The sequence below is a fragment of the Mustelus asterias genome, chromosome 7, assembly GCF_964213995.1.
Source record: "Mustelus asterias chromosome 7, sMusAst1.hap1.1, whole genome shotgun sequence".
Taxonomy (NCBI): Eukaryota; Metazoa; Chordata; class Chondrichthyes; order Carcharhiniformes; family Triakidae; genus Mustelus; species Mustelus asterias.
Window position 1 is genome coordinate 36041402 of NC_135807.1, and position 286766 is coordinate 36328167.

General features: G+C 44.0%; 3 protein-coding genes across 5 annotated transcripts; 2 read left to right on the forward strand and 1 right to left on the reverse strand.

Annotated features, from left to right (window-relative positions):
- Nucleotides 1-15279: 15279 nt before the first annotated feature.
- Nucleotides 15280-120059, forward strand: LOC144495630 (ALS2 C-terminal-like protein). Of its 2 annotated transcripts, none has more exons than XM_078215864.1 (28): nucleotides 15280-15416; nucleotides 41862-41982; nucleotides 42738-42942; nucleotides 44323-44428; nucleotides 46755-46941; nucleotides 48070-48135; nucleotides 50928-51093; nucleotides 53738-53866; nucleotides 60749-60859; nucleotides 63695-63765; nucleotides 66639-66705; nucleotides 70836-71038; nucleotides 73240-73305; nucleotides 75048-75143; nucleotides 76862-77023; nucleotides 80162-80273; nucleotides 83222-83299; nucleotides 85321-85451; nucleotides 86452-86685; nucleotides 91316-91400; nucleotides 93621-93778; nucleotides 102697-102753; nucleotides 103197-103370; nucleotides 105428-105470; nucleotides 111367-111428; nucleotides 111803-111952; nucleotides 113133-113229; nucleotides 115639-120059. In XM_078215864.1, exons 3-28 carry the CDS (start codon nucleotides 42790-42792, stop codon nucleotides 115693-115695), a joined length of 3021 nt encoding a protein of 1006 aa, XP_078071990.1. In that variant the 5' UTR covers nucleotides 15280-15416; nucleotides 41862-41982; nucleotides 42738-42789; the 3' UTR covers nucleotides 115696-120059. The 2 variants fall into 2 exon arrangements, with proteins under 2 accessions (XP_078071990.1, XP_078071991.1); XM_078215865.1 differs by having other exon boundaries at nucleotides 46758-46941.
- Nucleotides 120060-122384: 2325 nt separating this feature from the next.
- jmjd4 (jumonji domain containing 4) lies at nucleotides 122385-141123 on the reverse strand. The gene is made up of 6 exons (XM_078215866.1): nucleotides 140569-141123; nucleotides 139578-139743; nucleotides 130622-130747; nucleotides 127243-127510; nucleotides 126188-126334; nucleotides 122385-122751 (listed from the first exon to the last, which is right to left on the reverse strand). The coding sequence occupies exons 1-6, from the start codon at nucleotides 140831-140833 to the stop codon at nucleotides 122443-122445; spliced, it is 1281 nt and encodes a 426-aa protein (XP_078071992.1). The 5' UTR covers nucleotides 140834-141123; the 3' UTR covers nucleotides 122385-122442.
- Nucleotides 141124-141723: 600 nt separating this feature from the next.
- snap47 (synaptosome associated protein 47) lies at nucleotides 141724-181015 on the forward strand. 2 transcript variants are annotated; one of them, XM_078215867.1, is made up of 5 exons: nucleotides 141724-142505; nucleotides 145190-145744; nucleotides 155430-155929; nucleotides 161043-161155; nucleotides 172713-177828. In XM_078215867.1, exons 2-5 carry the CDS (start codon nucleotides 145245-145247, stop codon nucleotides 172857-172859), a joined length of 1260 nt encoding a protein of 419 aa, XP_078071993.1. In that variant the 5' UTR covers nucleotides 141724-142505; nucleotides 145190-145244; the 3' UTR covers nucleotides 172860-177828. The 2 variants fall into 2 exon arrangements, with proteins under 2 accessions (XP_078071993.1, XP_078071994.1); XM_078215868.1 differs by lacking the exon at nucleotides 172713-177828 and adding an exon at nucleotides 179319-181015 and having other exon boundaries at nucleotides 141762-142505.
- The last annotated feature ends 105751 nt before the right edge of the window (nucleotides 181016-286766 follow it).

Genomic DNA, 286766 nt, shown 5'->3' on the forward strand with positions numbered 1-286766 from the left:
AGGCCAACATGTCATTTGCTGCCTTTACTGCCTGCTGCACCTGCACGCTTACCATTGGCAGAGTATCAGAAAATGAAGAGGTGGAGGAAGACCCAACAGGTATGCAGAATCAGTTGGAGGGCAGGAAAGTGACGACAGATTTGGAGGTCACGTTATGGAGCGGGCTCCCTCTTTAACTCCACTCGCGGGCTTATTTTGGGTTTGGTTCTCTGTTACCCAAACCCCACCAATGCCCGAGTGATTCTCTCTCTCGCCGATGGAACAACGGCCACCTTGCGCCGACTTCACTAGAGTAGTGCCCCCAAGAGAGAAAAGGAAACTGCTGCCTATCCACTACCTGGCAGCCTTTCCGGAGTGGGCGGGTTCAAATCGCCCAGAGTACCCTTGGTTCTTGACTCCGGAGTTATGGTAAGGGATATTAAAATGTGAGCCGACCAGGGATAGCTGATGAGGAAATGAAAGAGCAAGATGGGCTCCAATCGAGTTCAAATCATATATCTTTTATTAAACACCAAAATTAAACTTCTTCAACACCAGAAAACAACATATAGGTATCTTATACTCTATGACTATGGGAACAAAACTAAACGGGCACAATGTAAATTCTAATTTTAAACAGTGTTCGCAACATCTTATACTATGAAAAGGTTCATGCACCCACCATTCCCACAAAAGCCTCCACTGCTATGTTACCCTCGGGAACTTGACGAATTACTAGGAAATACTCAATTGAGCCGACATTGACCTTCTGGGCTGGCTGTGTGCTGGAAAACTGCTGTCTGCAACGCGGTTCAGGAGCGTGAGAGAGTTGCCATGCGGGTCCGAAGAGAACGAGAATGGCTGCGAAGCCACACTTTTTAAAGTTCAGATTTCAAAAGTCTCGTGAGCTCCACCCCCCCGGCAATTGCAAGAACAATGGTCCTGGATCACTATCAGCCTCCGTGATAGCACAGTCTACTGAAATCACAAACGGCTGAGACTGCCTTGTACAGTATGAATGGCCCATCGATGTTCCTAATCACTTTACTGGGGCTTACAGATTGCTTTCCCATCATGGAGATGGGTTTCTCCTTACTGCTGGATAGCCCCATTATCGTATCTATTGTATCTTATCCAGGTACATTGTGGCTGGTAGCAATCTTCCAATCTCGATGCAGGTCTGGTCTGGTGACGTCATCTGCTCCCTTTGTGATTCAGTTAATCTAATCAGCAGCCTGTGCGGACCCTGACAGTTTGTGAATTCGACTGGAGGCACCCTTTCTGCGCACAGGCAGGGCTGAGCCTGCTGGGAGAAAACAGCCACTTTCTGCAGCCAAATGTGGCCACTTCTACCATTTTAAATGGCCAATGTGCGTTTTACAGTCCTTGTATGCGTTGGTGTTGCCCAAAACACTTGGTTATGATCTAGAAGCAGTGGAGAAATGGGATCTGGCCAGGACAGCTGAGCAATCCAGAGGATTGTACTATTGCTCTTGTGGTTATGAAGTTCCTAATGTGTATCGCCCCTGGCTCACTGATGAGGATCCTTGCAGTAGATATCAGCCTTATCTTCCGAGGATAGCTCTTGGCTCGAAGGAGTCACCCACTGACACTGGAGGAGTGAAAACCTGTGGGAGATGACTGCTGCAGAATGAGTCCTGACAGTCTCCCTTGATATCCAGCATGGATATGCATGACAATCTTCTGGTGGTCACATTCAAGGGATTGGAATCCCTTATACTTGATAAACATTCCAGTTTTAACTGAGGGCACTTAGCCCATGTGTGCAGTCAATGCTTCCTGCACCCAGGAGAATCAAAACTGCAACATAGGAGGCAGTCCTCTGTCTCCAACTGGTCTCATCTGTGTCAAGTGGACTTGAGAGTGGCATTCTTGGTAAGCAAGGCATTTGTGGCCTGGGCAATGCAATTGTATGCAGAAGGTTGAGGTCTTTGTCATACGCAGATCCCAGAAAGGAACGAGAGGTGAAGATATTCAGGGCTTTGGTAATCATTGACAATGTTTGCCCAGCAGGCCCTCTTGAAATAAGGTCTTGTGTCAGGAGACTGCAGATGTCAGTAATGATCTGTCACAAGAGCCCTGAGGCAATGTTGCACCTTCATGCTGAGGAATATAATGCTGCTCTTTCTCCCCTATGCTGAGGGGGGGATAGTATTGTCTGCCTTTGAACTGAAACAGAGTTTATCCTCTTATCATTTTGGAGTGACTGAGATCGGCGTTGCGGCTCCTCGGGGACCCAGGCTGCCATGCTGCAGCAAAGGCTCAATGAGGTGGAAGTGAACAAACACCGAGGCAGTTGAAAGCCTATCCAAAGTTGGAAATGACCCTCCTATCTGTAAGTTCTCCAAACATCAGCTTTTCCGAGACGTGGTCACAGGCTTGGTGATTTCACTCTGAAGGCCTCCGAGCATGCCAGTCTCATTTTACTTATTCATTCACGGGGGGGTGAGTATCACAGGCAAAGACAGCATTTATTGCCCATCCCTAATGGCTCTTGCAAAGATGGCAGTGAGCCAACATCATGAACTACTGCAGTTCTTGTGGTGCAGGAAGGCCCACAGTGTTGTTGGGAAGGGAGCTCCAAGTTTTTGACCCAGTGACAATGAAGGAATGGGGACGTACTTCCAACTGCAACCTGACTGAGCATCAAACTGTCTGTCTACCAAGCCTTGCATCCTCACTGCAATTAAGAGACCAGGACTACATTTCCTAAGCAGGAAAAAGGATTGAACAGTTTCTATATATGTTTGTCTTAGATGTAAAGTTGGTATTTCTTAGCAGGACAAGGTCTCCTACTCTCAGGTCCTGGAGCATGCTAATTCCATCAGCATACTTATTCCTAAATTAACGTCTGTGCTACTTTCATCAGATGGATAATGGCTGTATATCTTAACTTTCCCTATGACGGAGAGCACAAACACTTCACCCATGCACACAAACACTTGCATACATGAAGGATAATTATCTTGTTCATTTACATAAATGTTCTAAGCTGTGAGCCACTGTGATGAGCTGTGGCTTCTGCATTCCTCCACAAGGACCCAAGGTGGGGGAAAGGGGCACGTACATAGAGGGCTGCTAATATGCCTGTGTGGAAGTGAAAGCTGAAATTGACACTAGCGCAGGTAGAGGAACATGCGTTTCATATTATTTGTAGATTAGAAACATAGAAAATAACAACAGTAGGCCATTCGGTCCTTCGAACCTGCTCTGCCATTCTTTATGATCATGGTTGATCATCCAACTCTAGTCTGATCCAGTCTCCCCCTCCGTTCCTTCTGAGGACGGTGTCACGCTCATGGGCTCAGTGTTCTTTTCTGTAATGTCTTTGTTATTTGTTTTCAAATGTTTAAATAATTTAGCCCAATGGGTGGGGTGTAATCTTATTAATACTGGTTCTTCCACTCTAAGGAGTACTGGGGTTTTGGAGTCTGATGCTTTCATTGATTTAGCTTAAATCAACCGAGTAAATAAGTCATTAACTTTGAATAAATGTAGATATTTTTGTTTGTTTTTACTTTGCCTTGCACCTTCTGTGTATTGTTTTATCCCTTCAAACATTCACTACGTATGGACTACTGTGTGCAATAAAGATCCATTGGTGGCACAAGTTTCACACTCCGCCTGTCTTATCAGCTCTGTTGGAAGAAGTACTTGAACACAGTGCCTGCAGTTTATGCTGCCTGCACAGAGGCAGTGCTGGGACATCCCCTCCGTCTCCTTCCCATGCAGGTGTCCAACTTCTCCAATATTACTTAACAAAAGTTTCTCTCCCCGAAACCATTCTCAACACCTTTGACTTGATTTGATTTATTATTGTCACGTATTAGTATACAGTGAAAAGTATTGTTTTCTTGCGTGCTATACAGACACAGCATATCGTTCATAGGGAAGGAAAGGAGAGGGTGCAGAATGTAATGTTAGTCATAGCTCGGGTGTAGAGAAATATCAAGTTAATGTGAGGTACATCCATTCAGAAGTCTGGCAGGAGGGAAGAAACTGTTTTTGAGTCGGTTGGTACGTGATTTCAGACTTCATCTTTTTCCTGACGGAAGAACATGGAAGTGTGTGTCTGGAGTGGAGGGGGGGGGGGGGCTTGATTATGCTGGCTGCTTTTCCAAGGCAGTGGCAAGTGTACATAGAACAGTACAGCACAGTACAGGCCCATCAGACCATGATGTCGTGCTGAGCTTTGTCTGAGACCAAGATCAAGCTATCCCACTCCGTCATTCTGGTGTGTTCCGTGTACCTATCCAATAACCGCTTGAATGTTCCTAAAGTGTCCGTCTCCGCTATCACAGCAGGCAGTCCATTCCACACCCCAACCACTGAGTAAAGAACCTACCTTGGACATCAATTGACAGTCAATTGATGGGAGGTTGGTTTGAGTGATGAACTGGGCTTAATTCACGATCCTTTGGAGTTTCTTGCAGTCTTGGTCAGAGCAGGAGCCATGCCAAGCTGTGGTACAATAAAGACCTTCTGCACTCTCTGCAATGCCTTCACACCTTTTCTAAAATGCAGAACTGTACACATTACGCCAGCTGAGGTTTAACTATTGGCTTATAGTTCAAGTTCAACATGACTTCCTCTTGTACTCTATTAATAAAATCTAGGATACTGCATACTTTACTAACTGCTCTCTCAGCCTGTCCTATCGCCTTAAATGATTTATGCATTTCTACGCCCAGATCCCTCTGTTCCTGCATTCATTTTAGTGTCTCAATGTTCTTCTGACAAAAATGCATTCTCATTTCTCTGCACCTATCTGACTAATCCAGCAACTTGCTTATGTCCTTTTTGAAGTTCTACACTAACTTCAAAGTTAACAATGCTTCTGAGTTTTGTATCATCTGCAAATTTTGAAATGGTTCCCTGTACACCAAGGTCTAGATCATTAATATATAACAGGAAAAGCAAAGGTCACTTGAGCCCTGGGGGAGAAATACAAGCCAGGTGTTCCATTTTGGGATCGGACCTGTCCAGTAATAACACAGGTGTCAGGTAGAAAGTAGAATTGAGAACTCAGCTGAACACAGAAGGGGGGAGTGTTATGAACACAAGAACACTTTACCTCCTTTGTCATCCAGGGAGCTCTGGATTTGTTTATCCTTTCACAAGAAAATACCCTGAATATGTCCAAACCATCTCCTCTTTGAAGGCAGTCCATTGTTTAGTTCTGTCTTCCCTACTAATCTTTTTGGTTCCAATTTATTCAGTCCAGATCCAGTCATACCCCGTTGAAGTTGGCTTTCTCCCAGTTAATTATTCTTAATCTGGATTGTCCCTTGTTTTCCATAGTCACCCTAAACTTTGATACAATGATCACTGTCCCTGAAAAGTTCTCCCACTGACACTTGATTCACTTGGCCCACCTCATTCTCAAGAAACAGGTCTTGTGTTATGGCATGGCAGCTGCTAAGTGCGGGTGTCCAAATCCCAAAGGGAAATTTTAATCAGCTGCCAGAACTATTGTGTGATTTGTGTATTATGAGAGGTTTTCCTGAAGATGAGTAACACTTAGACCAATTGTGATGATTTATATTCATGTAATAGAATAGAACTTCATTGTCCACACAAGTGGAAGTTAGTCTTTGGCTCCGTCTCCAATATAATGTATAATTCTACACATTTGTATAAAAACAGTGACTACATGTACACCTACGTCATACATTTGTGCATACATAACCCAAATCCATACCATACAAACATGACATTGCATTCTATCATTAAAGCACTTAATGTCATTGAATTAATAAAATTAACAGGTTGCGTTTTAGATTACTTAAGTTTATGGCATAGAAATCTTTTTTAAAAATTGAACATTTATTAAAACAAAAATTACACCTTTACACAATTGAACATCGCTTTTTCAAACATTAGAGAGATTTTGGCTTCCTGGTTGGTAAAGGGATCAAAGGTTACAGGGAAAATGGGGTTGAGAAACTTGAGTGGTGGAGCAGACTCAATGGGCCGAAGGGCCTAATTCTGCTCCTATATCTTATGGTCTAAATAAATTATTTTCTACGATCCTCTTTGCTGTGATATTTCTCAAGTAGTATTGCTTCCAGAAATCTACTGGATAACATGTATGACTGTCTGAAGAACTGATTTCCACTTTTTTGTCTTGGGGAAGGACCCTACACAATTTGAACCTTAGTTAAAGGTTCCTCAAATGCTAGGATAGGAATTACTGGTGTAGGTTTAATTATTGTCTGAGGTTTTTCTGTCATCTGACGTGTGACGTGTCTGACACAGCTTGACTGCACCTTTATGCAATCCAGGCCAGTGGAAATGTTTCTGTATTTTAGCCCAGGCTTGCTTGCTTCACAAATGCCCCACTAGAGCTTCATGAGAAGCTGCAAAATGTCTGTTCTGTTTCCAAATAGTATTACTATCTCGTGTATTACTGCCCACTTCTCATTTGCCAGAATATGCCACTTCCTTGGTAATACTCTTGAGGTAATAACATTCTGGGGCTGCTGTCTCTGAATAGGGTGTCTGGTATTAGTGCTTTATTTTGCAGATCTTTCTGCTGTAATGCTACCTATTTCACTGAGCTAAACACCTCGGCCTCCTCAATCTTCTCTTCAGAGTGTCTCAGCCAGCTGAACTTCAGTCTCTTTGCCCTGTGATCGGGACAATGACTCTTCCTATCTTGGCTTGAGTCTGTGATCATGCTACCACACATAGCCTGGAAACAATCCAGGATGTTTCTTCTGCAACACCACTGCATTTCCAAAGGTTGTTCAACCAACATTGACCCAGCTCAGTTTCCTCAGGTAAATTGAAACCCTGCAGAAGGCAATTCATCCATTACCCCTACAACCACCTCACCTGTGGTCAAACTCCTTTTTACATTTAACTTGCACAATGGAATAATTTTTGTTTCTCCATGAATTCCATTTATTGCTTTAACCCTCTACTTATTACTTCCTGAAATAACCCCTCTTGGCAACACATTATTCCATACTGTCTAGTCCCCATATCCCTTAAATGTTTTACATCTTTTGCAATTTCTTTCACATGTCGAAAAACTTGCTGCTTACACATTAAGGGCGTGATCTTACCTGCCATTCACGCCACGTTCCCACTGCAGTGAGGTCAGTTTTTGGCGGCCAACCAAATCTCCGTTCACTGGCGGGATGGGAAAATCCTGCCAGCATGAAAGGTGGCAAAATTCAGGCCTAAGTCTTTAAACGTTTTTACAGCCTGCTTTTCAACATTCCTTTGAGTAGGTTGTGAACGCATTTTCACACCTTCAGTTAACACCTGTGCTTTCTCTTCTACTTGCACGAAACCTATTGGTTTGTCTTGCCCTGAACGTCTCCTATTACTGCAGTAGGCCTTCCATGTAACCTCCCAACACATTGTAATGTAATGTGCACACAGCCCATGAAAAAATTTAAGTTTTTTTCACATCACTTCCACCTTCCTTCTGAGTCTGATATGCAGTGCCAGATTTAGACTTGGTGAGACCCTAAGCTCTATAAAGCTTGGAGGCCCCTTGTTAAAAAGTTACACCAAAAGGTCTCAAAGAACAAAGAACAGTACAGCACAGGAAACAGGCCCTTTGGCCCTCCAAGCCTGTGCCGCTCCTTGGTCCAACTCGACCAATCGTTTGTATCCCTCCATTCCCAGGCTGCTCATGTGACTATCCAGGTAAGTCTTAAACGATGTCAGCGTGCCTGCCTCCACCACTCTACTTGGCAGCGCATTCCAGGCCCCCACCACCCTCTGTGTAAAAAACGTCCCTCTGATATCTGAGTTATACTTCGCCCCTCTCACCTTGAGCCCGTGACCCCTCGTGATCGTCACCTCCGACCTGGGAAAAAGCTTCCCACTGTTCACCCTATATACCCTTCATAATCTTGTACACCTCTATTAGATCTCCCCTCATTCTCCGTCTTTCCAAGGAGAACAACCCCAGTCTACCCAATCTCTCCTCATAGCTAAGACCCTCCATACCAGGCAACATCCTGGTAAACCTTCTCTGCACTCTCTCCAATGCCTCCACGTCCTTCTGGTAGTGCGGCAACCAGAACTGGACGCAGTACTCCAAATGTGGCCTAACCAGCGTTCTATACAGCTGCATCATCAGACTCCAGCTTTTATACTCTATACCCCGTCCTATAAAGGCAAGCATACCATATGCCTTCTTCTCCACCTGTGTTGCCACCTTCAAGGATTTGTGGACTTGCACACCTAGGTCCCTCTGTGTTTCTATACTCCTGATGACTCTGCCATTTATTGTATAACTCCTCCCTACGTCAGTTCGCATTTATCCGGATTAAACTCCATCTGCCACCTCTCCGCCCAATTTTCCAGCCTATCTATATCCTGCTGTATTGCCCGACAATGCTCTTCGCTATCCGCAATTCCAGCCATCTTCGTGTCATCCGCAAACTTGCTGATTACACCAGTTACACCTTCTTCCAAATCATTTATATATATCACAAATAGCAGAGGTCCCAGTACCCAGTCTCACAAAGGTGCGTACCAAAACAGGACCTTGGGTCGCCACAAAAAAATTGAAAACATAATTATGACTTTTAATTATTTAATAGCAAGGTATTTAAAGTGAAAAATGTTTTCCTCAGCTGAGATTCCAAACTCTGTTGTCTCAGTAGCAGAGGCACGAGGCTGTGGTTGTTTTGGACTTTGCTGATTACCTTGTGTTTGTGGATCCTTATCTGCTTCTGGAGTAAAGTAACTCAACTTTTGGTAATTTTTTGAGTTGCTCTTCAAGCTGGTGCTTTCTTTTCCATTTCTGGTATCCGCTCTTAAATGTTCTCCTCTTTGTAAACCTTCTGAAATTTTGTGAGGCCCTAAGCTGTAGCTTGTTTAGCTTGTGCCTAAATCCGGCACTGCTGATATGAAATTTCCTTAGAATCTCCAACTGTCCTTCTCTTCCTTGAAGTGGAGATGCTGGCGTTGGACTGGGGTAGGCACAGTAAGAAGTCTCAACACCAGGGTGAAGTCCAACAGGTTGATTTGGTAGCATGGGCTTTTGGGGCGCTGCTCCTTCCATCAGGTGAGCCCTGAAGAAGGAGCAGCATTCCGAAAGCTCGTGCTACCAAATAAACCTGTTGGCCTTTACCCTGGTGTTTGAGACTTCTTAGTCTTCCTTGAATACCTGTCTTCCTTTTCCCCTTCCTATTTTCTATCCTCTGATTTAAAAGGGTGATTGAATAAATGGTTTTGATTTATGGATCAGCTCATCATACGAATATAAGAACAAGAAGCAGGAGTAGGCCATCTGGCCCCTCGAGTCTGCTCCACCATTCAGTAAGATCATGGCTGATATTTTCAAGCTCCACTTGCCCACCGACTCATCATAACCCTTAATTCCATCACTGTTCAAAAATGTATCTATCTTTGCCTTGAAAACATTCAATGAGGTAGCCTTAACTGCTTCATTGGGCAGGGAATTCCATAGATTCACAAGCCTTTGGGTGAAGAAGTTCCTTCTCAACTGTCTGCAATCTGCTCCCCCTTATTTTGAGGCCATGTCCCCTTGTTCTAGTTTCATCTGCGAGTGGAAACACCCTCCCTGCTCCTATCTTATCTATTCCTTTCATAATGTCATCTTTCTATATTATCTCCCCTCATTCTTCTGAATTCCAATGAGTATAGTCCCAGTCGACTCAGTCTCTCCTCATAAGCCAACCCTCATCTCCAGAATCAACCTAGTGAATCTCCTCTGCACCCCCTCCAGTGCCAGTATATCCTTTCTCAAGTAAGGAGACCAAAACTGTAACAGTACTCCAGGTGTGGCCTCAACAGCACCTCATACAGCTGCAACATAAACCTCCCTGTTTTTAAACTCCATCCCTCTGGCAATTGAGGACAAAATTCCATTTGCCTTAATTACCTGCGGCACCTGCAAACCAATTTTTTGTGATTCATGCACAAGGACACCCAGGTCCCTCTTCACAGCAGCATGCTGCAATCTTTTACCATTTCAATAATAGTCCATTTTGCTGTTATTCCTACCAAAATGGATGACCTCACATTTACCAACATTGTATTCCATCTGCCAGATTCTTAGCCACTCACTTAGACTATCTATATCCCTTTGCGGACTTTCAGCATCCTCTGCCACATCTTGGTGCCATCTGTGAATTTTGGCACATTGCACTTAGTCTCCAAATCATTGATGTAAATTGCAAACAATTGTGGTCCCAACGCTGATCCCTGAGGCACACCTCTAGTTACTGCTCGCCAACCAGAAAAACACCCATTTACCCCCACTCTTTGCTTTCTGTTAGTTAACCAATCCTCTATCCATGCTAATACATTACCTGTAACACTGCCCCTTTATCTTATGCAGCAGTCTTTGGTGCGGCACCTTGTCAAATGCCTTCAGGAAATCCAGATACACCGCATCCACAGGTTCCCCATTGTCCACCGCACACAATGTTCTTGAAGAATTCCACCAAATTCGTCAAACATGACCTGCCCTTCATGAACCCATGCTGCGTCTTCCCAATGGGACAATTTACATCTAGATATATTGCTAACGGGCCTATGGTTAACTGCCTTTTGTCTACTTCCTTTTTGTTAAACAGTGGCGTCACATTTGTTGTTTTCCAATCTGTGGGAACCACCCCGAGTTCAGCAAATTTTGGTAAATGACCACTAGTGCATTTGCTATTTCACTCGCCATCTCTTTTAGTACCCTGGGATGCACTCCATCAGGGCCAGGAGACTTGTCCACCTTTAGCCCCATTAGCTTGCCCAATATGACCTCTTTAGTGACAATAGTTTCTAGGTCCTCACCTACCATAGCTGCCTTGTCATCAATTTTTGGCATGTTATTTGTGTCTTCCACTGTGAAGATTGACACAAAATATCTGTTCAATGCCTTGGCCATTTTCTCATTTGCAGTTAGTACATCCCTCTCACCCTCTAAAGGAACAATGTTTACTTTAGCCACTTTTTTTCATTTTATATATTTGTAGAAACTTTTGCTATTTGTTTTTATATTCTAAGGTAGATTATTCATAGAATCATAGAAATCATAGAAACCCTACAGTGCAGAAGGAGGCCATTCGGCCCATCGAGTCTGCACCGACCACAATCCCACCCAGGCCCTATCCCCACATATTTACCCACTAATCCCTCTAACCTACGCATCCCAGGACTCTAAGGGGCAATTTTTAACCTGGCCAATCAACCTAACCCGCACATCTTTGGACTTTGGACATTATTTTCATCTTTTTATATCTTTCGTGGCTTTCTATTGACCTTCAAAGATTTCCCAATCCTCTAGTTTCCCACGAGTCGTGGCCACTTTGCATGCATTTTCTTTCAATTTGATACACTCTATTTCCTTGGATATCTGTGGCTGATTATCCCTTTTTCGTACAGTCCTTCCTTACTGGTGTATACTTTTGCTGAGCACTGAAAAATCACTTTGAAAGTCCTCAATTGCCCCACCATAAAGTATTTGCTCCCAGTCTACCTTAGCCAACTTCTTCCTCATCCCGTTGGAGTCTCCTTTGTTTCAGCATAAGACACTGGTATTGAATTTTACCACCTTGTGCTACATCTGTATTTTAAATTCACCCATACTGTGATCGCTTCTTCCGAGAGGATCCCTAACTGTAAAATGGTTAATTATTCCTGTCTCATTGGAGGACCAGCTCTTGGATAGCTTGCTCCCTTGTAGGTTCCATTATATACTGTTCAAAGAAACTATCACGGATACATTCTATGAACTCCTCAATGCTGCCTTGACCGACCTAGATTGATCAATCGATATTACAGATTAAAATCCCCCATGATTGCTGTACCATTTTTACATGTCAATTATGTCTTTATTTCTCACCTGCTATCTGCAATCTTTGCTGCCTACCTAGCTGTTTTAAGTCTGTTGTGGGTTCTTTCTACTGAAGGAAGTGAATCTTTAAATTCTTCTAAAATAATTACTTCTCTAATAACTTCATGTTATCTTTATTTTTAATTATCTTATCCAACAGTCAAAACCCAATTCAAGTCTGTCCAGGCTGTTTTCCTTTGTCTGTACACTACTGGAACCAAGAAATATGCATTCAGAATAGTCATGTGTACAGCATAATATTTCCTAGACTTCTCCACTGACAGCGATGCACATACCTCAAGTTCCAATTACCAACTCAAGTGCAATGCCCAAATTTATTTTGGCTATTTTTCAAATGAGATGAAGAATGCTTCTACAGCTCTTTCCTGAAACTTTGGAAGAGCTTGTACAAATTTAAACACCTCCCCACTGGGTTTCATTTGGAAATAAATCATTCTGCATGTGCTGGTGCTTCCTTTAATTGTCAACCTTAGTTGATATTCTGTCCCCTTTTCACTTTCCTCCTTTTGCTAAATTTGCCCTTTGCTATTCCATTTTCTGTCTTATCTCTCTCCTTTTCTGCCTGTTCCAGTTGACATGCTTATTCTTTCTCGTTCCTACTTTTTCTTTTCTTTCACCTTATTTCAAGATTTTGCTTTTCTCCTATATTTAGTAGTTTCACAACTGATTTTGGCCCACAAGGGATTAACCATTTGGAGAACTTGGTCTCTTGGGTACTCTTCCCAATTTCAAACGTTATGTTGTTCCTTCAATTATGTTCGATTTCCATATCCCTGCAGGCGGACTGCAGTCATGCCCCCATGACAGGGTCAGATTGGGAGGGGACTTCCCATTGAGGTCATGCTTTGAAACAGCCGTTTTGTACTGAAAACGGAGAGCAAAAGGATTCCCTGCTAAAGTGATCTTTAATTTTATGATTGAAGATGAGTATTTAATGTGTATAAATGAGCTAAGGTTTTGTTTTTTTAATCTGTGAAATTACTATTTAAATATGCATTATATAACTTTACGTGCCGAATGGTTGTGTCTTCGTGTTTTACTTTAGAATATGGAAACTGAAAATATAATTGGGAAGAAGATAGGTCAGAACTTCTTGGACCCTGCTTTGGAAACCTTATTGCATGATGAGGTTGAACAAAGGAGAGTTCACATTTTGGGCAGTGGAAAATGAAAGCAACCATGCCATTTAGTATTTTTCTGCTTTGTTTACTTCAATTACGATAATATTTAAATGTGTTTTGATGTTTCAATAAAGCATCTGTTAAATTTTGTAAAGTTGAATGGAAAACAGTTAAAAGACACAACTTTACCATGTTAACATTTAACTTCAGTAGCTGCAGTATGATATTTTGTTTAATTTCCTCATTCCTAAATTTCTTGCAATAAAATATTTCCCTTTAATACAACGATCACTTTTTAACAACACAATGGTTCATTTGCCTTTCTGTAAACCAGGAGGGAAGGGGAAAGTTTGAACCTGTTAATTGTACATTTTACCTGTGGCCTGACACTTCTGTAGCCACTCACCATCCTGACTTGGAAATGTATGACCATTCCTTCACTGTCGCTGGGTCAAAATCCTGGAACTCTTTCTAACAGTATGGTAGGTGCACCTAAAATGCCCATAGTAATTTACCATTCCCAAAAATTATGAGCTCAGATGTATTTTTGGGGGCTGGTACCTCTTTATGGCCTTGACCTGGTCTTCCATGGGGTATAACACTTGTGTGTCTACACGGTACCCCAGATGAGTTACCTCAGTTAATGACTGAGACTTTTCAGGTTCGTTTTTCTCTCGCAGCCACCATGTAATATGGTTGTGCTAACATGGAATATTTTCAAAGTCTGCTGAGGTAAGGGTGACATTAACCTTGATTGTGAAACAACTTAACAGTGGCTTCATTTTGCCACGAGGTTTACAAGAGAGTGCAAGATTGAGACATTGGATCACTTGCTGGACGATGTATACTGTAACTTATTAGCATGTTAGAATTGCCCCCTTATACTTGCACCTGTTAATCTTTTGTTGCATTCTTTCTCGTGCAGCTTGCCCGTTACAAATCAAACATATGGGCTTTCCATTCATGTTTACCAAGAAATACGAAGCTTTTCATTTCCACTGAATGCATAAAACTTGATCTGTTGTTCCTCCCTGGATAAAGGAATGAGGAAGATGTTACTGTATTACTTAAAAGTTATGGGTCAATATTACAAAATGTTGGAGACAAACCATATCGGATGTGGGGCTATCTTGTAAGTTATTTCACACTCACTGTAATTTCCGAGTGCTCCCCAAATGCCATCCATATGCTATGTCAATGGAAATACTGACAGAAGTTGACTCAGATAGAGGTGGTGGTATTTGGGCAGGACACCCCCAACTGAACTGCTGGAGTCTCTTGTGCCAGTGTTTCTCCTGCTTGGTCTGGCAGAAAAACCACGATGGGTTTTCAGTGCAGGCCTCTGGGCAAGCTATGCTCTTGCAACAGATTCAAGTAGCAGGCTAAGATCGGACTCTGCAGCATGAGTGTGGGACCTCGCCTTGGGTGTGATTTTTAAGTTCATTCTGGCTGAGTGACCATGAGTTCAAATTTAAAATGTCTCAATTGATGTCCCAGCTGGACAAGGAAAAGGAAGTTTACTAGTTTTTCTTCCATGGGATATTGGTGTTGTTGGCAAGGCCACCGCTGGTTGCTTGACCCTAATTGCCCTTGCCCATGAGTGACTTGCTTGGCCTTTGCAGAGGGAGGTTAAGAGTCAACTACATTGATGTGGGTCTGGACTCGCATGTAAGCCAGAGTAGGTAAGGATGACATCTATCCTTCCCCATAGGAGCATTAGTCAATCAGACAGTAATAAATGGTTGTTGTCATGGTCTTCTGTACTGTGACTAGTTTTATATTCCAGAACCCACATCCCCTGGATTATTGTCCAGGGACCTTACCACTATACCACTGTCTCTCCTCGGAGTTACATTGCTTCATGGTTTAACTCTGCTGGAACCATTACAAGTGTGGGATGTTCCCAAGATTGGCTCTTGACAGCAGGATCCTGCATGTTTGTGGAATATCTTTGCATTACAGAATTAGGCAAACTGAGCTTCTATCCGTATAGATTTTTTTGCATCTTGGTTTAGATATTATTTGTGGTGGGTTTTTGTGAGCACCACATCTTAACTGACAAAGTAACACTGACAACGTACCTCTTTGTTTAGGTGTGCTTCTGTTTTGGTCTGTGTACCATGCATCTTATGTGCACATAACAATATGAAGGATACAATAGTAATCATGTAATGACCTGACTGGGGATATTATTCAACTGGTAAACACATTACAGGGAGGGCTCCAGATTCTGGGAAGGTGCAGCAGTCATCACTATGGTTACTAGGAATTCATGCAAGGCAACATGGGAGAGGAGGAGCCTGATTGCTGAACTGTACTTCCTTACTGATGTAGTTTACACTACACTACACATGAATAATTCTGGTTTCACAACCTCACTTTGCTCTCTGACAGGGTAGATGTGAAACACTGGTTTAAACAGGCCAACTCTGAAGTCGCAGCAATTCCAGGTAAGACAATAGGGCTTTCTTCTAAAAATGCCCATTATCATACTGCAAGTAATTCTGCAAAGGACGTTTTTGAAAAGTAGTCACTTGATTTATTCCAGAAGGAGCTAATCTTGTCTAGTTGTGCTGAGGGGGAAGAAACTGAATCCAATATAGTTTGAGCTAGTTTGTTAGTTTAAGATCCTTGCCCTGGCTCACGGTGTCTATCACTTGCTCTTCTAGTGCGTCCTTGCCTGAGCGTTGCATGCTGCTGAATCAGCCCTCCTGTTTTTTATTTGTTTATTCTCTCTCTTTCTCCCACTCCCTCTTAATAATTGAGCTGTGGTGATTAAAGCTTGTTGCACTTCGACTCTGAATAATGCTGAGATTTGCAAACCAGTGTTATAATGGAAAGTTAAGAGTAGGAGGAGAATCACCATCCATCTTCCATACAGATTTATTTCCTGCTTCTCACATTTTCCCCTGTACATAATTCGGGCCACTCGATACATGGAGCTTTCCTCACAATCCATGGAAATAAGAGCGTGTGTTCAGCAATTATATTTGACCTTTTTTGTATGAAACATGCAAAGCTGCATTGTGGACATAATTCCGCGCTGCAGTGAGATGTTGGAATGCACCCAGCAGTAGCAACAGAACCTGGAACAAACTCAAGAAATGATAAAAATGCTCAGTGCACAGTTCTGTGCGCAGTGCTGGAATAAAGTATGCACCCATTATATTCGACTCCTGTAACATTAACCAGTTGAATCTGGCAGGAAAGTGTTTCTCTTGAATCAGGAACTACTCCTACCCCCTGTGACAGTCTGATTCCATGCAGATTCATGTTTCCAAACCATACATGGTGCTTTTTTTTTGTTCAAAAAAAGTGGAAACACTATTTGAGTGCAATCACACAGCACAGGCCACCATAATAGTCTAGGCTCAGTTCAACACTCTGAATGGGCTAACAATTTATGGGTTCAAGACTCCAGAGATTTGAGCACAACATTCGAATTGGCACCTCGGTGCAATTCTGAGGTGGTGCTGTGCTGCTGGAGGTGTCGTCTTTTTGATGAGACGTTAATCGGAGGGCACATTCTCCCTCCAGTTGACATTATAGATGATCTGGCACTATTTTTAAATCTCTCTCTTCTCCCCCCGCCCCCCCCCCCCCCCCCCCCCACCCAGGTGTCTTGGTTACTATTTATCCCTCTATCAATATCATTTAATATAATCTGGTCATTATTGCATTGCTACTGGGCCTTTGCTGTGTACAAATTGGCTTGTGTTTCCTACACTTTTTCAAAAGCTCTGACATTTTTTTCTGAAATTAACCGGAATTTCAGAATCGACCGCCAAGTGCTGTGAATAGACTTGTTTGGCAAAATGTGGTACACTTTTAAACAATATTGGATTTATTCAGGGAGATAGGAACTGGGGATTTCTTAACTATATTTGAAATTTATGTGACAATGCTTTACATTGTAAAAACGACAAAAGGGCTGCCGTTCTATCTAGTCCAAGCTGCCAGGTTACAATGACCCAGTGCAACCTTGTCTCCTTTTAGCTACACAAAACTCCATCCCCTTTTCTATAAATAGAACAGAAAAAAATGCCAGTGGGTTTGATAAATTGTGAGACTTGGTTTTGATATTTTGGATGTAGTGCCTTTAAGTGCTCCTGACTATCTTTGCTGTCCATATACTGGATGCTGATTGTTCATTTTAAATTGAGACCCCTTTCTCTTTCAGTTCCTTGTAACCTCCATCAGCCCTACTATCCCTCCCAGGACTCTGCTTTCCTCTAACTTTGTCTCTTTTGTGTTTCCCACTCCTTCACTACAACATGGGTGGCCATGTTTTTAGCTATCCAATCCTCGGCCTCTGGAATTCCCTCCCCTTTTATAATGCACCTTTAAAATCTATCTCTGAGCAAGTTATTTGTCATCTATCTAAAGCACCTTCTTTGACTCTGTCTCCATTTTCATTTAGTGCGCTCCTGAAAAGCACCAAGTTCATTGTGCTGTAAAGAGGCGAAGCATTTTCTTTGTGCAAGGCTCCCCACCCCCAGCTTCTTTTCTGTTTTCCAATCTTGTTTCATTGCATAAGCGAGATGATCTTTTACATAAATTACCAGTTTCCTCCTTTTTCTATTGAGCAGCCTGCAGGCATTAAACCATCTTCCTCTTTTAGTGTTGCACTATTTTCTGCTATTAACTTTCTGATTTCCAATGAATCATAGAGCATTGAAGGGGGCCATTAAGATCTCTGTTGTTTGTGTTAGTTCTTTGATAGAGATACCCAATTAGTCCCACTCCGCCACCTCTTTCTCGCTAATCCCTGCACATTTTTCCTTTTCAATTATCTATCCAATAGCCTTTTCGGAATTGTCATCTTCCACCACCATTCATCTGCATTTCAGATCCCAACTCTCTGCATCATTAAAAAAAATCTTCTGAACTTCCCCTTAGTTCTTTTGCAAATTACTATACATCTGAGTTCTCCGCTCACTGATCTTGCTGTCAGCAGAAACATTTTCTCTACATTTCCTATATTACAAGCCCTCCTAATTTTGAATGCCCATTAAGTCTCCCTTTGCTCTAAAGAGAACATAGAAAAGTAGATAATATAAGCAGGAGTAGGCCATTTGGCCCTTCAATCTGAGTTTACCAGTCTCTCCTCCCAGAATAGTCTATAAATACACTGTGTACGCTTTCTCTTTGCAATTTCAAGTGCATATTCTGTCTTTAGTTCTGATTTCCTACATTGAGGTTTTTTCCCCTTTTTTATTTGACTTGGTTACATTTATCTGGTTATTACAAAATATGCAGAATGCCTTTGACAAGTTGGTTTTGAAGAGCCACTGCCTGAACTTGACTCTATTAACTCACACCAGTCAGATTTGCCATTTGAACTGTGGGCAAAGGCACATTGCCTTAATGAACGGATGTTTGGCACACTTTTCCCAACAGTTTGACAGATGCCATGATGTAAATGGGATTAAACCACATCATTGTGTAACCAAAAAGATTGCATCGTGATGCACTCCTCTGCCCTGAACATGAACATTTTGTTATACACTTCCTTACAATGACGGTGTCCCATCATTACAGAAATTAAATGGAAAAATAATTGAGGAAATGTCAATTCTGCAATAAGATTGTCCACAATACTATCGTGACAGTGTTTCAAAAGTAATTTAATGGTTGTGAAGTAGTTTACCTGAGGATGTGAAGGATGCCGTATAAGGCAAATTCTTCTTTCTCTCAAAGATATAGCATCATAGAATCCCTACAGTGCAGAAGGAGCCCATTTGTCCTATCTAGTCTATACCGACTACCATCCCACCCAGGCCCTATCTCCATAACCCCGGATATTTACCCTGCGAATCCCTCTAACCTGTACATCCTGGGTCACTAAAGGGCAATTTAGCATGGCCAATCAACCTAACCCACGCAGCTTTAGTCTGTGTGAAGTTTGCACGTTCTCCCAGTATCTGCATGGGTTTCCTCCGAGTGTTCCGGTTTCCTCCCACTGATCCAAGCCGGGAATCGAACCTGGGTTCCTGGAGCTGAGACAGCAGTGTGCCACCGTGCTGCCCACAATATCAAAATAGAGTCATCAGCACCTTGAAGAGAAATGTTGAAATTTCTGAAGCTCATTCATGCTGATTGAAGTGGGTTATCTCGGCATGGCCCCTTGTAAATGCTTCTGATTTCAGCTCCTCTTGGAGGCAGTGATGTTCTGTAGCTAGATGCCCACAAAAGTGACATTAAAGCTACTTTTTCAAAGAAAACACAAATTATCAGTGGTGCTCTCCTACAGTTGCCTAAAAAAAAAAAGTAGTTAAACTATAAATGCGTGGGGTTATGGGGATAAGGCCAGGCTAGGATTGTGGTTGGTGCCGACCTGATGGGCAGAATGGCCTCCTGCACAATGATTCTATATTTGTTTAAAGAAAACACAATTTGCATTAAGAACAATGACGTTTGTGGCATTTCCTATTCTGAGTATTTGACGTTATTTTTATGGTTCTCCTGGGAGTTTAAGTTTCCCATTTGAGACACCTATTGTCAATATCAAATGTAAGCACATTGACAGAGAGGCAGAGTGAATCTCTCTACTCCCAGAATCATGCTTTACCCCCTAACTTCTGAAGACAGACATCTAATGTGACACTCCTATTTCTCTGACTGAGATTGCTAATTTAGGGGATGGTTTTATAGGGCTTATTGCAAATTAATTTCATATCAGACTTTTGCGGACATCAGATAAAGGGCCCTTAACTGGTTCCTCAAATTTATTTTAATTTGTAATCAGATTACCCTGGTTTAGCTTTGTTCGTTGAAGAGATTAAAAACCTTTGAGAGTGAAGGAATATCTTATCTCGAATAATACATAACTGAAACGGCTAATCAGCCAATTAATCATGCCGATCAAGGTCAGCCAACAAGGATGGATTTCTTTTTAAAAGAGCAATCAATGGGACAGTGAAGACAAATTTATTTGATGTAGGAACAAAACACAAGGCCTCGAATGGAAAATGCAGGAAATACTCAGCAGGTTTGTCTGGCAACAGCTCTGGAGAGGAAAACAGATTTAATGTTTCAGGTCTGTAACCTTCAAAACTGGAAAAAAAAATTAGAAATGTGAAAGATATTGAGCAAGTGCAGAGGTGGAAGGGTGGAAAAAGAACAAAAGGGAAGATCTGGGATGGGTGAAAGCAGGAGAGATTAATTAACATGTTCATCGCCAGTGATCTCTACCTCGACCAGGATATAAATTCGGCTGGAGACCTGGGCCAAAAGATGGCAGGTGGAATTGAAGCAAAACAAACGTGAGGTGATGCGATTTGGAAGGTCTACTGCAGAAGCCAAGAATTTGGTAGAGCCCTTAGAAATATTAGCATATGGAAGGATCTAGATGTGCAGATCCACAGTTGCCTGAAGGTGGCAGCTCAGGTGGACAAGTTGGCCAAGAGGGCGTATGGCATGCTGGCCTTCATCGGTCAGGGCATTGTGTATAGGAATTGGAAAATCATGTTGCCGCTGTATAAGACTTTGGTTAGGCTGCGTTTAGAGTATTGTGTACAATTCTGGTCACATCACTACGAGATGAATGTTGATGCATTGGAAAGAGTGCAGAAGAGATTTACCAGGATGTTGCCTGGTTTGGCGGATAGGGCCTATGAAGAAAGGTTGAACAAACTTGGATTGTTTTCATTGGAGCGTTGGAGGAGTGACCTGAAGGGTTTATAAGGTTATGACAGGCTTGGATAGAGTCTTTTTCTCAGGGTTGAAGGGTCAATTCTTCGGGGGCATAGATTGAAAGTGAGAGGGAGAAAGTTTGAAAGAGTTGTAAGGGCAGGTTTTTCACAGGGTGGTGAATGCCTGGAGCGCACTGCTGGAGGAGGTGGTGGAAGCAGATTCTATAACAATGTTTCAAGGCATCTAGACAGATACATAGGCAGGGAATAGAGGGATATGGATGATGTAGAAGCAAGAAAATATTCGAGAGGCATCTGTGTTGGCACAGACTTGGTGAACCAAAGGTCATGTTCCTGTGCTGTGCTTTGAACTCTTTGAACCTCCGAGAAGGACATGGAAAGGAGAAACGCAAAGGAACATCACCACCTTGTAATTTCCCCTCTAAAGTCACGCACCATACTATCCTTCAACGTCGCTAAATTTATATTAATGATTTGGATGAGAATATAGGAGGCATGGTTGGTAAGTTTGCCGATGACACCAAGATTGATGGCGTAGTGGATAGTGAAGCAAGTTATCTCTGATTGCAACGGGATCTTGATCATTTGGGCTGATGAATGGCAGATGGAGTTTAATTTAAATGCGAGGTGATGTATTTTGGTAGATTGAACCAGAGCAGGACTTACTGAGTTAATAGTAGGGCGTTGGGAAGAGTTACAAAACAAAGAGATCTGGGGCATACGTTCATAGCTCCTTGAAAGTGGAGCCACAGGTGGACAGAGTAGTGAAGAAGGCATTCCGCATTCTTGGTTTCATTGGTCAGAACATGGAATACAGGAGTTGGGATGTCTTGTTGAAGTTGTACAAGACATTGGTAAGGCCACACTTGGATTACTGTGTACAGTTCTGGTCACCCTATTATAGAAAGGATATTAAATTAGAAAGAGTGCAGAAAAGGTTTACTAGGATTCTGCCGGGACTTGATGGATTGAGTTATAGGGAGAGGCTGGATAGACTGGGACTTTTTTCTCGAGTGTAGTGGGCTGAGGGGTGATCTTATAAAGGTCTATAAAATAATGAGGGGCATAGATCAGCTAGATGGTCAATATCTTTTTCCAAAGGTAGGGGAGCCTGTTTAAGGTGAGAGGGGAGAGATACAAAAGGGTCCAGAGGGGCAATCAATTTTTTCATAGGATGGTGACTGTCTGGAATGAGCTGCCAGAGATAGTAGTAGAGGCGGGTACAATCTTGTCTTTTAAAAAGCATTTAGACAGTTACATGGGTAAGATGGGTATAGAGGAATATGGGCCAAATGCGGCAATTGAGATTAGCTTGAGGGTTTTAAAAACAAAAGGCAGCATCGACAAGTTGGATCCAAGGGCCTGTTTCCATGCTGTAAACCTCTGATTCTGACTCTAAATCAAAGTCTTGGAACTCCATCCCTAACAAAGCAGCAGTTGTAGTTGATGGACTGCAGTTGCTTGGGAAGAGAGATCACCGTCTCTTCTGAAGGGCAATTAGGCATGGGCAACAAATACTGGCCTTGGCACTGAATCCTAAGAATTTTTAAAGAAAATAATGTACTATAGATGTTGGTGCTGCACCCATTTCTTTTTTTCTCTGCGCATATCGACAATTGCGTTCAAATCTTGGAATGTGCTGACAGATCAAAAGTAGGTTTGGCAAACAGCCAGGGAGTTTGGAAATAATTCCAGATGGGGGATGGAAACTGATTCTACCTTGAGTGTAAAGATGAAGAAAGATATAGTTGACTAAAAGGCAGCCATCTATAGAGGACGTTGAATTTCATTCTATAGAGAGCAAATGGGATTGATTCACTGTAATGATGCAAGGGATGGACAACTTTAATCTGGCCTCTCAAATCTCTCCTCATAGTGAGAGATTTTGAAATTATTTCCAATGGACCAATTATTGAGGGTTGTAAGAGCATAAGAAAAGATTTGCTCCTAGATGGAGATTAAGGGTTGTTTTAAATTGCAGGAAGAAGTCTCACAACACCAGGTTGAAGTCCAACAGGTTTATTTGGCAGCACAAGCTTTCGGAGCCTCAAGCTCGCTCTTCGGGAGCTTGAGGCTCCGAAAGCTCATGCTACCAAATAAACCTGTTGGACTTTAACCTGGAGTTGTGAGACTTCTTACTGTGCTTACCCCAGTCCAACATCGGCATCTTCATGTTTTAAATTGCCACAGAGCGATTAGGAGAACCTTGTTTACATAGTAAGTTATTGGGAGTGTTTTGCCATAGGAAATGATTGTAGTGAAAGCAATTGTATTTGTGTTGGAAACATTCAATGCATATTCAAAGAAAAGATAACTACAAGGCAATGAAAGTGCAGGCAGTGAAATGAGTTTTGGATTGTCCATTTTCATTTGCCTAATGTTCTCTTACATTAAAAGATGGTTATATAAAGGCCAGTTGTTTTTATCCATTCATGAGATGTGGGTGTCACTGGCTAGGCTCGCATCTATTACCCATCCCTAACTGCCCTTCGGAAAGTGGGGGTGAGCTGTCGTTTGGAACTGCAGCAGTCCCTGGTGTCATAGAACATAGAACATTACAGCGCAGTACAGGCCCTTTGGCCCTCGATGTTGCGCCGACCTGTGAAACCAATCTAAAGCCCATCTAACCTACACTATTCCACTGTCATCCATATGTTTATCCAATGACCATTTAAATGCCCTTAATGTTGGCGAGTCCACTACTGTTGCATGCAGGGCATTCCACGCCCTTGCTATTGAGTAAAGAACCTACCTCTGACATGTGTCCTATATCTATCACCCCTCAATTTAAAGCCATGTCCCCTCATGCTAGCCATCACCATCTGAGGAAAAAGCCTCTCACTGTCCACCCTACCTAATCCTCTGATCATCTTGTATGCCTCTATTAAGTCACCTCTTAACTACCTTCTCTCTAACGAAAACAGCCTCAAGTCCCTCAGCCTTTCCTCATAAGACCTTCCCACCATACCAGGCAACATCCTGGTAAATCTCCTCTGCACCCTTTCCAATGCTTCCACATCTTTCCTATAATGCGGCGACCAGAACTGTATGCAATACTCCAACTGCGGCCGCATCAGAGTTTTGTACAGCTGCAACATGACCTCATGGCTCCGAAACTCAATCCCTCTACCAATAAAAGCTAACACACCGTACGCCTTCTTAACAACCCTATCAACCTGGGTGCTAACTTTCAAGGATCTATGCACATGGACACTGAGATATCTCTGCTCATCCACACTACCAAGTATCTTACCATTAACCCAGTACTTTGTAATCCTGTTACTCCGTCCAAAGTGAATCACCTCTCACTTTTCCGCATTAAACTCCATTTGCCACCTCTCAGCCCAGCTCTGCATCTTATCTATGTCCCTCTGTAACCTGCAACATCCGCACTGTCCACAACTCTACCGACTTTAGTGTCATCTGCAAATTTACTATCCCATCCTTCTACGCCCTCATCCAGGTCATTTTATAAAAATGACAAACAGCAGTGACCCCAAAACAGATCTTTGCGGTACACCACTAGTAACTGAACTCCAGGATAAACATTTCCCATCAACCACCACCCTCTGTTTTCTTACAGCTCGCCAGTTCCTGATCCAAACCACTAAATCACCCTCAATCCCATGCCTCCGTATCTTCTGCAGTAGCTTACCGTGGGGAACCTTATCAAATACCTGTGCTCAGTCAGGGTCACTCAGCTCCTGCCCTCATTACAGCCTTGATCCAAACATGGTAACCCACAGTGCTGTTAGGGAGAGTGTTCCAGGATTTTGACCCAGCGACAGTGAAGGAACGGCAATGCAGTTCAAAGCCAGGATGGTGAGTGGCTTGGAGGGGAACTTTCAGGTGGCGGTGTTCCTGTCCTTCAAGGTGGTGAAGATTTGCGGGTTTGGAAGATGCTGTCAAAGGAGTCTTGATGAGTTGTTATAGTGCATCTTATTGGTGGTACACACTGCTGCCACTGTTTATTGGTGGTGGAGGGAGTGGATGTTTATGGATGTGGTGCCAATCAAGCAGGCTGTTTTGTCCTGCATAGCGTTGAACTACTTGTTTTCTTGGGGCTGCACTCATCTCGGCAAGTGGAGAGTATTCCACTACACGCCTGACTTTTGCCTTGTAGATTGGGGAATCAGGAGATAAGTTACTTCCTGTAGGATTTCTAACCTCTGACCTGCTCTGGTAGCCACAATATTTATATGGTTGCTCCAGTTCAGTTTCTGTTCGATGGTAACCTCTAGGATGTTGATAGTGGGGGATTCAGTGATGGTAATGCATTGAATGTCAAGGAGTGATGGTTAGATCCTCTTTTGTTGGAGATGGTCATTGTTTGGCACTTATGTGGTGTGATTACTACTTATCAGCCCGAGACTGGATGTTGTCCAGGTCTTGGTGCATTTGGGCATGGACTGCTTCAGTAATTGAGGAGTTGCAAACGGTACTGAACATTATGTATTCATCAGCAAATGTTGCCATTTCTTACCTTTTGTAATGGAAGGAAGGTCATTGACGAAACAGCTGAAGACCTCGGACGCTACCCTGAGGAACTCCTTCAGTGCCCTGGAATGGAGAGGATTGATCTCTAGCCATCTCATTTGTGCTAGACTCCTCCGACCAGTGGAGGGTTCCCCCCACTGCCACCCCTCACCCCCACCCCCGATTTCCATTGACTTCAGTTTCAGTAGGGCTCTTTGATGTCATATACAGCCTCGAAGTCGAGGGCATTCCTTATCCCTCACCTGTGGAGTTCAGCTCTTTTGTCCATGTTTGGATCAAGGCTGTAATGAGGGCAGGAGCTGAGTGACCCTGACTGAGCACAGGTATTTGCTACCAAATAAACCTGTTGGACTTTAACCTGGTGTTGTGAGACTTCTTACTGTGTTCACCCCAGTCCAACGCCGGCATCTCCACATCATGAGCACAGGCGAGCAGCTTAAGCAAATTGCTAATAGTTGCCCCTTAAACAACATGCTGTTTTCTATGGGACCTTGCTGTATGTAAATTGGTTACTGCCTCTTACAGTGATAATGATTAAAATAATGAGGTATGAATCATAGAATCCTATAGTGCAGAAAGAGGCCATTTGGCCCATCGAATCTGCACCAGCCACAAGCCCACCCAGGCCCTATCCCCATGCATTTACCCGAGCTAGTCCTCCCTGACACCAAGGGGCAATTTAGCTTGGCCAATCCACCTAACCCGCACATCTTTGGACAATATCACCTTGAGCCATCTTCAGTTCAGCAATGCAGAAACAATAGGACGATACCCGTGGGGACTTTCAACTGCCTTCATCCTAACCAGGATAAAATCAGTGAAAAATAAATAGGGATGTAGAATTTCTCAATTGGCTGCACACACCTGCATAACACAGGGGGACAGATGCCCTATATATGGGGGCACCTACTTGCGTTGTTTCTTCGAAGGATGATGCAAATTAGATAGAAGAGGATATCGGCGTTGTCTCAATTTCCTCTGATGCAGGACCGGCAGATTTATCTATGTAGTCATTAAGACACTTGGAGGTGGCAAGGGCCTTTGCAAATAGGAAGGACTTTCACTCCAAACATTCAGCTTCTCTGTGACCACTGTAAATGCTGCTTGCAAATGTCAGCAAGGCTCCCAGGGAGCTGTCTTGACTAGTACACTACTTCCTTAGGAAGTTTTGGGTGCCTCAACTGTTCAGCCCACTACTTAGTCTCCGGGCTGCATCCTGAGTGACAAAGGATTGAAGGCATAGTTCATGATGCCTGTCTGGGACCAGAGGAATGATATAACTGATGCCATTGTAGCACTAGACCAACTATCGAACTGGCACTTGTCAAAATTATTTCAGGTACCTTGCTCTCTCTGTCGGCAGCTCCCCAGTGTGCACCTACAGTGAATGATCCTGTGCTTCACCTTGTACCACATGGCAATGCAATGAGGAGAGGAGCAGAAGAGAGATGAATGGCAGGAGTGCTGGGAATCCTCAGATGAGAAGCAATTCCTGGCACAAACTGTACATGCTCAAGTTCCTCTTAAACATCAACAGATGATACATGGCAGAAATGCAAGGAATATCCATATCTTTTTTATGGAAAGGGCTCAGTCTGCGGTCACTGGTTTTGGGCATATTCACCTTCGTATCAGCTGATGCCAAATCTATATACAATCCCTCCACCTGATGCTTCCTAATACATAGAAACATAGAAAATAGGGCCATAGGTAGGCCATTCGGCCCTTTGAGCCTGCCCTGGTCATGGCTGATCTTTCCAACTCAGTAACTTGTTCTTGCTTTCCCTTCATATTCTTTGATCCCTTTAGCCCCAAGAGCTATAACTCACTCCTATTTGAAAAAATACCATGTCTTGGCCTCAACTGTTTTCTGTGGTAGTAAATTCCACAGGCTGACTCTAGGCAAAGAAATTTTTCCTCTCAATCCTAAATGGTTTGCCTCATATCTTCAGACTGTGACCCCTGGTTCTGGACAGGAACATCCTTCCTGCATCTATCCTGTCTAGTCCTGTTAGAATTTTGTGTTCCTATGAGGTACTGCTCCTGAACCTACTCATCTGGCTGCCCCCTGCCCACCCAGCCGCCCCTAGCCGGGGCTGCCTTCTAACATTCTATGATTACAGAGCCCATGAAGGTTCAGTCACAGACTGTGTCCCATCTGTGTTTGTACAGGAGCATCCACAGCAATCGGGACAGGAGGCCATGCATGCGTCTCTGCTCGAGTGATCCTGGTAGGCCATTGTCCGTGGGAAGCTGTCAGGAAGACTCCCATTGCCAACTGTACCTGGGTGCTATGCAGGATTGGGAAACTGCCAGCTTCTTTGCGCATTTGCCCCATTTCACTTGAATGGGCCACATTGTGAAGGTCATTCCATTGATCCTGTGTCAAATTATTGGGCTGGTGAATGCATCTCCATGGCATGTTTTGCAATGGAGATACTCATTCTGTCATTCGACAGAGATGGCGAGACACATGGCATGCATGAATTCTTCCACCTTCTGCCTAAAGATGTGTGCAATCTCAGAGAACTTGGCCAGTAGTTCACACATCTTCCTTTGCTGTTGCACAAGCATCTACTTTGGTATCTCTGGCAAGCTGAACATAGCTGAACTCTGTCCTTTGATAGTAATTTCCTCCAGCTGTTGCTGCCTTCTAAAAGTTGTGCTCCTCTGATGAACATTTAAGTGTGGTGTCACCGTGATACCTGTATCCGCACCAGTGGACATTGAACTTGAGCCATGTTATGCTGCATCTTCTGAGCCTCAATCGCCCTGGATGGCTGCCTTCTCCCATTGTTCCTGTGGTGTAAAGAGAACAAGTGAGTTATGTTGAATTTTTGAGCCTTGTATTGCTCAAAATATTTGAAGATTGTACACGATTCCCCTGGGTGTTGTGCACATTTTTCTTGAGGTCAGCCAGAGGAGTTTCAGAAGATTAAGGACACTGTGTACACAAGGTTTCAATCTAATAATCCTTGTCTTCAATTCAGCAGGTGGTAGACAAATGATTTATACAGTGGTGTACAGAGGGACATCTTTTTACACTGGCCTTGATAATCTAATGATTGAACAAAAATACCAGTCCTCCCTTATCACATTCCAACTAGGGTGACTAATCTATCTTACTGTGGGAACGAAGCTGTCTTTCCTCCTCCTTTTACTTGTTCTATTTAATTTATAGCCATATTACCAACTAATACTTTGCATCTGTTTCTTCTACCTTGCTTTGCTCATGTTGTCCGCACCTGTAAAGGTTAACAATCTCCAGTTAATGATTATGCATACAAATATGTGCATTCTATATATAAATAAAATGTATATGTGCATAGATATTCTTGAGATTAGTATTCTAACATATTTTCTACTTAAGTATTGATCATAAGCTGCTAGTGAATACGGTGGAGGACACCAAATACCCTAAGAGTTAAAATCTCCTCGCGCTGCTTAGGTTCAAACTACATACCAACTTTACCATCCTCCCTAGCCCCGCATTGCATCTGTCCTGAGTTAAAATTAAGCTTCAGGACCATGAGCATCAGCAGCCCAGTCCTGTGTGCGTGACGAATCTGTTTAAGAAGTGAAATCCATCTCTTATTAGCCGAAGGGCTCTGGGGACAATTGGATAACCCTGTATTGCAGACTGCAGGATTATGTGCTGGATATTCTCATGTGCGCCATCAGTGGGCACTTTTGTAGGTGGGCCTCATGTCGCACTCTGGGTCGCAGGGACAAGTCCAAATCTGGTGAAATATGTCCTTTGCACCTTGTTTCATGGTAAATAATAAGTATGCAATTTTGTTCCTGGAAGTTCAGCCCACATGTTTGTACATTACTCGCCGAAGATCAGGCATCCAGCTACAAGATGAGACTCAGTCAGTGAAAATTCAAGGGCCACTCTAGAATTGCAAATCAGTTGGCTTTCAGTGACTTTAACTCATTGAGTTGCTGGTCGCACTGCTTAGATTCTTGGAGATCTTTCACACCACTTCATAACAGATGCCACGGTTAACAGATAAAGCCCTGATTATTGGTGCTGTTCCTTCATTGCCTCCTGTTCTTTAACAGCATGCGGGAAACATATGAGGAAAGCAGAGATGCTGAGCTCTGTGATGGAGGAGAATCCTGGACTCTAACTGGATGGAATACTCCATGATAGATTATAAGGCTCCACTTCAAACAACATTGCTGTCCCAAGTGAACCCATCAATCCACTATTGCCGCACCTATTCCACATTACAACATCCCCTTCCTCCCTCAGCCAGCACCACAAACTGATTGCAAACCGAACAGCAAGCTCCCACAAAGTGAGAAATGATGAGTGGCTCTACTTAAACATGGAAACCTAGAAATTAGAAGCAGGAGGAGGCCATTTGGCCCTTCGAGCCTGCTCTCCCATTCATTTTGATCATGGCTGATCATCGAATTCCATTCATATCCCTTGATCCCTTTAGCCCCAAGAGGTATTTCTAATTTCCTCTTGAAATCAGACACCGTTTTGGCTTCAACTACACTCTCTGGGTGAATTCCACACATTCACCACCCTCTGGGTGAAGAAATTTCTCCTCCTAAAAGGTTTACCCCTCATCCTCAAACTATGACCTAGTTCTGGACTCCCCCACCATTGGGAACATTTTTTCTGAATCTACGCTGTCTAACCCTGTTAGAATTTTAAGTTTCTCTGAGATCCTCTTTCACTCTTCTAAACTCCAATGAATATAATCCGAACCAACTTAGTCTCTCCTCATAAGACAGACCTACTTCTAGAGTAATTGGCCGTAAATACTGTGTGATGGCCTAGGGATGTGAAATAATGCTGTATTCAAAATCCCTATCAAAAGAACATAGAGAAAACACTTTCTCCCTTTTCAACTTCATTATTTTTTTTTCTCCTGACGCTGTGAATTTCCAAAAGGACAGTAAACTTGAATTAAATAATAGTCTCCCATCGTGGATAAGAGAAGGTGCAGTTTGAGCCATGGTACTTCTTAGAATGTGGTTTTCATGAGAATGACTGGAGTTCATGCGAACAGAAACTACCTCATATGTCTTGTGGAACTTGCTTTTTCTCGGTGCTAACCAAAATAATTGAGTCACCATATTATTAACACTGGTAGTAAGGCCACGGGTGTAGGGTGGGGGCCTCAATCAGTGCCTCAACTGCAAGCTTCTTGCTGTAAAACTAGTGCGTTATGAATGTAAATTTTAAAAAATGAAAACTTTAACTTTTATATAATGTGAAGGCCTTTGTATGTTTTGCTTTTGTGTGCATCTTCTGTTTTTGTTCTGTGCTCTTCACGTTGAGGCATGTCTCTGAACACGGCACTCCCTTACCACCTTTGGCATTAAATGTTAACATTAAACGCACACAGGCAATTTACGACATGATTTTGAGTGGAATGTGCTAATCCAGTTTTTCACCCTCCTCCTCTAACCAGAATACAAATTTTGATGAGAAATTTTAGATTCATGTTCTCAAAAGGGTTAACGTGCCTTATTTTTTTTTCTGTGGAGAGTGAGGGGAAAGGGAAGTCGGTTGTTGTAACAATTGTGTTGTGCTCTATATTGAGGAAGTAGGATATGAAGTCACGTCAGCTACAAAAATGTCTCGCAACAGATGCTCCACTTTGGGTGGTCACTGCTGCATCAGACGTTCTGTCACTGGCTTGAGTGATGAAAATGATCCCGAGACGATTACTAATGAATATGACTGTGGTTGGAAGGTGCTGTTTCTGCCTCTGTCGGCATTTATATCTCAATGATTTAATTTTTGGTTTCACACTGGAGGTGGTGCTTGCATCCCTTAAATGAGACGAAGAGCATCAGAACAGGAGTAGGCCATTCAGCCTATCGAGCCCACTCCATCATTCAATACGATTATGGATGATCATCCACTTTGCCGCTCACTACCCCCCCCCCTCCTCCCCCCACACTATCCCCTTTTATGTAATTGGTATTTAGAAATCTGTCAATCTCTATTTTGAACAGTCAATGACTGCACTTCCACAGCCCTCTAAAGTAGAAAATTCCAAAGATTCACAACACTCAGAAAAACAAAAATTCTCATCATCATGGTCCCTAGTGGTTTCCACCTTAGTTTGAAACTTGTGTCTGCTGTTTCTGGATTCCCCAACCAGAGGAAACATCACAACTGCATCTGCCCTGTCTATCCCTTAAGTACTTTGTGGGTGTCGATGGAATTCACCATGTCATTATTCAAAACTCATGAGAATACAGGCCCAGTTTCCTCAATCTCTCTTCGTAGGACAGTCCCGCCATCCTAGGAACAAGTCTGGTGAACCTTTGTTGGACTCCATTTATGGCAATAATATCCTTCCTCAGGTAAGGGAAGCAAAACTGCACGCATTGCGGCATGTGTAATCTAACTAAAGTTCGATGCAGATGAAGCAGAACTTCAGTACTCTTGTACTCAAATCCTCTTACAATGAAAGCCAATGCACCATTAGCCTTGTTAATTGCTTGCTGCAGCTGCATGCTAGCCTTCAGTGACTCATTGACAAGGATGCCCAGATCCCTTTGTACATCTACACTTTCTAATCTCATTGCCGTTTAAGAAATACTCTGCAAATTTGTTCCTCCTACTAAAGTGGATGACCCCACATTTTTCCACATTATATTCCATCTGCCATATTCTTGCCCACTCACTATATCTTGTCCAAATCCTCTTGAAGCCACTTACACCCTTTTGTTGCAACACACACTCCCACCCAGCTTTGTGTCATCCATGAGCTTTGAATTCTTACATTTGGTCCCCACATCCAAATCATTAATCTAGATTGCAATAGCTGGAGCCAACGTCTTTATGGTACCCCACTAGTCACAACTTGCCAATGCGAGAATGACACACTTATTCCTCATCTGTTTGCTGTCTGGCCAATGCTTAATCCATGCCACTATATTACTTCCTATCCCATTTAGTTTAATTTTGTTAATGAAACCCCTGTGGAGAACTTTATCAAAAACTTTTGAAAATCCAAGTATACTAAATCAACTGACTCTCCATTATCAATTCTGTAATATCCTCAAAAATAAACTCCCAACAGGTTTGCTGAGCATGAGTTCCCATTCATCAATCCATGTTGACGATACCCAATCACATCATTATTATCCAAGTGTTTATTTGTCTCATACTTTACAATGGATTCTAATATTTTCTATTCTAACGTCAGGCGAACAGGTCTGTAGTTCAGGTCTGTAGTTCCCAGTTTTCTCTTTCTCCCTCCCTTTTTAATAGTGGGATGACATTTGCTATTCTGCAGGAATCATTCCAGAATGTATAGAATTTTGGAAGATCAATGCATCCGCCACCTCCATAGGTATCTCTTTCTACACTCCGGTCCGGGAACTGATTAATCTTCATTCCATTAATTTTGCCAATGCAACCTTGGAATCCCTACAGGACAGAAGGAGGTAATTTGGCCCATAGAGCCTACACTGACAACAATCCCACCCAAACTCTACCCTGTAAACACACTTAGCCTACTAATCCCCTTGACACTAAGAGGCAATTTAATATGGCCTATTAACCTAACCTGTACATTTTTGGAGTGCGGGAGGAAACCAGAGCACCTGAAGGAAACCCACGCGGACACGGGAAGAACTTGAAAGCTCCATGCAGACAGTCACCTAAGGTCGGAATTGAACCGGGCTCCCTGGTGCTGAGACAGCAGTGCCAACAACTGTGCCGCCTTACTCATACTATTTTCCTTTGCTTCCTCTTTCTCAGTCCTTCAGATCTCTAATTCTGGAAGATTTCTTGCATAGTCTTTAGCGAAGACAGACAAAATAATAATTTGCTTTCTCTGTTTCCCATTATAAATTCTCCTGACCTTGCCTATAATTGACTCGTACGCCTCAGCAAATGTTTCCTTTTTGTGTTCCTATAGAAGTTTTAAGATCTTTTCTTTTGTTTACATTCATATTCTATTCTCCCTTTAACAGTAAATGCAACTCCAGGAAGGTGCGTTGCCTCCTTGGTGTCAGGACCAAGAAACTGACACAGAAATATACGTGTGATCCTCTGACTATGGAATTGTCTATCACTGTTGTTCATCCACTCTTCCTCCCTCTTGTGCAGCTGAGACACCCACCCATGATGTCACAGCCTTGGCTCTGGCTGTACTCCCCTGAGGAACCATCACCCTCACTGATATCCAAAATGAAAAAGCAATTAGCAAGCAAAATGAACTGCACTACCCTCCTGGTTCTCTTTGACTGCCTGGTGGTCGCACATTCCCTTTCTGCCTGTACGTTCTCAACCTGCAATGTAACTACTCTGCTAACCATGCTATCCGTGTGGATCTCTGCCACTTGGATGTAAAACAGTGACTCCAGCCACCACTCAAGCTCTGAAACCAAAGCTCAATGTTCTGCAGCCAGTGACACCGTCTAGGACATGTCGTGCATCCATGACTTCCCAACTCTGCGGGAGATAGTTTCCTTGGGGCCAAACTGACCTGCCATACTGTAACTCTGAAAAGTATTTAAAAGCAAAATTACTTTGGATGCTGGAATCTGAAACCAAAAGAGAAAATGCTAGAAAATCTCAACAGGTCTGGCAGCATCTGTAAGGAGAAAAAAGAACTGACATTTCGAGTCCAGAGCTCAAAGCTTTGACAAAGGGTCATCTGGACTCGAAACGTCAGCTCTTTTCTCTCCTATTGCTTACCAGTTACTTACCAATCAATTTCTTTCTCTATACCAAAGTAAGAGCCAAACACTGGAGGCTGGAAAAGGTAGAAAGTAAAGGAACATCTCCTTCCCCTCTTTCACAAACTCCCAACTTACACTTGGTAGACAAGGCAGCACTGAAGAATGTACAAGTGTCTTTTGTCGTCTTTTTTTAAAAAAAAAAGCAATAACTAGAAAGACTTCCAGTTAACTTGTGCTTTTCACAACTTCTGGACATCCCAAAGAGCTTACAACCAAGAACATTCTTCTTGAAATTTAGTCATTGTTAATGCACAATGTGGCAGCCAATTCTTTTTGTATTCGTTCATGGGATATGGGTGTCGCTGGCTGGGCCAGCATTTATTGCCAGTCCCTGAGGGCATTGCTGTGCCTCTGGAGTCACATGTAGGCTAGACCAGGTAAGGACAGCAGATTTTCTTCACTAAAGGACATCAGTGAGCCAGATGGGTTTTTTACGACAATGGTTTCATGGTGGTCATTCAATTTTTAATTCCAGACTTTCATTGGATTCAAATTTCACTATCTGCCATGTGGGATTTGAACCCGGGTCCCTGGATTACTAATCCAATGACAATACCACAATGCCACTGTCTCCTTCTGCACACAGCAAAGTCCCATAGACACTGACATAATTATGAGGAGACATTCTGTTTTAGGTGCTGGTTGAGGGATAAATGTTCCATCAGGCTATTGAGTGAACTTCTGTTCAAATAGTGCCATGGGATCTTAGGAAGGGCTTTGGGTTAATGTCTCATCTTTAGAGGCAGCAATTCCAACAGTGCAGCACTCCCTCAGCACTGTACTATTGTATTGGCCTAGATTATGCCCCAAGTGGGACTTGTTTCTGACTCATTGCTACCACTGATCTGGGCTGACATGGCTAATTGACCAGATTAGACTATTTGACAAGAATATACTTTGTGTATAAGGATGTGTAACAGTTATTCAGAGGATGGAATGCAGCTGCGTGTATCCTAGAAGATGATTCTAGGGACGAGGTATCTAGGGGACGAAGCAGAAAGGGTTGAGAGCTTCAAGATTTTAGGTGTCCAGATCACCAACATCCTGTCCTGTTTCCACCCCCCCCCCAAATGCTGACGCTATAGTTAAGAAAGCCCACCAACGCCTCTACTTAGAAGACTAAGGAAATTTGGCATGTCAGCTCCGACTCTCACCAACTTTCACAGATGCACCATAGAAAGCATTCTTGCTGGTTGTATCACAGCCTCGTATGGCTCCTGCTCTGCCCAAGACCACAAGGATCTACAAAAGGTTGTGAATGTAGCCCAATCCATCATGCAAACCAGCCTCCCATCCACTGACTGTCTACACTTGCCGCTGCCCCGGCAAAGCAGCCAGCACAATTAAGGACCCGCACCCCGGACGTTCTCTCTTTCACCTTCTTCCGTCGGTAAAAAGATACAAAAGTCTGAGGTCATGTACCCAACTGACTCAAGAACAGCTTCTTCCCTGCTGCTGTCAAACGTTTGAATGGACCTACCTTGTATTAAGTTGATCTTTCTTTACACCCCTAGCTATGACTGTAACTCTACATTCTGCACTCTCGCATTTCCTTCTCTATGAACGGTATGTTTTGACTGTAGTGTACAAGAAATAATACTTTTCACTGTATACTAATGTGACAAATCAAATCAAATTTGAGGCTCATTACTCTGACAAATCCTGCCGTCAGTTCTTTGTGTGACAATTTGAGCTATACATGTCTCTTTGCTTTGTTCAATATTTCCACATTATTTTTATTTTTCTGATGTGTTTTCTAACCAGGTTGAGTCCATTAATATTTCCCATTCTTTTTCCCTCCCCATTTACACTTTCTCCTCCTTTGAGTCTCCTTAAAACTTAGCTTTGACCAGAGGCACCAAAAGGTAAAGTTGAGAATTATTTTTGTGGGTTGGGAGGTGCGTTACTAGAATAATGCGGGCAATGGCAGATCTGGCAATGTCCCACACTAACAAATCTTCCTGCTTCCTGGATTGCTGCTTGCTATTACACTGACAAGCTTGTCCAGCTTACCGGCAGTATTGTACGAGGCTTTGCTCTCAATGTGCCAGCCTGTTGACACGCTCAAATGTGTCTTGGGCTGCATTAAATTCAGCTAACACAGAATTACGTAGAATATACAGCACAAGAAACAGTCTGCCATTTATGCAGCACTTGGGTCTGCTCCCAGATGTAAGAATATCACCGATTGATTTACCCAGACCGTCATCTAACCAGCATTTATCTTATTGCCTGCACTGGTAGGTTTAAAGTTTATTTATTAGTGTCACAAGTAGGCTTGCATTAACACTGCAATGAAGTGGCTATGAAAATTCCCTAGTCGGCGCATGTTCGGGTACACTGAGGGAGAATTTGGCGTGGCTAATGCACCTAACCAGCAAGTCCTTCAGACTGTGGGAGGAAACGGGAGCACCTGGCGGAAATCCACGTCGACACAGGGAGAATGTGTAAACTCCGCACAGACTGACCCAAGCCAGGAATCGAACCCGGGTCCTTGGTGCTGTGAGGCAACAATGCTAACCACCGCGCCATCTTGCCACCCCATTCATGTGTGCTGTGCCTGAAGGCAGGTCCTTGGCGCATTGGCCGGAATTTTCTGGATGTTCTCGCTGGTGGGAGATTCCAGCCAGGTTTTCTGGCAGCAAGAGGCACATAGAACAGGAAACCCCATTGACAGTGATCCTGTCGCTCGCCAATAGCAGGCTGCTTCTGCCAAGGGGAGGATGGAAAATTCCGCCCATTGTCTGCTGATGCTCCATCCTGAATCATTTCCTTGGCAGTTTCTTTTTCTGTGGTGGTTTGGCATTGTCCTCCACTCGGCAGGATGATGAGGCAGCTCCTAATTCTGGAATAGGAACAGAACCCACACAGTTGACGTTAGTCTGAACCACATGCTAACTATCTAGGCAACTGAGATAACTCTTCCTCCCGTACTGATATGGTAATATGCACTTTCAGAATGCAGCTGCTTGAGTGACTTTTAATATAAACTACCTGAACGGGGACTTTGAAAATCTCTCCCCAGACAATATATATTTTAGAGCTACTTCACATTGATCATTGACCTAGATTTCCGAGTTGCTCAAAAATAGCTGTGGTTATCTGTGGCCAACTTCGAAGCCAAGCAGTAACTATAATGTCCCATTACGAAATCACAGCGTTCAAAAGTGTCAAGACAAGATGTGCCACTGAGATAGGGGAGATGTGAGAAATCTAAGTGCAAAGAGGTGGGCAGAGCAAGAGGAAAGAATGATTGGGTCCAAGGTGGTCAAGAAACAGGAGTATGTGAAAGAACTGATGATGAAAGGTGTGCAGAGGTAGATAGTGGAACTATCTTAGCTTGGAAAAGTGAATGCAAATTCTGATTGAAGCTGAATGCTGCCTTTGCTATGTTATCAATTCTAAGGTGGGGATAAGAGAAGAGTAAAACGACAACTTTGTAAACTACTCTGCCCAGTATCCTTGTGGTAATTGAGCTGTTTGGAAATGTAAATTGCTGCCGAAATAATTTGTTTTTCTGTGCCGCATGACAGTAAGGTTTTACAGTTGGTTTGAATCAGGTTTGATTCTCATGCACAATATTAATCTTGCACATCCTTCCTCTCTAACTCTACCAATATAACTCTCTACTCTCTTCCACCTCGTATTTAACTAGCTTCCCATTAAACAAGTCTGCACCATCCACTTGAACTTTTGTTCTCTCTGCCATTGAGTTCTGTGTTCTCACTGCATTATGACTTCTTAATTCCCAATTGGATTTCTTGGTGTTTAGCTTATAATAATGGCCACTAGTTTTATTTTTGGTCTTCCCTGCAGTTGGAAACCTATTGTCATCAATTTTAAAGACCTTTGTTGGATCGTCATCCCTCAGCCTTGTCTTTCTCAAAAAAAGAGACACCACCTTTCATAATAGGTCTAACCTTGCAGTTCTGGTTTCATTCTTGTAAATTGTTTTTCGTACCATCTCCAGCTTCCTCTGTATCCTTGATGTGATATCAGGACCAGATTGTATACAATACCAGAGTGTGGTCTAACCAAAGTTCGATGAATGCTGAGCATAGCTTCTTTATTTTTCAACGCTGTCCCTCTAGAAATGAATTCTGGTGCTTTAGTTGCTTGTGTACCTGCTTACCTACCTGCACTGCTACTTCCACCCATTTGTACTCCAGATCCCTTACCTTGCACTCATCTGTACTGGAATTCATCGACTAAGTAATTATCATTCACAAGTTCCATTAACAGTGGTCCCAGTGCTGATTGTTCACTTTCTACGATCGACCGCACTTTCAAAATAGTCTTGGATGTATTTTTCTGCCTACCTCTGCCTGTGCATGGGAAACAAGTCTTTCTTGCATGTTCCTGTCAAAAATTGTAGGAATAATTGTAGGACATTCCCCCATTGGTGGGTTTTGAAGAAGCAACTTAAAATCCAGCGGGTGGCTTTGTCCCTCACCTATCAGGCTACCCATACCTGAACTGCCAAGCAGTGGGCTAATTGAGGCCCGGGAGTGCACAATTAGTGCCCATCTTGGGGTCTCATGTTGTCACCATCAGGATTTAACTGGAGGGTGAGGCTTTATGCCAAGTGGCCAATCTGGCAGGTTTCCCTGCACAGACTGGTGATGGGCACAGCTTACTACTTCCAGACCTGAAACCAGTGCTGGTGGTGGCCACCACTCCTGTGGGCGCTGCTGGTACTGGAGAGCTACTGGTCTCTGACCAGTAGTGCCCTGAGGCAGGACATGTCCCAGAAGGGTGTCAGTACCACCACCAGTCTACTATTGACCAATCACCCTGGGTTGGCTCACCCTAATGTTTTAGCCGTGGTGGGGTGGTGACGCGGGTGTGGCATGGAGGTGAATAGGGACCACAGCATCATGTCAAATCTACCCCAAACTGATCACACGTGCTTTCTTTGAGCAATGTCCTTAATTTGTCAGTGAAATGATGGTTGGTGTTAAAGGCAATAAAAGTGATCAGGAAGGAGGAAATCATGGTCACCCAGCATCTCATCTGTGACTTGGACTTGTGCTTTCCGAGTGCTGTGCGAAGAGCAGAAGCCTGATCGAGAAGCTGAAATTGGAAGTGTTATGAGTCGATTTGCAAGGCAGTAGTGCATTCCACAACTACTGGGACAGAGAGTGTATCATTTAGATTATTCAAAAATATTAAAGGAGAAAAGAGTAGGCAATTCCAAGTTGAGACTTGGGCCTGGATTTTTCTGGAGCCTTAAATGGTGGACGGAATTGCCACCCTCATTCCCATTTCTGGCAATTTCTGCTGGTGCGGGTTAAGTGTGCAGGTAGCAAGCCCATAACCCGCACTTTGACCGAGCATTGCAGGATTAGGTAGCTCCATAACCCCTTGGCAATTTTTACCAAGTCTGGCCAGCTTCTTGAGGACCCCTGCTTCACAACGTCTGAGGAATTGTGAACAATTATCTGGTTATGGGAACCGTTTGACAGTTCCCATATAAAGAACAAAGAAAATTACAGCACAGGAACAGGCCCTTTGGCCCTCCAAGTCTGCACCGACCATGCTGCCCAACTGAACTAAAACCCCCTACCCTTCTGGGGACCATATCCCTCTATTCTCATCCTATTCACATATTTGTCCAGACACCCCTTAAAACTCACTATTGTATCTGCTTCCACTACCTCCCCCGGCAGTGAGTTCCAGGCACCCACTACTCTGTGTTTTAAAAAAAAAACTTGCCTCGTACATCTCCTTTAAACCTTGCCCCTCGCACCTTAAACCTATGCTCCCAAGTAATTGACTCTTCCACCCTGGGAACAAGCTTCTGACTATCCACTGTATCCATGCTCCTCATAATCTTGTAGACTTCTAGCAGGTCGCCCCTCAACCTCCGTTGTTCCAATGAGAGCAAACCAAGTTTCTCCAACCTCTCCTCGTTGCTAATGCCTTCCATACCAGGCAACATCCTGGTAAATCTTTTCTGTACCCTCTCCAAAGCCTCCACATCCTTCTGGTAGTGTAGCGACCAAAATTGAACACTATTCCGAGTGCAGCCTAACTAAGGTTCTATAAAGCTGCAAAATGACTTGCCAGTTTTTAAACTCAATGCCCCGGCTGATGAAGGCAAGCATGCCGTATGCCTTCTTGACTACCTTCTCCTGCGTTGCCACTTTCAGTGACCTGTGTAGCTGTACATCCAGATCCCTTTGCCTATCAATACTCTTAAGGGTTCTGCCATTTACTGTATATTTCCTATCTGTATTAAACCTTCCAAAATGCATTACCTCACATTTGTCCGGATTAAACTCCATCTGCCATCTCTCCACCCAAGTCTCCAACCGATCTATGTCCTGTATTCTCTGATGGTCTTCATCGCTGTCTGCAAATCCACCAACCTTTGTGTCGTCTGCAATCAAACCAGTTACATTTTCCTCCAACAGCAAAGGTCCCAGCACTGATCCCTGAGGAATGCTACTTGTCACAGCCCTCCATTCAGAAACGCACCATTCCACTGCTACCCTCTGTCGTCTTTGACCGAGTCAGTTCTGTATCCACCTTGCCAGCTCATCTCTGATCCCATGCAACTTCACCTTCTGCACCAGACTGCCATGAGGGATCTTGTCAAAGGCCTTACTGAAGTCCATGTAGACAACATCCACTGCCCTACCCTCATCAATCATCTTCGTCACTTCCTCCCAAAACTTGATTAAGTTAGTGAGACACGACCTCCCCTTCACAAAACCATGTTGCCTCTCACTAATATGTCCACTTATTTCCAATTGGGAATAAATCCTGTCTCGAAGAATCCTCTCCAATAATTTCCCTACCACTGACGTAAGGCTCACTGGCCTGTAATGATCTTTCCTGTCCCCCCAATCCTCTGTGCCCATTCACCCAGTATGCACTATGTACAGAACAAATGAACCAAATTGTAATGGTTGCAAATATCTGACGTGCTCTTGAAAAGAATATCCAACAAAAATCACCTTTGAAAAATATTGTTGCCCTTACAACCTTATAAACTTATCAATCCGACACAGCTACAGTATCAATAACATAAGCCTTATCCCACTTCAAATCTTATCAAAATAAACATTCTGACATTGAATCATATCAAAGAATAGCTTATTTTAACTTCAAAGATGTCATCAACACTAACATTCTTCAAGTTGTCTAAACACATCCCTTGCTGAGTTGATTCCACTAGTGAGTTTTGGAACTCACCAAGCAAGTGAACATTCAAACAAAGCCTCCAGGAGAAGCAAATTTCATCAGTTTCTGTTGATTTAGTGGCTCGGTGGCCTCTTTATGAATGCTTAGCTGAGCTCCAAGGTTCACTAATGGAATTGACTCACTGATAGAATCAAACCACTGGCAGTCTGATTTAAGCAGCTTGAGGAATGTTAGTTTTGATTGACGTCTTTATGATATCAGTTTATTCATTCTTTGAGATGTTTCAATGTCTGTATGTTTAATTGGACATGATTGAGGTGTGAAGCGGATGAAGCTTCCATCATTGATACAATGAATGCATTGTAAGAACAGTTTTTGAAGGAGATTTCTGGGTTTTCATGAATATTTCAAACACTTTCCACTTGTTATATGGCTTGTTGGTTCTAGACATAATACATACTGGGAGAATGTGTCTGGAGGATGCGGGGGAATGGGAGGAGCATGGGGGGGGGGCGGTTGTTAAGTAGGGGTGAGGATTCGAGGGCCTAACAACCTTTAGCATAACTGGCTAAAGTCTCGGAGAATGAAGATGGGCCTTCTAACCAGCCTATCTTGGTGCTTGTCCATCTCCATGGCTGTCTCTGGACTGCCCTCATAGATGGTCGATCCAAATCCATTGTGCCCTGCCTCCCAGGATTAAAAATATGGAGGGTGGGAGCCTGTTTAAAGACCTGTCGAATTGGGAAATTTCACCTTCTTGGCTCTTCCCTGAAAATCTAGCCCTTGCTGTTGGATCAGGTGTGTTGAACTGAATGGCTCCTGTGCTAAAATTCTACAATTCTGTTCTTTTTCTTTCTCTTACAGGTGTATGGCTAGAATTTCTGAGGACCAGAGATTTGGTAATCTTTCCTACTTAGAACCTGTTGTTTGGATCCATTTGAAATACAATTTAAAATTTAAAGGGAAAGATGTTCTCGATTTCTAGGTAAGGCGATGTATTGAATTGGTGCATCATTATTTCAGCTACAGTCCCTTCCATGGCCTTGTTCCGCCCAACTCTCGATCTCTAACCCGACATCACTGATCTCATTCTCCACCGTACTTTGACATTAGTGATAGAGTAAGAAGTCGCATAACACCAGGTTAAAGTCTAACAGGTTTATTTGGTAGCACTCACCTGATGAAGGAGCAGCGTTCTGAAAGCTTGTGGCTTGTGCTACCAAATAAACCTGTTGGACTTTAACCTGGTGTTGTTAGACTTCTTACTGTGCTTACCCCAGTCCAATGTCGGCATCTCCACATCATTGATAGACCCATCAAATCATCTTCCCCTCCACAGTTGAGGGCGACTTCCCTTTGTCTTACTCCAGCTCTCCTTGAAAAGTACTTCTTCGATGACACTTGGCAAAACTTCCCTAATTTGCCTCTTCCTCCCATTTGACTTTGACCCGTTGAACTGCGAAGCACATTGCGACCTGCGTTACGGAAGCTGCATAAACGTTTTATCTGTGACTGCACTTGCACTTTTCAATTGCTCTCAGGTACTTGGCATTTGGACGCCATGACAGTTAAAGGGTCCTAGATGGGACAAGCAGTGGACTGTGAGAATAGGTTGTGTGGTGTTAGCCAGTTAAATTCCTGAGGCAGCCAACACGCGTAAAGTTTGGTCCTTGCTGGTGCGTGCCATAGATAATAATGCTTGATTTGAAATACTTTACTTTTTCCTTTTTATTTAACCAGTAAACAATCATGAAAACAATCTGCTGAGGAAGATGGAGATTTTGATATTCAGATGAGCCACAGAATGGACTCGAATTGTCCAGTTCAGCAGCCCGATTCAGACACTCTGCCAGAGAGGACCAGATTTTCCAGAAATTGGAGTAAAGCTTTCTCAAAGTCTGCATCGAGCTCTAAAGAAGTCCTCAATTTGGGGCCAGAAATTAAGGTAAATTGAAGAACCATACAAGACTAAAATCTGTCCTGCATTAAAAGCATTTTCTGGATATTTTGCGTAATTGAATGCAAGAGCAGGAAAGGGCTTTGGGCCTGATCTGTCTTTTTCTAGTTGATCTGACCACTTCTCATTCTTTCTAAATAAGTAGTCTCACAACAAGTTAAAGTCCAACAAGTTTATTTGGTAGCACGAGCTTTCGGAGCGCCGCTCCTACATCAGGTGAGTGAGCTCAAGGGAAAGCATGCCTTCTTTATGCTGTTTACCCTCAATTTAACTCCTTCAGCCCTGAAGTCTAATGAATTTACTATGTGACCCTTTGAATATGTCTGTCCTGGGGTGGAATAGAATAGAATCCATCGAACCAGTGCAGAAAGAGGCCATTTGACCCATCGAGCCTGCACCAACAACAACCCCACCCACTCTCATATTTACCCTGTTATTCCCCCTGACACTAAGGGACAATTTATCATGACCAATCCACCTAACCCACACATCTTTGGACTGTGGGACGAAACCGGAGCACCCGGAGGAAACCCACGCAGACATGGGAAGAACGTGCAAACTCCACACAGTCGTACCTGGGTTCCTGGTGGTGTGAGGCAGCAGTGCTAACCACTGAGAGACCATACTGCTCAACTCTGCAATATTCCATATGTGCAATGACCAAGGTTTTGTACAGCTGAAACACAACTTTCTCTCCTTTCTATTCTAATTACTGTGAGATAAAGGCTAGCCTTCATTGGCTTTTTAAAATCTATATTGTACCTTCCTGAGCACTAACCTTTAGTGACTTCTGAACAAGGACACCCTAATTCATCTGTTCCTTCTACTTTCTCAAAATTGGGCAGTGGAAATTGCTGCTGCCGCAAGATATCTCAAATTATGAAGACCTCTTGTTCCATCTTTCCAATCGGAATACCAGTCCTGCCCTTGTGCATTTGCTGATGGCCATCTGTTTAATTGCACACGTCCTGTAGGGTAATTGCAGAAACTAATAGTGAAATAACTTGCAGACCATAAAACCGCAAGTGTGTTAAACTAGTGTGTTTCACTAAACCAACTTCATTCTACTTGTATATTTCATCTTTTGTCCCTATTTTATGAATACTATTGTGTTCACTGCTCCTCTGATCTTTCCTCCGTTCTTTCTGAACTTCAAAAATGCTTTCCTATTTGCTCTTTCTCCCCCTTTCCTCATTCTTCCCCAGATCCTCAGAACAGTGGGACTCCTCAGCATCTTCCGCAATGTACTGTCAAGTTGGGCACATCACCTCGACCACAGTTTCTACTTCCTTCAGACCAACCTCTATGGACCTTTTTAGGCTTCTCCAGTAAAATAGAAACACTACTTGATTTTTGTTTTACCTAAAGGAGAAATGCCAAAGGGAAGCTGCCTACCTCTTCAAGTTGGAACAGTCCTTCAGGAACTCGCTGGCTGATCTGAAAACTCATGTTCTAAAGCCTCTTGTCAAGGCTGGTAAGTAACTCAGATGTTGGGTCATCTTAAAGTAATTGAAGACCGAGCCAAAGAGAACCCGATTGTCTGAGAGACTTTATTCTCTCAGAACTCTGGGTAGTCTGCAATCTTTAAACCTGTACTGGGGTAGAAAACATTGGGTGAAATCTTATCAAAAAATGGCAGGGGTGTTGGGTCCGGCGGGGAAAAAAATGGAGTGTTTTGTGCTGACAGCGGTGGCATGTTTTCGAGCTGAATCTTACAGCTCATTAGTATTAATTACTATTCCCACGTGTTTCATACTGCTCCAGTGGCGCGTTCCCTCTGATTCGCCTGCCACGTAATGACTTAACTGCTGCAGACACTGGGGAGCTTTGGCCAACAAGGAAAAGGAAATATTGAAAACCTAGGCTATATACCGAAGTCACTAGTGTCTGAAAAGAAAACGACAAGCAAAATCAAAGCACAATCAAGTCATCTCAATCTTGAAATGAGATGGTTGTGAAGTCGAAGTCTATAAGATCATACAGGGCATAGAAATATCTAGAAGCCATGAAAGTGAAATAAGGGGACAGATTGGCAAACTTAGGACAGATGTCAGGAAATTTAGCAGAATGGATTAGGAGGCAAAGTCTTGGTGTTGTTTCAGAAACAATTCGCTGTAATCAGCAAAGAGTTGATTTTTCTCAATAAATCTGAACTTAGGATAGCATTACCTTTCAATAGCTGTTTGTACTCCTGTGTCAGTTGTGGTTGAATAATGTATGCATTACTAGAATCAGCTGTTGTGGATAGGAGGATACTGAGCATTTAGCAAATATAGTTGATCAGAGATGGATTTGTTAAGGTTGCTATATTTAACTAACCAATATAATTTTTTGAAGCGGTAAAGTGTCCATGGATGTTATTGATATGGGGAGGCAATGGCCGAGTGGTATTATTGCGAGACAATTAATCCAGAAACTCGGCTAATGTTCTGGGGACTTGGGTTCAAATCCCATCACGGTAGATAGTGGAATTTGAATTCAACAAAACATATCTGTAATTAAGAATCTACTGGCGACCACAAAACCATTGTTGTTTGTCAGAAAAACCCATCTGGTTTACTAATGTCCTTTAGGGAAGGAAATCTGCTGTCCTTACCTGGTCTGGCCTACATGTGACTCCAGATCCATAGCTACATGGTTGACTCTCAATTGCCATCTGAACAAGGGCAACTAGGGATGGGCAATAAATGTTGGCCAGCCAGTGATGCCCGTATCCCATGAGTGAATTTTTAAAAAAGTCCAGAATTCAACATGGTTCCATGCAGTTAACAAAAAAGAGTGCATGGAGTTTTAGGCAGCCAATTAATTTGGATAATTGGTTTGGAGGCAGGAGCAGAGTAGCTTAAATGGTTTTGTACTCCTGTTGGTACAATGTGACTGGTGGTGTACTCCAGCGATCTGTAAGATGACCTTGGGTTTTTGACAATGGCTCCATTTGAAGGGATAGAGAACTGTGTATCAAAGTTTCTGATGACGCCAAGTTGGATGGCATGGTAGTGTAGATGAGAGTAGAAATCCATGGATGGACTGACTGAGTAGGCAAAACTCTGGGAGATGGAGTTCAATAGAGCATGAGCAAGAACTGAATGTTCTTCCACTAGCCATTTCACTTCCTCAGCAAGTTGTTGCCAAATTTGGCACTTCTGTCATTTGAGCAATGCTCATAGGGAGTGACTGTCCATTTAAATTCATGGCTGGAAAATTAAAGTAAGAAGTCTCACAACACCAGATTAAAGTCCAACAGGTTTATTTGGTAGCATGAATGACCACTCACCTGATGAAGGAGCAGCGCTCTGAAAGCTTGTGGCTTGTGCTACCAAATAAACCTGTTGGACTTTAACCTGGTGTTGTGAGACTACTTACTGTGCTTACCCCAGTCCAATGCCGGTATCATCACATCATGGCAAATTAAAGGCAGCAGGGCCTATTCTGATCCTATTGATTTTCTGTAACTAAAATGAAAAGGTGACGTCCATTGCAATGCTTTACAAGGGAAGATAATGGGTTTTTAGCCCCTCGGAGTTCTACACATTACTATTGAATTGGTAGCAGTTTGGACCAGTTCTGCATTTAACTGGAGCTGCCTTGGATAGAAATTTGTCTTGGTCATGTGCACAAAGTGAATGGTGTTGAATTGTCTGCCCAGTTATACACCCTTCCCCACATTCATTCCATTGACTTTATTTGGGCTGAATATTGGCTGGCCTGTACAACATTTGCTTTGTGCTACTGCCAAGCTTTTCGTTTCCCTACCTAACTCCATTATGTACACGTCAGTAACAGTGTCCACTTTTCTTCAGAAGTTTCTGATCAAAAGAACCGGCCACAGCTGAGAGAAGCTCTCCTTGTCCTGGAGGAGAGTTTGGAGGTGATCTACAATGAATCAGAAGAACACTGCCTGCATCTTGAGGGTACCTTGGACACTTTGACCCAAAAGGAGCTCTACCTACTCGAAAACACACAACGGCTCAAGGAAGTATACATTTTGTAAGTTATTAAATATTTATAATTGTTAGCCTGGTAGATGAAAGTTAATAAATATTTAGTGCCAATGTTAGCGATGATCAACACGGAACTTAATATGGGTAGGCTAGCCTTGTGGCTATGATACTGGACTTTCAACCTGGAGGCTGTGTTTAACCTCCAGCATGGCAGCATTTTAAAAATCTGGTAATTGGTGGTTTCGTACCAGAAGAATTGCCTTTTAGAGAAGGGAAATTGCCATCTCCATCTGGTCTGAACTGCATATGCCTTTGGTCCCATATTAAAGGATGAATTTTAGGCCCTAGTGGGGCGTGGGCAAATGGGGGAAATGTGTTAATTCACTTTGTCGGCCGGTTCTCTGGCTCAACCCAGCCCCAGGCCGGTTGTCTGGAGTTTGGCTGCTGGTCGGTGGCCACATGACGGCATCAGGAGGCCAACATTCCTGGCAGGCTTCGGTACCCTCCCTCCCTGCCTGACTTTAGCTGTAGCCTCAGAGCACCACAATAATAGCCCAGATGCTGAGGGAAGTTTTCATTTTAAAGTTAAATTTGGAGAGAGGGCACTTCAAAGTTGCACCACTCTCTCTCGCTCTACCTTCTGAACTGGAGGGCCTGCTTTTGGCTCCACAGGATGGCTTTTACAATAACGTTGCTTTGGGGGAAAGACTTTGCTTTTAGTGTCAGTCACTGAGGCCCAACACTGACTTTGCTCTTTGGGAACAACCTTTCTGGGGGTTCCTTCAACAGGCCTTTGGCTCTTAATTAATGGGCAACCACAACAATGTTAGTTCTAAGCATTACCCAGAATGGAAGTGCACTTAGAGACGTGGAGTGGAGCGCCTCGGCTGGATCGCTGTGCTGTCAAAAGCACATTCTTATCTGGGTTTGGTTGGAAGCGTTACAAACTGTAATGGTGATCAACACAGAATGGATTCAAACTCGATCTTGAATGTATGAGATGTTTTAAAACCAGCCTATTGTAATTGAGTAATTGGGTCCTCACCGTTCATCTCTCACCGCTTCTCTTACTGCTCACACTTTGCCACTGGTCTCGTCTCAGTTGCTCCGTTATCCACCAGAATCTTGCCCTGTGTTTTTTCTCTCCCCTGAGTAATTGTTTCTCTGTTTTCAGGTACTTCACCGCTTTCACAAACTATGTTGTTCTCTGTGGCTTTGAACACATTGCAAAACAAACAAGGTAGGAGTTCAGGGGAAAACAGTACGTGTCACTGATAGAGTTAAGATGACTTCACAATTGGAGACATGGAATGTGAATTCACTCCTTTGTGTTGTGCTTCACTTCTGCACATGAATTTGTGTTTTGAAATTCAGGAATGAGTGTGTGGGGAATAAGAAACTTCTTGGTAACAATTAACTACAGTTCAGGATAGATGCAAAGTCTCTTTAACACACTTAATGCCTACCTCTTTGACCAAACTTTTAATTACCAGTCCTACAATCACCCTCGAGACAAAGTTAAAAAGAGTTGAATTTCCCAGTGGCCAATTGTAATAAACTAAAATCAATATTAATTTACACAGTAGGCAACTAATGAACTGAAACTACAGAAAAAGGTGTTCCTTATTGACTTCTTAACACAACTGAAAGCCCCATCCCATATTTCTTAGTGTCCAACCAGGAACAAAATATCTTTTACACTGTCCCACCAACACTAAGGGTCAGGAACAGCATGATCAGTTAGAGTAAGGCTCCCTTCTCTACTTTTATATTTTAAAAACAAAACTGGCTCAATAATCCAGAGGGAAGGATGTGAGCGAGGAAGCAGATGGCACAGTGGTTAGCACTGCTCCCTCACAGCGCCAGGGACCTAGCCTTGTCTGTGTGAAGTTTGCACATTCTCCCTGTGTCTGTGTGGGTTTCCTCCCACAGTCCAAAGATGTGCAGGTTAGGTGGATTGGCCATGCTAAATTGTCCCCTCGTATCCCAAGATGTATAGATTAGGGGGATTAAATACGTGGGGTTATGTGGTAAACCTGGGTAAGAGTCAGTGCAGACCCAATGGGTCAAATGGCCTCCTTATGAATTGTGGGGATTCTATGAAAGCACAGAGGGGTAGATTCTTGAGTTATACTAAAGGAAAGAATGTGGGTCGAGGAGCCACTGGTGGATCTGCAGTTGGATAGGTAAGAGTGGAAATGAGCAAAAGCAGTCCGACCACTTCCGTTACCTTCCTACCACTTCACAAGGGGATCTGAATCTTTGGAGTTCTCTATCCTTGGGGTTTGTGGATGTTCCATAGTTCAATATGTTTAAGGCTGGGACAGGCAGATGTTTGTTCTCTCTGGGAATCAAGGGATATGGGAAGTGAGCAGGGAAGTGTGGTTGAAATGCATGCATGATCAGCCCTGATCGTACTGAATGACGGAGCAGGCTTAACGGGCCATGTGGTCTACTTTTGTTCCTGTTTCTTGTGTTCCTGTACCTGGCTAAACAATGGAGGATTAATTTTGGATGAGGATGGAATACTTGGTGGGTCAAAGACCATAGATGGGTAAAGGACGATAAGGAGGAATAATGCATCGTAGTTACAGGCACCAGAAAATATTCTTCGTGACAATAGCTAGGGTAATCTTTTAGTACCAGATTCAAACAGGCCTGCAGGAGAGATGTGCACAGAACTACAGCACAGTGAGATCCAACAGCTTCACAATAGAAGGGAAAGAAAAATGATCAAGAAGAGAGTTGCATATCTAACGTTTGTGATTCTGCAAGAATATCCCTTCTCCTAACCCACATAATCAGTGTAAACTTGGGCAAACACAAATGTGGTCAACATTTAGCAAGGTTAATGGAGTTGGAAGTCAAACCCAACTACTTTTCTGTTAACCCCCAAGAACTCACAGGAGCATTCCAATTTATAATTTTTGCAGTTTTTTTTTGTTCACATTGAGTTGTGTAGAAATTCAAAAGTAAAGTTTCTCAAATTGCCTGATGGACACATCTGCACACAATTGGTTTGGCCATTTCTTTAACTGCTACCTTGGTGAATAGACAGGAACTCTGCACAATTAGTATAGCAGTCAGGGCTACGTTAGCAAGCACAACATTAACTACAGAATGCACCCACTGTTCAATCAGAAGGGGAGAGCTGACCAAAGCAGGAGAGCTACGAGAGATATAGGAAACATTACCACTAATCTCTTGGTTATAAAGACCTTCTATTAATATAGCGCTCTACGTCCTCAGGATGTGTTAAAGTGCTTTACAATCACTGAATTACCTTTTTGAATGAGTAAATACTATCTGCTTCCACCATCTCCCTAGGCAGCCTGTAATGCTTATTGACCACTTGCTCACTGAGTTAATATTTTCACAGATTAGTATTGCATTTACCCCATACAAGTGCGAATGGTGTCCACTGGTTCTACAGTTCCGAAAAGGTGAAGGATTATCATCTCTACATTATCTAGCCCTGTCAGAATTCTGAAAACACCAATCATATCACAAACTCAATTTTTTCCTTCCCAGTGAGAACATGCTGAATTTAGATCTCTGCTGCCGATAATCCAATACCTCCATCCCTTGATCATTCTACTTGTTCTCTTCTCCATCCTCTCGAAAGCTGGAGTAGTTAAAGCTGTATCCAAAAATGAGTTTCTGAAAGAGATCTATTCTGCTAGGATTTAATGGATCCACACTACCTACCATCTTCCACTGGGAGCCTGCTCCATATTTGATAATGGACTCACTTAAATAATGTTGGTATTCCTTTCTGGCTTGGTCTCCAAAGTAAATATAGGATGAAAGGGCTTTGGGCTGTGGTAAATCATCTGGGGTCACCTTTGCGCATATATTCCTCCTGCAGTCTCGGTCATCAGTAGGTAGAGGGTGGGGACACTGAAAGGAGGAAAATTCTCATTAACAAGTAGCATTCTGATTTGAATTGTAAATGTGGATTAATAAGGCATTGGCAAGTCTGCAATCCTTAATGTATTTTTCTCCCCTCTTCAATCATTGAAATGTATGCAGTGACTATTGGAAAAAGAATAAGAAAATGTTGAAGGGATTTCACCTTGATTTGTCCTCAAACACCTCGCTTTCTGTGAGCTTGCACCGGGTCTTCCATGAGCCCATCCGCCTCCAGGTCCAGAAGTACATTGACGTCCTCCGAAAACTCAGCTGGGGTTTGAAAAAGGTCTGTTGCGTTACAGTGTGACTTTGATAATCAACGATATCAAAGTGAATGAAAAGTGTGTATGTATTATGTATAAGGAACTGCCACGAATAAACACAAGTTCTGAAATTCCACAGAGGGCCCTTGTGGCTATGGCTAGCCTGCAAAAATATTATGGAGAGGTGGTTTTTCTGGAGATCCCTCTGGATACCAAGAGAATCCCTGAAAGTCACAATGAATATGATTCTTGTTTCGCTTAAATAATGGACCAACCTCGTCTCTTCACTGCACTGGCACACAATCCAATGGACTAAATAAACTCCTCTTGGGCAGACCAGGAACTCAGTTCATCCATCCTCTCAATTCCAAGGGACTGGGCCTGTCGCTGTTCATTATTTTTTAATAACTTTTAAATGGATAGAACTCTATTATTACTATAGAATTCCAATTCCACCAAATTCAATCTTTTCCTTTATTATTCCTGCGTACCAACTGACTAAATCACTTAATATTTGGGTAAGAAATGAGCGTATATTGAAACAAGAGGAGGGCTTTAAGTTTAACAAGCCCATCCCTGATTGACTGACCTTAGCTCCATCTGTACTTTTTAATCAAAGCTTCCTTTTGAAGATACTTTCCCTTCCAATAAATGGAATCTCAAGGGACATGCGACACCCACAAAAGTTAGAACGAGTATGTCATTGAAGCCAGTTGCATGCTCCCTTGGATAAGTATTTAGCTTGATATACAGTTTAGCAGCATCTTCTAGATATTGAAACATATATCTGTAGAAAGTGGGTTTGAGCTTTGTTTCGGATTTTGTTGATGGACTGCAGTGGATGCATGGAATATTTATTTAACGCTATCCTGGTCGAAGTCACTTCACTTACAGAAGTTGCTAAAAGCAAATGGGAAAGGAAATAGCCTGGCATCAGAAGTTTGCATATCAATTACATAAATTTTACTGTTACTTCTTTGCGAGGATCTTATCCCATTGCAATTTCTGAATGTATGAGGAGATGAAACTCTGCCCAATTAAATAATATGAACTTGATTGCAAATGGCAATTCAGATGAAGATCGAAATTAACCAGTCTGGCAGACTTAAAGCCCTTGGGAAGACCAGGAACTCATTTTTTCCATATTTTTGAGATGGAGAACTTGCCTATCTGTATTTTATGAAAAACTTGGGCAGAAGTTTGGAACCACCTCCAGTACTTCAATGTACAAGTTTGTTGATAAATGAGGATTGCACCTATTCAGAGTGTGACTAGGGTAGGGATTTTCCAGCCCCGTCTGGCGGCAGGATCTTATAGTCCTCAAAAACATGGAAAAACTGAGTTCCTGGTCTGCCCAAGAGCTTTAAGTCTGCCAGACTGGTGAATTTCGATCTTCATCTGAATTGCACCATTTGCGTCAAGGTTACTTGCATCTTCTAGTCCTGCTGAAGTTGGTGGATTTTTGGGTGGCTCACCATATTTTCCAGTCCTGCTGCCACTGCAGCAGGGCTGGAAGATTCTGTCCTCTGAGTTGGCAGTGTTACTTGGATCTGCTGACCAAGGTCACCTTGAGTAAGTTCTAGTCTCAAATGTGTTATATAAATGAATTGTTAGCCTAATGTAAATTGGTGTTCTTCATAACCTGTATAGTTCAATGTTACAACAATAAAATGTATTAATCCAGAGGCCTAGACTGATGATCAAAATGAGAGAAATAACCCATTTCAGTTGAATATTTTTGCACGATAGTTTATTAACAGATTCACCACAACAAATCCTTTGTACAAATCATTATTTGCCTTTGTTGTGAAGTTTAATTAAGGATTCGAGTCTATGATAGCATAATTATATGCTGGAAAATACTCATGGATGTTAGAGGATGAACACTTGTTACGCTCCTGTCTTCAATTTTGACCGAGATGAACCTGTTCATTTAAAATGAATTCATCCTTTAGTGACAATAAACAGATGACTATCAAATTCATACGTCAGCTATTCGTACACAAATATTGCACAGTAACTTCCACAATTCACCAGGTGCTCTTTTGAAAGGAACAGAGACCTTGGAAGTAATATAAACAGAAAATGCTGGAAATATTGAGCAGGTCTGGCAGCATCTGTGGATAGAGAAACCGAGTTAATATTTTAGGTCAACGTCAACATTTCTCCAGAACGGTGATTGTAAAGGCTTTCTCGGTCTTTCTATTTTCTTTATGCCTTGGATCCCTATTTTAAAGAACTCCTTACATCTCAGTCTTTGCTTCATTGAGTGCCTCCTGGTGAAACCCCAGCTTGTGCCCCCTAACCTCTAATTCAGAATCTCCAACGCTTTGTTGAAAGCCTACACCAGGGTACTTGGACACTTTAACCAATGTTAGAATCAAACACTACTTGGCCACCATGTAGGCTTGAATCAAATTTTCAACTTTCTTCTAATCCCATGTCTTCTCGCCATTATATTTTAACCATATTTTTCAACTATTTATCCATTTGCATTTTAAAAACTCTGCTGTGGATTCTACTGCTGCAAGACCAGGACAGGATTGGTTCCCGGGGTAGAGATGAGACTGGCGGTGTTTTACGGATGGTGTTATCAGTGGATAGAGGATTAGAAAGTTAAAAGTTCAGTTTAATTTTTTAGACCATTTCCCCCTTTGTCATTTCCAGCATCCAGAGACAAAACCCATTACTGATGCACTTGCGACCTTTATAGATCTGGACAAATGGATCAGGCAGTCATTGGATGTGGCAACGCTGACAAAGACCCTCTGGAACTCTCTTGGAAGCAAATTAACAGTGAGTTAAAAGCATGTTACACTTGGCGTCCTCCTTGTTCTCATTGTCTCATCCTCTTCTCCATTACTTTAATCAATTCAAAAACCATTAATTCATGCTCCTTGAAATGGACCTAACAATAATAACCAAATTACTTTGGGTTTACAGCATGTAATCCAGAAGACTCATGGAATGTTATTCTTTATTACGAAAGGAATTGAACATGAAAGTAAGGATATTGCACTTCAGCTGGAGGCAGTTCAGAGAAGGTTAACTATGAATGGGTTGTCTTATGAGGTAAGATTAGACAGACTAGGCTGGTTTCCGCTGGAGATTAGAAGAGTGAGGGGATGACTTGATTGAAATATATACGATCCTGGACAGTATTGACGAGATGGACGTGGAAAGGATGTTTCCTCTTGTGGGTGAGTCCATAACCATGTGGCACTGTTTTGGAGGATGGTTTTTGATGATGTGGGACTTTTGAATTCACTTTCTCAGTAGAGAGTGAAGGCAATAGAGAGATTCTTGTTAGGCAAGGGAATCTGAGGTTATTAGGGTAGATGGGAATGTGGAATTTGAAACACAAACAGGCCGTGATCTTGTTGAAATGTGGAGCATGCTTGGGTTGACTGTTCTCCTATTTATATGTTTGTATGTTGTACTGAAGCTCCCCACCAAACAATTACTTTAAACTAAACCCACACAATATTGGTGATCCTTTTAAGGAGATTGAAACACCAAAGCGAAAACTTTGATGCTTTTTTGGAAATATTCCCGAGCTGGGGTACAGTAGTCTTTGATTGCTGCCAGTGTTTTGGATTAGGCACACCAGAATAATGAATTGATCTAATCCTTGCTCATTTGGATGATAGCCAAGACCGGGGACTTTAAACTTTACTGAATTGTTCTCTGAATAATTTTCACTTGCTCTGGCACTAAAATTTTAAAATTATTCTTTTCTTATTAAAACAAATCTGGTTTTTTTCTTGGAAATGCAAAGCAGCATTCCATTTTCTGGACACAAGTTTAGACACGAGCTGGTCTCTGTGCTGTTAGGAATTGCACAACCCAGTTAATTGGAGAGTTGCTTTCAGAGGAGAGGACAGGGAGAAGAGAAATTGAAGGTGGCAGAGAACCTTCTTGTAATAGTTGTCTGTCTTGCTGATTTGGAATGGCTGGGTTTAACTGCTACACATGACACACCCTTGAATGAAATTTGGCTCTTGGAAAGTTGTCCAACCACTTTCACACCCCAGCTTTCTACCTAGAACTCTTACACTAGTTTTTCCTAAATGCCTTCTGGTTATGGAATCTGATTCTGCCGCTCATCCGGGTAGTACGTTCCAGATATTAACTTGCTATGCCAAATAATGCCCCCCCCCCCCCCCCCCCCAGTCCTTTTACCAATTATTTTAAATCTTTTACCCTCCCTACTAGCCAGAGAAGAGTTTCAGTTTCCCTCTAGTCGCGCTGTAAACCGCTTGGAATTTTGAATACATACAGTCCTGTTTGGTTTTCTTTACTCTAAGAACAATTCCAGCTTCTGCAATTTGCATGTAATTGAAATCTCTCAATCTTGATACCTGCTAAACCTCCTTTTCTACATTCTCTGGAAGGCCTAGATATCGTTCCAAAAGTCTGGTATACAGAATTGTGTACACAGCTCCAGCTGAGACCAAGTTACTCATTTATAGAAGGTTTTGCATGGCTTCCTTGCTTTTCTATTTAAAGTCAAGTCTCCCAAGCACTTCCTGAAATGCCTCATGAACTTTCCCCATCATCATCATGGATTTGTGCATTTGCACCCACCTCATCAAAATTACACCATTCAGATTATACTTAATGTTTCTCCCTAATACATAATTAGTGTTTTGTGCATTAATTTGAAGCTGGCATGTGTTTGCCTGTTTCATTGGTCAGTCTCCCTGAAGTCTGCTACTATCCTGCTCATTATTCACGATATTGTCAAGTTTTGTATTATCTGTAACTCTGCATACCAAATCCAGGTGATTTAGAATAAGGGCAATGGCACCAATACTGACGGCTGATGGACCTTACTGTTTGTATTTCTCCAGTCAGAAGAACATCCATTCATCACTACTCTCTACTTCCTATCCCTTAACCGTTGTTGTACAGCGGAGGCGGCCTGCCATTGCCCTGTGGCGGGATCCTCTGGTCCTGCCATTGTCAACTGGGTTTCCCACTGAATGCACCATTCGCCATTGGGAAACCCGCGGCAGGGGTGCACAGTCGGGATTGGAAGATCTCACCGGCGTGAATGGCTGAAAATTTCCGGCTATAATTTCTGCTGCGCGACTAGAGGGCATTTAAATAAATAAATAATCACGCACTCAACCAACAATAAGTTATTTTACAGAAATACTAAAGTTCAAGTGGTTATTGGATAGGCACATGGAGCACACCAGGATGATAGGGAGTGGGATAGCTTGATCTTGGTTTCAGATAAAGCTCGGCACAACATCGTGGGCCGAAGGGCCTGTTCTGTGCTGTACTGTTCTATGTTCTAAGTCCAATACTAGACCTTGACTTAACTTTGCGTGACTGGTAAGTATCCAGGCAGATATTGGCCTTTATCTGTGTGCTGGTCTCGGTCGTCCTCTACGTAGTCTGGTCCTTTGGTCTGGTCTGGCACTCTGGCTCAGGTCTGGCACTCTGGCTCTGGTCTTCCTTCCTTTTCGGGTGTGGTGGCTCTCCTCGTGCTGGTCATTGCTGGCGATGGTCACCGTTGTTGTAGCTCGTTCGTGGGGTCAGAGAGAGAGAGATTCTTGGTTGCACAGCACCCTTTATACCCCATTGGTTTTTGCGCCCCTTTTGGCCATTGCCAATCAACCAATCGGGACTTGATCACCCTGATGGATAAAATCCAATCGGGTGCTGCCACACCAATCTCTGGGTGTGTCCCCAACGGCCATGTCTGTAGGCCCCTGAAGAAGGGGCTTGGAGCTCCGAAAGCTTGTGTGGCTTTTGCTGCCAAATAAACCTGTTGGACTTTAACCTGGTGTTGTTAAACTTCTTACTGTGTTTACCCCAGTCCAACGCCGGCATCTCCACATCGTGCTGGGGGCACGCAGGAGACACACTTCCCTCCCAAATAAGGGGTTACGGTGCCCCTATGTCTGATAAACAACGCAGTTTTACCAGAGTCCCCATCGTCCTGGAGATGGCCCATATCCTGTGTATTCAGTCGTCTGAGCTGCAGCCTGTTTATCTGTCTGTTAGGCTGCAGCCTGTCGTTTTAGTTCCTGCCCAATTGTCCCAGAGTGCTTTACAAATCGCCATTTTAGGTGGCCCGTTTGGCCCCATGATTCAGTACCTCTGTCATGTCATCTAAGTCGACATTAATCTTTCCTAATTGTCCCAGTTGACCAGATCATTTATTTAACTAGCCTTTTAATTTTAAATGTATGTAAAGGAGATTTGTGTTTTTTATGTTACTTGCCATCAATTTTTCTCTGTATTCTACTTTCTTTTCTACTGTGCTCTGTATCTAATTTGCCATAAACCATCTCTCATTTGAATCTCATTGCCTATGTCATCCTGGGAGCTCGAGCATCTTGTAGACCAAAGTTCCTATTGAAGTCTTGTAGAACGTCTGTATCTGAGAAAAATATAGATCAACTCAATTCTGGTTCATTATTCGACATGAGAAAGTTGCAGAAGCTTCTGCCAGAACAGAAGTGATATGAGTCATTATAGCTGTCAGAGCTTCACGTAGTGTTTTGGGTGACTACACCCAACTTTCCTATATTTGGAATACCAACAGGAAATGCTGGTTTGGCAGCATCTGTGATGAGAGGAACAGAGTTAACGGGCAGAATTCTCCCTGGGACTAAGTTCCGTGGCAGCGCAGGAACATGGAATGTTTTCTGCAGAGGCTGATGGGGGAAAATGTAAAGACTTCAATCAGGCCATTGAGGCTGGCCTATTGGAATGTGAACTCCCTGATTAAGGAATCAATTGATGGGCCAATTGGAGTCTTTTCCTTGTATTTAACCTGGAGTGTCAGTTCCTCTGGCAGTCCTGAAGATAGACTGCTGACTGATAGCACTGTGTACTGCTGTTGGAATTGTAAATAAAGGGATTTTGGTGAGGGGACTTCTGCCTCCGGAGACTTATTACAGAAAACATGCAGAATCTTCCAGCCCCACCTCATTGATTATGCAACTGAATGATTTGTACCATATTCTGTGGCAGGGCAGGCCTGATGGCACACAGTCTGCCATCTTATCCGGGTGCCATATTGAAAAGGTGCCCACTATTGAAGAAAGAAAGTGGACCTCCTGAAAATGAAGATGGATCTGTGGGAACACTCAGACTGGAAGGTGGATCTCCTGAGAAAGAAGGTGGATCTCCAGGAAGGCATTCTACGATACTGAATCTGAATGTCCTTCTGCAGATGACTACCCCCCCCCCCCCACCCACCCACAACTGTGTTGTTCTGGAATGCAGGGCTGCTGGTGGCCTTCACCCTGAAGACTGGAGGCAGCCCTAAGCATTGTTCAGGTGAGTCCTGACATCTGAACACCAGGCTGTTCCAAATGCATTTTGCCCCAGTGTATTTTCCTGCCAGCGCTGCGGAGAAACAGATGTGGGTGGCTGGACCAAATGAGGTTCATGCTGGTCTCCAGTGGGTTTCCTGATTTTACATGGCAGGCACAAGTGGAAGGTTCTGCAGGAAATTCATGCTGGTGTAAAACCGATTTTTGGACCCCTCTCCAAGTTCATTCCCCGTCCACCTTTGAATCTGCCGGGAGAATTACACTCAATTCGGATAAATAATCTTTCTTCAGATGTTCAGATTTTCTGATGAAAGGTTATCAACCTGATATGTTCACTCAGCTTCTCTCTCCACAGGTGCTGCCTGACCTTCAGAGTACTTTTTAAAAAAATTATTCTTTCATGGGATGTCGGTGTCGTTGGCAAAACCAGCATTTGTTGACCATCCCTAATTGCCCTTGGCTTACTAGGTCCATTGCAAAGGGCAGTTTAGAGTTGCTGGGAGTCACATGTAGGCCAGACCAAGTAAAGATGGCAGACTTCCTTCCCTAAAGTGAACCAGATGGGTCTTACAACAAGTAAGTAAAGTGGGGATTGAGAAATCGAGATTTGGAGGAATGCAGAGTTCTGAGAGGCATAAAGGGCTGAAGAAGGTTCCAGATCTCAAGGTGATGGAGAAATTTAAATATACAGGTGAGAATTTGAATATTGGTTGGGAGCTAATGTAGGCCAGCAAGCATGGATGACAGCTGATCGGGACTTGGCATGTGTTAGGTTACAGGCAATAGCATTTCAAACAAGCTCACCTTGATGGGAGATTGTAAGATGAGAGGCCAGCCAAAGAATCATTGGTATGATTGATTCTGAAGGTAACAGAGTTGTTGACTTCAAATACTCAAGTTATTTGTCCGTCCTGGAGCCACCAGGATCAGTGAGACTGGTACAGATTCAGAGCCCATTTTATGCCCAATGAAGAATGGCTCTCTCTGGGGCTTGTGGAACTGTACCCAAGAAATGACAAACTCCAAGTGAGAAAGTAGGAAGGGAGACATATTCCATAATGTATTCATTGTGGCATGTGTTCGATCTGTGTACATTCTTCTACAACACTTGTTTACCCAGATGTAAGGGTTGTTTAGGGTTTTGAAGTTTAAACGCTTCTAATTTTTAAAAAATCTTCAGGGTCCAAATTTTTAATTTCAAACACTCAAATCTGAAGTTGTGCTTGACCAGCAGAGTGTGAATAACTAGTATTTATGAATCAGTAGAATTAATGAAGTAAGATTTTACACATACTTGACAAGAAACATTGAAAACAACATAGAAGTTTCTCATCTCAAGATCCTACGAATTCTTGGTGTTGCCAACAGAGAATGTCTCACTTTGTTTTTGAAGTGGTGTTTAACCATGTCCAAAAGAATCATAGCCCAAAAGCTATGGTCACAGCGTGTCAATAAGAACTACAATTTTTAAACTATCCCTTAGCCTTTATCCTCCAAATTCACCCCTTCTATTGGCTATAAGGTGCAAGATATCTTGTGTTACCCTCACCTCTGTAACTAGAACTATGCAGACTAAAGATTAGAATTCATCCCTTTTTGACTGGGCCCCTCAAGAGTTTTCAGGCCATTAGAAACAGAAGTACATTTCCAGATACAGAGAAGCTATGAATGAAGTCACTTCCTCTTGTCAACATATATTAAGCCCCATGGATATCACCATGGGCGGCACAGTGGTTAGCACTGCTGCCTCACAGTGCCAGGGACCCAGGTTCAATTCCCGGCTTGGGTCACTGTCTGTATGGAGTTTGCACATTCTCCCAGTGTCTGCATGGGTTTCCTCTGGGCACTCCGGTTTCTTCCCAGAGTCTGAAAGATGTGCTGGTTAGGTGGATTGCCTGTGCTAAATTCTCCTTCAGTGTACCCCAACAGGTGTCGGAGTGTGGCGACGAGGGGATTTTCACAGTAACTTCATTGCAGTGTTAATTTAAGCTGACTTGTGACCAACAAAAACTTTTAACTTGATCAGAAAATAAACGTCCTCTTCTGATACCGATCCAATAAAGAAATACCTGGTTTGTTTAAATATATGGCGTCGTGTTAAGTTTAGCCATTCCTTCAAACTGATGTTTAAAAAAAACTTAATGATACTGTGGGCCATTAAGGCTTTAGCTCAAAACTCAAAGAAATTAAGTCATAAAATGATAAAACAATTTTGCTTCTTCACAATCCTCCTCCTTCTCATTTACCTTGGCTGTTAATTGCCCAAAAGAAAATCAAACTGAACCTTTTAAAAAGGAGCTGAGGAATAAAATCCAAATATGTTGCAGATTCTAAGGAAGTAGAGATTGTCAAAATCTTACACAAATCTCTTCTGTTTTAGGAGCTATTATTTCTTCCAGAGCGCCGCCTGAGAGAAGACAGCAAAAATATCCCACTGTCGTGTCCAGATGGCAGATTCGTGCTCTTTGATGACAGCTTGGTGATGGTTCAGGTAAACGGCACAAGAAGGTTATGCAGAACTTGTATAGAAGACCAGTTAAAACCATAGAAATGACATAGCATAGAAGGGGGGAAATCGGCCCATCTGGTCCATGCTGACTCAAAGACTCCCCTGTCTTTCAGAGAAATTAACACCATTTCCTTTGTTAATCTGATAAACTATTCTGATTTGCAAATAATGGAATGGAGAATACATACTTATCTGGGATATTGAATTCATGGGAGAAAGTTACAGGCTGGAATCTAACCAAAGCTTTCATGTGCTTTCATCTGGAAATTTAAGGTGCATCTGAAGCCAGAATTGGAAGAATGCAAAGGTCTTGGAAGCCAGAGGGATTGGGCTGTTGGGGACAGAGAGACAAGTCTATAGAGAGATTTCAGTACAAGGATTTTAAAATGGAGGCATTGCTGGTCCAGCAGCTAATATAGGTTGATGATGGATGAAAGTGACTTCATGTGAATTAGGATTAGGAGGCAGGATGTGAATGAGCTGAAGTTTAAGCTAAAGAGAGCGGCATGGCCAAGATAGGTGGTGGGGAGATAGAGCCAGCTGTCTTAAATGCTCTCTCTTCGCTTATTTATTAGTATCACAAGTAGGCTTCCATTAACACTGCATTGAAGTTACTGTGAAAATCCCCAAGTCGCCACACTCTGGCACCTGTTCGGGTACACTGAGGGAGAATTTAGCATGGCCAATGCACACAACTGGCACATCTTTCAGACTGTGGGAGGAAACCGGAGCACCCGGAGGAAACCCACACAGACACTGGGAGAATGCGCAGACTCTGCACAGGCAGTGATCCAAGCCAGGAAGCGAACCCGGGTCTCTGGCATTGAGTCAGCACTGCTAACCTCTCTGTCACCGTGCTGCCCAGTTTGATGACGTTGTCGAAGGACAGCATGTAGATGAGCAATAGTGGGCCGTTCAACCCTCGGGTACTTCCAAAAGTAACAGTGCTGAGGATGGGGAAGTGGGTGGGGGCAGGGGGAGTTAGTTATAGAGGAGTTCTTCAACTATGATTGGTTTGATAAGAATGGAATCAGTAAATGCAGTCTCGTTCAGCTGGAAAGCAGAGAAGGAACGTTAGAGGAGGATGTTGTGGTGAAAGGCTGCAGCTGATGAGATGGGATATTGCACCGTGATCATAGTCAAGTAAGTTTCCATTTCTGACTCTGGTAAGGATCGTTTCAAGGCTGGAATTCAATTAGGGGGTTTAACGGTTCAATATAACAGTTATAGAAAATATTTTAGTGATGTTTGTTGAAGAACAAATAATGACTAGGAGACTAAAACTCTCATTTTCCAGTAGGACTTTTACATCTAGCTGGCAGGACAGGCTCACCTTAATGTCCGATCTCCCTTTATACTCCTCTGGATAACAGCCTAGATTATATGTTCTGGCACTTGACCTATAACCTTTCACTTAACAGCTGGCATGCAACCATTGACCAAAGGCTGACAGACCTCAAGTGGAACTGAGATGATAAACTCAGATCCTTCTTTGACAGCTTGGTGCCTCTGGCATTATAAGTTGTACAAGGGAGGTCATGCCTCACAAATTTGGTTGGGTTTTTTGAGGAGGTGACAAAAACGATTGACGAGGGAAGGGCCGTGGATGTTGTCTATATGGATTTTAGTAAAGCGTTTGACAAGGTCTGTCATGGCAGACTGGTGCAAAACGTTAAATCTCACGGGATAAAAGGTGAGCTAGCTAGATGGGTGGAGAACTGGCTTAGCCATAGAAGATAGAGAGTAGCAGTGAAGGGGTCTTTTTCCGGTTGGAGGTCTGTGACTAGTGGAGTTCTGCAGGGCTCTGCACTGGGACCTCTGCTGTTTGTGATATATATAAATGATTTGGAGGAAGATGTAGCTGGTGTGATCAGTAAGTTTGTGGACGACACAAAGATTGCTGGAGTTGCGGATAGTGTTGAACATTGTCAGAGAATACAGCAGGATATAGATAGGCTGGAACATTGGGCGAAGAAATGGCAGATGGAATTTAATCCAGATAAATGCGAAGTGATGCATTTCGGTAGATCTAATGTAAGGGGGAGCTATACAATAAATGGCAGAACCATCAGGAGTATAGACACACACAGGGACCTGGGTGTACAAGTCCACAGATCCTTAAAGGTGGCAGCACAGGTGGAGAGGGTGGTCAAGAAGGCATATGGCATGCTTGCCTTTATTGGACGGGGCATAGAATATAAAAGTTGGCATATGATGTTGCAGCTGTATAGAACGATGGTTAGGCCACATTTGGAATACTGCGTCCAGTTCTGGTCGCCACACTACCAGAAGGACGTGGAGGCTTTGGAGAGAGTGCAGAGAAGGTTTACCAGGATGTTGCCTGGTATGGAGGGGCTTAGCTATGAGGAGAGATTGGGTAAACTGGGGTTGTTCTCCCTGGAAAGACGGAGGATGAGGGGCGACCTAATAGAGGTGTATAAAATTATGAAGGGCATAGATAGGGTGAACAGTGGGAAGCTTTTTCCCAGGTCGGAGGTGACGAACACAAGGGGTCACGGGTTCAAGGTGAGGGGGCAAGGTTCAACACAGATATCGGGGGGACGTATTTTACACAGAGTGGGTGGGGGCCTGGAATGCACTGCCAAGCAAGGTGATTGAGGTGGACACGCTGGGATCGTTTAAGACTTATCTAGATAGCCACATGAACAGACTGGGAATAGAGGGATACAAAAGAATGGTCTAGTGGGCACATGAGCGGCACAGGCTTGGAGGGCCGAAGGGCCTGTTCCTGTGCTGTATTGTTCTTTGTGTATTTATTTACCTTACTCTTAGTTATATTATTCTTTTTCTCCCTAGGGTTCTGAAAGTAGCATCTACAAGCTTGACACACTGTGGGTGGAAACAATGGATAACATTAGCTCTGAAAGGTGAGGAGAAAGGTGTTTGGATCATTGTATTAGTTGTGTATCCATAGGGACGGGGTATATCCTCTTCGCTCTGCAGTAGTACATGTTGGTGTATGTTTCCCTGGTCCACTTGCAAGTATGGGTGGAATTTAGTGCCTTCCTCCCATGGCAAGTTGGGTGCTGGGGAGCATTTAATCAGGTGGGAACCTGGCAATTAATGCTCATTCGAGGACCTCATCCCAGCACCACTGGTAGTACCCCAAAGTGGGGCTGGCAATGTGTGAAACACAACAAGTAAATACATATGGGATTGTTTGTGGGCTCACGGCAGGGGGAAGGGGGGCGGAGGGGGTGGAGGAGGTTTCATGTGCAAAGGCACACAGTGCCTGATTTAGGGACCTGGCATCTCCCCTTGCTGCCAAACTTTCTCACCACGACCCCTCTCTCTGCATCATCACTCACCTAGTAGCCTGGGATCCGGCGATGATCCTGGGCATTGGGAGGGCGTAATTGCCAAATGGATACAAAATTGGCTTGATGGCAGAAGACAGAGGGTTGTTTTTCAAACTGGAGGCCTGTCCTCAGGGATTGGTGTTGGGTCCACTGTTGTTTGTCTGTTTTATTAATGATTTGGATGAGAATTTAGGAGGCATGGTTAGTAAGTTTGTAGATGACACCAAGATTGGTGACATAGTGGAAGGTTATTTAGGATTGCAACGGGATCTTGATTGGGCCAGTGGGCTGATGAATGCAGATGGGAGTTTAATTTAGATAAATGCGAGGTGATGCATTTTGGTAGATCGAACTAGGGCAGGACTTACTGAGTTAACAGTAGGGCGTCAGGGAGAGTTATAGAACAGAGATCTAGGAGGACAGGTTCATAGCTCCTTGGAGTCACAGGTGGACAGAGTGGTGAAGAAGGCATTCGGCATGCTTGGTTCCATTGGACAGAGCATTGAATGCAGGAATTGGGACGTCTTCTCCGGATAAATGCGAAGTGATGCATTTTGGAAGAAATAATGTAGGGAGGAGTTATACAATAAATGGCAGAGTCATCAGGAGTATAGAAACACAGAGGGACCTAGGTGTGCAAGTCCACAAATCCTTGAAGGTGGCAACACAGGTGGAGAAGGTGGTGAAGAAGGCATATGGTATGCTTGCCTTTATAGGACGGGGTATAGAGTATAAAAGCTGGAGTCTGATGATGCAGCTGTATAGAACGCTGGTTAGGCCACATTTGGAGTACTGCGTCCAGTTCTGGTCGCCGCACTACCAGAAGGACGTGGAGGCATTGGAGAGAGTGCAGAGAAGGTTTACCAGGATGTTGCCTGGTATGGAGGGTCTTAGCTATGAGGAGAGATTGGGTAGACTGGGGTTGTTCTCCTTGGAAAGACGGAGAATGAGGGGAGATCTAATAGAGGTGTACAAGATTATGAAGGGTATAGATAGGGTGAACAGTGGGAAGCTTTTTCCCAGGTGGGAGGTGACGATCATGAGGGGTCACGGGCTCAAGCTGAGAGGGGCGAAGTATAACTCAGATATCAGAGGGACGTTTTTTACACAGAAGGTGGTGGGGGCCTGGAATGCGCTGCCAAGTAGGGTGGTGGAGGCAGGCACGCTGACATCGTTTAAGACTTACTTGGATAGTCACATGAGCAGCCTGGAAATGGAGGGATACAAACGATTGGTCGAGTTGGACCAAGGAGCGGCACAGGCTTGGAGGGCCGAAGGGCCTGTTTCCTGTGCTGTACTGTTCTTTGTTCTTTGTCTTGCTATCTGTTATCACTCCTTGATTGTACAATATTTTCTAGAGGACAGTTGCTAGCAGATTCTGGAAAAGCTATGTTGATTACAAAATAGTCACAATGAACTCTTCACTATAATCCCTTCCGTTAGCGATTGTAAGAATATAATTCTGCAAAAAAAAACCTCACTGATGAATAGTTCACATTGTATGAAACTCCTTGAGCCAGGCATCCAATTTTTTTTACTTTATCCTGTGTGGAACTGTCAGCAGCATCTCAGCATATTTACATTTTCTCTAAGATTGTGGACTCAAAGCCTCCTGACACACAGCTGCAGTACTGGTGGAGTGCTGTGTAGTTGGAGATGACTCACCTCGCAGACCAGGAGCAACAGCTCTTCATGAGGCTCTGCCTTGAGTAACCAATACAAATATAGTTGGCTTCTTTAAAGCATTTGATTGCTAATCATCAGAGCTATGTAATCTTCCAGTAGCAATGGACTTCAGTCATGAGTTGTGTCACTTGCTGCATTCTGGGTATGTTAGGATGGAGCGTCTCACCCAACAGTTAAGAGAAGGGGCCTCTATTGTTGGGCAGTGTTACCCAATGTAAAGGCATCAAGGAACTACCATCTTCAAAACAAATGTGGCCTTATCAGAATTGTGTTCTGAAAAGCTCCAAGAATCATAAGTAAAAAGAGAGAGGGGAGGCATATGCAGAATTTTTACTTCTCCGGAAGAAGCTTGTCTCCAGCCAATGAGTAATAAGCTGATGATAGTTACTGATTCACTAGAAGATGTTTTGCAGTCCTTCTGTGTGAATTATTGTTCACCTTGAATAAATGTTAAGCTGATCGTGTTGCTTCATCTCGTCCCACTGCAGCACCTTCCCTATCACTAAACTGCCTTTGGCATCGCTCCTGTGTTGGTTGTTTTCCAGTGTTTTATAATGGAAAGTGCCAGCGCTCAGCCAAAGTTGGCAGCTGACCAATTTTAGTGAAAACTCTGGAAATTTCTTCCTAACTGCATAGCACATCATGGTTTGTGATTTTCCACAGTCTTATCTCTAAATGTAACAATTTTTCTGTTCGGGGACTTGAAGTCTCTTCCTGTATACCATATCGACACAATGTATTTCTGTTTTGTTCAGAAATCAATTGAAGGTCATTGTCCCAGAGGAAGAATTTATATTCACCATGCAAGATTCCCAGGATAAGGTGAGCAAAGAGTTTGGATTCTGACACAAGTGCAGGGGGGGTGATTGAGACCTGGTCACCTCTGGGACCTGAACTCTGAAGCAGCTTAGACAGATGGAATGGGTGTCTACCATTCTGGCTGTGTTAAGATGCCTTGTGAAATTCATTTCGATGATCTGAATGGAATTACTGTTTGGCCTAAGATTATATCTGGAAACTGCTCATAATTGACTCCAAACTTGAATTTCGGATAGCTGTGTAAGAAATAAGAGTTCACTGGTGAGTCTGAGATTGAAGGGAGCACAGACTTGAGGGAGATTTCTTCAGTTTGCTACATTAGTAACAACTTGCTATCGTTAGTTCACTGTTGCCACTTTGACTCTTTGGACATCATTCTGGCCTCTGAGTTACTCAAGGCCTTGAGAAGATGATGTCAACTAATACTCCAGTACAATTATAAGGGAATGCTTCATTAAAGTAGTGTTTTGGTTAGGATGTCAAGTCAAGGATTTGCCTGCTTGGTTCAAGATCCAATTGTTATTGAAGAATGTGAGGTGGTTCTCCCGGGGTCTTGTGCCACATTTACATTTCAACCAAAAGCAACTGCTGGTGGTTATCTCTGTGCAGTGTTACTGTGATCAAATTGGATAACAATGTAGTAACAGTGACTACACTACAAAATTAATTAGCTACCTGTGAAGCACTTCAGGACATTCTGAGGATGTTTTTTTTGCTGTCTCAAGTAAAACCTAAATTCATTATTTTGGAACACACGAGGAGATAGTGAGCAGAGGAATTCTTCCCAAAATGCTGATTTAAATAGAGGGTACTTACCTCCACGGTTCATTTCAACACCCCCCCCCCCCCCCCTCAGAAGGAAGAATTTTAATGCTTGGGGAATTAAAATTAGACGTTGCACGCTGTGTAGCTTCATGGGGTGAAGTGTAAGAGGCCCCAGAAAGGTTAATAATGCTGATAAAGGATGTTCTGTCAAAACTTTTCACCTTGAACTTTTCAGGACAAATACAAGAATAGCAATGTCGGGGGAAACAACTTTACACTGCATGAGAAGGGAGTGCTGATTGGTTGACAAGTGGACTCAAATTGATAGCGGTGTTGCCATGGAGAATGCACCAGTTAATGGTGACTGGCAATTGGCTGCTGCGCATTGTTTCAAAACTTAAACCGGGCAGCTTGACTCTGACCAGAGGAATGAATCAGCAAATGGCTATTACTTATTTTGTTTAGGTGAAACAGGAGCAATATGTGTACATGTTCTTTCTGTCAGCAAGGAACAGGGTCCTGTGCATTAATATATGTAGCTTCCAGTACATGCAGCTGCACACACTGAGCCCGACTGACAATCTTAAATTGGTTGTCAGTGTAATCTGAGTCCACTCGCCAACCAATCAGGGCACACTTTTCATACAATATATAGTTGTTGTTGCTTCCCCTGACATTGGTATTCTTGCGATTGTCTTGAGTGCAGGATGAAAAGCTTTGACAAAATGCCCTTTTTTTTTTAGCAGTATTAAGTTCTGTATTACCAAACGATTAAAAGTAAATGTTTTATCGAGCTCCATAAAAATGAGTAATGGTCCAGAATGATGCACCCAGAATGAATTTAAAATTCTTTAGTTTCATTTGAAAATGATGGGAATGTGAAATGACGGCAGTGTGTTATAGCTTTCCATCCAGGATGATTTCTGGTACTTTCCACGACACTCACCCGACCATTCTTGGCTTAGTGGATTATATTCATCTCAGTTTTGAGTTGGGGAGGTTGCAGATTGAGGTTGTAAACTCTAGGCTGGACACACAAGATTTCCTGGCAATACTTTTTTATCTTCATTCATGGGACATGGGTGTCGCTGGCTGACCAGCATTTATTGCCCTTCCCTAGTTGAGAAGATGGCGGTGAACTGCCACCTTGAATCGCTGCAGTCCATGTTCTGTGCGTTGATCCATAATGCTGTTAGGGAGGGAATTCCAGGATTTTGACCCAGTGACTGTGAAGGAATGGTGATATATTTCCAAGTCGGGATGGTGAGTGGCTTGGAGGGGAACTTGCAGGTGGTGATGGTCTCATTTATCTGCTGCCCTTGTCCTTCTAGATGGAAGTAGTCGTGGGTTTGAAAGATGCTGTCTCAGGATCTTTGGTGAATTGCTGCAGTGTATCTTGTAGATAGTACACACTGCTGCTACTGAGCGTCGGTAGTGGAGGGATGAAGCTAATCAAGACAGTTCTTCATTGCTGTTAGCTCCACAAACATTATAAAAAGCAGACAAACTGGTTGGCAATCTCATTTACTGTTTGAATGTGTTACATTCATGGGAAAGATGATAGGCATGGACTTTCCTTTGTTTTTTAAAAAAAGTCTTTGGTTAGTGTAAGGATGAAAACAAGTTTCAACACCTGAATACTTTAATTGTCAGGAAAAGGCAAGTGACAGGCTTTGTAAGCTTTAAAAGAAAGACACATGTTTATTGTTCGACAACTGAATATAACCAACTAGTCCCATGCTCACATTCAGGAAAAGATTGCAGTTATAAAAATGGCATGTGTTTGTGTTTTATGATTTCAAGAGGTCTTTGTTGCACTTGCTTTTCCCTGGGTTTAAGACTTGAAACTATGCAGGCCTGTAATACTCCTTGTTCAGTGAAGCAAAACTTTGGGAGTTTAGAAGGACAGAGTGGCTGTTGTTTTATGTTCACAGTAGCAGATTTATCTTGCTACACTCCAGCTGAAGTCCTGGCAGAGTGTTCAAGGCCAACTTGAGTCTTTGCCTACCTGTGGTTTAGGAGCAGATGTTAGGCAGGGCCTTTGCCCTTTGGCATGGGCTGCCTGTCTGACCAGAATCTGCTTTCCTAAAACCATTCAGAAAGGTTGTTTCTATCATGTGACCAGGGCACCTTTTCGCACGGACCTGATCGACAGTTTCTGATGAGGTTATTGTCGGACACTGAAGTGTGGATGTCACTCATCCATATAGCATCTTGATAAGAGATCTTTTCACTCGTTGTTTATGGATTTCTTCTGGTTGCTAACATGCTATGTTGCAGCAGAGGCTGCAAACTGTATTCTCAAATTGGTTAGAGAAATGGAACTGTAATCATAGATGCTGAAGGAGGCCATTTGGCCCATCGAGTCTGCACCAACTCTCCGACAGAGCATCTCACTCGGGCACTATCCCCATAACCTCACGTATTTATCCCACTAATCTTACACATCTTTGGACACTAAGGGCAATTTAGCATGGCCAATCCACCTAACCTGCACATCTTTGAGCTGATGTGGAGATGGTGGCGTTGGACTGGGGTAAACACAGTAAGAAGTCTCACAACACCAGGTTAAAGTCCAACAGGTTTATTTGGTAGCAAAAGCCACTAGCTTTCGGAGCCTTAAGCCCCTTCCTCAGGTGACAATTAAAGCATTCCTCACCTGAAGAAGAGGCTTAAGGTTCCGAAAGTTTGTGGCTTTTGCTACCAAATAAACCTGTTGGACTTTAACCTGGTGTTGTTAAACTTCTTACCATCTTTGAGCTGCAGGGGCACCTGGAGGAAACCCACGCCGACGGGGAGAATGTGCAAACTCCGCACAGACAGTGACCCAAGACTGGAATTGAACCCGGGTCCCTGGTGCTGTGAGGCAGCAGTGCTAACTACTGTGTGCCGTTCGAGGGTCATCTGACTCAAAAAGTTGGCTCTATTTTCTCTTCACCAGATGTACCAGATCTGCTGAGATTTTCCAGCATTTTCTGTTTTTGTCTCAGATTCCAGCATCTGCACTAATTTGCTTTTTTGAACATTAGTTGTGTTCTTACAGTTCCATATGTGAGCAAGGAAAAAGGTCACCTGACCTCGCATTTTCTTTAGAAAGTGTCCATGTCGAGTTTATACTTCAATATTAAGATTTCATAAGTTTGCATTGTGTGAGTGTGATGGTATGACGTTGATGATTTATTGCTGTTTGTCTACATTACAACAGTGATTATACTTCATACTTGGCTGTGAAGAGTTTTGGGATATCCTCAGGTTGTGAACAGTGTAATTTAAATGCAAAATGTTCTCACATGTTCACTCTCTTCACCCTGTTGTCACTCCACCCCCTCCCCCACCCCCCCCCAACTGTCTCCTGTTCTGATCCACAGATGGTGTGGTTTTGGAAGCTGAACCAAGCCATTCGGCAACATCTGGACGGCAAGCTGGATTTCCCTTTGTGGGGGGAAGAAAGCTCTGAGAATTCATGCAGTGTCCCTGCGTGCCGTTTTGCTGCCTACACTTTTATCAATAATCCTCGATTTAAGGATGCCGTCTACGAGGGAGACTGGTATCAGGGGAAACTCCAGGGCAGGTACGTGTTTCTGGAGAGTTTCCTAGACTTTTCAACCAAGGTCAAACTTGAAGAACCAAGCTGAAAAATATGCTTGATATATTTGGATGATTAACCATGGTGCAATGTTTCCTGAGCAAAATGAAGCTTTGCCACCCAATGGCTGTTCGATTGGTGTTTACTTGTACAGCGGAATATCTTTTCCACACTCCGATTGAGAGTATGTATATCGAACTGTGATAAGTGTGATTAAAAAAGAAAGTATGCAGCAGTGAGAGAAGAGATTTGATCAGCTGTAGGGAGCTGTGTGAGGAGTTTTGACCAACTGTAATGTTAAGAACACAGCTGGTGAACACTGGGTTATTCCAAATCTCAGAAGGGAAGCATGAAACAAATATATTTTGCAATTTGGTATAATGTGAGGAAAGATTGGAAAACCAGAGAATGATGTCCTCGATGTGATGGTTTTAAATAAAATGTGTTTATTAAACAATAAAATAAACAGCAATACAATCAACTAGAAGCACACTTAACTAAAACAATGGCTGTACACAATATCACTAATTAATATCGCTAATTTTATCCTGTTCCAAACACCTTCATTTGACTACCTTCAGAGCTAATTCTCCACAAAATTCTACAACATTTTATTGGTTTTTAAAAACTATAAACAAAATCCAGTAATCGTTACCACACCAGGCAGTTATATCTTTTTGGTGTACAGTTTTTCCATTTGATTTTCCCTTATCTGAACTAACCTCTTCAGAAGTCAAACTTAATTACCTTCATTTCGTGAGTCTACCTTTTAGAATGCAAATGCAAAGTTCACACCTTGTCTCCTCCTTTGCACCTCTAACACCCAATTCAAACAATTATGTTCTATTCCCCATACCAACTTGCCTTAAGTCAACATCTGTTTGCTGTGTTGCTCGGCTCATCAACTTATCAAAAGCACTAGTCCTAATAACGCAACCGCACTGTCCCTATCTTTAAGCAGCCTGCATTTTCCAACAGTTTTATATGAAGATGTATAACCAACAGAAAACATTCACATTTATTGGATTCCTTTGATATTTTCATGTCATCACTATTTTTCTTGGAGCAGTGAATGAGGAACATTGATCAGCTTTCGCATTGGTGCCTGTATTATGTTTCTCCAACTGTCTTCATTTTTAAATCTTCTGCCTAACTCCAAATAGCATATGCAAAGTTTCTCAATGGCTAATTAAGGTTCCTTCTGTCTAGCTGTATTACACCTCTGGTCTGTCTCTGTGCCCATAGCTACATGTTTAATCTCTTGTTGAGTGAAATGTGTTTCTGGTCACAGATTGAGAAAAATACCTCATCACTGAGTTTTATGACCTATCAAGTGAGGCCACAGTGTTTTCTCGCCTGAATGGCAGAAACACCAACTTTTGGAGCTGTCTTTCGACCATATTTTGCCAATATGGTTCCTAACTCTGGAACTGGCTAGTCTTCAGGAATATCGCTAATGACAAATTGAATATTATTGACAAATAATCTTGTAGTTTTGTTTACAAACTTATTGCAAAAATTTGGTTTTATAAATATGTCTATGGCATGCAAAAGCAAGAGGTAACATTACCTTAAAAGAAAATACTGGTTTGGTCACAGTTTGACCATTGTCCAGTTTGGCTGCCTTACTTGAGGAAGGTGAGCAAATCTGCGGCAGGCACTGTCTGGAAGGGTGGCGGATCCGGGTTCAGTCATAATTTTAAAAGATAGTGACTTGTAAAGGTAAATATTTTCAGGACTGTAAGGATAGTGGTATTAATTGTTGATGCTCTTCTAAGAGCTGACACAGGCATGATGGGTTAGCCTGCCATCTTCTACCCTCCAGAAGTTTCAATTCATCCAAAACTCTTGCTGCCCGTATCCTAACTTGCACCAAGTCCTACTGGCACTGATGCCCTCTAAGAGAATTGGTAAAATGGCAAATCCTTATTTCTATGAGTGAACACAGGTTCAAGCTGTGTGGACTTGCATACCCTGGGAGTGAAAGCCCTTCACTGGGTATGAGCCCTGATGATCAGAAACTTGTGGGTTGTGGATCCACATTTTCTGACCTGCGCTCCCTGCCAGTGCTGTTTATTGCTGGGTGGGTCCGGTTGTAGGGCACCACCTTGGGCACCATCTTAAATTTTTTTAGGACTAAGGATGCAGATGGCAGCAGTCAGTAATTGGTATTTTCATTGCTTTAGTGGAATAATGAAATGGCCAGATGGACGAAATTACATTGGAAATTATGAAGCAGGTCTGGAACATGGGTAAGAAATGTCAAGACTACCTACTTCCACCTCCATAACATCGGCTGACTCTGCCCCTGCCTCACCGCACCACTTACCGCAACCCTAATCCAAGCCTTTTTTTAAACCTCTAAGCTTGACCGTTCCAGCAATCTCTGGGCTGGCCAGCCATCTTCCACCCTCCAGAAATTTCAATTCGTCCTAAACTCTTGCTGTCCGTATCCTAACTGGCACCAAGTGCAATTGACCAATCACCCCTGTGCTTGCTGACCTACAGTGGCCTGCAAGCTCCCAGGCCAGCAACACCTCAATTTCAAAATCCTCATCCTTATTTTTAAGTAAAGTTAAATAAAATAGATTTTCCTCTCGATGTCACTCCTCAAACCTGACAATCATCTCCAATTCTGACCATTTGCTTCCCTTGTTTTCATTGCTCCATCATTGGTGGTCATGTCTTCAGCTGCCTATTTCTGCAAGGCCCTCTCCAAATTGCTCTGTCTCCCTCTGTATCACCATTTAAGACACTCATTTAAAACCTATCTCTGACCAAGCTTTTGGACATCTGTCCTAACATCCCCTCACGTGGCTGATTTGTTAACTTCAGTCTGATTTACTTTGTGAAGCACTTGGGATATTTTCCTATTTTAAGGTGTCATATGAGTACAATTTTTTCTGTAAAATGAAAGCAGCAAAGACTCAATAGTCAGCAGATCTGGCAGCATCTATGGAGAGGTCACCAATCTGAAACATTTGTGAAGCTGGTGCATTGTAACTTTCCCACCTCGGAATATTTGTCATCTCTTTGATTAAGGACTTGAATGGCAAAGTGAAATGACAGCCATTTTACTCTCGAGTTGGCCCAAAATCCGGCTCAGCCAGAAGAGACGGTGATCCAGTCTGTCTGATATCTTTTAAAGATCCTCATTGATCTCCTGTGCAATGGTCAGTTAGGTGCTGATCTTGCCTCTGAAGTGACCGAAGTCTGTTCAGTATGGGGTAGCCACTGTCCCCAGGATGTCTCCCACGCTGAGCATCCTCCTTTTTAAAACCCACTTTTAAAATCTCCCTCTCTGATCATTTTTTTTTGGTCACCTATCCTAAAATCTGCTCCTATGACCCTGTCAGTTTTGTCAGATTATGCTCTTGTGAAGTGATTTGGGACATTTTTGCTGTGTTAAAGATGTTTTCAAAGCAAGCTGTTATTTAAATGTGTAAGGCAGAATTCAGTGCTGTTTTATTGCTTGGACATGAGGTGAAGATGCTGGCATTGGACTGGGGTGGGCACAGTAAGAAGTCTCAACCCCAGGTTAAAGTCCATCAGATTTATTTGGAATTGCGAGCTTTTAGAGCGTTGCTGAAGAAGGAATAGTGCTCCGAAAGCTCGTGATTCCAAATAAACCTGTTGGACTTTAACCTGGTGTTGAGACTTCTTACTATTGCTTGGAGGAGTGGATGAAGTTGGAGTCTACAGGACAAATGGAAGCACTCCACATCCATTTTACCATCGAGAATTTGCCCTGCAGGTATCCTTTTTGATTAGCTGAGCACAAAACTGGGATATCCCTGCCTCTTTATAGCATTTGTTTAGATAAGAGAGAACAGCCTTGAACAGCTGGCGTGGTCAGCATACAGCTTTGATCAGAAGTCCAGCAAGTCTACGGATGGTCACAGGTGGATAGGAGGAAGAGGAGCCCAAGTGGCCCCTGGGAAATTAAGAATACCACCGATCTATGAGATTATTACTAACTTCTGCTTTGTTCCAGCTTTGGTGTGTATGTTACTCCTGCAGGGCCAGAGATCTTTGATTGTTACAAGTGTCACTGGAAAAGAGGGAAGATGCATGGCTATGGCATCTGTGAGTAAGTACCTCAAATCACTGATTCCACTTTGTGGTCACCTCTCAGGCTTTGAAACTACATGGATCTGTTTTGATGGGCGGGATTTTCCGTGCAACCCGCTGTGCATTTCGTGACAGCAGAGGCGGCTGCCATTGGTGGGATCTTCTGGTCCTGCTGTTGTCAGTGGGGTTTCCCACCCCTTGCTGCCTTGATGCCCACCGTGTGGGTGTGACATTGGAGGAACCAGAAACTCCCGTTGGTGTGAACAGCTGGAAAGTTCCGTCTGATAACTCAAACTCCTACTTGACTCATGCTATCTGTCCTTGATTAACCCATGGATCCTTCCAAAGTGTGCACTAATTTTTATCCCTATTTCTAGATGCTAAAATATTGCCTACAGCTGACAGACCAACCGGTTTATAATTGCCCAGTCTGTCTCCTCTCCCTCCTTGAAAGGATTTCTCAATTCTCTATCTCCTAGTCCTCTAACAAAATTGGCTTTTTTAAGGGTCGGTGAATACTTCTACTACTTCTCTCTGCCAACCCAGTGACGTAACCATCATGGGTCTGGTGATTTGTTTCCGAACTAATTCTTTCTCTAAGTATTGTTCCACTTTTTTTGTGAAATAATCTTTCTTACAATGTGATATAAACAAAAGGTGTTGGAAAAACTCAGCTGGTCTGGCAGCACCTGTGGAGAGAGAAACGGAGTTAACGTTTCAAGTCCAATGTGACTCCTCTTTGGACCTGAAGATGGGCAGGAATGTGATGGGTTTCATGCTGTTGAAAAAGGGGGAGGATCAGGGGGAGTAAAAAGGGAAGGCCATGGGTAGGTTCAAGGGCAGGGGGAGATTAAAGATGACCAAGATGTCTTGGAAGAAAAGGCAAAGAGAGTGGAAATTGTAGTCGTAAAGGAACAACATTTTGGCCAGAGTAGCTGCTAATAACGGAATAAAGGTCAAATATGAAATGAAGGTACAGACTGACACTAGGGGAAATCAAATACAAAATGGAGGACAGAGTTCATGGTCTGAAGTTGTTGAACTTTATATTGGAAGATGAGGTTCTGTTCCTGAAACTTGAGCTGGACTTCACTGCAAAGTTGTAGCAGGCCGAGGACATCAATATGAGCATGAGAGCAAGGTGGCGAATTGAAATAGCAAGCGCTCCGAAGGTTGGGATCATGCTTGCCGATTGAACGGTCACCCATCTCTCTTGATAGGGAAGGGAGAGTTTTGGATTGAGGCTGGAGCAAAGGATAGAAGTTCAAATAGGAGCTTGGAGGAAGAGTTTTGGCAAAATATCCTGTTATCATACCAATAGGTAGTATTACAATTGGGTTCTTTAATGATACAAGGCTACTGGAGGAGTTTTCTCCCCATTCTCTTTGTTCCTATCCGGAAGACAGAGCCATGCTGAGTTACCAATGTGCAAATGCTGGTGCTTCTCTGGTGCCTCCTACAAGTGGCTGTTGACTGGCCGTCAATTATCATGTAATTCTACCAATTGCAGTGGAGCTGCTCCTGGCTTTTCCTGATCTCTTTCTCGATTTCTAATAGGGATTACTAGATATGGATTAGGAACAGTGGCGAGGATTCCAAGCCCCTTCTCCCGGCATCGCCCTGGCTGTGTTAAATCAGCACACACTATATATTGAAAACCTAGGTGCTTCAAGGCCTGTTGGGCGTAATACTACACAGCTCAGTCTGTAAACATGTATCAAATGAATTTGTTCCCAGGTATGGAAATGGAATGACTTACAAAGGCTATTTTCAAGACAACCAACGGCATGGATTTGGAATTCTACACTGCTCTCAATTGGAAAAACTTCCCTTTAAGTACGTTGGACATTGGGAGAATGATAAGAAGGCTGGATATGGAGTATTTGATGACCTTGACAGGTATGAGGCAATATAAGCAGTTGTGACTAAACTGAAGCAATAGGCAGGAGAACTGATCAGCTAAATTATTCCTTGTTACAAAACAGCTTTGATATATCATCAACCTCTGCAATTGGCCTCTGTGATTTCCAAAAGAAAGTAAATATAGCTCTTGGAGCTAAAGGGATCAAGAGATATGGGGGCGAAGGCAGGATCAGGATATTGAATTTGATGATCAGTCATGATCAAAAAGAATGCTGGAGTAGGGTTGATGGGCCGAATGGCCTACTCCTGCTTCTATTTTCTGTTTCTTTTTCTATATGTAAAACAAAGGTGAACTTTACTGTTAATCACCCAAATTTAGGTGGTCAATCTTGATTTTTATTTTGCCTTTATGCCATTGCTTAGCACTAGTTTTAACATTGTGGTCCCTATCGCACTAGTTTTAACATTGTGGTTCCCATAGGTTTTGTGTCCATTCCATTGAATTACTTGATCATTTTAAAAAACCTTTCCAACTTCTGAAATGAGGGTTTCTCTACAATAGAGTTAATCCAACCTGTCCTGAGGGCTTAAAAGGCTAAATTCTGTTATCATTCTGATGGTTGTGTGCTGTATCCCCTCCAAGGCCATTATATATTTTACTGTGGTGTAGTGCCTGACACGGAATACAATACTCCAGATAGGTCCCATCTAAACTCTACAATTAAAGCTATCCACTCCCCCCACCATTTGAGATGAAGATGAATTCAATTCATCATTTTGTATTAGGTTGTATAACATTTTGTACATGTCCTTCAGCTTTTAGTGACAGTTACCAACCCATGTCGCACAGTTACCTTTTTATTCCAAGTGCTAATAATCTCTTGGGTTGAATCTACTGTTGTGACAAGGGTCTCACCTGCTGGTTGGAGAACTGGCAGAAGCCCCCTGTTGCCACTGGTGAATAAGACCTGTAGGAATTAGGTATCCATCAGGCACTTAACTGCCAGGGTCGAGCCTTCCCTAGGACTTACAAACCTGTGGACAGAAATTCTTGTCCCTGTGGTTAGGCAGGAGGAAGGCGATTAGGGGGAAACAAGGCACAGTGACTCTCAGTGCCTCCTGCCTCCACCTCCCTTCTTCCCTGTGCCGGTCCCTTGATCAGACACTGGGCGCAATCTTACTGCCAGTTCATGCCACGCTCCTGCTGCAGTGAAGACAGAATTTGGCAGAAAGCCAAATCTCCACTCTCTGTAGTGGGATGGGAAAATCCCACTGGCGTGAATGGTCGGAAAAGTCCGGCCACTGAGTGCCTTTGAAAGTGGCACCATCCCTGGAAGTCTACTAGTGAAGCCAACAGAGTTTGCTTTCTGGGTTCCCCGCTTGGGACAGGCCTGGCCACCACAGGTTTAATACCCACAGCACGATGAGGTCCTTCAGTGGGCATTAGCCATTTATGAACCTTAATTAGTATCTGTGCAGGAAGGCTGGCCATGAGTCTTTGTGCCTTAGACTGATTGGGCGGAGACGGAATAGATAGTGCACATGTCACTCTTCTGCCCAACTAAATGTCCCCCTATCTCCAAGCTCGCCATCGGAAGGGTAGTGGCAACCAACTCCATTCCTTGTGTGGAATTTTCTTCCATGCCTCTGGAAGTCCATACATACAACAACTATAGGCACTTCCCCTACGATGTGTTCTTATTTAGTTTTCCTGCAGAATTCAGATTAAATGAACTTGACTCAGTCAGAAGCTCATTTGATTGAGTTGTATGGTTGTGGGTACCAACTCTGCTCTGCATTTAAGTCCCCAGGTCAAGGTTGACACTTCAATACAGCATGGGAAGAGTGCTTGTATTTTGCAAGGGTGATTGGAAATGCAAAACTTATCTGTGGAAACATTATTTCTGTGTCTGAGATGTGAGCATAGCTGGAAAACCCAGAATTTGTTGCCTATTCCTGATATAATCATAGAATCCCTACAGTGCAGAAGGAGGCCATTCGGTCCATCGAGTCTGCACTGACCGCAATCCCACCCAGGCCCTATCCCCATAACCGTACTTATTACCCTGACATTAAGAGGCAATTTAGCACGGCCAAACAACCTAACCTGCATATCTTTGGAGTATGGGAGGAAACTGGGACACCCGGAGGAAGCCTACACAGACACACGGAGAGTGTGCAAACTTCACACAGACCCAAGCCGGAAATCGACCCGGGTCTCTGGCGCTGTGAGGCAGCAGTGCTAGCCACTGTGCTGCTCAAATTACTTTTGTGAAGATGGTAGTGAGCTACTTCTTGAGCCACTGCAGTCCACATGGTGATCAGACTTCTTAGGAAGATGGTAAATTAGAATGACTTCTTTTAGAAAATAATACTTTGGGATGTGCTATGAAGTAAGGTAAGTGTAATATGTTTGAGAGAATTGGGTGACCGTAAACATATGGTTTATGAAGTTTTCTACCATAGGTGGTTTTCCTCACCACCTGCCTGGGTCTGTCATAGACTCATTGAGAGAATTTATACCACAGAAGGAGACCATTTGCCCCAACGAGTCTCTGCAAGAGCACTTTGGCCAGTCGCTCTATCTGACACTTTGCTAATAGCCCTTTCCCTTCAGGTACTTATCCAATCCCCTTTTAAAAGCCACGATTGAATCTGTTTCCACCGGGCGGTGTGTTCCAGATCCTAACCGCTCGCTACATGAAAAGATTTTTCTTCCTGTCACTTCTGATTTTTTTACTGATCACTTTAACCACAATCAATTTCAGCCCAGCCATGCTATACAATTCCTTTCAGGCTGTTCAGGTTTCTGAATCATGATCAGAAGTGGTGGAACTCCTTGGGAGTCAGATGCAAAGCAAAATTTGCATCTGACCTATACTGATCAGGAGGTGAAAGGGGAAGTGCTTGCTACATGTAGAGGGAAGTTTACTCTGACCTATGTTATACCCAACCTGCGAGTGTTTGGAACATCAAATCTCGAGCACTTCATCTAATCTGCACCTGAACTCAGCATGAGTGAGTTCAAGAGATGGGTGAAGAAAGCCAGAGGAGAAGCAAAGAAAAACTGACACTATGTTCAACAAGCACATTTGCTTTGCTTTTCTCTGTTTGATGGGGCTTTTTCTGACTTTAGCTGAATATTCAATTTTAAAACTCTCTGGTTATATATAGGGGAGAGAGGTACATTGGCACATGGCTGGAAGACTGCAAGCATGGGAGTGGCATTGTTATCACACAATCTGGGCTCTGCTATGAGGGCAACTTTCAATACAACAAGATCATGGTAAGTAGAAAGCAGTAAGTTTGTGGACCCAGTGTAGTGCAGAACACCAGCCTTTCCTCTCCTCACCTTGTTAAACAGAGGCTCAGTCTGCTCTTGGACTGATGGTTTGAGGAAGAACAGGGTAGTTATCCCTGGTGTCCGGTCAATGTTTATCCCTCAAAGAACATGACAAAAATAGATTATCTAGTTGTATATCTTACAACAGAGACACTGGCTGAATTTCCAAAGTATGCTATTGGCTGTGAAGTACTTTCATCCTGAGATTGTTAAATAAATGCAAGTTCTTTCTTTCTTGACCTTTATTGCCTTTGCAAGGTGATTAAACTTCTTCCGACAGACCTTTGACATGACACTGATGCTCACTGACATATGCGCAGATGAGTTTCTTTTCTCCGACCACTCCAGGGATGGAAACCCTCCTTTATCAGATCACAATAACGCCTCCACATTATGTTGTTCCGTTCCTTTCGCAGATGGCATGGCTTCTGGGTTTTCCCCTCGAAAGCGCCTGCAAGCCTATTCTGCACTCTCTCTATAAAGATTTCCTTCCACCCGGGCAGCAGTCCGAATGATCAGTTTCTAGCCAGACTCTAATCTTTGTCCTATCCCAGCAATATGCAACAGAGCTGAGCCTGGGGATTTTGAGATGGGGTCTGCTTTGAGATGATCAGTAACTGGATGCCCTGTTATCCTGTACTTGATGTGTCAAAGAGAGGCCCAGAAATGTTTAAGGTCTGGTTTTCTACCAGATTAGTTAATCATCTCCTCACAGAAAATGGTATTCACGTTTGCTTAGAACACGACGTTTTAAGGAGTAATTCATTGTGTAAAATGCATTCGGGTGATTAAAAAATGCACAGCAAATGTCCCACTAATGCAGTAGGAGATTTGCTTTGGAGGCAGTTAGTTGGTCTTCTGTATCTAGTGGAACAAACTTTTTTCTTCAATGGCTGTTTATGCAGAGCAAGATATTCGTCTCTAATTGGATTAGAATTTTGCCCATCATCCAATAAATTGTGAATCTCCACAGATTACATGTGTAAATCTGTAAACAGACTTGTCCTGCTTCTTGGTTGTTTCTGTAACAAGAGAGTTTGGCTCTCAACATCATCTCCGAGGGGCTAGTGGAATGATTTGAGTTTGGCTTGCTTTGGGGTTTAAAAACAAAAGGGTGGCATGGACAATCATAGATTCATAGAATCCTACAGTGCAGAAAGAGGCCATTCGGCCCATCGAGTCTAAACCAACCACAATCCCACCCAGGCCCTATCCCTATATCCCTACATATTTACCCACTAATCCCTCTAACCTATGCATCCCAGGGACACTAAGAGGCAATTTAGAATGGCCAATCAACCTAGCCCGCACATCTTTGGACTGTGGGAGGAAACCCACGCAGACATGGAGAATGTGCAAACTCCACACAGACAGTGACCTGAGCCGAGATTCAAACCCAGGTCCCTGGAGCTGTGAAGCAGCAGTGCTAACCACTGTGCTACCGTGCTGCCCTAGTTGAGCCTAAGGGCCTGTTTCCATGTTGTATACCTCTGACTCTATGGCTTCTATCTTGCTGTTGTGGGCCTACCTGAAGTTTTATTTTCAATAGCATCACCCGCTAGATCACAAAGCAAATCTTTATGGTGCAGTATATTGGAAGCAGAACATGTTAAGACATTAGGGAAAGATAAGATGATGGTGAGTGACTGAAACAGATTGAGCCATAGAAAATCAGACACCAAGGCTGAGATGCTCATTGAGTAGCAAAGGTACCAATATGCACATTGTCCAGTAAGTTCATTTGGTTGTACAATGAGCGCCTGAGTAGCACCAAGCTGACCAGCATCTATTTGGAACATGTACTGATGGGGAGGCCACAGTAACATTTGTAAATAAATTCAAACCCCTCTGCCTAATGCCCCTCCCATGCATAGAGAGTACCCAGCATTTTACAGATGGCAAGTGGCCCTTTGTTTGTAGCTGGCTCTCCTTAATGTCCCAGAAATGTCAAGCTCAGACAGAATAACTCCTTCAATTAACCCATGCTATTGTTGATCTGGCAGTCTTGGCGCAGTGTGGACAGTGTTTTACTTGTATCTAACTTGCCGGAGTATTTGGGACAGTGGACAAAGAACAGCACAGGAACAAGCCCTGTGCCGACACAGATGCCCCTCTAATCCACTATTTTTTTTGCCTCTTCATGGTCCGTATCCCTCTATTCCCTATTCGTGTATCTATCCAGATGCCTCTTGAACATTGTTACAGAATCTGCTTCCACCACCACCTCCGGCAGTGTATTCACCAGCCTCTGAGAAACTTGCCCCTTCCATCTTTTTCCCCCTCATTCTCAATCTATGCCCCTGAGTAATTGACCCTTCGACTCTGACTATCCACTCTCTCCAAGCTTGTCATAATCTTGTAAACCTATTTCAGGTCACCCCTAATCCTCCGACGCTCCAATGAAAACAATCCAAGTTTGCTCAACCTTTCTTCATAGTCCATATCCTCCAAACCAGGCAACATTCTGATAAATCTATTCCGCATCCTTTCCAATGCATCAACATCCTTCCGGTAGTGTGGTGACCAGAATTGTACACTGTTCCAGATGTGGCCTAACGAAAGGCTTATACAACATGATTTTCCAAAAAGAAGAAAAGAACCTTGCCTGAATCTGAGCAGATTATACTTTGAGAATAATGCTGAGGCTTAATGCAGACCTCTTTCACTCTGAGTATTAATTCACCCAACTTCAATTTCTTCAAATTGTTTTGTTGTCATGGGGCTAAGGTGCTTGAAGAATTCAGTGTAGATTTGGAAACAACCCACAGTTTTGCCAGTTTCAGTTTATGGCTTCAGCTGTTTGGCCTGGTCTTGAGTTCTTTTCTTTCCTTTTGAAGGATCTCCATTCCATAGCTGACCAAAATTTTATTTGCTTTCCATACAATTGCCAGGGTCCTGGAACAATTCTGTCAGAGGATGACTCTGCCTATGAAGGAGAGTTCACAGAGGAGCTGGTTCTAACTGGAAAGGTAGGAGCTTCAGTATCCACGCTAATAAACAGGTTGTTTAATTGTACATTGAATAATGAGTCATACCAAGGCTGGAATATAATAAAAGAAACCAGTGGCTCACGTGTAGAGAAAGTCGTTTTATGTACGAAGAAGGTCTTATACACAAAGAAACACGTGCTGGGAATTTGGAGATTGTGCTCTGAGGTTTTCAATCAATCGGTAAAATTGGTCTCATCTATAATATGCACACCCTGAGCTGGATTTCTGTTTCCGAGGGAAATGAGAATCGGTTCACTAAATGCTGAAGATCGATTTTCTTTTGCAGGAAAAATAATTTTCTTCTGTCTTGCTGACCCCATGATATTTTAGTGGGTTGGGAGGGCTTTGTGTGGAAAACAACACGGCTCTTCCAAGGTCAGGGCCCCCATTGAGAGGACCACAGGAAACTGGTATTTTATTCCGCACACTACTTTGGTGTGGTGGTGTGGCTTTTGGAAGCCCTAGAAATAAAAGCAAGCCCTCTTGAAGAGCTCAAGAGCAATGGGGGAAGCCTGCTGAGGAATCGGGAACATTTGGATAGGTAAGTGGATGAAAGGGACTTGATGTGGGTAATTATGACCCTATACTTGGAACCTGGACGTTGTACATTTAAATCCCAATAATGCCACGTAGATGAACTAAGTTCAATAAGTCTGTGGGGTGGCACCAGGGATAGCAATATACCTTTGAATTTTCAAAAAAACCCAACTGATGCAGCAATGCCTTTCAGACAAGGAAACCTGTTACTCCTCTCTGACCTGTCCTCGGTATGATTCTGCTGTGTGGTTGACTCATAATGCCCTCATCAAAATGATCAATGTTTCTTTGTGTGATCTACTTTGAAGAACAAAGTGTTTGAGCACTGGCTGAGGAACAGGTAACATAAGGTAGCTGAGGTGGAATTCACAGACGGAAGTCTATTATCAGTACAGAACCACTGTTGTAGAATAATCACTTGTGTAAGTTAATGTAGGTTAGGGCCCCACACATTGCTGTGAATCAGGAAACTAGGAACAAGAAGAGAAAATTAGAAATGAAGGCAGGGAGGCATTATTGGTTGGAAGATGATTTAGAACAGGTAGTTTGAACTATCAACCTCAGTTCCATTCTTCGCACTGACGATGACAAAGGGGCCTAATTTTGTAAGGTTACATGAGGAGGAGAAAAGCTGTAAATGCTATCACAGGATGGTCAGCACCTGGAAAGAGGGCTCTGAAGAATAAAGCTCTTCCTACTCCAGACGCTAACTTCTCTTTTCTCTTTCCAGCTGCTGATGAGACTGTTGTTTATTTCTACTATTTTGTTCATTGTCTTACTTCCAGATTGCTTCTGAGCAGGTTTAAACATTTTGGGTAAATTGAATGGACAACTGTATTGTAATGAAGGTCCAGAGATGAGAAGTGACTATAGAATTTCTGGGTAGTTGGAGAGAAATAGCCCCGACTGATATGTTGATTTGTGATTCTCGATTCCATAGGAGTTGTAGAGATAGCCTGGTGTAACTTATACAGAGCAATGAAACCCCCCCCCCCCCTCGAAATATACCATAACCAGCATTTCACTGGGAGCTCATCTTCGGTTAAAATTATGATGAGAGATTGGAAAACATGCTGAGTTAATGGTAAATGGTGGTGGTTATGTTACTGGACCAGTAATCCTGAGGCCTATTTCCTGGAGACATGAGTTCAAATCCCACAACAGCAGCTGTTGAAATTTAAATTTATTTAATAAATCTGGAATAAAAAGATTACCTGCATAATGGTGACTATGAACGACCGGATTGTCATGACAACCTAACTGATTCACTTTTAAATTCTTCAGGGAAGCAAACCTGTTGTCTTTGCCCAGTCTGGCCTACTTGTGACTACAGACCCACAGCAATGTGGTTGACTCTCATTTGACTCCTGAAATGGCCGAGCAAGCCATGCACTTGTATCAAAGTGTAAAAACAAATTCCAAGCCCATAAGTAATGCACTAATATGCAATTGTTTTGTTCCAGGGAAAACTCACCTTTAGTAATGGATATATGATAGAGGGCTTGTTCAGCAACAAATGGGGAAGTGGCTTGAAGACCAATGGAACATTCTGCAAACCCACCGAGGAGTTAAACCCTTTAATCACCAGCAAAATGTGAGTGTGAATTGTCCAAACTTAGCATGCAGTGACAAACTTCCACAGCTTGTTTGTGGCAAAATCAACTTGATTAAATTCCCTTACGTTGCAACAAGTTCGGTATCTACAATGATTCTTGTGACTACGGTTAAGCAAAAGTCAAATGCGAAAATATTCAACTCACGGAGAGTTCTTTTCAATGGGTTGAAAAGGTATCTGGCCCAGGTTAATTGACAACAAAGATTGGCAGACGAAGTAAATGAACAATTGGAAGCCCTCAAAGGGCGGATATTTTGAGCGCAGGACAGACACATTTCATAGAAACATAATGAATGACGGAGCAGACTCAAAGGGCCAAATGGCCTCCCCCTGCTCCTATCTTCTAAGATTATGGCTGATCATCCAACTCAATAGCCTAATTCTGCTTTTATAGAAACATAGAAAAAGGGAAGGAAAGATATTAAAAGTTAAGCTTCCTGGATGACTAAATATATATTGGTTAAAATGAAACAGAACAACTTTATGATAAATGTCAGGCTCATAATTCAATGGAGCACTACAAAGAATATAGCAAGTAGTGGAGAACTGAAAAAAGGGAGTAGTTGGCTAAATATGGGACTATTAGCAGGTAATGCAAAGGGGAATCCAAGCTTCTTTTATAAACACAAGTTATAAAAGGATACTCAATAGAAAGATGGGATCAATTGGGGAACCAAAATGGAAATCGTCTCGTGAACGATGAAGTTTTATGCCAGCTTGTACTTGAGACTGGGTGATGGCAGTGCAAATTGTGTGGAGGAAGACCAAGGAAGGGTGGAGCAATGGCTGAGCAAAGGTTGCAAGGGTAAAACAGATGGGGAAGATTCCAGCCATTATTTTTGTTTCTCTCTGCACAGATGCTGTCAGGCCTGAGCTCTTAGTAATTTTATTTCAGATTTCCAACGTCTGCAGTATTTCTCTTGTCTATTAGTGTCAAATTTAGGAGGCGGTTTCATGTGACAATTTGTTTTCATTCTAGGCAATTAGGCAGCCACATAATCCCAGCTAAAGATCGATGGCAGGGAATCTATGACCAGTTTACGGATTTCCTTAACTCTGGCTCTGATGAAACTTCAGTGGAGTCTTTCCTCGGGTTTTATTCAAAAAACAGAGAAAAACGGAAAAATCTGAAGAGTAGGCCAATAACGACAAAAGTGGAAACTGTGATGGAACATTCTACTGAGGACCCTCTTGATTTCCTGTCTTGCAGCAGGTAATTTCCCTTGTCCACCAATACTTTTCTCTTTCCTTCCCTGAAGGTGTTGGTGTATGACTTCTGTTAGAATATCTGGCCAGGCAGTGTGTCACTAGGCTATTTGACTGCAGAATACATCACAGCTTAGCCTGATTCTGTCCTTGCCTGGTAAACCTGTATGTTACAGCAGTGGTCACTGAACAATGATCAGAAGTTATTGGTTCCCCCCCCATCCCCACACCACCCCTCCCTTATATTCAAGAGAAAGGTTGATAGAGTTTTGGGCACTAAGGGAATTAGTGCCATGAGGATAATGCAGGAATACATTGAGGTAGAAGATCAGCCATCATCCTATTGACTGGCAGAGCAGGTTCAAGGGCCCAAATGCCCACTTTATCTCCAATTTCTTATGGTCAATAAATATGCCCAATATTCCACTTTGGAAACCCTTATGCAGGTGTCCAAGATGGCTAGTTTGGGCCAGTTGTGATGGTTGCTCCAGTTATTGTAATGGTTATGTGCACTGTCCTAGTAATCCAAGGGCTTCGATAATAGTCCAGAAAATTTAGTTCAAATCATGGCATTTTTGTGAATTCCATTAGTAAAAATAAATCTGGAAGTAAAAAGACACCGAGGGCTATTATAGTTTATTGTGTACTTTAAGCAAGGACATCTGCCATCCTTACCCAATCTGGTCCATACGTGACTCCAGTCCATGCCAATGTAGCTGACTCTCAGATGACCTCTGATATCCCAACAGGCCACTCAGTTGTATTAAGAATAGAACATAAATGCCAGCCTTACCAATGATGTTCACACCCTGAGATTGAATTTGAAAGAGGATATTGTTCATTAAATCATCAGTGTACCTTGAATACATTTGTACTGAACACTGCAAAGACCCCTCTAAGCAACTTATTCCACAATTTTCTCACTATAGTTTGATCCTGCTTGACTTTGTTCATGGTCAAATTTCTCATTATTAATTTATGCCCCTGCCATAGTGAGAACATGTGACTAATTGTCATGATGAACTATTTCCTTTGCCAATCGCCTTCATTTTTCTTGATTATAAACACTTCAAAGTGTCACCTTTGGCCTATCATGAGAGATTTTCCTCATGAATTTCTGCGGAGTTGAAAAAAGTCACATTACAAGCTGTCCTGCTGACAATTGTGTTTTGGGTGGGAGTGGCACTTAAAATAGGACGTGTACCCACCCCACTACCCTCCTATCCACCCCCAAGCTCACCCGCATAATACAAAATGGGCAGCCCACTCGCCATATTCATTTAAATACTCAACGGTCAATTAGGCTTGTTACCAATAGATCCTGATAAAATGCTGCCCATGCAATAAAACATTTGGCGTGGGTCATTGAGGTCAATTTATCATTTTTACCAAGTTCTTCCAAGGGGTGGGGAGGAAGAGGCTGGGTTATGCTCTCTGTGGCTGCCCTTTGCCAATCGTGGGATTGATGGAGTTGTTGGCCATTCGGATTGACTGGGAACTCCTGAGGGCGGGACTTCCTCCTCAATGAGGGGTGGAAATCCAACATGCCACTCGTTTAGCCATCCCCTTGCACTTTATGGCCAATACGGTGCAACAATGCTGCAAAATAGTAGGATGTAGAGGCAAGCTCACCATCTTCTCCAATAGTAGCAAGCAAAAGCCAGCTAGGTCATTTAGAGGGAGAGTAATGTCTGACCCCTTTCCACATGCTTCCTAGAACCTTTAGGATTTAGTAACTTTGTTGATAATGAAGTGCACACATTAGTTGTACAGGAGCTTTGCTCTGATCCCATTTGAAACCTCCACAGTTTAATTCCTGCAGTTGTAGTTATACACAAGGAAGCCTGGGACACTGATAGCACTTTGATGAACAGATAGCCGTGCCGGTTGCCCTTCGGAGAGCTAGCTCATGGATTCTGTCAAGCCACGCTAACCAGACCGTTAGGTGCAAACCAGCAACTTCCTGTTTAATAGGCCAGCATCATGACCTCTGAACTCGCATCATGAAACACCTCTGAACTTGTCTGGCAGACATTCCAGGAGTTACCAAGTGCTGGTTAGACTCATAGCTCTGCATCATACAGGTGGAGATTGGGAACTGCTATAGGGGTGATATCTAACTATACGCAGTCATGTAATCCACGCTCAAGCCTGACAAACATTACATGGAGGCCATTGTTAGAATGACTCACTGCAACTCACGATTAAAACCTAAAAGATCCACAGCAGCATCAGGAGAATAAACAAAACTGCAAAGTTTTTACTCAGGAAGCCACATGACATCATTCTCTGACAAGTCTAAGATAGTAAGAAGTTTAACAACACCAGGTTAAAGTCCAACAGGTTTATTTGGTAGCAAAAGCTACAAGCTTTCGGAGCCTTAAGCTCCTCCTTCAGGAGAGTGGGAATTCTGTTCACAAACAGGGCATAAAAAGACACAAACTCAATTTACAGAATAATGGTTGGAATGCGAATACTTACAGCTAATCAAGTCTTAAAGGTACAAACAATGTGAGTGGAGAGAGCATTAAGACAGGTTAAAGAGATGTGTATTGTCTCCAGACAGGACAGCCAGTGAGACTCTGCAAGTCCAGGCAAACTGTGGGGATTACAGATATCTGTAATCTGTCTGGAGACAATACACATCTCTTTAACCTGTCTTAATGCTCTCTCCACTCACCTTGTTTGTACCTTTAAGACTTGATTAGCTGTAAGTATTTGCATTCCAACCATTATTCTGTAAATTGAGTTTGTGTCTTTTTATGCCCTGTTTATGAACAGAATTCCCACTTACCTGAAGAAGGAGCTGAAGGCTCCGAAAGCTTGTGGCTTTTGCTACCAAATAAACCTGTTGGACTTTAACCTGGTGTTGTTAAACTTCTTACTGTGTTTACCCCAGTCCAACCCCAGCATCTCCACATCAAGTCTAAGATATACATTGTCCAATCACCATGTTGATAGAGCATCAGGCTTTGCCCATGTCACTGCTGTGGACAGACTGATTCTACAGAGACATCATAGACCAGAGGGACACGATGGGAGATAAGTGAGGAGTGGGGGTATCTATTACACTGGTATGACCTCGGAGCACTGCATCAGATAGAAGAGCCATTCACTTAATAAGACTTTCAGGTAAGGAAAATACAGTTACAGATATGCAAAGTACATAAAAATGAGTGAACATGCCACCATTATGTTCTCCATATTTATTAATTTTTCTTGCTCTACCACTATGTATAGATGCAACCCCAACATCTGTAGCAGAGGTGGAGGCAGCCAAATGACCTGTTGTCTGTGATGAACTTGGTGGGTGTCGTCTGGAGGGTTGAGACCTGGTTCCCCTGCTGTGGGGCAGAGTAAACCCTCCTCGGCCTGAGCAGCTGGAGTTACTGGGGTCAGAGGTAGAGGGGACCTGAGGTGGCTGGATGTCCCAGGAGAATCTGATTGATGCTGCTCCACCCTGCAGATGGCCAAGGGCCCCACCCTAACTCCTTGAGAAGAAGGGGTCTTGGGGGCAGATCAAGGTCCCCCGTCCACCTCTTGCAGAGCCACTGATGGACCCCACTCATGGCTGTAGTGATGGTGTGAAGGTCTGAGTGCATTTCCGGGACAAACTGTTGGACCAGGATCTTCATGGCAGATGCTACCCTTAAATGGTGCCCTAGAGATGTTGTGGCATGTCACTGTCACAATATGGACAGAATGTGGTTATGGCCTCTACAACCCTCCAGGCTGGACCCTTCCCGGTCTTTGGAGCTCCAACATATATCTGAGGGCTGATTCCAGAAATAAGGGACTACAACAAAGTAAATCCGATGACCTGACTTCATATTTTAAAGTAGATACTGAATCCAAGGATATTCCTGACTGAACACCAACAGGGCACTAATCTAGTTTAAATTAAATTTCAGGATATGTTATGGCCATTAAATCAGGAGAATCATGAATTAGACACAATGGTGTCCTCTTCAAATTTTCCCAACTACACTCCCATTGAGTGGATGCCTTAGTGTTATGGTTTTAAGTTCAAATTTGGAATGGCAGTGCATTCTTGTGTCTGCTGTTTATACTGTAGACTCTTGGGCAATCTGTGAATCCAAGCAGATCTGGTGTTGTGTGGGCCCTTGAATCCCTAGCGAGATCAGGTGTATTTACAAAGCTGCATGCTTCTGAACAGAGCAAGTTTAGAATACCAGAAACAATTGTAAATACGATGTGGAGATGCCGGCATTGGACTGGGGTAGGCACAGTAAGAAGTCTCACAACACCAGGTTAAAGTCCAACAGGTTTATTTGGAATCACAAGCTTTCGAAGCGCTGCTCCTTCACTCACCTGATGAAGGGGCAGCACTCTGAAAGCTCGTGATTCCAAATAAACTTGTTGGACTTTAACCTGGTGTTGTGAGACTTCTAATTGTAAATAAACAGAGGAAGCACCTGAATGTTGATAATCAATGAGTTGAGAATAGCAAAATTTCTTTGTACATTATTGCATGATATAAAAAGAGAAATGGGCATAAAGCCCCTCAGAAAAGGTTGGACTTTGGTTTGGGTGAGTGGGCCAAGACCTGGGATTATCAGTTCTTTCCTCCCTTTGCCCAAGCATTCTTTTTAATCACTTATTTCCTTCTCTTCTAGGCCAAATGGTGCTACCTCTGAGGAACTTGCATCAAACCAGTGTGACTTGGCTAAGGGACAACAGTTGAAAGAGTACCTGACTAAGGTAAAACATGGAGATGAATGCAATTAAAGGACAAATTTGCATTTATATTTCACAATGACTTTTTTAAAAGTGTAATCACTGTCGCAATCCAAATATTAGCCAGAGCTCAGTTGGTAGAACACACAACTCTGAGCCATAAGATTGTGGGTATAAGTCCCACTCCAGGACTAGAGCAAGAGTGGCTGACACTGGGGGAGTGCTGTACTGTTGGAGATGCCACCTGCCTCAGGTGAACATAAAAGATCCCATGGCACTATCTCAGAGAAGCATTATACCCGATGCCCTAGCCTATATTTATCCCTCAGTCAACATCACGTGAACAGGTTATCTGCTCATTAGCACATTGCTGTTTGTGGGAGCTTATTGTATCCAAATTAGATGTCATGTTCCCTACATTGTAGCAATGGCTAGCTCCAAAGCAGTTTGGGGCTTTCACTGGTGATTGTGAAAGCTGCTTTATAAATGTCTTTTTAAAAAATTTATAATAAAATCCCTACAGAAGGAGGGCTTTCAGCCTATCAAGCCTACACCAACAGCAATCCCACCCAGGCCCTATCCCTGTAACCCCACCTATTTACCCTGCTAATCTTCCTGAGACTAAGGGGCAATTTACCTTGTCCAATCAACTTAACATTTTTGGACTGAGAGGGGAAACTGGAGCACCCGGAGGAAACTCATGCAGACACGGGGAGAATGTGCAAATTCCACACAGACAGTTACCTGAGGCCGGAATTGAACTCGGGTCCCTGGCGCTGTGAGCCAGCAGTGCTAACCACTTTGCCACCGTGCTGCCCGATGTGGTAGACAATTTGCAAGGTCCCACAAACAACAAGGTGGTGATAACCAGATGACCTCTTCAATTACATTGTTTGAGGGCTAAATATTGGCCCAGTGGAATGTTCCTGTTCTTCTAAAGATGCTGCAGGACCTTTTGCATCTGCCTGAGAGGACTTGAAGCATTGTTTCATTACATTCCCAGTGCCACACTGAATTGTCAACCTCTGTAATCCTGGATAACGTGACCAAGTCTCCAGAGCGAGAGCTGCACACTGCCATTATCAGGGAAATATTGCCTGAGCTAGTGCCTAGGATCACATGGAACAATAGAATGTTTCAACACAGCAGGTTGACATTCAACCCATTGTGCCTATGCAAGCTCTTTCAAAGGAATAGCTGATTAGTTGCTCTTATTTACTCTATGAAAACCCTTCATAATTTTTTAATATGTTTATTAAATATTCCTGTGACTCTGTTCTTAAAGAGAATGCACCGCTTCTCTTGTCTGTCAATATTAAGTCTTGGTATTATTCTAGTAAACCTCTGCATTCTTTCCAAAGCCTTGGCATCTTGCTGAAAGCATGGAAGGGCATGTTGGTAGGGTGATGAAAAAGGCATATGGGACTTCTGGCCTTTATCGATTGAGACAGATGTTACAAAAGCAGGGAAGTCATGTTGGAGTTGTATAGAACTTTGGTGAGGCCACAGCTAGAGTACAATGTGCAGTTCTGGTTGCCACATAGGAAGGATGTGCTTGCATCGGAGGGGGTGCAGAGGTGATTCACCAGGATGTATGCCTAGGATGGAAGTTATGAAGAAATGTTGGATAGGCTTAGGTTGTTTTCGTTGGAGCAGAGAAGAGTGAGGGGTGACCTGATTGAGGTGTACAAGATTGAGGGGCATGGACAGACTGGATAGGGAGCAGCTGTTCCCCTTAGATGAAAGGTCAGTCACGAGGGGACATAGATTCAAGGTGAGGGGCAGGCGGTTTGGGGGGATGCGAGGAAATACATTTTTACTCGGACGGTGGTGATAGTAAGGAATGTGCTGTCTGGGAGGGTGGTACAGGCGGGTTGTCTCACATCCTTTAAAAAGTACCTGGATGAGCACTTGGCGCGTCATGACATTCAAGGCTATGGGCCAAGTGCTGGCGATTAGGTGGGAGTTCAGGTGTTTTTTGCGTGCCAGTGCAGACTTGATGGGCCAAAGGGCCTCTTCTACATGGCATGATTCTATGAATACTTCATTCTCCACCTGTGACCTAAATCGTGATTTTTAAAGGTATATGATCTCTTGGCCCTTATGTTCCAGGATTCTATTTATAAAGTTAAGGATCTTGTGTTTTTGTTTAGTCGTTGTATTGATTGTCCTGCCACCTTGTAAGATTACAAGGAATTGACAAAATGAGTTTAAAAAGGATGTTCTATTTGAATTCCATTCTAGGCTTTTGCATCCACTCATCATCCTCTTGGAAAATTACTCCAGACATTGATTCTGGTTTTTCAGGACACGTTTTCAGGGATTTGTATGCACAAACGGTTACTCTCGCTGGCACAGCAGGAAGTCATATCCCACGCCAAGAAACTCTTTGAGCTGGCCAGGTCAGTGTTTAAATTTCTACTTTTCTTTTCTGAACTAATGTAGTCAATATTAATTCTTCTGCAGTAACTGCTTGAACATGGAAATGCTTGTCCCTTGATTAATTCTTTCGTGGTAAACCTTCTATACTATTTCATTGAGCATGCAAACAGAATTATTTTTTTTGAAGTCAATCCCAAGTGTATGTATGGATTGCTCACTAATAAAGGCAGGATTTCTTTCAGCAAATTCAATGTGGACACGAGGGCTTGGGATGAGGAGAACTAGGGTGGTGTACACGTGGAATGGCTTTGCTATGGGGAAAGATAGTAAGAAATCAGCAAGATTATTATTACTGCAACAGGAACCAGAAGGTTGGATGTTTCCCAGCTTAGAAACATTGCTCAAGGATTGCTGTTGTAGAGCAGCCTGACGACAGATCTCCAAAGCTCAACAGCTGAACCGGTTCCAGCTAAGAAAGAGTATGTATTTGAATTGGTCAGTGGAAGGAGGAAGAAGGTTTCATGAATCATCAGTGAGGCTCTTCTGACAGCTCAAGGGTAAATAGAATAATTGCTGTGGTATTGAGTCTCACAGACTAGAAACAGCCTGTGTTTAATCCCGTGTTTGTTAATGCTGTGGAGATGCCGGTGTTGGACTGGGGTGGGCACAGTAAGAAGTGTTACACACCGGATTAAAGTCCAACAGGTTTATTTGGAATTATGAGCTTTCAGAGCGCTGCTCCTTCATCAGGTGAGTGGGGGTCCACTCCTCTTGCTTATTTATGGCATTTAAGAAATCAATGCTGATGGGTTCTCTCTGAGGTCCTGAGCTTGGTGTTGGGTTCTGGGAGCGTTAGGTTGTGACAAGCAATCACTGGGGGCAAATACTCATTCCCTTTAGACCTGGGAAGTGTGGATTGGCACAGGCTGTTCTCTGGTAAGGATGTAAATGGAAAGTGGGAGGCCTTCAAAGGAGAAATTTTGAGAGTGCAGAGTTTGTATGTTCCTGTCAGGATTAAAGGCAAAGTAAATAGGAATAAGGAACCTTGGTTCTCGAGGGAGATTGTAACACTGATTAAGAGGAAGAGAGAGTTGTATGAAATGTACAGGCAGCAAGGAACAGATCAGATGCTCGAGGAGTATAAAAAGTGCAAGAAGCTACTTAAGAGGGAAATCAGGAGGGCTAAAAGAAGACATGAGGTTGCTTTGGCAGACAGAGTGAAGGAAAATCCAAAGAGCTTCTATAGGTATGTTAGGAGCAAAAGGATAGTGAGGGATAAAATTGTTCCTCTTGAAGACCAGAGTGGTAGACTGTGTATGGAACCAAAAGAGATGGGGGAGATACTAAATGGTTTTTTTGCATCCGTATTTACTGAGGAAACGGGCATGGAGTCTACGGAAATAGGGCAAACAGGTAGGGAGGTCATGGAACCTTTACAGATTAAAGGGGAGGAGGTGCTCACTGTCTTGAGGCAAATCAGAGTGGATAAATCCCCAGGACCGGACAGGGTATTCCCACGGACCTTGAGGGAAGCTAGTGTTGAACTTGCAGGGGCCCTGACAGACATATTTAAAATTTATTCACAGGGGAGGTGCCGGATGATTGGAGGGTGGCTCATGTTGTTCCGTTGTTTAAAAAACGTTCCAAAAGAAATCCGGGAAATTATAGGCCAGTAAGTTTGACGTCGGTGGTGGGCAAGTTATTGGAAGGTGTGATAAGGGATAGGATCTACAAATATTTGGATAGACAGGGACTTATTAGGGAGAGTCAACATGGCTTTGTGCGTGGTAGGTCATGTTTGACCAATCTATTAGAGTTTTTTGAGGAGGTTACCAGGAAAGTGGATGAAGGGAAGGCGGTGGATGTTGTCTACCTGGATTTCAGCAAGGCCTTTGACAAGGTCCCTCATGGGAGGTTAGTTAGGAAGGTTCAGTCGCTAGGTATACATGGGGAGGTAGTAAATTGGATTAGACACTGGCTCAATGGAAGAAGCCAGAGAGTGGTTGTGGAGGATTGCTTCTCTGAGTGGAGGCCTGTGACTAGTGGTGTGCCGCAGGGATCGGTGTTGGGTCCATTGTTGTTTGTCATCTATATCAATGATCTGGATGATAATGTGGTAAATTGGATCAGCAAGTTTGCTGATGATACAAAGATTGAAGGTGTAGTGGACAGTGAGGAAGGTTTTCAAAGCTTGCAGAGGGATTTGGACCAACTAGAAAAATGGGCTGAAAAATGGCAAATGGAATTTAGCGCAGGCAAGTGTGAGATATTGCACTTTGGAAGGACAAACCAAAGTAGAACGTACAGGGTAAATGGTAGGACTCTGAAGAGTGCAGTTGAACAGAGGGATCTGGGAATACAGGTACAGAATTCCCTAAAAGTGACGTCACAGGTGGATAGGGTCATAAAGAGTGCCTTTGGTACATTGGCCTTTATAAATCGGAGTATCGAGTATAAAAGTTGGAGTGTTATGGTTAGGTTATATAAGGCATTGGTGAGGCCGAATTTGGAGTATTGTGTACAGTTTTGGTCACCTAGTTACAGGAAGGATGTAAATAAGGTTGAAAGAGTGCAGAGAAGGTTCACAAGGATGTTGCCGGGACTTGAGAAGCTGAGTTACAGAGAGAGATTGAATAGGTTGGGACTTTATTCCCTGGAGCGTAGAAGATTGAGGGGAGATTTGATAGAGGTGTATAAGATTTTGATGGGTATAGATAGTGAATGCAAGCAGGCTTTTTCCGCTGAGGCTAGGGGAGAAAAAAACCAGAGGGCATGGGTTAAGGGTGAAAGGAGAAAAGTTTAAAGGGAATATTAGGGGGGGCTTCTTCATGCAGAGAGTGGTGGGAGTGTGGAATGAGCTGCCGGATAAAGTGGTAAATGCTTTTAAACACTTTGAACATTTAAGAAAAACTTGGACGGGTTCATGGATGAGAGGGGTGTGGAGGGATATGGTCCAAGTGCAGGTCAGTGGGACTAGGCAAAAAATGGTTCGGCACAGACAAGAAGGGCCAAAAGGCCTGTTGCTGAGCTGTAATTTTCTATGGTTCTATCCCTAAAGATCCCCAAAATTTCTTTACTTATCTTTCCAGTTAGTGGTGGTTCTTTCAATTGTTAACTAGATATCCATTTTCCAAGTGGCAAATATCACAAGACAGCATAATCAGAGGAATATGTTTCTGTCTTCATTTGGTGAGCTACATATTAAGCTTTAATAAGGTACCAAACAGTAGACTCATGACTAAGGTCACAAAGACATGTGAAGGCAGGGAAACTGTCGCAGAATGGGTAGTTCACAGGAAACATTTGTTCGAAGTGGTGCAGCACAGAGGGAGAGATTCTCAGCAGGAGTACTGAGGGTGAGTAAAGTGCTGTGATTTATTTATTTAATCCGTTTTTTCGCGGGCTTTTTTCAAAGGTTTAAACTCTGAGGAAGTGGGAGTAGGCTGCAGGGGATTCTGGGAGATTGTGTTTTTTAGTATAAAAGTCACTCTATACAGCGGGCAGCGTCAGGAGTGGGCTGTGGAGTGAGTGGGAAGCTGAGTGAAAGCTGTCAGGGCTTTGGCTCACAGGGCTTAGGCGGTAAGGGCGACAGGGTAAGTTATTTTTATCCAAACCTATATAGGATAAGGGAAACTATGCATGATAGGCCAGTTCGGTGCTTCCGGTGTGGGATGTGGGAGTTCCTGGAAACACCTAGCCTCCCGGAGGTTCACATTTGCGCCAGGTGCGTGGAACTGCAGCTCCTGAGGGACCGCGTCACGGAACTGGAGCTGCAGATTGCTGACCTTGGTCTAGTCAGGGAGAATGAGAGAATAATTGACGTGAGTTATAGGGAACTAGTTACACCGGGGCATCGGGAGGAAGACACGTGGGTCACAGTTAGGAGGAGTAAAGGTCAGAAGGGTAACGTACCAGAGAGTATTCCAGTGGCTGTCTCTCATAATAGGAAGGGTTCAGCGACAGGTGTGAGAGGGGAGGGGAGTGAGCAATTAGTGGAGGGGTCACCTGTAGTTGTCCCCCTCCAAAACAAGTATATTGTTTTGGATAGTGTGGAGGAGGATGACTCTCCAGGGGTAAGCCACAGTGACCAGGTCACTGGCACAGAGTCAGGCTCTGTAGCCCGGAAAGGAAAGAGAGGGGCTAGGAGAGCAATAGTGGTGGGGGAATGCCTCGGTTAGAGGCACGGACAGGCGATTCTGTGGGTGCGAACGGGACTCCAGGATGGTAGTCTGCCTACCTGGTGCTGGGGTAATGGATGTCTCCAAGAGGATAGGAGGCATCTTAAAAGGGGAAGATAAAGAAACGGATGTCATTGTACACATTGGTGCAAATGACGTAGATAGGAAGAGCAGGGGGATCCTACGAGAGCAATTCAGGGAGCTGGGAAATAGGCTAAAAAGTAGGGCCTCCAGGGTGGCCAGCTCTGGGCTGGCCCTCGTGCCAGTGAGGCTAAGAATAGGGAGTTAGTACAATTGAATGCTTGGCTAAAGGACTGGTCCAGGAGGGAGGGCTTCATTTTCCTAGATCAATGGGAAGTTTTCAGGAGAGGATGGCACCTGTACAAGAAGGACGGGTCACAACTAAGTTGGAAGGGCACGAATATCCTGGCTGGGAGTTTTGCTAGTGCAGTTCGGGGGGGGTTTAAACTAGTATGGCAGGGGGGTGGGGATCAAAATATTAGGTCTACAAGTGTAGAGGCTGGGGACGAGCTTGGGGCCAGGACAAGGCTAGAAAAGAAGAGGAGCACTCTGGGGGAGGATGACCTCACTGGGCCTGGAGGTCTGGAGTGCTTATACTTCAATGCAAGGAGCGTAGCAGGTAAGACGGACGAACTTAGGGCCTTAATGCTCACGAGGAATTTGGATGTGGTTGCAGTGACAGAGACTTGGTTGAAAGAGGGACAGGACTGGCAGCTGAATATTCCGGGGTACAAGTGTTTTAGGTGAGACAGAGGAGGGGCCAAAAGAGGTGGGGGAGTAGCAGTATTAGTTGGAGAGCATATTACAGCGGTGCAGAGGGAGGACAATTCAGAGGGATCGTGTAATGAGTCACTCTGGGTGGAGCTTAGAAACAGGAAGGGCGCAGTCACTATTTTGGGGGGTATACTACAGGCCCCCCAACAGCCCAAGGGAAGTGGAAGAACGGATATGTCAGGAGGAACTGGATAGATGCAGGAAAAATAGGGTTGTTGTAGTGGGAGACTTCAATTTCCCTGGTGTAGACTCGAAATCGCTGAGAGCTGGGACTCTGAATGGGGAGGAATTTGTAAAATGCGTACAGGAGGGTTCTTTGGAACAATATGTAGATAGCCCGACTAGAGAGGGGGCTATACTGGACCTAGTACTGGGGAATAAGCCCGGTCAGGTCTTCAAAGTTTCGGTCGGGGAACATGTGGCAAATAGTGACCACAATTCTGTTAGCTTTAGGATAGTGATGGAAAAGGATGAGTGGTGTCCCAAGGGTAAGGTGTTGTATTGGGGGAAGGCTAACTTTAGTGGGATTAGGTAGAAATTGGCAGCTCTTGATTGGGAGAGGCTGTTTGAGGGTAAATCCACATCTGACATGTGGGAGTCTTTTAAGGAACAGTTAGGGCTACAGGACAGGCATGTGCCTGTAAAAAAGGATAGGAAGGGTAGGATTCGAGAACCGTGGATAACCAGGGAAATTGAGGGACTGGTCAAAAAGAAAAGAGAGGCGTATGTTAGGTCCAGGCAGCTGAAAACGGAGGGAGCTCTGGAGGAGTACAAAGAAAGTAGGAAAGAACTCAAACGGGGAATTAGAAGGGCAAAAAAGGTCACGAAATGTCCTTGGCAGGCAGGATTAAGGAGGCATTTTATTCATACGTTAGGAACAAAAGGGTTGTCAGGGAAAAAATCGGACCTCTCGGGGACAAAAGTGGGGAATTATGCTTGGAGCCCAAAGAAGTAGGGGAGATCCTAAATGAATACTTTGCGTCGGTATTCACAAAGGAGAGGGATGTGTTGACTGGGAATGTCTCGGAGGGGAGTGTTGAACCGTTGAAGAAAATCTCCATTACAAGGGAGGAAGTGTTAGGTTTCTTAGGGAATATAAAGACTGACAAATCCCCAAGGCCTGATGGAATCTATCCCAGGTTGCTCAGGGAGACGAGAGATGAAATCGCTGGGCCTCTGACGCAAATCTTTGTCTCGTCACTGGACGCAGGTGAGGTCCCAGAGGATTGGAGGATAGCTAATGTGGTCCCGTTATTTAAGAAGGGGAGGAAGGATAACCCGGGTAATTATAGGCCGGTGAGCTTGACGTCCGTGGTGGGGAAGTTGTTGGAGAAGATTCTTAGAGATAGGATGTATGTGCATTTAGAAAGGAATAAACTCATTAACGATCGCCAGCATGGTTTTGTGAGAGGGAAGTCATGCCTCACTAACCTGGTGGAGTTTTTTGAAGAAGTGACCAGCATGGTTGACGAGGGAAGGGCCGTGGATGTCGTCTATATGGACTTTAGTAAAGCGTTTGACAAAGTCCCTCATGGTAGGCTGGTGAAAAAGGTTGGATCTCATGGGATAAAGGGGGAGGTGGCTAGATGGGTGGAGAACTGGCTTGGTCATAGAAGACAGAGGGTGGTAGTGGAAGGGTCTTTTTCCGGCTGGAGACCTGTGACTAGTGGTGTTCCGCAGGGCTCTGTATTGGGACCTCTGCTGTTTGTGATTTATATAAATGATCTGGAAGAAGGTGTAACTGGGGTGATCAGTAAGTTTGCGGACGACACAAAATTGGCAGGACTTGCAGATAGTGAGGAGCATTGTCAGAAGCTACAGAAGGATATAGATAGGCTGGAAATTTGGGCAAAGAAATGGCAGATGGAGTTCAATCCTGATCAATGCGAAGTGATGCATTTTGGTAGAAATAATGTAGGGAGGAGCCACACGATAAATGGCAGAACCATAAAGGGTGTAGATACGCAGAGGGACCTGGGTGTGCAAGTCCACAGATCCTTGAAGGTGACGTCACAGGTGGAGAAGGTGGTGAAGAAGGCATATGGCATGCTTGCCTTTCTAGGACGGGGCATAGAGCATAAAAGTTGGGGTCTGATGTTGCAGATGTATAGAACGTTGGTTCGGCTGCATTTGGAATACTGCGTCCAGTTCTGGTCGCCACACTACCAGAAGGACGTGGAGGCTTTGGAGAGAGTACAGAGGAGGTTTACCAGGATGTTGCCTGGTATGGAGGGGCTTAGTTATGAGGAGAGATTGGGTAAACTGGGGTTGTTCTCCCTGGACAGACGGAGGATGAGGGGAGACTTAATAGAGGTGTATAAAATTATGAAAGGCGCAGATAGGGTGAACGGTGGGAAGCTTTTCCCCTGGTCGGTGGTGACGTTCACGAGGGGTCATAGGTTCAAGGTGAAGGGGGGGAAGTTTAACACCGATATCAGAAGGACATATTTTACACAGAGGGTGGTGGGGGCCTGGAATGCGCTGCCAGGCAAGGTGGTGGAGGCGGGAACGTTTAAGACTTATCTAGATAGGGAACGTTTAAGACTTATCTAGATAGCCATATGAACGGAGTGGGAATGGAGGGATACAAAAGAATGGTCTAGTTTGGACCAGGGAGCGGCACGGGCTTGGAGGGCCGAAGGGCCTGTTCCTGTGCTGTATTGTTCTTTGTTCTTTGAAACTGGAAAAAGGTAGCAAGTAGTATCAAATACTATTTCAAAATTTGCAAATTACATCAAATTGGGGTGAATAATTAATACTGAAGGAGAATGTGACAAAATGTAAATGACATGAATAAAGTTGCAGAATGAACAAATGATATTCTATATAAACAAGCGGAGGTGATGAATTTTGGTAGGAAGAATTGGAGGCTATTTGCTGTTTTAATATGTCTGGAAAAATAAGCAAACTAAATGCTGGAGTTCCTTATGTTGCTTTAAAAAGAGGTCAAATTATGTTTGTCTTGATTAGGCCACACTTGGATTATTATTATACTCAGTTCTGGTTTGCATATTTTAAAAAGGTTACAGAGGTGCTGGAGGCAGTGCAAAAAAAAAATATTCACAAGGATAGCACCCTAACTGTGAAATAAATGTCAGGCAAAGCTGAACAAACTGGTGCTCTTTATTTAGAAACCGGAAGACTTGTGTGTGATTTGATATAAAAGGTATTTGACATTATGGAAGAGGTTAATAGAATTGACATGCAGAAAATGTTTCCACTTGTGATGGAAGCCAGTACTAAGGTTATAAATATAAGATGATCACTAATAAATCAATTAGGAAATTTAGGAGGAATGTGGGATCTGCTGTAATAAATGGTTGAGCTGAGCCAAATAAGTACATTTAAGGGGAAGCTAGAGGAGCACTCGAGGGAGAAAGGAACAGCAGAAATGCAGATAGAGTTAAACAAAGGGGAATGGGTGACCTTGTGCGGAGCATTAATGTGGGTGGCACGGTGGTACAGTAGTTAGCGCTGCTGCCTCACAGCACCAGACACCTGGGTTTGATTCCCGGCATGGGTCACCATCTGTGCAGTCTGCATGTTCTGTCCATGTGTGTGTGGGTTTTCTCCGGGTGCATCCGAAAGATGTGCTGGTTAGGTGCATTGGCCATGCTAAATTCTCCCTCAGTGTACCCGAACAGGTGCCGGAGTGCGGCGACTAGAAGATTTTCACAGTAACTTCATTGCAGCGTTAATGTTATATTTGTGACTAATAAATAAATTTTAACTTCAAATCAGTTCGACTGAATGCTTCTGCGCTGCCAGGCGGAATTTTCCGACCCCTCCTGCTGGCAGGATCATCCAGTCCTGCCGAAATCGACAGAAATTTGAATGGCTTGTCACATCAGCGGCAGGGCTGGAAAATACGTTGGAGAGTTTAAGCAATTCTGATAGACTGAGTTCTAAAGTATTGGCTTGACTGAGGGAGATCTTAGTAAGCCTTTCTATTCATTATTTTCCAGCTATTTCTTGCCCGAGTCACTAGAGAAAGATGATTCTTCCACTGAAAGTGCAGTCAGGTAAACCAGATTTTAACATTTCTGTCTTTAATTGGTAAACCAATTGGATAGACGGTGAATACCATTGTGTATGTCTTTTTGTACCCACCTACTAACACATTGGAAAGTTCCTACTCTTTACTTTGAACAAATGGCTAATAAAATGATGTGCACTACTCCCAGCAAGAAAGAATCTGATCAAACAGTATTTAACTGCCTCTTGAATAATTTCTAGTTTTTGCTTTCCCTGCCTTTATCAGATATTGATCATTCTGAAGATATGCTTTTTAACATTTTGTCCTGAACTTGCATTGTTTAAAAGTTTGTAATGTGATGTATTAAATAATTCCAATATTGATTTTCAGTTTGAAGGGTTAAGTCTCACCTTTAATTGTTTAATGCACGGGCAGATTCTGAGAGAGGGTGTCATTTCCATTTGCTATTGAATCTTTTTGTGCTTACAGAGATTTAAATGCTTACACAGTGATTCTTCCCCTGATCTTGCCACGGTTCTACCCTGATCTCTTCATGTTGTACATGCTGTACCATGAGGTAGAGGATTCTATGTACTGGAAGGGAATACTGTACCTGGAACTTCTCTCTGACACCAAGCTGCTGGAATTCCTCGAGGTACAAAAGTAAGTGTGGAAAACTGCAACAGTGACTTTTCTCTGAAGGTGCTACACAAAGTCGCCTTTGGGTGTTATGACTGGGTATAAAGGAGTGTGTGCGTTAACTAAACCCACTGCTCAGGTCTCACCTTTAGTTTAAAAGTTAGATTCATTCACTAAAATGACCAGTTGTTTGCCTTCACTACTGTCACCCAGAATCTAAGGCCAGAGGGCAGAATAAAAGACTTTTTAAAATCCGGCTTCTTTCAACAAGAAACAAAATTAGTCCAAAGATGTGCGGGTTAGGTTGATTGGCCATGCTAAATTGACCCTAGTGTCAGGGGATTAGCAGGGTAAATATGTGGGGTTACGGGAATAGGGCCTGGGTGGGATTGTGGTTGGTGCAGACTCGATGGGCCGAATGGCCTCTTTCTGCATTGTAGGGATTCAGTGAAAGTTGTTAGTTTATTATGAAACCAGTATTGTCAAATAGAAAGGCAAAGCTTGTTAACATACAATATGAAATACGATCGTATACTAATTACTCTCGAGATTTCCTAAGTGACACAAACACAACAAAAAAAATCTAGGGTTAAAAGGCAATGGTTCAAGAGAAAAGGAAGAGTGGTGGAGTCCTTGAAATGGAGTCTAGGTTATACAGTTGTTCTCTGTGCTGATGTGTGAAAGAATCGTTGACTCTTGCATGCGTTTCTGGCAGTCTTGAGGAACACTTGCAGGTAATCTACTCCGGCATGTAGAGCAACTGAGGAGCAATTTACATTCACTTCTGGCTCTGGACTACAAAAAGGCTGCTGTCTTCTTTTCACAAGCAGTTGATAGTCCTTCGGGCAAGACCAAAACTAAAGCCAGCTTTTAAACACAGTTTTCTAGGCAGGACTTTTTTTCCAGAGCCATTAACTACCACGTGACCCCTATTTTGTACACCAGGGTCAAGAAGTTTCCAGCTTCTTTTAAACTGCTTAATCATCTCTTCTTGGAAAAGGAGGTTTTTTAATCCAGGAATAGTAATCCGAGTCCTGCATTAACCTTTTGAGGCACAGCGTCTTTCAAAACACAAATGCTTCCAGAAGAGAAAACGCTGGAAAATCTCAGCAGATCTGGTTCTCTCCTTACAGATGCTGCCAGACCTGAGATTTTCCAGCTTTTTCTCTTTTGGTTTCAGATTCCAGCATCCGCAGTAATTTGCTTTGTACAAATGCTTCCACAATGTTTAAATAAAAATAATCTCCCTGTTTATTTTGCCACAGCTGTTTATGGGCTAATGTGGCAGCGAATGTCTGCCATGATTACTAACAATATCACTGCCCTTCAAAAGTTGTTTATTGTGTGCAATGCTTTGAGAAATCATGTGAAGTGAGGCTATGCAAATGTAAGTGTTACTACTATTATTGGGATGTATTGTGAGGATGAATCTTGCCCAAACTCCTGACAAAACTAGAACCAGTAAGAAGTGCTACATATTGTGTGGTGGGTATAGCTCGTCTCCTGACTGTCCAAACTATAAGCTACAAGTCAGGGGTGTGGTCGAGTATAGTACACTCTATAGGACAAAGCAGTCTGTACGAATTAACACTTGACATAGTAAACATCCATTTCCTCCTGCAGTGCTACAGGATGAACTGAAGCAACTCACCAAGGTTTCTTCAGCAGCGCCTCTCAAACTTGCAACCTCCATCTTCCCAAAGGACAGCAAAGGAACACCCCTACTTCCTTGTTCCACTCTTTTAGTCACAACCAGTTTGACATGGACATACATAAGCAAAATACTTAGCTTGCTGGAAATCTGAAATAGAAGCATAGATATGTATTGCTGCTGCTTGCATTATCATTACTGAATTAAAATCCTGGGACTTAGTACCTGATAGCAGGTAACAAGACCTTCACCACATAGATTACAGCAGCTCAAGAAGAAGGGCCATCACCAACTTCTCATGGGCAATTAGGGTTGGGCAATACATGCGGGCTTAACATCAATGCTTAGATATCAAGAATAAAAAGTAACCAGAAATAAATATGGCCTTGTCCTGAATAGTTTTATGATTGTCTCCTTGTTTAATTCACAGGGATCTGTGGCCTCTTCAAGACATCCATCTGACAAACAAACAGGTTAGAATGTGAACTTTTACCTCTGAGACCTGGATTTGAGGGAATTTCATGCAAATATTTTAACTATAAACAAGTTTGGATCAGTCCCAGTCTTGTTCTTGCTAACTGTGGGGATGTGCAACACATGCACACACACACCCACATACACACACACACACACACACACACACACACAATTCTACTTATTCATAGTGGCCACATGGATGGCTGGTGATGAAAGCACATTGCATTTTAGTCAGTGTAGGTTAAGTCACATTGGAGCTGATATTCAGATGCATGCACACCCACTTAGAACAAACAAAGAACCAAGAAAATTACAGCACAGGATCAGGCCCTTGGGCCCTCCAAGCCTGCACCAACCATGCTGTCTGTCTTAACTAAAACCCCCTACCCTTCCGGGGACCATATCCCTCTATTCCCATCCTATTCATGTATTTGTCAAGACGGCCCTTGAAAGTCACGACCGTATCCGCTTCCACTACCTCCCCTGGCAACGAGTTCCAGGCACCCACTACTTCTGTGTAAAAAATCTGCCTCGTACATCTCCTTTAAACCTTGCCCCTCGCACCTTAAACCTATGCCCCCTAGTAATCGACTCTTCCACCCTGAGAAAAAGCTTCTGCCTATCCACTCTGTCCATGCCTCTCATAATCTTGTAGACTTCTATCAGGTCTCCCCTCAACCTCCGTCGCTCCAGTGAGAACAAACCAAGTTTCTCCAACCTCTCCTCATAGCTAATGCCCTCCATACCAGGCAACATCCTGGTAAATCTTTTCTGTACCCTCTCCAAAGCCTCCCCATCCTTCTGGTAGTGTGGCGACCAGAATTGAACACTATATTCCAAGTGTGGCCTCACTCAGGTTCTATAAAGCGGCAACATGACTTGCCAATTTTTAAACTCAATACCCCGGCTGATGAAGGCAAGCATGCCGTATGCCTTCTTGACTACCTTCTCCACCTGTATTGCCACTTTCAGTGACCTGTGTACCTGTACACCCAGATCCCTTTGCCTATCAATACTCTTAAGGTTGCTGCCATTTACTGTATATTTCCTGTCTGTATTAGACCTTCCAAAATGCATTACCTCACATTTGTCTGGATTAAACTCCATCTGCCATCTCTCCGCCCAAGTCTCCAACTGATCTATATCCTGCTGTATCCTCTGATGGTCCTCATCGCTATCTGCAAATCCACCAACCTTTGTCGTCCGCAAACTTACTAATCAATCCAGTTACATTTTCCTCCAAATCATTTATATATATATATATATATTACAAACAGCAAAGGTCCCAGCACTGATCCCTGAGGAACACCACTTGTCACAGCCCCCCATTCAGAAACACACCCTTCCACTGCTACCCTCTGTCTTCTTTGACCGAGTCAGTTTTGTATCCACCTTGCCAGCTCAGCTCTGATCCCATGCGACTTCACCTTCTGCACCTGTCTGCCATGAGGGACCTTGTCAAAGACCTTACTGGAGTCCATGTAGACAACATCTACTGCCCTACCCTCATCAATCATCTTCGTCACTTCCTCAAAACTCGATCAAGTTCATGAGACACGACCTCCCCTTCACAAAGCCATGTTGCCTCTCACTAATACGTCCACTTATTTCCAAGTGGGAATAAATCCTGTCTTGAAGAATTCTCTCCAATAATTTCCCTACCACTGATGTAAGGCTCACCGGCCTGTAATTACCTGGATTATTCTTGCTACCCTTCTTAAACAAAGGAACAACATTGGCTATTCTCCAGTCCTCTGGGACCTCCCCTGTAGCCAGTGAGGATACAAAGATTTCTCTCAAGGCCCCAGCAATTTCCTCCGTTGCCTCTCTCAGTATTCTGGAGTATATCCCATCAGGCCCTGGAGACTTGTCTACCTTAATGTTTCTCAAGAACCCCAATACCTCCTTTTTGATCTCAACATGAGTCAAACTATCTACACATCCTTTCCCAGACTCATCATCCACCAAGTCCTTCTCTTTGGTGAATACTGACGCAACGTACTCATTTAATACCTCGCCCATTTCCTCTGGCTCCGCGCATAGATTCCCTCCTTGTCCTTGAGTAGGCCAACCCTCTCCCTGGCTACCTTCTTGCTCTTTGTATATGTATAAAATGCCTTGGGATTTTCATTAATCCTGCTGGCCAATGCTTTTTCATGACCCCTTTTAGCCCTTTTTACTCCTTGCTTAAGTTTCTTTCGACTTGGTAAATTACCATTCATTGCACAACATGCCTGCTGTCACTAGTAAGTGATTGACTTGCTGATCGGGGTGTGGAGGGCCAGGGGTTCCGGTTGCGCACTCATGAAGCTGAGCCAGAAGCTGGCACCTAAAAATTGGAGGGTTGCATTTGTGCTCCCCTTGGACTGAGGAAGATCAATGCCACAGTTTGTTTGAGTTGTCTGTAGCATTTCCTTTGAGGATACCAGTCTGGCTGTTTAATGTGTGGTGTGACTGTCCACCCGGCGAAATACAAAAATTGCATTCGGATCCTCCAACCAGCAGAAGGCCTTGATTTGAACAAAAATCAAAACTTCAAATGCATAATTAAATAATCAGTTAACAAATGAGTTAAGAGATGCAAGCACGCTTAAAGAAAAGTGGTAATTCAGCAGATTTGGAAAGCAATAAAGGGACAAAGAAAGCAACAAAATATGCAATAAGATAATATGAAAAACGTCGGGTTTATTTGAGCATAAATATTTTCATAAATATATTTGAAATGATATGGACAATGTGAGCTTATGAAAGACAAATTCAGGTGAGAGTCTGGGCAGAATTCCCTGCAGCTGGTTTTTCTACAGCTGAAATCAATGGTGATTTACATTCCTTGTCTGTGCCGCTGATGGGGAACCTACAGCGGGAGTCAACTTCAACAGAACCAGAAGATCCAGCCAGCAGGAAGGGCTGGAGATTGAAAAATAGTAAGGCAATAGCAGAGTTGATGGTTAAATGAATGAAAATTTCTAAAAGAACATAGTGGAAAGAGGTGAGGACAAAATTAAGACTACAAATCAAGGGAAGCAATATAGTTGATTTAAAATAATGGGATTAAAGATGAACAGATCTGCCGAACCTGATGGTCTCCACCCTATGGCGTTTCAGAAGTGAGGAAATTGCAGATGCATTGGTTGTAATTTCTGTGTTCTTGTGCAATTGTGCTTTTGAAATGGAAAATTTCAAATATCACTCCATTATGTTGGAGATGGGAGAGAATCCAGTTTAACATCAGTTGTGGGCAGGTTACTACAATCTATCGAGAGATTGAAGGACTGATTAGTTGGCATGAATTTGCAAAGAATAAGTCATATCTGACTACACTCGTTGAATTTTTAAGAGGTCAATAACATGGTGGAGAGGGAGTATCTCCTGACATCTAGAAGGGTTTAATAACATTTAAGATGGTATTCAGTCAGGCTCAGCACAAACCAAAGTAAGCACATGGAATTGGAGGTAATGTTGTTAATTGATTGATTGGGATAAACTAGGATCCTTCTCTGATTGGAAAGATATGAGAAGTGGTGTTTCCCAGGGATTTGTGGCCACAGCTCTTCATATACATTAATGACTCAGATATAGGAATAAAGAGTTGCTTTTCAAAGTGTGAAGATAAAAGTATAAGTTAAGTGAAACAAGAAGTTGTGTAGATGGTAGGTGGAAGTTACAAGACCTAGTGAGAGGGAAAAGCTTTGGCAGATGGAGTTCACAGTGGGGAACTGTGAGGTCATCCACTTTGAATCTGAGAGATGGAATAATCTCTCAACGGAGAGTCAAGGAGCTACAAAGGAGCAAAGAGATTTATGCTGATCATGTAAGCAAGCTTGTAAAAGTTAAGCATACATACAAAAAGTAATCAAAAGACTAATGGAATTATATCCTTTTATCTCAAGGGGTCTAGAATACAAAAGGGAGGAAAGTGATACTTCAGTTGTGCAGAGTCTTAGCCAGATACAATGGCAAACACTACATTCAATTTTGGGAATCAAACATAAGAGATATATTAGCCTGGGAAGGGGTACAGTAACATAGAAATTAGAAGCAGGAGTAGGCCATTTGGCCCTTTTGAGCTTGCTCTGCCATTCATTTTGATCATGGCTAATCATCAAATTCAATATCCTGATCTCTTTCCCCTACCCCCCGCATATCCCTTGATCGCTTTAGCCCCTAGAGCTATATCTAATTTCTTCTTGAAATCGGACTACATTTTGGCCTCAACTACATTCTGTCGTAGTGAATTGCACACATTCACCACCCTCTGGGTGAAGAAATTTCTCCTCACGTCAGTTCTAAAAGGTTTACCCCTTATCCTCAAACTATGCCCCCCAGTTCTGAACTCCCCCACCATTGGGAACATTCTTTCTGAATCTACCCTGTCTAACCCTGTTAGAATTTTATAAGTTTCTATGAGATCCCTTCTCGCTGTGCTAAACTCCAGCTTCATACCATTTGGAGAAATACAGTTGCATTCCTTTAGTATCATTAGTAATTTTTGCATGTTACTGTTCCTTCAAGCCCTATCCGACTTAGTCTCTCCTAATATGACAGACCTGCCATCCCAGGAATCAGCCTGACAAACCTTCGCTGGACATCCATCCTCAGATAAGGACACCAAAACTGCGCACACTACTTGGGTGTGGCCGCACCAATGCCCTATACAATTGCAGCAAAACATCCCTATACTCAAATCCTCTTGCTACAAAGGCCAACGTACTAATTGCCGCCTTTAATGCCTGCTGTACTTTCAGTGACTGATGCACGAGGACACCAAGGTCTCGCTGAGTGTCCACCTCTCTCAATTTACACCCATTCCTATTGTTGCTTCCAAAGTGGATAACCTCACACTTATCCACTTTATACTGCATCTGTCATGCATATGCCCACACACTCAGCCTGTCCAAATCACGCTGAAGCATCTCTGCATCCTCCTCACAGCTCACGCTCCCACCCAACTTTGTGTCATCTGCAAATTTGGCGATAATACATTCAGTTCCCTCTTCCAAATCATTAATATATAATGTGAACAGTTGGGGTCCTCGCACAGATCCCTGTGGAACCCCACCGGTCACTTACTGCCAATCAGAAAAAGACCAATTAATGCCAATTCTTTGCTTCCTATCTGCTCACCAGCTTTCTATCCATCTCAAGACATTACCTGCAATCCCATGTGCTTTAACTTTACATAGTAGCACATACTTACCTGAATAATATTGGGGCTTAAAAGATTAAGTTATGAGATCAGGGTGCATAAATATGGCAGTTATTCCATTTGAGAAGATTGGATATTATAATTGAAATGATTAGTTAAAACAGTTAATATTTTTGTGATTTAAATTTATAAGTATTGGCAACCCTTTTTTTTTGTTCATGGCATGCGGGCTTCACTGCTTGGGATAGGATTTTATTGTCCATCCCTGAGGGCATTTCAGAGTCAACCACATTCATGTGGACCTGGAGTCACATGCAAGCAGACCCGGTAAGGACGACAGATTTCTTTCCCTAAAGGAAGGATATTGGTGAACCAGATGGATTTCAACTGTTTCATTAAAATTTTAATTCCAGCTTTTTATTGAATTCAAATTCAACCACCTGCCATGGTGGGATTTGAACCTGAGTCCCCAGAGCATTACCACGGGTCTCTTGGTTACAAATCCAGCAAAAATACCACTACGCCACCGCCTCACCTATGGAGATGAGAGAATGACTTATTGCAGACATAAGTAGCTGATAAAGCCAAGGGGCAGTTTTGATGCCCTCCCTAATCCATGTCACCTTACAGCTGGAGGATTTTGTTTGACAGAAGCTGGGATTGTAATGGAGAATAAACATGATGGTGGATCAACAGTACATGTTTGTACAACACTAAGGGTGGAAAATCTTGTGTTTTGTATACAGAGAATCTCCGTTGTGAAAGATGTCTGCTTCACTTCTGCCATCTTGTGTTTCCAAAAAATAAGGTGAGTGCTGAGAAAGAAAGGGTGGTTTTATTTAATGTACAGTACTGAAGTGATGGCATGATGGGCAGCTTCACACCATTCCGAGAAATACAGTTGCGTTCCTTTACTTTCATCTTTAGTAATCTTTGCATATTACTGTTCCTTCAAGGCCACCAAATTCATCACAGTCCTGACGTGCCACCTCCTTTAATATTGAAAGAAATGGCCCCAAGTTTTTTTATGCCCTTAATAACTGGCATCTGAGAATTGAACATAAGCAAAGCTTTGTAACCTCATTAAGAGATAGGAGTAAAGTTAGGCCATTAAGCCTCTTGCTTCTGTTGTAAAAATACACTCAAAAATATAATTTGGCAAATATAAAACTCTCTCTGCAGTACTACAGCAGACCCTCAGGATAAGCTGGACACCCTCATGAAAACTTACCATGAGATTGAGAGCACGGTGACCCGAGTGTTACAGAGGCAGTACAATCTCTCCATGGATGATCTGCTGCCGCTGCTTGTTTACGTGGTTTCCAGGGCAAGGTAAGAGGCAGACGTTTCATAGCATTGTGAAGGGCTGAATGAGTCATAACACCTTTTGAGAAGAAAGCATTGCTTTGAAATACCATTGACTAGTCAACATTTTTTAAAATTTAAGAATGTAGGATGAAGCACATGATCATTAATACTGGACGGTGGGATGGGGAAAACTATTTTCGTGATGGGCTGAGTGGCCTTCACCATAAGTATCCAACCACTTGTAAAATGATTCGTGAACTTTCACACCCATTATCCTATCCAGAAGTCATTTTCATCCATCAACCACTGATGAGCCTTAATAGGTTTGAAGATTGTCTTTTCCCTATTAACCAGTGTATCTTGTCCTATTTCCAAATTTTAATTAGAAATGTCCCAAAATAATATTTAGAATGAGATGAGACATTTCATTGCTCAGAGGGTTTTGAGTCTTTGGAGTCCTCTTGCCTCAGAGGATTGTGAATTCTCCTTCATTGAATATTTTTAAGATTGAGATAGATTTTTGTTCTCTCGGGGAGATAAGTGATATGCAGAGCAGGAAGGAAAGTGGAGTTGAGGCAGAAGAACAACCATGATCATATTAGATGCCCGAGCAGGCTTAAAGGGCTGTATGGTCTACTATTCTATAGACTTCTCTTTGTAGTTTCCTCCTGTTACCTAGGAAGTTTGAGACAGTGTAGAGGGAGCTTTACTCTATCTAATCCATGTTGTCCCTGCTCTGGGAGTGTTTGAAGTAATGTATAGGGAAATTTGCTTTGTATATGACCATTGATGCAAATAACCTGGGACAGCTTGATGGGACAACATAGAGGGTGTTTTACTCTGGACCTGATCTAGGAATGTTTAATCAGACTCTCGTCCGTGCTTTAACTAACCTGGGATTGTTCAGCAAGAATAAATGGGCCTTCATTCACACTGGTGGGATTCTCAGGTCCCGCTCGTGCGCCCCGCCCCCCCTGCCGTGGGTTTCCCAGCTGCACAGGATGGCTTCAATGGGAAATCTCATTGACAGCGGAGGGACCAGAGGATCCTGCCACCAGCAAATGGCGCACAGTCTCTCGCTGCTGAGAAAAACGCTGAGGAGAAGCCAGAGAATGTCACCCACGTATTTATGCATTGCAATCACCCAGCACTAAACTAAAACAAAAATGATTCAAATTTTACTTTTGTTTTCTTTTCACCATAGAATCCTGCACTTGGGCGCAGAACTCCATTTAATACGAGACATGATGGATCCTTCCACTGAGGGTGGGATGAATGACTTCTTGCTTACTGCCCTTGACGTGAGTTAGTAAAGACGGCATAGCCTCTCTTAACAATCCTTTCTGGTGGTCTGAAGCTCGATGTAATTAGTATGTCTCTTGATCTGAAGTTGAATAGTGTCCCATGTGAAATGATAGGCAACCTTCTTAGGCCGGGATTTCCTCCAATATCAGCATGACCTATTGCTGGCGGATGGCCTCTGATTTGCCCACACTGCCATCAAATCAGAAACTTCATGATCCGGATACTATTTCTGAAGGCCGTCCCAGGGCATAGCTAGCTAACCAGAAAACAATCTTCACCCAGTTGCATTCCCTGGCATTAAGCTGGTGTTACCCTGGGATCACCCTCTTACTCCCTAACTGTCACACTCATCTCCGAGCTCCCTTGGGAGTACTGCTCCCCAAGTGAACGCCGTCTTAGACCAGTTGTGCTTCATGATGCCATTCTGACATCATGCTGCTGTGGATGTATATTTTGGTGGGGGGGTGATGGGGTGGGATTCAGGCACATGGGCCTGATAATAAATTCACACAAATCATGAGGTTCCCAAAGTTCAATGTTGGGAAACGCAGTCCGCCACTGATGGAGGGGACAATTGCTCCCGTCGCTGAACCTATCCAACTCAATGGGAGTGGAACATTCTGGCCTTAGTATAGAATTTTTAAATGTCAGGGGTGGACAAGGTAATCCGCAGTTTGAGAATTTGAATTTGGTATGGACCATGAATCTGTCAGATTGTTGTAGGACAGCACTTCCTCAATACTGCGATGAAGTGTGAGCCTAAATTGTATGTTGAGTTGGGTTGAGTTGTATGTTAATTTGAAGCCACAACTTTCTTACTCTGAGGCAAAAGTGAGTCATATTGATGTCTGAATATAATGCATGCACACACATTTGAGAGCTGCAGAGACAAAACCTCTCTTTGTGCAAGTCTTGCTGCAGAGCTCAAGTGGATATACGCAATCTACAATTTGACACAGAGCATGTACTGTGTCATTAGAGGATCTATCCTCTGGAACAGACATTAAACCAATGTCCTACACTGCTTATGATTCGAAAGGAATGATAATTAGAAAAACTATGAATTTTGTTCTTTATCTGGCCAACAATCACCAAAATACCAGATAATTCATTTGTTCCTTTCTTTGGCCTGTTGCTATGCTAAAGATGACTGCAACATTTATTTGTCCGCAAATCATTATATTTCAAGGTAATTGTGTTTCTCTCTCGTATTGTATTTCATGACCTCAGGATGTTCTAAAGTGTATTTTTAAATTGAAGTCACAGTTGTAGAAAAGGTAGCAGCCAGTTTGTGCTCAGCAAAGTGCCATAAATGCAATGAGATGACAACCGTCAGATCAATTGGTACGTGTGTTTGAGGGATGGATGTTGGCCAGGACATGGAGAACTCGACTGGTCTACAAACATTGCCTTGGGATCTTTTATATCCATCTGAAGGGCCAAATATTTAAAGTTTATTTATTAGTGTCACAAGTAGGCTTACATTAACACTGCAATGAAATTACTGTGAAAATCCCCTAGTCGCCACACTCCGGAGCCTGTTTGGGTACACTGAGGGAGAATTTAGCATGGCCAATGCACCTAACCTGCACGTCTTTCGGACTGTAGGAGGAAACCAGAGCAACCGGAGGAAATCCATGCAGACAAAGGAGAATGTCTGAGCGGAGTCTGCACAATGACCCAAGCTGGGAATTGACCCTGCACTGTGAACCACTGTGCCTTAGTTTCATGGCACCTCCAACAGCATAGCACTCTGAAATGCCATCTTCAAATATGTTCAAGTGTCTAGTCATAGAGGTTTACAGCACGGAAACAGGCCTTTTAGCCCAACTTGTCCTTGCTGCCCCTTTTTAAACCCCTAAGCTAGTCCCAATTGCCTGCGTTTGGCCCATATCCCTCTGTACCTATCTTACCCATGTAACTGTCTAAACGCTTTTTAAAAGACAAACTTGTACCTGTCTCCACTACTACCTCTGGCAGCTTGTTCCAGACACTCGCCACCCTCTGTGGAAAAAAAATGCCCCTCTGGACCCTTTTGTATCTCTCCCCTCTCACCTTAAACCTATGCCCTCTAGTTTTAGACTCCTCGACCCTTGGGGAAAGATATTGACTATCTAGCTGACCTATGCCCCTCATTATTTTATAGACCTCTAATTTACCCCTCAGCCTCCTATGCTCCAGAGAAAAAAGTCCCAGTCGATCCAGCCTCTCCTTATAGATTTGGGAATTAAACACATGCATTTCCTTCTGGTTCAGAGGTGTGTGTGCTGTCACTGAGCCAAAGCTAAACTTGGGGACATTTCTCAGGGGCACTGTGTGAAAGTAATTTTAATTAACATGGATAGTTGTTGCTCTAGCCTGATACACAGTCTATCTTCTAACTACCTAATCTTGTCTCATTACAGTCTTGCTACCAGCACATTCAAAAAGAGGAACTACGGTCCAGGAGTTTGCCTAAGTGATGTCAAACAACACAAAGGGAACTCTTTGGCCCAGGAAAGCAACACTACAGAAATATAGAACAGTGTGAAAATTGAATATAATTGTAGGAGAGCAGTTCCTCCACCACTACTTCACATGATGTATAAATAGAATCAGGAAAAATATGACTTACTCTCTGGAAGGTCCCCCGAAATTGAAGTTTCACTTCAAGTGCATGGTCTCTCTTTAGTGACAGAAATTACTCAACTGTGAGTATAAGGTGGATATACGTTACCATAAAAAGAGACAATGGTTAAGTGACAGGAAGTGAGGCAATAAATTAATTCAAAAGTGGCAACATTAAAGTCTTCCATTTTAATTTGTAAGGAAGTGATTCAGTAGCTGTAACCACTATGAACTAAAGCATCAGCTCTGGAGTTTCCCAGCCTAGAAGAGGATTTTGTTACTGGATGAGCGAAGAGTGCCTTGAGCTAATAAATGGCATGGTTTGTCATTTAAAAAAAACACTGGTTCACTACTTCCCTTTAGGGAAGGAAACCTGCCATATTTAACTCATCTGGCTGGAGTATAATTCCAGTCCCACACCAATGTGATTGAAATTCCATTGCCTTGTATATTTCTTCTTGGGATGTGGGCAACACTGGCATTTATTACCTAAGAGAATGTGGTGGGCCATATGAGCAGAGATGGGCAATATATTCTAACCCTGCCAGCTTCTTGAAAGATCCAACACTTGTGTACAATGGGGTGCAATTCATAATCTGTGTTGTTAAACCGAGTGCTGCCACTTGCAAATATGGCGTTTCCACCATCGTTAGATCACTGGTGCACTCAAACTGCAGCATACTCCTGTTTCGCACTGAAAATTGCTCCAAAGCCCATTAACCAGGCAGTGAATCCTTTGTGAATTTTGTTTCATTTATGAGTACGTCTTCATTGAACTAGGGAGTTCTAATGAAGATCATCCACCTTGCAATGTTTTCAGTTTTGATTTTCTGATGATGTTTGAACCCATTAATTGAGTTGGAATCCTGTTCAGATGCCTTCTGCACTGATCAGCACTATCTGGCAATGACTAAAAGCGATTGTGTTGCAGTTGCTGTGCATTTTGCCAATTATTATTCTATGCAGACTGCATAATGGAAAGATATTGGTTCCTTCAGCAGAACTGATGGCAATTTGCAGAAAGTAAACAGGGCCAAATTTAGGGAACACAGGCTTGGGGCTAGGGGAGATACAGTGGTCTGATCTAATTAAGATGGTCAATGTTCACCCTCTTGGGAATCCTAAATGAATGGCTAAGGCCAAAGCTGCAGGAGATCAGTCAGATTGAAGACTAAAAGAGATAATGAGACAAATCAAGTAACTACACCTGGCCTTTAAAAGACTGGGAGGAAGTTGAGATGAAGGTGAGAAATTCCATAGTTTATACAAATGTATATTAGAGAAACTGGTGGAATTCTCCCATCACTCCTGTGGTGGGTATGGTGGCGGGTAGGAGTGAAGAATCTAGCAAGAGCCAAAAGGTCAGAAACCTGCTCGTGTAATACCAAGTAGTAATTCTCTCAGTGGCAGGTTGGTGGTCTTGTTGGCCTGTGTTTTGAACTCCAACTTGCATTTATTTGCATCTCATAAATGTTCACTAATACATCTGCTTACCAGCATCCCATCAGACCTTTCACTCTTGAGTCATACCAGTGGGAAATTACGTCGGTCTAAATCCCAATTGCTAAAGAGTGGGGTGGACAAGGCAATCCGCAGTTCACAAGAGATTTTGGTGCGAGTGCAACACTGTCATTGTGCTGTGCTGCTCTTGATGTACTGTTCACCACTCTGCTGGAGCAGACTGGTTCCTGCTCTCTGTCTCCACGCTGAGCTGGCCTTCATGGACTGCACAGTGCTGCTGGACCCATGGCTGTTCCTGTGTCACCTGAGACAGATCAATATTGTGCCTGTGGTTGGGAAGTACAAGCGGCTCCTAGGCACTGGTGCCCCACACCAATGTTTTTCTGGATAGGACTGTGCTGCAGGACCCACCGTAATCAAGATCTGAAGTTTGACCGGGGATGGAGTGTGTGGTGAGGCCAAGAGGGAGGGGGTATAGCAGGGTGGGTAGGGGCAATGTGAAAGTAGGGCTCTGCATGGAGGTGAATGAGGATGATGAACAATGGGAGACAGAGGGTAGGGAAACTGGACCCTGCCAATGTTGCATGAAAAGCTCACCAACAAGGGGGGGGGTGGGATTAAAAGGAATAGCATATTGTTTACTGGTAGGGGTTGTACGAAAACTCCAGATGCACTGGGCAGAGGACCAAGTGGGGCATGGGTTGCCTCGCAGGTGATGGCTTGGGGGAGGGGGGTTGAATCAAGGAACAGATTTATTCTTCAGGCTGCTCACCTTTTCTCTCTGGGTTGTTGACATCCTGCATGGTGAGCGAAGACAGGCGAGTTGGAGAGAGTGATATTTAAACACAAGTCCGGCACACTCGTGTGGTGCCAGGACCTTTGAGTCTGACAACTGACCGGCAGACCTACCGACAGACCGGGAGCATTGCAACTGGGCACCAAACCCGTTTTTTGGCTGATGCTCGATTCTTAGTAGCCGGAGGGAAACGTGCATATGCATAATTAATGAGGTTCCAAGTGCAGACTCTGATGCGGGATCTTGCCATTCTGGTCAGCAAGAAAGGCGCTGCTGAAGCCGCATGCCACCACATTTAGCCTCAAAATGGAAGAATTCCAACCTGAATCTCTAGAGTTTATATTTAAAAATGTTAAAGGGACACCTCACACTATAGGATGAACTGAAAATATTAATTGAATGTCAGCTTTGGCCAGGCTGTAAGAAAAAAGAACAAGAATCATTGAACTAAATTTAAAGTGGGTCTTGGGACAAGTCTCAAGCATTCAAAGTGGGATCCAAGGGTGGTTTATCAAGTACCTGAGGAGGGTTTTTGAATTCGAAACTACTGGAAAGACCAGCCTATAGGTTGAATAGTTATTCTTCATCTTTTCATATATCATATTCTCATCCTTTCTTTTGGCCTTAAACCTCCACATAATGTTCAGCTTAAAGGTGTGTTTTATATTGAACTTTTGGGGCAAAATATTCATCTGGGTCTTGCAAACAATTTTGTGGCTTGCAAAATGCACACCCAACTTTGTGCAAAGATGAAAATCCCTCGTAAAGTTTTGCACAAAGGGCTAAGTTGGCAGTGGATTTTGAGCCGCAATAGAGTGCATGGATACGGAGTTGAGCCAGTTAGAAGGCCCGTCTTGGTTCACCAAAACAGTAGACCAGTTCACAACATTATTCAAGCCTCAACCTAGTTCCCCCATGTCACTTGTACACCATCTACACCATGTAAACTCCATCGGCACTTTGGGGCCCAAGGTGCTATGCCACGGTGTCAGTATGTACCATTGGCACTGCCAAGGCTTGAAGGAGGGTCGAGTGGGGGTCTCAGGAGAGTGGGAGCTGAGTGGGAGTTTCAGGGCATAGGGGGCTGGGAGGTTGGGGTCACCCTCTGGCATAGTGTTTGGGCGGGGTGGGAAGTGACCTGTTATTTGAATAGTAGGAGGAGCATTCTCCCTCATTGAGGGGTTGGTGGTTCTCCCCAGACCCTGGGGGTCCAGTGCGCCAGGTGCATGCTAGTCATTAGCAGCACTATAGCCCACCCCGTGCATTTCTGGAGAGGCGGGTGAATGCAAGTTGGGGGGAGGGTGCGGTGAATGGGCTGTCAAATCTACTAATTGTATTGCAATCAGTGGCTTTGCATAATTATTGGGTTGCCACCTGCTCTGGGTGGGAACACAATTGGGACCTACCGACAAACCGGGAACATCGCAACTGGGCACCAAACCTGTTTTTTGGCTGATGCTCGATTCTCACCGGGGGCTAGCGGACCCAGAGAATCCCCCCGCAGATTTCCTGCAAAGAAAATGTGGCTGTTTGCATAGCAAAACATTACTCTGCACCTAGACAAATTTGGCCCTTTGAGTCAAAAATATTTGCACCACTTTGTATGAACGAATTTCCATTTGCAGCAACTGCAATATTAAATTTGTACATGTGGAATGTCAACACCCATTTCTACGCTCTCATTCAAAGATTCTAATCTGCTCTGATGCATTCCTATCACTGGGGTGAAACTGAACAACTTGTTGGTTTGTCAGTCCCATTATTGCAATTTCACATCACGGTTATGAGCGGGTACAGCTCAGTTACGTTTACTGTGGGGTATGTATCTAGCTGCAATTGGAACAAAAACAAAGCTAAGGGAATCAATGAATGACAAAATGTTTGTATATTATGCTTTTGTAACCAAATATTTTAATGAGATATTGCAGATTATACTATCTTGAATAAAGTTTTTACACTTTTAATCAGGTTTGTTCACTATATTTAAACAGTATAACACTTTGGAAGGTGGAGGAATCCTCTGTTCCTTTAAACATGAAGACAAATGGGAGCAACTGTTTCTTGATTTTTAATTGGCACATAACAGGTTGTTTAATTATATATTTCCCTTGGGTTGCATGTAGCAGTGTCCTGGGGATTAAACCAGAATTCCTCCAGACTAATCCTGAAGGATTGGCAGTCAGTTCTCTCGTTCCGTTCCGGTCATCAAGGAACAATCTATAATGCTGTTATTGGACTATTTGATACTGGAGGAATCTAAGCCGAGTTCACTCTTCTCCACAACTGCTGTTTTCTAATGATTACTCTTCCACATACCCCACTCTCTTTGACACTGTTTTAGGCTCCCCACTGCACTTCTGCTTGGTGTAAGATCTATGAATCCCATGAACTTTATGGGCTTATTTTTCTTTGTGCCACCTATAATACAAGAGATGGAACCTCCAGGAATTTTACTTGAAACTTCCTGCTCTACAGAGTTCACAGCACTGGGTAGGCTTTGGTTTTGCAAATTCAAAAATAAGTAGGAAGTGGATGCCTAGTAATTTTGGTTACTTTTGATGTACTTCTCTAAATTTCTAATTCTAGTAATAGTTCTTAGGTCCCTGATTCAGTCTCTCGTCAACATCCTTAAGAACTACCTACCTTTAAATCGAGGCACTCCAGGGATTAGTTTTATTTCTCTTTCAACTCCCCTTTATAAGAGTTCCGAGGGCTTCTCTGTGTATTTCCCTTCAATAACATTCAAGGATTATCATAATTCAATGTTCTGTGATTCCAATTACAAATGCTTCTCATAGTCCCAAGAATGCTGAATTTGGTTGGGAATGCTCTTGCGTTACTATTGTAGTAAAGCCACCTTTGTGGGCTGCCCCCTCCATAAATTTGCTGTTAAGCAGCAGTCTCTTTTGGCGATCTAGACCCTGACAAAGACCCTGAGGGTTGGTGTTTAACTCCTAGCAGTACAGCCTGGAGAGCCACTGTGCTGCATCTGGATGTAAATATTCATGACCTAGCCATGTGACAATGGAGACACTGTATTGGTGTCAGTATCTATGCTGTAGTGATCCTGTGTGACAATGTTGGTAGCATGACCAGTTCATTTACTAAAATTGGCAGTCTTCATGCAAAGACCAACATGTTTCCGTGCTGCATTGCAGAGCTGGAGAAGGTCCAATACAGGTTAATACTCTGGGCTCTGCATAGAGCTGTGCTGTTGCTATTGATTCTGCTGCTGCTTATAAAGAAGCACCCACAAATGATTTTTTAAAAAAAGTGTATATGCTGGAAATCTGATACAAAAGCAAAGCATTGGAACTCTTGTGAAAGGAAAAATAAAATATAAGTTTGTGAAGGTAGGTCTACATTTTTGTCCTTCTCATTCTGACCAACCCACTGCATTTCTATCAGCAACACAGCTGGCGGTTTCTCCATTTTCAATGAATTCCAAAAGGTACACTCTTTACTGTGGGGATCTGGACTACAACACTGGAGGCCTGTACCAAGCTACACGCCTGTAGAACACAGTTCTCCCACAGGGGACACAGGTAGATACAATTAGTCCCATTCTTCAAAGCGACAGTGAAAATAGGTATATAAAACTTTAATCATTTGTTTCTGGACAAATTCTACTCGATTTAAATAATTGCACATATTTTGGGAGTGTTTTCTATAACCTCTTTCAGGTACCTATCCTTGTTATTAGTGCCTCAGTATCTCCTCTCCTGATGGTGCTGATGTGTTGGGATAAGATGTAGTTGCTCTTTTTTGTGCCTTGTTTAGTCAAGGTATCGATGCAGCAGTGAGTTCTGGCAGGCTGTTCAACAGTGGGGGTGCAGCTGAGCTAAGTCCTGACCTTGTTGTAAATATGTTTGTATAATACTATAGTGATTTAAAAGTCTCATAGGTCAGACTCAGCAAAGACAGTAGGCTTCCTTTCCTAGAGGAAGCCCATCAGTTCTGCATTTCTTACGATCCAAGGTTTTCATGGTTATTTTTACCGGTACGAACTTTGCAGACTGTCACAGAATTTGAACTCCTTGTCTGGATGAATAGCTTAAGAGTTTTAACAACACCAGGTTAAAATCCAACAGGTTTGTTAAAACTCTTACTGTGTTTACCCCAGTCCAACGCCGGCATCTCCACATCATGAATAGCTTGTTGACAGTTGCTGTACTATCATAGCCTTAATGCTCAGCCATATATGGATAAAGAGTGAAAGCATACAGTGTGCTTATTCCTCCTCTCTCAACCCAGAGGGTAATTCTGAATTCCACATTTTCTTTGAACTGAAGAAACAAAAGTTGTCATTTAATTTGGTTAATAAGAAATTACAGGAGGTAGAATTTCATAGGATAGAATCCGTCATTTCTTTAATCTCATGCAGCAGTTCCTCTGGATGAGGATCCAACAAGTCTGGGTCAAGCTTACTGAAGTCCTCATTGGCGAGCACTGAAGTCAGCACATCTTTAGTCCGGTGTAAGTCGAACACTGAATGACACGGTCCGAGGGCAGATAGTTCTGTAGGAAGTGTACTCTGGAGGGCTGCTGAGTCTCCTGAAGTAGCCTCTAGTACTGCTATCCTATTTTTGGCGATTATTTTCAGAAAGGTGTAGAATTCACAGTAGTTGATTCCAGTGCATGATTTCAAGAGGAGCTGCACCAAATAGGAACAGAACATACATTTTTTTTTTTCTCGCTGGTGAGCAATGTCTGTTTTTAAAATTCTCAGATTATATAAACCCTTGCTACCCTGTGAAAACTCCCAGGTAAGGGATATAATAGATCGGTCACAAAATGAATCCCAGTCTCAAGTGCTCCCAAGTTAAATGTGACAGGGTTAGACGCAGAATAATCTGTTCAGTAAGAAATCCTAGGTCTGTCGGAGTAAAGCACCTTTGCGTTGACTCCAATAATCTGATTTAAAGTCATCCCATGAAGAACACTCCCTGCACCACCACCTCTTACACCAGATGCTGCTGGTATTTCTGCTATTGGAATTGAAATGTGCCATTCAAGCTATTTTGTTTACCAAGTATAGCACTAAAATTCAGCACGTGCAAAAAAAACACCAACACGACCAAAGACCGAGGAGTTGGCTTGCACAGAAGAAAGAGATGAGAAGGGGGAAAGAATACTTGTACCCAAACCACCCTCAAGACTATCCACAACACAGATTCTAAGTTACAGTAGACCTACATATATTGTATCATTGATAAATTATTTTCAAAACTTCCCTATGTCGGGATTCCTGCAAATACTGTCATGCCTGTCTCAATGTTGAAAGTTGTGGTATATTTTAATTTGCAGCAAGTGTGTGGCAGGAAACCACACTGGGGAGTTCATTTCCCATCTGCTTATAGTGGAATAAGGCCACAGCAATTTTAACTGATGAATCTCATTAGCACTGGCTGCCTGCCAACTCAAAAGGTGGAAAACAAATTCCAGCTTCTCAGAAATTAAGCTCCAATGGCCTCTAGAGGTAGGAGTGTGTGTAAGGGAGTTTAGGAATGGACTAGATGTTGAGAGGTTGGGCCTGAATTTTCATTATAGGACCCGGAGATGGCTAACTGTGCACTTGAAAAAGTAATGCACCTGCTTCAAGTGGGCATCTTTTCTGCCAGCTTAGAAAAGCAGGTTAAAACGGGAATCAGAACTAAACGGGCAAGAATTTGTTTCGTATGTGACCTGTGGCTATAACTCCACTGGCTCAATGGCAGGGTTAAAATCTCCCAGTGTTTTAGCCATGCAACAGTGTTTTCTAATCAGGAAACAGTGTTTATGGTTGCAGATAAAGTTTATTAACATACATTATAGAATTAACATGGTAATAAGTTAAAAAGAGAATTCTCCTCACACTATTTGCAGCATGGTAGCACAGTGGTTAACACTGCTGCTTCACAGCTCCAGGGACCTGGGTTCGATTCCCAGCTCGGGTCACTGTCTGTGTGGAGTTTGCACATTCTCCTCATGTCTGCGTGGGTTTCCTCCGGGTGCTCCGGTTTCCTCCCACAGTCCAAAGATGTGCGGGTTAGGTTGACTGGCCATGCTAAAATTGCCCCTTAGTGCCCTGAGATGCGTAGGTTAGAGGGATTAGTGGGTAAAAGATGTAGGGATATGGGGGTAGGGCCTGGGTGGGATTGTGGTCGGTGTAGACTCGATGGGCCGAATGGCCTCTTTCTGCACTGTCGGGTTTCTATGACTCTCTGACACTCTGTCCAAGAATGTCCATACATTCTATGACTCTCTGTCCAAGAATGTCCATACATAGGGCAGAATGTCCATACACCCGCAGAGATTAGTTTGAAGGTGGAACTGGGAGCAAGATGAGAGATAAGAGTGTCAGGTTGGCACCCAGATGTCTTTGTGCCTTCCAGTGTCCTTGCTATTAGCAGCAGTTACCCATCAGCAGTGGCAGGGATCCTATAATGAGTTGTTAAGGGACTCGTGAGGAAAATGACAGAGACGCCCACTGAGTGCAGAGCCTGACAGCTATGTGAGTGCACTCTTGAACTGCAAGTTGGGGGCCCTCGGATCTGGAGGTTCCATGCCCCAATGAAGGGAGCTTGTGGATAAAAGGCAACAGGTGAGGCTGAAACAAGTCCACCGGAGGGATTTTCCCTCCAATCCAATGGCCCGATTAACTTTGGGCCTCTATTTTTGGAATTATATTAGCTTTCGAGGGTTCCTTCATTTTGAGATACCCTCGTGTTCTCCGTTCTGGCTGAGCAGAGCTCAATATCCCCAGCAGCACTTCTGGCTATACCCATATGTGGGCCCCAGAATAAATCAACAGAAGTCGACTTTCTGTTTCCCTGACATGCAGTTTACACACTTTCCCGATAGAGGCACAACAAGCTCTAACGCACTGTGGTTTTACAGGTATCATTCTGTCATTTTTATTTCCTGAAGCTATAATTTGTCAAATTCCAGTGTATGGAGCCCTGTGTTTCCTCCATTTTCTCAGCAATAGAGTTTAGGGTCTATTCTTACTTGTTAAGTAAATGCTTCCCATTAAATAATCTCTTGTTATATATTGCGCCCGGAATGTTTGTGGCACGAAACAGAACACTATTCAGATTTGGCATTAAACACATGCAGGTTAAATGCAGAATAATCTGATGCAGAGTAATTCCCCTTGTGTGCTGTCCAAGAATGTGCCTTAGGCCTGGTGAGATAAGTCTGTACTGGTTATGTAGTGTTTATGCTGCTGTATGCACCATGGTTTACTGGGCAACAGTGATTCCTGCACTCTGATATGCTTCAGAGACCTACAGCAGGCATTTCAAAGCACTGGAGAGTACTATTAGCAATCACTAAAATTCAAATCCACTGGGCAGGACATGAGGTTCAATAGCCTGACACCAGACTACCAAAGCAACTGCTTTATTCACAACACAGCCATGACAGTGTTGGGTAGGATAGTGGAAATGCTTTAGGGATGTCCTCAAAGCATCTCTGAAGTATCCATTGACTCCTGGGACTCCCTGACTTATGACCATATGGGAAAGGCTTATCAGGGAAGGAACTAAACAGGTCTACAGACTTCATTGGGAACATGCAGAGACAAAGTCAAGTGTCAGAGGGAATGCACATACCTCCAAATAACCCATCTATGCTGCCCTGCATGCAGTAGAGTTGGTAGACCGTGCATTAGATTTATAAGCCATCTCAGAACCCATCAAATCAGTGTTGAAGCAAGTCATTCTGTACTAAACTTGCTGTCAATTACCATAAAAACCTCTAATTGATTCTCTAATACTTTGTGGAAGGAAATTTGCTTTCTTAAGGGCAACTCCAAATCTGCACCAATGTTGTTGACTCTGAGTTAACTAACAAGCATAGCGTTGAATAGTTACAAAGGACATCATACAGATTTAATTGATCCAAGAATATAGCCCATATCCTTACAGAGCAATAGATTAAGAATGGCAGCCTTGCCAGCGATACCCGCATCCTGAAAATTAATAAAACTTGTATTACTGTACTGTGTTCCATTTCCCAAACCAGCCATTTTGCTGTGCTTCTCTAATTTACACTGAAATTCAGTCATTAAGTCAAGGAATAAAGACATGGATTACTCTCTCCAATACCTGACAATGTTGGTGCCAGTCCTCCATACAATTCTTCCACTCACTGATCTCCTCCTGGACTGCTGTCAGCTCCCCCTGTAGGAATTGCCACATGGTGTCTATGTTGCAGCCATTCAGCCAGTTGTGATTGATGGAGATGGTGTCTTCCTGAACAGAAGAATATAAAATTATTGATTATAGATTACACCACTTCAAAAGACAGTGTAATTACAGTGCAATTATGAAGGGAAAATTAAAAACCCTAAACTCCACAAATTAAGCCATAGAAATTAAAACATAAAATGGTGTTCTAGTTTTACCAGATGTCCTGGAGACCGAGGGCTTTTGCATCTCAAAGAGTGATGCATCACTTGTGAAGATTATACATCACTTAATAGGATTGCCGACCTCTCAGGCATCCATCTTATTTGCCTTGATTTTATGATAGAATCCTGAACTGAATATTTTAATTCCATGACATCAACAGTGAGATCAAGCTGGGGCGGCACAGTGGTTAGCACTGCTACCTCAGTGCAAGGGACCCGGGTTCGATTCCTGGCTTGGGTCACTGTCTGTGCGGAGTCTGCACGTTCTCCCAGTGTCTGCATGGGTTTCCTCCCACAGTCCAAAAGACTTGCTGGTTAGGTACATTGGCCATGCTAAATTCTCCCTCAGTGTACCCGAACAAGTGCCAGAGTGTGGGATTTTACTGTGTGGAGTTTGCACATTCTCCCCGTGGCTGCGTGGGTTTCCTCTGGGTGCTCCGGTTTCCTCCCACAGTCCAAAGATGCGTGGGTTAGGTTGATTGGCCATACTAAATTGCCACTTAGTGTCAGGGGGATTAGCAGGGTAAATATATGGAGTTGCCGGGGTGGGGCCTGCGTGGAATTGTTGTCGGTGCAGTCTCGATGGCCTCCTTCTGCACCGTAGCGATTCTATGCTAAAGTGAGCTGCACTGCAATTGTTCAACATCTTCATATTTTTAATTGTTAGAAATCACTTACTCTTAACATTATATGGCCAGTGATACCAACAACTTAAAGAAAAGCGACATCCACAAGATTTGTTTTCTATACCAGATTGTATACTTGATGGTGCCAACTGCTGGGAACGAAGATGACCTCTCCAGCTTCCTGTACCACCTCAATGGGTTGACAGCACTGGCTGTATTTTGGGTAACGATTACTGTCTTGCAGGATTGGAGACTGGGCATCATAAACAAGGTTACCACTGTGGTCCTTCAAGTATTCCTCCTGACCAGGTGGGAACAGCAGCCACTTCTTCCGCCCGCAGATGTTGGCCGACCAGCTATAAGATCGGAATACATCGGCGTGAAATGGTGTCCTACAATAGGGAAGAGGAAAGGGAAATATATCATGCCAGTATGAAGCTAGAATTCCTTCACAAGGTTTCTTTCTTGCTTTTCGCTTCACCCGATATCATCATTTTTGGTCTCAAGAAGGAGTCAACCCAGAATTATATCCAGAATATATCTGCTCAGGAAGAAAGTACAGCCACATTGCAAATTCAGAGATTTGGATATCTAGTCAGCAATGATGGAGAGGAATGAAAAAGAGTAATGCATAGAATTTTAAACTTCAGAGACTGGCAGCTGAACTAAAATGTTCTCTTCTGATTCTTTAAATTACGACATATCCTACGCAACCAGGAGCCTGTTCAATAGGACAGGAGATTAACAGGGCAGAAGACATGACAATTTGTAATTAAGTGTTAATGTACGATCGATTACAATGGGGTTTGGAGTTTCATTGGGGAGTTGACATATTACAGGAGGCACATACCAGAGTTGTGATTTACAATCATCTTATAGGTAATGTGTATTGATATAAATGGGATTTTCTATAGTACATTGGGAACAACATTACCAAGGGTAGCTCATACACCACTCGCTCTTGCTAACCTCCACTGAGTTCCTATCTACAAAATACATTGAATTTCAAACCTTATCCTTGCTACAAAGCATAGTTTCACTCATTCAACCTCTCCTACTTTCAGTCACGTGCCATTACATATCTTCCGTTCCTCAGATTCTGGCTTTCTGTCTACCCCACTCTTCTCTCCATTTCATCAGAGTGGTCAGCAAACCCTACCATATCGTTTAGAACTGCCACTCTAACTCATGGCTGGGTTAAAATTCTGGAATTCCACATGTGCCATCATTGTGGGAGTACCGTCATCATAAAGACTGTGGTAATTCAAGAATAGTCTTGGCCATCTTCTCAGGGCACAGAGAAATTGACACTAAATGTGGCCTTGCATCACACTCATCTTCAGAATAAATTAAACACCTCCCCCACCTGGCTACCTTTCTTAAAACATATTATCATAGAAACCCTACAGTGCAGAAGGAGGCCATTCGGCCCATCGAGTCTGCACCGACCACAATCCCACCCAGGCCCTACCCCCACATATTTACCTGCTAATCCCTCTAACCTACGCATCTCAGGACTCTAAGGGGCAATTTTTAACCTGGCCAATCAACCTAACCCGCACATCTTTGGACTGTGGGAGGAAACCGGAGCACCCGGAGAAAACCCACGCAGACACGAGGAGAATGTGCAAACTCCACACAGACAGTGACCTGAGCCGGGAATCGAACCCAGGACCCTGGAGCTGTGAAGCAGCAGTGCTAACCACTGTGCTACCGTGCCGCAATATTAAACTAGGCTTTGGCCACCTTTTCAACTTTTGCTGCTGCTTGGCATTTGTTTCTCTTCTGTGAAGTGCCTGATGGCATTTCCACATTAAATAAACTGTATAAATGTGATTTGTTCTGTTACTATTGTATCTCAACTCTTCAACATTGATCAATTTACTGCTCTATGAGCTGACCTGGGTTGATTCGTAGCTACTTTAGCTTCTGTTAGTCCATATAACAGAAACTTGTATTTATAAAGCATCTTTCACTACGCCAGGGCATCCCAAAACACTTTAACTAATAGCTAATTAAGTACTTTTTGAAGTGTCACTCTTGTAATGTAGAAAATTTGCACATAGCAAGTGTCCATAAATAGCAATGTGAGAATGACAGGGTAATCTGATGCTGATCAAGGATAAATATCAGCTTAGACACCCAGGAGAGCTCCCAAATTCTTTTTCAAAATAGAGTCATAGGATCTCTTACATTCAGCTTTGAGAGCAGACACGCCTTGGTGCAATGTCTCATCTGAAAGATGGATTAGTCACCACTCAAAGTTAGAGGAATTTAAAGGACAACCTATTTTTACTGGGATGAGAATTAGGAACCAGAGAATACAAATTTAGGATAATTAGCAAAAAAAACAGGTGGGAGAGGAGGATTTTTTTTTTTACACACAACATACTATAATCTAGAATACACTATCTTGAAGAGTGGGGGAAGCAGATTCGATAGTGACTTTCAAATATACCAGAAAAGAAATAAATCCAATAAGAATTCAGCAAAAGTTGCTTTAACTAATGTGGAACTGACTACCACAAGGCGTATTTGGGACAGGCAACAACGCTTCGTTGAAGGGAAAGTTAGAAAGAAACATGAGGGAGAAAAGAGGGATATGCTGATAAGGTTGGATGGATGGGAAAAGGCTTTAGATTAGTTCAGTGGAATGGCCTGTTTCTCGGCCGTAGACTTTATATAACACCATGTAACTGTGTCAGAGCTTTGCATGCATTGCATTATCTCCATTAATGGACAACCCAATATGTCTTTGTTTTGGATTTGGGAGTCCTCATCATAAATCACAAACAGCTACCATGTAAGTTCAACAGGTAATAGGGAAGGTCATTGGAATGTTGGCCTTCATTTCCAAGGGAATGGAGTATAAAAATAAGGAAGTTAGACCACACGTGGAATACTGTGAACAATTTGGGTCCCCTCATCTAAGGAAAGATATACTGGCATTGGAGGCAGTCCAGAGATGGTTCACTAAGTTTATCTTAGGGAGGGGTTTTCTTATGAGGAAAGGTTAAGTAGGTTGGAACTGTACTCATTGGAGTTTAGAAGAACGAGAGGTGACCTTATTGAGACATATAGGATTCTTGGGGCTTGATAGGGTAGATGCTAAGAAGTTGTTTGCCCTTGTGGGAGTGTCTAGGACCAAAGGGCATAATCTCAGAGTAAAGGGTTGCCCACTTAAGATGGAGATGAGGAGGAATTTCCTCTCTCAGAAGGTAGTGAATCTGTGGAATTCTTTATCGTAGAGGGCTATAGAGTCAGGGTCATTAGATATGTTCAAGGCTGAGACTAACAGATTTTTAATCAGTAAGGGAATCAAGGGTTATGGGGATAAGGTGGGAAAGTGGAGTTGTGGATTACATATCAGATCAGTCATGATCTCATTGAATGGCAGTGCAGACTTGATGGACCGAATGGCCTACTTCTGCTCCTATGCTCTATGGTCTTATGATGGTTCTTCATTAGAGGAGCAAATGCTTTCGGATACAGAATACACTTACCATGATCCTTTGGGACCCATGTAAACAAAACGATAATCGTCCAATTCAATAGTGTCCCAGTATTCATTTAGCCAGTCAGACTGGAAGAAGAGAGGAGTACTGTAAGCTCCATGATCAGGGAAAACCCTAAAACCCAAAAAATGCCATGGTTTAGACAGGAATATTAGAACATAGAACATTACAGCGCAGAACAGGCCCTTCGGCCCACGATGTTGCACCGACCAGTTAAAAAAAAACTGTGACCCTCCAACCTAAACCAATTTCTTTTCGTCCATGAACCTATCTACGGATCTCTTAAACGCCCCCAAACTAGGCGCATTTACTACTGATGCTGGCAGGGCATTCCAATCCCTCACCACCCTCTGGGTAAAGAACCTACCCCTGACATCGGTTCTATAACTACCCCCCCTCAATTTAAAGCCATGCCCCCTCGTGCTGGATTTCTCCATCAGAGGAAAAAGGCTATCACTATCCACCCTATCTAAACCTCTAATCATCTTATATGTTTCAATAAGATCCCCTCTTAGCCGCCGCCTTTCCAGCGAAAACAATCCCAAATCCCTCAGCCTCTCCTCATAGGATCTCCCCTCCATACCAGGCAACATCCTGGTAAACCTCCTCTGCACCCTCTCCAAAGCCTCCACATCCTTCCTGTAATGTGGGGACCAGAACTGCACACAGTACTCCAAGTGCGGCCGCACCAGAGTTGTGTACAGTTGCAACATAACGCTACGACTCCTAAATTCAATCCCCCTACCAATAAACGCCAAGACACCATATGCCTTCTTAACAACCTTATCTACTTGATTCCCAACTTTCAGGGATCTATGCACACATACACCTAGATCCCTCTGCTCCTCCACACTATTCAAAGTCCTCCCGTTAGCCCTATACTCAACACATCTATTATTCCTACCAAAGTGAATTACCTCACACTTCTCCGCATTAAACTCCATCCGCCACCTCTCGGCCCAACTTTGCAACCTGTCTAAGTCTTCCTGCAAACTACGACACCCTTCCTCACTGTCTACCACACCACCGACTTTGGTGTCATCAGCAAATTTGCTAATCCACCCAACTATACCCTCATCCAGATCATTAATAAATATTACAAACAGCAGTGGCCCCAAAACAGATCCCTGAGGTACACCACTTGTAACCGCACTCCATGATGAATATTTACTATCAACCACCACCCTCTGTTTCCTATCCGCTAGCCAATTCCTGATCCAATTTCCTAGATCACCCCCAATCCCATACATCTGCATTTTCTGCAGAAGCCTACCATGGTGAACCTTATCAAACGCCTTACTAAAATCCATATATACCACGTCCACTGCCTTGCCCCCATCCACCTCCTTGGTCACTTTCTCAAAAAACTCAATAAGGTTAGTAAGGCACGACCTACCTGCCACAAAACCATGCTGACTATCACCTATCAATTCATTACTCTCCAAATAACTATAAATCCTATCCCTTATAATTTTTTCCAACATCTTGCCGACAACAGAAGTGAGACTCACCGGTCTATAATTCCCGGGGAAGTCTCTGTTCCCCTTCTTAAACAATGGGACAACATTCGCTAACCTCCAATCTTCTGGTACTATACCAGAGGCCAACGACGACCTGAAGATCAGAGCCAGAGGCTCTGCAATCACTTCTCTTGCCTCCCAGAGAATCCTTGGATAAATCCCATCCGGACCAGGGGATTTATCTATTTTCAGACCCTCCAGAATATCCTGCACATCCTCCTTATCAACTGTAATACTGTCTATTCTACTCCCTTGCAACCCAGTGTCCTCCTCAGCTATATTCATGTCCCCTTGCATGAACACCGAAGAGAAATATTGGTTCAATGCTTCACCAATCTCCTCCGGTTCCACACATAACTTCCCTCTGCCATCTATTACAAAATGTGTAAGAGACATCCATCAAACCTGTTCCTTCCAGACTATAAAATCTGCCCCATCGAGTCACGGCTTGCAAACTTTATCCTTGTGTCCTGTAGTCCTTTGTTCATTGTCCTAGTTAAATACCTTGCTCACTATCTTACCTGTAGCATTCTAAACATCTGACATGTTCTCAGTTTACCTTTCTCTAATGATATTAGTAAATTTGTTGTTTGAACCTTTCTTCATTTCCTAGTCCCTTAAGGTTATCATCTTTGTCAAATTCATTCCAATGCATCAATTGTGGGCACTTTTAAGCTTACATATGGTGCGTTGTCCATATTTGGTCTTCGGTTCCTGAGTACCCAGTTTCTGAAGCTCTGGTAGTTTTAGTACATGATTTATTTTCAATTTACCGCTGGTTTATCTGATTTGATTTTGAGGAACCTGTCATTTTGGAAAAACATTTTTAATCCTGGGGCTTCTTCACCATTGGATAGCTAGGACAATGAGAACAGCAGATCATGGAGATTTGGAAGAATGAGAGTCAAGATATCCGGAGACAGCAGATTAGGGAAATGATACAGAAAGTTCAGGAGATTGAGAAACAGGATAGTGGGGAGAGCAAATCATAAAAAGGGGCTTTTTGAGCATAATTAGAACTAGAATATCGGGGAAGATTGGAACCAGGATATCCAGGGAAGATGAAAAAACAGGAACCACAAAATCAAGGAAAATGAGAACCAGGTCCTTAAGGAGCAGAGCAGGAAGATCAGTTGCCAGGGCATTGAGGAAAGTGAGAACTGGGATATTAGAGAGAACAGGTCAGAAACCTGGACACAGGAGAGCTGATTTGGAAGAGCAGTTGAGAAACGGATAAGAGCAGGAAACTGAACTCCATGGTGAACAAATTGAGATCAGAGCAAGCAGTGAGTAGAAAGAACTGACAGGAGAAGAAGTCTGTATACCAAGGAGAGACAAATCAGAGAAGGCAGGAAAGTTAACTGTATTCCATTATCTTTGTTTGTCGAACTACTGCTTAGATATTAAATGCAATACAGTTTCATCTTTGCAACACTAAGCAAAGAAAGAATTATTATGCTATACATATGGTGGCACAGTGGTTAGCATAGTCGATTCCCGGCTTGGGTCACTGTCTGTGTAGAGTTTGCACATTCTCCCCGCGTCTGTGTGGGTTTCCTCCGGGTGCTCCGGTTTCCTCCCACAGTCCAAAGATGTGCGGGTTAGGTTGATTGGCCATGATAAATTGCACCTTAGTGTCCCAAGATATGTAGATTAGGGGGATTAGCAGGGTAAATACTTGGGGTTACGGGGAACAGGTCTGGGGGATTACAAGGATAGGGCTTGGGTGGGATTGTTGTCAGTGCAGTTTCGATGGGCCAAATGGCCTCCTTCTGCATGTATTCTATGATGACAAACACATTTTGACAGCAATATGGAACAAAGGCAAGTAAATTGAGTTAAGGTACAGAAAAGCCATGATCTAATTTCTTGATAGAACATAATATATTATTAAACTAGAAAGAATGCAGAAAGGATTTACCAGAATCTACCAGAACTTGATGGTTTGAGTTTTGAAGAGAGGCTGGATAGACTGGGACTTTTTTTTTCCTGGAGCGTAGAAGGTTCAGGGGCGATCTTACAGAGGTCTATAAAATAATGAGGGGCATAAATATGGTAGATAGTCAACATCTTTTTCCAAGAGTAGGGGAGTCTAAAACTAGAGGGCATAGGTTTAAGATGAGAGATACAAAAGGGTCCAGAGTGGCAATTTTTTCACACAGAGGGTGGTGAGTGTCTGGAACGAGTTGCCAGAAATAGTAGTAGAGGCGGGTACAATTTTGTCTTTAAAAAGCATTTGGACAGTTACATGGGTAAGATTGGTTTGGAGGGATATGGGCCAAATACAGGCAATTGGAACTAGCTTAATGGTAAAAACTGGGCAAAGGATAAGTTGGGCCAAAGGGCCTGTTTCCATGCTGTAAACCTCTATGACTCTATAACAGAACTTGTCCTATGTTGTTCACTAAGACTGAATCACCTCTGCTTTATATCCGTTATAGATAGAGTAGGCAATACCGGAATCCACACTCCAAAATGGGCCTCACCATTGACCTGTACAATGTCAGTATAACTAGTTTTGGCATGTAATTCAGTGTCTGTGATGACCCATGTGCTTTGGTATTTTCTTTTCGTGTGACTTCCCATTTAAGATCAAAGTGAACTGGGGAGTGTTCGGGGAGTGGTGGTGGTGGTGGGGGGGAATGTGTGTGAGATGAGGGCAGTGAGCTGAGCTCTCTACGAATAGACCAGTTTTTTGTTTAACCGCAAGAAGAAACTATAACGCTAGATCTTGGCAGGGCAACATCTGAACAAGCTGAGTGAATCAGAGAATCAGACCATAAACCAAGGTTGGTCAGCTAAAAACGAACTCAGGATAACTCAGCCGTTGGAACTTGACAGAAGCCAGAGGGTGGTTGTAGAGAGTTGTTTTTCAAACTGGAGGCCTGTGACCAGCGGTGTGCCTCAGGGATCAGTGCTAGGCCCACTGTTATTTGTCATTTATATTAATGATTTGGATGAGAATATAGGGGGCATGGTTAGTAAGTTTGCAGATGACACCAAGATTGGTGGCATAGTGGACAGTGAAGAAGGTTATCTCCAATTGCAACGGGATCTTGATCAATTGGCCAGTGGGCTGACGAATGGCAGATGGAGTTTCATTTAGACAAATGCGAGGTGATGCATTTTGGTAGATTGAACCAGGGCAGGACTTACTCAGTTAATGGTAGGGCGTTGGGGAGCGTTACAGAACAAAGAGATCTAGGGGTACATGTTCATAGCTCCTTGAAAGTGGAGTCACAGGTGGACAGAGTGGTGAAGAAGGCATTCGGCATGCTTGGTTTCATTGGCTGAATACATGAGTTGGAACGTCTTGTTGAAGTTGTACAAGACATTGGTAAGGCCACACTTGGAATACTGTGTGCAATTCTTTCTATTATAGAAAGGATATTATTAAATTAGAAAGAGTGCAGAAAAGATTTACTAGGATGCTACCGGGACCTGATGGATTGAGTTATAAGGAGAGGTTGAATAGACTGGGACTTTTTTCTCTGGGGCATAGGAGGCTGAGGGTGACCTTATAGAGGTCTATAAAATAATGAGGGGCATAGATCAGCTAGATAGTCAATATCTTTTCCCAAAGGTAGGGGAGTCTAAAACTAGGGGGCATAGGTTTAAGGTGAGAGGGGAGAGATACAAAAGTGTCCAGAGAGGCAATTTTTTCACACAGAGGGTGGTGAATGTCTGGAACAAGTTGCCAGAGGTAGTAGTAGAGGCGGGTACAATTTTATCTTTTAAAAAGCATTTAGATAGTTACATGGGTACAATGGGTATAGAGGGATATGGGCCAATTGCAGGCAATTGGGATTAGCTTAGGGGTTTTAAAAAAAAAACGACGGCATGGACAAGTTGGGCCGAAGGGCCTGTTTCCATGCTGTAAACCTCTATAACTGTCATACCCGGGTGGGAGAGTAGCGTAGGCATTCACCTTAGAACATAGAACATAGAACATTACAGCACAGAACAGGCCCTTCGGCCCACGATGTTGTGCCGACCTTCATCTGAAACCAAGATCAAGCTATCCCACTCCCTACCATCCTGGCGTGCTCCATGTGCCTATCCAATAACCGCTTAAATGTTCCTAAAGTGTCTGACTCCACTATCACTGCAGGCAGTCCATTCCACACCCCAACCACTCTCTGCGTGAAGAACCTACCTCTGATATCCTTCCTATATCTCCCACCATGAACCCTATAGTTATGCCCCCTTGTAATAGCTCCATCCACCCGAGGAAATAGTCTTTGAACGTTCACTCGATCTATCCCCTTCATCATTTTATAAACCTCTATTAAGTCTCCCCTCAATCTCCTCCGCTCCAGAGAGAACAGCCCCAGCTCCCTCAACCTTTCCTCATAAGACCGACACTCCAAACCAGGCAGCATCCTGGTAAATCTCCTCTGCACTCTCTCCAGCGCTTCCACATCCTTCTTATAGTGAGGTGACCAGAACTGCACGCAATATTCCAAATGCGGTCTCACCAAGGTCCTGTACAGTTGCAGCATAACCCCACGGCTCTTAAACTCCAACCCCCTGTTAATAAAAGCTAACACACTATATGCCTTCTTCACAGCTCTATCCACTTGAGTGGCAACCTTTAGAGATCTGTGGATATGGACCCCAAGATCTCTCTGTTCCTCCACAGTCTTCAGAACCCTACCTTTGACCCTGTAATCCACATTTAAATTAGTCCTACCAAAATGAATCACCTCACATTTATCAGGGTTAAACTCCATTTGCCATTTTTCAGCCCAGCTTTGCATCCTATCTATGTCTCTTTGCAGCGTACAACAGCCCTCCACCTCATCCACTACACCACCAATCTTGGTGTCATCAGCAAATTTACTGATCCACCCTTCAGCCCCCTCCTCTAAGTCATTAATAAAAATCACAAAGAGCAGAGGACCAAGCACCGATCCCTGCGGCACTCCGCTAGCAACCTGCCTCCAGTCCGAAAATTTTCCATCCACCACCACCCTCTGTCTTCGATCAGACAGCCAGTTACCTATCCAATCGGCCAACTTTCCCTCTATCCCACACCTCCTTACTTTCATCATAAGCCGACCATGGGGGACCTTATCAAACGCCTTACTAAAATCCATGTATATGACATCAACCGCCCTACCTTCATCAACACACCTAGTTACCTCCTCAAAAAATTCTATCAAATTTGTGAGGCACGATTTGCCCTTCACAAATCCGTGCTGACTATCCCGGATTAATCCGCATCTTTCTAAATGGTCGTAAATCCCATCCCTAAGGACCTTTTCCATCAATTTACCAACCACCGAAGTCAGACTAACCGGTCTATAATTACCAGGGTCATTTCTATTCCCTTTCTTAAACAGAGGAACAACATTCGCCACTCTCCAGTCCTCTGGCACCATCCCCGTGGACAGCGGGGACCCAAAGATCAAAGCCAAAGGCTCTGCAATCTCATCCCTTGTCGGTGTTAACTGTGTCCGGGACTTCCTAACTCACGGGCCAATTAATTTGTTATAATAAAAGTTTTAAAAAGTGAAATCTTGTCCATCATTTTTCTTTCCACTGGCACTGTGGAGATTCCTTTCTTCTAAAAGTTACAGGGATTTATTCTCTATAGGGATTGTAACAGTGTCGTACAGTACTCGATTTGCTTTTGGCAATTGTTTCACGCTGAACAGATAGTTTCAGGGCATCATAAATTATTATTCGGAAATCATTTTCCTTTCCAGTCCATCAATGGGGGTATAGACAAGTCTCATACACAGTGTCTGGATTCTCCTGAATAAGCTGCAACTGAAGCAGTTCGAGTTAAATCTTACAAAATACAGGCACTTGACGGCTGCCAAACAAAGAGGAAATGAATTGGCCATTCTTCATCCATAGTACTGTAGAGGATCAGAAAGACCTTGGGGTCTGGGTCCATAGGACTCTAAAATCGGCCCCGCAGGTGGAGGAGGTGGTTAAGAAGGCGTATGGTGTGCTGGCCTTTATCAATCGAGGGATTGAGTTTAGGAGTCCGGGGATAATAATGCAGTATATAAGACCCTCGTCAGGCCCCACTTGGAGTACTGTGCTCAGTTCTGGTCGCCTCATTACAGGAAGGATGTGGAAAAGATTGAAAGGGTGCAGAGGAGGTTTACAAGGATGTTGCCTGGATTGAGTGGCATGCCTTATGAGGATAGGCTGAGGGAGCTCGGTCTTTTCTCCTTGGAGAGATGTAGGATAAGAGGAGACCTAATAGAGGTATATAAGATGTTGAGAGGCATAGATCGGGTGGACTCTCAGAGGCTTTTTCCCAGGGTGGAAATGGCTGCTACGAGAGGACACAGGTTTAAGGTGCTGGGGTGTAGGTACAGGGGAAATGTTAGGGGGAAGTTTTTCACACAGAGGGTGGTGGGCGAGTGGAATCGGCTGCCGTCAGCGGTGGTGGAGGCAAACTCAATAGGGTCTTTTAAGAGACTCCTGGATGAGTTCATGGGACTTAATAGGATGGAGGGTTATGGGTAGGCCTAAAAGGTAGGGATATGTTCGGCACAACTTGTGGGGCCGAAGGGCCTGTTTTGTGCTGTAGTTTTTCTATGTTTCTAAGTGCAGTCACTGCTCCTTTGTAGGCAAGGGCAGGGTAGTTTTCTGTTCGGGACTCGTGGGGGGTGGGGGGGGGGGGGAAGGGGGGCTCATCTACGAGGACCAGGTTGACACTATCTAGTCATTTCATTTAGGACCATTACAACCAGGAAATGGTGAGGGGGGGGGGGGGGGATTTAATTCCATTGCTCTCAGCTGGATTGTAAATTAAAGTTTTTAAAGTTTATTTAAGAGTGTCACAAGTAGGCTTACATTAACACTGCCATGAAGTTCCTGTGAAAATCTCCTAGTTGCCACACTCCAGCGCCGGTTTGGATGCACTGAGGGAGCATTTAGCATGGCCAATGCACATAACCAGCACGTCTTTCGGGCTGTGGGAGAAAACCAGAACATCCGGAGGAAACCCATGCAGACATGGGGAGAACGTACAGACTCTGCACAGACTGTGACCCAAGCTGGGAATCGAGCATGGGTCCCTGGCGCTGTGAGGCAGCAGTGCTAACCACTGTGCCACCGTGCCACCCAATTTGATGACGTTGTCAAAGGATAGCATGTAGATGAACAATAGTGGATCATTAGATCCCTCAGGTACTTCAGAAGTAACAGTGCTGAGGATGAAGGAGTTAGTTGTCGAGCAGCCATTGGAGGAGTTGTTCAACTATGATTGGTTTGATAAGAATGGAATGGAATCGAACCCGTGTCCCTGGCGCTGAGGCAGCAGTGCTAGCCACTGTCCACCATGCTGCCCCAATTAACTCATGACATCAGCTAACCATAGGTTGTTGTAGGTTTCAGAAAGAATGACCTGCTTGTTTGAAACAAAGAGCAATTCAGAAATAATCCTGCTCTGCACTAACCTGTGCATGTGCCAGTCTTTCATATACAAACAGCCCTGGGGAGATGAATAGCCACTCTCCCTGTGTTCTCTCCAGTAACTGAGGTAGTCCCTGAAAGGGATGTTGTACTTTGGATTTGCATTATATTCCTTCACGTTGCAGTTGGCCACAGGGACAATGAAATCTCCTGCAAATAGCAAAGGCGAATGGTTTAAATAGTGCAATAAAGCAGTGTTATAAGGAAGGTGCATAGAGAAAGAATGTAATTTAACTAAGTACAATAATAAGTTTAAAGCTTGGACTGGTAAGGGAGAGGTGCTATTGGTAATATCTAATAATCAGTGACCAAACCTCAGTAGTGCATCCCATAATGAATAGCTAAATGTTTACCTTAGACAGCCACACAATTCCGAAACATGTGAATAGCCCCACTTTCCAACACAATTGTTACTCGGCCCAACCAACAAGATACTGAGGCTGACTCATTGTCCTGCCGCTACTCAGATGTGCTAAAGGCTTTCCTCCAACTTCGAGCACTTGCAGTTATTATGCATTGAAACTTTGAAAACCAATTTCTTCCTTGCCTGACCTTGGGGTAAGAGAACAACATGGAGTGGCACAGTGGTTTGCACTGCTGCCTCACAGCAGACGGGACCCGGGTTCAATTTTGGCCTTTGGGCGACTGTATGGGGTTTGCATGTTCTCCCCGTGTCTGCGTGGGTTTCCTCCGGGTGCTCCGGTTTCCTCCCACACTCCAAAGATGTGCGGGTTAGGTTGACTGGTCATGGTAAATTGCCCCTTAGGGGGATTAGGAGGGTAAACATGTGGGGTTAGGGTGGGATTGTTGTCAGTACAGGCTCAATGGGCCGAATGGCCTCCTTCTGCACTGTAGGGATTTTATGATAAACTCTCCCACTTTGACTGATGTTTTGACAGCCCAGGTTTGCTGTGTCCACCCTCCCCACACCATCAGCAAGCACTGACCAGAGCCCCAGGATAAAATGACACTGACCAAAATGTTTGAGCAGGTGTTGGAAGTCAGGCTCGCCCTCCTGCCCCGTCACCCAGTGCTGGCGGCTCCTCCAGCTCTCCGTCAACTCAGCAGACAGGACACACGGGCGGTTAGGAAGCAGGAAGCGGCGGAAAAACTCCGAATAAGACAGCTGCTGGCTCTCCCGGAGGCGATCGGGCTGGCGGCCTCGGTGAAACTCTCCGTAGGCGGCAGGCCTCTCGGCCTGGAAACACAGCAGCGCCCTTTGCAGAGTCTGCTCGTCCATGTGGAGCCGGGGGATCAGAATCCACGCCGGGCCCTGCCTGCCTCACCCGCTCTCCATCAAGCAGAATCACCGCAAGCTGCAGCCGCGCCTGCCCCAGACACGGCGCCCCGAGGCCGCACAGCCTGACTTGGACAACTGGTAAGAGCTGCTGTTAGCCGCCCCTTTCTAACGGTCAGCCCGACTCCAGTACTCGGGGACAGAGGCCCCAGCGGACAGGATGAACCGGGGCCCCGGGTACCGGCTGGACAGCGGCCTGGGCGGCTGACAGGACCAACGGTCGGGTGATTGACAGGGAGAAGGGGGGCGGGGTCTGTGACAGAAATGGGGTGGGGTTTTGCTGATTGACAGGAGTAGGGCGGGGCCTGGATGATTGGCGGGGAGAGGGGGCGGGATCCGAACGATCGAATAGAGGCGGGGTCTTGGTGATTGGCAGGAGTAGGGCGGGATCCGGTAGAGGTGGATGGGCGGGGTCTGGCTGAGCGGGAGCGGGGCCTGAGTGATTGACAGGGATGGAGTGACGTCTGGGTGAGGTGGGAAGGGGTCTTGGTGACTGACAGGAGTAGGGCGGGGTCCGGTAGAGGTGGATGGGCGGGGTCTGGCTGAGTGGGGCGGGGTCCGAGTGATTGACAGGAGTGCTGCGGCGTCCGCGTGATTGATGGGATGGGGCGAAGTTTGGGTGACCGACAGGGCGGGGTCTGGATATGATTGACATGGCTGGGGCGGGGCCTGGATGTGATTGACATAGCTAGAGGCGGGGTCTGGATGTGATTGACATGGCTGGGGCGGGGCCTGGATGTGATTGACATGGTTGGGGCGGGGCCTGGATGTGATTGACATGACGAGGGGCGGGAGAGGTCTGGATGCGATTGACAGGAACGGCTAGGCGGAGCAGACCTGAGAGGGTTGGCAGCGGGTGGAGCCAGGCTGAGAGAGAGAGAAACGAGCGAGAGAGAAAGAGGGAGGGAGGAGAGCAGTGGTGGTTTGCCACCCCGCAGAGATGGCGAGGGCCTGAGACTGGGATACGGAGGAGTATTGCAGGGCGGCAGAGAGGGCTTGGGCTCCGGCCTACAGCCAGCATCCACCGTGAGGAAACAGGAGTGTCAGAGAGGCAGGGGAAAGCCTGCAGAGGCTGGCGGCCAGTCTGTGCAGGGATAGGGAATCTCCTGCGGGAAAGCCTGAAGGGGGAAACCTAATATTTTGGGAAAATCTTGCAGGAGTGAGAAAACTGTAATAAATTCAGCAGGGAAAAAATATCCTGAGAGAAAATCCTGCAGGGGATGGAAGAACATCCTGAGACACATCTTGCAGGAGAGAGAACATCCTGGGTGAATACATCTTGTAAGAAGCAGAACAGCCTGAGATAAACGAATCCTGCAGTGAGAAAGGGAAGAACATCTTGGTGAGGAGAAGGTTGCACACCGAAGAGAACAAAATGGAATAGCTTGTCAGGGAAATAGCCATAGGTACAAGTACTGGGAATCAGGAAAGAAAGGGAGTCTGGTGACAAGAGTGCCACAAGAGCTAGAGCAAATAAAAGCAGCGACAGAGGGCAGCCACAAGAAGAAGCAGAGGAAAATTTTAAAAAGAAATATAGTTGAGTAAGTGATGCACAAAGGACAGTGAGTCGGAAAGACAACCCAGTTTAGGCAAACGGAGGTAGAGGCGCACACAGGTAAGCAGACTGAAAAATCCGAGGAGCTTGATGTGAGAAAGTGTTGTACTACAGGCTTAGAAATTCCAAAGGGGAGTAAGAGATTTCCACCCTAACAACGTATTTGTAGACATGTGTACACATTCTGATAATTCATTGGTAAACATGCAAAATGACCCTTAACCTCACCAGTGAAAGAAACTGGTCATGCATTTACAATAGACAACTAAATGTAATATGTTGTACGGCCTAAAGAGGGGGGAGGGGGATGTGGCCAAATCCTTACTAACTGATTTTGGTTGATTGCATCAAAGAATCCTGGACTTCTGGCAATGGAATTGATTAGACAAGGAAAGTTTTAATGGAGCTACACTGGTGAGAAGGCTTGTTAAGTGAAACAAATGTTGTGTAGATCTAATTTCTTGATGTTGTACATTTGTGGTTAACTCTTATATGCTATGTTATATTGTCAGCTGTGACTCAGTTGTTTGCATTCTTGCTTATGAGTCACAAGGTTCCTGGTTCAAAGTCCCACTCCAAGGGTTGAGCACAAAAATCAATGCTGACACTCCAGTGCAGGACTGAGGGATACTGTCAGAGGTGCTACCTTTTGAATGAGATGTTAAATGGAGACTCAGTCTGTCTGCTTTGGTGGATGTAAGAATTCTTATGACCCTATTTCAAAGAAGATCCCAATGGGGTTATCTCCAGTGTCTTGCCCAATATTTATCCCTTCATTAAATCAGAGAGTATCTGGCCATTAATACATTGTTATTTGGAATTTATTTTGTGCAAATTGCCTTCTGCCTTTTCTACATTACAGCAATGACCGCACTTCAAAAGTATTTCATTGGTTGTGAAGCATTTTGAGACATCAGGAAAAGTATGCACGTTTTAAAAAAATGTTTTATGCTAGCTAATATTGTTAATTGTTCTGTTTCTTCAGGTATTATCCCACTGTCCCGCATTCCCACACCCCAATCCTCAAATGTCAACTCTTGACCTTACAGTTCTTGCAAACTACTGCCCTATCTCCAACCTCTCATTCCTCTCCAAAGTCCTTGAATGTGTTGTCGCATCCCAAATCTGTGCCCATCTTTCGTGGAATGCCATGTTGGAATCGCTTCATTCAGGTTTCTACCCCGGCCACAGTACCAAAACTGCTTTTATAAAAGACATAAATGACGTCCTATGTAACTGTGATGAAAAACCCATCTGGTTTACGAATGTCCTTTAGGGAAGGAAATCTACCATCCCTTATCCGGTCTGGCCTACATGTGACTCCAGAGCCACAGCAATATGGTTGACTCTCAACTGTCCTCTGAAATGGCCTAGCAAGCCACTCAGTTCAAGGGCAACTAGGGATGGGCAATAAATGCTGGCCAGCCAGCGATGCCCGTGTTCCACAAATGAATTTTTAAAAAAAGACACGAAGGACAATTCATAGCACAGTGGTTGGCACTGCTGCCTCACTGCACCAGGGACCAAGATTCGATTCCTGGCTTGGGTCACTGTCTGTGCGAAGTCTGCACGTTCTCCCCGTGTCTGCTTGGGTTTCCCCCAGATGCTCCGGTTTCCTCCCACAGTCCGAAACATGTGCTGGTTAGGTGTATTGGCCCTGCTAAATTCTCCCTCAGTGTACCTGAACAAGTGCCGGAGTGCGGCAGCTAGGGGAATTTCACAGTAACTTCATTGCTGTGTTAATATAGGCCTACATGTAACTAATAAATAAAAACTAAACTAATTATGATTGAGGAGACAAGTTACAAAGAGTTCCAATATTTGAGATGCAAGGTAAATGAGTTGTTTCTGAGTAAGACGGGGGCGTCAAGTGGAATCTCTTCACCCAAAGGGGAATAATTGAATGGTGCAGTAATTTACAAAACACAGCTTTTATTTATTTAGTGCCTTATCTTATTTCATTGAAATGTAAACTGGACAAAAATTGACAGAGAGCCAAAGAAGTAACTAATAGCAAGAGTGGTTGAAAGTTTGGTCAGAGGCTGGTTTAATGAGGATCTTAAGAGTTGAGGGTGAAGTAGTGAGATTTAGGGAAGGAATTCCACCCTCAGAGCACAGCCACTAAAGCTGGGACGAAGGGTAGGGGAGATATCCAAGCTGCCAGAGTTGGAGGAAAACGGCGTTGTTGCAGGGTTAATGAGCTGGAGGAAATTAGACATAGGGAGTGGTTAGGCCACGAAGAAACATCAAGATTATTAGAAGAGGCTGTTGGAGTGGACACCATGAATAAGTTAGAGACAACTTAGAATTGTTTTCCTGGAGAGAGACATGATAAGTTGAAGTAAATGTGTGAAAGTGGGGCAAAGCTATTGTGTTTTTTGATGTCTCTGAAAATGTATCATGTGCATTTGTTTTTCGATCTCTTGTGTCATCTGCCCAGAAACAGATCCCTCAGGTTGGTACCTGGAAACGTTTTGTCTTGTTAACTTCATTGAATGAGCAAACTACCTGATTCCAAAGTAATTAAATTACGTCTTTAGTAAACTGCTTTTTCACTGCAGAAAAATACTCCAGACACCAGAAATTCTGATCAAAACATTTCTCTTATAGAGGGATATATAATTTTGTTGATCAAATGCCCGTGAAAGGGTCCTGATTTTAAGATTTCTTCTTTTAAAGTGATCTATGGTTTTAGATGGACACTAACTAAACTTCCCTCCTTCACTCACCCAATCTGTCCCTAGATTTCCCTATATTCATCGACAGACAGACCTCCTGGGAGGGGCAAGTGCTGCTGTGATGAATCAAGACATGTGCATCCATTGCTGGCCAGGTTCTTACTATGTAGACAGTGAGAAACGATGGGTATACGGCAAACTGTCACTCACGCCGTGCCAATTGTCGTTCATGTCCGACAAAGAGGGGCTCACGCTGACCAGCTTCAAGCTCTGTGCCATCACTGGCATCAAGAAGGAGGCGTCCAGCTTCATATTCAGCTCACTCACCGTGCTGGTGGGCAGCAACGAGAAGCACTGGTTCAGCTCACTGCAACCCAACCGGACGGTGGTGTTCAACGTCATCGAGCACTTCTGGCAAGCACAGCTGTTTTCATCTGAGGGAGTAGAGGTAGAGGCCAGCCCCAATCGCACATCGAAGGGGAGGCAGCTCATCAGCTTGGCCTCCAGCTCTCACAAACGCCTGGAAGACACGGCCAAGGTACTGCATCACCAGGGGGAGCAGTTTGATCGCATCATGAAAGGGCTGGACAAGATCGAGTCAGACATGGACGTGGCAAACAGGTATTGGGGTCGTGCGTATTGCTGTAAGAAAATGTGCAAATTTAAAAAGAAACAGGAGGGAGAAAGACTCTGGGTAAGGGGAGCTAAGGCGGCAGTACTGTATCCAGTGTGATGTAGACTAACTGAAAGGGGACAGTTCAGTCCCACATGCTACTGGAAAGGGAGCATGTCTCTGTGCCAGCTCCTGCAACCTGCACGACACACGTTGGGATAAATGGGAACAATTCATTCTTCCTATCTTTATTATTGCATGTCTACCCCAGAATAAAATCTTCCCCAAGTCACTTGCAGTAGTACTTTCAACCGCCAACAGTCTAATGTTTATTCACCTTATTTCTGCAGCTGTCGGTCTGCTTAGTTGTTCCATTCATCTCCATCGTTAACGTTCAATATCCCCCAGTAAAACCATTAAACTCCCCATTCTGGTCATTTCCTCAGGCCTGGCTATCATCTGACTCTTTCTTGTTCTAGTGTGTACCTTCTGCTGCATAACTGCTTTATTCACCCATTGCTCGATCTGACTGGATCACGCCCTCCTTTGCCAAAGCTGCCTGATAGATCAGGTTCACCCTGGGCTGGAAGGCAAAGGGTACCCCCATCTGCTGCTTTTCTCATACGAACAACGATACAGAGCGAAGGATCTACTGGTTCATCCGGCCTGTCTCTCTCCACTGTACATCACAATGCATTCGCCTCCCTACTCCAGCCAGCAACCACGTCATCGCTTGTGAGATAAAAAGTAGGTTAAAAATCCAGCTCAATTAGGGGGAAAAGAAATCTGGAAAATCATTTTCCCAACCTCTTAAAGTGGGTGCAGGACACCACTGCAACCTTGATTTTAATATTGCAAGATGCCTGCTTATTGTACAGGTGAGCAGCAGTTCAACTCCCCTAACTCATTTGCACCTGTCAACTCTCCAGCCTATAAAGTCCAACTTTCACACAAAGAAATGCAGCAAGTAAGTGAGCACCGCACGAGTCAGCAAACTGCACCACAAATCCACTATTCCCTGAGAAGGAAAATCACCACCTAACTTTTGTTTTGGATTTCCAGGCATCCACAGTATTTTGCTTTAGTTTATAATATCTGAGTTCAGGCCTTGCACAGCCTAAGATTGTGACCCCCTGCTCCTTTAGTACACCACCTTAACTCTGAAACCAACAAGCCCTCTGAGAACTCTGTTCTTTCAATTCTGACCTTTTAAACAGCCCGCCCCCCACACCTAGTCAATTGTTAGCTGTATCTTTAGTTGATTTGGCCATACACTCTTGAATTTCTTCTGCCTATCTTTGTCTTTCCACTTTCCTCTTTCCCCTTTAAGACACTTTTTAAAGGTGATTCAAAACTTGAGGAGGATAGTGTACAACTTCTAAAGGACATAGACAAGTTATGGGCGGCATGGTAGCACAGTGGTTAGCACTGCTGCTTCACAGCTCCAGGAACCTGGGTTCGATTCCCGGCTTGGGTCACTGTCTGTGTGGAGTTTGCACATTCTCCTAGTGTCTGCATAGGTTTCCTCCGGGTGCTCCAGTTTCCTCCCACAGTCCAAAGATGTGCGGGTTAGGTTGATAGGCCATGCTAAAATTGCCCCTTAGTGTCCTGTGTTGCGTAATTTAGAGGGATTAGTGGGTAAATATGTAGGAATATGGGGGTAGGGCCTGGGTGGGATTGTGGTCGGTGCAGACTCGATGGGTCAGATGGCCTCTTTCTGCACTGTAGGGTTTCTTTGATTCTGTGAAGTTGGTGGAATGGATGGACAAGTGGCAGATGAAATTCAATGAAGGGAAGTGTGAAGTGATTCATTTTGGAGGGAAGAACACAGAGACAATATAAAATAAAGGGTTCAACATTAAACGGGGTGCTGGAGTAGAGAGACCTGTGTGTGGATGTGCATTAGTCGTTGAAGGTGTCAGGACAAGTTGAGACACCTTGGTTATTAAAGCTTACAGTAGCCTAGGTTTTATTAAAAGGAGAATACAGTCAAGAGTGAAGTGGTTATGTTAAACTTGTATAAGTCACTGGTTCGGCCACAGCTGGGGTGGATAATTTGTCCAATTCTGTGTGCCAAACTTTAGGAAAGATATGACACCATTCTAGAGAATTCAGAAAAGATTCACAAGAATGGCTCCAGGAATGAGGAACTTCAGTAAATTGGAGAAGTTGGGACTGTCTCCTTGGACGAGAGAAAGTTGAGATGGGATTTAATAAAGGTATTCAAAATCATGAGGGTTTGGACAGAAGAAAGAGTTCCCATTGGTGGAAGGATTGAGAACAAGAGAGCACAGATTTAAGGTAATCTGAAACAACAGAGACATGATAAACTTTCCATTTGGCAAGTGATTAAGATCTGGAATATGCTGCCTGAGAGTGTGATGGAGGCAGGAAATCCAGGCATTCAAGAGGGAATTGGATTGTTAACTGAAAGAGAAGAAAGTACAGTGTTATAGGGGAAAGGTAGGAGAATGGCACTAGGTGAATTGCTTGATTGGCAAGCTGGTGTGCACACAATGGGCCGAATGGCCTATTGTGCTGTAACAATTCTGTGAAGTTTTTGTCTGGTACTGAACAAGTTGTGGTGTTTTTCTGTGTCAGTTCCTGCATTTGTATAACACACAGTGGGATTAAAAAGGAACAATTTACTGCACGCCCACTTGTGTGCAATGTAGTACCTGGACATTGCAGAAGATGTTTATGTCAGAATGAAGGAGCTGGTATTTTGGAATATAGCCGGTTGCGATAGGCAGGTTCAGATTTGCATTCCGGTGCTAGATAAAAGCCTCAGGGTTGACTGAATACTTTCACTGGCTGATGTTCACAGCCAAAAACAAAAAGACCTTGCCAGTGAGTTTGAATTTTTGTTTTCATTTGCATATGAACCTATTGGAACAATAGGATTCTGAATCAGTAACCTCTGCACTAGCAGAGCTGGGTCTGGCTGTAATAGAAATTCCCCAGTGATGGGATGTCATCAGGGAGCCTGCGGTAGCAGCTGTGCAAGTTCAAAACAGCCATTTGTTTATGCTTTATTGTATACTATACTTTTATGTAATAGTCACTTGGTAAGTACAAAACTTGAACATTGTTGAAAGGAGAGACATTGCTGAAGTTTTTCAACTTGTACTCATCAGGGCAAACACAAGAAAGCCAAATTTCAAGTGATCACAACAATATGCATTCATATGACATGCGCTTATACATGGGAAGCTGTTCTCTGCAAAATAAAAGAAATATGTTCAAACCTTGCACCTTCTTTAGAATTGCCTGGGAGCTTGGGGAACTTAGTTTTCCGTTACTTTCTTTATGCCAATATTGGAGCAAATCAAATTGCCAACTAATCAGTACCCTTTTCTCCTGTCCTGTAAATTATTGTGATTGTTTGAAATCTGGTATTCGTGAATTTTTCCTGATGAGTGCAAGACAAAAAATATTTGACAAGTTGTTAGTTTTATCAAATATACAACTTACAAGCGAATGGAAGTAAAGATTGTGGTTATTAATCATAATGGTTTGACCCTTTCCACTATCCTTCATTTCATTTTAATTTTTTTATAGGCGTAATGTTGCCTCCAGCAAATGATGCGACATTTGAGTGGTTCAAGCTGACATTTTATTTTGCAGAGGACAGTTTGGGTAATTGTTGTCTGACTGATACATAAGGATTCAACTTGACTTCCTTTGTATTGGTTAGTATCTTGCAGCTCAGCATGTTACTGTAGGAGCTATGGAAATTTGGTTTCTTTTTATGAAAGCATTTCTGATCTTCGTAGATTAGCTATAGACTTGCTCCAGGACCACGTCCGTTTCTACCCATCTGCAGTCTAACCTAGCTTTCTATGGATTGCATTCTGCAAGGAAGGACCAGCTTGACTCATACAAACATACGGATAAGGAACAGTATTAGGCCACTCAGCCCCTCGAGCCTGCTCTGCCATTCAATAATACCATGGCTGATCTGACTGGCTCCATGTTCCTGTCTACCCTGTAACCTTTCACCTTTATTAATGATGAACCTGCCTTGCTCAGCCTTAAAATATTCAGAGACTCTGCTTCCACCAGCCTTTGACCAAAAGATTTCTAGAGACTCATGACCCTCAGAGAGAGAAAATTCTCCTCATCACTGTCTTAAATGGACAACCCCCTTATTTTTAAACAGTCACTTCTAGTTTTAGATTCTCTGATTAGAAGAAACCTCCTTCCCACATCTGCCATGTCAATATCCTTCAGGATCTTAAACGTTTTGATCAAGTCACTCTTACTCATCTAAAATTGATACAAATCTAACCTCTCCAGCCAAGATAAACTGCCCATTCCTGGTATTACTTTAGTAAACCTTCTCTGAACTGCTTCTAATGCATTTACATCTTTCCTTAAATAAGGAGACCAATACTGTGCACAATACTCCAGATGTGGTTTCACCAATTCCTCTGTAAAACTGATGCATAACATTCCTAGTTTTGTAATCAATTCCCCTCTCAATAAATGGTAACGTTCTATTCTCAATAAATGGTAACGTTCTATTAGCTTTCCTAATTACTTGCTGTACCTATATACTAGCCTTTTGAGATTCCTGCACTAGGACATCCTGATCCCTCTGCATCTCAGAGCTCTGCAATTTCTCACCATTTAGATGAGGAGCTTTTTTATTTTTCTTGCCAAAATGGACAATTTCACATTTTCCCACACTATACTCCATTTGCCAGTTTTGCCCTCTCACTCAACCTATCTATGTCTCTTTGTAGCCTCCTTGTGTCCTCACAATTTATTTTCTTACCTATCTTTGTGTTGTCATCAAATTTAGCAGACATACTTTGTCTCTTCTTCCAAGTCATTTATATAAATTGTAAAAAGTTGAGGCCACAGCACTGATTCCTGCAGCACACCAGGCTGGGTAGCAATGATGAAGGAGCAGTGAAAGAGGTATCCATGTCAGTGTCGCTTGGAGATTATAGTATTCCCATGACGTTGCTGCACTTGTGTTCAGTGGTTAGAGGGTTAGGAGGTGTTGTCAAAGTAAGCTTTTACTGTAGACAGTGCATAACTGCAGGATGATGTGCCAGAGTGGAGAGGTTAAATATTGAGTTCAGTAGCTTGGCTGCAAATCGAGTATACTACATTATTCTGAATAGTATCGAGCTACATCTGTCTATCCAAGGGAATGGCAAGTATTTTATTATGCTGCTAACATGAGCTTTTAGATGGCAGAGAGGCTTTGAGAGAACAGTACTGAGCCACATTCACAGACTGCCATACTCTTGGCGGCATGGTGGCACAGTGGTTAGCACTGCCTCCTCACAGCTCCAGGGACCTGTATTCGATTCCCGGCTTGGGTCACTGTCTGTGCGGAGTCTGCACATTCTCTCCGTGTCTGTGTGGGTTTCCTCAGGATGCTCCAGTTTCCTCCCACAGTCCAAAAGACATGCTGGTTAGGTATGTTGACCATGCTAAATTCTCCCTCTGTGTACCCAAAAGACACCGGAGTGTGGTGACTAGTGGTGCTGTTGGATTTTGCAGCGATAGTTGGATCTTTTTTCAGTCATTTGCAGATGCACATGTGGCGTGATTGTAATCTGGTATTTATTGACTCTGCAGGACATTGTGGGAGGCTAGGGAGGAAATTGCGGGTCCTCTAGCCGAGATATTTGAATCATTGATAGTCACGGGTGAGGTGCCTGAAGATTGAAGAGTGGAAAATGTTGTGCCTTTGTTTAAAAAGGGCTGCAAGGAAAAGCCTGGGAACTACAGACCAGAGAGCCTCACATCTGTGGTGGATAAATTACTGGAAGGTATTTTGAGAGACAGTTTCTACAGGCATTTAGAGATGCAAGGACTGATTAGGAACAGTCAGCATGGCTTTGTGAGTGGAAAATCATGTCTCACAAATTTGATTGAGTTTTTTGAAGGGGTAAGATGAAGAAGGTAGATGAGGGCAGTGTTGTCTACATGGACCTTAGTAAGGCCTTTGACAAGGTACCACATGGTAGGTTGTTGCATAAGGTTAAATCTCACAGGATCCAGGGTGAGGTATCTAAATGGATGCAAAATTGGCATCTTGACAGAAGCCAGAGGGTGGTTGTAGAGAGTTGTTTTTCAAACTGGAGGCCTGTGACCAGCGGTGTGCCTCAGGGATCAGTGCTGGGTCCACTGTTATTTGTCATTTATATTAATCATTTGAATGAGAATATAGGAGGCATGCTTAGTAAGTTTGCAGATGACACCAAGATTGGTGGCATAGTGGACAGTGAAGAAGGTTATCTCCAATTGCAACGGGATCTTGATCAATTGGGCCGACGAATGGCAGATAGAGTTTCATTTAGACAAATGCGAGGTGATGCATTTTGGTAGATTGAACCAGGGCAGGACTTACTCAGTTAATGGTAGGGCGTTGGGGAGCGTTACAGAACAAAGAGATCTAGGGGTACATGTTCATAGCTCCTTGAAAGTGGAGTCACAGGTGGACAGAGTGGTGAAGAAGGCACTCGGCATGCTAGGTTTCATCGGTCAGAACATTGAACACAGGCGTTGGAATGTCTTGCTGAAGTTGTACAAGACATTGGTAAGGCCACACTTGGAATACTGTGTGCAATTCTGGTCACCCTATTATAGAAAGGATATTATTAAACTAGAAAGAGTGCAGAAAAGATTTACTAGGATGCTACCGGGACTTGATGGATTGAGTTAAAAGGAGAGGCTGGATAGACTGGGACCTTTTTCCCTGGAGCGTAGGAGGCTGAGGGGATCTTATAGAGGTCTATAAAATAATGAGGGGCATAGATCAGCTAGATAGTCAATATCTTTTCCCAAAGGTAGGGGAGTCTAAAACTAGAGGGCATAGGTTTAAGGTGAGAGGGGAGAGATAAAAAAGGGTCCAGAGGGGCAATTTTTTCTCACAGAGGGTGGTGAGTGTTTGGAACAAGCTGCCAGAGGTAGTAGTAGAGGCGGGTACAATGTTGTCTTTTAAAAAGCATTTAGATAGTTACATGGGTACGATGGGTATAGAGGGATTTGGGCCAAATGCGAGTAATTGGGATTAGCTTAGGGATTTTAAAAAACAAAGGATGGCATGGACAAGTTGGGCCGAAGGGCCTGTTTCCATGCTGTAAACCTCTATGACTATGAATGTTGTCCAGATCTTGCTCTGGGCTGGCATGGGTTGCTGCAAGTTGCAGGAGCTATGTATGGAGAATGGCCAACTGATTATCTTATAGCCATCCTACCATTAGAGTTTTGTAGGTACAAAACGTCATGACCTAGATAAATGAGAAGCTTCTGGTTACATAATGAAAGGGGAACGAGAAGAGGCCTGTTTGCCCTTCAGTCAGAGTGCTGCTTGCATCTGGATTTGATTACTTGTTATATTTTTATTTTCAGGAACTAATATTTCACTTTAATGATCCCTGAATGCAACCTCCCTGACTAAAATATGTTTTTCTTTGTGTGAATTAGTTTTGTGCCAATTGAAGGAAAGGTGGAAGAGGAGTGGTTGCTGTACAAACTTTTGTTCTGTCCAGTGCACATTCGGGGGCACTCTGGACAACAACTTAAATCTCTGCAGCACTCCTCAGTACAGAAATATGTCTGAGCACCCCGTAGGGCAGGGAAAAAAACAATAGACAACTGGGGTAAGGTGAGGGGATAGAAAGTGCAGCTCAAGAAAAAAATGGGCGTTAGCAGGTTTTTGAAAGCGGGGAGTTCCAGTGGGAGAGGAGTGCAAGAGAAAACAATATTGATGGAGCAGAGGATATGGTGGTGTTATGTTATGTTACTGGGTTAGTAATCCAGATGCTGAGAGTTCATATCCCACCAGCGCTGGCCTATATGTGACACGAGTCCCACGCTAATATAATTGACTCTTAATTTCCCTCTGCGGTGGCCTCTTAAACCAGCCACTCAATCAGATCTACCAGGGATTTCCAGCAGCAAATACACCCCGAGAGTGATTTTTAAACAAAAAAAGATTTAAAGAAGTGGAGTTTGCAGGGTCCTGCTCTAAAGGACGTTCAGACCACGCCAGTATGAAGTCAGGATGAAGATATTGCCACCAGTGGATATGTGGGGTGAGAGAAGTGGGGATGGGGGAAACGTGCACAGTGGAGCCGGAAACTTAAGATAATAGGACACAAAAGTTGAAAAATAGAGTAGAAAAATTAACGTAAAGAGATTTTAGGCAACGGTAATTGTTTTCAAGGAGTTTGAGATAATTTTATGCAGAAAGTATTTATTCCGACCTTTACTTTCTTATTTTACCTTAAGATGCTCATACTGTTGCAATGTGTTCTGAGTTCAGTCTAGTAGTGCTTTGTACCTAGAAAAATGAGATTTAGTTTTGTCTCTGGCTTTGTGATTTAGTTTCATTTTGCTTAAGGGTTTTCAATTTTAATTTAGTATTTATTCCCCATTCGCCAAAGTATTAGATTTTGTTTTTCACATTTTAATTGCATGTAAGGAAGTGAAATGGTTATGTTTATTGACTATTAATCCAGAGAATGTGAGTTCAAATCCCAGCATGGCAGTGTAAGAATTTGAAAATAGTTTTAAAGAAAACACTGGAATTAAACTGGTCTGAGTAAAAGTGATCATGGATTGCTGTAAAAATCCACACAACTGTATCCATGTCCTTTTTTGGGAAGGAAACCTTCTGTCCTTACCCAGTCTGGCCTACATGTGACTCCAGTCTCACACCAATGTGTGAGGTGACAGTGGAAGCCAACTCAAAATGCAACAATGAAGAAGGCCCACTACCGCCTTCTCAGGGCAATAAGGGATACTCAAATCTTGCAAATGAATAATAACTAACGTCAGGCTGTGTAGGATTGTGCATAAATGTGAGTCTCATCTCACTTCAAGGTGCTGGACTCTGAAGTGGCCTAGTGAGCCATTTGGTTATTTCCAATGGCTACAAACATTGTAGGGACACCTTCACCCTCTGCATGGACTACAACAATTCGGAAAGTTCACCAGATCACGGCAACCAAACACCAGCTTTTCCAGCAATTCCCACGTTCCAAGAATGGATAGAAAAATGAAATAAGAAAAAGATGTGATTCTGAATTTGGATTCAGACTTCAGACATTTGCAGATGGATTTTTCCAGTCCATGATCACATGTTGCATACATGTAAAGCCCCGTCACACTATTCCCGTTGGTGTTAAATTTGGCCTTTTTGGTTCTTGGGATGTGGATGACAGTGTCTGGTCAGCAATTATGACCCATCCGTTGTTACCCTGAGAGAATTATGTAAATCTGGAGCTACAGACCAGCAGTTGTTGCGGGTTTCTTTTCCTGAAGTGATCCAATTGGGTTTCAAAACAAACTGACAGCTTCCCACAGTACAATTTTGGTGCAAACCCACAGATTTACTCAGCTTTCCAATGTGACCTTACAAGTCTGGTACCATAACCACTTGGTTAAAATTAATTGGTTAATGCATGCCCTAAGATATTGCTATCAGGAGTTTGTTTGATACCTGGGTGAAGGATCACAAGTTCTACCCTTAATTCCTAATTTTAATAAAAGCTTATGTTAAGTTGAAAAAAATTGCTTCAATATTCTGAGGTGATTGGCCTATTTTAAATATAAGTCACAAATCTATATTTTCCGCGATATACCTCTGTAACAGCTCTTAGAAATTAAAACTGCTGTCAAAAGATGACCAAGAAACATCTTTCTTTGATTTCCTTGTGACAGACTGTTAACCGAGCTGGAGTCTCCGCCGTGGTGGCCATTCAGTAATCGTCTCCGAAAGGCTCAACAGGAAACAAAGAGTCAGCCAGAATACTCGCCGTCTGCCTCAAAGGCTTTCGGGAAGGAAGGCTTGATATTAAAAGTCCCAGTCCTTTACTCCCAGGGTCCGGACCCCAACCTCAAACAGGGCGCACTCGCAGTCCTTTGCTCAGGTCTGGAAATCAGTGATTCAAATGAGCAGCTTGTGCACAAGTACCGACGGGAGGATGTCGACGATGTTAAAGTGCAGAGCCCATATGAGATAGTTGTCCGCCAGAGGTTCATAGGGAAGCCTGACATCTCCTTTACCCTGCAGTCTGCGAGGATGACTGATGTTGTTTCTGTTGTAGAGATACAATACTCCAAAAAAGTGCAATTCCGAGAGGACCTGTTGGGGCTCTTCAAACCAGAGGACTCCCCTGTTTCCGAGAACCTCGGCATGGGCAGTTCCATATGGAATGCAGGTATGGCAAATTTCAGTTTGTAAGGGCCATGGTCATTCTGCCTGAGGTGACGCAATGCAATAGCATTTCTGAATCAAAAGTAGCTACAAACTAGGAACATGTCAGAATATTTAGAGAAGGCAAAAAAAAGGTTGGCGCGTAAAGTAAAAACCCATGGAATTGGAGGAAGTGTATTAGCATAAATTGAAAACTGGCTGTCACATAGAAAACAGAATTGGAATAAGTGGGTCCTTTTGAGATTGGCAAGATGTAACTTGTGGAGTACTGCAGGAATCAGCTGTTGGCCCACAATTGTTCACAATTTACATTAATGACTTGGAGGAAGGAAGAGAATGTAAGGTTTCCACACTTGCTGCTGATATAAAGCTGGGTGGGAAGGTGGGTTGTGAAAAGGATATTGTGATTCTGCAATGGGATATATATAGATTGGGTGACTGGGCGAAAACCTGGCAAATTAAGTTTAATGTGGGGAAGTGTGAGGTCATGCATAATCAAAAGGCAGGTTATTATTTAAGTGGAGAAAGACTGTAGGTGAGTGAAATACAGAGGGATGTAGGTATTCTAGTGCATGCATCATTAAAAAGCTAGCAGGCAGGGCCAACAAGTAGTTAAGACAAATGGCATTTTGGCCTTTATTGCAAAGAGGTTGGAGTTTAAATATAGGGAAGTTTTGTTGCAATTGTACAGGTTTTTGTTGAGGCCTCACCTGGAATACTGCATACAGACAGCATTGGTCCTCGTACCTAAAAAAGGATATCGTGACATTGGAAGCTGTCCAAAGGAAATTGACCAGGCTAATTCCTGGGATGAGAGGGTTGTCCTGTCAAAAGACATTAAATAGTCTCTTGGAGTTTAGGAGAGTGAGGGGTGACCTTATTTAAATATATAAGATCCTGAGGGGGCTTGACAGGGTAGATGGTGAGATGACATCACTAGTGGGGCGGCACGGCACGGTGGCACAATGGTTAGCACCGCTGCCTCACAGCGCCAAGGACCCGGGTTCGATTCTGGCCTCGGGTCACTGTCTGTGTAGAGTTTGCACATTCTCCCCGTGTCTGTGTAGGTTTTCTCCAGGTGCTCCGGTTTCCTCCCACAGTCCAAAGATGTGCAGGTTAGGTTGATTGGCCATTCTAAATTGCCCCTTAGTATCAGGGGGACTAGTTAGAGTATGGGGTTATGGGGATAGGGCCTGGGTGGGATTGTGGTCAGTGCAGACTCGTTGGGCTGAATGACCTCCTTTCTGCACTGTAGAGATTCTATGATTGTGACAGAATCTTGAAAAAGGGGACACAGCTGCAAGATAAAAGTGAGGTGCATAGAAATTTCTTCTCACAAAGGATGGTAAACCTCTGGAATTCTCTGCCCAAAAGAGTGGTGAAGGCTGGATCATTAGAAATATTTAAGGTGTAGGTGGATAAATATTTGATAGATCGAGGAATAGAGGGCTATGGGGAGATGGCACAGGAAAAGAGTTGAGGTTGGCATAGATCAGCCATGATTGTATTGAATGGTGGGACAGGTTTGAAGAGCCTGGTGGCCTATTGCTTTTATTTCTTGTGTTCCTGTGTATCTTTTGATCCTTGCCCTTCCTTAACTAAATCTAGTCTGTTGAACTTGTATACTGTCCTCATCAACAGCCTTCCCATGGCAACGGATTCCACAATTTGATTACTCTTTCTGTGGAAAAAGTACCATCTAAAATCACCACCTACTTCGAACTTTAAAATTTTTTATGTTGTGGGACCTGGTGTTTAAATTCCCAGAATGATAAAATTATACAGCACAAAGGAAGCTGTTCTGCTCATCATGTCTGTGCTGGCTCTTTGGTAGCGCTATCCAATTAATCTCACTGCCTTGCTCTTTCTGCATATCCCTGTAAATTCCTCCACCTTTTTATCCGGTTCTCTTTCTTTCTAATTTCTCTGCTAATGACCTTTCTGTCACGTTGATCAAATTTCCTCTGATGTGAGGACAACAATCTCAAGTCTTCACCTTCTCCCGCCTCTCCACATGATTGAAATCTCTCACTCCTGGTACCATTCTGATAACTCTCTTCTGCACCCTCCCCAAGGCCTTGTCACGCTTCCTCAGTGTGGTGCCCAGAATTGAACACAATACTCCAGCTGACGCTGAACCAATGTTTCATAAAGTTTAGATTCATTTCCTTGCTTTTGTACCCTTATGTCTCTATTAAACCAAGGATCCAATATGCATTTTTGTTAACAGCCTCCTCAACTCGATCTTCTTTTGGAAACAGAAACTAGAAGCAGGAGTAGGCCATTCATTATGATCATGGCTGATCATCAAATTCATCCACATCACATCCATCCAGAATAGAATTAAAAAATTGGAATAAACTTCATTTAGAATAAAGTATTTAATGAGAAAGGGGAAAGAAAACATGAAAAAACAGTCAGTTTGCTTGTGCATTGGGTGATCTCGTGTACAAAGGCTTCAGTGCAGGTGAGTGAATATGTGAACAAGGAAGGAGTTTACTTTGTCAGACACCTTTTTCAAGTCCATATGCACAATCTTCATCCAATACCCCTATCCAACCTCCCAACTGCTTCATCCAAAAACGGTAAGTTAGTCAATATGATTTGTCTTTAACACAGCCCCACTGAATTTCATTTATTAGCCCATTTTTTTACAATTGCCAATTAATTTTTCCCCAAGTTGCTGCCCTTAATAGCTTTCCTGTCACTGGCATTACAGTGACTGGCCTGAAGTTACTGGGTTTTTGCCCCCTCTAATTTTTGAACAGGGATATAACTTACATAGTCCCCAAATCCTCTGGTACCATGCCATATCCAAGGATAATTGGAGGTGGGCAAAGCCAACTTTACTTCCCTTAAAATGTTTGCCAGCAAGACCCATAACTTCCCTAATTAGCAATATCCAATAGCCTTCAAAATAAGTTTTATTTTTTGATCTCAAAACATATCCCTTCCAATTTCTTCCCTTCCTCAACCTCCTTCCTTTCACTATCCTGTTACTGTTTTAATGTTTATTACAGGCATTTTGTTCTATTATATATTGGCCTCAAATCTAGCCTTCACTCCTTGTCCCTCTTATTTCCTCTTTTAGATATTGGGCGGGATTTTACAGCCTCACTCAAGCAAGACCGGAAATTCCTGCCCAAGGTCAATGGATATTTCCATTGTCCACCCCTCGCCTGCTCCAATTCTGTGGCAGGTGAGGTGGTAGAATTCCGGTGATTATCTGTGCTCTTATATCATCTTGGTTCTCAAACCCTTACTCTTATCGTAAGCTAACTTTTTCTGTTCCCTGGTGGCTTGGTCAACATTTATCCCTCAACCGGCATCAATGGAACCAATTATGTGGCCATTGCTTTTTGTGGTGATTTGCACCCAATTTGAATATGCACCAAAGTGGTTGTAAAGTACTTTGCGGTATCCTGAGATTGTGGAAAATGTTATATAAATACAAGTCCTTCATGTCTCCTATTTTCCTTTCTCTTTTTTGAGATATGAACATAAGTTCTGTTATGAAGAACCCAACGCCCTTAAATTGGTTGGAAAATCTAAGCTGGCCAAGTTGACCAAAATCTTGTGACAAGGAATAAGATTTACCTTTCTTACTTTGCATTAAATACAGTAACAGCTATGTTAGAGATGGTCATAATGAGGGATAATCCAAAGGTTCAGCTGTGTTCCTCAGTAGAAGATTTGCCCCCTGAATTTTTGTCTCTGATTTAGTACCAGAATTAGATAGATTTGAATTTTCAGAAATAACACTTATTCGAGACATTTGAGAAGTTATAACCATTAGTATCAATGTTCATTGTGATGTGGCTACAAAAACAGGCCATTTATTCGGGTATTTTCAGAAATTGGTTTATGAGATAAATTTACAGCCATCCAAATCTAGAATATGTCGGAAAATACAGGACCAGGGAAAACTCTAAAGTGTCTTTTAGAGTCTTCCCTGGTCCTGTCCCAAAAACTACTTTTTCTGAACCGCGGATTCCTTCATGTATCCCAGCTTCCTTGAATGTTTCTGCTTCCAGATGCACACTTTCCACACTTTGTGTAGTCACCTAAACTGTCGATGTAACATAATTTTTGTAACTTAATCTGTTGACGCTCGAGTTTGTGGCAATCTCAAAAACATTACCAGGGTTTGATTTCTCCATTGCTTAAAGACCCCTGGATGATATCTGCCCTGAACCTTCTATAGTGACAATGTGCTCTTGGAGCCTAGCTATGAAAGATAAATTGTTTTGAAATAAAGGTGCACGAGGTGATAACTGAAAGCTTCATTAAAGAAGCAGTGAGCTTTGAAGTGGGTATGTCGCATTAAGACCAAGAAGGTGAGCAAAGAAGAGCATTAAGGAGGATTAAGTTGGACTGTTGGAGGTTGCAGAAGGAGCCTCTGGAAGAAATAATAAAAGATGACGATTGCGATTTTGTTACTATGCCAATAGAAATCAGCAAGGAGTGAGATAGTGGGTGAGTTGGAATTGGTGTGGATTGAGATGGAGTTGGGAGTGGCTGGTAGGTGAATTTTGGAGAAGTAAGACCTGAAGGTGCTGAATAGTGGTAGAGAGAATATTATGAAGTTGTTGGTAGATGTCACTTTGGTAATGCACCATATGTGAAGTTTGAAGACAAAATGCTAATAATCTTAAGAGCAGTTAAGACTGACATTTTTAGAGTGGTTCTTAACATTAACTCTCAAAGTCACAATCAAGGATAGATTTTGACTGTGTGATAGAGTAAAATAGTAAGTGATTTTTATTTCCATGTATTCAGTGAAATTCTGCATCAATCATGATTTTATATAAACTGCCCAAACCAGTGAAAGGCAAATTGCGGACTGAGGTAGACGCTGCTTCCTATTCTCTTGTCATGGTTTCACCTGAAATGTTGTTTTATAAATACCTTCCTTTACTATTTACCACCATACAAATCTTCGCTACCTTTCAAGTTTCTTTACCCTTCCTCATAAATCAGCGCCATGAATCGGTTCTCAGTGGCTTTTGTTTGCATGGCCTGCAGGGTTTGGATTATCCTCCTTCAGTGACTGATACAGATGCACTCTGATCCCAATAAATAGCAGCAATTGATTTGTGTTTGCATTATTTCTGCAGCCACTGGTTTCTTGGATAGAGTTATGCATCCTGTTTCAGCGAGCGGTGGTCAGATGTCCCAACAAATGTCTGAGCAGACAGTTTCAGAGGCTGAGGCCCAAGAGCTGAGACAGGTGAGTGCATTTCACTTGGATACTTTTCATTTATGGGCTTAATACTATATGATGGACAGGCTCTTAAACTTCATTACTTGTGTAGATTCTAGTGATTAAGTAACTGAATGCAATGTACGCTTTTAAAATCATTGTTACTTTTCTGAAGAATATTGATGGTAACTAATTTTCAGAGTGGTACATTTAGCCCATGTAAGAAAGAAGTGCGGCAAAACAAGACCAGGTAATGGACCATGACTGGATGAAATGCAGGTGTAATAATCTGCTACTTGTCTTCACTAAATAGAGTGTCCTCACCACTATATTCCATTCTCTCACGCAGACGGTTTCATTCTCCTGATTCTCTCTCTGTCTCTTGCTCACTCACATTCTCTCTGGGACATAACGGTGGCACAGTGGTTAGCGCTGCTGCCAAATAGCGCCAGGGACCTAGGTTCGATTCCTGGCCTGGGTCCCTGCCTAGGCGGAGTCTGCACGTTCTCCCCATGTCTGTGTGTGTTTCCTCTGGGTGCTCCAGTTTCCTCCCACAGTCTGAAAGATGTGTTGGTTAGATGCATTGGCCATGCTAAATTCTCCCTCATTGTACCCGAACAGGCACAGGAGTGCGGCAACAAGGGGATTTTCCCAGTAACTTCATTGCAGTGTTAATGTAAGCCTACTTGTGACACTAATGAATAAACTTTAAGCTCTTCCATTAGATCAAAAGGGCTAGAGCTGTATATGATGTTTCTCATATGAAACATATAAAGTACATCAATTCATATAGTGCCTTATTGGGACATCAAAACTTCTCATGAAGAGTGCAGGAAGGCATGCCAGGGGCAGTATCAGACATAACTAAAAACGATGTGTCAACCTGGTGAAGCAACATCAAAGGACTAATTGTGTGCCAAACAACATAAGCAGCAAGCAACAGACAGAGTTAAGCAATTCCACAATGAACTGATCAGACCTAAGTTCTGCAGTCCTGCCACATCCAGTCATGAATGGTGTTGAACAATTAAACGATTCACTGGAAGAGGAGGAAGCTGCATAAATATCCTCATCCTCAATGACGGGGGAAGCCCAGCACAAAAGATAACGCTGAAGCATTTGCAACAATCTTCAGCCAGAAGTGACGAGGGGATGATCCACCTTGACTTCTTCCGGAAGCCCCAGCGTCACATATGCCAGTCTTCAGCCAATTTAATTCACTCCACGTGATATTGAGAAATAGCTGAAGGCACTGGATACTGCAAAGGCTCTGGGCCCTGACAATATTCCAGCAGCAATACTGAAGACTTGTGCTCCAGAACTTTCCATGCCCCAAGCCAAGCTGTTCCAGTACAACTACAATATTGGCAACCAACCGTCAATATGGAAAATTGCCCAGGTATGTCCTGTGCACAAAAAACAGGACAAATCCAACCCAGCCAACAGTCTACTCTCAAGCATCAGTAAAGTGATGGAAAGGGTCATCCACAGTGCTATCAAGCACAATTGTTTGGCAATACCTGCTCACTGACACTCAGTTTAGTTTCTACCAGGGCGCGCCACTCCTGACCTCATTGCAACCTTGGTTCAAACATGGACAAAAATTCTAAGCTCCAGAGTTGACTGTTCTTGACATCAAGGTTGCATTTGACCGGGTGTTTGGCATCAAGGAGCCCTTGCAAAACTGGAGTCAATGGGAATCAGGGAAAACTCCATTAGTTGGAGTCATGCCTGCCACAAAGGAAGATAGTTGCAGTAGGTGGAGGCCAATCATCGCAGTTCCAGACATCACTGTAGGAGTTCCTCAGGGTAGTGTCCTAGGCCCAACCATCTTCAGCTGCTTCATTAATGACCTTCCTTCCATAATGAGGTCAGAAGTGGGGTTATTCGCTGAATGGTTGTGCAAATTCAACACCATTCATGACTCGTCAAATACTGAAGCAGTCCATGTCCAAATGCAGCAAGACCTGGACAATATCCAGGCTTCGGGTGACAAAATTTATGCCACAAGTGCCAGGCAATGACCATCTCCAACATGAGAGAATCTAACCATTGCCCCTTGACATTCAATGGCATTACTATTACTGAATCCCCCTTCCCCCTATCAATATCCTGGGGCAGGGGGCGGGGTGGTGGGGGTTACCATTGACCAGAAACTGAACTGGACTAACTATATGAATACTGTGGTTACAAGAACAAGTCGGAGCCTAGGAATCCTGTGAGTAACTCCTGACTCCCCAAAGCCTGTCCACCATTTATAAAGCACAAGTCTGGAGTGTGATGGCATATTCTCTACTTGCTTGGATTAGTGTAGTTCCAGCAACACTCGAGAAGCTTGACACCATCCAGGACAATGCAGCTTGCTTGATTGGCACCCCATCCACAAACATTCATTCCCTCCATCACTGATGCACAGTGGCAGTAGTGTGTACTATGTGCAAGATGCGCTGCAGGACCTCACCAAACCTCCTTAGACAACACCTTCCAAACACATGAATGCTACCATTGGGACAAGTGCAACAGATGCGTGGGAACACCACCACCTGCAAGTTCTTATCCAAGCCACCCATAATCCTGACTTCAAAATATATCACTGTTCCTTCACCGCGCTGGGTGAAATCCTGGATCTTCCTCGCTAACAGCACTGTGGCTGTACCTCCACCATATGGACTGCAGCGATTTAAGAAGGAAGCTCACCACACCACCTCGTGGGCAATTAGGGACGAGCAATATGCTGGCCTAGCCAATGACTCTCACATCCCATGAACTGAATTAAAAAAACATTCTTCCTGGCAGTGACCTGTTGTGGAGGCAAATACAGCAACTGTGTTGCAGCTGCATCTCACAAACAAGGAGGTGAATGACCAATTTATTATCAACTTGTCACCCTATTTGGTTCTCTCTTCCTTTCATGTATGCTTCCTTTCTCATACAGGACTCTCCTTGCAGAATTTCAAACATGGCTTTAGGGGGTACGTGAGCTCTTTGTCTTGTCTCTTCGCTTTTCCCTCTTGAACATGTGTTCCCTCTCTTCATTCCACACCTGCTGCTGTTCTTATTATTTATTATTTTTATTGTTTATTTGAGTGCCACCAATAGGCTTACATTAACACTGCAATGAAGTTACTGTAAAAATCCCCTAGTCGCCACAATCCAGCGCCTGTTCGGGTACGCTAAGGGAGAATTTAACATGGTCAATACCCCTAACCAGCACGTCTTTCAGACTGTGGGAGGGAACCGGAGCACCCGGAGGAAACCTATGCAGACATGGGGAGAAGGTGCAGACTCCGCACAGACAGTGACCCAAGCTGGGAATCGAACCCGGGTCCCTGGTGCTGTGAGGCAGCAGTGCTAACCACTGTGCCGCTGAGGCTGTGTTTTGGCATCATGCTTAGTTTTTTGTTTTGTACAAACTTGCGTCCCATTGACAATGATTTTTTTTGACACTGGCTAGTTTGTGGTGATCTGACTTTTCTCCTGAAGACACTGACTCCTTCTAATGTATGAACTGTCTTCTCGTACCATTTCCAGTGACAATGCCTCATCGGAGAGTCTGGATGGTACCTTTGTCATGCACTATGCTGTGAGAGTAGTCTCCTGCTGCCACGCTCATTGCTATCTGTGAACTCAGTTTAACTATTACTGCTGCACCAAATTAACACCTGATACCAGTTTGAATCTCTATAACTATCCTGTGTGTCTTGTTCCTTCAGTGAAGAGAGAGAAAATTTGCATCTTTTCACGACCTCAACATGTCCAAAGCATTTTATAGCCAATGAAGACTTTTGAAATGTAGTCATTGTTGTAATATAAGAAAAGGCAGAAAACAATTGGTGTCCAACAAGGTTCTCACAAGCAGCAACAAAATTAACGTTTTTAATGAGGTTAGTTGTGGGAAAAATATTGGCCAAGATTTCCCAATACCATCATGGAGCTGTCAGCTGCACCCAGTTTAACATTTCAGTATTCTGTCAGCATTGCTCTAAGTGTCACTCCAAATGATCTGCTCAAGTCTCTGGAGTGGGTCTTGAACCTACGACTTTTTGATTTGGATGCAAGAGTTACCAGTGAGTCATAGATGACGTTCTGTTACTAAGATTTGAGTGTTTTGTCAAATCACAGGTACAGTAACTCTTGTTCTAGCAGAAAGTGATTTTTTTAACAAAAGGCCGTTGGGTATAAAGATCAAAGAGACATTGTGCGGAATTTTACCGGCACGTCCGCCCGAGTTTTGTATGATCCCGCCCGAGACCAACAGAGAATGCCGTTCTTCTCCGAGCCTCGTCCGCCTCCGGAAACGGGGCGGGCATGCTGGTAAAATTCCGGCCATTATCTGCCCCCTCAGGAGGACACAATAGATTCCATGATATCAGTCAAAGAAGAACCAGGGAGTGCAAATAATTAGATAGTACTTATAAAGAGCTGGCACAGTCTCAAAGGACTGAATGGCCTCCTCCTATGCTATAAGCTTCTATAAGAGTTTGTATTGTTCTTCATGTCCCTAGCAAACATTTCAACCAACACCCCTTTTTTTTAAAGAAAAAGAAGCGAATTGATTATCTATGGATTTATTTCATTGCCGTTTCTGGCACCTTGCTGCGTGTAAACTGGCTGCAGGGGTTGTGTGTTTCCCGACATTACAACTGTGACTATACAGAATTTGCTGTGAAGTGCTTTGAGATGGTGAAAGGTGCTTCATTTAGGCAAGTTAATTCTTTCTGAGCAGCTCTTTCTTGTCCATTTTGAGCCATGTCTCCCGCTCTTACCACTGAAGTACGTCTGTCTCTGTGGAGAGGTAATCGGTAAGAGCTGACACAAGGGGGCTCCAAATACATTCTGTAAGCAGACCTGCTGAAACACTACACTTTATTAATATGAGATTGGCTGCAGTAAATGTTTCCTCTTGCGGAACAACTGAAGGATTACACGTTCATGTTTGCAGAATCATCAGATACAGCCAGACCTGATTATGCTGAGCTGCACTCTTCACCTCTACTTAAAATTGGAGTCATGTATTTAACTGAGACAAATCTGTAAAACCAGCCTAAAGATCACAGAGAATTAAAAAGACACACTTCACCATCTTCTGTAAAACTTGTGAATGAACAATTAAATGTTTCATACAAGTATCATTTTTGTTTAAACTGGTTATATACTGAAAGGAGTAGATGGAAAGCACTGAAACAGCGTTAATATCCATGTCAGTCACTGACTGGAGAGGCTGAGATCTTTGATTCAGTACTTAATAAGCCAGTAAGCAACAACATGTAAAAAGAACAGGATACTGGAGGTAAAATGATCAAAACAGCACAGCTGCGTAATACGTGTACAGAGCTGATGAGGAGACTGGCACTGGGGTTCAGATTTTATGTAAAAATATAGATTTAATGACCAGCTTGATTGGAGTATTCCCATTCACTGCTGTTGCTGCATTTCAAAGATGCTGGGTTTCCTGTGGTGTAGCTCACCGCAAATCGAAAGAGCTTGTAGGAGTGGGTGGCACGGTGGTGCAGTGGTTAGCACTGTTGCCTCTCAATGCCAGGGACCCAGGTTCAGTTTTAGCCTTGGGTGATTGTCTGTGTGGAGTTTGCGTGCTCTCTCCATGTCTCCATGGGTTTCCTCCGGGTGCTCCGGTTTCCTCCCACAGTCCAAAGATGTGTGGGTTAGGTTGATTGGTACTTCAAAAGACATACTACTCAGATTAAAGGGGAAAGGATGCAGGAGGAGATAGTCGAGTTGCAAATAGACTTTTTTTTCCCTGTAATAAGTGTTTTTTTTTCCCCTGTGCATAGATAACCAGAGAACATGGGCCGAAAGTTTATGAGATTGATTCTAAATGTCTGTCCAGCTAGCGTGAAAATGAGAGAGTTCCTGATCCATTTTTTTGGGGCGAGTTTTCACACCCAAATTTATGTACTTGGTCATTGAAAATATGGACTAGACTGTTTTGGCGGCTGCAGGCAGTGGGCTGGGCTTAATTCGCCAGCCAGCCTGCAGAGGGAGCTATTGTGCATGCGCAGACCTCTAATGCTGCACATGTGCAATTTCAACAGCACGGGTCTGACGGACAAAGTGAGAGTTGTCAGGCCCCTGCTGTTGCAGACAGCCTCACAAACTCTCCCCCTGATCGCGAGCCCCACACCGCCTGAAATCCAATCGTGTTAGAGTGGTAGCGGGCCCCTCCCATCGGCCGCTTCTTCAGGTCCTGTCTCCCATAGGCCCTGCCCTGGCACTGTGCCCTGAGAGCATTGCCCAGGTGCCAGGCTGGCAGGGCCAACAAGAATGTTCCCTGTTCCTTCCATTTCCACTGCACTGCATGTGTTTTCTTCGTCGGAGAGAATTCCGGTAACATCGCGAGAGCTGAGAAATCGGGTGTGATCCTGGTTTCTCGGCTCTCGTGCGATTTGTCAGTGTGCTCCGCCCTTCGATGGCCCACATGTTTATGATAATTAACAGGAGAACCAGTGGTGATAGGCTTTTCTTTTACACATCCTGATGTTGTGATCTGAGACGCACTGACACGGTGTAGAAGCAAATACAAGAAGGACTTTCAAAAGGCAATTGGTTGCAATTTGCAGTGCAGTGGAAATGCAAGGAGAGTCGGACCACTTGGATTGCTCTTTCAAAGAGCAGGCACAGACATGATGAACCAAATGATTTCCTTTAATGCTGTTGTACCTGCTGCTTCTTGCCTTTTGTGTGTACGCCCTCCTTTTTGTCTCTCCTTCCCTCCAAAAGGTGTCAATGTCTGTCACCTGTTTTGAAACCCTTGGTGGCCGTTGTATACACAGGTCAGGTTAACATTGGTGGCAGCAGCAAGTGCTCACTGACAGAGTGTTTGAGACAAATTTGCTTTCACCCATCTCGTCCTCCCATTCGTGTGCTGATGAGCCGTAGTACAGTGCGTTCCACAACAGCACAATTCGGTAGTTTTAAGTGTGCCAGCATTGATGTGTACAACTTTCTGTTTTACCATTGCTAAATACAGGCCACACAACCCTACAGTAGTGAGGCACTAGTTTGTCTGAAGATGCCAAGTGCCAACTGGAGCACATTTCTACAGACTGCTGATAACCTAAGTGACCAATAACCGTACACACACCCAGAGAGTGGGGGCGCTGATCTTTGAGTGCAGAGGCCTGCTGGTTCCTGGGTGGGAATAGGCCCTGCCCCCTGAAATCTAATATGATTCACACTGGTGGCCTCTGCAGTGCACAGAGTGTGGGAGATTCTAGTCTGAACTCTAGTCTGAAAAAAAACAGCATGAATTACCACAGTTTTCCCGCAAATTCAACACTAGAAATTTTTTTGGGAGAATTCTGCCCCGTGAATGTTGACAGACCTTTCTACCAAAGAGGGTATTATATCATGTTCCTGATTCCATCCACTCCAGCATCGGTCACTGGAGCAATCAGAATCAACAATTGCAATAAAGATTTTAAAAGGTCCTTCACTAAGGCCACACTCTCAGAACAGATCCAAACAATATACATTAATGAGGAATGTTATAACTCCTGAAGGTTTGTTACCGTCTTGGATGTGACCTCCAAATTTGTTACAATCTTTTAGAGACCATAACTTTTGTTTTAAAGTAGATAAAATTAGAAATGTCAGTTACTTAGTGAGAGAATAAAGTCACATGATTCCACACTTTTCAATAAACGGGAGAACTTTTAAAATACAGAAGTCAGCAAAGCAAACAGTCAACACTATCCATCAAATGATCCTATTGAATGGCGGAGCAGGCTTGAGGGGCCAAGCGGCCTACTCCTGTTCATATTTCTTATGGTCTTGTATGCTAACATCCTGAATTAACATGAGGTAAACATGAATTAACAGGCAAACTCTGGCCGAGCACATTACAAACTGCACACTAAATGGCAGTTATAACTGATGCAGGTCGCTGATTTTTCTCGGCAAGCCACCCAAAAATTCTTTATAACTGTCTTCCTCCTGAGGGACTTTAGCGCCTCTCTTATAGGTGGCACAGTGGTTGGCACTGCTGCCTCACAGCACCAGGGACGCAGTTTCAATTCCAGCTTCAGGTGACTGTGTGGAGTTTGCACTTTCTCTCCGTGCCTGCGTGGGTTTCCTCCGGGTGCTCCGGTTTCCTCCCACACCCCAAAGATATGCGGTATCGGCAGATTGGCCCTGCTAAATTGACACTTGGGGAAGGATTTTCCGGCCTCGCACGCCGCAAAACCAGAAAATCCTGCCTGGGGTCAACGGACATTTCCATGGTCCTCCTCTCACCTGCTACGATTCCCGTGGCGTGCGGGATGGTAAAATTGACCCCTTAGTGTCAGGGGGATTAGCAGGGTAAATACATGACATTATGGGGATAGGATCTGGGTGGGATTGTTGGTGCAGGCTCGATGGGCCAAATGGCCTCCTCCTGCACTGTAGGGATTCTATGAATCTATGAAAGATCTAGCTTCCAATTTCCCCCAAAAGCTGCTCTAAAGGCTCCAAAGATTGCTCGCCTTCCAGTTGCGCAGTCTCTTCTCCCAAGAATGCATCCCAATAGGTTCATAGGGCTGCAACCCAGCATCTAGTTGCTGGCATGATTCCAACAATCTAGCTCATCTGGGCAGAACCTCACTGCTCATAGACTTTGCTTTTCCCCAACTCCCAGCTCCACAAGTCAAAGGCTACTGTTCAATTCAGCTTCACTGGGTTGGGCTTCTCTTATCTTCCCAGCAGCATGAAGCTAGTAATCTTCTTCTACCTCCTCCAGCTCTGGGCTTATCTGAGCAGCTACTGCTCACCATGGACTGCTGCTCCCTCTGACCCTCCCTTGAACTGATCAGTGTAACGAGCTAATATCTCCCAACAGGTTCTGCCCCTTGAATGTCAACCCTTGGTAAATGCCACAATCTCCAGTCAACCAAAGATCACCCACATAGGTGCTAACTTACACAGGCAAAAATATAGATTCCCTCAAGTGCTTTACCACATTAATTAATTGGGGCAAATAAAGCTAGGAGGAAATGGAATAAATGTTTTTAAATTCTGAAAGACTTTGATATGGTGAATTGGGAATGTTTGGGGGAAGACAGTAATGAAGGGTCATGAATTTAATATTGCCATTGTTAATGAAGCAGAATAGATAAGAACACTTTTTGGACATGATGTTCTTGAAGCACTGCATCTTTTATTGGAAAAGAACAAATATTTGAAACCGAGGAAGAGAGCAGGGCAGTGGATTAGTTTTTCATTGTGCTAGCAAAGAGTCAGCATAAGCATGATTGGCCAAATAGCCTCTTGTTCTGTAAATTTCTATGATTTTGTTTCTCAGAAATCTGAGTACTTGACTTACTTCGAATTACTTTGAGGTTTAGTGACTTATGAAAGCAAATGTGACAGCGATTACCAAGAACAGGAACTTCCATAAACAGCAAAGTGAACAACTAGCAGACCAGTATATGTCATGGCATTGGTTTATACAGGAATGTTGGCCTGGATTTTGGGAAACCATCTCATTTTCTTCGACTGTGTGGGATCTTTTAGCATCTTGTTGAACCAGTGGATCAGTCAGCTAAGGAGCTCTATACCTTGCGTGATAGATGGCACCTCTATCAGTGCAGCACTGCCTAGTGTCAGTCTTGACGTCACATCTTGCAGTGAGGATTAAACTCTTGCATGTTCTGATTCAGAGGCAGTGGAGTACTAAAGGAATGCTATCCTTTGGAGGTGATGGTCCTACCTGCCTGTCCAAGTGGTTGAGTTAGATATTCAAAAGCTATCCTGCAGGGAATACTCCCAGTGCCCTGGCCAGTGCTACCGAAAACATTTGAAGTAGGCATTCAGCTAATCACAGTTTGCGGGTTGTTGCTATCACAGGTCATATTTTCTCCACTCCAAATCCATTTGATTACAATTAGGACACAGCTGAAGTTTGACGAGACAATTTATAATTATACTGTGCGCGGTTTAAGTGGACAGAGTATAAAAACATCAACACCCTGCATTTTACTGAAATCCTAGTCATGACATTGAAGTTATAAAATGCTGGCTTGACTCCAGGTGTTTTGCATTGTTGCAGAAAGCAAGCAATGCCTGCAGTACAGTTATGAAACTGGATACCAAATTATTGTATTCAATCTGGAATTGATTTCTTCTCCTTATCGACAAATTTTGGATCTAAACCCAAATTATTGTAATGTGATGCTATTGTAGTTTTGTAATGCAGGTGTTTATTTGGAAAACAACCAGCAAAGAAACCATACCCATGGTCTGGATTTTGGTTCCCAGGTGGGTAGTTTGAGTCAGGAGTTTACTAACTAGCTGGGCCTGCCTCAGTAAAAAAGGCCCCAAGTCATGAGATTTTTGCCAGTTCCTACCCACCATTTTTAAAGGTTTGCAGAGTCTTCTCAACTCTGCAAAGATCTGGCCCCATGTGTCCTATTTTTGTACAAAAGCTCGTGCTTGCTTGGAAACTGATAACTGAAGCAATCCCCAATGGAATTTAAAAGCTCCCAACATGCACAGTTCCATAGCAAACACCATTTCAATCAGTAACCTCTTTGTGTTCACTATAATAATGAAAAGTGTAATTGAGAAAAGCAGCTCCAGAACAAATGACTCAGACTGCCAAAACCATTGAAGGTGAACCAGTATTGAGAAGAAGAGTCAAAAGGACTCAAAACGTCAACTTTGCTTCTCTCTCCACAGATGCTGCCAGATCTGCTGAGTTTTTCCAGCACTTTCTCCTTTTATATGAGACATTGATTTATTAGACAACTTTCTACCACTTCTGAAAGTAATCCTTCTTACTGTGGTATAATCTTGGGGTGTCAGAAATTCTCTAGGACCTCATCCAAGGGAGCATAAATAAACAGTGGAGAGTATCACAACACAACTCGATTCTTAAATCCCATCTCGTTCACTCATCCTCCTATCACCTTCTTTGCTTTAGAATCCATTTTTGGCTGGCTAATTTGTGTAGAGTGTCTCCTCATGGTTTTATGTCAGATAAATGCAAGTTGTTGTTGAACATGCCAGCTTTAGTCTCTGGGAATTCCAGTATTGTAGGAAAAGTGAACAGTTTCTTCACCTATCTGGAATTATACAGTTTTTGCGTCTGACTGTGATATCCTGTAGGAATGTCGCAAATGTTGAGAAAATGCACTGTACAGCTCATGTGGGGCTGGCTTCAGGTCCATGTTCCAGCTTGTGTACACTGCATTTCTCAATCTGAAGCATTTTCTCTCTCTTTCACCCAAACATCATGGTCCTGCGTTCTAGAATTCTCTTCCTAGACTTGTCTGCCTTTCTTCCCCAATGTCCAAAAACATCTTGCATTCTCATCTTTTCAACTGTAATTTTTGTTACCCTCCCCCAAACTCACGCAGTTCTCCCGTGAAGTGCATTGAACTAAGGGTGGGATTGTGGTCCGTGCAGACTCGATGGGCCAAGTGGCCTCCTTCTGCAATGTAGGGCTTCTATGAACTAAGCTGCTGGTTCTTGTGAGGTGTGAAGGGAATGAAAGGGAGCAACCCATGCCAGGTGACACTGTACATAACTTGAATCTGTCGGTGGTGCATGCCAGGAACAACTCACTTGCATCCTGCTTTCATTTTAGATCCTGCGGAAGCTGAAGAGTATTGCGCTGGACACCGAGGCTGAGCTGGAACGTCAGGACGAAGTGCTGGACGTCATCGGTTCCTCCACGGACCAGGCGACATCCCGGATAAACACGAGTCACAGGCGAATGCGGAAACTCCTGTAGGACATGAGCTGACCAAATACTGCAGTGCTCGGGTCATATTCAGTGCGGCTCGCTCTTCATCAGCATTTGGAGAGAATGCTTCAAACAACTGGAACAACAGTGGCTCAGATATGGCAGTGAATCGGGTTCGCCCATTCCTTAAAGTTTGAAGAGAAAGACATATTTGTCTGGACTTGGCATGGGACAGTTGACAGACTTCATACAAATTGTTGCAACAACCTGTGGCCAGTCCGCAGTTCTGTTGTCCTGACCTTTGAAAGGCCTCACCACTAACTTGTCAACATCCATAGAGGAGCCAGGAAAATGCCCTTGTCAATCAGAGACCATTTCCATGGCAACTGTCTTAGAATCTAATGTTCATTTCGTTTTAAAATTCTAAACATCTAGCTAATGATAGGCAAGCTTGCAAGAAACTTTCAAAATTTGGATGCTGTTCTGATTTGCAATCTGTAAAACATAGCTTGTTTTAAAAACATAATTGAATGTAGAAACTTTATTAGTGCAATAATATGGGCTTTAATTTAGGGAATAGAGATACAAGTGCCCCTGAGCCAGTTTACTCTTGTGTGGAGAATGCCTTTCCTGTTTGCTTGTGAATTTACAGCTGACACGGCATAGCTTTAGCATGCAGGGAAAGTCATGCAAAGTTGTTAATTGCGCTCTTACAGCTCGAAGCTTGGACAAATTGTACTGCCACATGCTGTATCGTTGCTTCTTCCTCAGGCTTTTCCTGGTGAGTTCCATCCACCAGAGATCAATGGAGAGTGCCAGTAATGCATAGTTGGTCAAGCAGTTTGTTAAAGGGTAATTTTCCTGGTGTGAGACACATCACCCAGAATGTTTGTCTTTTAAGATTCTGATAGAAGTGCTTTTAACCTCAGATTTCCTACATTTTCCTTCTATCTTGTGCTTCGGATGGTAAGTTCAATTGAGCCATCATTAGGACTGCAGCAAGCCCACGTTTGGGGGGATCTAGGGAGGAGAGATTTGAAAACTTTGGTCATTGCTGCATGCGCAGTGGCGAAGCTAGGATTGCGAAGGATCAAGGCCAGGATAATGAGAAGTGTATTCAAGAGGGAAAGACAGTAGTAACCAGATTTAAAATCTGACTGTATTGGCAGAGGATCTTATTTAAGTCAGTCGTAACCGACGCAATTTGTGTGAAAGAATGATAGCACTAATATATGGTGAGTTCCATTTGTTGGCCATCCTGCCAGTTGCAGTTTGGGCATGTCTGTGCCTAATGTATATGCTGTCACACTCCAAGAAAATCGAACAAGGCAACCTTACCCAATCTCAGCAGCCTACCACCAATGGATTATAGACAGCAAAAAGTCAATGCCATTAATGATGCTTACCCCTCCCAAAATATCTCTAGTCTGTGAGCATAATGCGTCTAGGATTTCAATAAATGGTCTGTGCATGGTCATACTACGTACTTGAACTATGGGAGGTGGGGGGAAAGAGAACCAAAAATAAAATGATCGCTTGTATCCTTTTGAAACTTGGGATGTGCCTGCTATGAGAGTTTTGAGGTGTGTAGCACAAGGGTGTCGTAGTAATGATTACAGCTTTACCACTGCCACTGGCAACAGTAGTAGATAAGTAATTTAATATGAAGAATTGAGTGCATCACTAAGTTTAAAATGTATTGCTTCAAGCATATAGTGTATTGGGTGCCAATACGCTAAATAAGCACTGCAGTATTGACTTGGCATGTTAGTGATATCTAGTGCCAGAATATTAATACTGCATCAATAACAGTCTTACCAAGGCAGCTTGGGTGTATTCGATAGCATTGAACCTGAATTTTGGTCAAATGTTTTTGGGAATTTCCTCTATTTGAAATATCTCTTTATAGGGTTAATTTGCTGCCTAGTCTCACCAATCAGTAGCTGCAAATGCATACATTAGGATGGTGCATGGCCTCAAAAAAGCTTTACGAGGTTGTCAATACATAGAGGATTTACTGATGAAATTGTAAGCATAATGTACACACTCCGATATAATGTAATGCTAGTTAATATATTATCCTTTTGATAACTCTCCTTGATAATACTTTGTGCATGGGTATTTGCTACCACTTTGAGTGCATATAGCTTTGCTTTGGAGATATAAAGGAAAAAATAGTAAAACCAACAGTGATGGGTACATCATCATAGTCTTTGATAAAGTCCACTTGGATTTTAGCAAGTATCATTTTCAATGCTGAGAGGCTGTATATACACTGACATGATTTAGATTTAGCTTTAAAATGTATTTTCTTAACTGACTGCTTGTTAGGAATCACAATATACTAGGATATGTCAGAAGTGTTCAGTAGATAGAAATGCTTAATTTTAGGCTGTTGTATTGGAATTGTTTACAGGGATTCGAGTGTGCTGCACTTGATATTCTTCCTTTCTGATTGGCTTTGAATGGAGATTGACGGCTCCCTCTTCCCTTCCAAATTGGAAGATGGAATAATTGAAATTGAGTCTTGCTTATCCATGTGTTGAGTTTGATCATGGATGATTGTGGGGAGTTAGGCTTGGAGTGAGGGTCAATTGCTCATACTGGTCTTATCCGCCACACAAAAAGCCGTGAGAGAAGAAGGACTCGAAAAACTGCAGATTATGACTGAAATGGTTGAAGCCCCGTAAACCTGCATTCTTGGGCACTGTTTGATATGACTAAAGGCAGGGAGCAGCTACAGAGAGATAATGGATACAGAGGGGAGCTCCAAATGTCTACGAGGTTCAGGTTAGGTTAGATGGCACTAAAGTCATAAGTTTTGTTGCTAATGTGGACATTGGTGTGATCCTGGCAGAGCTTGTAGTTTTCTTCTCTCCCTGGAGCAGCAGGACATTTACACTGAGGTTATGCTTTTCAACTCTGCAAAATGCATTGGAAAGTTGCTGCTGGCAATTGTTCCCAGTCTCCTGCTACTATTGGATTCCAATGCAAGTCCTTAACTTCCAATATTTCAGTGCCGTTATTTCAGGTGTTTACTACTGATAGTGCCACTGACATACATGGGTCACTTTCAAGATCAATTGGGCTTCGACAGCACTTTATTCACTTGATATAGCACCTTATTTCCCCATTGATCTCAGCCTTCATAAATACTGACCTAATCATCTTTTCATTAAAGCATCTGGCAGTGTATCATGGATTTTATGTCCTGGCCCTAACAATTTCCCAGATAACCCATTACAACCTCTGTTGTTTAAAAAAAAATGTCCCGGTATCAGATCTAAAGTTTTGTTCACAAAGCTGACACTGCTGCCTTGTCCTGCAACCCAATCTGTGTGAAATTATTCTTCCAAGCTTACTCTCTTTCCTATTATATATGGGATATATCATGTTCGCTCAGAGCCACATATCTTCAAGAGCGAAGGTGCAGCATATCTCATTCTTCATAGGTCCTGTTTCTAACTCCAGGAATCAGCCATGTCTCAATTTTGTCTATTATGTTTGTCGCTTGTTGAGCAACATGTTCAGTTGCAACAATAAGGGAGTGGAAAACTTTTCTCAAACTTCTTAAATTCATATCGCACTGTCTCTCTTTCGTATTTTTATTTTTAGTTCTTAACGTGCTTGAGCAGTGTAATGCTCAAACAGTCCAGCCTGTGGACCTTCCTGTGTATATATGAGTTTATATGTAAAGCTTCCACCACTGCCCAACAAAGTGCCTTATTCCTAATTTTAAAAGAACCCTTCCATCTTGCAGCAACTGTGACGTTTCAATATCCCCACACCCTGTGGCCTTAGTGAGTGAGATTGCCAATTTAGCGGCGTATGTGGGTAGCATATTGTAAACTAGCAGCCACAAGGAAACCGTTAAAGGCTGTCCAATCCCCTTTCATTTAGAGTCTCACCAGTCAAAAGAGAAGCACCATTAATCCTGCTTTGAAATGAGGCCACATATTTGAGTTCGGGGGCGCCTATGCAAGTTTCCTCCCAGTTCACATTTTTATTCTTGTGAATATCATTGTTGAAATTTCGAATTGTAAAAATATGGTCAGTTTGGTCACGTTCATAGTATAAACTATAACCTATTGATTCCCGATCACTGGCCGCAAAAGCCCCCTATTATTTGGCCCATGACTCCCCTCTGCCCCATAGTCCCAGGCTGTCTGGTTACATTTCTCAGCTCCATGGTCCCTGATTATCTGGCCACAATTCTCCATTCCATGGTCCCTGGTTATCTGGCCACAATTCTCCATGTCATGGTCCCTGATTATCTGGCCACAAATCTTCACATCATGGTCCCTGGCTTTCTAGTCACTAGTCTCTGGTCCATGGCACCCAACTCTTTTGGCTGCGCATCTCTGCTCCAAGGACTCTGACTATCTGGCACTGTGCCACTTGCAATCCTGAGGCAGCACACCGAATTCAGGCCGCTTAGGTCAGTAATTTATCTAGAATGTGGAGGTAGATTTTCATTTGTTAATTACAAAATAAAATGTTTTAAAATCCCTCTTCTGAGTGTTAGCTGCTGGGAGATTGATTTTATGCATATTCCTTGGATTCGACATTTTATTAATTCTTATTGTGTGGCCCAAAAGGACTCCATGCAGCCCACAAAAAAATAAAAGTTTGGACACCCCTGACTTAACTTATATTTGATGCTCCTGAGAAATGTACTGCCAGACCAATGAAGGAAACAGAATTCCTGCCAGACAGGGTCATTCTGCAAATTATAGCACTGATTTTCAGATGGAAATATATACGTAGTCAATTTTTTTTTGTTTGTGTGGTCTTTAAGATCAACCGTTGATTATAACGATAGAGGGAGTCAAATTTCAAGTGGTTTCAGGTAATTGTCTACAGACTCTCTCTGTTTAGGAAAAAGGTTTGTAATGGGAAGCAGGCATTATTAAATCTCTTACTTTCAGTACTGTATTACTGATTTGCTGTATGGAAATGTACACTCTGCCTGTGTCGTGTTTGCTTTGTACAATAAATACTGAAATCTACAAACCACATTACAGAGGCTGAATTGGACGTTTTTAGATGTCTCTGTTACGGCTGCTTTACCCATGTTTACACAGTTCTCCTATGTTGTGTTCTGGGTGGCATAGCAACAGGGCACAGCGGAAGGCTGCTGACTCCATCTCTGTTTTGAGAACACAGAAATAGTTGGAAGATTTAATGGATGCTCCCAAGGGTAATCTCGGAGCCTTGCCCTGCAAGCCCCAGACATTCTCCTTCAACCTTGGTCCAGCAGGTTCATTCTCTGTTTCTGTTTGTAAGGAAGTGAGTTTTAAGAAATATCATTTATTCTCATTGCTGGCATGGCTAACATTTATTGCCCATCCGAAGTTGCTGTGTGAAGGTGGTGATGGGCTGGCTGCTTGAACCACTGAGTCAAAGTGTCATACAATGAGCGGCTCCCTAGGCCATCTCAGAGCAGTGAGTAAATTTTGGGACGAGAGTCACATACAGGCCAGACTGGGTAAGGATGGCAAGTTCCTTTCCCTAAAAGATGTCAGTGAACCAGTTAGGTTTTTCCAACAACCTGACAGCTTCGTCATCACTTTTACAGATATCAGCTTTTCTTCCTTTCAAATTGAATGCAAATTCTCGAACTAGAGTCGTGGAATTTAAATTTGGTGGATTATTAGTCCCCATATCAAGTTTTCTAGACCAGGAGTTGAGTTTACAATCAAATTGGCCATTATCTTGTTGAATAGTGAAGCAGGCTCGAAGGGCCGAGTGGCCTACTCTTATTCCTAGTTTGTCGGTAGTAATATCACCACTACACCGTTAACATTGAAGAGCCGCTGCATGACTTAACTCTGTTAGGTGGGCTGGCCATCCTCTGATACTTGGTCAGGTGACCATTTCTTATCTCCAAGCCTGTACAGTGAAGTTGGGAGGGCCATTAAACCCTGATCCTGGCATTGTCTAACCTCCACATGCTAGCATTTTCCAGCAGGAATCATTGGAGGACAAAAAGCTCGGGAGATTATTACACCCCCAGCCAGAGACATTGAGGTCTGATGTAGCTGAGCAGTTCTTCCAGGATGAAACCTAGGATATGCCTGTTCTGTGTGACCCAGCATCATAAAGAGCAATGTGTTTAATCACTGACTGGTCAGTACACAAGGAACAGTCAAGCAGAGAGCTCTAGAGACAGGAGAAAGGATCCCTGAAGCTATACATCTGTGGGATGCAGTTTGTCTGAAATTTCCTTGGCAGAAAAGGTCACCTGACTGACCACTATAACTTTGGATATTTATTCATTGTGGCGGAGCTAAAGCAGTCGATAGGTAGATCACTCCCAGCTCAGATAAAAATTCCTGAAGCTCAGGATCTTGGCATAAATGTTAGATTTGGCTTAAAGAACATGGAAAGTCTTGAGGAGTGGTGAAAGGAGGGGAGCGTGGGAGGGAGCGTGTTTTGTATGTAGTTTTAACATTCACTTGCCAGAAGGAGAAAGCTTATGTTTGCACATTTTCTCTTCCCATCCAGGACAACACATCTACTCTCCACTCATCTCAGATTATGCCACAAGCAGGAAAACTGTGTATGTTTATGCTGAAGAAAAGAAGGTGCAAATTTTAACAAGATGTACAAGACTCTGGGCTCGAGTTAAACTGATTCCTAATTCCTCAATCATCAAAGGGAGCACAAACTCCAACATGAGAACATCAGAAGTTGGAGCTAAAGTAATCCATTCAGCCCCATGAGTCTGCTTCTTCATATTTGTTGGGGTAGACAGTGGTTAGCACTGCTGCCTCACAGCTCCAGGGACCTGGGTTCAATTCCCCGCTTGGATCACTGTCTGTGTGGACTTTGCACATTCCCCCGTGTCTGCGGTTTCCTCCCACAGTCCAAAGATCTGCGGGTTAGATTGATTGGCAATGCTAAATTGCCCCTTTAGTGTCCCGGAATGCATAGGTTAGAGGGATTGGCGGGGTGAATATGTGGAGTTGTGGGGATAGGGCCCGGGTGGGATTGTTGTCGTTGCAGACTCGATGGGGAAAATGGCCTCCTTCTGTTCTGTAGGGATTCTATGATTTCAATAAGATCATGACTAATCTAATTGTGACCTTAACTCCTGCCCCCATAACCTTTGACTCCCTTGTCAATCAAAAATCTGTCCATCTCGATTTTGAATATATTCAATGAACCAACCTCCACTACTTGCCTGGGAGGAGAATTCCATACACTCATGACCCTCCTGAGAGAAGAGGGACTTCTCACCTCAGTCTTAAATGGTTATTCTGAAAATGTGCCCCCTTGTCCTGGATCACAAACAAAAATGAAAATACAGTTTGGACTTGAAACAGAGGGTGGTGAATGCAAAGAAGTGGTGGAGGTGGATAGTGTTAACAACTTCAACAGAGAACTGGGTGCATATTTGGCAGAGAAAATGAATGAGGGGGAATGAGAGCAGTATATCGTGTATTTCAAACTTTGAGGATGTCTCCACTGGTATCAAGGTAGGACTTCTGCCAGGAACAGACGTACCAGCACATGGAATACATTTCCAGGTAATGTCAGAGGGCACTTTGACAAGGAGTACTTTAAGGTTTCTCTGGCCTTCCTTCATAGAATCATAAAACCTCATGGCACAGAAGATGGCTATTCAGCCCATTGTTTCCCATGCTGGCTCTTTGAAAGACCTGTTTTGCCACCCCACTCTACCTAAAGCCCTTTATACATCTTTTTCTTTAGTTACATATGCAATTCCTTATCTGACTCTCTTTTATGATCTGGTCCTGATCATTTCTATCTTAAAAAGGAGTTTGTGTGAAACCTGAAGCATTTCACTAATGTGGGACATGTTCTTACCAATCAGAAGGACAAGGGTAGCAGACACATGGAAACACCACCACCTACAAGTGAACCAGTTAGAATTTTGTTGAAGGCTGGTGTACAAATCACTGGATTTATTAAATTCTACAGTGCGATCAGAACTCTCAACCTCTGGGAACAAGACTGTGCTACAGCACTGCTCCTGACTACGGCCAACACTTTAAACAGCTCACAATAGGTTCAGTAATAGAGACTTCAATCATGTCTCCAATCCCCATCCCTGCCTTTTCTCCACTGAGAAAAAGATCTATCATGGGTATCTGCCCTGAGTGCAGTGTTAAATACAACCATGACCAAGAATCCTATGGAACAAAATGGGTGGACATTATATTAAAACGCACCAATTTAACAAACTGCCAGAACTGGAATATATCTTAATGCTTTCAGAGCAAGGGAAAAATTAAAAATAAATGTGCTTATATCCCAGACCATTAATTGAGCCCGGGGCTGATAAACGTGGCTCTTTAACTTCAGAAAAATATAAAATGGCAAAGGGCAGTTAGGCATCTTGCCCGAGATGATCTGATCTTCCAGTTTCAAATGAAAAGAAATGTTGATTCTACTTCTAGGACCCAGGCCAAAATTCAGTGTGGGTCACATCCACCAGCCCCCAACTGAATACTCTCTGCTCCAGCCCCCTTCCTGTGCGGTAGTTGGTGATCCCCACTGCATGCCCAGTTGTTTGTATTACACCAGCAGCCTATATTTCTCTCAACCACAGCCATCACAGAGCTTCCAATATGCCCTCCTACTTGACCAGGGAGTGGTTTCTCCTGACACTCTATGGGTGAAATGGGAAAGTGTGGTGTTTCCCGATGTTAACCTTGATGAGCACAAAATGCACCAACCTAGAGCGAGAGTGAAAGAAAACCTTGTTTTTATGAAAGGAACAGCTCATTCCATTCAGGAATTGAAATGACTTGGAGCAGAAAATGTACTGAAGTAATGTGCGATATTACTGTTTGTTTTTTCTTAATTCATGCTTGGGATATGAATGTCACGGGCAAGGCCAGCATTGATTGTTGCCCATCTCAAGCAACTTGCTCGGCTATTTCAGAGGACAGATAAGAATCGACCACATTACTGTGGCTCTGGATTCTCACACAGGCCAGGCTGGATAAGGAGTGTAGATTTCTTCCCCTAAAGGCAATTGCCATAGAATCATAGAAACCCTACAGTACAGAAAGGGGCCATTCGGCCCATCGAGTCTGCACCGACCACAATCCCACCCAGACCCTACCCCCATATTCCTACATATTTGCCCACTAATCCCTCTAACCTCCGCATTTCAGGACACTTGGGGCAATGTTTAGCATAGCCAATCAACCTAACCCGCACATCTTTGGACTGTGGGAGGAAACCGGAGCACCCGGAGGAAACCCACGCAGACACGAGAAAAATGTGTAAACTCCACACAGTCAGTGACCCAAGCCGGGAATCGAACCCAGGTCCCTGGAGCTGTGAAGCAGCAGTGCTAACCACTGTGCTACCGTGCCATTCAATTGTGAATCAGATGGGATTTTTTTGTTGTTGGTAGTTTTGTAATCACCGTTCCTGAGACTAGAATTTTATTCTGGACTTATTAATTAAACCACTATGCTACTATAGCCTGCCAACCCCCAACCCCCATCCCATCGCTTAGAGGCATAGACACAAACTTACAGAAAGAAAATCAGATTGTTGGATTGTTGGAACCAGGATTCTCCGAATTTATCCACATGCAAAGGAACCAATGATGACCTCTATTCACTGCTGAATTGAAACTTCTGCCTCTGGATTTTACTGACCCTGTAAATATAAATAGATACTTAAAATTGGCAGGAAAGAACTCGGGTGGGGAAAAGTACCTTTACCGCAGGCGTTCAGCGGTAGGGGTGTGTGCCAGTACTGATTAAACATTAACAAAATATAAATAAATACATCTTCCTTTAAGTGCCAAAATACATAAAACTATTTCTTAATTTCTGATATTCATCCTGTACGTTGATCCTAACCCGTGCACATTTTTGCTCCTCACTCTGTCCTCACTTTTTTTTCAAAGAGTTATTGGGCAGGGCCAGGCCTAATGTCTAACTCTCTTGAATTTGATTTATCTGCATTGGCTACAGAACTCTTATTGGCCAAACTACTTATAATTTTACAGGACTTTAAACCCAAGTGGCTTCACTTAAGCACAATGTGACTTGGTTTGTTCTTTAGATTTTCTGACAAATGAACAGGCAAGAAAAGACCAGCTGACCCATTAAGCCTGTTCCACACTCTTGCCTAGATGCATCACAAGGCACTATCTAAACTCCCTCACCCCAGCCATCTAATCTCATGGGAGAGGCAAACAACAGAACCATTAAGTTGGGGACGGTGAGTGGTGGAGAAAAACCTTTGGAAAATTCCCCCCCTGACACCCTCAAAAGCAAAATCCAGAAGATCAATCAAAAGCAATCCAGAAGATTACATTGTTAACTGTTAATCCATTCATCTCCCCCTGCGATGAACCAGACCATCTCTCTCCTGAAGGCATGCACACAATCAGCAGAAATTACAGCAACTATCAACCCGTTCCAGAGGCTCACTATTCTCTAGGAAAAGAAGAGCTGCCTAACATTGAGCCTATTCATAATTTTGGTTCGTTGGGGGAGGCGGTGGCATGGTGGTAATGTCACAGGACTAGTAATATAGTAGGCCCAAGCTACTGCTCTGGGGACGCAGGTTCAAATCCCACCATGGCGGCTGGTGGAATTTAAATTCAATCAATAAAAATTTTGGAATTAAAAAATTGGTCGCACGTGACCACAAAACTATTGTAAAAACCGATCTGGTTCACCAGTGCACTTTAGGGAAGGAAATCTGGTATCCTTATCTGGTCTGGCCTACATGTGACTCCAGCCTGACAGCAATATGGTTGACTCTTAAATGCCTTCTGACAGTGCCCAGCAAGTCACTCATATATATTAAACTACTACATTGTCTAAATGAATGAAACAGGATGGACAACTCATATCAGCCAAGGGACCAGAAATGATACTGGTAAACCCAACCCTTTTTATTTATTCATTCATGGGATGTGGGCATCACTGGCTGGCCAGCATTTATTGCCCATCCTTAGTTGTCAGAGGGCAGTTGAGAGTCAACCACATTGCTGTGGCTCTGGAGTCACATATAGGCCAGACCAGGTAAGGACAGCAGATTTCCTTTCCTAAAAGACATTAGTGAACCAGATGGGTTTTTCCGATAATCGACAATGGTTTCATGGTCATCAGTAGATTCTTAATTCCAGATATTTTATATTGAATTCCAATTCCACCATATGCCGTGGTGGGATTCGAACCCGGGTCCTTAGAATATTAGCTGAGTTTCTGGATTAATAGTCTAGCGATAATATCACTAGCCCTGTCGACCCTGCAAAGTCCTCCTTATTAACATCTTGGAGCTTGTGTTAAAATTGGGAGAGCTATCTCACAGACTAATCATGCAGCAGCCTGTGTTGTCATACTTACAGAATCATACCTAACAGATAATATCCCAGACACCCACCTCACCATCCCTGGGTATATCCTGTCCCACCAACAGGCCAGACCCAATATTGATAGGAGTGACCACTGTGCAGTTCTTGTAAAGGTGAAGCCCCATCTTTATCGTGAGGATACTCTCCATTGTGTAGGATTACCCCTGTGTTAAATGGGATAGATTTCTAACAGACTTAGGAATTCAAGACTGGGCATCCATGAGGCACTGTGGGCCATCAACAGCAGTAGAATTGTACTCAACCGCAATCCCTAATCTCATGGACTGGTATATTCCCCACTCACTCTACTATTACCATCAAGTCTGGTGATCAAACTGGTTCAATAAAGGGAGCAGGAGGGCGTGCCAGGAGCATCGCCAGCCATAGCTAAAAATGAGGTGTCAATCTAGTGAAGCGACAACACAGGACTTCTCCCATGCCCAACAGCGAGCGGAAGCAGCGTGTGATTAACAGAGCAATGGTCAGATTAACTCTGCGGTCCGCCACATCCAGTTGTGAATGGTGTGGACAAATTAAACAACTCACTGGAGGAGGCGGCTCCACAAATATCTCCGCCCTCAATGATGGCAGAACCCAGCATGCCAGTTGAAAAGATAAGGCTGAAGCATTTCCAGCCATCTTCAGCCAGAAGAGTTGATTGGAGAATTCATCTCGACCTCCTCTTGAGGTCCGTAGCATCATGGTGGCACAGTGGTAGTGCGGCATGGTGGCACATGGTCAGCACTGCTGCCTCACAGCACCAGGGACCCGGATTCAATTTTGACCTCGGGTCACTGTCTGTTTAGAGTTTGCGCATTCTCCCCATGTCTGCGTGGGTTTCCTCCAGATGTTCCGGTTTCCTCCCACCGTCCAAAGATGTGTGGATTAAGTTGATTGGCCATGCTAAATTGACCCTAGTGTCAGGGGATTAACGGTAAATATGTGGGGTTATGGGAATAGGGCCTGGGTGGGATTGTGGTCGGTGCAAACTCGATGGGCAGAATAGCCTCCTTCTGCACTGTAGCGATTCTATGATTCTATGATCACAGATGCCAGTCTTCAGCCAATTCGATTCACTCCATGCAATATCAATAAATGGCTGAAGACACTGGATACAGCAACATCTATGGCCCTGACAGCTTTCTGGGATTGGACTGAAGACTTGTGCTCCAGAAGTAGCCAAATCCCTAGTCAAGCTATTCCAATACAACTATAATACTAACATCGACCCAGAAATGTAGAAAATTGCCCGGGGATGTCTGGTCCACAAGAAGTTGTGAAAATCTAACCCGGCCAATTACTTGCCCATCAGTGTACCCTTGATCATTAGCGAAGTAAAGTGCCATTGACAGTGTTATCAAACTCAGCGATAGCCTGCTCACTGATGCTCAGTTTGGGTTCTGCTAGGGCCACTCAGGTCCTGATCTCAATACAGCCTTGGTCCAAACAGAGTCAAAAGAGCTGAACTACAGAGTGATTACACTTGACATCAAAGCCACATTTGACAGAGTGCAGCAACAAAGAACACTAACAAAACACTAGTCAGTGGGAATCAGGAGGAAAACACTCCACTGGTTGGAGTCATACCTAGCACAAACAAAGATGGCTGTGGTGATTGGAGGTCAATCATCTCAGTCATGGGACATCTCTGCAGGAGTTCCTCAAGGGACTGTCTTGGCCCAACCAACTTCAGCTGCTTCATCAATGACTTTCCCTCCATCATAAAATCAGAAGTGGGGTTGTATGCAGATGATTGAACAATGTTCAGCACCATTCATGACTCCTCGTATACTGAAGTCTGTGTCCATATGCAGCAAGACTTGGACAATATTCAGGCTTGGGCTGTTAAGTAATAAGTAACATTTGCACTATACAATTGCTTGGCAATGACCATCTCCAACAAGGTAGAATCTAACCATCTCCCCATGACATTCAAAAAAAACATTATCACTGCTGAAGCGGATTGGGGGTTACCATTGACCAGAAACTGAACTGGACTCGCCATGTAAATACTGTGACTACAAGAGCAGGATAGAGGCTAGGAATCCTGCGGCGGGTAACTCTCCAAGCCCGTCCACCATCTACAAGGCACAATTCAGGAGTGTGAAGGAATACTCTCCATTTGCCTTATGAGTGCAGCTCCAACAACACTCAATAAGTTTGACACCATCCAGGGCATTCTGAAGGGGGAGGGTGAACAGCCAGTGGTCGTGGTACACATAGATACCAATGACATGCTTATAAAAAGGGACGAGGTCCTGCAACAGAAATTTAGGGAGGTAGTAGATTAAAGAGCAAGACTTCTAAGGTTGTAATTTTTGGATTATTTCGGGTGCCATCCGTCACTGAGTATAGGAAAGGAAGATAGGTCAGATGAATGCGTGGCTAAAGGGTAGGAGGAAGGGCTTTAGATTTTTGGCACATTGGGACAGTTTATGGGGTAGGTGGGACCTGTACAAGTTGGGCGTGTTGCACCTGAACTGAACGGGTTGAATCGCTTGCTTGAGGTTTGCTTGTGATGTTAGGAGGTTTTAAAACTAATTTGGCAGGGGAATGGGATGCAGAGTAGAAGTACAGTTGGGAGCAAAGTTCAGTATGGGTGGGAAGGAAAACTAGATCAGTTCAGCAGGCAGATATGGCATGATAAGGCACGTGGGAGGATTGGAATGCTAAATTGCATTTATTTTAATGCAAGGAGCCTGTCTGGTAAGGCAGGTGAGCTTAAAGCGTTAGTCAGCACGAGGTAATATATTGTTACAATCACTGAGACATGGTTGAAAGAAGGGCAGGACTGGTAACTCAACATTCCTGGATTTTAGGCATGATACGGGGGATGTAAGAGAGGAGGGGGCATTGCATTGTTGATAAAAGAGACCATTATTGCAATAATGAGGGAGGATGTCTTAGAAGGTTCTTCAACTGAGGCCATATGGGTGGAGCTTAGAAGTAAAAGAGGTGCAATCACTTTGCTGTGATTATATTACAGGCCTCGCCTCCCTCAGAGGGAGATAGAGAAGCAGATATGTAGGCAAATCACAGAGGTGTGAGAGGAATAGGATTATAGTTGTAGGGGATTTCCACTTTGCCAATATTAACTGGAATTGTCTTAGTGTGAAAGGATTAGATGAGGAATTTTAAAGTGCATCCAGGAGAGCTTTTTTTGTGCCAGTAGGTAGATAGTTCAACCAGGGATGAGGCAATGCTAGACCTAATCATAGGGAATGAAGCCAGGCAAGTGGTCAAAGAAAGTGTTGGTGGGCGAGCATTTTCGGCCGAGTGACCATAACTCTGTAAGTTTAGTGTCTGAATTGGAGGAAGGTCGATTTAATATCATTAGACAAGACCAGGCAAATATAGACTGGGAGCAGCTATTTGCAGGTAAATCTACATTTGGAAATGGGAGTCTTTTAAAAGTGTAATAGTGAGAGTTCAGGGCCAATGTGTTCCTCTTAGAGCGAAGGACAAGCGTGGCAAGTCCAGGAAACCTTTTGGTAGTAAATGCCACTAGCTTTCGGAGTGCTGCCCCTTCGTCAGGTGGAGTGGAGAAATTCTGGTGTTGTTAAACTTCTTACACAGGTGAAGTGTCAGATGGGTGGCGGTCGGCTAATTTAATACCTTTTATTCAAGAAGGGCAGCAGGGATAAGCCAGGTAATTAGCCAGGCCAGTTAGTCTAATGTCATTGGTAGGAAAATTATTGAAAAAAATTCTGAGGGACAGGATAGTCAGCATGGATGTTTTGGTGGGAGATCCTGCCTAACTGATTTAACTGATTTTTTTTGACAAGGTAACTAAATGTATTGATGAGGGTAGCGCAGTTGATGTGATTAACATGAACTTCAGTAAGGCCTTTGACAAGGTCCCACATGGAAGTCTGGTCCAAAAGATTAGAGCCCATGGGATCCAAGACAAGTTGGCAAATTGGATTCAAAATTGGCTTGTTAATAGGAGGCAAATGGTGGAAGGCTGCTTTTGTGATTGAAAGCCTGTGACCAGCGGTGTACCCACAGGGATCGGTGTTGGGACCCTTGCTGTTTGTTATATACATTAACAAATTGGATGTAGAAAGTATAATTAGTAAGTTTGCAGATGACATGAAAATTGGCAGTGTTGTTGATAGGACAAAGAAAAACAAAGAAAAGTGCAGCATAGGAACAGGCCCTTCGGCCCTCCAAGCTTGTGCCGATCATGATATTCTAACTAAAAAAATCCTTCTGCCCTTACTTGGCCTGTATACCCCTATTTCCTCCCTATTCTTGTATCCATCCAGATGCTCCTAAATGTTACTACTGTGCCTGCTTTCACCAGATCTTCTGGCAGTGCGTTCTAGGCACCCACCACTCTCTGTATGATAAACGTCCGACACACATCTCCCTGAAACTTTCCCCCTCTCACCTTGAACCTATGCCCCCTTGTAATTGACACTTGTGGCTATGAGGAGAGACTATGTAGGCTGGGTTTGTTTTTCCTGGAAGAGGAGGCTGAGGGAGGATCTGATATAGGTATACTATATTATGAAAGGCAAAGATAAGGTAGATTGTAAGAATTTTTTCCCCATGGCCGACGTGTCTAAGACCAGAGGGCATAGGTTTAAGGTGAGGAGTAAGTGGTTTAGAGGGGATCTAGGGAAAACAAAATTACCGAGAGGGTGGTGGAAATGTGGAACATGCTGCCTGAGAGGGTTCTAGAGGCAGGTACTCATTCAGCATTTAAGAAGAATCTGGATGAGCACTTAAATCGTCAAGGAATAGTAGGCTATGGTCCAAGTGCAGGTAAATAGAATTAGGATAGGTCAGCATAGACATGGTGGATCAAAGGGCCTATTTCTGTGCTGTATGACTCTCTGATTCTATGACAAAGCAGCCCGCTTGATTTGCACCCTATGCCCCACTTTAAACATTCACTCCCTCCACCACTGATGCACAGTGGGAGCAGTGTGTACCATCTACAAGATGCAGTAAAGCAACTCCCAAGGCTCCTTTGATGGCATCTTACAAACCTGCGATCTCTACCATCTAGAAGGATAAAGGCAGCAGATGCATGAGGACACCACCATCTGGAGGTTCCCCTCCAAGTCACTCGCCACCCTGATTTGGAACAAAATCACTATTCCATTGCTGTCATTGGGTCAAAATCCTGGAACTCCCTTCCTAGTAGCTGTGTGTGTTTTCCCACGGACTGCAGCGGTTCAAGAAGGCAGCACATCATCACCTTCTCAAGGGCAAATAGGACTGGGCAATAAATGCTGATGAGAAGCAACACCCTGTGAATGAATTTAAAAATGCACCATTACTGGTCCTTTCCAATCAGCCAAACTCAAATAATCTATCAAAAGGCACATATTTCAGTCTTTCTTTACTCCACACTTCAAGACTTGACCTTCAATAGATGTCTCAATGAAAGAAATCTCTCTAATTAATCTGTGCTTCATTTCTCCTTGGTGAGTATTCAGTTGCCCTTAAAGTAAAGTTTTAAAATAAATTTATTTATTAGTCACAAGTAGGCTTACATTAACACTGCAATTAAGTTACTGTGAAAATCCCCTAGTTACCACACTCCGGCACCTGTTCGGGTACACTGAGTGAGAATTTAGCATGGCCAATGCACCTAACCAGCACATCTTTTGGACTGTGCGAGGAAACTGGAGCACCCGGAGGAAACCCATGCAGACACTGGGAGAACGTGCAAACTCCACACAGACAGCGACCCAAGCCAGGAATTGAACCTGGGTCCCTGGCGCTATGCGGCAGCAATGCTGCCACTTGGGTAAATACTATTTGTTTATTTCAAATAGCTCACCTGTCTTTACCTTGTTGGCATAATACTCAACCTGTGGTCTCATCCTTCAGACCTACCTGTATTCCGCTTTCTAATATGGTTTCAGACTGTGATAACAATCTTTCACATCTGCTTCGCCTCAATCACTGGGTATTCCCTCCATTAAGCACATCGTTTGAGAAGATGGAAAAGTGCTGAGTCTGCTGAAATGCATTTCTTTTCCACGAGGGGGCAGCAGTGTCTTATCTTGCTGGATATTTCAGTTGAGGGAAAGCCCTCAACCTGGAGCCAGCTCAACAACAGAACAAGACTGTTTTTTAAAAAGAAAATAAACAGACCCAGAGAAGCCGTATACTTAAGACCAGTCCGCACCCATCCACCTACAGGTCAAACCGTTGCCGGTTTGCAGTCAATAATTTTCAAATCAACTATTTTTTAAACAAGGTTCATTATGATAAAACCATTCAACATTTTGCTAAATAGTTTGTTTGATTTTTTTAAATAAAACCATCAGATATATGTCCAAATCTCCTAGACACAGCAAAACTGCAATTTAATTAAATATTTTACAATAGAGAACATGTCCACTCTTCTCCTGACCAGTTTACACCAAACAGATGTGGAAACCAGCATGCCAGGGTTTGTATTAAGTGTTCTTGATGACGAGGTTTATGTCCCAGATCCTGTTAACAAACACTTTGTGAAGTTGACTTCATTGTACACTATGCCCAGCAGCTCAATTCCAACATTGGCCACACTTAGACCCAGAGTGCACTGGTTCTGCAGGGGCAATATGACAAGTCGGTAATTGTTTAGTCTGCACAGTTTTGCCATTCTTCTCTGTTCTCACCTTTTACTTCATCTTCTCACACTCCCTACTCCTGTAAAATTAAGCCAACGGGCCTGCTACTGAAACAGGAGTGGGAGTGGGACCCAAAAATGTTCCCGCCCTTGGATTCTCGATGATTGTGGTAAAATTTGGCCCATTAAAGTGTTGGAAGGGATTAGAAAATAAAGCTGAACACAATTTTTGCACCAGAAGTGGCAGCTTGAGGTTATGAAAGCAGGCTCATAAAAGTCAGGATACCGTGTTGTTACTTTATTTATGTGACGTAAGTTGATTCACTGAACTATGTGTGGTGTGGCATGTTAATTATTTTAGTATCATTCAGAAGAACAGTTTGTTTCTGATTGATCTTGGGGAATCTGATCATAACCATTGTTCTGACTGTACACCTTACTGTGGAATAAGGAACCCGGTTGATGCATGCTTCACCTCACCTAGTATTAACTTGCTCTGCCTTCGAAGAGATTGAAGGAATAAATGTGTAAAAAGGCAGGGATATCTGTTTCAGACCACGAGGGAGGCTCATTGTTACACCCCTGGGTCTTGCTATTGTATAAGTGGATATAGGTCACTATGAATCAACTCCCATGAAAGTAAAACACTCAGGCTCTGACGAAAGTGACACCACTGAATCTGAGAAAGTATCTGTGGCAGACGCAAATTTTTAACAGGCATCCTCTTGTTTTATACATTCTTTCTCTTCCATTTAAAAAAAAACATTTTATAACTTTTCCAATTCTGTCTCCAGAAAGTGCTGCGGTACAGCACCGCATGTTCTACTATCCCTTCAATATTGCACAAAATGGTCAGTTTTAAAATCCATGAACCTAAATTGTGTACAGACTATTTGTCTGTGAGCAGCATCGCAGCCAAAGCTGATCTCACCTTCACACAGTGCGCACACTTGTTTTAAGTAACAAACATTGTGAAGTGATCGAGAAAACCTGGCAAATATTTACCCCTCTTCCCATCCAAACCCTATTCCCAATACATAGAACAAAGAACAAAGAACAGTACAGCACAGGAAACAGCCTGTGCCGCTCCTTGGGCCAACTAGACCAATCGTTTGTATCCCTCCATTCCCAGGCTGCTCATGTGACTATCCAGGTAAGTCTTAAACGATGTCAGCGTGCCTGCCTCCACCACCCTACTTGGCAGCGCATTCCAGGCCCCCACCACCCTCTGTGTAAAAAACGTCCCTCTGATGTCTGAGTTATACTTCGCCCCTCTCAGCTTGAGCCCGTGACCCCTCGTGATCGTCACTTCCGATCTGGGAAAAAGCTTCCCACTGTTCACCCTATCTATACCCTTCATAATCTTGTACACCTCTATTAGATCTCCCCTCATTCTCCGTCTTTCCAAGGAGAACAACCCCAGTTTACCCAATCTCTCCTCATAGCTAAGACCCTCCATACCAGGGTCACACGGGCTAGGGCCTGGGTATCGGTGCAGACTCGATGGGCCTAATGGCCTCCTTCTGTACGGTAGGGATTCTGTGATTCTCTGAATAGATTGAAGAAGCTGGGGCTGTTCTCCATCGAGAAGCGAAGGTTGAGAGGAGATTCGATAGTGTTGTTCAAAATCAGGAAGGGTCTGAATAGAATGGATGACAGAGTGGTCACAAAGCAGAGGGCACCAATTTAAGGTAATTGGCAAAAAAACTGAACATGAGGAAAATGTTTTACACGGCGATTGAGTGGTTAGGATCTGGAATGCATTGCCTGAGAGTGTAGTGGCAGCAGATTCAATCATAAATTTCAAAAGAGAGTTGGGAAAATATGAAGAGAAAATTTGCAGGGCGTCGGGCAAAGGGCAGTGGAGTCAGACTAGCTGAGTTGCTCTTTTGGATGCCCACCATGGACACGACAGGTTGAATGACCTCCTTCTGGGCTGTAACCCATTCTATGATGCCCCATCTCAGATCAGACTCATAATCCAGGGTCCGAGACTAGTGCTCTGGGGCCATGGGTTCACATCCCACCACAGCAGCTGGTGGAATTTAAATTCACTCGATAAAAATGTCGAATAGATAGCTACCCTCAGTAATGGTGACCAAGACAGCTGCCATCAATTATCGTAAAAACCCATCTGGTTTGCTGAGGTTCTTTAGGGAAGGAAATCTGCTTTCTTTACCCGGTCTGGCCTATGTGTGGCTCCAGACACACAACAATGTGGTTTGACTCTTAACTACCCTCTGCAATGGCCTAGCAAGCCATGCAGTTCAAGGGCAATTAAGAGTGGGCAACAGATGCTGGCATTGCCAATGATGGCCAAACACCATGAAAGGATAAAGAAAAATAAGATTTTGTTATTGCAAGAACACAATTTTCTGCATTCTTTCCTCCTCTCTTTCTGTTTGGAATTATTTTCCCTTCTGCTTTCCAAGTAACATGTGTTATTAAGATTTGTACAACATTTGACCAAATTACACTATTTTATGTTCTCAGGATGTGGATGACACACGATGTCTGTTTGACACATCTGCAGCAATTGCCATTGAAGAGCACATCGAAAAGCAAGTTCCTCACGTATAAACTAGATCAGGTATGGGTGACTGCATCTCTCCCCTGGACCAATTGAGATTTTATAACACATCATCAGTATTTATGGTCTTTTTTCCTGATGCCAATGCACAAATTTGTCAGGTTTACAGAATACAGTTTACACTTGCTTCAGTGGTGTTCAAATTCACAGAATCCCTATAGTGCAGAAGGAGACCATTCGGCCCATCGAGTCTGCACCGAACACAATCCCACCCAGGGCCTATTCCTGTAACCCCACAAATTTACTCTGTTAATCCCCTGACACTAGGGTCAATTTAGCATGGCCAATCAACCTAACCCACACATCTTTGGACTGTGGGAGGAAACCAGAGCACCCGGAGGAAACCCACGCGGACATGGGGAGAACGTGCAAACTCCACACAGACAGTGACCTGAGGCCGGAATTGAACCCGCATCCCTGGCGCTATAAAGCGGCAGTGCTAACCACTGCACCACTGTGAATTTATAACCTCTGGATTGTTGAGTCCAGTCCCATAATCAGTGTACTACCATTCCTTATAATAGCCATTAGGGCTGTCATTGGTGTGACATTAATAGCAGCAACTTACATTTATATAACACTTTAATGTAGTAACAACAAGCATTTTTCACAGGAGTTTAATCAGACAAAAGAATTGACACCGAGCTAAAGAAGGAGGCATTAGGGGCCGTTGACCAGAACTTGTGCAAAGAGTTTTGGGGCACATCTTAACAGAGCTAAGAGGGCGAAAGAGACAGGGAGGTTTACATGGGGGAGGAATTCCAGAGTTTAGGGCTTAGACAGCTGAAGGCACAGCCATCAAAGCTGGGGTGAAGTAAGTCAGGGACTTATAAGACATCAGAATTTGAGGAATACAGAATTTTCAGAGGGGTGTCAGATTGGAAGACGTTACAGAGATATGGGCTGGAATTTTACCGCTCTGCCCACCATGGGAATCAGAGCGGGGGAGGGGCAGAACATGGAAAGGTCCGTTGACCTTGGGTGGGATTATACGGTTTTGGGACGAGCGACGCTGTAAAATCCCGCCCATAGAGAGGGCGGTGAGAGGTAATATAACCTATAATTAGATTGACCAAGTGGCCAGCACTGCTTCCTCACAGTGCCAGGGACCTGGCTTGGATCACTGTCTGTGTGGAATCTGCATGTTCTCCACGTGTCTGCGTGGGTTTCCTCAGGGTGCTCCGTGTTTCCTCCCACAGTCCAAAGATGTGTGAGTTAGGTGGATTGGCCAAAGCTAAATTGTCCATTTGTGTCAGGGGGATTGGCAGGGTAGATATATGGGGTTACAGGGATAGGGCCTGGGTGGGATTGTTGTCAGTGTAGGCTCGATGTGTCAAATGGCCTCCTTCTGCACTGTGGGGATTCTATGATCATGGTTTATTTAATTAAATATAGAGATTTGTTTGTGAAACCATAAATTTATCAGGGTTTCTATATTTCTTCCATCTTCTATAGTATATTAGAAATTTTATACTTATTGTTACACTTTCTCAGTTCCGGCTGTTTGTCATGCTTTTGTATCAGAGTTAACATTTTCACTGACTGTTTATGTTTATTCATTAGTGTCACAAGTAGGTTTGCATTAACATGGCAATGAAGTTACTGTGAAAATCCCCTAGTTGCCACACTCCGGCACCTGTTCGGGTACACTGAAGGAGAATTTAGCATGGCCAATGCGCCTAACCAGCACGTCTTTCGGACTGTTGGAGGAAACCGGAGCACCCAGAGGAAACCCATGCAGACACGGGGAGAACATGCAGACTCCACACAGACAGTGACCCAAGCCGGGAATCGAACTCAGGTCCTTGGTGCTGTGAGACAGCAGTGCTGACCACTGTACCACTGTGCAGATCTACCTCAAAGGTGGATAGGAGATGTTTATGCTCATTTGGAGTTTGTATTCAGTGAAAGTTCCCTGCTGGGTCTCCAAGACGTATGGCTCTGTTCTGCACAGCACCACCCAACTGGAACACCAAGATCTCCCCAATAAGCCACTCACTGCCTTTGTTTGCATCCAGGTTAAGGTTACAATCCCTTAGGTCCTCCCGGAATTGAATATTCATCTTATGACTTTGCTGCCAGCAAGGAGGAAGAAAAATCCTTGGGTCATTAAAATCAGTTCTGTATGTTTTCCATTTTCTTTTGAGTACTTTTACTTACTGTTTAGGATAATATTAGAGAAATGAACAAAGGCTGATGGCCAACAGTCAAGAATTAGCCAGTTGTGCAGTGCAAGCCACTGCTCTGTTGGTCGAAATCTCAAAGGCCAGAATTTTCCAACCTCGCCCCTGGCTGGGATTCTCCTGTCCCACATCACTGAATGGTGGTTTGGCTGGGGGGCAAATTCTCTGTTCTCATTGACAGCGGTAGTGAGCGTGCGTGAGACCAGAGAATTCTGGCCAAAGAGTTTTGGGTCAAGTCCCACTTCAGGACTTCAGCAAAAAAGCTGAACACTCCGATCGGGCCAAGGTAGTGCTGGACCACTGCAAATACCGGCTTTCAGATAAGACATTATAGCAAAGTCCTGCCTGCTGATGAAGGGTCATCTTGACTCGAAATGTTGGCTCTATTCTCTCTCCACAGATGCTGTCAGACCTGCTGAGATTCTCCACATTTCTGTTCTTGTTCCTATGGATAGGACTTTGATAATGACCAGATAATCTGTTTTTTAAAATGGTGATTGAAGAATAAATATTTGCCAGAATACTCGGGTGAACTCTCCCTCCAAATACTGCCATGGGATCTTTTAAGTACACCTGAGAGGGCAGATGGGGCCTCATCCAATGGCGGCACCTCTAACAATGCACCACTCCTTCAGTACTGCACAGGAATATCAGCCAACGTTATGTGGTCACATCTCTAGGGTGGGATTTGAACACACAAGCCTCTGCCTCAGGGCACAGAATGCTACCACTGAGCCAAATGACACTGATACCAACTTTTACCATCTTGGTATGTGCATGATACAATAATGAGTTGTTGACTAATCATTGCAATCACCCTGTAACAATTAAGCCTAAAACAGACCAAGAGGTAATGTCAGTGGTGGGCTGTTTTGGGAACCAAAGGTCTAAAGTCACCTAGTCCTTCCAAACACATATGCCATGTCCCAAATTAGTCCTATACTTTATCCCAAAATGGAAGGCGCTGGAAGACTGGCACTTGTGGAACTGTACTGCAAGGTAACCGACTGACACCTTCAGGAGAAGAGCAGAGAAAATGGGAAAAGGAAACGGAGATAACTAACACATCTCATAGAAACTACTTAAGGGAACTCTTAACTTGGCTACATTAACATCTGGGACTGAGGAATCACAGTGACTTCCCAGCCACAGCTGCACTGTTTCCAGACAGACCCTTCATCATTAGGTAGCATGGTTGGAATTAAACACAGTATCAAGTTAACAAAAACACAAGAAACAATGTTAATTGATGATAACATCATTGTTTTAAGGGTAGAAGGTATCAGACCACCATGGTTACATAAACTTGATGATATCATGCTGGAAGCCAACACCCTTGGATTGACTGAAATCACATAATTATCTACTCCCCGAATCCAGCCTCCCTTTCCCTCCACGCAAACAGCCCTGTATTTCCAGCTACACCCATCGCATTTATGACTCAACTCTTAACTGTAAATATTCTCTGTTGAATTATGACATTCTTCCCAGATTGCACAACCTATTGTGCTTTCAGACCACGTAACAGCCATAGCTCCTCACATTTCGCATCTCCAATTTTCTTCCCTCTTCTACTGATGGTCCTAGCTTGTGCTGGGCGAAGGCTCCATGGGAGTAAGTTCCCCTGTTACCTCTCTGAAATGCATCAGTCATCGATTGAATGTCAGGAGTCTATTGTTGGAAGGGTGAACTGGGGTAGATGGAATTGAAACTGAACTTTATCTTCCCATTTTGCAGCAGGGGGAGGGGAGGTCTACATTATAGTACTCAGGGGAGAGGGATCCTAGCTAACTTTCCCCACCCCACAATTCTGCAGTTCAAGAGGGTGAGTACCAGTTGGCCATGTTTCAACTCCCTCCTCAGCTGAGTTCAGATAATTCAGTTTAGACCAAATATTGAGGTGGCATGGTCGCACAGTGGTTAGCACTGCTGCCTCACAGCGCCAGGGACCCGGGTTCGATTCCTGGCTTGGGTCACTGTCTGTGTGGAGTTTGCACATTCTCCCCATGTCTGCGTGGGTTTCCTCCGGATGCTCTGGTTTCCTTCTACAGTCCAAAGATGTGCAGGTTAGGTGCATTGGCCATGCTAAATTCTCCCTCAGTGTACCCAAACAGGCAAATAGGGGATTATCACAGTAACCTCATTGTAGTGTTAATGTAAGTCTACTTGTGACTAATAAATAAACTTTACTTTTGAATACAGCTCAGCATTGAACTGGGTAGTGCAATCGCCAATGACCAGCTATGATCCAACATTGTGTCCAAATGCTATAAAGAGAGTATCTTACACTTAATCACTGAGGGAGTGGCCTAATTCTGTACGGTTATACTGCTCAACCTGTCACTAGAGCGGAATATCAGGATAAGAAGAATCAGCAGAAATCTTTCTGCTCTGAGGGTAGTCTCTGAGCAGCATCTCTGGTGCAATAAACAGAGAACATGGATGGGGAGGAACAGGGAACTGCAAGGTATTAGTAAGTGCAGGTATCTCTTAATTTCATGTCATTGGGGTGTCATGGTGGCACAGTGGTTACACTGCTGCCTCAGCACCAGGGACCTGGGTTTGATTCCCGGCTTGGGTCATTGCCTGTGCGGAGTCTGCACGTTCTCCCTGTTTCTTCATGGGTTTCCTTCGGGTGCACCAGTTTCCTCCCACAGTCCAAAAGAAGTGCTGGTTAGGTGCATTGGTCATGCTAAATTCTCCCTCAGTGTACCCGAATGGGCTCCAGAGTGTGGTGACTAGGGGATTTTCACAATAACTTAATTGCAGTGTTAACACAAAGCTGCTTGTGACACGAATAAATAAACTTTAATGTATAATCACATCAAATTGAATGGATACCTACAGTAAGAGAATCAAATATTGTAGCCACTTCTCCATTGAAGGAAAGGAAAATGGAGTGCAATGTGAAACTGATTGCTTCCCCCATTATAAAGCTGTTTGCATTCGTGGCATAGAGCAAGTTTATTCCCTTAACTCCCACCATTTGCTTGTAAGAAAGCCCCTCAGATTTAAAAATAAAGACTTGCATTTCTGTGACACCTTTAATGACCTGAGGACATTTCAAAGCACTGCACAGTCAACAAAGTATTTTTGAAATGTCATGGAGGGAGATGTGGCAGCCAATTTACACATAGCATGTTCCCAAAGACAGTAATGAGATAATGACTAGATAATCTGTTTTTATTTCAGTGGTTTTGCTTTAGGGATAAATGTTAGGCCATTTTAGAAAGAAATTTGAATTTACAGCAATGTGCAACTGATTATTTTCACAACCAACTATTTGATAGTATGAATCATGGAGAATTAAGATGAAGAACTTACTTTGCATTATGATTCTATGAATGATCTGTTAGTCTGTTTTTGATGTGTTGGTTGTGGACAGAATATTGCCTGGGATATTTGGAAAACTTCACTACTTTCCTATGAAGAAAAGCCATGGGGATCTTTCACATTCACTCTTACAGGCAGTAAGGATTTAACTTCCAGTTGACAGCATTCCCAATAATGTTGGCACTGAGTACTGCACTGATGTATCAGGCTGGAACTCCTGCTTAAATCTCTCTCTCTCCTTCCTTCCCCAACACTGTGCTTGATCGGGTATAGGAATCCCGGCTGCGTTTCATGCCCTCCATTGCCTCAGAGTTGCTCTGGTCAAATGTGGCAGAATCTGTGAGCTACTATTGAATTGAATTAATAGTTTTGTACTGTAGTTTTCTATTTTGGTCATTTAAAAATTATGTATGTTTGCCTTAAATCTTGTTTTCGTCCTTGCGTTCTCTGCCCAAAGGCAGGTCCTTGGTGAGTATTTGCTAAATCTCAGAAAAGTGTCGTGATTTTTACTACAAGTAGGGTGAGGAGGCCAGGCCCTGAGTTTAGCTCAGCCAAAATGGGATGGAAACCTGCCCTGTTGGCACTAACCTGTCAACTGCCACCCCCACCCCACCCCTTAAAACCCCTATGAAAGACTACATTAACTGACAAAACTGAACATAAACACCAGTAATACTGGAAATATTCAGTAGATCAGGCAGCATATGTGGAGAGAAAAACAGAGTTAAAAGTCTGCATTTTCATTTCCGGTTTGGAAAATGCGAGTTGGGCAGTTCCTGAACCCATCACCTCCTCCCATTCTCACCGTATTTACATCTCCTGGAGACATGGCTGGGAAAGGTTTGGGTCTCTTTCCTCCCTAGGCAGACCTGAGACACCAATGAAGCTATGCAAGTACTGAGGCAGGCTAATTAGAGAAACAACATTAGGGGCGGCACGGTAGCACAGTGGTTAGCACTGCTGCTTCACAGCTCCGGGGACCTGGGTTCAATTCCCGGCTTGGGTCACTGTCTGTGTGGAGTTTGCACATTCTTCCTGTGTCTGCGTGGCTTTCCTCCGGGTGCTCCGGTTTCCTCCCACACTCCAAAGATGTGCAGGTTAGGTTGATCGGCCATGCTAAAATTGCCCCTTAGTGTCCTGAGATGCGTAGGTTAGAGGGATTAGCGGGTAAATGTGTAGGGATAAGGGGGTAGGGCCTGGGTGGGATTGTGGTCGGTGCAGACCCGATGGGCCAGATGGCCTCTTTCTGCACTGTAGGGTTTCTATGATTCTCTGGGACATCAACCCAGCTCTCTAGATTATTCTTATGCCCCCCAACCCTCACGCACCTAACATCCCCACAATATTCCATCCCCCTTATTCTCCATTTCCTCAAAGTAACCTGCATAACCACTCACCTAGGAGCCACTCTGTGCAACATCGGGAACCATGCATTAGCAATGGAAAGCCTTTGAAATGGACTTTTAAAAAAAATTAAAGCTCTTGCAATCTAATGAAACTTTCATTGGAACATATGAACATTCACACTGCACAGAAAAAGCTCCGGTCCCTCTGGTAAAGAAATCCCCTTATGTGGTCATTAAGTTGTGAAAAGAAGCATCTATTCAGAAACCACATCAAGGACAAATAAGTCCTAGTATAACCCCCTAAAATTGTCAATTAAGCCATGTTATCAGTCCCATGAACAACTGTATGGACAACCACCTACTGAGTTAAATGCTTCTACAACATTTGAAACTCAGCCAAGCATTCACAATCGGATCAGCTGTCAAAACAAAAAGCATTACAACTCCAGGCAGTGGAGCTTATTGAAACTAAAAGAACAGGTGGTTTGTTTTGTATTTCAAAGCAGATGGCCTGGCAATCAAAGGAGTGGAGATTTTTTTTCTATAAGTTTAAACAGCAGGACATTTTTTTCTAAGTTAAAGCACTCTGGATATTTAGGTCACTGTTTGGATCATGACTGGAAGGATCCTAAACACTGTCTTATACAGGTTTAAGTGCATAGTATCACCTTTTCCCATGGAAAAGTACACAAATGCATGTCAACACTTGCTGATGCTGGTCAATGTAATAGTCAAGTTAGCTTTTCAATCAGAATCCTATTATCAATCACTACATGTAAAACACATCAAATGTTAAGGGGGGAGATCAACTGTTAAGGGTAAGTATACAGTTAATGGCAGGACCCTGAACAGCATTGATGTACAGAGGGATCTTGGGGTTCAAGTCCATAGCTCCCTGAAAGTGGCCACACAAGTAGAGAGGGCGATAAAGAAGTTGTATGACATGCTTGCTTTTATTGGTCGGGGCATTGAGTACAAGAGTCAGGATGTCATTTTGCAGCTTTACAAAACTTTGGTTAGGCTGCACTAAGAGTATTGCATTCAATTCTGGTCGCCACATTCAGGAAGGATGTGGAGGCTATGGAAAGGGTGCAGAAGAGGTTTACCAAGATGCTGCCTATATTAGAGGGTACGTGCTATAAGGAGAGGCTGGAAAAACTAGGGTTGTTTTCTCTGGAGTGGCGGCGGCTGTGGGAAGATCTGATAGAAGTGTATAAAATTATGGGAGGCATAGATAGGGTTGACAGTTAGAATCCTTTTCCCAGAGTTGCAATGTCTAATACTAGGGGACATACATTTAAAGTGAGAGGGGGAAAGTTCAAAGGAGATATGAGGGGCAAGCTTTTTACACAAAGAGTGGTACATGTCTGGAACGCACTGCAAGGGGTGGTGGTGGAGGCAGATATGATAGGGGTGTTTAAGGGACTTTTAGATAAGCACATGAATATACATAGAATAGAGGGATATAACTAAGGGCAGGAAGAAGAGATTAGTTTAATTTGGCGTCACGTTCAGCATAACATCATGGGCTGAAGAGCCTGTTCCTGTGCTGTACTGTTCTATGTTCTACCTAACTTATAAGACAGCATCCAAAATGACATTTGAACATCAAAACATTTTACTCTTACCTGTCAGAATGTTGCTGACTCCTCAGCAGGCTTCCCCAAAACTTCCCGGAGATTCTTACCTGGCAGGCTTCCCAAAAGCTTCCAAAACCCACCCAAACCAATGAAAATACCAAAAGAGAAAATGCTGGAAAATCTCACCAGATCTGGCAGCACCTGTAAGGAGAGAAAAGAGCTGACACGTCGAGTCCAGATGACCCTTTGTCAAAGCTTTTATACAATGAAAATACTGTGTGACAGTAAGTACAAATTACCCGAGCCATATTAATGGTGACCTCGACATCACAGGTCATACACGTGGGCCATAACCCACACCTAAACCAAACATTTTCCCACCTGTGGAACATTGTGTGGGTATCTTTCAGAGGGACAAGTTAAAATTTAGGGTCCTATGGTCTCAATTTTGCCAATTCCTGCACCCATTCCCAACTTTTTTTGGGATGTGAAACCCAACCCAAAATTTCAAGTCTGTGACCAAGATGTTATTCCAGATTTCTAGGATTTGCAGCACTTTGCTATGATAAGTTGAACATCTAGTTTATGTATGGAAGTGATTTGTTGCATTAATTGACCAACTTTGATTTTACCCCATCAAAATTAATAGTGACCCTCAAATCACACAAATCAGCAGACTCAGTGTCACTCATCATGTGGGAAATAATTTTTATCTGACATAATTGGTCTGATGTAGGGGGTGCGATCTTGAGTCTGGGCTCTCTGTCTGTGGGAATGGCGATGTGGAGATGCCGGCGTTGGACTGGGGTAAACACAGTCAGAAGTTTAACAACACCAGGTTAAAGTCCAACAGGTTTATTTGGTAGCAAAAGCCACACAAGCTTTCGGAGCCCCAAGCCCCTTCTTCAGGTGAGTGGGAATTCTGTTCACAAACAGGGCATATAAAGACACAGACTCAATTTACATGAATAATGGTTGGAATACGAATACTTACAGCTAATCAAGTCTTTAAGATACAAACAACGTGAGTGGAGAGAGCATCAAGACAGGCTAAAAAGATGTGTATTGTCTCCAGACAAGACAGCCAGTGAAACTCTGCAGGTCCAGGCAAGCTGTGGGGGTTACAAATAGTGTGACATGAACCCAATATCCCGGTTGAGGCCGTCCTCGTGCGTGCGGAACTTGGCTATCAGTTTCTACTCAGCGACTCTGCGCCGTCGTGTGTCGTGAAGGCCGCCTTGGAGAACGCTTACCCGAATATCAGAGGCCGAATGCCCGTGACCGCTGAAGTGCTCCCCAACAGGAAGAGAACAGTCTTGCCTGGTGATTGTCGAGCGGTGTTCATTCATCCGTTGTCGAGCATCTGCATGGTTTCTCCAATGTACCATGCCTCGGGACATCCTTTCCTGCAGCGTATTAGGTAGACAACGTTGGCCGAGTTGCAAGAGTATGTACCGTGTACCTGGTGGATGGTGTTCTCACGTGAGATGATGGCATCTGTGGGAATGGCGGCAGGGACTCCTGGTCTGGCAAAACCCAGAAGTCACAAATCTCGCTGGCGAGATTGCGATCTCCGATTTTCGCTTCCGCTTGCTGGCAACATAATCAGGTTCATACTCACAGCGGGTGTGAACATAATTTTAATGCATTTAAATACATTTTAATATCATTAAAGACCCCTCCCCCTCTCCACATACTCCTCCCCCAGACGTATTTTCAAACTTTGCCAACTTGACATCACATCAGCGAGGTTTACAACAGGTTCACTCGGACGTGAACCTGTCATGGGGATTCCCCCAGGGTGTAAAGATAAGTATAGTCTCCAGGGAACAGGGACATGGCTGGGCTGTGCACCATGCCAACCTGGCAGTGCCAACCTGTGCCAAGGGGCAGTGCCTGGGGCAGACCCTAGTGGGAGGCTAGTGGTGCGGGGGGGGAACTATATATGTGGTGGTGGGAGGAACAGATGTGGGAGCTGAAGGTGCCGGCGATGTTTGTGGGGAAGGGGAGTTGCTGCCAGATTCAGGCGGGGGGGGGGGGGGGGGGGAGGGGGGAGACTTCCTAACATCTCTTCTGAACAGTCTGACCCTAACTTTTAGACTATGCCCCCTAGTTTGAAAATCTCTAACCAGCGGAAATAGTTTATCTTTATCTACCCAGTCTTTTACTGTTAGTACCTTGAAGAGTTTGATCAGATCACCCTTTAACCTTCTAAATTCTAGAGAAAACAGCCTAATTTGTATAATCTCTCTTCATTATTAAACCTGTGAAGTCCAGGTTTCATTCTTGTAAACCTACGCTGCACTCCCTCCAAGGTCAATATATCCTTTTTAAGATGTGGTGCCAGATCTGATCCCAGCACATCAAGTGGGGTCTAACCAGGGTTTTGTATAGCTGCAGCATAACTTTTGCACCCTTACATTCCAATCCTCTAGATATATTTATATGAGAGACCTTACCTCCTTAAATATGTTGAAGGCGAAGGTAGATAGATTCTTGTCGGGCAAGGGAATCAAAGTTTATCGGGGGTAGATGGCAATCAGACCATGAGCAGATCAGTCATGATTTTATTGAATGGCGGAGCAGGCTCGATGGGCCGAATGGCCGACTGCTCCTATTTCGCATGTTTGTTGTGTGAATAAACCAAGATTTGGTGGGGGAGTTGGGGGGTGGGGGTTGGTTGAGGGGTGGGGGTGGGGGGGGGGGGGGGGGGGGGGTGGGGGGTTGGGGGGTGGGAACCAAACCAAAATCAGAGATTAGGCAACTAATATACAGGGAGAGACTAAAGAAACAGTGAACGAAGAAGAGACGGTTCAGTGGAGACCCCATTGTATTTATCAAATTCTGATGGGTACACTACACTGAACATTAATAGATTGACCTGGGTCCAGAGAACATGAATTCATTTCCCGCCATGAGAGTTTGACAATTCAAAATCAGTTTTGAAAAAAATCTGAAAATGAAAAACTGATTTCGGTAAAAGTGATCGTGCAACCGTGAGATTATCGTAAAAACCCAGCTGCTTCATTCAGTCCTGACCTAGTATGGCCTTGCTGTGACTGCAGTCCCACACTAATGAGACTGATCCTCAATGGCCTTCTGAAGTGGGTAGGAGAAGAATTTTAATGGGGGGATGTCCATGTGGACTGTTCAAGGATGTGGGGTTTGAAGGGCCAAATGGCCTTTACTCATTCCAACTTTTTTGAAGTTGTTATGCCAAGATGTAATCTTTGCTCCAAAACACAGGGCTTCTCTCACTGACTCTGCTTCACTGTCATTCAACTATTGCACTCCTGTCATCTGAATTCCCTTGATTCCTCTGCCTTTCCATCTCCCCAATTTAAAAAAAAACCCTCAAACCGTTTAGACACAGTGTCACATCAGGCCCTATTTTACCATTTTGATGCAAAGTGCTGGGGCGGACTTGAATCTGGGTGTGTTTCAGATCCGACTTTTAGACCCGTTCTCAGGCGCCCTCACACGCACTCTGCCTGAAAAAATATTAGCAATTCTGAATCGCTCTGCAGAAGCCTGTGAGCGGGGCTTAACGCTCCCGAAACACTGCAGCTCCGATCGGCTACTCCAACTGCACGTGCAGTAAAAAAAATTGAAAAACGCTCCCCTGCCACATCATTCCCGGGCCAGATAATGCCTCCCCTTGGCCTCCACAGACATTGCCCCATCCTCCCCACAACATTACTGACCGCCTTATCCCTCCACCCACTCGCCACCCAGACTGATTGTGGCCCCCTCCCCCCCTTCCCCCCCTCACCGATCACACATAGAGTGGCAGCGGACACTCCCACCCGCCCACTGATCACATGCAGAGTGGGAGTGGACAGCCCCACCCGCCAATTGATCACATGCAGAGTGGCAGCGGACCTCCCCCCATCCACCGATCACATGTAGAGTGGTAGTGGAACCCCCACCCGCCCACTGATCACACGCAGAGTGGCAGCGGACACCCCATCCCCCCACCGACCACACGCAGAGTGGCAGCGGACCCCCCACCGATCACACGCAGAGTGGCAGCAGACCTCCCCCCCCCACTGATCGCATGCAGAGTGGCAGCGGACCCCACCACCCACCCACCGATCACACGCAGAGTGGCAGCGGACCCTCTTTTCCCCCCACCGATCACACGCAAGGTGGCAGCAGGCCCCCCCGCCCCCCCAACCAGAGAGCCATCTGACCCACCTCCCTCCCCCCCTCACCAGAGAGCCATCTGACCCACCTCGCACTCTCCCATCAGAGAGCCATCTGACCCGCCTCCCTCCCCACCACCAGAGAACGATCTGACCCGCCTCCCCCCACCAGAGAGCCATCTGACCCGCCTCACCCCTCCCCCCCCCCCACCACCACTGATCGGAGTTAGAGAGCCGCCAGAAGCTCAGAACTTCCCTCCTCAGAAGCTGGAGCACCCAAATCGGAACTTTGTGGACCATGTCTGTTTTGTGTCGAATCTGGATGGGCGAACGTGGTGATAAAGGGGGAAGTGCCGGTAAGTTTGGGCGTACAGCCTATTAAATCAATTTAAACGCGTGCAAATGCATTTAAATTGATGTCGCTCCCGTTTCAGGCACCGTCCCAACAGCTGCCATTTTCGGCCATCGGTAAAGTGGGAACCGGCGTGGAGGCAGGCGTGGATCGCGCTACTCGCCTCACACCTAACTTTATCAAGCTTTCGCAACCAAAAACGGGCGCAACTTGATGGTAAAATCGGGCCCATCAAGTCTGTTCTGGTGCCTTTCCTAAATTCAACGACCCAATTTAAACCCACTCCCCATTCACTTTGATATCCTGCCTAGTCTAATTTCATCTCCTACTCACTTCCCATACACTGTCATCACACCTAACCCATTCCTTTTCTTGCGCCAACTCCACAGACCTTTTAATATACATCCAGTCTAATCTCACTCTCATAATCTTTAATGTCCCACTTACCAATATTACTAACACTATTTCCCTGCCCTTTCTCCCTAACCCTTTTTTGCATTCTTCCTTTTCAAATACTTGTCTAATTTCTTTTGAAATTATGTCAGAGTCAGTGAACACTCAGACGGAAAAACATCTTAGTTTTCTCTGTGCGAAGTGGAAACAGTGAGATGAAACCCTCTGGAGGTCAGATATCTCAACACTTAAAACAAGTAAAGATAAGTGTCTCCCCAGGGGGTCAGCGCCCAAAAAGGTCAGCCCTCAAGTCTGTGAAACAGGAAACCTTGAAATCTGCCTGAACATCATTTCCTGGTGATGCTCGCTATGATTCCACATGCTTTTCAAATTTTCCAGATGAAATCTTTGATCCCGAGAACATGGGAGGTAACGTAGCCTGTGCCAAACCAAACTCAACCCTTGGGCCTAGCTTCCTATCCTCCACTCCTGGTGTTTCCCACCTTACAAAATGACAAGTCTGGGAAAGAAAACGCCCAGTCAGTTTGGAAGTGACGACTTATAGAAGGCTTGTTTTATTTGGTGCCTCTGATCTCAGTTGTGGTCTGCAATTGCTTTTCCCTTTTATAGCATATGAATTGAGGGTCAACTGGGGTGAAGAATGCTACATTGTGCCTCTTCACCACTGGTGTTATTTTCTCTTTTTGCTTCTCACACAGATGTGCTTTGAAGATTGATTGTTCTCGAAAAGGAGTTTTTTCCTTTCCTCCTCTGGCGTTCATTGATCCCCATCAGTAGCAGCCATTCGGTACCTCACAAAGTTACATAACAGGGGACCTGTGAAAGCCTCTCCTACTGATCCACTTAAAAAGGAAAGAAACCTCTAATTGCCAAGCATCACAGCTTCCCATGGAGCAGGAAATTAGTATTTTATACGTGCTGACTGGTCCGACAGCCTATTTCACATAAACAGAAGACTGGAGCCAGAGGGAGGAAAGAAGACTGAGGGGGAAAAAAGAGATCCAGAGATTGAGAGAAGTTTGGAAGAGTGGAGAGGAGACAAGAGGAGAGGGATACTGACAAAGCAGACTGGAAACTAAACAGAGACGAGAAAGAGGGAAAAAGAGGACAGAAGATTGCGAGCAGCCTGGAAGGTGGGGGAGGAATCTTGGGGGGAGCTGAGTGACAGAGGAGGGACTGGAGAAGGAGACCAGGATGTTAAGCCTCTGAGTTGCAATCCAGTAATTAAAGATGATGCAAGTCCGGCTTCTTCACAGACTCACTTTATCCTCTTTTACAACTCCATATACACACACCCAACACCCAGTGCCACCTCTAGCCCCTTTATATATCCCGGTGAGTACTATTAAACAGTTAACATACAAATTAGGTCTAAAGTGGAAGGTTGCAGTTAACCCATTCCTAACACAGGAAACTGTGAATCAGGAAGAAGAATGAAAAGTGAGAGCAAAAGGGGAGACCAGGAGACTGGGAACTTGAGAAAGGGAAGTGGTGTCTGAAATAGAATTGGAGCTTAAGAGGGGGAAGAGCAAACTGGGAGCCTGAGGAGGCCAAGAGAGGGGAGAAATGTATGAGATCGTGAGAGGGAAATGGAGCATTGGAGCCAAATGGGAGACAGGACTGGGTGAAAAGGAGACCAAGAAACTGAGCGATTGAAAGAAGGGGAGTGAAAAAAAGGAATGAGGAGATGACAGTATGAGTTCAATGTTGGATAGAAGAGACTTCAAAGAGGCAAATAGAGGCAGGAACCTGTGAGAAAGGAAAGCAGATGACGAACATGTGCATTGTGACAATGATCAGCTTGAGAGGGAAGATTGAACGTCTAAAAGAAACAAATGGAGTCCTGAACAGCAACTTTAACTGGGATGAGGGTAGGAACTGATATGGACAGAAAACTGTCTGGACCTTGCTAGTGGGAGATTTTAATTCCCAGACTTCATCTGCATGGGCCCATCAATCTCTTAACCAAATGAGGAACCCCACAATAGCAAGGGGTGGGGGGGAGGGGCGTTGATTACCCGCTGAGCCCAGCAGTAGCTGGTGGAAGGTGATTGACAGATCTCTCTGTCCTGTGCTATTGCATCCCTCTGTTGGCGGGAAACAGATGTTGCTTCATTTTTTTCCTCAAAATGAGGAAAGATTTGATTTTTAACTCACCCCCCAAAAAGAGTGTGTTCTCTCCCGTTTCCACCCTCGTTCAGCACTTAGAAAATTTTTGGTAAGGTCGCCCTCCCATGTCTAATTTAGTCTGTGATGAACTCTTAGGTGGAAAAGTAGAAAAGCAGGATATTTTTGAAAAGGTGAAATGTTGGTATTCTGAGTTGTTCTTGTCCATGAATTACAAAGTTAACATGAAGGTATAGCAAGCAGTTACAGAAGCAAATGGTATATTAGCCTTTACACAAAGAGTTGGAGTATAATAGTGATGAAGTTTTACTTCAACTATGTAGAACCTTGGTGAGACCACAACCTGCGTGTGGTTTGGTCTCCTTACCTAAGGAGGGATATGTTTACCTTGGAGGGAGTATAACAAAGGTTGAACACATTAATTGCTGCAATGAGGACATTAATCTATGAGGAAAGATTGAGTAGACTCGATACATGTTCCTTAGAGTTTAGAAGAATAAGAGGTAATCTGGAACTAGGAATTGCTGTCTCATTTAGGATGAAATGAGGAGACATTTCTTCACTCAAAGGGTTCTGAATCTTTGGAATTCTCAACACCAGAGAGTCAGGATGCTTAGACATTGAGTATATTCAAAATTTTAAGTGGAGTTGAGGTAGACGATCAACCTTGATCATGTTAAGCAGCACAGCGGGTTTGAAAGGCTAAATGGCCTGTTCTTATTTCAATGTTCTTATTACCTTGAAACATATAAAATACTTGATGTGCATGTCAGGGTTGATGCTAGAAGAATGTTTTGTCCGACTGGGGAGTCTGGAGTCAGGGGTTATTGTCTCTGAAAAGGGGACAGCTATTTAGGACTGAGACGAAGAGAGATTTTGTCATGAATAGGGTTGTGAATCTTTGGAATTCTCTATTCAATTGGCTGTGGATGCTCATTCGTTAAGTAGATTTCAAGTCAGAGGTTTACAGATTTTTGGATACACAGGAATTCAAGGGATATGGGGTTAGGGCAGGAAAGTGGAATTTGGGTAGAAGATCAGCCATGATGGCGAAGCAACCTGAGAGGGCTGAATGGCCTACTTCTGCCCTTGTTTCTTGTGTTCTTATGTTCTATTCTAGATTAGCTACTTCATCTCTAGAGTCACAATTCATCATAAATGCCCCTGGGGCATCAGTCATGCTCAATTAGTAGAACTCTCCCTGCTGGGTCATTAATTGTGGGATAGAGTTCCATACCACAATATAATCCAGGGCTGACCCTCCAGCAGTAAGGGAGTGCTGCCTTGCCAAAGATGTCCGGCACATATAAAGAGCAAGAGGGTAACCAGGGAGAGGGTTGGCCCACTCAAGGACAAGGGAGGGAATCAATGCGTGGAGCCAAAGGAAATGGGCGAGGTATTAAATGAGTACTTTGCGTCAGTATTCACCAAAGAGAAGGACTTGGTGGATGATGAGTCTGGGAAAGGATGTGTAGATAGTTTGAGTCATGTTGAGATCAAAAAAGAGGAGGTATTGGGGTTCTTGAGAAACATTAAGGTAGACAAGTCCCCAGGGCCTGATGGGATATACTCCAGAATACTGAGAGAGGCAAGGGAGGAAATTGCTGGCGCCTTGAGAGAAATCTTTGTATCCTCACTGGCTACAGGGGAGATCATGATGTGGAGATGCCGGCGTTGGACTGGGGTAAACACAGTAAGAAGTTTAACGACGAAGGGGCAGCGCTCTGAAAGCTAGTGGCATTTGCTACCAAATAAACCTGTTGGATTTTAACCTGGTGTTGTTAAACTTCTTACGGGGAGGTCCCAGAGGATTGGAGAATAGCCAATGTTCTTCCTTTGTTTAAGAAGGGTAGCAAGAATAATCCAGGTAATTACAGGCCGGTGAGCCTTACATCAGTGGTAGGGAAATTATTGGAGATGATTCTTTGAAACAGGATTTATTCCTACTTGGAAATAAGTGGACGTATTAGTGAGAGGCAACATGGTTTTGTGAAGGGGAGGTCGTGTCTCATGAACTTGATTGAGTTTTTCGAGGAAGTGACGAAGATTGATCATCAGGGCATTGGTGAGGCCGCAGCTGGAATACTGTGTGCAGTATTGGTCCCCTTATTTGCGGAAGGATATATTGGCCTTGGAGGGAGTGCAGAGAAGGTTCACCAGGTTGATACCAGAGATGAGGGGTGTTCACTATGAGGAGATTGGGTTTGTATTCGTTGGAATGTAGAAGGCTGAGGGGGGATCTTATAGAGACCTATAAGATAATGAAGGGGCTGGATAGGGTAGAGATGGAGAGCTCCTTTCCACTTAGAAAGGAAACTAGAACTAGAGGGCACGGCTTCAAAATAAAGGGGGGTCAGTTTAGGACAGAGTTGAGGAGGAACTTCTTCTCTCAGAGGGTGGTGAATCTCTGGAATTCTCTGCCCACTGAAGTGGTGGAGGCTACCTCGTTGAATATGTTTAAATCACGGATAGATGGATTCCTGATCGGTAAGGGAATTAGGGGTAATAGGGATCAGGCAGGTAAGTGAAACTGATCCACTTCAGATCAGCCATGATCTTATTGAATGGCGGGGCAGGCTCGAGGGGCTAGATGGCCTACTCCTGCGCCTATTTCTTATGTTCTTATGTTCTTATCAGGGTAGGGCAGTGGATGTTGTCTACATGGACTCCAGTAAGGCCTTTGACAAGGTCCCTCATGGCAGGCTGGTACAGAAGGTGAAGTCGCATGGGATCAGAGGTGAGCTGGCAAAGTGGACACAGAACTGGCTCAGTCAAAGAAGACAGAGGGTAGCAGTGGAAGGGTGCGTTTCTGAATGGAGGGCTGTGACAAGTGGCGTTCCTCAGGGATCAATGCTGGGACCTTTGCTGTTTGTAATATATATAAATGATTTGGAGGAAAATGTAACTGGTTTGATTGGGAAGTTTGCAGACGACACAAAGGTTGGTGGATTTGCGGATAGCGATGAGGACCATCAGAGGATACAGCAGGATATAGATCAGTTGGAGACTTGGATGGAGAGATGGCAGATGGAGTTTAATCTGGACAAATGTGAGGTAATGCATTTGAAAGGTCTAATATAGAGAGGAAATATACAGTAAGTGGCAGAACCCTTAAGAGTATTGATAGGCAAAGAGATCTGGGTGTCCAGGCACACGGGTCACTGAAAGTGGCAATGCAGGTGGAGAAGGTAGTCAAGAAGGCACACGGTATGTTTGCCTTCATCAGCCGGGACATTGAATTTAAAAATTGGCAAGTCATGTTGCAGCTTTATAGAACCTTAGTTAGGCGGCACTTGGAATATAGTGTTCAATTCTGGTCGCCACACTACCAGAAGGATGTGGAGGCTTTGGAGAGGGTACAGAAAAGATTTAGCAGGATGTTGCATGGTATGGAGGGCATTAGCTATGAGGAGAGGTTGGAGAAACTTGGTTTGTTCTCACTGGAACGACGGACGTTGAGGGGTGACCTGATAGAAGTCTACAAGATTATGAGAGGCATGGACAGAGTGGATAGTCAGAAGCTTTTTCCCAGGGTGGAAGAGTCAATTACTAGGGGGCACAGGTTTAAGGTGTGAGGGGCAAGGTTTAAAGGAGATGTATGAGGCAGATTTTTTACACAGAGAGTAGTGGGTGGCTGGAACTCGTTGCCGGGGGAGGTAGTGGAAGCGGACACAGTAGTGACTTTTAAGGGGCGTCTTGACAAGTACATGAATAGGATGGGAATAGAGGGATATGGTCCCCAGAAGGGTAGGGGGTTTTAGTTAAGTCGGACAGCATGGTCGGTGCAGGCTTGGAGGGCCGAAGGGCCTGTTCCTGTGCTGTAAGTTTCTTTGTTCTTTGTTCTTTGTGTCCTCTTTATGAGGACACTTTAGCCTGAAGTCTTGTTTACTGTTTCAGATAGTCCGGTTTCCTCCCACAGTCCAAAAGACATGCTGGTTAAGTGCATTGGCCATGCTAAATTCTCCCTCAGTGTACCCGAACAGGTGCCGGAGTGTGGCGACTAGGGGATTTTCAGAGTAACTTCATTGCAGTGTTAATGTAAACCTACTTGTGACACTAATAAACTTTATAAACTTTTGATGTTAAAGATCGCACAGCACTATATACAGAAGAGCAGAGAGTTGATCCTCTGATGTTCTGACCTACCTTTGCTTTCTCAACCAACACTGTCAACATATAAATCTGCTAGTTATTTATTTCATTGCTGATTGTGGAATGTTGATCCCACTATAAAAGTAATCAATTGTATGCAGTGACAGACATTTTTTGATGACTTGATTAAAGCCTGTATAAATAAAAGAACAATATTTTTCTAAATGTTAAAGGTGGTTAAGCAAAACTCCAAAATTATTCTCACATCTCCATTACTTAACCTTGACCTTCGGAGAGATTATCTCCCCGCCCAGATTTTCCATTGACCTGGTTTTTCGGGAGAGCAAATTCCAGATTTCCACTAACTTTTGTGTGAAGAAATGCTTCCTGACCTCACAGCTGAACGGCCTCACTCAAATATTAAGTTTATGGACCCCTTTCCTGGGCTTCCCACGAGAGGAAATTATTTCTCCCGATCTAACCTAACCTTGTTAAAAATCTCGCCCTTTAATCTTCTCATTTCAAGTGACTGCAAGCCTAGTCTTCTAAATCTGTCCTAACTATTTAATCCTCTAAGCCCCCGTATCATTCTAGTGAATCTGCACTGCAACCCACCCCCCAAATCAATATGTCTTTCCTGTGTTGCGGTGCTCAGAATTAACTGCAGTGCTATATATAACTGTAGCATAATCTCTTCCTCTTTGTGTTGCAACTCCTTTGAGATGAGGGCTAACATTCCATTAGCCTTTTAAATTATTGTTTTTGTACCTGTCCATTGGGTTTTAGTTATTTCTGTACGTGAACACATAAATTTCTCTCCGCCACCTCAATTCCTACCTCCTCCCCATTTAGAAAATACTCTGATCTACCTTTTTTCAGTTCATAGTGAATGACTTCGCACTTCCCCAACATTGAACTCCATCTACCAGTTTTTCCTCACTCACTTTGTCCAAAATGTCACTTTTTGCTCTCCTCTGTACTACCCACACTGCCACTTAACTTTGTGTCGTCAGCAAATTGAAATGCATGATTCTCTATTCCTTTACCTAACTCATTTACAAGCTTAGTGAAAAGTTGTGGCATCAGTACAGATCTCTGGGGGGATCTCCACTAGTCACGTCCTGCCAACTGAAGTACGTACTCATTAACCTTACCTTTTCACCAGTTTGTCACGCCTTAGACAAGCTTTTGGGCAACTGTCAATTTTTGGCTAATTTGGCTAATTGGTACAATCTTGTGTACGCCTTGGGATGTTTTAAGTTAAAGACGCTATATAAATGAAAATTGTAATTGTTATAACCTTCACGCTTATTTTAATTAGAATTTGATCCAGCTCCTTTTTGCAGAAATGAGTCAGCACTGCAAGACTTGCTTTTGTCAGGAACCTAATCCACTAGTTTGGGACAAAAACTAGAATGTTTCCTAATTTCCATTCTCACTGACAGCTTGTTCATACTGTCATCACTCTGGTAGGGTGGGGCCTGATAAAAAGGGCAAGGCTGGCTCCACACAGAGTGGGGCACCATCATTAAATGGCACCCTCATCAGCGCTGACATCATGTCAGCAAGGTTTGAATAGTCGGTTAAGGGGGTATCACATGGTGAAGAGGCCCGTTAATAATTAAAATTTCTTAAAATGTATTTAACTGAGGGCAGGAACTTTGTTACATCATTGGCAAGGGGCGGGGAAAATCGGGAAATTAAATCGGGAAATGAAATATAAAGAGCAAAAGGGTAAGCAAGGAGAGGGTTGGCTCACTCAAGGACAGGAAAGGGAATCTATGCGTGGAGCCAGAGGAAATGGGCGAGGTATTAAATAAGTACTTTGCGTCAGCATTCACCAAAGCGAAGGACTTGGTGGATGATGAGTCTGAGTGTATAGATAGTTTGAGTCATGTTGAGATCAAAAAGGAGGAGGTATTGGGGTTCTTGAGAAACATTAAGGTAGACAAGTCCCCAGGGCCTGATGGGATATACCCCAGAATACCGAGAGAGGCAAGGGAGGAAATTGCTGGGGCATGAGGGGAATCTTTGTATCCTCACTGGCTACAGGGGAGGTCCCAGAGGATTTGGAGAATGACCAATGTTGTTCCTTTGTTTAAGAAGGATAGCAAGAATAATCCAGGTAATTACAGGCCAGTGAGCCTTACATCAGTGGGAGGAAAATTATTGGAGAGGATTCTTTGAGACAGGATTTACTCCCACTTGGAAATGAGTGGAAGTATTAGTGAGAGGCAACATGATTTTGTGAAGGGGAGGTCGTGTCTCACTAACTTGAACAAGTTTTTCGAGGAAGTGACGAAGATGATTGATGAGAGTAGGGCAGTGGATGTTGTCTACATGGACTTCAGTAAGGCCTTTGACAAGGTCCTTCATGGCAGACTGTGTACCGAAGGTGAAGTCGCATGGGACCAGAGGTGAGCTGGCAAGGTGGATACAGAACTGGCTCAGTCATGGAAGACAGAGGGTAACAGTGGAAGAGTGCGTTCCTGAATGGAGGGCTGTGACAAGTGGCATTCCTCAGGGATCAGTGCTGGAACTTTTGCTGTTTGTAATATATATATAAATGATTTGGAGGAAAATATAACTGATTTGATTAGTAAGTTTATGGATGACACAAATGTTGGTGGATTTGCAGATAGCGATGAGGTCCATCAGAGGATACAGCAGGATATAGATCGGATGGAGATTTGGGCGGAGAGATGGCAGATGGAATTTAATCCGGACAAATGTGAGGTAAGGCATTTTGGAAGATCTAATACAGATAGGAAATATACAGTAAATGGCAGAAATCTTAAGAGTATTGATAGACAGAGGGATCTGGGTGTACAGGTACACAAGTCACTGAAAGTGGCAACGCTGGTGGAGAAGGTAGTCAAGAAGGCATACGGCATGCTTGCCTTCATCAGCCGGGGGATTTAGTTTAAAAATTGCAAATCATGTTGCAGCTTTATAGAACCTTAGTTAGGCCGCACTTGGAATATAGTGTTCAATTCTGGTCGCCATACTACCAGAAGGATGTGGAGGCTTTGGAGAGGGTACAGGAAAGATTTACCAGGATGTTCCGGTATGGAGGGCATTATCTATGAGGAGAGGTTGGAGAAACTTGGGAACTCGCTGCCGGGGGAGGTAGTGGAAGCAGACATGATAGTGACTTTTAAGGGGCATCTGGACAAATACATAATAGGATGGGAATAGAGGGATACGGTCCCCGGAAGGGTAGGAGTTTTTGTTCAGTTGGGCAACATGGTCGATGCAGGCTCGAAGGGTCGAAGGGCCTGTTTCTGTGCTATAATTTTCTTTGTTCTCTTTGTTCTTTGTTCTCACCAGCGAGAATCTGATTTCCTGACTCTCGTGGGAATTTGTGCCCATGTATGTCGCTGTTTACACTCGTGATGGGCTCAAACGAGCTCAATATCCCACCTAGAATGTAAGTTAAAGGCAGTTTTTCAGAATGGCTGAAGGAAGGTAGTATTGTCCCGTAGAGCTCAGGACTTTTCGCTGTGTGTAATGATGATTTTAATGTAGCCCTCAAGGAGTAGTGTAAGACTCAGATAATATAGTAGCCCTAAGTGAGGTCCACTTCTCAGGCAAGGCAGCCAGACAGAATACATCACCAGCTAAACTCTCTATTAGTCAGGTAGAACAAGGTGAACAACACCTCAAGAACAAAGAACAGTACACCACTGAAACAGGCCCTTCGGCCCTCCAAGCCTGCGTCGATCACTTTTACCTATCTAGACCAACCGCTTATATCCCTCTAATCCCTGTTCATGTGTCTATCCAGATAAGTTTTAAATGTGGCGAATGTAACTGCCTCAACCATCTCACTTGGCAGTGCATTCCAGGCCCCCACCACCCTCTGTGTAAAAAACTTCCCCCCGCCTATCTCCACTGAACCTTTCCCCTCTTACCTTGAACTTGTGCCCCCTTGTAATTGTCATTTCTGCCCTGGGAAAAAGCTTCCAACTGTTCATCCTATCCATACCCCTCATAATTTTGTAAATTTCTTTCAGGTCACCCCTCAGCCTCCGTCTTTCCAGGGAGAACAATCCCAGTTTATTCAATCTCTCCTCACAGCTAATACCCTCCATACCACGCAACATCCTGGTAAACCTTTTCTGTACTCTCTCCAAGGCCTCCACACTCTTCTGGTAGTGTGGTGACCAGAATTGTACACAGTATTCCAAATGTGGCCTAACCAACATTTTATATAACTGTAACATAATTTGCCAACTTTTATCCTCGATTCCCCATCTGATGAAGGCAAGCATGCCACGTGTTTTCTTCACCACCTTTTCCACCTGTGCTGCTGCTTTTAAGGATCTGTGGACCTGTACTCCCAGATCCCTCTGTGTGTCTAAGCTCCTGATGGTTCTGCCTTTTATTTTATAGTTCCCACCTGAATTGGATCTGCCAAAATGCATCACCTCGCATTTGTCCGGATTGAATTCCACCTGCCATTTCTCTGCCCATTTTTCCAGCCTATCTGTATCTCTGACAATCTTCATTACTATCCATAACTCCCACAATCTTAGTATCATCTGCAAACTTACTAATCAGACAAGCTACGTTTTCTTCCAATTCATTTATATATATTACAAACAGCAGAGGTCCCAGCACTGATCCCTGTGGAACACCACTAGTTACAGACCACCATTCAGAAAAACATCCTTCCACTGCTACCCTCTGTCTTCTATGGCCAAGATGTGGAGATGCCGGCGTTGGACTGGGGTAAACACAGTAAGAAGTTTAACAACACCAGGTTAAAGTCCAACAGGTTTATTTGGTAGCAAAAGCCACACGTATGTAACATATGTAATATGTTCTATGGCCAAGCCAGTTCTGAATCCATCTAGCTAGTTCACCACTGATCCCATGAGATTGAATCACCAGCCTGTCACAAGGGACCTTGTCATATGCTTTTCTAAAGTCCATGTAGGCAATATCCACAACCCTTCCCTCGTCAATCATTTTTGTCACTTCCTCAAAAAACTCAATTAAATTAGTGAGACATGACCTCCCTTGTACAAAACCCTGCTGTCTGTCGCTAACAAGACCATTCAGGTTCAAACGTGTATGGATCCTATTTCTAAGAATCTTCTCCAACAATTTCACTATCATGGACATCAAGTTCACTGGCCTATAATTACCCAGCTTATCCTTGCTACCCTTCTTAAGTAACGGGACAACATTGCCTATCCTCCAATCCTCTGGGACCTCACCAGTGGCCAACGAAGAAACAAAGATTTCTGTTAGAGGCCCAGCAATCTGTCCAGAATCTGCTTACATATCCGTTCCTCAACTTCCCGTGGGCTGTTGGGAGGCCTGTAGTACACCCCCATCATAGTGACTGCCCCCTTCCTGTTTCTGAGTTCTACCCACAGTGTCTCATTACATGATTCTTCCAAGGTGTCACCCTCTGTACAGCTGTAATATGTTCTCAAACCAGTATTGCAACTCCCCCACCTCTTCTCCCTTCCCCTCTGTCTCGTCTAAAACACTTATATCCCGGAATATTTAGCTGCCAGTCCTGTCCCTCTTTTAACCAAGTCACCGTTACCGCAACCACATCCAAATTTCGCGCAAGAATCAAGGGTCTAAGTTCATCTGTCTTACCGTTATACTCCTTGCATTGAAGCAGATGCACTCCAGACTTCTGGGCCCACTGAGTTCGACTTCCCCCAGTCTGCTCTTCCTATTAGCTAGCCTGGCCTTGGTCCCATGCTCATCCCCAGTCTCTACACTTGCTGACCTACTGTTCTGATTCCCATCCCCTGCCACATTAGTTTAAACCCACCCAAACCACACTAGCAAACCTTCCAGCCCCTCCAGTTCAGGTGTAATCCGTCCTTCTTGTACAGGCCCCACCTTTCCTGGAGGACATCCCAATGATCCAAAAAACTGAAACCGTCCCTTTGGCCTTCAGTGGGACAATCTCAGCAGGCCCCAGTGCAGCATAAGAGCACTCTAGCCACACCCTCCCTCTTGCAACAGTTCTTTAGCCATGTGTTCTTTAGCCATGTGTTCTTTAGCCCTGTGTGCACTATCTCCCTGTTCCTAGCCTCATTAGCACGTGGCACAGGGAGTAAGCCTGAGACTACTACCCTAGAGGTCCTGCTTTTCAATCTTCTACCTAACTCCCTAAATTGCCGTTGCAGGACCCCACTACTCTTTCTACCTATGTCATTCGTGCCAATGTGGTGATGTGCAGCTATTGGTGTCGCCTGCATGGTGAAGAAGACAATTGCCACTAAACTCTCAAACCTGCCAGTAGGCCATTTCAAACACATCGATGCATAACATTCACCTAGCGACGGAAAGCCACGGGCCACCAAAATTAGGAGGTTTCTTGTGCACTTATCTGCACTTACTTACCTGCATTCAAAAATGCGCTATACAGACTAAGCATACCGTTCATACAGAAGGAAACGAGAGAGTGCAGAATGTAATGTTACATAGCTAGGATGTAGCGAAAGATCAACTTAATGCAAGGTAAATCCATTCAAAAGTCTGATGGCAGCAGGGAAGAAGCTGTTCCTGAGTCAGTTGGTACGTGACCTCAGACTTTTGTATCTTTTTCCTGAAGGAAGAAAGTGGAAGAGAGCATGTCCGGGGTGTGTGTGGTCCTTAATTATGCTGGCTGCTTTGCCGAGGCAGCGGGAAGTGTAGACAGAGTCAATGGATGGGAGGCTGGTTTGCGCGATGGATTGGGCTACATTCACGGCCTTTTGTAGTTCCTTGCGGCCCTGGGCAGAGCAGGAGCCATACCAAGCTGTGATACAACCAGAAAGAATGCTTTCTCTGGTGCATGTAAAGATGAGTATTAAAGCTGATTAAAGATGAGATTAAAGATGAGTATTATTTAATATGTATAAATGAACATAGATTTTGTTATTTCTTTTAAATCTGTGAAACCACTATTTAGATCTGCATTGTATTATTACATAACTTTACGTGTGGCATGCTTATATGTGTTCGTATGTTTTAATTTAGAATTTGGAAACTGGGAGGAAGAGAGGTCAGAACCTCTCAGACCCTGATTTGGAAATCTTATTGCATGAGGTTGAGCAAAGGAGAATTCACATTTTGGGCTGTGGAAAATCTAAATCACCATGTGTTTATCATTAGAATACTGCTGCCTTGTTTACTTCATTCATAATTCTCTCATATTTAACTGTGCTGTTTTGATGTTTCAATAAAACATTTTGTATAATTTCATATTTAAAGGTTGTGCTTTGATGTTTCAATAAAGCACTTGTGGAATTTTATAAAGTTTAATGGAAGACATTTATTAACAAAAAGAATGTTATAAATACAAAACATTGATACCATGTTCACATTGAACTGAACATCTTACTTCAGCAGCTGCAGGATGACATTTTGTTTAACTACCTCATTGATGATTGCCAGTGGGAAGAGCAGATCATAGATCATGATGCCTGGGGATGCCACATCAGGAGGGGCTACAGATACCTTTGAGACTGAGTGAAGAGCCAGCATGTAAGAGACGAGGAGGACAGATCTCATTGCCACGAACGATGATTACACCTCCACCTGCACCCTTTGTGGGAGAATCTGCCGGTCACCAGCAGGCCTACAATATTCCTAAAAGTCTTTGTTCACAAAGAAATGTGAAGTGACTGCTGATATTAACATAGACCTCAAGGAGTAATGTCAAAATTTTCAAATGATACCATGTGGTGGCTCAGAAAAGCATAGGCAACAATGATTCCATTGGCAGGTAAGGTTTAGCTGGGTAGCTGGTGCTTAGACCCCACCATGCAAACTTTCCCTCATTTTCCACCGTGATCTTACCTGATTTTAAAGCAAGATCATAGAGGAGAATTTAGCCTCACTTGCCTATAAATCCACATGCAGCAACCATCACTATGAGGTCTCTATTATCTGATAATGTCTCATCCTGTTTTAGCTTTCCAGTACTCGTCTTCTAACTAGACAATCTACTGTAGAAACTCATGCCAATTTAAGGATAGGCTGGTAACCTGTTTCATGAATAATCCAATTTGTGCTGTATGGATAGATTTTAACTCATTTCATGGATGGAATAACTACTTGTCTTACATCAAAGCACAACCTTTAAATATGAAATTGTACAAACCAAAAACTCACCCCATAGACAAGTGATAAACTGATAACGCATGTCTTGAAAAGATCTGTAATTCTTCTTCATAGGTAGATCCAATAACCCAACACATGGATTGATTTCTATCTGATCCCCCAGGTGGAACCAGAACTCATCTCCATGAATGGACCATAACCCACCAATAGCAAATCCTTGTGATAATCCATTTCAGCAATCTACTTCATTGATAACTAGTAATGCGTTAGTAGTCCGTTATCACTTTTCCATTCAAATAAACCTTGTATATATTTGAGTATGTGTCACGTTTAAAGTTTAAGTTTTAAAGTTTATTTATTAGTGTCACAAGTAGGCTTACATCCACATTGCAATGAAGTTACTGTGAAAATCGCCTAGTTGCCACACTCTGGCCGGCGCCTGTTCGGGTACACTGAGGGAGAATTTATCATGGCCAATGCACCTAACCTGCACATCTTTTGGACTGTGGGAGGAAACCGGAGCATCCGGGGGAAACCCATGCAGACACTGGGAGAACGTGCAGACTCCGCACAGACAGTGACCCAAGCTGGGTGTCGAACCTGGGTCCCTGGCGCTGTGAGAGCATAAGAACATAAGAACTAGGAGCAGGAGTAGGCCATCTGGCCCTTCGAGCCTGCTCTGCCATTCAATTAGATCATGGCTGATCTTTTCGTGGACTCAGCTCCACTTACCCGCCCGCTCATCATAACCCTTAATTCCTTTACTGTTCGAAATTTTTCTATCCTTGTCTTAAAAACATTCAGTGAGGTAGCCTCAACTGCTTCACTGGGCAGGGAATTCCACAGATTCACAACCCTTTGTGTGAAGAAGTTACTCCTCTTAAATCTGCTCCCCCTTATTTTGAGGCCATGCCACCTGGTTCTAGTTTCACTCGGCAGTGGAAACAACTTCCCTGCTTCCATCCTATCTATTCCTTTCATAATCTTATATGTTTCTATAAGATCTCCCCTCATTCTTCTGAATTCCAATGAGTATAGCCCCAGTCTACTCAGTCTCTCCTCATAAGCCAACCCTGGCAGCAGTGGCAGCAGTGCTAACCATTGTGCCACCGTGCTGCCCCATTTAACCATATATTATGCATAATTAAAAGAACCAGTAAAAATGGATTCAAGATGTAATTGAATACATTTCTGAACAGAGCAGAATAAGGTTCATAATAATAAAATAATCAGTTCTTGCTGAGCATCTTATCACACTGAAATGTCACAGAGTACTTTTGCAAAGTATTTCAATGACAAAGACCAGTGCTAATTATGAATTTTATACAGTATATTTAAGAAACCACTTCATGACTTTGTGTTCCCTTGCATTGTAAATTCAAGCAAGTGCTGCAGAGATTTTTGAACCATTTAAATAGCTGAAGGAATGATGGTACTTGCTGAATTTCTGATACATGCTCCCAGTGGCCAAGGCTCCAAGTCAGGTGCTCAAGGCCGGGAAAATGATCTTTGTGCGTTGCAGCTGTTAATCCATCAAAATGATAGCCAGCACTCGTCTTAAAAGACGGAGACAGTAAGCAAAGGTTAGCGATTGTCAACAAGGGCATCGCTCCCAATAAGCTCATTCTTCATCCTCCATCCCCCAGTCAGTGTGCGATGCCACGTAGGCAACTCGCAATGGTCAGCAGTGGGAATTTGACAATTCACAAAGGAACTGGGGAGCTGTATCTCTGCAGGAGTTCTCCTGCTGCAACTTTGCTGGAAGGTTAGGACCCCTATAGAAACTGATGGGGAGAGAGAGACCTCCCACCAGAAATTCCAGGCACAGGTTACATGTTTATTCAATCATGTTCCTAGAACTTAATTTCAATGTAAAACGCGTGGGGTTAATCTATGGACAAACACAATTGGCTTTTCCAGCTCTTTCTCATAAGTTTGCTTTTTTTTGAAAGGATATCTAAATTCAGGAATGACATTCTTAAATTTCAGCCAATTCAAAAAAAATGTTAGTTATGAGGAGGGAGAAAGGGGAAACTGGGGTGATGCAATGTGTTAGAATTTTCCTTCTTACCTCTTGAGATTTGGGTTTTGACTCCAACCCAAACAGATGGTACATTTGTTTCTCAAGCTGTTGCGGGAGGCTGTAACTTAAGAGAAATGAGCTTGAAAAATCCAGTCCGGCATCCCAACAGACTGTGGTGCAAACCACAGACCTTTCTGTAATTCTGGGTAAGTGGTGCGGTCTCCCTTACAGAGGCCACAAGGCTGGGATGGTGTGAGGGGTGGAGATTGTTAATCCCCCAGTGCAGTGTTAAAAAAATTCCTGGAACCCAGTGAAGGCTTGTTTACTGGCGGAAAAATGAGTTGGGAGTGGCGGTGTTGGGGAGGGGTGGCGGCGGAGGCAGGGGGGGGGGTGGTGGTGGTTTGGGGGGGGGGGCGATGGGAGTGAGGGGGAGGAAGTAATTGTTGTAATACTGGATGAGGATTAAAGGGGGCATGAATTTAAAATGTCACTAGCCAAGTTGTGAAAATGAAATTAAACCTGGTATTTTATGGACTGGTAGCAGCAAAAGAGATGGCATTGAGAAGCTCTGGAATGTTATGAAAATTCCAAGTAGTTTCCTATCGTGTTTCAGTCTTATGTGTGACTCAGTATGGTTGTCTGTCCTTGTCTTCTGAAGTGGGCCAATAATATGTCATTCCCTCAATAGACTCAAGGCCAACTAGGCACCATTCACATTCTGGGAACAACTGAAAAAGTTGAATCCTCAGGTTAATCTTGGTTATATTTGGAGGCCACAAGCAGATCAGCCTTGATCTTACTGAATGGCTGAACAGGCTTGATGGGCCAAATGGCCTGCTCCAGCTCTATATTTGAATGCTCGTAACTGTGAGAATTTCATTCTGTAAAACAAAATTATTCTGTTCTGTACTACAAACATATGAACAAGGAACAGGAGTAGGCCATTCAGCCCCTCAAACCTGCTCCAACATTTCATAAGATCATGACTGATCTGATAGTATCCTCAGATCTGTATCCCTCCATCCCCAGCAACCTTACCAAGAATCAACCCAGCTCTGACTTAAGAATTTTCAAAGACTCTGCTTCCACCACCTTTTCAGGAAGAGAGTTCCAAAGACTCACAGGCATTTGTGAGAAAAACAAATTTCACCTCATCTCCAAAGGTTACGGGGAAAAAGCAGGAGAATGGGGTTGAGAAACTTACCAGCCATGATTGAATGGTGGAGCAGACTCAATGGGCCGAATGGCCTAATTCTGCTCCTATATCTTATGATCTTCTTATTACTGCACTGTACCATCCTGCAGAACGTTTTGTCCAAACCAGGGTATATACATTGAGAGCAACCAAGGAACAAGGTTCGCTGATCAAATGACTTAACCAGTTCCCACTAATGTTTAAGAATACTACTCATCCTACGATCAAAACCTCTCCTCCATTATTAATGATAAAGAGATAACTGCGTTCAGCATTCGATGTGTTGCAACCTCTGAAAATGAAATAAATTGTTCAATAGAAACAACAAGGACAGAGAGAATGGTGGGAAAGTAAATCAAAACATTGTGGGGGCGATCTTATTCGCTCACTATGCTGGTTGATTGGCATGGTGAGCCAGAAAGGTCGCGAGAGAGGCAGAAAACTGGGTTTGTGCCTGATTTCTTGCCTCACGTATGGTTCCCTACCAAAGGGGACCAGACATGATGGCCTCACCGGTGGAGCTTTGCACTCTGCAATTGGGGATAGATGGGTAGGTGATTGACTGGGGGTTTGTGAACGGGGATGGCAATCAATAAGGGGGGGGGGGTGAATGGAGACAGCGATCGACTGGGGGAGTGAACAACTGGGGGGAAAATGTGGGGCAGTGATCATGAGGTGCTGTCATCAGGTGGGTGGGGTGGCGATGCCCTGGGGGGGTGGCTTGGGGGGGTGGGTGCTGGGGGAGTGACAATCTCCCAATACACTATGTACTCTTGTACACAGTGCACTGGGAAATCAGGCATATATGCAATAGTGCCCTCTAGCAGTCAGCAGCTGGCTTCCCAGCATGAATAGATCCTGTCTACTCCCCCTACTGGCGAGAATCACACTTTACCTCTTTTTTTCTAAGAGTGATAAGATTTGAATTTTTATCTCGCCAAAAATACAGGTCTGAAACCCTCCCATTTTAATGCTCTTTTGGCACTTTTGGTACGATTGTCCCTTGTGTCTTCCACCAAGGACAAGGAGTTTTGGCTAGGAATTACTCCAAAGTAGAGCAATGGGTCCTGCTACAGTCCTTGCACAGACTGGACCTGTCTCGTATACTGTCCAAACCAGAGATGATGTCATCTGGAAGAGGCATGTGGATCAGCTGTTGGTGGGAAGAATCAATGTGCCGAACCTGCTAATAATCCGGGTTCAACTGTACAAAGCCCTGACCTGAACATTTCTGTAACCCTGACACCGACAGACACTGTTGAGGAAAGCAACATCTCATTTGTAGACCAAACATAGTCAACCTCTAGTTACAACATCAATGCCAATCAAACCAACCACGTGTGTGCAAAGACGAAAAACGCCAGAGGTTTGCTGTCAATTGTGCTGAGGGTGATGGTCTCCAGACTGTCTGACGTGTTGATTATTGTTCATTGATTATTGTTCATATTGCACTTGTTTGAATTTGTTGGGAATGTGCTGTTTAAAGTGGAGGAAATGTTATGTGTTAATATTGATTCTTGATAGCTACATTGTGTATTAGTATGTTCACGTATGCACCAGAGTGACATCACAGGTCACTAGTGCAGGAAACTGCTAGAGTGAAGAAGCAGCATGAAGTGAACCCCACCCTGTAAATAAAGTTCCATTATTTTTAAACTGAACTTCGAGCGTCAATTCTCCAATGTACAATAATTTCTGCATCACACTTCATAATCTTATATATTTCAACCAAGTTGCCTCCTTCTCTTCTAAGCTCCAGTCGATACAAGTCTAACCTGTCCAATGTTTCCTCATAGGACAACCCACACATTCCCGGTATTAATCTGGTAAACCTTCTCTGAACTACTTCCAACACATTTACATCCTTCCTAAAAATAAAGTGACCACTACTATACACAGTACTCCAGATATGGTCTCATTAATGCCCTGTACAACCAAGTGACTTGCTGTACCTGCATGCAAGCCTTTGTAATTTATGCACTAGGACAGCCAGATCCCTCTGCAGCAAAGATCTCTGCAATTTCTCACCATTTAAATAATATGCTTTTTTAAATCTTCCTGCCAAAATGGACAACATTTGCCCACATTTGCCAGATCTTTGCCCACTCATTTAACCTATCTATATATTTTTGTAGCCTCGTTATGTCCTCTTCACAACTTACTTTCTTACTGATCTTCATGTCATCAGCAAATTTAGTAGCCATTCCTTTAATCCCTTCATCCAAGTAATTTAAAGAAATTGTAAACTGTTGCGGTCCCAGCACTGTTCCCTGTGGCACACCACTCGTTACTTCTTGCCAACCTAAAAAAAAACATTTATGCCAACTCTCTGCTGCCCTACCATCTTCTATCAATGCAATATGTTACCTCCTATAACTTGAACTTATATTTTCTGCAATAACTTTGATGTGGCATTTTATCAAATGTCTTCTCGAAATCCAAATACAGTACATCCCCTTTATCCAAAGCACATGTTCCTTCTTCAAAGGACTCCAATAAGTTGGTTAAACATGATTTCCCTTTTACAAAACCATGTTGACTCTGCTGAATTATCCTGACCTTATCCAAATGCCCTGCTATAACTTGTTTAATAATTACTTCGAACATTTTCCCCATGACAGATGTTAAGCTAACTGGCCTGTAGTTTCCCGCTTTCTGTTTTGCTCACTTTTTTGAATAATGAGTTACGTTTGCAATCAATGGGACGTTACCCAAATCTTGGGAGCTTTGAAAAATTAAAACCAATGCATCAACTATTTCACTAACCACTTCTTTTAATACTCCATTGTCCACACTGGCCTCAGTGATCAGAATTAAATGTTGGTGGAGTGACACTGATACATAGAAATTAGAAGCAGGCCATTCGGCCCTTCGAGCCCACTCCTCCATTCAATTTGATCATGGCTGATCATTGAATTCAATATCCTGATCCTTCTTGCCTTCATATTCCTTGATCCCTTTAGCCACAAGAACTATATCTAACTTCTTAAAATCAGACAAGGTTTTGGCCCCAACTACATTCTGTGGTAGTAAATTCCACACATTCACCACCCTCTGGGTGAAGAAATTTCTCTTCACCTCAGTTCTAAAAGGTTTACCCCCCTATCATCAAACTATGACCCATAGTTCTGGACTCCCCCACCATTGGGAACATCCTTTCTGAATCTACCCTGTCTGACCCTGTTAGAATTTCATACGTTTCAATGAGATCCCCTCTCACCCTTCTAAACCCCAGTGAATATAATCCTAACCAACTTAATCTCTCCTCATCTGACAGACCTGCCATCCCAGGAATCAGCCTGGTAAGCCTTCACTGTACTCTCTCTATAGCAAGGACATCCTTCCTCAGATAAGGACACCAAAACTGCATACAATACTCTAGATGTGACCTCACCAATGCCCTTTACAATTGCAGCAAAACATTCTTATCCCTATACTCAAAACCTCTCCCTACGTAGGCCAACATACCATTTGCCTTTTTTACTGCCTGCTGTACCAGCTCCCTTACTTTCAGCGACTGATGCACGAGGACACCAAGGTCTCACTGAGTATCCACCTCTCTCAATTAACCCCCATTCAAGTAATAATCTGTCTCCTTATTATTGCTACCAAAGTGGATAACCTCACACTTATCCACATTATACTGCATCTGTCATGCAGATGCCCTCACACTCAGCCTGTCCAAATCACACTGAAACGTCTCTGAATCCTCCTCACAGCTCACCCTCCCACCCAACTTTGTATCATCCGCAAATTTGGAGGTAATACATTCAGTTCCCTCTTCCAAATCATTAATCTATAATATGAACAGTTGGGGTCCTAGCACAGATCCCTGCCGAACCCCACTAGTTACTGACTGCCAATCAGAAAAAGACTCATTTATGCCAACTCTTTGCGCCCTATCTGCTAACCAGCTTTCTATCCATCTCAAGACATTACCTGCAATCCCATGTACTTTAACTTTACATAGTAGTCTGTTATGTGAGACCTTGTCGAAAGCCTTCTGAATGTCTAAATAAGCCACATCCACTGTTTCTCCTCGGTCACCTCTACTAGTTACAACCTCAAATAATTCCAATAGATTCATCAAGCATGATTTCCCTTTTGTAAATCCATGTTGACTTTGTCTGATTATACCACTGCCTTCCAAATGCTGAGTTATGGAATCCTTGATGATAGACTCTAGCAACTTCCCCACTATTGACGTTAGGCTCACTGGTCTATAGTTCCCTGTTCTCTCACTACCTCCCTTTTTAAATAGCGAGCTTACATTAGCTACCCTCCAATCTGTAGGAACTATTCCAGAGTCCAAAGAATTTTGGAAAATAGCCACCAATGGATCTACTAGTTCCAGGGCCACTTCCTTAAGTACTCTGGGATGAAGATTATCAGGACCTGGAGATTTATCCACCTTCAATCCCATCAATTTCCCCCAAATAATTTCTCTACTAATGCTGATTTCCTTCAGCTCCTCACTAAAACATGTTTCTCTCAGCACATTATTCATGTCTTCCTTTGCGAAGACTGAAGCAAAGTACAAATTTAATTCCTCAGCCATTTCTCTATTCCCCGTTATGAATTCTCCCATTTCTGACTGTAAGGGACCTACATTCATTTTGTCAATCTTTTTCTCTTTATGTATCGAGATAAACTTTTACAGTCAGTTTTTAACTTAGAACTTAGAACTTAGCCCCCCCCGAGTTTACCCCCCCGCTTCCCCTTTACTGCAAGTAAGCTACAGTCAGTAGCTTACTTTCATACTCTATTTTGCCCCCCCGAGTTTGCCCACCCCCGAGTTTGCCCCCCCCTGAGTTTGCCCCCCCCCGAGTTTGCCCCCCCCCCGAGTTTGCCCCCCCTGAGTTTGCCCCCCCTGTTCCCCCTTTACTGCAAGTAAGCTACAGTCAGTAGCTTACTTTCATACTCTATTTTTCCCTTCTTAATCAATCCCTTGGCCCTCCTTTGCTGAATTTTAAACTGCTCCCAATCCTTAGGCCTATTGCTTTTTCTTGCAATTTGTATGCTTCTTTCTTGAATCTGATATCATCTCTAATTTCCCTTGTAATCCATGGTTTGGCCACAATTCCCTTACCACTCTTGCGCCAAACAGGAATAAACAACTTTTGGAGTTCACCTATTCATTCTTTAAATGCCTGCCATTGCCTGTCCACTGTATTTCCTTTCAGTAATGTTTCCCAGTCCATCATGGCTAATTCATCCTCCATACCATCGTAGTCCCCTTTATTGAGATTCAAGACCCTGGTCTCAGAATCAGCTACATCACTATCCAACTTGACAAAGAATTCTATCATACTATGGTCACACGTCCCCAAGGAGTACTGATGGACTCAGTACTCCTGGGTTGGGGGCACCATTCGTAATGAGAGCATTTGAATCACTCCCTCAAGTCTGCTTTGCCATTCAATTCAATTCATGCCCATTCATGGCTGATATGTCTCAACTCCATTTACCTGCCTTTGATCTAACAACAAGAAGTCTCACAACACCAGATTAAAGTCTAACAGGTTTATTTGGAATCATTGCGTCTTGGAAGTGCAGCAGAGAGGGAGAGATTCGCGAGAGGAGTGCTGCGGGTAAGCGCTGTTATTTTTAACTTACTTTTTCGCGGGTTTTTTCTTTAAAAATATCTAAACCCGGAAGTGGTCGCGCAGGGAGGTCTGGGAGAGAGAGATTTTTTTTTTAAAAAGTTACTCACCTCAGTGAATCGGCCTCATTGCGTCTTGGAAGTGCAGCAGAGAGGGAGAGATTCGCGAGAGGAGTGCTGCGGGTAAGCGCTGTTATTTTTAACTTACTTTTTCGCGGGTTTTTTCTTTAAAAATATCTAAACCCGGAAGTGGTCGCGCAGGGAGGTCTGGGAGAGAGAGATTTTTTTTTCCCCCAATAAATTGGAACAGAGAGGAATCCCGATACTCTACACTTGTAGAGTATCCCACCCTCCCTCCTCCTCTAACCTAAAAAAAAAGACCCAGTGAGAGCAGGGCTTTGGAGAAAACAGGAGGAGGAAAGGTAAGTTTAAAATTTTCATTCACTTTTTTTTTCCCTGTGTGTTTAAAGGGGCAATTATGAGTGTGAGGCCAGTATGTTGTTCCCAATGTAGGATGTGGGAGGTCCTGGAGGCTCCTAGCCTCCCGGAGGACCATATCTGTGCTGGGTGTGTTGAGCTGCGGTTCCTAAGGGACCATGTTAGGGAACTGGAATTGCAGCTCGAGGACCTTCGCCGGGTTAGGGATAGTGAGGAGGTCATTGACAGGAGCTATCGGCAGGTGGTCACACCGGGACCACGGGAGGAGGGTAACTGGGTAACAGTGAGGAAGGAGAAAACTCAGTTGATGGTGAGCACCCCGGTGGATGTGCCCCTTAATAATAAGTACTCCTGTCTGAGTACTACTGGGGTGGACAGCCCACCTGGGGGAAGCAGCGGTGGCAGTGTCTCTGGAGCTGAGCCTGGCCCAGTAGTGCAAAAGGGTAAGGAAAGGAGGGTAGTGCTAATTGGGGACTCTACGGTGAGGGGGTCAGATAGGCGTTTTTGCGGACAAAGACGGGACTCTCGGATGGTGGTTTGCCTCCCTGGTGCAGGGGTCCGGGATGTCTCTGGTCGAGTCCCAGAAATCCTGAAGGGGGAGGGAGAGGAGCCGAAGGTCGTGATGCATATAGGTACTGCTGACATAGGTAGGAAGAGGGAAGGGGTCATGAAAAGAGAATATAGGGAGTTAGGTAGACAGCTGAGAAAGAGGAATGCAAAGGTAGTAATCTCGGGATTGCTGCCTGTGCCGCGGGAGAGTGAGAACAGGAATCGGTGGAGAATGAATGCGTGGCTGAGGGACTGGAGCAAGGGACAAGGATTTGGGTACTTGGATCATTGGGACCTCTTTTGGGGCAGGTGTGACCTGTTTAAAAAAGACGGGTGGCACTTGAATCCCAGGGGGACCAATATCCTGGCGGGAAGGTTGGCTAAGGCTACTGGAGAGACTTTAAACTAGAAAGGTTGGGGGGAGGGAATCGAAATGAGGGGACTGAGAGTGAGGAGGTTAGCTCGCAAATAGATAAGGAATGTAAACAGGGTAAGAGGGAGGTTAGACGAGTGATGGAGAAGGGAAGTGCTCAGGCTGAAGGTCTGAGATGTGTCTATTTTAATGCCAGGAGTGTAGTGAATAAAGTGGATGAGCTTAGAGCGTGGATTGCTGCTTCGAATTGTGATGTGGTGGCCATTACGGAGACTTGGATGTCTCAGGGACAGGACTGGGTGCTTCAGGTGCCGGGTTTTAGATGTTTCAGGAAGGACAGGGAGGGAGGCAAGAGAGGGGGGGGAGTGGCACTGTTGATCAGGGATAGTGTCACGGCTGTAGAGAAGGTGGACGCCGTGGAGGGATTGACGACGGAGTCTCTGTGGGTGGAGGTTAGGAACAGGAAGGGGTCGGTAACTTTGCTGGGTGTTTTCTATAGGCCGCCCAATAGTAACAGAGATGTTGAGGAGCAGATGGGGAAACAGATCCTGGAGAGATGTAGGAATAACAGAGTTGTCGTGATGGGAGATTTTAATTTCCCAAACATAGATTGGAATATCCCTAGGGCTAGGGGTTTGGATGGAGAGGAGTTTGTTAGGTGTGTCCAGGAGAGTTTCCTGACACAGTATGTGGATAAGCCTACTAGAGGAGAGGCTGTACTTGATCTGGTGCTAGCTAATGAACCTGGACAGGTGGAGGATCTCTCGATGGGTGAGCATCTTGGGGATAGCGATCATAATTCTATCTCCTTCACGATAGCATTGGAAAGAGATAGGATCAGGCAGGCTAGGAAAGTGTTTCTCTGGAGTAAAGGGAAATACAGTGTCATCAGGGAGGAAATTAGACGGGTAAATTGGAAGGAGGCATTCTTGGGGAAAAGTACCGAAGGAAAGTGGAGGATTTTCAAGGAATGTTTGTCTGGAGCTCTGCATGACAACGTTCCGATGAGACAGGGGGGTGTTGGTAGGGTACGGGAACCGTGGTGCACGAAGGTTGTGATGAACCTGGTGAATAAGAAAAGAGAGGCGTACAGAAGGTTCAGAGAGCTAGGAGGTGTTAAGGATTTAGAGGAGTATACGGGATGTAGGAAGGAGCTTAAGAAGGAAATTAGGAGAGCGAGAAGGGGTCATGAGAAGGCCTTGGCGGGTAAGATTAAGGAGAACCCCAAGGCTTTCTACAAATATGTCAAGAGTAAAAGGATGAGATGTGAAGGCATAGGACCCTTAAAAGGTGAAGGGGGAAAAGTTTGTGCGGAACCGTTAGAAATGGCGGAGCTGCTTAATGAATACTTTACCTCGGTATTCACGGTGGAAAGGGATCTGGGTGGTTGTACTGCTGGTTTGCGGTGGACAGAAAGGATCGAGCATGTGGACATAAAGAAAGAGGATGTGTTGGAACTATTGAATGGCATCAAGGTTGGTAAGTCGCCGGGACCGGATGGGATGTACCCCAGGTTACTGTGGGAGGCGAGGGAGGAGATTGCGGAGCCTTTGGCGATGATCTTTGCATCGTCGATGGAGACGGGAGAGGTTCCGGAGGATTGGAGGATTGCAGATGTGGTCCCTATATTCAAGAAAGGGAACAGGGACAGGCCGGGAAATTACCGACCGGTGAGTCTAACCTCAGTGGTTGGTAAGTTGATGGAGAGGATCCTGAGAGACAGGATTTATGATCATCTAGAGAAGTTTAGTATGATCAAAAGTAGTCAGCACGGCTTTGTCAAGGGCAGGTCGTGCCTTACGAGCCTGGTTGAGTTCTTTGAAAATGTGACCAAACACATTGACGAAGGAAGAGCGGTGGATGTGGTCTATATGGACTTCAGCAAGGCGTTCGATAAGGTCCCCCATGCAAGACTTCTTGAGAAAGTGAGAGGGCATGGGATCCAAGGGGCTGTTGCCTTGTGGATCCAGAACTGGCTTGCCTGCAGAAGGCAGAGAGTGGCTGTGGAGGGGTCTTTCTCTGCATGGCGGTCAGTGACCAGTGGAGTGCCCCAGGGATCTGTTCTGGGACCCTTGCTGTTTGTCATTTTCATAAATGACCTGGATGAGGAAGTGGAGGGATGGGTTGGTAAGTTTGCTGACGACACCAAGGTAGGTGGTGTTGTGGATAGTTTGGAGGGATGTCAGAAGTTGCAGCGAGACATAGATAGAATGCAAGACTGGGCGGAGAAGTGGCAGATGGACTTCAACCCGGATAAGTGTGTGGTGATCCATTTTGGCAGATCCAATGGGATGAAGCAGCAATATAATATGAAGGGTACCATTCTTAGCAGTGTAGAGGATCAGAAGGACCTTGGGGTCCGGGTCCATAGGACTCTTAAATCGGCCTCGCAGGTGGAGGATGCGGTCAAGAAGGCGTACGGCGTACTGGCCTTCATTAATCGAGGGATTGAGTTTAGGAGTCGGGAGATAATGCTGCAGCTTTATAGGACCCTGGTTAGACCCCACTTGGAGTACTGCGCGCAGTTCTGGTCACCTCATTACAGGAAAGATGTTGAAGCCATTGAAAGGGTGCAGAGGAGATTTACAAGGATGTTGCCTGGATTGGGGGGCATGCCTTATGAGGATAGGTTGAGGGAGCTTGGTCTCTTCTCCCTGGAGAGACGAAGGATGAGAGGTGACCTGATAGAGGTTTACAAGATGTTGAGAGGTCTGGATAGGGTAGACTCTCAGAGGCTATTTCCAAGGGCTGAAATGGTTGCTACGAGAGGACACAGGTTTAAGGTGCTGGGGGGTAGGTACAGAGGAGATGTCAGGGGTAAGTTTTTCACTCAGAGGGTGGTGGGTGAGTGGAATCGGCTGACGTCGGTGGTGGTGGAGGCAAACTCGTTGGGGTCTTTTAAGAGACTTCTGGATGAGTACATGGGATTTAATGGGATTGAGGGCTATAGATAGGCCTAGAGGTGGGGATGTGATCGGCGCAACCTGTGGGCCGAAGGGCCTGTTTGTGCTGTGGCTTTCTATGTTCTATGTTCTATGAGCTTTTGGAGCACTGCTCCTTCATCAGGTGAGTGCACTGGGGAACAGAGAGCTAGTGGAGTGTAGCAGAATTAATGGTAATCATTTGGTGTGAAAAGGAGTCACACAGAGTTTTGTATTAATTGCAGTTTATGGAGGAAATGAGCTCAATGAGAAGGACATTTGAGAAGTCAATTCTGGATCTGGAATGATAGAGGTAGAATCAGTGGTAGAAAGAGGTAGGGGCATAAACATGCGATGGCCCAATTTTTACTGGAACAGGATTTTCATGGGGGGGCTTGGGGAGAAGTTCTGGTTCAGGAAATTTGGAAGTTGGTATTTCTCTGAATGCTGCACAAATTTATCTCCAAGGCGTTCATTTTTAAAATAGGTTTCACCCACTGCAGGCCTGTTGATTGATATGATTTGTTCTCTGTAGGTTCTCTGTGAGGTAGTGATAGCAAGGGAGGGATGGGAGTGTGTGATCCTGGGGAGGAGTCAGAGAGAGATTGGGGCAGAGATGGGTGGTCTGGGGAGGAGATCATGGGAAGAGAAAGTCTAATTGAAGGAAGGCATCCAAATGGAGTGGAGTGAGTTCTCAACTGCGAGGAATAACTTGGTGGGGGAGGCACCCCTGCTTATCCTCACCCACAAGCAATGTCTCTTTCATGTAGCAATCCTCACCTCTCCCCCTTTAACTGACACATTTCCTGAGACTCAGGAAACCTGGCTGGCCAACCTTAACTCAAGCCTGGTGAGACTTTGACAGGTGGCACGGTGGTGTAGTGGTCAGCACTGCAACCTCACAGCGCTAGGGATCCGGGTTCGATTCCCGGCTTGGGTCACTGTTTGTGTGGAGTTTGCACGTTCTCCCCATGTCTGCGTGAGTTTCCTCCGGGTGTTCCAATGATGTGCAGGTTATGTGGATTGGCCATGCTAAATTGCCCCTTTGTGTCAGGGGGACTAGCTAGGGCAAATGCATGAGGTTATGGGGATTGTGCCTGGGTGAGATTGTGGTTGGTGCAGATCGATGGGCCAATGGCCTCCTTCTGCACCGTTGAATTCTACGATTTTATCATCCTTTTACATTACCTTCCGTGATTCTGAGATAGAAGAATCTAGAATCTTGAATAAAAAGGTGTGAGGTCATTGTCTAAACAGACATCAAATTTGTACACTGCTTGCATCAAGCTGAGCAGAACATTAGGACAATCGATGGAAGGAAGGTCAGGTGGTGGAAGGAAAAAAGATGGCTCTTGGATGGCCAATACATAGCGAGACATTAAAGAAAATACTGCAGATGTTGAAAATCTCAAATAAAAACAGGTCTTCGATCTGAAGTGGGCCTTTCCACTGTCTGACCCAAGAGTTTTCTGCATTCGCTGTTTTTGTATAGCTACGGTAAATTATTTATCCTGGTGTCAATGTTAGAGAAACATCATAAAGTCTGCTGAGACTCACTGTTCAGGTTCAAATTGAAAAATTGACCTCATGGATGAAGTGATGGAGGATTGTTGGTGCTACACCCGACGAGAAGTCAGCATCTCCAGCTGAGAAAAGAAAGCAGGAGAGATCTTCATAACATAAGAACTAGGAGCAGGAGTAGGCCATCTGGCCCCTCGAGCCTGCTCCGCCATTCAATAAGATCATGGCTGATCTTTTCATGGATTCAGCTTCACTTACCCGCCTACTCACCATAACCCTTAATTCCTTTACTGTTCAAAAATTTATCTATCCTTGCCTTAAAAACATTCAATGAGGAAGCATCAACTGCTTCACTGGGCAGAGAATTCCACTGATTCACAACCCTTTGTGTGAAGAAGTTCCTCCTCAACTCAGTCTTAAATTTGATCCCCCTTATTTTGAGGGTATGCCCCCTAGTTCTAGTTTCACCCGCCAGTGGAAACAACTTCCCTGTTTCTATCTTGTCTATTCCCTTCATAATCTTATATGTTTCTATCAGAACTCCCCTCATTCTTCTGAATTCCAGTGAGTATAGCCCCAGTTTACTCAGTCTCTCCTCATAAGCCAACCCTCTCAACTCCGGAATCAACCGAGTGAATCTCCTCTGCACCCCCTCCTGTGCCAGTATATCCTTTCTCAAGTAAGGAGACCAAAACTGTACACAGTACTAGGTGTGGCCTCACCAGCACCTTATACAGCTGCAACATAACCTCGCTGTTTTTAAACACGATCCCTCTAGCAATGAAGGACAAAATTCTGTTTGCCTTCTTAATTACCTGCTGCACCTGCAAACCAACTCTTTGAGATTCCTGCATAAGGACACCCAGGTCCCTCTGCACAGCAGCATGCTGCAATTTTTTACCATTTAAATAATAGTCCATTTTGCTGTTATTCCTACCAAAATGGATGACCTCACATTTACCAACATTGTACTCCATCTGCCAGACCCTCGCCCACTCACTTAGATTATCTATATCCCTTTGCAGACTTTCAACGTCCTCTGCACATTTTGCTCTTCCACCCATCTTAGTATCATCTGCGAATTTTGACACACTACACTTGGTCCCCAACTCCAAATCATCTATGTAAATCGTAAACAATTGCAGTTCCAACCCTGATCCCTGACGCACACCACTAGTCACTGATTGCCAACCAGAAAAACACGCATTTACCCCCACTCTTTGGTTTCTGTTAACCAATCCTCTATCCATGCTAATATATTACCCATAACACTGTGCACCTTTATCTTGTGTAGCAGTCTTTGGTGCGGCACCTTGTCAAATGTCTTCTGGAAATCCAGATACACCACATCCACATAACATTTTGTTGTGTCTGGTGTTTACACTGTGACAATCAAGTTCTTCTTCACTGTTTAAGTTAATTTTTTTTCAATTGGCCGTTTTTGTAATTTGCCAAATGTTTTACAACGTGCTTGATATGAGAAGATTTTTATGTAACTTTTCCAATTTTCACAGTGTAGGAATTCCAATTGGGACCGTTTTTACTGGATGGCTTAGTACCTTAATACTCACTAATTCCAAGAGGAGAGTTCAGAGAATTCTCCCAACGAAAGATTCCATTGCATCGTAATAGGAATGAGCTTTTGGCCTTAGACTTCTGACAGTAAAATATAATGGAAACTATGGAAACCTGTTTATGGAAAACAAACATGTCAATTCTCTTATTTCTTTTCAAGCAATCCTTTCATGTTGTGCTCTGTATAACAAATGTTTAGATTCCTCCTCTGTTTTATATCCATTATATGTCAACCATAAAGGTTTGACATTGATTATCCTGCCAATCCGCTGGCCAGATTTATTCCTGTAGGATCTGGAAATTCACCGGCTGTAGCAAGTCTTGGAAATAACCCTTCTCTGGTTGGAGTTTTAATACCACTCTCCAGATGGTTCCAATCTGAGCTCATTAGATTGTAACCTTGCTTCTGGTTTTAATTCCAGTTCTGAGGTTCCATTAATGGGAGGCATCAACATAAATTTACTCGCTCCACCAAGACAGCCTCACAAGTCGTGTCGCTCGCCGGAGATCTCGGGACATTGCGTGTGAAAAAGGAAAAAGCGGTGCTGAACCTGATGGATGTAAGCCTGAGCGTGCACGTGAAATCTGCTCAAACTGCGCGTATGCTTAAAGACCAGATGGTTGTTTCCGTCATTCATGCAGCCTAAATACCAGGACCATGTGGATGTAGTCCATCACTGCTGTTATTAATCATGCTCTGGGACACCTTAATCTCCATGGTAGAGAACCTGGAAGTATTCAATTGGGCAACACTAAACAACTCAGAATATGCAGCGGAACACGGATCTGGGTAGGATCAACTCTTTCTTTTCATTTAGGTAATTGTTTCTTTCCTTTCACGGTCAATTATATCCCCTCCTCTCTTGAGATTTTTCTGAATCTTGCTTTGCTACAGCTCCCTTAGTGCTGTCAGCCTGGACAACCCGTCCAAATGGTCCTCCGTCATCACTGTGCCTCAACAAGGAGTCTCAGCACGTTACTCAAGCACAAAGGGGGACAACAGCCACGCCTGGTGCAGTCCTGCCTGAATTGATGGCCACACTTACCTGCTTTCTTGAAAGAGTCACCAGATAGCAATCTAATTGGAATCCTGGAACCAAAAGAGAAAATGCTGGAAAATCTCAGCAGGTCTGGCAGCATCTGTGGAGAGAAAAGAGCTGATGTTTCGAGTCCAGATGACCCTTTGTCAAAGCTGGAATCCTGGTTGAGACTTTTCCTGCTCTAGCCCAAGAGTGCTAAGAAAAAGGTAGGGATCTAGTGTCAATCTGGTTGAGATCAGTTTACTCAGCTCCAAACTGGGATGAAACCTGGAATCTTCCTACTCAATATGGGTGGCTGGATATTGTAGATTGATTGAGTCTGCCTCAAGAAAGCCATTAATAAATATTCTGTTGGATTTGACGTGGATTCCTCTCACATGATGATGGTGAAACTAGAAGAATATTCAACAGTCTACCCAACAGGCCACACTTAGAGGAGTAGAAACAGAATGTGCTCGAAATACTTGGCACAAGAATAGAAGAATGAGGAGCAGGAGCAGGCCATTTGGCCCCTCTAGACATTCAATAAATGGCTGATCCGATTATGGTCTCAACTCCATTTTCCTGTCACCTCACTTACCCGTGTGAATCTCTCTGAGATGCACAGAGTGCTGGAGATTCGTTCAGATAAGTACATCCAAAAAATGGGAGGGAAAATCCTATTTTCTCGCCCGTTGGGCACTTCATTTTTTTTGGGGAGAATCCTGGCCAATATATGACAACCATCTAGACAACCATCGATTTTTCCAATCTATATGTAGATTAAAATCCCCTTTTATAATCATCAGACTTTTCTGACTAGCTCCCCTCATTTCTTCTTTGATGCCCCATCTTACTATGTCGTTACTAGTAGGGGGGGTTTTCACATTTCCACCCATTATGCCAACTTTTTGCCCACTCACTTAACCCATCTAAATCCCTTTGGAAATTCTTTGTCCTCTTTATTTTCCATTCTATCTTTATGCCATCAGCAACCTCAGCTACCATACATTTTGTCCCTTCACCCAAATACTCGAGGCTCCACCATTGATCTCTGTGGCACTCCACTAGTTACAGCTTGCCAATCCAAAAATGACCCGTTTATCCCCCATCTCTGCTTCCCAATATACAGAAACATAGAAATTATGAGCAGGAGCAGGTCATTCGGCCCTTTGAGCCTGCTCCACCTTTCATTATCATCGTGACTGATCACCCAACTCAATAGCCTGATCCCGCCTTCTCCTCATATCCTTTCATCCCCTCCACCCCAAGAGCTATATCTTACTTCTTCTTTCTGTGGTAGAGAATTCCACAGGGTGACCACTCTCTGAGTGAAGAAATTTCTCCTCATCTCAGTCCCTAAAAGGTTTACCCCGCATCTTTAGACTATGACCTCTGGTTCTGGACACCCCTACCATTGGGAACATCCTTTCTGCATCTACCCTGTGTAGTCCTGTTAGAATTTTGTAGGTTTCTTTGAGATTCTCCCATATTCTTCTGAACTCCAGTGAAAAAAATTCTAACTGACTTAATCTCTTCTCATACATCAGTCCCACCATCCCAGGAACCAGACCGATAAACCTTCTCTGCACTCCCTCTATAGCAGGAACGTCCTTTCTTAGATAAGGAGACCAAAATTGCAATACTCCAGCTAACCAATCTTCTGTTTGTGCTATGATGTTACCCCCTACAGTATAAGCTTGTATTTTTTGGAGTAACTTTAATGTGGCACATTATCAAATGGGTTTTGGAAATCCAAATACACATCTACAGGTTTCCCTTATCCACCTTGCTAATTACTTCCCCAAAAGCTCTAATAAATTAGTGAAACACAATTTTACTTTCACAAAACCATGTTGAATTATGATTGTCCACTTGTCCTGCTATTACCTCCTTAATAATGGATTCTAGCATTTGCCCTGTGACAGTTGTTAGGCTAACCAGCCGATAATTTCCTGCTTTCTGTCTTCCCCCTCCTTGAATAGAGTTGTTACATTTCCAATTTTCCAATCTGTAGAGACCTTTATAAGGAGTTTTAGAATATCACAACTAATGAATCTGCTTTCTCTGCAACCACTTCTTTTAAGACCCTAGAATACAAGCTATACAGGGGGCCTGCAAACCTTAACTTCTAATTATTTTCCTGAGAATTTTCCCTCGTGATTGTGATTGCTTTAAGTTCCTCCTTCCCTTTAGCCTCTTGATATGCAACTTCTTTTGGGATATTTTTCTAGGTCTGTGGAGACAGAAGCAGAGTTAATGAGTCAAGTGGTGACAGGGTGGTGAAGAAGACATTTGGCAAGCTTGGTTTCATTGGTCAGAGCCTTGAACACAGGACTTTGGACTTCTTGTTGAAGTTGTATAAGACATTAGTAAGGCCACACTTGGAATACTGTGTACAGTTCTGGTCACCCTATCATATAAAAAGGATATTATTAAACTAGAAGGAGTGCAGAAAAGATTTAGTAGGGTGCTACCGGGACTTGATAGTTTGAGTTATAAGGAGAGGCTGGAGAGACTGGGACTTCTATCCCTGGAGTGTAGGAAGCTTAGGGGTGATCTTATAGCAGTTCATAAAATAATGAGGGGCATAGATAAGGTGGATAGTCAACATTTTTTCCCAAAGGTAGGGGAGTCTAAAACTAGAGGGCATAGGTTTAAGGTGAGAGGGGAGAGATACAAAAGGGTCCACAGGTGAAATTTTTTCACTCAGGGTGGTGAGTGTCTGGAACAAGCTGCCAGAGGTAGTAGTAGAGGCGGGTACAATCTTGTCTTTTAAAAAGCATTTAGACAGTTACATGGGTAAGATGGGTATAGAGGGATATGGGCCAAATGCAGGCAATTGGGACTAGCTTAGTGGTAAAAACTGGGCGACGTGGACAAGTTAGCCCGAAGGGCCTGTTTTCATGTTGTAAACCTCTATGACTCCAACTGCAGCTTCTTCAGAACACTTGGAGGAGATTGAATTTATATTGGGCAGGACTTTCTGGTTTCACCCAACCTGAGACCAGAAATTCCTGCCGGAGATCAATGGACCTTTAAATGGTCCATCAAACTTTCCATCCCACACACATCGATTCCCGTAGTGAGCAGGACCATTGTTAGAGATGGGGTGAGATGGAACTGCTGAAATTTTTTCTCCCTTCCCAACTGTCCATAATTCGCATGTTTTTGAGAGGAAGATGTGTATGTGGAAAACCCCTAAGTGTATGCATGATTTGAATAGCCAACAGCAGGCTTTTTGCATGCTTAAACAAATAAAATGATCATTTACTTAAGCAATCACCTCACTCAAACAATCAAACACACACAGAGAGGTACAATTGAAGAGAATAATGCACTGTTACACCTTATGAAGGGACAAAATGGAAATGCTCCTATATCACTTGTCTTGTGTAATTTGAAGACAAAGTTTGCAGGCCAGATGGTAGGTTTCCTTCACATTTGAAGTGCAGTTTAGGAGAGTCAAAGGCAAAGTTCTATGCTAAAGTTATTTGTTGGGTTTTCCTAAAGCGTTGCACTTTTTGCAAGTCACAAAGTAAGATTCTTGTAGTCCCATTACCAGAAAGTCAGTTTTCTGTTTTGGTGAAGCCAAAAATGGAACAGCCTTGGAGATCTTACAATGTTACAGCCTTCTATTTTTCTCATGCACAGATGTTACTTTTTTTAGTGTCTCCCCTGTCCCTTGCAGACAGCATTCCTTCTTTTGAGGGCGGGATTTTCCGGCTGCGCTCACCGTGAAACTGGAAAATTCCGCCCGAGGTCAACGGACCTTTCCATGGTCCACCCATTGCCCGCTCCGATTCGGAATGGGAAAATTGACCACAAAGAGTCAAAAGGGCAAACTTGGCTGTTCCACCATGTGACATCTCACAATTGTGGTCTCATTACCAAATACGGTAGTGTTCTTACATTGATGAGCCACCTCCTACTTTATTGTTCCTGGATTACAGCCCCATTGATTTGAGACATCCATCTTGATCAGTTAACACAATTATTTTCCAGAAGGCCATTGGAGCTCTCGGGTGGTGACGGACATGGCTGGGCAGTGCCCTGGCACTTCCAGGAGGTGGGGCCTGAAGGTGAGCATGACAGAGGGGCATAATGAGGGAGCATGAGGTGAAAGCATGGGGGGAGGGGCCTGAAGATGGGGGCCTTTGGAGTCCCCATATCAGGATTTTGCTCACTTGGGGGGTGGGAGGGGGCAATGGGGAGGGTCTGATGCCAGTGAGTGGAGGTGGTCTTTGTTGGTAAGTAGGGTGTTGTGGGGGTCTGTTGAGTTTTCTGGATATCAGGGTGCCCTTTAAAAATGGTGCCCCAATCTCTAAAGAGCTGGCCGTGTTGGCGTCTTTAGGTCCTGCACATCTCTTTCCTGGTAAGAACCATCCCAAGCTCCGGATAAATGTCTAAGTGTGGGTGGATTACGATCTGGATCTTGCCGAGCCACCGAGCAGGAATTGCACCACTTTTCCCACTGGGCACAGCACATAGAATTTTTTTCAGGAAAATTGCACTCTGTGAGTTAACTCCTGAATACATTTACCTTATCATTTTGCCTTTGGCAGCCATCTATGTCCATTTAAGTCAATTCAAAGATTTCTCATTGAATAAAGTTTATATTTTAAAAGTTATGGATATGACATTCCTTTAGAAGGCATGACAATATGATGCCTTTCATGAACTCAGGATATCCTAAGGTGTAGTTACTGTGATAAAGTAGGGATGAAACAGTAAATTTGTGCATAGTGAGACTGCACAAATAGAAATGAGATAACGACTGGAAAATGATCAGAAAATCTGTTTTTCTTTAAGCGATGTTGAATAAGGAATCAATATAGTACAGGACATCAGGGGCAATAGCCCTGCACTCATTTGAAAAATATCACTGCATCTTTTAGGTCCACCTGAGATGGCAGATAGCAGTCTTGGTTTAATATCTCACCTGAAAGATGTCACCTTCAACAGTGTGCTCCTGGCATATTGGCAGTGCCGCACTGGCACTGCTGAGGTGCCTGGTGGCCACTACCAGGGTGTCCGATGGGCATTGCCAGGTGGTCCATGGGCAATGTCAGGCTGTCCGGTAGGCACCGTGAGGTGGGCACTGCCTGATGGCCACTGCCCGGCTATTCCCTCGACTACCTGCGGGGGTTCAATGGCCTCAAAGCTGCCCCCGGTGTGATCATCATGCCAGGTCTAGTGGAGAAGTGTAGTGATTTTTGCTGTTATGGCGCTGTGCCCAAAGGCCGGAAGATTTAGTGTGCTGGATTTCAAATGGGCAATGTGTATTTGAATGATACCTTAAATAGGCTGATAGGCTTCTGGGCACGAAGTGGTTCGCGCCATTGGAGAGGGGTTAGGAACATAGCAAACCGTTTGGTGCTGGGCTCCAATTGTGCTGGGCTCTAATCGCATGGTAGTTTCCCAGCTCACTGGGCTGTTCGGTAGGAACAGTGAGGTGATAAAATCACGCTCATCACAAAAAGACTTCATTGGATGTAGTTCACTCTATGACATCCCCGAGTAATGAAGGGGCTATATAAATCCAAGACTCTCTTTTAGTTGAAGAAGCCTTGGAAGTGACTGGTTTCCTTATGAGAAAATAAGATTATTTCAATGTTGCAGCAGACTGGAATTCTACTGGCATGCCAGAAGGAAAGAAAAATAAAAATCAGATTTCACCTTTGGTCTGATAAACCAGTCCAACAATCCCTTGCCACAGTGTCTGGTGAATGTATTGTAATGGAAATGTTACAGCCCAAATCATCCAGCAGAAATACCTTCCCTTCCTAGCCCCTCATTGTGTCTGATGCTGGTGTGGAAAACCTTCCCTCTGACTGTTTTCACTGTGGAGGGCCCTTCACATTTCGATTGAGTCATTGGAAGGCCGCTACAGTCGTTTAGAATTTCCCATCAGTTTCCAGACCCCTTTGAGCTATGTGACTGATATTGTTCTTCCTCTTTCAAAGGAATTCCTTGCAATGGCAAACCGCCTTCCTGAGTCGAGTCCTGCGTTTGTAGTTTGAAATGTAATTCTGTCCTTTTAACCCTTACAACAGAGTAAACTATTTCTTTTTATCGCCCAGCCTCTTTCCATCTGTGTTTTTTCTGTTATTTCGTCTTTTGGGATTATACTGCTACTTTCTTTTGGGTCAAGATAATTTTTAGGTAGCATTGCTGGTGGCGCAGATGCTTAGAACCAAGTCATTCCTCGATGGTAGACATGTTTATCCAATACTTGAGCCATGCAATTCATAGTCCATAAGGAAAGGAAAACAAGACTTGCATTTCTTCCGCACCTTTCATGATCACCACCCATCCCAAAGCACTTAACACCAGTGAGTGCTTTGAGTTGAGTCACTGATGCAATGTAAAAAAATAAGTATAATAAGAACATTTGCTGATTCACCTCCAGTCCAGGTTCCAATAGAAACTGGAAAGTTGCATTTGTCACTAAGGTGTTAGGATTTGTCCCAGCCAGTTTCACATAACCCTGCAACCCAGTGCTCTGATGGTTTGCACAGTACTATCTATAGAAACAGAAGAAATCAGCTTTGGTGAGCTTTGCTATTTAATGTTTTGAAGGCAGTGGGGCTCATAAAATGCAGCAAATGGCCTGCCTAATACCTACCTGCCCGCAGCCTGCCTGAGCTTGGGCTTAGTGGGGCCCTTAAGTGGGCAGTTAATGCAGGGGGAAGCCCACACCAATGGAGGAGCCCAGCAGCTTTAGTTGTGGGGCTGGTGTTGGGAAAAGGGGTGGTGAGGTATTGCTTTTGGGTGTGAGTCCCTCGGAAGCACTCCACCAAGGGCATACTCAGCTTTAACCCAACCCTCTCTGGCCTCTCAAATCTGAGCCCCAAAACCCCTCACTCCCCTCTCACTGGGGGTCTGACAGCCAGGACCTGCTGATACACCAATCCTACGTTCAGTTCAGCCTCCATTAGCTCTGCTCCTACTGAGACTGGCTATAGTCCCAGCAGTGGCCACTACTCTAACCTGGCACTGCAGGACTTTCTCCCCAAAGTGGGGTAAGTTGTGCCATTATTCAATTTACAACTTGCCGAATGATTGTGTGGTAGCTGGGATCAGTGAGGGTGCAGTCCCTGCCAACTCTTTGGGTACGGGGCAGGGAACCCTGCCATCTGAAAAATCCTGTGCCAAGTCTTGACTCTTCCAGTCTATGCCTAAAGTCTCCGGACTAAGATAACTGGGACATTTTCTTGTGGGATGACAATGTGCTCCTCATATTGGGAGAACAGAATTAAATCTCTGAAAGAGGATGATACGTTTCATGTGTGTCTGTCTTTTCCTTTTCTTTCCCAACTTGGGTGCCAGCCAAGTCTCAGTAGTAGCAGTTCTGTCCCTGAAGCAGAAGGCTATTGGTTCAAGATCCATTTCAGAGATTTCAGCACGTCATCTAGACTGGTGCCTGTACAGTACTTGAGGAAGGACTGAATCCACTGGCTGAGGAAATCTCCCAAAGACACAGGCCGGAACTCTACCCCTTGCTCGCCACAGGCGGGTGAGGGTCTGACAGCGGAAATCTCCGTTGACCTCGGGTGGGAATTTCCAGTCTCGCCCAAGCAAGGCCGTAAAATCCCACCCACAGTGTGACTTCAGACCTTCCAGAAGAATCTTTACATTCTCTTTGTTTTCAGACAAATCCAAAACAAACGTTGAGGCTGATGCCCGGAACTGTTCATTGCAGCCATCAACCTGACCAAAGCATTTTATTCAGGGAATTATGAGGCTCAATGGATTGTGCCCCAAAGATTTGGATGTCCAAGAATTTTCATCACGGTCCTGCAATTACTTCATGATGAGAAGAGTGCAACTGATTTGAGTGGGTAATCTGAAAAACATGTCTTCAAAATCTGAACCAGGGTTAAGCAAAATTGTGCAATAACCCCCATGCTATTTACAATCTACCTGACAGTGGCTATTTGCTTCATCAAAGATCAACTGCCCTCTGGTGTCAGTATCAAATACTGTTTCGATGGAAAACTCTTTAACCTCAGTTGTCTCTGTGCCAAAACAAAACTGACCACCGTTAACTGCAACGTCATCGCCCACTTTGCATCAGATTTGCAAGCCACTCTCCATCTCTTCAATTCTGCATACAGGAAACCCGATCTGTCCTCGAGTGTTGCCAAAACAAAATGACATATATCGACCCACGCCTGGTCAGCTAAATATTTCACCTACATATGTCGAAGGAGAGATTCAGGAATATGCTGAGCACTTCCCATAACTTGGCAGCTAACTCTCTCAAAAGGCTTCCATTGATGAGGAGATCCAACACTGAATAAACTGCACCAGCTCAACCTCCTGCAAACTATGGCAGCAAGACCTCCACAAGTCAACAAAAGTCCAAGTCCTTAGCACATTCCTGTACTCCAATAAGACCCAGACTGTGTCTGCAACATATGAATTCAGGGAAAACTCCTACAACATCAACTTCAATGGACCAGACACTGTTTCCGGATGATTGAAAAGCATCCCCCCCACTGGGTCCTGGATTCTCAACTCTCAATGGCTAATGTTCCAGGGAGGATGAAGAAAATGCTTCAAAGACACTCCCCACAAAGCATGGCAGCATTGATATTATTGGGATTAATATTGGGAAGAGCTTGCTACAATCACTTAAAATAGAGGCAACTTGCCCATCAAGCTGCTTTGCACTTTTATTCGTAATAATGAGGCAGAGCAATGGCAGAGAAGGAAAGAAAGGAAAGCAAATCCTGCACTCTGGATCCCACCGCCCTGTGGGACCTCCTACCCCATGTGTCCAAAGATGTGTGAGTCAGAAAATGACCTGTCACATGAAATCCCGCAGCAAAAAGCTATGACCCTGAGTATCACCCTCAAATCAAGGGAGAGCTAACATGAGGGTAACTGAGGAAGTGCTGAAATTTCAATGTCACTGTCTCTGAGATGTCAAATCTAGGACGCGATTGCTATTTCAGGTGAATGTTAGAGCTATTATGGTACTGTTCGATGTAGAGCAATGGAATTATCTTGGTATCCTGGTCAATATCTAGCCCAGTAAGAAGTCTCACAACACCAGGTTAAAGTCCAACAGGTTTATTTGGTAGCAAATCAACCTGTTGGACTTTAACCTGGTGTTGTGAGACTTCTTACTGTGTTCACCCCAGTCCAACGCCGGCATCTCCACATCAATATCTAGCCACCAGTCGACATCACTGATGTGAATACTTCTATTTAGTGGCCAATCTTTCCAAAGTTTTGAAACTCCCACCTGGAGATAAGTGGATGTGGGAAACTAGCAAGGTGAAGAATCAAGACCTGATCTTAGACCCGCTTGGTCAAGCATGTTCAACCTTTTTGTGACGGCGGGCCACATTTCAATCTTTCTGGAGGCCAGATCTTTTCAGGGAGATGGGCGTTGGCAAAACATTAAATATGATTTTTTAAAAAGCTGACATATGAAGAGAAACAGCTTGCTGAGCAAAAACATGTCACCCACAATAAATTGATAATTTGAAAACATGAGTAATAAAGATGATCATTAGAGTGTTGAGAGTCTGTGTGTGTCCAGCTCACCCCCAGGCTTAGGATAATGACTCACTCAACCTCACCCTCTGTGAGTCTGTGTGAGGATGCCTGCTGCTCTCTGTGGGTTGGGGTGAATGAGAACCCTGAAACTGGGAGTGAGCCAGACACACTCTCCCCTCCCTTTCACCCCCTCATCCCTCCCTCTGTCACACATTCCCCTCCCTCTCACCCAGACACTCACCTCTCTCTCCCACTCACCCCTCTCCCTTACACAAACACACACACAATTACCCTGCTTTCTCACACACACTTGCCTCCATTCACCCCTCTCATTTTCTCACACAGACACCCCTCTCTCTCACATACACAAACTTTTCCCTCCCTCTCTCGCACCCTCACCTCTCTCTTTCTCATGCGCAGCCAGCTCTCTCTAACTCTCAAACTCACCCCTTGCTCTCACACACCTCTCTCTCTTGCTCTCACACACTGACCCCCCTCTCTCATCCTCACCTCACCCGTATAGTGGGATTTGAACCCACAACTTTAGAAACTTAGATGCAAGATTGCCACCTCTGAGCTACAGTTGATTTGGACAAGTTCAGAAGTCTGATATGGTAAGAAAATCCATTGAGTCCGTCCTAACTTATTCATCTGGAAAGAATCTTCAGTATCCACATTATGAACTATTTTAAAAATGAATTTAAAGCTTTACCATGATATCTCATGTGTTATGATCCCCGTAGAAATAAATAGCTTTTAAAAAGATATCTATATTTCCAGTCAACGATTGAAAGGATCACAGAATGAGATTAAGTTTTAAGACTTTTACTGTAATAAACATTGTTCAAAACTATTCAGGAAGCAACTTATACTCTAAACTATAAAAGGGACCCCCTCATTTAATAAACCAAAAGAAAAAACGCTGGAATATCTCAGCAGGTCTGGCAGCATCCGTAAGGAGAGAAAAGAGCTGACGTTTCGAATCCAGATGACCCTTTGTCAACCCTTTGCCACCCTCATTTAAAATTAGCAAAAATCCCCCTCCATAGTTTTACTTTACTCTGTCCTTTAAGTGGAATATTCATTCTCCAGGAAACTGTCCAATGCGTTTCTCAGCATTTGGTGATTTTCTTTCTTTCTCCTTTTCCAGACAGACGACTACAATCCCGGAACTAACTTTCACACCGAGAGTTACCCTGGTGATTCCTCCCTCTAGCAAATGCTAGGTAAATCTTCTAACCTTGTTTAAATCCTCATGAACTTGGTGTCTTCAATCCAAGAATGAGCTCCCACCTGTATTCTGCATAAAGAATAGACACTGACTGCCTATCTCTCTCTCTCTCTCCTCTCGCAGATTCTTGCAGACTGACCTTGTGTCCGCGAGGTTCAGTGATAACTTAAGATACCCTGTAAGCCCTTGGCTTGCTATGGCTTTCCATCTCAAAGGCCATCTTCATGTGAATCATGTGGACCTGATATTCAGATAGATATGCTAATTGGCTATCCTTTAGACCCCTCAACTCTGCAATATCTTGAAATTAAATCGTTTAAAATATAACTGTTTATAAAACCTGAGATCCCTAACACCTCCCTGTGAAACTTGGAGACCAACAGTCTATCCATAGTTAGCACAGATACTCCTGCCATTGTCTACAGTTATGAACATCTTGCACCTTCTTCCCAGTGAAACAACCTTGGCTCCCTTTCAGCCTTGAACAACCAATCCATCCAGGCTCATTATTGGGCAGAATGCAGGACAGATCATCTGACTCCCTTCATTTCTCCAATTACCTCTAAATTTAAAAGGCAGTCCCAAAACATAACAGTCATATAAACTTGATGCTCATAATCCATGCAGAGCCCAATCTATGATTTCAACACATTTTTCAACAGTCAGACACCACCGTAGTGGGTCGGATCTCAAACAATGACGACACAGAGTACAGGAATGAAATAGAGAATCTGATGAACTGGTGCGGCAACAATAATCTCTTCCTCAATGTCAACAAAACGAAGGAGATTGTCATCGACTTCAGGAAGCGTAAAGGAGAACATGCCCCTGTCTACATCAATGGGGATGAAGGGTCGAGAGCTTCAAGTTTTTGGGTGTCCAGATCACCAACAACCTGTCCTGTCCCCCCATGCCGACACTATAGTTAAGAAAGCCCACCAACGCCTCTACTTTCTCAGAGGACTAAGGAAATTTGGCATGTCAGCTACGACTCTCACCAACTTCTACAGCTGCACCATAGCAAGCATTCTTTCTGGTTGTATCACAGCTTGTATGGCTCCTGCTCTGCCTAAGACCGCAAGGAACTACAAAAGGTCGTGAATGTAACCCAATCCATCACGCAAACCAGACTCCTATTCATTGACTCTGAGTACACTTCCCGCTGTGTTGGCAAAGCAGCCAGCATAATTAAGGACCCCACGCACCCCGGACATTCTCTCTTCCATCTTCTTCCTTCAGGAAAAAGATACAAAAGTCTGAGGTCACATACCAACCGAGTCAAGAACAGCTTCTTCCCTGCTGCTGTCAGACCTTTGAATGGACTTACTTTGTATTAAGTTGATCTTTCTCTACACCCTAGCTATGACTGTAACACTACATTCCGCACTCTCTTGTTTCCTTCTCTGTGAACGGTATGTTTTGTCTGTATACCGTGCAAGAAACAATACTTTTCACTGTATGTTAATACATGTGACAATAATAAATCAAATCAAATCAAAGAAATTTGAATGCTACTAGTATGCAGATGTGCCTCCTTGTCTTAATGTCATGGCTTCTCCTCAGAAACATTCTAATTTTATCTTCTCAATGTGGATTTTTTGTACTTCACTAAAATCCCTTCAGTTTCATCACTCTAAGCCTGAATTGCTGAATTGCTCTCAAATCTTCAATATTTTCTCATTTATCAATCCTCTTGGCATTAACTGTATGGCTTTTCTCCGCACTGAGTCCAAATCTCCAAAACTTGTCAAGCTTGCGTTCTGATATGCATTGGCTCTGTTCTATTTTGATTGAAATGTGAAGAAAGAAATTACATTTATATAGCACCTTCAACATTCCTAGGAAGTCTTAAGTTGCTTAAAAGCCAATAAACTACTTTTGAAGTGTGATCATTGTGTTGTAGACAAACATGGTGACAGCGATTTTGCACACAAACAGTAATTAGAAGTGATTATTTAATCTTTAATTGTTGGTTTTAGTTGAGGGTTTATTGTTAGTCAAAGTGTAAGGAGAACACTCCTATTCTGAACAGGCAGGTGGGGCTTCAGTTCAACAGTTTACTTGACAGGCAGTAGCTCTTAAGTGGTTATTTCTCCTTCAATGTCAGTTTCACTAAAGTGCCAACGTGGATCATGTACTCAAGCATGGTGGAGCTTGAACTAGGGAACCAGGAGGTAAAATCAGAATGGAATATCAGGGTACACAGATTACTTGGAGAATAGGGAATAGTAAGTTAATAGATGCGGTCAGAGTTAATGAGAAACTAATAATGTCTTAATTAGGGTTACTGTGCATCTATGCAAAGTAAGAGTTTAACTACACCAGGTTAAAGTCCAACAGGTTTATTTGGTAGCAAAAGCCACAAGCTTTCGGAGCCTTAAGCTCCTTCTTCAGTTGAGTGGGAATTCTGTTCACAAACAGGGCATATAAAGACACAAACTCAATTTACAGAATAATGGTTGGAATGCGAATACTTACAGCTAATCAAGTCTTAAAGGTACAAACAATGTGAGTGGAGAGAGCATTAAGACAGGTTAAAGAGATGTGTATTGTCTCCAGACAGGACAGCCAGTGAGACTCTGCAAGTCCAGGCAAGCTGCGGGGATTACAGGTAGTGTGACATGAACCCAATATCCCGGTTGAGGCCGTCCTCAAGTGTGCGGAACTTGGCTATCAGTTTCTGCTCAGCGACTCTGCACCGTCGTGTGTTGTGAAGGCCGCCTTGGAGAACGCTTACAACATCAACAAGTTCCATCCCACCATCAGACTCACCATGGACTACTCTCTGGAATTGGTTGCGTTCTTGGACACACGCATCTCCATTAAGGACGGTCACCTCAGCACCTCACTATACCGCAAGCCCACGGATAACCTCACGATGCTCCACTTCTCCAGCTTCCACCCTAAACACGTTAAAGAAGCCATCCCCTATGGACAAGCCCTCCGTATACACAGGATCTTCTCGGATGAGGAGAATTGCAACAGACACCTCCAGACACTGAAAGATGCCCTCATAGGAACAGGATATGGCGCTCGACTCATTGATCAACAGTTCCGACGCGCCACAGCGAAAAACCGCACTGACCTCCTCAGAAGACAAACACGGGACACGGTGGACAGAGTACCCTTCGTCGTCCAGTACTTCCCCGGAGCGGAGAAGCTACGGCATCTCCTCCGGAGCCTTCAACATGTCATTGATGAAGACGAACATCTCGCCAAGGCCATCCCCACATCCCCACTTCTTGCCTTCAAACAACCGCACAACCTGAAACAGACCATTAGAACATAGAACATAGAACATTACAGCGCAGAACAGGCCCTTCGGCCCACGATGTTGCACCGACCAGTTAAAAAAAAAACTATCCAGCCTTCAGGAGAACAGTGACCATGACACCACACAACCCTGCCACAGCAACCTCTACAAGACGTGCCAGATCATCGACACAGATGCCATCATCTCACGCGAGAACACCATCCACCAGGTACACGGTACATACTCTTGCAACTTGGCCAACATTGTCTACCTGATACGCTGCAGGAAAGGATGTCCCGAGGCATGGTACATTGGGGAAACATTGCAGACGCTGCGACAACGGATGAATGAACACCGCTCGACAATCACCAGGCAAGACTGTTCTCTTCCTGTTAGGGAGCACTTCAGCGGTCACGGGCATCTGATGTTCTGGTAAGCGTTCTCCAAGGCGGCCTTCACGACACACGATGGTGCAGAGTCGCTGAGCAGAAACTGATAGCCAAGTTCCGCACACTTGAGGACGGCCTCAACCGGGATATTGGGTTCATGTCACACTACCTGTAATCCCCACAGCTTGCCTGGACTTGCAGAGCCTCACTGGTTGTCCTGTCTGGAGACAATACACATCTCTTTAACCTGTCTTAATGCTCTCTCCACTCACATTGTTTGTACCTTTAAGACTTGATTAGCTGTAAGTATTCGCATTCCAACCATTATTCTGTAAATTGAGTTTGTGTCTTTATATGCCCTGTTTGTGAACAGAATTCCCACTCACCTGAAGAAGGAGCTTAAGGCTTCGAAAGCTTGTGGCTTTTGCTACCAAATAAACCTGTTGGACTTTAACCTGGTGTTGTTAAACCTCTGACTGTGTTTACCCCAGTCCAACGCCGGCATCTCCACATCACATCTATGCAAATGCATAGAGTGTTTAATAAGATTGGTGAGCTACAGGCACAGATTGTCATGTGGAAATATGATGTTGTGGGTCATACAAAAGGCTGGCTCAAATAAGTACAGAACTGGTTGTTAAATATGCCTGGACATAATGTTTCCAGGAAAAATAGGAAAGGAAGAAAAGGGAGAGGGTGGTGGTATTGATTACGGAGAGCATTGCTGTGTTGGAGAAAGACGATGTGACAGAGGGGGTTGAGGACAGAATCTATTTGCCTCGAACTAAGGAACAAAAAAGGTGCATTTATATTGCTGTGTGTAGTCAATAGGCCATCAACTAGTGGGAAAGGTGCAGAGGAACAAATTTGCAAGGAAACTACAGAGGGATGCAAAAAGTGTATAGTTATAATGGGGAACTAATTATCCAAGTACAGACTGGGATTAGTGGTGGTGTCAAGGGGCAATTGAGGCAAACATTTCTTGAATGTATTCAGGAAAAAATTCTAGTGTGTAAAGCAAAGAGGTTATGCTGAACTTTGTGTAAGACATTTGTATAATACTCAGCTAGAGTATTGCGTCCAGTTTGGGACATATCTATAGGAAGGCATTGGAGAGAATGCAGAATCGTTCCAGAGATGAGAACATTCAGTTATGAGGCTAGACTGGAGAAGTTAGAACTGTTTTCCTTGGAGAAGAGAAGGCTGAGAGAGGATCTGATCGAGGTATTCAAAAGCATGAACGGATTGGGCAGAGTAGATAGGGAGAAACTGTTCCCACTTGTGAATGGATCGAGAACAAGAGGGCACAGACTTAATGTCATTGGCAAAAGAAGCAAAAGCAACATAAGAAAGATCTTTTACACGCAGATCTGGAATGCACTGCCTGTAAGCGTGGTGAGCCAGGTTCAATCGAAGAATTCAGAAGGGAATTAGATTGTTGATTGAAAAGGAAGAATATGCAGGATTACTGGGAAAAGGCAGCAGAATGGCACCAGATGAATTCCTCATTTGGAGAGCCAGTGCAAACATGATGGGCTGAATGGCCTCCTGTACGTTAACAACTTTGCAATTCTGCGATTCTGAACTTCCAAATCCCTTGAATCAGAGATGAGAATGCTATTACTGAGCCGAGGGTAAACGTGGCATTCTTTTCCTCCCAGCAATGATCCACACTCAGAGGGAATGTCAATTGGATAATCGCTGACCCACACTCCCTTCAAACATGGAGCAACACTAGGAGCATTGAATTTACCTGACAGTCATTGTCCAAGTTTTCTTCTATCTTCTCCTAGTCTGTATGGCTTGGTTCTGTTTGGAATGTAAATTTTGTGATACTATATACTATATATTGCCTATCTGCCAAGGATGAATTCTTGGACACAGAGTCAAACACTTGCCATTTATTAAAAGTTAAATATTGCATACTCACAGCCAGCACAGAGATTACAAAGGATGCTTTATTGCAGAAGATACTCGCATTGCAGTGGGTTGAGCTCAACCCTCCAGATGTGTCTCTTCTTCATCTCCCAACCTCACGTTACAATGGTCTTGCTTTTAAGCTTAGCTAAAAAGCCATTACATCACCTTCTCTGTGCCCTTCACTCTTTAGTTTTCCATTCGGTATCATTAGCTCATTATAGCAAGAACTCAAGAAGACTGCACACCATGATCTTAGAACATAAGATAAACTGCCATTTCTATTTACTTGTACAGAAAAGAATAAACACAGAGATGTAACCAAAAGAAGATCAGAACTGTCCAAAGCTATTATATATGGTGACAGTTCTAGTCTTACAGATTTGTAGACATTCTACAAATGTTGCCTGTCAGCTGCACCTGCAAGTTTTTTTAGTTCTATGGTTTTATCTACAGAAAAAATAACATTGTAGAAATATATGGCTTCTTTGCATAAAATTGAGTTCTTACCTATCTCTCCATTTTAATCCCTAACAATTTAATAAAAGTATAAGATATAGGAGCAGAATGAGGCCATTCAGCCCATTGAGCCTGCTCCGACATTCAATCATTGCTGATAAATTTCTTAACCCCATTCTCCCGCCTTTTTCTCTGTAGCCTTTGATCCCCTTACCGATCAAGAACCTATCTATCTCTGTCTTAAATGCACTCAATGACCTGAGCTCCGCAGCCTTCTGTAGGAATGAATTCCATAGATTCACCACCCTCTGGCTGAAGAAATTCCTCTTCATCTCAGTTCTAAAGGGTCGTCCCTTTAGTCTGAGGCTGTGCCCTCGGATCCTAGCCATGCCAGCATGTCCATTTACCTGCTAAGCTGGGAAACGAATGGTAAAACGTAAAGGTTAAAGAGAAATCTCACCAACAACTAATTAGTGTAATAAAATGTCCCAAAATGATTCAGAGGGGTTTAACATAATAAGGAGCTATTAGGTAAATGACCAAAAGCTTGGTAATAGAGGTAAGTTTTAAGGTGTGTCTTAAAGGAGGAAAGCAAGTTGGAGAGCATACTATTATGGGCAATTTACTGGTCTCAGAGTGTAGGAAGCAGCAGAATATCCCTCACACCCGAACAAATTTTTAATCTTGAATTTCTGCTTCAATGCATCCATCAAAATTACATTGGGTAACAGAATCTGTGCAAGGCTTCATTTCCTCAGCAATGTTGAATCGATCAGCAATCTTGACCAGTGACAAAGATATCTGCAATTGAGTGCAATGGCTCAGGTCACTTCATCAATTAGCATCTCAGACATTTAGAAATTAATGCCTTGCCGAGCCCATGCAACTTTGGATTTTATGCTTTACATGTTGTTTCTGCATTGCAAAATCAGAATTAAAATCGCAACACAGACAAAAATTAACACTGGCCTAGGTTATTCTTGTGTTCAGTAAGGCATGTTTAGCCAATAGTTTCAACACTATCCTGCCTTGTGCTTTTATACAATCTAATTTTTCTATCACACACCTTCAGGTAATTAATTAATAATTAATTAATTACCTCCAGGTAATCCATTGTTAATAATGCTCATATTTATATGGTGCATTACAACATCAACCCATCTCACAGTGTTTCACCTGATGAGTTATGATGAAATACTGTGGTTGCTATTCTGTAGGTGAACACAGAGATTATCTTGGTTAGACCAGAATTTAGTCAGGACAGTGGGGAGCCCCCGACGATGGGTCCAACCTCGGCTATTGATCCCTTTAAAGGCAAGAGCTTACTCTCAAGATCCAGCGACCTTTGGAGGCTTGGCAGTTCTTCAGACTTAGCAACACCACTGGGGGTGGTGGCTAGTGCTGGGACTGCATTGAGCTAAGAGGTTGCAGCAATGGATAGCACCCTCGCATTGAGCTGAGTGGAGTCTGGATAACCGGAGCCAGTCAGACAAGCTCCAATGAGAGATGGTGGGGGAGGGGGGGGGGGGGGGGAGAGGGGCAGTGGGGGCCGGGGGGGAGGGGCAGTGGGGGCTGGGGGGAAGGTTGGTGAGGACATGGGAGAGTGATTTGTCACTAGGGTGACCATCGCTGCATGGAAACTCCTCCATGGGCCACAAAGTACCTGATTTGGGTAACCAAACACTCCGAGCCCACAGAGAAGCTGCAGAGTTCACCAGGCATTCTCCCCACATCTCCCCACGTGACAGAGTGCCCACCTGCTGCTGGTAAAATGCCAGCGGTGGCAGGAAATGACCCTTATTTGGTCACGTAAGCAGAACAATTGTCCTCTGGACATAAGGAAGACTTTCTGCCTACACCGCCACTTGTAAAAAGCCCTAATGGGTGGGTAGCTGATTGGCACTCCACCTACCCCCACATATGCCTTCCCTCACCATCTTACAGGACCCCTCCTGCCTTCCATCATGCCCCTAGAGGTTGGTAAAATAATCTGCAATGAGATAATGGCCAATCAATTTGATTCAGTAATGAAGTTAGTTGAGCAGAAGAGTAGGCAAGGAAATCAGTTGAACTCCCAATTTTTCTTCAGGTAGCACCATGGAATATTGAAAATCTTCCCTGGATTAGTAGAACAGATATATGGTACCATGGTTTAATATTTGTTCTTAAAGGTGGCACTTCCAATAATGCAGCATTTCTATCACATGGACTGATGTGTCATCCTTCATTACGAGTTGAAATCAGCGTTATATTATGCTTTACAACACTTTGTAAAGTGTATGCCGGAAGGTCAAAAAAGAGATGTCTCAAAGCGTGGACAGGTCAGCGAGTTGGCTGGTTTAAAATTCAAATTGCTAGTTTTATCCTGCCTTGAGCGTACAAAATGTGAACACTTGAGTGCAAAAAGTAGGAATTGATCGACAAAAAGTGACTTCAATCTATCTTGTTTGCCTTCTACCACCATGGCAGTCTCAGGGTCTGATTTTACCAAAACGGGCACGAAATCACGGTAAAGTTGGGCGTTGGGCCTATACCGCGACCTGCACCCGATTCCGAGCAGATCGCGGCTTTACTGACACCCGATCCGGGCGCGGGTCTGGCCCGCACCTGAATCGGGCGGCCCGACGATTTAAATGCATTTAAATCGACTTAATGAACCGCGTGCCCAATTCTACCGCCAAATCCCACTTTACCGTCTTCTGGCCCGATCTGGATCCGCACTTTTAACGACCTGGTAAATAAAAGTCTGAAGTCGTCACTGCAGCTTCCGAAGAGCGGGGTCAGAGCCTCCAACGGCTCTCTGACCTAGGTCATCCTCTGGTTGAGAGGGGGGGGGGCGGTGTGGTGGGAAGAGTGGGGGGGGGTGGGGGGTGGGACGAGGGGGCTGGGTGGGACCCAGGTCATCCTCTGGTCGGGGGGGGTTCCACTGCCAGTCTGCCCCCGATCGGTGGGGAGGGAGGGGGCAGGGGGGTCCGCCTCCACTCTGCGGGCGATCCCTCCTCCCCACCGGAGGAACGAATCCCTCCTCCCGGAGTGGACGTGCGGCCATGCCATCCCACAAAACCTTCAGGATGAAGCGATTCCTCGCTAAGAAGATGAAGCAGAACCGGCCGATTCCACAGTGGATCCGCATGAAAACCGGCTACAAGATCAGTACAAGTCCAAGATGAGACACTGGAGAAGGACCAAGCTGGGCCTGTAAAGGGATACACCATCACTGGTACACTACCAGCCACAGATTACTCTTCCCTGCAGGGGCAAGAGAGCGGGAGAGATGGCTGTGGCTGGTAGTGTACCAGTGATGGTGTATCCCTTTACAGGCCCAGCTTGGTCCTTCTCCAGTGTCTCCTCTTGGACTTGTACTGATCTTGTAGCCGGTTTTCATGCGGATCCACTGTGGAATCGGCCGGTTCTGCTTCATCTTCTTAGCAAGGAATCGCTTCATCCTGAAGGTTTTGTGGGATGGCATGGCCGCACGTCCACTCCGGCAGGAGGGATTCGTTCCTCCGGTGGGGAGGAGAGATTGCCTGCAGAGTGGCGGCGGACCCTCCTGCCCCCTCCCTCCCCACCGATCGGCCGCAGACTGGCAGCGGAACCCCCCCCCGACCAGAGGATGATCTGGGTCCCGCCCCCCCCCTCCTCCCCCCAGAGGATGATCGTCAGAGAGCCGCTCTCTCCGCTTTCTGCTGTTTTTTTCTTTCGCACCCGGGCGCATTCTGTCAGATTTTTTTCAAACTGCGCATGCGCAGTTCAGAGCTCCAATCGGTCCGCCAGCGCTAAGCCCCACCCACAGCGTGAATCAGACTGGAGTCGGCAAAACGCGTATGGGCGCGCTGGAAAGAGAATTCCAGGCTCGGATCTATTTGATGCCCAGATTCGCCACTTAGACTCAAAATGCTAAAATCATGCCCTCAGTGTCACAATGTCAATGGAGTTAGAGTATTGACTAGATGCACCGTAGAAAGCATTCTTTCTGGGTTGTATCACAGCTTGGTCTGGCTCCTGCTCTGCCCAAGACCACAAGAAACTACAAAAGGCGGTGAATGTAGCCCAATCCATCACGCAAACTAGCCTCCCATCCATTGACTCTGTCTACACTTCCCGCTGCCTTGGAAAAGCAGCCAGCATAATCAAGGGCCCCACACACCCCGGACATTCTCTCTTCCACCATCTTCCATCGGGAAAAAGATATAAGTCTGAGGTCATGTACCAATCGACACAAGAACAGTTTCTTCCCTGTTGCTGTCAGACTTTTGAATGGACTTACCTCGCATTAAGTTGATCTTTCTCTCCACCCTAGCTATGAGTGTAACACTACATTCTGCACTCTCTCGTTTTCTTCTCTATGAACGGTATGCTTTGTCTTTGTTTTTGTCTATAGCGCGCAAGAAACAATACTTTTCACTGTATGCTAATACATGTGACAATAATAAATCAAATCAAAATCAAATCAAATCATAGCAATCAATCTCCAGTCTGTAACGGACACCGACATGATGCTATGGAAATCCCAGTGCTGGAGTTTACGGAACCAAGATCCAAAGTTGCATGTTGCTCACAGGCTTGTTACACTTACCACAATGTGTTTCCATTTAGTTGTAGAGTGCCCCATTCCCCAACTCCATAATCCTTACCTTAATGAGCAGAGCATTTGCCCTTCTAAAAACATTGCATAATTTCTAAACTTCTTCAAAATCAACACCGTTAACTGATAAATATTACTTAGCTAGAATTGCTAATGCTACCTGATTATAGAATTAATATCTCACTGCGACCTGTTTTGTCCTTCTAACATGGTTCCAGAGTTTATTATTCGACATTCAACTGGAACACCTGCTACTGAATCCAGATATTGCATCTTTATTGTAATCCCTGAATCTTAACTTTTACTTAGTGTTTACTCAACTCTGGACTCGTCGATCTACATTTGTCCACTAATACCTCATAGATTCATAGACAACACTTTGTAAAGTGTTGATTTTAAAATTCCCTTGATTTTAAAATTCCCATTCTCGTGTTCAAATCCCTACACGGCCTCTCTCCTCCTTATCACTCTATCCTCCATTGGTCCTAAAACCTTCAGAGAGCTTTATGTTCCCCTGCTCTGGCTTTCTGTGCATCCCCCACTTCCTTTGCCCATTTTTGGCAGCTGTGACTTCAGTCAGCTGGGCCCTAAGTTCTGGAATTCCTTCCGCTGAACCCCTTTAGCTCTTCACCTCTCTCTCCTCATTTAAGGCTCAGTTTGAAGCTTAGCATCATAGAATTATAGAATCCTACAGTACAGAAGGAGGCCAATTGGTCCATTAGTCTGCACCGACCACAATCCCACCCAGGCCCTATACCCATAACCCCATGCATTTACCCTAGTTAGTCCCCCTGACACTATGGTGCAATTTAGCATGACCAATCCGTCTAACCCGTACATCTTTTGGACAGTGGAAGGAAACCAGAGCATCCGGAGGAAACCCATGCAGACACGGGGAGAATATGCAAACTCCACACTGACAGTGACCCAAGCCGGGAATCGAACCCGGATCACTGGCGCTGTGAGGCAGCAGTGCTAATCACTGTGCTACCGTGCCACCCTTACTTCTTTGACCAATCATTTAGTCGTCGGTTTTAATGTCTTCTTCTTTGGTTGTGTCAATTTTTGTCTAATAACATTCTTGTGAAGTGACTTGAACATTTTCCTACATTAAAGATCCTATTGTTGTTTCCTCCTCCTGTTTTTGTTTTCTTCAATCCTCCACACAGCTTCATCTGCAAATCCGAGAAAGGACCTATATCCACAAAGGTTATCTTTCCTCTTCTCAGATGCTCACGGTGTTCATTTCCCTCACTTTCGGCTTTAATGTGGATTAATTTTGCTGCTCCTGTTAGAAGTCCCAAGTCACCTAACGTGAGCTCCTCCTCTTCTTCGTTTCATACATCCTCTTCTGTATGTTTCCCATTATAAGACAGGCAGCTGACAGGACGCCTGTAGGAACTGACAGGAAAAATGACAAACATGTCCATCGTCAATATATCAAAGAATTGGCCTCTTCCTTCCTGACAGCTGTTATCATTGAACAAGCACTGTGAGTTATTTTGTCCAGAGAGGATGTGATTGACATCCTGGATACCTTTCTTGAGAATGGAATAATGTCTGTTAAATAATTGGACTTAATTTATTTAAAAGGGAAAGCTAAACCATTCCCAGATATCTTCGGGTCTCCAGTTGCTATCTTTGCTCATTGCATTTGCTAATTTAAGCACAACATGTAGGGTGACCAAGGTTACACGATTCTTAATGACTTAAACTAACAGCCACACCACATGAGTTTCTGCAGGATAGGTTTGATCTCTGTGGATTCTCTTCTATTAATAAGATATCAGTCCAGTGAACTATTAATAAGATAGGATAGATTCTGAAAAGGAATATTGGGTAAGATATTCTGTTTCCCTGGGAGATGGAATTAGAATCTGGGATAGAATCTGGATCTGCTGAGCTTCCATCCTTTGACACTCAGCATTTCTTCTGCCAACTTCCGACATCTCAGCAGCAGTTTGAGGTCATGTCCGAAGACATTCCCAATCTAATCCTAGGAATCCCAATGGATACACTTGGGCATGAGATACCTACGTCAGGATGTGGAGATGCCAGCGTTGGACTGGGGTAAACACAGTAAGAAGTCTCACAGCACCAGGTTAAAGTCCAACAGTTTTTTTTCTGATTAACCTGGTGTTGTTAGACTTCTTACTGTGTATACCTACACCAGCACAGAGCAGGTGAAGCTGTTGTCCAGTGCTAAATGTAAGCAAGCACAGGTCAATGTCAAAGAGACCACTTGATGCTGGATTATGAGCCCATGAACATGGCAATTATCAAGGAAATGAAAAATAATATCTCCAAACAACCTTACGTAGAGGAATAGGGTGCGCTATTTTTTTCAGAGTATTATTTAAATGGTGATAGATTGGGAAATGTTGACATTTGGAGAGACCTGGGCGTCCCGATACACCAGTCACTGAAAGCAAGCATGAAGGTGCAGCAAACAGTTAGGAAGGCAAATAGTATGTTTGCCTTCATTGTAAGAGGATTTAAGTACAGTAACAATGATGTCTTACTGCAGCTGTATCGGGCCTTAGTGAGACAAGACCCGGAGTATTGTGTGCTGTTTTGGTCTCTTTACCTAAGAAGGGATATACTAGCCATAGAGAGGGTGCAGTGCAGGTTCACTGGACTGATTCTGAGGATGGTGGGATTGTTGTATAGGAGATTGGATCGATTAGGCCTCTAATCACTGGAGTTTAGAAGAATGTGAGGGATCTCATTGAAACACTCGGGCAGGTCTGGACAGACTGGATGCAGAGAAGATGCTTTCTTTGGTTGGAGGGTCTTGAGCAAGAAGTCACAGTCTCAGGATATGAGTAGGCTATTTAGAACTGAGCTGAGCTTATGAGGAGAGATTGAGCAGACTGGGCCTGTACTCCTTGGAGTTTAGAAGGTTGAGGAGAGATCTTATAGAGACATATAAGATAATGAAGGGGCTAGACAGGGTAGAAACATCGAGATTGTTTCCACTTACAATGGAAATAAGAACTAGGGGGCATAGCCTCAAAATACGGGGGAGTCAATTTAGAACAGAGTTGAGGAGGAACTTCTTCTCCCAGAGGGTAGTGAATCTTTGGAATTCTCGCCCAATGAAGCGGTAGAGGCTACCTCATTAAATGTGTTTAAGTCACAGATAGATAGGTTTTTAGCCAATAAGGGAATTAAGGGTTATGGGGAGCGGGCGGGTAAGTGGAACTGAACCCACTATCAGATCAGCCATGATCTTATTGAATGGCGGAGCAGGCTTGAGGGGCCAGATGGCCTACTCCTGCTTCTATTTCTCATGTTCTTATGAATAGGATGGTGAACCTGTGGAATTCTCTACCACAGAAAGCTGTGAAGGCCAAGTCACTGAATATCTTTAAGAAAGAAATAGATTTCTAGATTCTAAAGGTGACAAGGGGTATGGAGATAGCGCGGGAGTATGATGTTGAGATTGAGGCTCAGCCATGTTGAATGGCAGAGCAGGATTCAAGGGGTCAAATGGCCTACTCCTGCTCCTATTTTCAATATTTCAATGTTGCTATGTTAATGACATTGGACTGGATCTGTGGGGTTGGGTGGTGGTAGTGATAATGGGAGGGAGACAATGTGGTATTTTCAAGCTCATGCATTTATAGATCATCTTATTACATAAATGTCTCATAAATGTCTCTGAGTGTCTCATATATAATGATAATTTTGAGGTAAGTGATTGTTCTATGTAGGTAAGCACTCATAGGAACAGCAATGAATGGACGACTCATTAATCTCTTCATGGTGATGTTGTTTGAGTTGGCTGGGACACTGGAAGAATGTCCTGTTCTTTTAAGTGGTGGTATGGGATCTATAATATTCATCCAAAGCACTAGACCACTCCAATGAAGACTGGATTTCTAACAATGTAGCATTCCATCTCTGCTACTTTTGAATCTGAACATAGATTTCGTGCTCCATCTGATTTGATTGATTCAGAGGCAAGAGCACAACCAGCTGGGTTTGAATTTTTCCATCTTAAAAAAATACATAAATTCATTGTACCATTTTCTTTCCCTCTTATTGGAATCATCATAGTGGAAACTTGTCCTGGTATCTAGCATTCACTGCTTGGTCAGTTGTTTGTAAGTTCAGCCCTCAATCTAGGATTAAAACTCCTCTTAATCTAGCCTCCATTACCTCAGAATCTATTTTCATTTTGCCCCGTGAATCTTCTTCGTTTACTTTTCTACATAAAGTTAAGTTTCTTTTTAAGTTTATTTAATAGTGTCACAAGCAGACTTACATTCACACTGCAATGAAGTTACTGTGAAAATCTCCTAGTCACCACATCCGGCGCCTGTTCGGGTACACTGAGGGAGAATTTAGCATGGCCAATGCACCTAACCCACACGTCTTTCGGACTTGTGGGAGGAAACTGGAGCACCTGGAGGAAACCCACGCAGATACGGAGAGAATGTGCAGCCTCTGCACAGTGACCCAAGCTGGGAATCAAACCCTGGTCCCTGGTGCTTTGAGGCAGCAGTGCTAACTACATTAAAGATACAATATGAATGCAAGTTTTTGGAATACGCTACATTAGCTGATAATCGACCCCAGTGCTTTAAGGTACTACATTCTCTTTCAGTTCTGATAATAAAATGGCCTTGTATTGATCTATAGTTCAGGAAAATATAAGCAAAAAATTCACAACAATTCTTGACAAAGTCTCTGTCGTAGGGCAACCCAAGGAGCGTGGACTGCAGCTGAGAGGAAAGAATGGAAAGGGTTAAACAGACAGTCTGACTATAGTATCCACATTCACTGCAGGCAGACACACAACAAAGTACAAATAACTACAGCCCAGATGGCACCAAATGGTCACACTCCAGGTGAGATCTTTCCAAGGTTATAGCAACAATAAGAGAATCAATGTCACTTATTAAGACTCCACAATGTCTAGAGGAACCTCTGGAAAACTAATCAAGTATCAGGGAAATGGGTACAATTGACACATTGTAGAAATCAGCCTGATAACTAAAGTACTTGGATATTGCAAACAGGTAGACAGGATATGTTCAGAAAATGATTAAAGATAAAGCACACAGGACAATGGGTCAGCATAATGTGATCAAAACAGAACTTTAACAAATTTAAAGTAACAATATGATGACCTAATCAAAATGTAGCGCTTTGTAACGTGAAAATGTATAAGAATGTGTAAGCACCTACGATGAGTAGAGTAGCTCGGGAACAAGCTGGAATTACAGCTCTGAGTACTGCTCTCCCTCAAGCATGTTGAATAAAGCCACTTTTGTTGAAGTTCTACATGGTCTTGGAAGACTCAGTTCATTCATTCCCTCCAACAGTCTCCTTTCTACATCAGCATTTATAACTCAACAAATATTTTTTTAAAACAGATGATTTTGTTATTCATTCTAATCCACGTACGGGACATTGCTAATGCAGTATAGCTGTTGTTCAAATAGCAACTGTCTAGTGAGGTATTTTGACAATGTAACATGGTGTTGTGTAACAATAAGTATTTTTATTTGACTCTGTCAATATGGGAATAACAAACACACGTCTACATGAGCTTGGCCAAGTTTACTTCTTGCCAAGTTGGAGGTATTATGAAGAGGAGGACAAATGTGAGATAAATATCCGATCAATTATTCTTTTACCTGTAACTTTTCAAACCTTTTTATCGGCCTGTGTATTCACAATGCCGGAACTCCTCTTAGCTACCTTGTCTTTCCAACACTCTTCTACTGCCTAGCAATTGGCTCTCCCCTACCCTGAGGATGATGGCTGAGGAAAAGTGAACAAAGGCCTTCATCACCAGGTCCCCACCATTAACGCATGTCAGGATTTCTGTGGCTTTGTTGAAATAGCGGAGCTCTGCCTACAGCCTACAGTATAGGCCCAAAGGTACTGTTTAAATAAGATTGGGGAGGGGTCCCCAGCCTCCTGCCTCACTCTTTAAATCAGTATTTTGCAAGCATGTGTTTGTGGTGGGGAGGCTGGGAGTTGGGGTGAACGTTGTTAGGAGAGACTGTCATAAAAGCAAAATACTGCAGATGCAGCATCTGTGGAGAGAGAATAGATGTGGAGATGCCGGCGTTGGACTGGGGTAAATGCAGTAAGAAGTCTCACAACACCAGGTTAAAGTCCAACAGGTTTATTTGGTAGCACAAGCCACTAGCTTTCGGAGCACGATATTTCGGAGAGAGAATAGAGCCAATGTTTCTGATGCAGAGTCATCCAGACTTGAACCATTGGATCTATTCTCTCACCACAGATGTAGTCAGACCTGCCTAGATTTTCCAGCATTTCCTGTTTTTATAGGACAGACTGTCCCTGGGCAATTCATATGATCTGGAACAGGAACTCCCAGCAATCCTGGGTCTGGGGAAGAGCCATACTCTTCAGATGTACTGCTCCTATATAACTCTAAGGTGGGAGGGGTGGAGGGGGAAGGACAAAGAACAGACAGCTGGCATCACACTCTTCTTCAAATATGCAACTTTGACACCTTTGTCCTTGCAAATAAATGCCCTGTCCCCAATTCCCCCTTTCTTGCTAAAGTTCTTAAACATGTTATTACCTCCCAAGCTGTACCCATCTTTAATACACACAGCCACTTTTGTTACATTGAAACAGCTCTAATAACAAAATATGTCTGTAATTTAACCATGATACATTTTCTCTCCTCATCCTCCTGGGCCTCTCTGCAGCATTTGACAGATTGATCTTTTCATTCTTCTCCAATGTATCCTCTCTGTTGTCTGGCTCAGTTTAATTTCCCTCACTTGTTTCCATTCTTATTCAGTTGTAACAAGGGCATCCCCAGCATTGACTTCTCTATCCACCCCTGCAACATTGCCTCAAGGGTCCTCTAAGGACCTATCCCAAGGTCTCCTCCTCTGCCTCATCCACCTAATGCTTCTTCACTACATCATTCAAGGACATGGTGTACAACTTCCACAAATACGCTGATAATGTCCAGCCCTCAACCATCTTGTCCCAAGTTCCCCACTGTCTCTGAGCTGCCAGACCACATCTCCAACATCCGGTGCTGGATTTGAGTTCTAATTTTGTCCAGATGAATATTGGAATGATCAAAATCATCCTCTTCAACCCCTACAAATTCTGTAGCCTTGCCTCCTCCCCAACAGCTGTCCCATGTTGAACCAGTGTGTTTGCAATCTTGGCATTCTATTTCCATTCTAAAGTGAGTTAACAAAAGTAACCATAGACCATTTACTATCATCTCTATTATGGTTCACCTCAGCCCTTCATTCCACCTATTGCTGAAACCCTCATCCATATCTTTATCATTTTCCAGATATGATTATTCCAATGCTACTGGATCAATTTCCTTTCCGCCATATATTGTACATTTCTGCTGCCCATTTCTAAACTGTACCAAGTCTTATCCTTCATTCCTGTTCCTGTTAGCTTACATTGGATATAGATTTCCCCATGTGCTCGTAACTTTGCCTCCTGCTCCCTCTGTAACCTCCTCCAGTACTAGAGCTCCATCCACCCAAACTCTGTTAATCTGACTGTGTCCTCTTATGCCTGCTCCCCTCACTTTGACTTAATCTTGGTGCTGGTGCCTTTAGTTACCTGGGCCACATGTTCTGGAATTGCCTCCCTAAGTCTCTTCATCTCTCCACTGCTCAGTTATCCTTTAAAATCCTTCATAAAACGCACCTCTTCGACGAAGCTTTTGGTCACTCCCCCTCTACTATCTCTGTTTGGCTCAGCATTGATATTTGTCAGATTACACTCCTGTGAAACACCTTACAATGTTTGTTCTACACTAAAGGCACTTTTTCAAAACCTGTTGTTGCTTTCTTTCCCACTCTTCTAATTCACTGTGTCCTGTCATTCTGTGTGACTAACTGTATCTGTACTGATGTTAATACAGTTCCCTCACTTGTTAGCCAATAGCCTCTCACCTCCAGTGTGTTACTGAGTTATTACTGATATTCATTCAGCTCACTCAAGCTATCAGGCTCAATGATTTCTCCCAGCATGTTCTCTTGACTATGTGTGGGATTTTCCAGCCCTTCCTGTTGTCAGAATCTTCCGGTCCCGCCAAAGGTGACACCCCCACCTTCCTCGGGTGGCAGGATAGGCAAGCCATGCAAAATGCCGTAGACGTCAGCGGGACCAGAATATCCCGCTAGTGGCCAATGGCGAGCTGCCTCTGCCACTGGAAAACACACTGCGGCGGGGCTGGAAAATCTTGCTCTATATCTCTATGGATGGAAACTGAAATAGAAAAACAAGGGTACATTCATGAATTGATATAACTGAGAGAGATGATCACTTTTTGGAGCCATGTCAGTGAATCATTTTGTGTGATCCTCAATGGAAAAGTTGAGAGTCACAGTGAACTTACCGTGCAGAATCTGACTGTTTAACCAAACTCTTCCTGTGCTTCCTCTCATCTTCTATAGCCATCCTATCTGACATCCTTCTGGTGAAATATAGGGCAATGGCCAATGGCTGTATGAAGCGTTGACTGTTAGTTCTGTTCTAACTGGTGCCGCCAGAACCATTTAGTATTGGGAATGGACCCAAAAAGCTGTGGAAACATCTGACTGCCTCTTAAAACACATTTGTAACACTGAGATTCGCCTCATTAATTTTGCTAAAGTGAGTAAACGTGTGATGTTATCTGCCGATTACTTGACATTATTTATTATAATTGGAGCTGTCACTGCATTAAAAAGTGTGTTTCCAATCTCCTCCTCTATACGGCAGCTTTAAACTTCCTTCACTGTCTGGTTTTTCTTCTGAGGGATGGACATTTCCATATAAAAAAAAGATTGCTTTGTTGTTGCACAGTCTGCTGTATGTTACAAGGAACCACAACATTTTCAAGGTCGTCATTGTGAGTCTTTCATCAGATGCTGCTTTGGAGAGGGTGCAGAAGAGGTTTACCAGGATGCTGCCTGGATTAGAGGGTATGAGTTATAAGAAGAGACTGGACAAACTAGGGTTGTTTTCTCTGGAGCGGCAGAGACTGAGGGGAGACCTGATGGAAGTCTATAAAATCATGAGAGGCTAAGATGGGGTTGACATTCAGAATCTTTTTCCCATAGTTGATATTTTTATTCTTTTTTTTTATTCATTCGCGGAACATGGGCATTGCTGACTAGGCCAACATCTATTCACAGAATCACAGAATCATAGTTTACTACAGTGCAGGAGAGGCCCTTCAGCCCATCGAGTCTGCACTGACGCATGAAGTGCTCTGACCTGCCCACCGAATCCCGCTTGCCAGCACTTGGCCCATAGCCTTGAATGTTATGGTGTGCCAAGTAATCATCCAGGTACTTTTTAAAGGATGTGAAGCATCCCGCTTCCACCACCCTCCCAGGCAGTGAATTCGAAACTGTCACCACCTTCTAAGTAAAAAAGTTTTTCCTCAAATCCCCCCAAACGTCCCACCCCTCACTTTTAACGTGTGTTCCCTCATTCCCTTCAACTAAGGGGAACAGCTGCTTCCTAGCCACCTGTCCATGCCCCTCATAATCTTGAACACCTCAATCAGGTCACCCCTCAATTTTCTCTGCTCCAACGAAAACAATCCAAGTCTATCCAACCTCTCTTCATAACTTAAATGTTCCATCCCAGGCAGCATCCAGGTGAATCTCCTCTGCACCCCCTCCAGTGCCTTCACATCCTTCCTATAATGTGGCGACCAGAACTGCACACAGTACTCCAGCTGTGGCCTCACCAAAGTTCTATACAACTCCATCATGACCTCTCTGCTTTTGTAATCTATGTAAGAAGTCTCACAACACCAGGTTAAAGTCCAACAGGTTTATTTGGTAGCAAATACCATAAGCTTTCGGAGCACAGCTCCTTCGTCAGATGGGGTGGATATCTGTTCTCCAACAGTGCACAGACACAGAAATCAAGTTACAGAATGCTAATTAGAATGCAAATCTCTACAGCCAGCCAGGTCTTAAAGGTACAGATAATGTGGGTGGAGGGAGCATTCAACACAGGTTAAAGAGATGTGTATTGTCTCAGACAGAACAGCTAGTGAGATTCTACAAGCCCAGGAGGCAAGCTGTGGGGGTTACTGATAATGTGACATAAATCCAACTTCCCGATAATCTATACCCTTATTGATAAAGGTGAGTGTGCCATATGCCTTTTTCACCACCCTATTAACCTGCCTTTCCGCCTTCAGAGATCTATGGACAAACACACCAAGGTCCCTTTGTTCTTCGGAACTTCCCAGTGTCAGATCTTTCATTGAATACTTCCTTGTCAAATTATTCCTTCCAAAGTGCATCACCTCACACTTTCCAGGGTTAAATTCCATCTGCCACTTATCCGCCATTTGACCATCTCGATTATATCTTCCTGTAACCCAAGACACTCAACCTCACTGTTAACCACCCAGCCAATCTTTGTGTCATCAGCAAACTTACTGATCCTACCCCCCAAATAGTCATCTATGTCATTAATATAAATGAGAAACAATAAGGGGCCCAGCACGGATCCCTGTGGTGCGCCACTGATCACTGGCCTCCAGTCACTAAAGCAGCCATCTGTCACCACCATCTGTCTCCTACCGCTAAGCCAATTATGTATCCATCTTGTCAGATCACCCTGTATCCCATGTGCATTAGCCTTCTTAATAAGTCTCCCATGTGGGACTTTGTCAAAGGCTTTGCTGAAATCCATGTAAACTACATCAACTGCACTACCCTCATCCACACACTTGGTTAAATGTTCAAAAAATTCAATTAAATTTGTCAGGCATGACCTCCCTCTGACAAAACCATGCTGACTATCCCTGATCAAACCTTGCCTCTCCAAATGGAGATAGATTCTCTCCTTCAGAATCTTCTCCAATAGTTTCCCAACCACAGACATGAGACTCACTGGTCTGTAGTTCCCTGGCTTGTCTCTACAACCTTTCTTAAATAGTGGGACCACATTAGCTGTTCTCCAGTCATCTGGCACTTCCCTGGTGACCAGGCAGGAATTAAAAATTTGGATCAGAACCCCTGCAATTTCCTCCCTTTCCTCCCACAACAACCTGGGACACAATTCATCCGGAACTGGAGATCTGTCCACTTTTAAACCTGCCAATGCCTCCAATACCATGTCACTCCCTATGATAATTTTCTCGAGAGCCTCATAGTCTCTCTCCCCAAGTTCCATAACTACCTCCTCATTCTCATGGGTGAAGACAGATGTGAAATATTCATTTAACACCCTACCAATGTCCTCTGCTTCCACCCACAGATTTCCCCCTTGGTCCCTAATGGGCCCTACTCTTTCCCTGGTTATCCTCTTCCCATTGATACACTTATAGAATATCTTAGGATATTGTCCACCCCTAGTTGCCTTTGAAACTGAGTGGCTTGCTAGACCATTTCAGAAGGCAGTTGAGAGTCAACCACATTGCTGTGGGTCTGGAGTCACATGTAGACCAGACCTCGTAAGGACGACATATTTCCTTCCATGAAGGACATTAGTGAACCAGAGGGGTTTTATGACAATCGGCAATGGTTTTGTGATCATCAGTAGACTCTTAATTCCAGATATTTTTTATTGAATTGGAATTCCACCATCTGCCGTGGCAGGACTTGAACCCGGGTCCCCAGAACATTAGCTGGGTTTCTGGATTAATAGTCTAGCGAAATACCACTAGGCCATCACCATTAGAAATGTCTAATACTAGGGGGCATGCACTTAAAGTGAGAGGGGGGAAGTTCAAAGGAGATGTGAGGGGCAGGTTTTTACACACAGAGTGGTTGGTGTCTGGAATGCGTTGCCAAGGGTAGTAGTGCAGGCAGATACAATAGGGGTGGTTAAGGGGCTTTTAGATAGGCACATGAATATACAAAAAATAGAGGGATATGGACCATGGGCAGGCAGAAGGGATTAGCTTAATTTGGTGTCATGTTCAGCACTTCATCGTGGGCCGAATGGCCTGTTCTATGTTCAACGGCTGACCAAGGAAAAAACTCAATACTTGCATATAGGCATTTGCACCCTCAGGCCACCCTAATGGCTTCAAAGTCATTGAATAACTTTAAAGAATATATATTGGAATTTAGTCACAGTGATGGGATTCCTCACCACCGGTTCCAGTACCAGTGGGAACCCTGCATCCCTTCTGTCCAGGAGGCCTGATTCTAATTAAATGTAATCAGGCAGCTAACTGGCCAATGTCAGGCCTCCCATGTGGTCAAGGGGTGCAATTCCAAGCCCCGAGAGCTGCTGGCTAATCAGAGGCTCGCAGTTTTCCATAGCTGGCAGCACCAGAAGGATTGGCCAATAATGCTCTGTGGCCTTCAGTAAGGATCATCGCTGGATCCCTTGAGAAAGGTGAGTGGGGTAGGATGGGGTTGAGGGGACGTAGTAGTCGATAGTGGGGGTTGGGGGGGGGAATAGAGATCCAAAGCAAGGGTGGGCTTATCAATGAGGGAAACCTGACAGGGTTTGCTGGGTGACTTGTGTGAGGCATAGGAGAGCTGTGTGCATTCCCAGTGGGCTTAGAGATAATTGACTTTGTGTGGTTCATTAATAAGGCTAATTGACATTACCGCCAGCAGTGTGTGTGATTTCTACATCCAGGCCTTCTCACCCCTCACTACATTAGGGCATTGTTCTGGTTGCCGGGAGTTAGACGTGGGTACCCCTGCCGGACTCTCCCAGCCCCACACCTTAATGCCTAAAGTGTCTGATTCCCAGCATCTGAAAGGAGGGCAAACAACTGGATGCCTCAGCACTGTCCTTACATCCAATTCCCCATCCATTACCCTGTCATTGACCTTCACCCGCTCCACTTACCCTTCTCCAGGGGAATCCAGCAATGATGCCTGGTGAAGGCCTCAGAGTAATAGCAGCAGCAGCAGCAATAGTAGCACTGCCGACAGTGGCAAGCTGCTAGCCTGACCAGCAGCTTTTGGGGGTGGGATTTTTGCCCCCTGTGGTCCATGGTCACATGGGGACCATGACACTGGTTAATTAAAAGCACAGCTGTACTTAAATAGTGATTTGATTTGATGTAATATGATTAATTATTGTCACATGTATTAACATGCAGTGAAAAGTATTGTTTCTAGTGCGCTATAGAGGCAAAGCAGACCGTTCATAGAGAAGGAAATGAGAGAGTGCAGAATGTAGTCATAGCTAGGGTGTAGAGAAAGGTCAACTTAATGAGCATTGTTAGAGAGTTTAGAAGTGTTAGAATGAAGTTTTAGAAGCATAGAACAAGAGTAAAAGATAGAATTACAAAGAACAACAAAGAACAAAGAACAATACAGCACAGGAACAGGCCCTTCGGCCCTCCAAGCCCGCGCCGCTCCCCGGTCCAGGATTGAATCCTGAATCCAGGATCCCCGCCCAATTTTCCAGCCTATCTACATCCTAATATCCTATCCACCGAGCTGTCCCTCACAGCTACGATGCTTTGTTCATCACAACCTATTAACTCACCCCCACCCCCCCATTCCAGACCATGTGATCTCCAGGGAGAGGCGAAAACCCAGAGTGAAAACCCCAGGGCCAATATGGGGAAAAGAAAATCTGGGAAATTCCTCTCCGACCCCCTGAGGCGATCGAAACGAGTCCAGGAGATCACACTGGCCCTGATCAGAAAATGCTTCCCAACCCTATTCATTTCCACTTCTGCTTTACGAACACCATCTGAATTCCCTGCCCCCGAGACAGGTTCCCAACTATCCGCAGTCTCGCTCTGTACTGGCAACAGCAAGATGATCATAGAATGAAGCCTTGAAACGAGAAACAAAGAACAATTAGCCCGCGCCGCTCCCTGGTCCAAACTAGACCACTCTTTTGTATCCCTCCATTCCCACTCCGTTCATATAGCTGTCTAGATAAGTCTTAAACGTTCCCAGTGTGTCCGCCTCCACCACCTTGCCCGGCAACACATTCCAGGCCCCCACGACCCTCTGTGTAAAATATGTCCTTCTGATATCTGTGTTAAACCTCCCCCCCTTCACCTTGAACCTATGACCCCTCGTGAACGTCACCACCGACCCGGGGAAAAGCTTCCCACCGTTCACCCTATCTATCCCTTTCATAATTTTATACACCTCTATTAAGTCTCCCCTCATCCTCCGTCTTTCCAAGGAGAACAACCCCAGTTTCCCCAATCTCTCCTCATAACCAAGCCCCTCCATACCAGGCAACATCCTGGTAAACCTCCTCTGTACTCTCTCCAAAGCCTCCACGTCCTTCTGGTAGTGTGGCGACCAGAACTGGACGCAGTATTCCAAATGCGGCCGAACCAACGTTCTATACATCTGCAACATCAGACCCCAACTTTTATACTCTATGCCCCGTCCTATAAAGGCAAGCATGCCATATGCCTTCTTCACCACCTTCTCCACCTGTGACGTCACCTTCAAAGATCTGTGGACTTGCACACCCAGGTCCCTCTGCGTCTCTACACCCTTTATGGTTCTTCCATTTATCGTGTAGCTCCTCCCTACATTATTCCCACCAAAATGCATCACTTCGCATTTATCAGGATTGAACTCCATCTGCCATTTCTTTGCCCAAATTTCCAGCCTATCTATATCCTCTGTAGCCTCTGACAATGTTCCTCACTATCTGCAAGTCCTGCCAGTTTTGTGTCGTCCGCAAACTTACTGATCACCCCAGTTACTCCTTCTTCCAGATCATTTATATAAATCACAAACAGCAGAGGTCCCAATACAGAGCCCTGCGGAACACCACTAGTCACAGGCCTCCAGCCGGAAAAAGACCCTTCCACTACCACCCTCTGTCTTCTATGACCAAGCCAGTTCTCCACCCATCTAGCCACCTCCCCCTTTATCCCATGAGATCCAACCTTTTTCACTAGCCTACCATGAGGGACTTTGTCAAACGCTTTACTAAAGTCCATATAGACAACATCCACGGCCCTTCCTTCGTCAACCATTCTGGTCACTTCTTCAAAAAACACCACCAGGTTAGTGAGGCATGACCTCCCTCTCACAAAACCATGCTGACTATCGTTAATGAGTTTATTCCTTTCTAAATGCGCATACATCCTATCTCTAAGAATCTTCTCCAACAACTTCCCCACCACGGACGTCAAGCTCACCGGCCTATAATTACCCGGGTTATCCTTCCTACCCTTCTTAAATAACGGGACCACATTAGCTATCCTCCAATCCTCTGGGACCTCACCTGCGTCCAGTGACGAGACAAAGATTTGCGTCAGAGGCCCAATGATTTCACCTCTCGTCTCCCTGAGCAGCCTTGGATAGATTCCATCAGGCCCTGGGGATTTGTCAGTCTTTATATTCTCTAACAAACCTAACACTTCCTCCTTTGTAATGGAGATTTTCTCCAACGGTTCAACACTCCCCTCCGAGACACTCCCAGTCAACACATCCCTCTCCTTTGTGAATACCGACGCAAAGTATTCATTTAGGATCTCCCCTACTTCTTTGGGCTCCAAGCATAAGTCCCCACTTTTGTCCCTGAGAGGTCCGACTTTTTCCCTAACAACCCTTTTGTTCCTAACGTATGAATAAAATGCCTTGGGATTCTCCTTAATCCTGTCTGCCAAGAACATTTCGTGACCCCTTTTTGCTCTTCTAATTCCCCGTTTGAGTACTTTCCTACTTTCGTTGTACTCCTCCAGAGCTCCCTCCGTTTTTAGCTGCTTGGACCTAACATACGCCTCTCTTTTCTTTTTGACCAGTCCCTCAATTTCCCTGGTTATCCACGGTTCTCTAATCCTACCCTTCCTATCCTTCTTTTTTACAGGCACATGCTTGTCCTGTAGCCCTAACAACTGTTCCTTAAAAGACTGCCACATACCAGATGTGGATTTACCCTCAAACAGCCTCTCCCAATCAAGAGCTGCCAATTTCTGCCTAATCCCACTAAAGTTAGCCTTCCCCCAATCCAACACCTTACCCTTGGGACACCACTCATCCTTTTCCATCACTATCCTAAAGCTAACAGAATTGTGGTCACTATTTGCCACATGTTCCCCTACCAAAACTTTGAAGACCTGACCGGGCTCATTCCCCAGTACCAGGTCCAGTATAGCCCCCTCTCTAGTCGGGCTAGTAGTGAGGTCGTCCTCCCCCAGAGTGCTCTTCTTCTTTGCCAGCCTTGTCCCAGCCCCAAGCTCGTCCCCAGCCTCCACACTTGTAGACCTAATTAGAAGGTATGCTGGGCACAGCTTGCAAGAAAAGTGCAATGTGGCTCCCATTGGCTCTGCAACAGGCAGGGGGAATGCCATCAGGAGAATTAAATTCCACCTGTACTCGCTATTGTTTTTCATAGATAATCACAGCAGCTAATTTGCACCAGGAAGGTCCCACAAACAAACCTAGTGATAAATGGGCAGCAAACCTGTGTTCAGTGCTGTTGGATGGAGAAGAACAAAGATCAAAGAAAATTACAGCACAGGATCAGGCCCTTCAGCCCTCCAAGCCTGCACTGACCATGCTGCCCGACTGAACTAAAACCCCTTACCCTTCCGGGGACCATATCCCTCTATTCCCATTCTATCCATGTATTTGTCAAGACGCCCCTTAGAAGCCACTATTGTATCTGTTTCCACTACCTCCCCCTGGAACAGTGAGTTCCAGGCACCCACCACCCTCTGTGTAAAAAGCACTTGTAAAAGAAATACCGACTAAGTCTCAGGGGTGTTCCTCTTCTGTTCCTACAATAGTTACTCAGGCAGCACGTTCCAGGCACCCACCACTCTCTATGTGAAAACCTTCCCCCGCACATCTTCCTTAAACTTTCCCACTCTCACCTCGAACCTGTGCCCCATTGTAATTGACGCTTCTACCCTTGGAAAAAGCCTCTGACTATCCACCCTATCTATGCCTCTCATAATTTTGTAGACCTCTATCAGGTCTCCCCTAGCCTCCACCTTTCCAGTGAAAACAATCTCCTAATGTGGCTTATAGTGCTCCTGTGAAGCTCCTCGGAATATTTTGTTCCATTAAAGGCCTTATCTAAATATAAGTGTGTTGTTGTTGACACCCCAGAAGAAGATAGCACTGTTAGAGATGCCACTACTTTGGGATGAGACATTAAATCGAGCAGTCACCGGTATCCTGGCCAAAATTCCCCCTTTATCCAACACCATTAAAACAGTCGGGTTAACTCGATGTTTGTCACAATACTGGATGCAAAATAGCTGCCCTATTTGAGAATGCAGCAACAGTCACAGTGTTCCAGACTTGGTTAGGAGGTATATCACTGCAAGGCATGATAAGAGTTTGCATAAGTGTGAGTTTGTCTTTTCATATGATACGAACAATTGATCAGAATCTACAGATTAAGTACTCCTGCAGAGGCCAAAGCCCTCACGGTAAATCAGCAACATCTGGTTCCCTGAAAAGACAGACCGTAGAAAGAACATTCAAGCGACTCCTCCACACACACACACACAAATCTTAAGTAATGGATGGAAAAAGCTCGAGAAGCCTCCAGCTCTTTGTTTTTTCTTTTGGCTCTGTCTCTGTGACAGTTCTGGTATTAGGGTCTGTGCTGAGACAGCCTGACCTTGGTTTGTAAAAGAATGACTGTTGCTTGGCTTGGCTTTTCAGAGCATGCTGGCGTAATCATTTCAGTGATCAGGTCAGACCATTCTCAATGGTTGGCCTGTGATGCAGGTTGGATCTCGAGGCTCACATATGGCAAAAGAGGATCCACAGAGACACTTTAACATTAAACTGTGAAAGTGGGAATGGTACCTAAAGTCTAATTGTTTGCAGTCATACCCATGTTTATGTTACTGAATGAGTAATCCAGAGAACATGATTTCAAATTTCATCACAGCAATTTGTGAATCTGAATACAAAGTATTTTTAAAATTAAGAACTGGTGTCAGTAATAGTGAGAATGAAGCTGGCGAAATATTATGAAAATTTGACTGGTTCACTTCAGGAAGGTATCCTGCTGTCCTTACCTATTCTGATTTGTATGTGACTCATTTGCAACATCAAAGTTGTTGACTCTTAACAGCCCACTGAAGTGACTTAGCAAAGCAGTCAGTTGTTACAAACTATGTGGACTGTAATGGTTCAGGAAGAGTGCCCATCATCAATTTCTCAGAGCAACTGGGAACAGGCAATAAATGTTGACGTTGTCAACCATGCCCACATTCTGAGAATAAATTAAAAACTTAAAGACCTGGATCTAGTGTCCTGAGTCCCGACACTGTTTTTCAAAAAAATTTATTTATTAGTGTCACAAGTAGGCTGACATTAACACTGCAATGAAGTTACTGTGAAAATTCCCTAGTCGCCACACTCCGGCACCTGTTCGGGTACACTGAGGGAGGATTTAGCATGGCCAGTGCGCCTAACCAGCCTGTCTTTCAGACTATGGGAGGAAACTAGAGGACTTAGAGGAAACCCACGCAGACACGGGGAGAATGTGCAGACTCCGCACAGATAGTGACCCAAGCCGGGAATTGTACCTGGGTCCCTGGTGCTGTGAGGCAGCGGTGCTAACCACTGTGCCACTGTGCCGCCCTGGGTGGGGGTAAACGGGAGGGAAGACTGCAACCCCCTTGTCTCCAATCAGCTCCCTGATATACATCTTGAGGATCTTGCTAAGGTGCTGGGGAGGACCAGAAGGTGATTCCCAATCACAGATTGGCAAAAGTGAACAGTCTAATGCACATCCACAGCTTCCGGGTGCAATGCGGGAAACCATCAAGTCATGATTATGCAGAACAACATTTTTATTGGAAAAAAAATGTTCTTTTCTCAGAAGGATCTACTACCTTGTCAATGACCATTTTGTCTTGCCTGTGCTGTGAGGCTGCTGAGCCTCTGAGCTGCCATCTCCTCTATATTGCATGATAGTGGCAAGCCCAGCCTCGGAGGATTGTATGCTGGACTCAGTTTCTGCCTCTTGGCAGCTGTGGCATCACTGATTGGGTGCCAAGGTCGCTGCCAGCACAGGGCAGTAAAAGGAGCAAGAGGTCAAGGTCAGTGAATGAATCATACTCAGCACACCACCAACCTTTCATACTGCTCATTGCAACATGTCCACATCAATACTCAGGGCTCAGGCCTAACATTCACACTCTCCAATAATAAAAACAGAAAGTGCTATAAAAACTCTGTAAGCCTGGTACTATCTGTGGAGGGAGAAACAAGAGGTCGGAATTTTCCATTCTGGAGCCTACATTTGATGGTGGGGAGGAAAGTGGGAGTGATTTCCAATTGGCGCGGGCCGGGATGGTTGACCATGTGCGATCGTGTGCTGTTCTTTTCATTACACATGCATCCGCAAGGAGTTGCCGATTCCTGCGGTGGGTGCAGGCAGGAAGTCACCGGGCTGCCATTACCTCATGGGATCAAAGGTCTTGACGTCATATTTAAAGGGCACCTGGACAGCCTGCACTTATCCCTTCCATCTTTGACTGGCCACTGCTCCAGCCTTCCCTGTTAACCCTTCTCTCTTCCTTGGCTATCCTCCATACAACTTGCACTGCCATCAACTGGTCTCAGTCATAGGCTGGCAATTGCAAATGCTCCCAAAAGAGGACAATGCAGTGGCAACTCACTATTAATCATGGAAGACGTTTACCTCACCAGGTGTGCACCACTTGTGTGCAGTCGTAATAGTGAATGTTCCAATTTCTCACTGGCAGGGTGCTTAATTTGGAAGGAAAGTCCTGTTCCAGTAAGGTGGTCTTTTAATCAGCCTGCATGACTAGCTAATACTTGCAAAAACGCTTCCTGACATTGTTCATTGGGAACTCAACTGGCCTTTAAAGTCCAACAACTTAATTGCTAAATTTCATCCCGCCATCGGGACACGGATATTTGGCCTTCTGCCAAATTAAGTTCCCACGCTTGTCAAGCTTCCCACTGCTAAAGTTTATAAAGTTTATTTATTAGTGTCAGAAGTAGGCTTACATTTACACTGCAATGAAGTTACTGTGGAAATCCCCAAGTTGCCACACTCTGGCACCTGTTTGAGTACACTGAGGGAGAATTTAGCCTGGCCAATGCACCTAACCTGCACGTCTTTTGGACTGTGGGAGGAAACCCACACAGATATAGGGAGAACATGCAGACTCCACACAGACACTGATCCAAGCTGGGAATAGAATCCGGGTCCCTGGCGCTGTGAGGCAGCAGTGCTAACCACTGTGCCGCCATGCTGGTGGAACTTGAAGATTCTGTCCAGAGTTAACATTTTGTGCCAAATGCAATTCTTTTTGTTCTGAAGAAGAATCATATTCAGTTCAAAATGTAATTCCATCTTTCTCTCTGTCTCTCTCTCTCTCTGTCTCCTCAGGTGCTACAGGACCTGCTGAGATTTTCTCACCCTTTCTGTTTCAATTCAGATTTCCAGAAGCCATTGCACTTTGTTTTCGTTTTTGCTTTCTCACCTCACCCAGATGCAACTTCCAATCATGCCAGCTCACACCCACTTCTAGCTACCTTGATACCTCCAGCTATGGCAAGCATGCCATCCAAACACAGTGCAAGACAACCATTGATATTCTGACCCTTCTCTTTCTGGAATAAGTCTCCATCCACACCAGTGAGATGCAACAAAATGGCAAGGGGTTTGCTGGCATTGACTGAAACCCCAGAGTCTCTGAGGAGATGGTGCTTTAAATCATAGAGATGGCAGCAACAGAGCCCCTGGTATCCAGTTTTGCCAAAGTCCAGGATGTGGTAAGTGACTGCCTGAGACGTGACATGAAGTGAAACTTGAAGCAAGGACTTCCTGCTTTCTTTCCTAGCCCCTTCTGCACCCAACCCTCCCCTTCTGCTTTACGATTCCAAATAACTAAGACAGCTTCAATATAGCCAGGAGGAAGAGGAGAAACAAAACCAAGACAGTGCTGAGGAGGTACGGTCACTTTGTCTGATACCCTAAGGGCAATGAGGATCAGTATGGAGGAGTCTAGCTTCAAAATGGCAGCGGCCGTCATGCAGAGCTTGGAACCCACCCTTTCCAAGGTGAAAATGGTGGTCCATTTCATGACAGCCCAACAGACCTAGCAGTGATGCAGTGTCTGCTGGCTGCCTTTTTTCGTTTACTTTCACAGGATGCGGACGTCGTTGGCAAGGCCAGCATTTATTACCCATCCCTTGTTTCCCCTGAGAAGGGGGTGGTGATCTGCCTTCTTGAACTGTTGCAGTCCATGAGGTGTAGGTGCTCCCACATGGTGCTAGGGAGGGAATTCAAGGATCTTGACCCAAAGATAGTGAAGAAACAGAGATATATTTCCAAGTCAGGGATGGTGTGCACAGGTGTTTTGTTTAACTGGAGTGAGAGTGGGGGAGAGAGTCTTAGCAGGAGTGCTGAGAGTAAGCTAAGAAGTGATTTAATTATTCATTTATTCATTTAAGGGTATTCCTAGTATATTTTGCGGGCTTTTTTCAGGGTTTTGAATTGAGGAAGTGAGGTCAGCTGAAGGGGATTCTGGGAGGTTGAGTCTTAGTATAAAAGGCAGTTACTTGGGGGGTTCGTCGGGAGCATAAAAAGCCGTCTGCACTATACAGCGGGCAGCGTCGGGAGCGGGCAGTGGAGTGAGTGGGGAGCAGAGTGTGCATTATAAGGGCTTTGGCTCACAGGGCTTGGGCTAAAAGGGCAAGACAAGGCTAGTTATTTTTTACCCAACCCTATAAAGGATAAGGGCAGGTATGAGTGATCGGCCAGTTCAATGCTTCCGATGTGGGATGTGGGAGTTTCTGCAAACACCGAGCTTCCCAGAGGTTCACATATGTGCCAGGTGCGTGGAACTGCAGCTCTTGAGAGACCGTGTTAGGGAACTGGAGCTGCAGATCGCTGACCTTAGCCTAATCAGGGAAAATGGGAGAAAAATTGACAGGAGTTATAGGCAACTAGTTACACCGGGGCATCGGGAGAATGACACGTGGGTCACAGTTAGGAGGAGTAAAGGGCAGAAGGGTAAAGTACAAGGGAGGTCTCCAGAGGTGTCTCAAAATAGGAAGGGCTTGGTGACAGGTGTGAGAGGGGAGGGGAGTGGACAGTTAGAAGAAGGGTCACCTGTGGTTGTCCCACTCCAAAACAGGTATATTGTTTTGGATAGTGTGGAGGAGTGTGCCTCTCCAGGGGTAAGACACAGTGACCAGGTCACTGGCACACAGTCAGGCTCTGTGGCCCGGAAAGGGAAGAGAGGGGTTAGGAGAGCGATAGTGGTGGGGGATGCGTCAGTTAGAGGGACAGACAGGCGATTCTGTGGGGGCGAACGGGACTCCAGGATGGTAGTCTGCCTACCTGGTGCTGGGGTCACGGATGTCTCCGAGCGGATAGGAGGCATTTTAAAAGGGGAAGATAAAGAAACGGATGTCATTATACACATTGGTGGAAATGACGTAGATAGGAAGAGTAGGGGGGTCCTAAGGGAGCAATTCAGGGAGTTGGGAAATAGGTTAAAAAGTAGGGTCACTAGGGTGGCCATCTCTGGGCTGCTCCCAATGCCTCGTGCCAGTGAGGATAAGAATAGGGAGTTGGTTCAAATGAATGCCTGGCTAAAGGACTGGTCCAGGAGGGAGGGCTTTATTTTCATAGACCAATGGGAGGTTTTCAGGAGAGGATGGCACCTGTACAAGAGGGAGGGGTCACAACTAAGTTGGAAGGGCACAAATATCCTGGCTGGGAGCTTTGTTAATGCAGTTCGGGGGGGTTTAAACTAGTATGGCAGGGGGGTGGGGATCAAACTATTAGGTCTATAAGTGTGGTGGCTGGGGACGAGCTTGGGGCTGGGACAAGGCTGGCAAAGAAGAAGAGCACTCTGGGGGAGGACGACCTCACTGAGCCTGGGGGTCTGGAGTGCTTATACTTCAATGCAAGGAGCGTAGCAGGTAAAACAGACGAACTTGGGGCCTTAATGCGCACGAGGAATTTGGATGTGGTTGCAGTGACGGAGACTTGGTTGAAAGAGGGACAGGACTGGCAGCTGAATATTCCAGGGTACAAGTGTTTTAGGCGAGACAGAGGAGGGGCCAAAAGAGGTGGGGGAGTAGCGGTATTGGTTGGAGAGCATATTACAGCGGTGCAGCGGTGCAGAGGGAGGACAATTCGGAGGAGTCGTGTAGCGAGTCACTCTGGGTGGAGCTTAGAAACAGGAAAGGCGCAGTCACTATGTTGGGGGTGTACTACAGGCCCCCCAACAGCCCAAGGGAAGTGGAAGAATGGATATGTCAGGAGATACTGGATAGGTGCAGGAAATATAGGGTTGTTGTAGTGGGAGACTTCAATTTCCCTGGTATAGACTGGAAATCGCTGAGGGCAGGGACTCTGGATGGGGAGGCATTTGTAAAATGTGTACAGGAGGGTTCGTTGGAACAATATGTGGACAGCCCAACTAGAGAGGGGGCTATACTGGACCTGGTGCTGGGGAATGAGCCCGGTCAGGTCTTCAAAGTTTTGGTCGGGGAACATGTGGCAAATAGTGACCACAATTCTGTTAGCTTTAGGATAGTGATGGAAAAGGATGAGTGGTGTCCCAAGGGTAAGGTGTTGGATTGGGGGAAGGCTAACTTTATTGGGATCAGGCAGAAATTGGCAGCTCTTGATTGGGATAGGCTGTTTGAGGGTAAATCCACATCTGGTATGTGGCAGTCTTTTAAGGAACGGTTGTTAGGGCTACAGGACAAGCATGTGCCTGTAAAAAAGAAGGATAGGAAGGGTAGGATTAGAGAACCGTGGATAACCAGGGAAATTGAGGGACTGGTCAAAAGGAAAAGAGAGGCGTATGTTAGGTCCAAGCAGCTAAAAACGGAGGGAGCTCTGGAGGAGTATAATGAAAGTAGGAAAATACTCAAACGGGGAATTAGAAGAGCAAAAAGGGGTCACGAAATGTTCTTGGCGGACAGGATTAAGGAGAATCCCAAGGCATTTTATTCATACGTTAGGAACAAAAGGGTTGTAAGGGAAAAAATCGGACCTCTCAGGGACAAAAGTGGGGACTTATGCTTGGAGCCCAAAGAGGTAGGGGAGATCCTAAATGAATACTTTGCGTCGGTATTCACAAAGGAGAGGGATGTGTTGACTGGGAGTGTCTCGGAGGGGAGTGTTGAACCGTTGGAGAAAATCTCCATTACAAAGGAGGAAGTGTTAGGTTTGTTAGAGAATATAAAGACTGACAAATCCCCAGGGCCTGATGGAATCTATCCAAGGCTGCTCAGGGAGACGAGAGGTGAAATCGTTGGGCCTCTGACGCAAATCTTTGTCTCGTCACTGGACACAGGTGAGGTCCCAGAGGATTGGAGGATAGCCAATGTGGTCCCGTTATTTAAGAAGGGTAGGAAGGATAACCCGGGTAATTATAGGCCGGTGAGCTTGACGTCCGTGGTGGGGAAGTTGTTGGAGAAGATTCTTAGAGATAGGATGTATGCGCATTTAGAAAGGAATAAACTCATTAACGATAGTCAACATGGTTTTGTGAGAGGGAGGTCATGCCTCACGAACCTGGTGGTGTATTTTGAAGAAGTGACCAAAATGGTTGACGAAGGAAGGGCCATGGATGTTGTCTATATGGACTTTAGTAAAGCGTTTGACAAAGTCCCTCATGGTAGGCTAGTGAAAAAGGTTGGATCCCATGGGATAAAGGGGGAGGTGGCTAGATGGGTGGAGAACTGGCTTGGTCATAGAAGACAGAGGGTGGTAGTGGAAGGGTCTTTTTCCGGCTGGAGGGACCTGGGTGTGCAAGTCCACAGATCTTTGAAGGTGACGTCACAGGTGGAGAAGGTGGTGAAGAAGGCATATGGCATGCTTGCCTTTATAGGACGGGGCATAGAGTATAAAAGTTGGGGTCTGATGTTGCAGATGTATAGAACGTTGGTTCGGCCGCATTTGGAATACTGCGTCCAGTTCTGGTCGCCACACTACCAGAAGGACGTGGAGGCTTTGGAGAGAGTACAGAGGAGGTTTACCAGGATGTTGCCTGGTATGGAGGGGCTTGGTTATGAGGAGAGATTGGGGAAACTGGGGTTGTTCTCCTTGGAAAGACGGAGGATGAGGGGAGACTTAATAGAGGTGTATAAAATTATGAAAGGCATAGATAGGGTGAACGGTGGGAAGCTTTTCCCCGGGTCGGTGGTGACGTTCACGAGGGGTCATAGGTTCAAGGTGAAGGGGGGGAGGTTTAACACAGATATCAGAAGGACATATTTCACACAGAGGGTCGTGGGGGCCTGGAATGTGTTGCCGGGCAAGGTGGTGGAGGCGGACACACTGGGAACGTTTAAGACTTATCTAGACAGCTATATGAACGGAGTGGGAATGGAGGGATACAAAAGAGTGGTCTAGTTTGGACCAGGGAGCGGCGCGGGCTAATTGTTCCTGGTTTCTCGTTTCAAGGCTTCATTCTACGATCATCTTGCTGGTGCCAGTACAGAGTGAGACTGCGGATAGTTGGGAACCTGTCTCGGGGGCAGGGAATTCATATGGTGTTCGTGGAAGTGGAAATGACTAGGGTTGGGAAGCATTTTCCGATCGGGGCCATTGTGATCTCCTGGACTCGTTTCGATCGCCTCAGGGGGTCGGAGAGGAATTTCCCAGATTTTTTTTTCCCCATATTGGCCCTGGGGTTTTTCACTCTGGGTTTTCGCCTCTCCCTGGAGATCACATGGTCTGGAATGGGGGGGTGGGGATAAGTTAATAGGTTGTAATGAACAAAGCATCATAGCTGTGAGGGACAGCTCGGTGGATAGGATATTGGTATGTAGATAGGCTGGAAAATTGGGCGGGGATCCTGGATTCAGGATTCAATCCTGGACCGGGGAGCGGCGCGGGCTTGGAGGGCCGAAGGGCCTGTTCCTGTGCTGTATTGTTCTTTGTTCTTTGTTCTTTGTGTCTCAGTTTCCACTGTAACACAAGCGGAGGCCATCCAACATTGCAGTGCTGTAGCAAGAGCACTGTGGACAGAGATCACGAGTTTCATGCTTGCTGTCATGCAGTCTTAGACTCCGGCCATCATAGTTGCTGATTTCAGTCCTCAAAGTGGTTTTTAAAAGATCATTCACAGGGTGTAGACATCACTGGTTCGGCCAGCATTTTTATTGCTCATTCCTAATTGCCCTTGAGAATGTGGTGGTGATCTGCCTTCTTGAACCACTGCAGTCCATGTGGTGTAGTTACACACAGTGCTGTTATTCACGTTCTCACAGCAGTTCCGCAATCTGTACTCCCAATAGATTGCTAGCAGTGCCGAGGTGCCAATCTGTGAGAGTGACTGTGGTCCAGTGGAAGATGAACCTGCTGTCCTCAATCAGGATGACAATCGGATTGACAGGGTCCGTGCTCCCACTGTGCCACTGCTTCAGTGTTCTTGTTATTACCTCTCAGGCAGCCAGCCCAGACTGCTGCCACCCATTCCAAAAGCAGACCCTTGAGGCCCAGAGCTGTTCAAGGGGGGCCTGCAAGGCCATCTGCAGTCTTTGCTATTGAAAATCAGCAACCTTTCATCAACCATGCTGAAACTATTGGGTTAACTGTCTAGGAAAAGTAGACCCAACAAAGGCACCCACAAGATAGGGCAGCACGGTGGCACAGTGGTTGGCACTGCTGCCTCACAGCGCCAGGGACCTGGGTTCAATTCCAGCCACGGGTCACTGTCTGTGTGGAGTTTGCACGTTCTCCCCATGTCTGTGTGGGTTTCCTCTGGGTGCTCCAGTTTCCTCCCACACTCCAAAGATGTGCAGGTTAGGTGGATTGGCCATGCTAAATTGTCCCTTAGTGTCAGGGGGATTAGCAGAGTAAGTGCGTGGGATTATGCGGATAGGGCCTCAGGGGGATTGTTGGCAGTGCAGGCTTAATGGGCTGAATGGCCTCCTTCTGCACTGTGGGGACTCTATGACTCTCTATGACTCTAAGACAGGCCATAAGGACAAGGTTAAATGACTCATTTGTGTTTGTATAATTGAATGTGTTGTTGAATAAAAATTTTACACATAGGTTTTTATTGATATTTTTATTGTCGGATGTTGGCTAAATTGGAGCCTGGGATGGATGTAATGTTTGGATTATTGGCTCCATGTTGGTCTGGAGAAGTTATATCAGGGGGAAGCAGAGCTTCATAATCCACTCTCTGACAGCTCCTCAAGGCATCCAGGATGCTTCTCCTCCCTGCCTTCTCCTCCTCTTCCTCCTCCTCCTGTGTCAGCTGTACTTGAGTTGGTACACCCTTGCCTCTAAATCAGAAGGTTGCAGGTTCAATTCCCACTTCAGATTTGAGCCTGAGA

Excerpts from the sequence above, each read along its gene's own strand:
- jmjd4 (XM_078215866.1), bottom strand. The coding sequence starts at position 140,833 with ATGGACGAGCAGACTCTGCAAAGGGCGCTGCTGTGTTTCCAGGCCGAG. Across the intron at positions 126,335-127,242 it reads ACCATCAAGTATACAATCTG|GAAGACACCATCTCCATCAA; the intron begins GTATAGAAAACA and ends TCTTCTGTTCAG. Across the intron at positions 122,752-126,187 it reads ACTGGCACCAACATTGTCAG|CTCCTCTTGAAATCATGCAC; the intron begins GTATTGGAGAGA and ends TATTTGGTGCAG.
- LOC144495630 (XM_078215864.1), top strand. The coding sequence starts at position 42,790 with ATGAGCCACAGAATGGACTCGAATTGTCCAGTTCAGCAGCCCGATTCA. Across the intron at positions 75,144-76,861 it reads CATGGCTATGGCATCTGTGA|GTATGGAAATGGAATGACTT; the intron begins GTAAGTACCTCA and ends ATTTGTTCCCAG. Across the intron at positions 86,686-91,315 it reads GATTTCCTGTCTTGCAGCAG|GCCAAATGGTGCTACCTCTG; the intron begins GTAATTTCCCTT and ends CTTCTCTTCTAG.
- snap47 (XM_078215867.1), top strand. The coding sequence starts at position 145,245 with ATGAATCAAGACATGTGCATCCATTGCTGGCCAGGTTCTTACTATGTA. Across the intron at positions 155,930-161,042 it reads CAGTTCCATATGGAATGCAG|CCACTGGTTTCTTGGATAGA; the intron begins GTATGGCAAATT and ends TTATTTCTGCAG. Across the intron at positions 161,156-172,712 it reads AGGCCCAAGAGCTGAGACAG|ATCCTGCGGAAGCTGAAGAG; the intron begins GTGAGTGCATTT and ends CTTTCATTTTAG.